General features: G+C 42.1%; 6 protein-coding genes across 20 annotated transcripts in view; 2 read left to right on the top strand and 4 right to left on the bottom strand.

Annotated features, from left to right (window-relative positions):
• KIF13A (kinesin family member 13A) overlaps positions 1-40,199 on the bottom strand; it is a 116,258-nt gene extending 76,059 nt beyond the window's left edge. For 4 of the 6 annotated variants that reach the window (XM_075052457.1, XM_075052459.1, XM_075052461.1 and 1 more), the window contains exons 1-2: positions 39,737-40,198; positions 39,334-39,424 (exon numbers count right to left, since the gene is read on the bottom strand). In XM_075052457.1, the coding sequence (XP_074908558.1) occupies positions 39,334-39,424; positions 39,737-39,791 (146 nt within the window). In that variant the 5' untranslated portion in view covers positions 39,792-40,198. Of the gene's footprint in view, positions 1-39,333; positions 39,425-39,736 lie in introns of all 6 variants that reach the window. The other 2 variants (XM_075052456.1, XM_075052460.1) reach the window with 1 other exon arrangement.
• A 16,437-nt stretch (positions 40,200-56,636) lies between these two features.
• On the bottom strand, positions 56,637-70,935 carry TPMT (thiopurine S-methyltransferase). 4 transcript variants are annotated; one of them, XR_012653788.1, is made up of 12 exons: positions 70,611-70,745; positions 70,027-70,182; positions 69,126-69,218; positions 68,004-68,136; positions 67,470-67,522; positions 62,651-62,725; positions 61,809-61,894; positions 60,739-60,783; positions 59,854-59,939; positions 59,493-59,565; positions 58,572-59,355; positions 56,637-56,752 (listed from the first exon to the last, which is right to left on the bottom strand). XR_012653788.1 is itself a non-coding variant. In XM_075052476.1 (10 exons), exons 2-10 carry the CDS (start codon positions 70,158-70,160, stop codon positions 59,518-59,520), a joined length of 753 nt encoding a protein of 250 aa, XP_074908577.1. In that variant the 5' UTR covers positions 70,161-70,182; positions 70,904-70,935. The 4 variants fall into 4 exon arrangements, 2 of the variants coding, with proteins under 2 accessions (XP_074908577.1, XP_074908578.1); XR_012653789.1 differs by lacking the exon at positions 59,493-59,565; XM_075052476.1 differs by lacking the exons at positions 56,637-56,752; positions 58,572-59,355; positions 70,611-70,745 and adding an exon at positions 70,904-70,935 and having other exon boundaries at positions 59,518-59,565.
• Positions 56,750-58,398, bottom strand: NHLRC1 (NHL repeat containing E3 ubiquitin protein ligase 1). The gene has a single exon (XM_075052470.1). The coding sequence runs from the start codon at positions 58,364-58,366 to the stop codon at positions 57,209-57,211; it is 1,158 nt and encodes a 385-aa protein (XP_074908571.1). The 5' UTR covers positions 58,367-58,398; the 3' UTR covers positions 56,750-57,208.
• KDM1B (lysine demethylase 1B) lies at positions 70,426-99,682 on the top strand. 4 transcript variants are annotated; one of them, XM_075052464.1, is made up of 22 exons: positions 70,426-70,462; positions 70,975-71,041; positions 73,635-73,737; positions 74,609-74,733; positions 76,579-76,668; positions 77,465-77,576; positions 78,310-78,426; positions 79,414-79,452; positions 80,565-80,769; positions 81,874-82,058; positions 82,930-83,106; positions 84,060-84,134; positions 85,481-85,618; positions 87,112-87,283; positions 88,363-88,490; positions 89,948-90,079; positions 90,473-90,547; positions 91,412-91,528; positions 92,383-92,508; positions 93,978-94,100; positions 96,081-96,233; positions 96,849-99,682. In XM_075052464.1, the coding sequence occupies exons 3-22, from the start codon at positions 73,648-73,650 to the stop codon at positions 96,930-96,932; spliced, it is 2,463 nt and encodes an 820-aa protein (XP_074908565.1). In that variant the 5' UTR covers positions 70,426-70,462; positions 70,975-71,041; positions 73,635-73,647; the 3' UTR covers positions 96,933-99,682. The 4 variants fall into 4 exon arrangements, with proteins under 4 accessions (XP_074908565.1, XP_074908567.1, XP_074908566.1 ...); XM_075052466.1 differs by lacking the exon at positions 70,426-70,462 and adding an exon at positions 70,697-70,779; XM_075052465.1 differs by lacking the exons at positions 70,426-70,462; positions 70,975-71,041 and adding an exon at positions 71,992-72,054 and having other exon boundaries at positions 85,481-85,610; positions 87,227-87,283.
• A 4,457-nt stretch (positions 99,683-104,139) lies between these two features.
• On the bottom strand, positions 104,140-125,354 carry DEK (DEK proto-oncogene). Its single transcript, XM_075052471.1, has 11 exons — positions 125,125-125,354; positions 123,096-123,242; positions 120,654-120,755; positions 120,048-120,157; positions 117,246-117,340; positions 114,373-114,493; positions 113,052-113,234; positions 109,863-109,995; positions 107,417-107,565; positions 106,036-106,104; positions 104,140-105,099 (listed from the first exon to the last, which is right to left on the bottom strand). Exons 2-11 carry the CDS (start codon positions 123,229-123,231, stop codon positions 105,088-105,090), a joined length of 1,110 nt encoding a protein of 369 aa, XP_074908572.1. The 5' UTR covers positions 123,232-123,242; positions 125,125-125,354; the 3' UTR covers positions 104,140-105,087.
• A 4,854-nt stretch (positions 125,355-130,208) lies between these two features.
• RNF144B (ring finger protein 144B) lies at positions 130,209-225,303 on the top strand. 4 transcript variants are annotated; one of them, XM_075052216.1, is made up of 9 exons: positions 169,874-170,094; positions 170,232-170,311; positions 187,140-187,328; positions 200,472-200,576; positions 208,892-208,952; positions 214,519-214,723; positions 215,886-216,030; positions 217,763-217,852; positions 218,049-225,303. In XM_075052216.1, the coding sequence occupies exons 3-9, from the start codon at positions 187,164-187,166 to the stop codon at positions 218,187-218,189; spliced, it is 912 nt and encodes a 303-aa protein (XP_074908317.1). In that variant the 5' UTR covers positions 169,874-170,094; positions 170,232-170,311; positions 187,140-187,163; the 3' UTR covers positions 218,190-225,303. The 4 variants fall into 4 exon arrangements, with proteins under 4 accessions (XP_074908318.1, XP_074908317.1, XP_074908315.1 ...); XM_075052217.1 differs by lacking the exons at positions 169,874-170,094; positions 170,232-170,311 and adding an exon at positions 130,209-130,364; XM_075052214.1 differs by lacking the exon at positions 170,232-170,311 and having other exon boundaries at positions 169,874-170,187.
• Positions 225,304-288,358: the final 63,055 nt, after the last annotated feature.

Here is a 288,358-nt window from a genome sequence, read left to right as displayed (position 1 = left end):
GGGGAAAAGTCCGGTGTCGGAACCCAAGATCTAGTAGCTTTTAAGACTAGCTTTGAATGATTCTTAGCCTGAATGCAATGAAACTGCTGCCAGGGCAAACATATTATAGTTCTGGAAAGCATATGGAAACACATTCTAGAAGCATTAATAAAATTACAGTGGCATTTATTAGGTACCCATTATTCTTATTCTGTTGCATTTATTACTAGCGCTCTTGAGGAGAAAAACACCCCAAGCATTAACTGGCATTTCAACTCTGTGCACAAAACTCTATTCAGGCTCACACCCAACCAACCAGTCACTTGGGTTAGCTACTCCCAGCTATTAACTACCTTGTAAGTCTCCAACGTCAATGGAAAATGCTCCCTTTCAATGCTACCACTCCTTAGAATTTCTTTCAGAAATGCTGCCTGTAAGAACCATCAAAACACTAAGCTGCAGTGGAGATACACCCCTTGTGGGGGTAGCACCCAAAGCTGTTTGAAAAATACACTGCTATTCTATCACTACATAGAGTATTCATTGCAAGACAGATCACCTTCAAAGGCATGTCAAGGAAATTTGATGAGCAACATAGCACTTCACAAATTGAATTCGACTTTGTTAGTTTGCCTGTTCAAAACTCAAGCATTACAATTTGCTACAAAGATATAAACAGCGATTAGCAGCTTCATTGATGGGGATCAAGACAGAAGATCTCTAGTCAGTGGAAAGACTATATACTGGAAACAACTACACCGTAGGTGTTAACCATATAACTGGGTCTGAACCTTGGTTGTAACACCTTACAGGGGGGAAAAGGGGAAAAGGGGAAAAGGGGAAAAGGGGAAAAGGGGAAAAGGGGAAAAGGGGAAAAGGGGAAAAGGGGAAAAGGGGAAAAGGGGAAAAGGGGAAAAGGGGAAAAGGGGAAAAGGGGAAAAGGGGAAAAGGGGAAAAGGGGAAAAGGGGAAAAGGGGAAAAGGGGAAAAGGGGAAAAGGGGAAAAGGGGAAAAGGGGAAAAGGGGAAAAGGGGAAAAGGGGAAAAGGGGAAAAGGGGAAAAGGGGAAAAGGGGAAAAGGGGAAAAGGGGAAAAGGGGAAAAGGGGAAAAGGGGAAAAGGGGAAAAGGGGAAAAGGGGAAAAGGGGAAAAGGGGAAAAGGGGAAAAGGGGAAAAGGGGAAAAGGGGAAAAGGGGAAAAGGGGAAAAGGGGAAAAGGGGAAAAGGGGAAAAGGGGAAAAGGGGAAAAGGGGAAAAGGGGAAAAGGGGAAAAGGGAAAAGGGGAAAAGGGGAAAAGGGGAAAAGGGGAAAAGGGGAAAAGGGGAAAAGGGGAAAAGGGGAAAAGGGGAAAAGGGGAAAAGGGGAAAAGGGGAAAAGGGGAAAAGGGGAAAAGGGGAAAAGGGGAAAAGGGGAAAAGGGGAAAAGGGGAAAAGGGGAAAAGGGGAAAAGGGGAAAAGGGGAAAAGGGGAAAAGGGGAAAAGGGGAAAAGGGGAAAAGGGGAAAAGGGGAAAAGGGGAAAAGGGGAAAAGGGGAAAAGGGGAAAAGGGGAAAAGGGGAAAAGGGGAAAAGGGGAAAAGGGGAAAAGGGGAAAAGGGGAAAAGGGGAAAAGGGGAAAAGGGGAAAAGGGGAAAAGGGGAAAAGGGGAAAAGGGGAAAAGGGGAAAAGGGGAAAAGGGGAAAAGGGGAAAAGGGGAAAAGGGGAAAAGGGGAAAAGGGGAAAAGGGGAAAAGGGGAAAAGGGGAAAAGGGGAAAAGGGGAAAAGGGGAAAAGGGGAAAAGGGGAAAAGGGGAAAAGGGGAAAAGGGGAAAAGGGGAAAAGGGGAAAAGGGGAAAAGGGGAAAAGGGGAAAAGGGGAAAAGGGGAAAAGGGGAAAAGGGGAAAAGGGGAAAAGGGGAAAAGGGGAAAAGGGGAAAAGAAAAAAGAAGTCACTCTCTTTGCTGGGAGGCAAGCATATTTTCTTATTCAGTCAAGACAAGGACATAGTTGAGAAGTTTCTGAAGATTCATGTGCAACAGTCCTGACCATGTGTTCAGGCTGGACAACAGACAAGAACCCCCAAGTCTCACTGCCACATTCCTTTACCACAACAGGGAAAATCATCATTCAAATTTCATCTACTTTATGTTACTAATGAGATTTCAAGAGAGATGTTAATTGGGCTTGACACTCCATCCTTTCGCGCAGCTCTGCAAATGTATGTTAGCATTCTTTAAATATAACTGTAGTATGAAAAAGTTGTCTGAGACTCAGCAAAATTCACAAATTACTGTTTTGTTTCATCCTAGAATGTGTTTTTAGGGACATGAATATCAAATTAACTTATCAGAAAGAAAATACTGTTCATTAATTTGTATTAAATATTAAAATTTTCCCCAGCTTTGATGACAATACACATTAGCATAGCAATTTCCATCACTTCACAAAAAAGATTTTGCAGAAGAAAGTCTATTTCAGCTGACTGCAACACCAGCTGTTTTGGTGACTTTGAGAGTACATTATTTACTTTAACAGACAGCATTAACAACTGCTACCATTTGTTAGAAAGTGGACACTATGCAGAGAAAGATGATGATGATTCATGGGATAAAAAAGGTTTATTGTGTCAAACAATATACCAAGAATGTAAACTCAAATCAACTCTACAGAAACAGACAAAGTGAGTAAGGTCTCCTGAGTTGTTGCAGGATCAACACCTAAAAGTACTGAGGAGACTTTATTCTTGTATAGCAGTCATACAAGTGAGATCTCTAGAGATCTCTTCACCGATCTCTACAAAGCTTAGGCAGTAATCTAGTTAGCTCTAGCAACCTAGCGTGCCATGAAATGAACCACAAAAGTTACCCAAAGGCTAGAAAAAATTCTTCATGGTGTGTGCTCCAAGTTTATCAGTTAACAAAACGAGAACAACTGCCAAAGCAGCTAACAATCTGCACAAAGAGAAGACATCAAGCACTAAGTTACTGAACCTAGCAGGGAAAAGCATAACCTGAACTCATTTCTAGGATCTCAGAATAGATAATTTCTAACAGAGAAGGGTGGCAACTGCAACGGCACTAACAGATTTTCCATCTGAGGGCTTCAGACAGAAGTTAGATGCCTTTCTGGTAGACACCAGAGAGGTAAACGGCTTACTGGGCTGAATACCTTGTCAGAGAACACATCCTATACCAGAGGGGAGGTGAGACCAACAAAATTTACCAGGCTGTCCCTTCCCCAGTGAGCCATGAATTTGTGACAATTTGTATAAATGTTACTTTACTTTGAGACACAAACATTTCCTTTTTTTACAACAAAGCATGCAGGCAAGACCCTGCTAGCAGGTGTTATGTTACATATGTAATACCATACACTTGGTAGTAACGACAACTACCTCCTCGCCACACGCCATACAGTAAGACATGCATGAGACGAGTGACAACACTCCAGAATTCTATGCAACCACTACAACTAGCACTGTTGAAAAATAAACAAGATCCCTAAATTTTCCTGGACCGAAAAATGAAGTACACGCCGTTATGTACAACAAAATAGGAAATATTTAGACCTGTAGCAACAATAAGAGTCTAACATCTCTGCAGGGCTGAAAAAAAAAAGTATCATCTTATGACTGGAATATATGACCTTAACACATCACAGATTAAAAGACTCAAATGATATTTGAATCCAGTATCAAGCAAATTCTTTTTCTAGATCTAATTGAATTGTAAATGGCTGAATTCATGTTCTTAAGGAAGCCTGGCTTTATATGCTGGAGAATAATACAATCAGGAAAAAAAAAATTAAAAAGTTAAAAAGTTAAAAATTAGGGACTGGAGCATTTTTCCTACCTACCAGAAGAGGTTGAGAGAGTGGGGGCTGTTCAGCCTGGAGAAGAGAAGGCTCAGGGGGGATCTCATCAATGTATATAAATACCTGAAGGCAGGGTGCAAAGAGGACGGAGCCAGGCTCTTTGCAGCGGTGCCCAGTGACAGGACCAGAGGCAACAAGCACACACTGTAACACAGGAGGTTCCCTCTGAACATCAGGAAACACTTTTTCACTGTGATACTGGCCCAGAGAGGTTGTGAAATCTCCCTCTTTAGAGATATTCAGAAACTATCCAGGCACAGTCCTGGCCAACTGGCTCTAGGGGGCCCTGCTTGAGCAGGGGGTTTGCACAAGACGACTTCCAGAGGTCCCTGCCAACCTCAACCCTTCTGTGAAAAATACTAAAATCAATTTTTCAAAGATATTGTGGTATAGACTAGTAGCATGAACATTAGTATAAGAGATGATCTGCAAAGTCTGTAAATTAGGAATTTGTAACCATTACTATCATCCCAGACTCGTGTCAATTAAAAAAGTCAATAAAAACCACCTCTAAAAATCCTTAGATGATGTGCTCCCCACACCAACCCACATGTATCAGTTTTACAGAAAGACATTTTCAACATAGAATATAAAATTTGTGGCAGCCCAGCAACCTTTAGTGGGGTTTCACACCTGGATTTTATGCCTGAAATTTCTTCACGTCTCCAAAAAGATACAGTCAGCCTGCTGACAATTATTCATTGTGCCCATCAAGTTACATTATCAGGCAAGGACTGGCATCCAGGTTTCACCTATTGATTTTCAGTGAACAAGCTTGGACAGTACTGCTTTAACATCACAGCAGCAATTTTCAGTTTGCTCTGGCAGATAAAGGGAGTTTAATGTAAATCTCTATTTTCTTTAGTTCTAAGCAGATGGTCACAGTCATTACTAAAAAAAGTAACGATTCTGTACAGCTCCAGTGCAAATGAAACGCTTAAAGACAAACCCTGAAAGAAAACTCAATAAGAGCCACAAGGGATAAGATACAAATTCGAGTAATTCTTCAAAAATAAAGTTTGCATGTGCAAGTCAGAAATATAAATGGTTAAAACAAACCTGATACACTGCTGACTTTACATACAGACTCTGTCTATAAAGTTACGGGAAGACAGATACAGCTTTGAAGTGCCTTGGTGGACAATGAGTCCACTGCTAAATGCAAGCAACTGTAGTGTACCATTCAAACTTAGAAGAGGGGCATAAAATTTATAATTATTTGTTTTTCTACAAAAGACTTCATTTTTACAGTACACAGAAAACAGTTGGCCTCTGACCCATAAAAATTGCCATTTGTTTGAAAACAAACAGCAATGCTACAGTGTAAGTCAAAAGTAAAATTCCAGATAAAGTATTACAAGCAGTTCTCAATGTAAGAAATGTTGATTTCAGAGTAAATGTGGATATATGAATCACAGGATCACAAGCACAACAAGAATGCAGTTTTAGTGAGCATTACAAGATAGCATAAGAGAAACCGAAGTCATCTCAGACTTCATAGACATTGATGGCTTTTAAGAAAGTCTAGAAAGAGGTCAAAATATTATGGTGCACAAGTCGTTAACGTGATCAAAGAATTACTTAAGAACTTAAACGGATTGTCAGTATTTCCTAAAAAGACAGATACAAAAAATTAGTTACATCTATTCTTAAAGCTAAAAAGTGAGATCACATCTGCCAATACACATTAACTGGCTGAATAAAGCAATACAACATAGAGCAAGGATCTCCAGGTTATATAGTCTACAACCGTCACAGGCAACAATGTCATAAAGTCTTTTGAGATGGAGTCTGAACAATTCGAAGTCAGTTATGCTGTTCTGCCTCATGGAAGGCTATTCACTTTCCTGCTGTCCAGAAAGCTTTCCCAATTTTTGATATTGAAGAAATTTCATCTCATTTATTTGTTCTTGTACCAGCACTGTCCCATAAATTTCAATCCAACTCAGCTTTCCACATATGCTCTCATGTGTTATGCTTTGCTCCTAGCTCTAAGTACACTTTTATGTAGGTTCTGTGGTCCTCTAGCCATCTTAACTTAAATCAGTTTGAATTCATATTTCTTAAAGATAGTGAATCTGAAACGTAGAGAATATTCCAAAAAAGGTTCTATCAAGTATCTTTTAGAATAGCACAGTTCCAACGTTGTATTTATACTGCATTGCTTATGAAGTAACATTAGCATTTAAACAGTTTGGAAAATATGTATAATTGTAGAAACAAAAATATTTTTACATTGAAAGCATAACTCTCTCTAGTCTTTGCTATATTCCTACAGTACTCTTGAAGAACCATTGCCTAGGTCTTCTGTGGATTGCAAAGGGATGAATTATGACAAATTTCAGTTTGCATTAGACATAAGAAAGAAGGAGGCAAGAACCACAGAAATAGCTTAATTTTTGAAAGCTGAAGAACTACTTTAGCTAGCAAATTGCTTCTGAGAATATCTCAGAGACAGTGAAAGGAAAACTTTGAAAGCAGAGATTGTATCTTTAATTAGGCTGCAGGTGAAATAGTTTTATCTCTGCAGGGGATGGGGGAGGAGGAAAAACAGGTAGGGTTTCAAGTGTGTACACTGTTTCAAATCTGAGGCAGAATGAGTAAACTTCAGACTTACAGACATTGGCAACAGTTGCTCTAAGAATATCTCACAGTAAGTGTTGAAGAGGCAAAGCCAGTTTAAGCTCCTTGTTCCCAGCTCAGTGCCACAGTCTTGTCACATTTGGCTGTGCCTCTGCCAGATAAATGTGGGGCAAAAGGGGTAGGAATGTCGGAGGGAGTGTCAGTTTGCCATTCTTTATTTAAAAAATTATCTGCACTGATTTAGTTTACAGAACCAGAAACCAGCTGTACCAATGCAAGCAACGTGCAACAGGGAACATGAACCAGGGGAGAGAGAGAAGTTGTACTGACTGCTAGGGCACTAGCACATCACAAAAGGGGCAGATCCTGCCTCTGACAGTCATCAGACCCTTTAATGAAGCCACCTGATCAACACAGCCGAAAACTCAGCAGTAGCCTAGTGCAGCTGCAGAACACAGGCACTCTCACCAGCCACAGGCAATGAGAAACTTCAGACAGAATTAACTGGTATGTTTGAGCTTAATGTCCTTCAATATTTTTCTTCCATATTAATTTACCTAACCATTTTTTAATCACATGGACTTTTGAAAGTGACACCATCCTGTGACAAAGTCTGCAGCTTAATTATGGGCATATCTTTATATTTGTTCTGAACCCACTTCCTGATAATTTAAGGTTCCTGTAAGATAACAGACAGTAAATCATTCCTCCTGCTGTTCGTGGTTGTACAGACCTCTAACCATACCCCTTCCCCTCCCCAGCTGTCATCTTCTAGCCCAAAGACTTCCCACTTTTTTATCGGTTCCTCATGTAAAAGTGGTCTATAAGTTCGCCACCCTTACTGCCATTCTCCACTTCTTCTAGCTCCAGCACACCTTTTTGAGACAGGAGGCCCAGAATAAAACACAGCAGTCAAGATCACTTTGCAGCTGCACAGTGACATGAAGCTTCTTCCCTCATCCCCTGCTTTTTCCCAACATGCTTCCCCAGCAGGTTGTTACAGTCCCTTGCCATTTTTCACCCATTTGCTAAGCACTAAGCTGATGTTTCCCTTGAACGAGCATAACTCCAAGATGATTCTCCTGAGAACAGGGAGTCCAGAAACCACAGCTGGGTATGTAAGGTCAAAAGAGCTCTGTGTTTCACAGTGAGTTTCATGTACCTTGTTATCAGCCAGCCACAACCCACCTGAAGGTCCTCCCACAACTTTCTGTAGCTGCCACGCTCTAACAGCAGCAGCATAGTGCTGCCAATATATTCTGTCATACCAGTATTCACCCCTTCTCCAGTTCATTTATAAAAGAAGAAATACCAGACCAAGCAGAGACCTCTTCAGGACTCCACATGAGATATGCAGGAGTGGGGGAGAAGATTTTAGTTGGACACATGGCTCATGCTTATTGAGTTTGTGATTTTTTATTAACCAAGAGAAATCAAAAGTCACGGTCCGTGGGTTGTGACTAGCCTCTCTTCCTCCAAAACACTTGAAGCAAAAATACAGTACCTTGTTAGCTTCAAGTAACTCATTGGAACCTGTAAAATTATTTTGAGTCTTGAATCTTCCTGAAGTCTTTGTACAAAGAGGCTAAGGAAACTTGCAGAAAGAACATGTCCCTCACAAAAGGAACAAAATGGTTTGCAAGGCCTTAGCTAAACTATCCACCCAATACCATTCACATAGGAATTGCTGAAAAGCATTGTAGAAAATAATTAAGTCTGACTCTTAAAAACGCTATCAATGCTTTTGCTACACACTGATTTTTTAAACTAAGTGTTGATAATTTAACTGCAGAACCCCTCAATCAGCTTTCTCCAAATATCTGAAATGATGATGCCATTACTAACACACCATTCACCATTGTGTCAGAAGAAAAAGTTGCAGATTAAAAAAATGCAGCAATTTGAAAAAAGACGATACAAAAATCCAAAACCAAAATTATAGTACCGAGTTGTGAAATGCAGCAAAAATACCCTTCTACCTTAGGACCTGTCTGCACAATCAAATCTAAAGCTTGGGATATGAAGCAATATTCAGTGCTTTTTTTTTTTTTTTAAATATGTTGCAAACATATTCATGGCACCATAAAACTCAAAAGCTGCATCCAAGAAATAATACTCCAGGAAAAAAGCAAGGCTAGAGACAGTATTTTTGCTACATAATCTGAAGGACTAAAAATACTTGCTTTTCACAGTTGTCTTCTCAACAGGTTGCAATGGAAATTTTTACAGGCATCTTAGATTTTCTATCCCTCCCTTTTTAAATACTGAGGATCAAAATAAATGTAACACACAAAAGCTTCCTTCAAATACAGACACAGCTTTCCATCCCCATTACTGTACTATAAACTGAGCGGCTACATTTTAGGATTGCAATTCTGTTCTACTTAATATACCTTGTGTTACCTCCCACAAAAATAGATGTTCTCCGCATGTCTTAATGAACACACCTGTACCGACTCCTCTGTGCAACACCTGTAGCTAACCAGTCAACAGAAAAGCAATTATTTCATATTTAATGTGTCTTTCCTAATCTAAACCCCCTCTTTTTAGGCAATAGAATCTGCCCACAGTTACAGCCAAAACTCAAAAGCTCAATATAACATTTCCTTTAGTTATACATCAGCTGTATAAAAAATTACTGTCAAGCTAAGCGAAAAATAAGTTCAGTGCACAAAACAAGGATACATAAAAATGGTAACCTTTTGCGCTGGTTTTGGCTGGGAAAGAGTTACTTTTCTTCATAGTAGCTGGTATGGGACTCTGTTTTGGATTTGTGCTGGAAAGAGTGTTGATAACGCTGAGATGTGTTAGCTACTGCTGAGCAGCGCTTACATAGCACCGAGGCCTTTTCTGCTCCTCACCCCACCAGTGAGGAGGCTGGGAGGGGGCACAAGGAGTTGGGAGGGGACACAGCTGGGACAGCTGATCCCAGCTGACCCAAGGGATATCCCAGACCATAGGACATCATGCTCAGCATATAAAGCTGGGGGAAGAAGAAAAAAGGGGGACATTCAGAGTCATGGTGTTTGTCATCCCAAGTCACCGTTACACCTGATGGAGCCGTGTTTTCCTGGAGATGGCCGAACACCTGCCTGCCAATAGGAAGTGGTGAAGGAATTCCTTGTTTTGCTTTGCCTATTAAACTGTCTTTATCTCAACCCTTGAGTTCTCTCACTTTTACCCTTCTGATTCTCTCCCCCATCCCACTGTGAGGGAGGCGAGTGAGCGGCTGAATGGGGCTTAGTTGCCGGCTGGGGTTAAACCATGACACCTTTTAATAGAAACCTAGCTTTTCCAAATGGCACTTTTTTAGACTAATCTGCATCAAGATTTTTAGGGTAAGTACATTAGTTACTATGAGAACAGTAACTCTTGACTCTTGGACAGTTACAAATAGAAGTAATTTTTGTAGAGCACTGCAGGAAGCACCAAGAATTTTCTAAATCCTCTCTCATTCTAAAAATTCTCTGTATGATAACACTGCATGTGTCAAATCAAATGCAACCCCAGCCTGTCAAACTGAAAAATCTTTAGTATCATTCTGCTCCCCTTAGAGGGAGGGAGGGAGGGAAAGCCTCCTTTGTACACTGAAAAGTCTCACCAAATCGTCTCCTGACTGTTTTGTTAGCGGGGATCCCACACTCAGATCCCCTTCTAAAATGAATTCATTCTTTATTTCAAGCATAATGAATAAATTCTTCAACCTTTTGGGCAGGGGAAGGGAAGAATAGGAGGGCAAGAGGAAGAGATTCTTTTTCCCTTACAGAAGGAAATGACAATCAGTGGTCATTCCTCCATGTATCATAGCGGTAGACAGCAGAAGCAGACAGTGTTCGTTATCTCCAACTTTTACCTCACAGCATCTAGTTGCAGCAGTGTGAGCACTAGCGAGCAAAGGTCCCTGCGTATGCACCTGAAGATATAAAGGGCCACAGATGCATCAACAGCCCCTCAACTGAAATATCAACACGAGACCCCCCCAGTGACAGCACTGTGGACTCGTGCTCAGCACAAGCACAGCTACCGCCTTTTCTGTCCCCCAGGTGTGCTACTTCAGAGGACCACCTTTTTCTTTGTTAACAGAAGAGACATGCACAGAGCAACCATAAAATAGTCTCTTCAAAACCAGCATTGACAAGCAACGCCGTCACAGCGGTGTGACACTGAGCAAACGGGATTGGAGCTCCAAGATGCTGCTCTGCGCATCTGTTGTCAGGAGAAATCTTCACAAAGGCAACTGTAAAAGCCTGGGCCTAATTATAAAAAAAAGACCTCTTTTCAAGTATCACATTTGCTGTTGTCCTAAGACAACTTTTTAATGTTGTAACAGTACACCAACCTGAGAATATCATGGGTAAGATTCTACTCATAACCAGGGGGAAAATAGATCTTTTGAGTAACTGAGAATTTAGAAAGAATATTATTAGTAAATGTACATTTTATTTTTTAATTCAAGTGAACTTTTGAAGGTGCTCTTGGAGCTTCATAAAAACAACTAGAAGAGACGATAGGAGATTCCACAAAAACGTTTAGCTCCTCCCTCCCATTGTTTGTTACTGAGATTAACTTGGCAATAAAGACAAATTCTTTAAAACAGAAAGTAAATGCTCAAGATCCAAAAGCTGACCAGTGAGATTTCTCAAAATTTAAATTAAACTTAAGAAGGACCAGGTTCATTTGCTTGTAAAGTCCAGGTTTAAATGCAGAAAAGTACCCTTTGCTGTACACAGCTGCTTCTTCACCTCTTTCTGGGTTGTAAATTAAACTGGTGAAATGGTATTAGAGAATAAAACTGAAGGTTAAGTAAATATAGAAGATACAAAATTCAGCCCTGAATTCTTTACAACACAAACACAGGGAAGCCTCATCTCACTTAACCAACTGAAGATCAATATCGTGAAGTAAAAAGTAAGCAATTCAAATGATTTTAGAAAGGAGGGCGAAAAAAAAATAACAGGATAGGTAGAAGAGAGACAGAAAAATTCCATTAAGCAGCTGACAAAAAAAAATTTGGTTTTCACCCTTTTGCCTTGACATATTTTATTACAACTACACATAAGTGGTACTCTTTTCCTGCCAGCTTGATTATTTTCTGCTCTTCCTTTTCCACTCTCCTCAAATGAAGTTTTTCTTTTTTTTTTTTTTTTTAATCACCGTGCTAAAGAACTGGAGTGAACCTAAGCTAATAAAACTAAAGAACACAGAACACTTTGAAACAAAATGCTGACACATTGCCAACATTCATTTTGGCCTGTATTTTCAACAGAGTCCCACTAACCCAGCTCAAAACCATTTGTGCCTTGGACATTTTGATTTGAATTCCACTGTACTGGAGTGATCTCACATACAAACTGCAACATTTAAGTTTCTGTCTATTCTTTGACCATTTTTCCATGGATACTTTTCAGAACCTGTTTTAACTTTCATGTGTTTCAGTATTTGTTGTAGCAACTTGATAATGAAATATACAAGTCATTACAACCACATAGCTCTTTCAAAAATATGAAGACAGCATTTATTCCACTTGCAGAGGAGGCACATCCTCAATCTCCAAGCCAAGCTTTATGTTAGGCACTAGGTATATGGCTTGGAAATAGAGTTGTATAATGGAAATACTGAGAAGCTCTTTGCCATAGCATTGCTGGCAATATAAATACCCAAGATTACAAACAATATCATCATGTGAGCATTCCAGGCCAGCCTATAAATAGCAATTCAGAAAAAGCTGGCCTCTCACAACTACAGTGCCTCAGTACAATGTGTATCTGCTAAAAGTATCAACTTCAGTGTGTTCAGTAACAGCATCCAATCAAAATATGTCTGTCTGAATTTTGTGAATTAAACAGCTATTTACACACCCTACCTCATTTATTAAACTGATAATTCACAGGGCAACTGTGATACACTTCTGATTGAACAAATGTACACTTTGCATGTGAGAGTTATCAGTACTTGATTTATGCAGGAATATCCATATTCACAAAACTTTCCTTGATAATGAAGTCCTACTTCAGAGCTTCTTCAGAAACAGCATGACTAAGTGGCTGTCTTCATATTGTGATCAGAATTTATGTTCAGAAACTAGCTTAGGATTCCAGCAACAAAAGCAAAAGAACACATGATATTATACAAAGATTCTTAGAGATAAGATGCTCATCTACCTACACAGACTATAAAAACATACATTCAGACAAAATGATTGCTTAGTACAAGAAAATATACTGTTTTGATATTGATAATTTTTTTTTTTCCCCAGAAAGAACCACAGAACAACAGATCCATATTAATGGTTACACCATGTATTCATACAATAGCGGGAGTGGACACATTCCTCAGGTAGCAGATCAGTAGCACACAAGGTTTCAGAAACAATCAGAACTTCCTGAGAGATAATGGAAAAGATAATTCATGTATTACTCAGGATGGGCTTACTCATTTTCCTTGCCAAAAAACCGAAGGCATTAGACACTGTTAGGGAAGAAAATTACAATTTACTTGAAAGTATTAATGACTTTGAAGTTTATCAATGGCTGCAAATGTCAATTTTGGCTGTATCCATGTGAACTACTAAAGAAAAAAATACTCTTGTGTCTCTGCAGCATGCCTCGCCCCACCTACTTTCTATACTTCAGCCACTTCCATTACACTCAGTCAACTACTTCATTCACTGTAACAAACCAGTCACAATAAAAAAAGCTGAATGAATGAAGAAAGAGGAAAAAAAAGATGGATTTAAATACATGTCCCAAACTCATTATCTTAATTTGTGGTGGCACCTATCAAGCTGCTCCTGGGAGCAACATGACTGAAATCGGTTCTCCTTGTATGCATGCCCCTCAGCTTTGTCATTATCTTTAAAATACTAATGGAAACGTGTACGCCAAGCCTTTTCAAACTTCTGCAGACCTGTTACCGATTTCACCTCGGCACAGAAGCGGGAGTAGCAAGGAGTGCTCTGAATGACGACGCAGACGAATGCACACCCGTCAGCGAGCAGCAGGCAGCCCCCTTTTATTGTAAAGCCCAGAACAAGGACAGGCTGCCACAGCTCAGAAACTAGATCTGGAGAGATTCCCAGCAAAGCACCAACACATGACCAGCAGCACACCGCACTGCTGTAGAAACCAGTGAGTAACCCAGACCCGTAGCTGAGGACCAGTGGGACGGTCAGGGTTAATTAGCCAGACATCCAACCAGCACCACACATGCACCATTGTGCCAGAGAGTGGTGGCACCCCTGCAGAGCTCCTGACCTCCTCCCGCTCACCTCCAAGCAAGAATCACTGATCTGACTCCCAGCCATTATACATTTTTGAATGCAAGCTGTATGGGTAAAAGAGTTTGCTGTTTAGAGAACTAGAGACTGCGTAGCCTTCAGCAAGCAGCTTCTAGAGAGTTAAGGGGGGAAAAAAAGACAGGGGACAGGTCTAGGAAACCATAACTCTGTATTTCACTTTTTTAGTCATTAATTAATAAGTTTTATTTATTTACCATACAGCATTAAAGATTTAAACTTATCAGACAAGCTATTAGGTGTGAAATGAGGAACAAAAAAAAAAATACAAGTAACCACGAAAGACATAGAAATCCCTGTACATCAGTAACAATGCTGACTGAGCCAGTGCCAAGTAATTTTGCAGCATCCTGGCATATTTTTATAATCTTCTGTTTAGTTTCTGAAGCAGGTCTGTAACTGCAACTCAGATATTATACAAAGTTAAGTCTCTGTGAGAGACAAAGATATAAGTGTAAATACTAATTGGCTCTTTTTTGACAGATCCATGCACAGCTTTTAACAGTCTAAACCAGCTGTCCTGGTAACTACATCAGTTGATTACAGATTCTATTTAAAGGAAATAAATAATAGCAATTACAAATTATAGATTTTATTCCTGACTAGCAGGACAGATCTGTGTCCTGTTACCAAAAAGTGCTCTGAAATCCAGAGAATACATGAGACAGTTTCAGTTTCCAAGTTGCACGTTGAAACAGGAATGTGCTCTTTTGTTCTATTTTTTTTCCCCTCATTTAATCATAATGAAGTCAGTTGTGACATTACAACGGTTTCCAGAGCAACAGTCCAGTCAGATACGATGAACAGAAGATAAGGGTGTGTGCAGGAGAGCTCTGTAACCCACCGGTGATCTTGATGGTAAATTCAGCATAAATCTGTTCAGGCCAAAGAAGCAACTGGATCTGTCCTCTTCTACATGCAAGGATAGAGAGTTTCATATAATGGCATCAGACTTTAGATCAACATTAAAGAAATACAAGGTGAGAAAGTGGTTTTTTCCCCAAATATCTGAAAAGGTTGTGTAAATCATCTGGTCTGTTCCACAGCGAAATACTGTATAAAAACAAAGAAGAAAAAGCTACTGTAATAACATGAATGATAACCCAATGGCTGGCTAGACTGATCATCCTTCAGTATTTGGCTACCAGATTTCCCAAGACCTTAAAGACATAATGCTTTATGAATCCAAAGCAGAAAGGGTAAGGTCTAACTAATAACCCTAGATCAAGTCAGGTGTATACACAAACCAGACACCGTCAGAAATACGAGAAACAGAGGATTGTGCCTTGAAAGGCAGGAATTTAAGCATGAGAAATGCAGCCTGAATTTATCCAGAGATATACTTAGTCCCATCATCTACAGACAAATCACCTTTAGGGGTTTCACGAGGTGTCTACAATCTTTCAAAACAGAGAGCTTGAAATGCCATGGGTTAACCAACTCATGTGTCTGTGTCCTGGGGCATGCTATACATATATACACTACATATTAATGATTAACCACAGCACAAACAACATAAAAAATGCACAGTCAGCATCATTTAAATATGTGAGGCGCAGTAGAGGAGCTTTTCGTTCTTATGCTGTAGTAATACCTCACAGATGATTAATATTTTTCCAAAAGACTTTCTCAGAAAAACAGTGATTGAAATATGCTGTAATAATCTCCAAAGCACACGCTCTCCTCCCAAAGGAACAGCCCCAAACAAGCACTTGAAGGAACCATTATCAGCAAAAGCAATTGTTTCCTTATTGGCATCATCTAACTATTGGCATGAAAGCTAACCAGGAATCCTGCTTCAAAAGCAAACCAGTCCTTGAACAATCCTGCAGATCTTTTGTTCCCATGAGAGCTTTATACTTCAGGTCAAACATAACACTGAATTATGGTAAAAGGGAAGCTCTGTCGAAATGGAGCAAAGCTGTGAAAAGAAGTCCTGATTAAGACTTGTATAAACAAGTGATGTAACTTAAGTTTATTTACTATGCTAGTCAAAAGCCAGAAAAAAAGAGATTGTTAATTTCTCTGTTTAAAAGGTAGAGAAACAAACAACAGAAAACTTCAGGAAAATATCTATGTCCTGAATAGTACAACAAGCATGGACACACAGCATTATTTCTGCTTCTGATGGTACTTCTACCCTATTGTGCAGTTTTCCAGTGTAGACAGACACCTATCTACAAAACCATAGGACTGCAAAAAGGGATGAAATTTCATGTGCCATATCAGGTCCCAAACCAGTATGATCTTTAAATTAAAGTCACATTTTATCAATTTCATGTTTTGGGATAAATAAGTACAATAGACAAATGACAGCAGTCTCGGTAAACTTGGTATCTTGGTCACTAATTTTCAAAAGAAGAAATAAAATCCATCCAATACTAGTCCTAGAGAGTAGTTTCGTATTTCTGAAGTAAACCTATCATTACTGCAATATGACTAGCTAGCTCCTAGTTAAGACTTCAGAGGGACATATAAGCAAACAACTGCAAGAGCGATTTTTAGAAACATGTTTTAATTTGGGGAGGCAGTAGCAGGGAAAAGAATACAGGAAGATATAGCTGAAGTAGTTTCTTCCCGCTAACTGAAGAGCTTAGAAGTAGACTTTTTACAAACCTAAAATCTCTCTAAGCTTGTTTTAAAAAAAAAAAATTAATTATATGGCCCATTTGAAGAGCTATCTCAAAACAGTTTTTCTTAGACATCTCCTCATCACCCAATAGCAACTCTCTTCCAGAAACACATCTCGCACATGAAGAAGGAGGGGGGGGAATTACAAAAGAAAATAAAGGTGTACTCTATACACTGACTATCGTTTAGCAATCTGTGAGTCCCCATTGTACTTTCATGGTCAGATCCGAGTTGTCCCCCAGGAAGCCACAGTGAAATATAGCCCAGACTTCCCTGAAAGAAAGATTACTGTTCTCACACACCTCACCTTGGTACCAAACCCTGGCACAGCCTGGAACATAAAACGAAAGTTAGAATTTAATCCCTTCACACTAACTCTCCTCCAGAAGGGAGGCACAACACAGCAACATTAGACAGAGCCTTGAGTGTCCCTATCACCCAACAGCAGCAGACACATCTGCACTCAGCCTACCTTCATTCTTCCTTCATTGCCAACAGCAACACTAGATTAACAGTGGGAGAATTGCTAAGAATTCTCAAACACCTCAACCTTAGAAATATTCTTCCAAGACATCATCCGAAACATTAACACCTGATGTGAACAACTCTAGTTCAAAGCTGTACCAAATATATATGCTCACTCCATTTTACCTGTAGGGTTGCATGAGGTGCTAGAGCTTCTGAATGCTGCTCTACAGCAAGGGAAGGCTCAGCGACTCTTTGGCAGGGAACAGTGAAAAAGCCCATCTGTGCTCTCCAAGCCTTGCTCAATTGCTTCCTTTACCCACATCCTGTAAAGAGCTTCACAGTCTAAGCAATTATTTACTGGTTTCTTTTCCTCCTCTATACTGTAACCAAAAAATAGTTAAGTCTGAAGGGGTTTTTTTAATGAGTTACTACTGCTACACTGCTAGCCGCTTTTGTGTACCTTTATCATTCACTTCATTACTCGCTTTTCAAAGATAACAGAAAAGGATCTTTTCTGCACAGCTGTCTCACCACCAAGCATGGAAAGTTATTTGAATCGATGGTATTATCTGCGGATCTAAAACAACGCTGAACAAAAATACTAAGGTGCTAAACAAGACAAGGATACAAAATATAGAATACAAAACCCCACAACTTAGTAAGTGCATAAAGCATGACTAAAAAGGCCTACTTTCTCATGTCTTGGGGGAAAAAAAGAAATGGGGTAAACTTCAAAAAAAACAACACACAGATGCATTTCTTCAGAGAACATCTCCTGGTTTTGGCTGAGATAGAGTTAATTTTCTTTCTAGTAGCTGGTATAGTGTTATATTTTGGGTTCAGTATGAGAAGAATGTTGATAACACACTGATGTTTTCAGTCGTTGCTGAGTAGTGTTTAGACTAAGGCAAGGATTTTTCAGCTTCTCATGCCCAGCCAGCAAGAAGGCTGGAGGGGCACAAGAAGTTGGGAGGGGACACAGCCAGGGCAGCTGACCCAAACTGGCCAAAGGGGCATTCCATACTATGTGACATCATGCCCAGTATATAAACTGGGGGGAGTGGGTCTGGGGGGGGATCACTGCCCAGGAACTAACTGGGCATCAGTCAGTGCATGGTGAGCAATTGCATTGTGCATCACTTGTTTTGTATATTCCAATCCTTTCATTGTCATTTTATTATTGTTATTACTATCATTATTAGTTTCTTCCTTTCTGTTCTATTAAACTGTTCTTATCTCAACCTACGAGTTTTACCTTTTTCCTTCCGATTCTCTCCCCCATCCCACTGGGTGGGGGGGAAGTGAGTGAGTGGCTGCATGGTGCTTAGTTACTGGCTAGGGTTAAACCACACAACACATTTCAAATTGTTTTTGCATTCAGCGAAAGCCAAAACAGACAAGCTACTTTCATGAATTTTCTTCCCCCCAAACCAATTCCTACAGAACTTTTAAAAGCTGTCTATTCTTCATTACTGCAAATTACTTCCCTAATCTCAGAAAATTGTGATAAGGGATTTACAGCAGTTTTCCCTTCCCAATAGAAACCAGCGCCTTCTGACCCAATTCCAACTAAATCACCTCATCTAAGCTTCAATTTGTATCAGAGGATTTTTTTCTTCCAATGCTAAACACTGAACATTCTATTTGCAACCTCCTGCAGTCCCTATGTGAGACACAGCCTCTATTCTCCACCTCTGTCACAAGCTGAGGAAAAAGAAAACCTTTCCCAACAATTCAGTCTCCATTTTTTCCTCCAAATCCAAGATACGGATAATTCTAATTTACTGTAACTGCACATACACACCATCGGATCCATTACACCTTGCCTTTTTATAAACACTTCACTTCTCTGTCTTCTTGAAGCAAGTTTATTATTTTTCTTAACATCAAGGTTGTCCATAATAATGAACTTCACAGAAATTTAACAGTTTGCTTCAGGTCTTGGTCTTAGAGATACTCAATGCATCTTAATAAATACTGGCAAATACATTACTTGAAATCTCTATTTAACACTCTACCATGTTTACAACAGAACAGACATTTATCTTTGCCCAGTGATGGAAACTATTACTGCCATCTGTGCTGACTCCAGCTGGTATAAGACTAATATAAAATTCCGTTAGCTGCTTTGAGCTGCTTATTCAGCTGACAATAATAAAAGTCAAGCTCATTAACAGCAGCCTTGCATGGCAAAGTTTCTGCTTATCTCAGAGTAGCGACTAAGCATCTCTATGAACCTTTTCACCATTAAAAAAAGACAACTCTATTTACTTGGCACCTGTTTTTAATAGCAATCTCAAAAAGCATTCCAATTACTTTTTTTTCAAACATGTCTATGAACTGGGCTAAAATTACTTTAAAAAATGAAAAGCTGCTGCATCAAGGCAGTATGCTGTTTCCTGCATACAAACTGAAATACATTTCTAAAATCAGAGACATCCCTAAGGCTTCAAGAGGCAGTTGGAGAACGAGTACCTCTAAAGCAAGTGTTCAGGAAACAATTTTTCTATCTCTCAAACAATACTTAATGGAATACTGAATAAGATTTTACATGTTGTTTTATATTTTAAACAGACGAGACAAACTACTGGAGAACACTCAAGCAATCCATCATCTTAAATACACACTGGGGAATTTTATGTTCCCCTGCTTGCAAATTGCAGATTTCTGGGTCTATGATCTGGGAGATATTAAACATGAAATTTAACCACAATTTTGGGGGCTTTCCATCCTCCCTTCTCCCTGAAGTCACAGCAATGTTACTGTAGGCATCAGTAAGCACCAAAAGCAAGGAAACACAACTTGAACAGTTTAATTGAGTATGTGCAACTTTTTGGTAATTTACCTTATTTATTAAATGTACATGTGCAGTAGAAATTCTCTTGTGAACTGTCACCAGCTCTTCACTCTATCATGCTCCCCCAAAACTAAACAACTCTTCTTCATCATCTACACATTCTGTAAGAAACCCTCTTGACACAGCTCATAATACATAATGCTCTTGTATCTTTTGTCCTTCTACAGCTTCTGTCCAAAGCAGTACTTGTCTCAGAGTGGTCAACCTTCTGCCTGCACGAGGCTTCAGTTTTCCATATTTCTAAGTCATTTCCAATTCTTACCTTTCAGTAAGCTGTTGAGCCCAAATACGCAGGGCAAATACCAAAGACAAAGCTATTGTTAAAAGAAGGTGGTCCCAGCTGATAGACAGGGACAACGAAAAAACGTTAATTAACCATCTTGTGTTTCATGGTTACCAAAATGTGTTATCACATACTTCCTCTCAAACCTATGAAATCCCATATCATCACTCAGATGAAACGGTTCCTTTTTTAATTTTCATACTATACTTCTCCTGATTTGCCAATATCCAGCCCACCAGCACCCTGAGACACAGCATTAAAGAAAGGTTAGAGATGTAATTCTTAGTGCATACTTTGAAGACAAAAGACATCATCTGTGACACCAGAAACCCAGAGGATGGCAACCACCATCCCAACTTTGTCCAAGGCAGCAGGAGGTCAAAGCCTTCTACATTTCAGAAAGGAGGCTGACTTGTCTCACTCACCATACAATCCAGAAAAAGGAGAAGCACAAGACAGTCAAAGGTAAAAGGAAAGACCTATCTCATTTCCTCAAGTTAGCAGCTACGTTCTTTCTTTCCTTTAGTAGTTTCTTCCAATAACTAAGCAACTGTGCACTTCTGGCCCCCCTTCACTAGACTTGAGCTTTTAGCTATTAGTCTGGTACATTAAGAAACCTTCTGTTCCTGGTATAATATAGCTGTGAAGTTATTCATTTACCATTAACAAAACTAAAATACCTATTTTTTAAATACTATTTAATTAAAACACTTTATAAGTATCACAGTTGAAAAAAAGATTAATTGAAATGCTACAAAGCACCTCTTCTTCAAAAGAACTACTTAACACTGTAATTAACTCTCAGGGCACAGTATTAAACAGCTGAAGGGCAGTAACTTCTGACATCACCTCAGCTGATGTGCAAAGCACCACCCGATCACACTCTTGAGTTCAAGGTCAGTTGTTCATCCGGTCCAAGTTAGTTGTCTAAGGTATTGCTCACTTTTCTGCAGAAAAAGCCTGAAACCTTCAGTCTTCATTAAGTTATGCACCATTTTATTTTAGCAAGCCAGACATAAGAAGGTGCATGGGAGAGATTTAGCTACTATGCCAAAGTAATCTGACCTCTCATCAATTCAGAGGAATTGACCAGCACTGCAGCTCACATGGACTGACTATATGGAAAAAGGTACAATTCAGAAGGAGTAGGTAAAGCTTTTGCTAATAAATTAATGTTGTCTTTTAATTTTCTTCATGTATTTCTATTCAGTAACCTGTATCTCATGCATCACAATAGGTTTGTCAGCATTTTGCTCCCCTCCATGACTGATTTGTAAAGTTAATACTGCACAGGAGAAACTGGAATATATATTAGAAAAGTGAAAACTTTCCTAAGAGTGGTAAAGACGCTAATCACGTGTTTGCCAGCAGTAAAGACCTTTCAGCCTTCGAAAATACGCCATGAACCGAAAACAAGGGTCAAATTGTGTGCTTTTTATTAAATGAAACTGATGTTGATCTTCTCTATTTTCATTTTTTAAAGGTTTTACTTTTTTTACTATGAAATCAGAATGGTTTTACTATTTATTAATACACTGACAATTATAAGACAGTACAGCTAAATACAGGGAATTTTTGTGGCTAGGTTTAAGAATCTACATTGATAAATATACTAAAGAGCCATCTCATCTTATTTTAGAACTTCCAATTACCTCAAACATTTACTTCTAAGCTACTATGTCAAAGCAGCTACTACTAACTGTCTGATAAATCTCCACTGAAATTAAGGACTGACCTCTCACATGGTGATCCCTCACAATGCCTCCTAAACATGCATTTTCCCCCGCAAAAAATATTGTGACTAACACCACAAACAAATGTCAGTTAAAACTTATGTGATTGATGGCTCTATCTACATGCCTTACCAACACAGGTGCACTGCAGTCTGAAAACCAGTAGTGTACCTTACTTCGTTGGTATGGAAACTGAAGGAAGGCAACACCACTCCCAGAGGACTAATCGAACTTGACAGCTTTTATTCACAGATTTCTCAATGCTCAATTTAAATGACCACAGTCCCCAAAAGTGATATACAATAACCTGAGCAACTCCAAGGAAGAGAAGCTTTGATCTAAAGTCACTAGGTCAGCTACAACAGATTTCTATAAAACATCAACACAAAATGTGATCAGTCAATAAAAGAGCAAAGCTAGGATTTTAACAATGGAGAACTCCAGTACAATAGAGACTAATATTAAATCACTGTATCACGATTAGGGGAGGTCTCATGATCATCTTATTAAAATAGGAAGCTGCATTAACTACAGACATCCAAAACCAGTCAACAGAAATGGGTGAGGAGGAAGACGGCTCCCTTTTAGACAAATTTAAAGATTTAACACTATGCAAACTTCATGCTCAGTGCATAAACTGCCTTCAAAGAATATTTCCTTCACAGATATTATCTCTGCATAATTTATTATATGTTGTATAGCAATGGTTGTAAACAGCCATTAATTCTCTCTCAATACTTTGAATAAGCTCAGACATAATGAATTTACCAAGAATCAGCTGAGCTACAGTAGCTGCAAACAGTAATTGCAAGGCAGCAAAGCTTGCCTGGCCCACAGACACTTAAGACAGCTCACATCACTTACATGAAATTGTTGCTTTTGATTGTTTTTCTTTTACTTTTTTGCTACTTGCTCCTTTTGGCAGCTTTCGATTTTAAGTCTAGCATTGATGCACAAAATAGCCTGGAAGCCCAGGCTTCCTTCTAGTCATGTGTAAATTAAAAAGCTACAGCCATATAATTAAAATTAGCTGTTATCTATTCCCTCAAAAAGGGGTTATTTTATACTCATTACTATTAACATGTTGCAGCAAGAGTGAGGATAAAAAAACCTTATTGGACAGCTGATGCATGCCTTATCAGACAAGTCTCCTGAAGCAATCTGCAAACTGAATTTATACTTGAGAGAATACAGTATTTTACCTTTTCACGTTCCTGGAAAAGAATTTAGTAGATGGGATATGTTCTCCCTCACGCTCTTGCAATGCATTCAGAGGAGCAGCATAACGAAAGGATCGTCATTTTGTTGTCACTTTGATAAATTATTTTAAGCCCTTCAAAAGGTCCTATTTCACATTTCAAGGTTATGTGAAAGATGTTCCAGTGTGTAAGGTATGAGTAGCACAATTTTGAACACATTTTTTGTTGAATTCCAGCACTCATTCATATCTTGATCTTCTGAACTCTAATGTTCAACATGAAAAAGCACCCACAATACGCTTTTCTTCCTCAGAAACAGAACTTCAGGGTCAGATCTGCCACATGCAGGATTATTAGACTACAATAGACATTTTAATAATCTTACTTCTCAAAAAGAAAACCCACAGATCATAATCCGATTTGCCCCATTAATTACTTGTAATTGATGGTATCTTTACAGGATAAAGACAGCTGGAACACTTTGTTCAACGAAACAGGGAACATGATGAAAAATATCCTTCTGACAGCAAGAACATGCTCAGAACTGATAATACTTCACCTGCCTTTGAGTTCACCAGAGAACTGAGTGCTCAGAAAAGGCAATTCTAGAAAAGGGATAGAAAATAGGAGCTATTTGATGTCTCCACTTTAAAAACATTACATCAAATATTAAAAAAAAAAGGAATGTCCTGGTTTTTTACAATCTTTTGAAATCAAAATTTGTATACAACCTAGAGAGATGTCTAACTTACTAAAACCTCTGGATTCTTCTTTTTGTTTTTTGACCTGTAAACTTAACAACTTTGAAAAGAAGTACTTAAGTTTTTGAAGGCTTTAATACCAAAAACCGTTTAAAATGTAACTTTAAAAGAAGCATTAAAAATCTATTTTAATTTTCAACTCAGGCCTGTCCCATTCCCCAAAAACCCAACATTACACACAAGCATGCCCAGCCAAACTACTTCTGTAACTCCTTTCACATGCTTCACCAAACCTCTGCTCATCAATTTATTTCATGTATTACTCTGCATAAAAGCACAGTAACATGCTTGAAATAGGCACCTAGCAGATTAGCTTAAAGAAAATTTTGCTGTGCAAACTGTGCAAGATCAACAACTTCTTTCTCCACAGAATTTGCCTAGTAAATTTGCAGCGACATGCTGACTTTGGTAGCAAAATTACTATTCTCGTACTCAAAGCCACTATGGGAAAGGTTGGCAGGTCTACTCCTTTCCAACACAACAACCGGTGTTAAGCTCCAAGAGACACGGTGACAGACAATACAGACAATTAACTGACAAAGGAAATAAGGAGATTAAGAACCTAGCCTCTAAAACTCCAGACAGCTATAATTATTTAAAAAACAAAAAAAAAATTGATTTTTGCATCTTTTCAGATCTTATCATAGTTTAAAGGCCATACTGACAAACTAAGCACCTTTGCTACCAAATTCTTGAGACAGTTTAGTCAAGTATTGCCAGTCATCATAATCACCTTCCCAAATTGACTTCCTACACTACATAACTCTTACATTTATTGATGGCAGACATCATCACACAGGAATCTTTACAAAATGCACAAGCAGAGACACTCCGAACTCTGGTATGCTGTGCAGGCTGCTAGTCACTGTCAGAAATAGTTGTTTGCTTAATAATTTGTTTCTCTCCAGATACACTTTTACATTTAAATCACAACATTTTCAAACAACATGTGGTATTGTCAATGGAATTTTACTCCAATAGCCTAAAGCCCATCTACAGCTCAAATATTTTAAAAGATATGATAATCCTTCTTTCTTGAAAAATTGTTCATTCTTTCCTCCCTGAATCTTTTTCCCCTCCTTGACTTTGCAGCCTGAGTCCAGCCAGGCTTTTATTAGCTCAGGCACAAAACAAAGCAAGAGTGGCAAAGAGACAAGCCAATGTCTAAAAATAGTGAAGGTGCACGGACGCTTTCATGTGGTGGAGAGCACCTGATTAGGTACCAAATGAGTGCACAGCCCCAGCCTGGATACAGTGAGCAAAGGAGCACTCCAAGTTAAGGGAGAGAGTTTTAGAACATGAGAGTCTGTATCACCGTGCAGAAATTCACTGGGGTCTAGCTGAGTGTTCTAGCTCACATTTGGCAGCAGCATGCTAAGCACACTTGCACTGTGAAAAAAAAATAAAATTATTCCCTTATAAGATTTGTCTTAATGCAGCACAAAACTCCCAACCAAACTCTAAACTAGAAAACACTGTCATCTTACAATGAAATCAAGCTGCCAGTCCTGGCACGTTTTAGAACAGGAGAGAGATATTTAGCAATTAGCACACCGAAACATAAGATACAAAGCTGTTGATAATAGGAGAAAAAAAATCAAGCACTGTCAGTGAGTACTACAAGGTAAGCTACTCAGAGAAGCAAGGCACAGAAAGCAAAGGAGCTGAGACACAAGCAACACACACATGCTATCATACCAACTGCAGATGATTAAATGTAATCAAAGCTTCCAATTTATAATAAGCAGCAGAGTGCTGCCAGGAGTTGCTAACTGCACTCAATCTCTTTATTCTGAAACACCATCATTTCTGGAGATAACACTTTAAATAGTATCTTTAAAGAGCATGAGAGAATGCAGGTAGAAAGTCAGGAGGATGAAAGGTAGAGGAAGAAGAAAAGTTAAATTGGAGAAGAACAGAGAAAGGCATAAACTTTTATCTATGGATATGCTTGCACAGAAACGATGAGGTTTAGTATAAAGATTAGCTGTGTATGTTTAAAGAGCCTGCATGCTGCTAAGTCAACCTTGGCTACGGGGCCCAGCCATCTGCATGCTAACCCAGACCCAGTCTGTGGCCTGTGCTGGCATCTATTCAGAGGCAGTTAAGAAAGGAGATCTAGGTTTCTGCACTGGGTTATTAAGTGTGCACAATTGATCCCTTACTGCAGTTACACAATGGAATGTCTCTTTCATAGAGAGAACAGTGAAAAAGGTATTCTTTCCTGATGAATGCTTTTCCTGGCACTGCAAATACCCATGCTTTAAACTTAACATTCAGCTCAATCAATAAGGTCAATAGGTGTATTTAAATCAAACAGGGAGTTTTACCCCACTTTTCAGCAAAGTATTTCAACTACTTTGTTTCTAGTATTTAAAGAAGTACTTCAAATTCTACTTAAAATGTTCATACACAGCTTTATAGTTCCATTTAGTATCACCTGTGTTGTGATCTGCAGTCAGCTCTACTACTCAGGATGAGCATAGGCTGAATCACTCTTGACAACAGAAAATCTCAGATAACAGAGTGTACATGCGGGAGCACGTTGTAGGCACTCCCAAACACAAAATCAACTAATTGACTCCGCAGTGTTACCTCTGTAAAGCCAGTCTCTGCACTCTTGAGTTTTAAGAGACCCCCATCAGCTTTGCCTCATTACCTGAGCACATGGTCATCCTGCACTGCATCTGAACTAGTAGAACAGTAGTAGAGGTCCACACCTACCTACTTTTTGCCCTTTCCTATCCCTGGCATTGCTCTTGACTCCATCACTGCCACCTCCTCCCATTTCCAAGTTCACAAGGACAGCCTCGAACACCAGGTACAGCACAGACAGCACAGGCTAACGAAGCCTTGCTAGACACCCAGTATTTGCACGGTGCAGCCAGGCTGTGGAAGTCCAGCATTGAGTCTTCTGATCTGACTCTGCACGGGAGGAGGTGAGGCCCCACAAAGCTTATCAGCTAAACTTGCACGACACCGAGCCGCAATTCTTCTGTTTCAGGAGCTGCAACTCAGCTAATTATCTCTGCCATAAATAACCCACAGCCTAAATGATCTACCTAGAGATCTGCCTGCATAGCGAATAGAGTGACACAAAACGAGATAGAAGAAATAAAGCAGAATTACGTGTGGTCTCTCAAAAAGTTGACAGAAATCCTTAGAAGAGAATGAGAAGTCATATATTAAGGACAAAAGACTCAGAACAAGTAGAGAAGTCTGAAACACCATGAAATTTCACATGGAAGGGTACGCAGGTTCTGAACTCTGATAAGCATTACACTAATTAGTGACCCAAGAAGGCAAACAATATTGAGGTCAGCAGTTTTTGGTTAGTAACATTAGGATAAGAGCATGAAGGAGCAAAGTAGGTGAGCAGCAACCCTGCAAACAAAATTCAGGTTTGACAAATACAGAATTAAGTTCAAAATTATTCAAAAAGTTTATCACATTAATTTTTCAGTGTAGCTTTCCCACTTTGACCATCATCACTAACATTTTAAAGAAAAGTCAGCAGCAGCACTCAATTCTCAACAATTTTCAATGTAATAAGGAGTCGACTGTTTCATTTTTGCTTAAATAGCCATTCTGCTCAAAAATGGCTAAAAGTCATGTTTGATTCGTAACTCCAGACCAGTTCAATATATTTCATCTACTACATCTGCAAACTGAGACACAAAAGTAAAAGCGCATGAGTAGAAAGATAGGCTACAAAAGAAGCTGCAGCTAAGGCAAGCATCCCATTTCACATACTCTTAGATTAATAGTACTGGGCCAAAGAAGTGACCTGCCTCATATGCAGAAACAGCTATAGGGAGAGAACAACAACAAAATGAGTAACACGGTTTTTAGAAGAATCATGAATTACCCAATCTAGATCTTTAAGAGAAAAACAACAAAACGCCCCCCCACATAGCACCCTTTGCTCCTTCCATTTAGAGGTAAAGTTCTGTAGGGAATCTATAACTTGCCTTCTATTTTGGATGCAAAGTAGAATGACAATTATAAAAGTATTTCAAGTACAAAGCTTTTCCACCATTATTTGGAAAAAAACATACAAGTTTCCTAGTCTAACCAAACACCCACCTTCAGCTCACTAAACTCCAACACCGCTCATTACAGCTACCAGTCAACACATTGTCAGACTTAAATCACTCCTAAATGTTTCCTGAAAATAAGAAAATGAGCTAATTTATTTTTATTTTCCTATATAACAACTGCATGTCATCATTAATGTTTCCACTTTCTTTCATTTATATACACTGCTGATGAGAAATTCCTTCCTCAAAATTCAGTTCTGCCATTCCATTTTATATTATCTCATTTCAAAATCCACAAAGACCTAGCATTTACTTTCCCTTTTTAATCACAGCAAAAGCAAGCAGGCAAGAGGTCATTTATGCAAGTGACTCATTTGCCTCTGTCTTTTCTGAACCATGATGAAGATGCAGATACCTTGAGAAAAACAAGCATTTAAACTGGGAGATCCTCCAGAAGTCATCCTACAACACCCTTCTTGACAAAAGATGACAGATTAAGATCAAGTTGGCTTGGAGAGATTGTTATAAAACTCATTTTACACCTTGGTCACGTGAGTGCAAGAGTATTTTCAAAGTCTCTTTGATCTCTCTTGCACACAAGCCATGAATTTCTTTCTCATTCAGGTAAGAAGTTCTCAAATAGCAACCAATAATATGGGTCAGACCACGTACCAGAAGAACCGTAACTCAGAAAACACATGAGCACTGCAAAACACTAAAGGCAATCAGCCCAACCAACACTGTGGATCTGCATTTCTGGGTTTAAACTAGCACAAAGTTGCAAGATACCATTCTGAAATTTCAAATAAAGGTGCACCACAATCCTTGAAGCATGTGCAAAGCTTTTGTCTGTAAGTGTAGTTGGCAGTAAGGATGTATTACACTAAGTGCACAAAGCTTGCACACTGTTAATATTTCTGAAAAAAAGTTTCCCATTGCCACATTCACATCTGCAAAACTGAAATTTCAAAAGCTACTTGAGAGGATGCGGCCTGCCCCAAAGAGTAATTAAACAAGAGAGGAGAGATTAGACTGATGTCTGTCTAGGTTCAGTACTCATCCAGTATGCCCTGCTGAGCACTTGAAAACAGAACTACCAAGAGCTAACTTCTAACTTTCACCATGGGGAAGTCAGACATCCCCCCCCTTCAGCACACAGCATTTCTGACAGGGGGAAGTAAGAGGGAATCCAGCCATGGAACTGGGATGCTGAGAGGGACAGAACATCTACTGAATTTATTAACACAATTCAAGATACTGTTCCATTGAAAGAGACCTTAAGAGAACACTTAAATGCTGCATCTTCAAACACACTTTCATCATCCTTTTGATGGACACACAAGTGTTTCCAATTAGATTATTTCACAGCCAATTTACACAGATTCTCAATCATTATGTTTGATGTAATAAACAGTAAAAATTCAGTGTTAAAATACAAGTTACAACTATGCAATGAAAATTAGGAACTTGACACGAACTTAGCTACAATGTTATAAACACCTCCAACAATAAACATACTATGGACTTGGAAGCTCTCGACAAAGAAACTACATGGCAAGCTGTCCAGTGTTCAATGGTCTGTTTACAAGAACTGCTTTTCCTTTTTGTTTTCAACTTGGACCTCAACCAGAACACACATGAAGACTGTAGTACCACCCCAGAGAATGCCAGTTTCTCATACACCTTTTCAGGAGGATGGAAAAAAGCTTGGTGGATACTGTTGAGTTTTGTCATTTGGTTGGTTGGTTTGTTTTCCTCCAACATGTACTTTGAGGAGTTTGATCATGTTGTTGGGCATCCGCTTCTGTACCTCTCTTTTGCCTTTCATTATCCTTCCAGTCCGGGTCCCCAAGTATCCTTTCTCTATATTCCACCATGTCAGCAGCAAATCCGTTAACTAGCCATCTTTTGCGTTTCCTTATGTGTCAGTTTGCAGACACTGAAGCAGCATTTCTCAAGGGCACTCCCATCAAGAACGCAGGTACAAGGATTAGATTTACAGCAGCAGAAGAATGAGAACTATTTAAAACTTTCTTCTTTTTAAAGGTAACGGGCACTATGGAAAATACCAGATTGTTTTCTAGACAGTTTGTTTCAGAATAGCATATCCACTGTGGTCACAGTAAGAAGCTCCAAAACAGCAAAACCTGAGTGGTGGGATGATGTTCCATCATACACTTCTAAAAAGACCTTCAGAACCATCTTTTTATCCCAATACAGTACAACAGCAAAGCACAGGAAGACTGCAACTGGTTTCTGCTCTTACTCCCTTATATAACTAGAAAGTTCTCTTTTAAAAAACATACCCAAACTCAACTACTACTTGCTGAGCATTCAGAGGATACCTAAGTAATGTATTAATGTCTTCAGCTGCATACAGTGAATATAGGAACATTTCTTTATTTTACCAAATGGTCAATTTCTATTTCAGCCTGATTTCATTAGATAAAATTCTCTGAAAAACACATTTGAAGTCTAAAGGAAATTTAGAAAAATCTCAAAATAGGGAATGACAACATGGTATGACAGGAAGGAAAAAATACCAAAAATCATCAAAATGCTTAGGATTTGCGTCATCCAGGGAGGTGGCACTACTGAGCCAAAACAAGTCTGGAGCACACCAGACTTAGATCACACTGCATACATAAAGAACTTACATTGACAGATGCTGACAAAGAAACTTTCCAAAGCAGACCAGGATGCTGCTCATTCGGGACCATAAAGCAGCTCTGCCAGTAGAAAACTTCCGCCAGCTCTGTGCCTCCACTGGAATGCTCTGTTGACTTATCTTTAGCAAAAGCTCATCTACTGTAAAACAAGCCTTGGCTTTTGAATCACAAAGTAAAACTGAAGTAAATATTCAACAGTAAGAACTCTTAAGTATTAAAAATTACATTGCAGCCAGTGCCAGTCACTGTACAAATTCATTCATTTTGCAGATAAACTTCCCCTTCCACCTCACCCAATACTTTTTCCTTCAACTCCGAAAGAATCAAATTTGTGAAAGGCCTTCTCAGCTACACTGCACATGATTTTAATCATGAAGTCAGACCAAAAGTGGAAAACACTTGGGAAGAAGTATCAAGTACTGCAGTTTCTTATCTAAGATCTGCTGTTCCTTGTCATCATGTAAAAAATATTAAGCAAAACAGACAGCTTCACACACTTGTATTTAATCCTAGAAAAATTATTCTAGTAGCTCAGGAGACAGATTCAGAATTTTGAAGCCTTATACTAGAAGAAAATGTAATCTTGCCTGGAGGCTTTTGTACACTACTTAGTTGGGATTGACTTTTATGTTTAAAAAGAGACTGTGGAATAAACAAAGAAAATGTAAACTCAATAAATAGGGTATCATGTACATTTTTTCAATTTATTTGCAAGTCTAAAATATTCTCCAATACAAAAAATTTTCAGAAAAAAAGATATTTAAGTGTTGACATTTTCAGCAATGTGTTTTGAAAACAAAGCATCAAATTACTTTATAGAAAGTTTACAGTTCACAATGCATCCTGGTAGTTTTTTAAATACATTGAACAGTATCTTTACAAACACAAGCAGAGATAAGCATGTCATTCTGGCCACAGCAGCTGCTTTGATTCATGTTTTTAAAATGCTTAAAATTCTTGGAATATATATACACTGCAAAAAGAAGATGCAGTGACGCCACGAGTCTCGCAGTAAGCCAGTACTAGCCTACTATCGAAGCTGTTACTAAACACGAAGAGGGAGCAGCACAGGCTTGGTGGGGGCTAGCATCTAGAAAACAGACCATAAGTACGTACCCTGTTGCTAATGCACAGTGAGCCTCTTTGCCCCTATCTTCAGCATCACCATTAACCATGCTAGTTACCATGCACTAACACAAGCACACAGCAATGTTTCAGACATACCTTTCTAGGGCTGTGCTGATTGTTTATTGATGGTACAGTACTTATTTTGAGGTATACAACAAAATATATTAATGGCTTAATCTGTCAAAAGAGTAATTGTGGTATAAATCTTTGTCCTGAGTTATAACACTTAAATAGCAAATAAGTTACTATAGGACAATAAATCATTACGGACTTCATTGCAGGCTGTTACCATATAGATTTCCCTATGGTGATCTATGTGAAATGAGACGGAACATTCAGATTACCTCCTAGTGAGAAAGTTACACGTTACAAGGCACTAACTTCACATTATCCGAGGAAGATGTAGGTGTATTTGGTAAGCATGTACATGCTTGAGGATGTCTCTGTTCAGGATGTAACAAAATGCCAAATAAAGGTTGCCGGTGATGACTAAGGAATGTATTTGTTCAGGATATGGTTATGAATTTCAGTAGGTGTTTTGATGACTGAGTTGGGTTTTTTAATTATTATTTTTAGATTAAAAGGCAACTATCAAAAATAAACGCCAGAACTGCAGAGGTTAATTAATAATAACCAAGCAGAACAGCATCAGAAAGCCATTGATTCCCTTTTCCCCCCAAAACAAGAAATGACATAAAGGGACACCCTCCCATGGCACTGAAAACAGCTGTGTAACCCCTACTCATCACCAACATGGATATCTTGAGCTCACGTCTTTGATTTTCAACTGCCATTTGCAATGCATTTTTCTGACAGACCTTCATACAGCAAATTTTCAATCTGCTTGTTGTTAACTTCCAGAGCTCCTCCCTCAGCCTCCAGCAAACATCCATCACATCCCACAGAAGGATCATAAAGACTCAAGATCAACTTAAGCTCCAGCAGACCTCAAACTCTGATGACCAATTTCATATCAACATACGAAGTCAGGTACTGACTGGACAAGCTTCTATCCCTTCTACTGTCTCTTGTAAAAAGACACACAACAACATTACTTCCAGGCAACAGCATGACTGTTTTAACTTGGTGCTTTGGGTCACAAGTTAAACTTGATAGTCGAGTCCTGTGGTGCAAATCATTGCACAGCAGGGGTCTTTTCTTTGTAGGCTGCACTTACTGAATCTCCAGCCAACACTTACACACTTCCTTAAAGAGCCTTCTCCACACTGCTGTCAGTAACAGACATCCTCACAAAACACAAGGAACCAAGCAATCGGAGAATTTATTCAGTTAAGCAACAGCATCTGCACAGTATTGCTGCAGCAGCTGGCATTTCGCTATAGTAGGCAGTAATTGTTTCCATTAATAGATTCAAACCATGCCCAGGGCCGACCAAATAAGCAAAGACATTGTACCACTTTCCCACCATTAAGGACAGTCTGCCCATGCCAGAGACACCACCAACACAGCCAGAGGCAGCTACCGCTACTGCGACTCAATCTGCACCCAACTGCAGAGGAATGAAGGAGTTCAAACCTGATAATGTCTCAAACACAACAGCAACAAGTACATTTGTCAATTTAAAGATTTAGCTCTAATCTTATTACTAGAAGTACCACCACATTGACTCCCTGAACAACAGATGCCTACCTGTGCATGCAGCACTGCAGGCCTGAGACCAAGAAGGGATTCATTCACTTTGTCCCCAAAACTTTGCACCAAGATTTGCACCCCAGCTCTGCGCGGTACACACACCTGCATGGAAGGGCAGCTGGTGTGCGCTGCTTCTCTCTGAGCTCAGGTTCTGCAGAACAGGGACTTCTTGGGCACCTCCTGAAGTATTTTCAATCTACCCCACACCTGGGTCACTACAATATGCTTAGAAGTATCATTTAACTTTAAATTCTTAAACTATTAAATTACAGTGAATCTAATTAGAAGTCTGAAATCTTATCATACGCACATTTAATAAACCTACTAGATGCACAACAGAGCAAAGATAATCTTGTTCTCAAAACAAGAAAGCTGTCTCTATTATTTATAGAAAGAGGGCAAAGGAGGTGAAAATAAAACTTTTCCTTTACTCCTCACATCCCCAAAGAAAAGGGCCAAAAAAAATCCATTTTAAGAGAGCTATACATTTTTTAAATTCGTAATTCATTTCAATAAACAACATATTCAAGGTGTATTGACTAGTAATCCAGATCTCAAAAACACCTCTGGCTGCAGTAATAAGCAATGCATGCGTACGTGCCCCTTCTAAACACAGAAGGTAAGCGTGTCTAAAGGCCTGCTAATCCTTTTAACAAATCTTTTCATGTTCCACAGTGTAGGTATTTCTAACATCATAAAACAGCAAAATTGGACAGGTTCAAATCTGAACCTTGTTTTACTGTGTTCTACTCAGAAATACTTGAACATAATACTCAGTAGTCCAAAAGCAGAGAATGGCTACAAAGCAATGATTGCCTAAACATGGGCATACCAAGCAGTTTTCCTTCTCTTCAAACACTTTATCTGTTTCTGTTCTGAAATACTGCCAGCTAAGTACTACTAGCTGCTTACCCACAATTCCAACAGCCTCCAACGGTAGTTTCCTCTATCAATGCCATTTAAAGACCAAAGCACAAGGTCCTAACAGCTGTCTGGATCTTATAAACATGGTAAAATAATGGATGTTGCATTTACTCACCATTCAAGCCACCTTAGGAAGAACCAAGACCCATGCCACACAGTATTTTGGATTACAAGTCTGTGCCTCATTTTGTTTCAAATTACATGGAATTTAAGAGCAGCAATTTCAAGGAACTGCATCTAGAGTCCCATCTGAGGCATCAATGAATTAAAGCAATGCAAAAATAGGTCCTGAAATGCCATTTTCCAACCCCACATTTCATAAGTCAAATGTACCTCTTCTGCAAACGTTCAAAGCTAACAGTTCACATCCTGAACATTGATGTCTAACAGGAAAGTTAACAGAAGAGGTCAAAGTCAGATTACTTTTACAATTTCCTGAAAAGATAAAAGTTGCTGCCTGCTATTATTTTATGATCTACCTCAGAGAGGTGATAATTTGAAGTATACACATCAAAGACATGATCTCATTGATCATTCCTTCAGATATGGAAATAATTAGCAGCTGTCCTATTTCAGCTTCCACAAGTTTCAGTTTGAAAAAGTGACCATTACCAGAAATGCAATCCTCTCCCTACAACAGTGCTCTTCTCTCATCTGATGCTTTTCAAAGCAACATATCAAAAAAGTTAAAGCGCCACAACCACTACACAAAGGTCTATGTACTAAAGACCATCCAAAATTGTGTTTTCTCCAAGGCACGGGGAGCAACAGCTGTTTTCTGAAAACAAGAGTTTTAGGACAAGCTGCCTAGGGATGAAATCTGTGCTTCAGATATTCATCTTTGAAAATATCATGACCTACAAAAACTAGATAGACACACACATCTGTTCCTAGCTATCTGTTTTATTAAAGAGCTTAAACCTACTCAAAAAAGCCCCCATATATTCTGGAATTTTTAGTAATTTAGAGCTATAAGAAGAGTTTTACCTAAGTAGAATTGGGCCTTGGTACTACTTACCCATTATCAAAATGAAGATGGAAGAAGACAGAGCAAGCAAGTTGTAAAATGTTGGTTTTTTGTTTGTTTGTTTTGTTTTTTTTAAAAAAAAAAAAAAAAAAAAGGAGTTAAGCCAGGCAAGGAAGATACTTTCAGAGAAAAGTGGTAATTTTAAGTTCAGCTCTACACTCAGATGACTTCTTTCTTATTTTCTGCCCTGTGATTTTAAATAAGGCAAAGTTTGCACACAGCTACTGTGCTCTAATGGAATAAATTGCCCAATAGATGAATTTTTGTTTCGGTCAAAACTACAGTTGAAATACTATGTCAGTTCTACTGTCTCCATAGTTCCTTGTTTATTTCTGTCAAGACAAATATTTTGCTTACTAAAGGAAAAATCATGTCATGAAGAACTGTTGTCAGGGAACTAAAATAAAACTTTTCTTTTCAGATCCTATGTGTTAAAAAAATGTAGCTGAAAGGAAAGGTTGGAGGAAAGCATATTTTAACAACCAAAAGCAGAGGAGGAACCCGACAAAACCTAATTTGTCCTACTAAAAAATAAAATCCCTAACCTAAAGTCAAATCTTTCATAGACAGAGGGATGTGCGAAGTTTCCATTGTAAAAAATTACTCAAAGATTTTGGAAGATTGTAACTCCATACTCTCATTGTTACATTTTAATACTGTACCTTATTGCCAACAACCAAATACAAACGTTTATAGCAAGACAGCAGGATGTATACAATTGGCTTTGAAACATAATACCCATTTCTAAAAGACTGTAAGTTAGAACAATTTTTTTCAGGAACAGTGTACTTTGAAAAAGAAAATTCAGATTCCCAGGTGAAGACAGAAAAAAAATCAGGGGGTTGTCAGAAAGACAAGATGTTCTTCTGGGGAAGAAAGGGAGATCTATATTGGTTTTGGGGAGGAAATGGATGAGACACAGGAGAAGTAACTAAAACAACACACAAGCATACTTAAGCAGATATAAAGGAAGCTACTGCTACTAATAATAGTAAAACAAGGGTTAAAAGTATGAAGTCCAACAACCAACTTACAAAAACTTTGCCAGCACTAGAGGTTATACCTGATATCAGCTAATGAAAACCGTTCCTTTCTGAACTCTGTCTCCTATTATTTCAGTCGATAAAGATTTTCCTGTGCCTTTCGGACTCAGATTGTTCAGTTTTACTATGTTCTGGTTTTCCTCCTGTCTTAGTTTAGAACGCTAGAAGTCGTGTGTCTGTGGAGAATGGCAGGCCTGCTGCTTATAAAAAGACAGAACACTTGTATTTAATAACAATTACTATTTTGTAGCTGTGTTTGTTAAGGTGTGCATGCTGTGTGGTCTAGCAGTTAGAACATGCAGTCAGAACCCTGTTCTAATTTATGGTTACAACCTACTGCTTACAACAACGAAAGTTGGACAAATGACAGCACTGTCTGGGATTTTAGCCTTTTTTCACCGCTTGTAAAACTAGCATTACTTGCCCATCTAAAATCCTTCAGAATTACCTTTAATAAAGCCTACAGATTGTTTAAACAGCATGCATCTGAACTTAGATTTAATTCCAGAACTCCTTACAGAATAGGCAAAGCTAGTAAAATCTGATTTTCCTAACCTTGGATATTCTTCCAAGAGCAAATTTTATAATGTTGTAATTATTAAAGGGCTACCCAATTTTACTTCAGAAAATTCTGTTGGTACCTCTAAAATTAGAACTGAGAGAACAAAGCAAATAAAGAGCATGGTCCTGAATTCTGCTCCCCACACCCTATAGTCTCTTGGCTTCAGCTGAATTAAGAAAAGCAGCCCTAGAAACCAAATTTGCTTTAGAAGGCTACTTATTCTCATTCCAAAGTGCAGTACAAACTTGTACTTCCATTCAGCTAGAGAAGGGAAATTTCCATATAAAAAGATAAAATGTAAAAAGGGAAAGGTAAGACTAAACAGAATATTAAAATAATGCATATAGTAGAGAAAGACAAATTAATCACCCTAACAAGTGAAATCATTTTTGCAATGACATGGTTGCTCTGAAAGAAAAATCCAGTTGAGCTATATAAAAACAAGCTACACAAAGAAAACCAAAAATCCATTTGACATCTCTAACCCTGCCAAGGCCTCAATCCAAGTACAAGCAGCAACTACTCAGCAATTCAGGGCCAGTTTATACAGACATTTTATGGTGGGTACACATAGAACAGATTTTTCATCAGAAGAAATTAAACTATCTTGAGTAAAAAATAGAGATCAACAGTTTAGCACCGAGGAAAATGTAAGGATCTTCACAAGGCACTAGAAAGTCCATTAGGCATCTCAACAGGTTACATACAACATTTGCCATTGAGAAGGTACCCAAACTATATATTTGCACTATTGTCAGTTACTTCGTATTTCTGACTGTTATTTCCAATAACACATCAGGCAGTTGTTTCAAACACACAAGTTACACATGTAGCAGCCAGCCAAATTCCAGCCTCACACTGGGCTGCAAGCAGGACAGCTATCACTTGCCAACACAGCTGTCAATGGTGAAGTCGCACACAAGCGTCACTGCTCACCCGTAAGGCTCTTGGCACAGAACCAGAAGCCAATTCCAACCAAGTTAAGGGAATTTATATATATTACAGGTATTACAGCCAGATAAACACAAGCCACACAAGCTCTCAGAAGACAGAGAGTCACTGCACAGTCTCACTGAATACCTGCAGGCCAACGTGCACAAGCAAAATTCACACATTACAGGCTCTTTATTAAATCACCTGACCCTTAGGCTCTTTAGTCTACTGAAATAATGATTTTTAAATCTTAATTCTGTTCTTGCTTTGTAAACTCTATTTGTATTTCATGTTTTATATCTGTCAAATTCACTCACTTTAAAGAGTTAATGTTATTGTAGCAGTGTTGTGATGGAGGCCATATATACGCTTCAAATAAACAGGAGGGAAAAAACCCCATACTTTCTAAAATAGAATAGTCTCAAGAAAAACAAGATTTCCATTTTACGGATGGGATACTAAGATCCACAGAGGCAATACGCCTTGTAGAAGATCACACAAAGATCTGTGAAAGGGGCCAGAAACAAGCACAGATCTTTCAAGACCGAGGCCAGCACATTAGCCATAACAATGGTTCTGAAGACAATGCAAGCTGGATTAAAGTTGAACTGGTGTGATTACAGCTATATTCCAGTATGTGGATTAACACGAGAAGCACCTTTGTATCGCAGACATGTAAAAATAGAAAAGGTCTCAACCTTTTCTGCTGGAAAACTATAAAAGTGTGACATACTATCTTTGAAAAAACCCCATATTCTCACACTACAGTTTCTTCATAACTCCTATGAACTCGATCAAAAATATTCTTAGTAAAACCTCAAGTAGTAGGAACGTGTTTAGATTAAAATCTCTATAACCATGCAAACGATTTCACACTTCTTGGCATTAAATACATTTAACAGATCAACTTAAGTTGAGCAGTCAACAGGTAACTGAACAGATAAGCATACAACGTAGCTATTCCCCTTGCACCTCCCTGTCTTTCCCCACACTCCCTCAAAGGGAAGAAATCTTTTCCTGTTCTGATCTATTTTTACAGTCTAGTGCATTGGTATTTTGGATTATTCCCAAGGGTATTCTTTACTGGGGCATCACAACTAAATGCCAGATTTCAAAATTATTTTAGCATATTCTCATAGGCTACTTCACAGAACAACACTGAATTAATAAAGGATCTAGCAATTACGGGCTTTTCAAATGCAAATACGTTAAAACCTAGTAAACAAACTTAAAAAAAAAAAATACCATCACTAGCATAAAATTCAGATCCTGCTTCTTGTTCCCCCACAGGTTCCATCAAGTTACTAGCAGCCTGCACCCAAGGGAAATCCCTGAAAACAGCACGCACGGTCAGTTTAACTCCTTACCTAATCAACAGCCTATTTTTTGAGCAGTTAATCAAGAAATCAGCTTTTAAACCTGGGAGGCCAGCAGGGATCTTCTGTCTCCACACCCCAGCGCGGGTACCCCCGGCTCCACTCTGGAGGCCAGGAGAGGAAGGTCCGCTCCTCACTTCCCAGGGACGCAAGCCCAACGCAGCAACCCCCCGGCTGGCGCTCGCCCTCGGCCGCTCCCCCCCCACCGCAGCCCCTGAAAGGCACCGAGCGAGAACTTCGGGACCCCGGCCGCCCCCCTAACAAAGGCAAGCGAAGCCTCTGCCAGGTTGAGGCAGAGCAACCGGGGCTGGGTTTTCCTTTGGGGCACGGCGACCCGCGTTTTTTACCTTTCTCCCTGCTTGCTGTTGGAAGGCGGCGGGTGAAGCACGGTCTGGTTCCCTTCCATCTCCACGATGCACTTGGTATTCAGGTCCAGCTCTGCAAGGCGACACGGCGGGGGGCTGTACCGGGGGACAGAGCACCCCCACACAGACCCCCCCTCCCGCCTTCTCCTCACAGCTCGCCCCCCGCCGGCTCCCCCTCAGCCGGGGCAGGCTGGCAGGCGTGCCTGTGAGAGGCAGCGAGGGGCAGGCGGCGGGGGGGTGTGTGGTGTGTGTGTGTGAGGGGGTTTATCCTCCCGCCACCCGGGGGAGAAGGGGGACGCCGCGCCCGCCTCAGGCGCGCCCCGGTGCCGCCCCCTCCCCACACCCCCGGACCCCGCCGCCCCCATTTCCCCAGAGCCGGTTTTACCTCTCCTGTTCATCGGCCGGACCCTGACGGCAACTTTCACCTTGGTGTCCGACATCTTTTTCCCCCTCCCCACCTCCCCTCTCCCGGGAGCGGCGGGCCGGCCCCGCTCAGCGGCAACGGCGGTTCGCGGCCTCGCAGCGCCGCGCACAGCGACACGGCGGAGAGCCAACGTCCATGCCGGGCCGGGGCGAGGGCGGGGGACCGGGGCAGGCGGGGAAGGCGAGAGAGGCGGCGAGGGAGGGAGGGAGGGAGAGGAGGAGGGTCCGGGCGCCGGGGAGGGCGGTGGCGGCGCAGCCCCAGCCGCCTCCCTGCTCAGCCGCGGTCCACACCGGCGCTGGCTGCTGACGGCTTCTTTTTCATAACCGCTGCTGCCGCCGCCGCCGCCTCCTCCCCGCCAATCCCAGCCGCCATCTTCCACCTCCTCCCGCCGCGCCGCCGGGATTGCGGCGCCCAGGCAAGAGGCGAGGGGGCGGGGAAAGGCGGCGGCGCCGGAGAGGAACGGAAACACCCGAGCGCCTTCGGTAGAGGGCGGGGGACGGGGACTCGTCTCCTCGGACGACCGCTTCCTCCGAGTGAGCATGCGCCACGGGCTGCTCCTTGCAGTGGCGAAAAGGGCGGGAAGGTGGCGCTGGCGCGTTCGTCTGCGCATGCGTAAAGGCGGGGGGGGGGTGTCCCTAGCTGTGGTGGCTGCTGAGGGGGCTGTTGCCTCAGGCTCTTCCTCAGAGCCACAGGCTTGTCCGGCTGGAGACCGGGTGTCCTTCTGGGAAGGAAAAGCCACAAAGATAAAGCCCACAAGCTGCCCCGAATGAAATGTCGTGGTGCTGGGGGGTTTTTTTTGGAAAAAAGACACGCAGTGCTCCATCAGAAAATAATGACCTTCCAGCACGGATGACCTGGGTGAAACATGCATGTTCTGCATCATGGAGGCCTGGGAGTGGTGCTGCGCCTTGAGGTGACGGAGTGAGGGGCCCCGTGCCCTGGCCCCAGCCTGCGCTTCGCTGCTTTTGACAAGCGCCTGCCCAAATGCCACAGGACAGGGTTGTGTCCATCTACTAAGGGCGAGTTCAGTGTCCGGGGGAAAGTGTTACAAACAGCAGCGCCTTACCCCAGCAACCACGAGCTCCAAGGGCGGCTGAGCTTCCAGTGGACAAGCCAAGAGAGATTTTTAGTTAAAACTGCAGTAGGCTTATGATCTCAGGATAGCCTTATTTTTGAAGCGTCCTGTTAAAAATTTATTTTCTCCCCAGAATTGTTTCCTTAGCTTCAGGAAAGTATCTTCCAAAGAATCAATCTTTATCATCAATGCAGCTAACTGGCAGGAATCCCAGGCGCAAAATAACACTGTCTGTAACATTTTCTTTACTGAAAAGACAGGCCCAAAACCAAATGGGATTATTCTGTTTACTCTGGGGCTAAACCACTGCAGGGAGAATGGGCTAAACAATAAATGATAAGTAGATAGCCGCACTGAGAAAGAGCAGACCTTTGAAACAGAGGTGAAAACAACGGATGGTGCTGGGAAGATCAAACCCCCTGGTTGCCGGCACACCAGCCAGAAGAGCCCTGCAAAGCGACTGAGAGGAACGTCTCTGGAGGAGGCCCAGCTGCCCCAAATGGCCACAGCTTGCGAGAATGCTGAGAGGAAATGAGAGACGCATTTAGTGCAGCAAAAGAGAAACGTTACCAAATAGAGCTGGGCATCTGGAGAACGTCAGCAGCAGAAGCTGGCGCACGTGGATTTCTTGCCTGTGGAAGTAGGCATAAGGAATGAAGTTCATTATGAAATGCATCGTAAGCATGTGGCTCAACGAGTAAAGAAAAGGAACAATGTTGAAATGAGACATCCTACTTATGGCTGTAGACTGTCAGAACCCAGATCAAAGTAAGCGCTGGCTCAAGATAAGGCGTGAAGCCTGAAATGGCTGTGCAGAAAGGGAGTTGTTCAGTGAAACTTGGACACTATTGGGAAAGAGAAGACAGCCAACAGATGGAAGGGAAAATATTCCCTTCCGTCTCGATTTTCCACCTCTCAGTGGAAAAACTACATCATTGCAAGATTAAATAAAAACAATGTTATATAGCTGAAGAGAAACTAAAGGGAGTTTTTATGAGATTGACTTTGATTTTGGCTGTGGGAAGAGTCTTGGGAAGAAGTTTTCACTAATGTCTGGAATAAGCTTGTGAATTATATTCCACCATTTGCAGGTACAGAAAGCCAGCCATGCAAAAGCATTTGAAAAGGGAGATGCGACCTAGTTTGTTCTAATACAGACTGTAGCTGTTCTTTTCTCATGAAATCCTGATTTTTTTTCTAGTTTTGGATAATTGGGAAAAGGATTTTTGCTCTTTCATTCACATCAGTGTGCCCTGAAAAAACAACTGCCAAGAATGAGATACTGGTTCCACCAAGTTTTTCTGTCCTCTTGAGGAAGGGCTTTTGGCAACATCTGTACCATGACCTGACACCATCTATTAGGCAGTATGCATGTAGCAGAATATATTGCTGGTCTCCACTAAACCTTTGGCATTACAGCAGAATACGAAGAGAGTTACGTTATAGTGGCCCCATGAGATCGTCAGGTAGCCCAAAGAGCAACGTGTGAAGGACTGGTGGGAAGTGAGTGCAATTCAGGCAGATTAGATGTTTCTCTTCTGGCATTGTATCTCCTCACTGAACACAGCTACCATATGGAACCCTTTACATCTTTGTCTTTGCTGCCGGTAGCAACTCTGGATGAGCATGTCTGCATTTGTTAGCTTGATCAGTTTACATGCCCCGTGGGAACTGGCGAGGGATACTGATGGGTCATTCACCCATCAGAATTAGCTGCCAGCTATCCCAGACATGCTGATGGATGGATGGGAGATACCAGATGAGAAATGACAGCTTACTGCTTCAGCAACGAGAAAAGATGAGAGCTGGAGAAAGTGGAGACTGATGGTGGGTGACGGGAACAAGGATGGGAACACGGGGATAAAATCATCTGAAGCCATCCTTCCCTGATTTCCTTTCCCTGTGCCTGCTTTCCTCCACCCCCTATTTTGTTCTGGTTCTGCAGCACTGCAGTCAACAGGAATTTTGCAGCTTTACTAGGGCCAGGATTGAATCTTTGTCTGTCTCTTGCTTTCCATCTGTTTCACTGTTTCATTTTTGTTTCTTCCCTTTCAGCATTTCCATACATTTGTCCACTGATCCACAGCTCAGTAAAGAGCGTAAAGAAAATATCGCTCTTTACTTCAGTCTGATGGGAAGTTCCCACTGCTCCTTGTCTTCCGAAGGCATAACACAAATAATGTGATTTGACATGAAGGCATGCCCATGTCTTCCCATATATTCTGAGCAGGAAGATCGATTGCTCTGCTTTATGACATGTAAACGGGGGAGCGATGCTGTGCACCCAGGGTTGATGCCTGAAGCCCCGCCAGTAGGGCAGAGTGTTCCACTGACCTCCTTTCTTGGGTGAAGGGCAGGGAGAAATGTCACGGTGTCTGCCAAGAATATCCATCTTGTCAGCAGCATCCCCAGCACATATCTTGCTGTGCCTGACTGGTGCACGCTGTCACTGGCACGTCTAACTTCATCTCGTGTCACAGGAGCTGGAGAAGAGGAGGAGCTGGCAGCAGTGAGAGCATAGGAAGCAAAGCAGTGTTTTTATTTTGGTGTTGAAAATGTCAAAAGATAGACAAAGTGTTTAATTTTATAGCACCTGAAGTCCAAAAGATGCTTACAATGAAGGTTTTTACAACTAAATGTAATCCAAGGCATGTATTTTATAAGATTGACCAAAATTAAAGTTTTCTTTGGGTTACCAAACTTTTAATGAGCATTCTTTTAAATGAGAATTAACAGAGAAAACAAAACTTTATTTTCAACCCAAACACATTACAGCATCATCCAGTCTGAGAGAAAGAGGTAAAAGGAACAAATACTGTATAATGAAACCAACAGATATTTTTAAGGCTAACAATCTAACATATTACACGTATGTTAGGAAAAATCATAGGAAGAAATCATAGCTCTAACAAAATTGATAAATTTTCCACTGATGTTGGTGAAAAAGAAGAGTGGATAATAATTCGTGGATTTTTTTAAATAGCATTTAGCATATAGGAAGGAGGCCTGGACATTCTAGAAGGGAAAAATATTTCATATTGGAGGGGTGGGATAAAATATGACTTTATATTTGTGAGAGGCCACAAATGAGTGTCCTGTTATGCACATAAACTTGTATTTTTGATTGAATAAAATGCATTTAGAGAGCACCTAGGGAAGCAAGTGCCTGCCCATAACTGTACATTGGGAACCAAATTTCTGTCTTACACACATCACTAGGCTTGGTGAGTAACCCCACCGGACAGGTACGTTGAGACAGACGTGTACAATGGAGTACATGAGAGCAGGATTTTACCCAGTGACCTAGCTGAGGGCAGTTTTCAGGCTGCTTTTCCATTTCCTTTTTGCTCCAAATTCAAGCTGGACGTTAGTCAGGCTGGATGTTTGCCACCTCTGTCTTATCAGAGATCTGTTTTGACTGTCCCTAAAGCTGTGCTGGAGGCATGAAAATCGTCCTCTATGTCCAGCGTATTTATGGCAACACTCTGGGCCCAGAAAGGGGCTGTGGTCACAAATGCTTTTCTGACACTCAGAAAGAAAAGAAGTAGTTTTAATTGCCAGTGTCAGGAATAAATGCAGAATATATGCACCTAAACATTATCCTGCCTGAGAGATGCTGCTCAAAGCTACATGAGGTGGCTGACAGCTCTGTATTTAGATTCCTGCATAGTACATTGCTTTTAACAGGCGCTGCAGTTTAAACCTACCTCAGCTCTGAACAGAGTTGGCTTACGGGCTCTTTCAGTGGTGAATAAACTAAATCTGCTCTTACAGGCTAATTGGCATATGTTTTGAATGACCTGTTTGGCTTTACCTGGATGGGGTCCTAACCTCTGCTAGGACCCTGCTTCTGCCTCCGCACCCACCCTGGGTGCCCGAGAGTAGATCGCACTCCGGGATCAGAGGTGAAGGATTACAGCCAATGTCCCCGAGGCAGGCGCAGCCACGTCTCCATCAAGGTGAAACGTTCCTTGGTGTGGGGGGGGGAAAAATCAAATGCAATTTCACTGATCAGATCCCACATTTTCTCCCTGCCTTGATCCCACATTTGCTCCCTGCCTCTGATACAATATTGCAATAATCTTTTAGAAACTTCAGCCCAATGTTCAGCACAGTGGATGAGACTAACCCGTCTGTCAGAGGAGCTGCTCAATTTTAGCTACGTTTAATTCCATGACCATTCTGCAGAGGATAATCCCTTTGCTCCGCTCACTGAAGAACAGGGGGCAGGGAGCTCTGTTCCCCATCTCCTCTCACTTCGCAGGAAGAAATAGTTTCAAGTTACCATGGGAACTTTAATGGTCATTGCTACCTACAGATGAAAAGTCATATTAATAGAAATAAATGAGCTTAGAAGCAGACTAACGCAGCTATAGCCAAGAAACTGATGGGAAGCAAAAAAAGGGGAAAAAAGTAGCAAGAATAATTCTTTATATTGCTCAGATACATTTCCCTACACTCTGGAAGTCTGACTGAAGTTTTTACTGAATCCAAAGTGAACCCTTCTGTTATCTCAGGAGGGATTTGGTTTCTGGCAGGCAATTTAACATCCCTGCAATCCTAACCTCAGATACAGGCAATAGTTCTGTCCTCCTCCGACAGCTAGTTGTAGGCTGTGTAGCTCACATTCCGTAACTGTCAGGGAAAGAAATGATACACTGATGGGTTTATTTACATTTTTGTTGCTATTGATGTTAATTACCTGTATGACATCCCTTTTTCACCTCAGGAAATAACTAGACCCCCAACTCAAATACCTTCTTCCTAAATTTGTTTATACTGGGGAGGGCAGGGCTGTGTGTATTCAGCCGGGATTTGCAACCAAGTGACACTGTAACAAAAACATGTAGTTGGGGCTGTTATCACTGCAGTTATTTCCTACAGTGAAATAGGAGGTAAAAAACATTGCTGAGACTCCACCTGAAAAACTCAGTACAGCATTTAGGGAAGAGGAGTTCAAACTGGAACAGACCCACAAAAGGGTTACTGGGAGGACTGGGGAGTGGTGAATATTATCAAACAAGAGCAGACTAGAAAAGTTTAGTTTGTTTAGTCTAGCAAAATGAAGACTGAGAGGGGATATGGCTGTTTATGCTTCCTCTTGGACAAATTAAAAGCATGGTGCTGCTCAAGTTCAAGGAAAACACTAGCACAAGAACAAATGGGTGTAAACTGTCTTTCAAGCAGCCCTTTTATTCTGGGCTGCGTAGGAGGAGAGCTGCCAGCGAGCCGAGGGACGTGGCCCTTCCCCTCTCCTCAGCACTGGTGAGGCCCCATGTCCAGTACTGTGTCCAGTTCTGGGCTCCCCAGTAGAAGAAAGACTTGGGCTTACTGGAGTGAGACCAGTGCAGTGCGACAAAGATGATTAAGGGACAGGGACATCTCTCCTATGAAGAAAGGCTGAGAGAGTGGGGGCTGTTCAGCCTGGAGAAGAGAAGGCTCAGGGGGGATCTCATCAATGTATATAAATACCTGAAGGGAGGATGCAAAGAGGACGGAGCCAGGCTCTTTGCAGTGGTGCCCAGTGACAGGACCAGAGGCAACAAGCACACACTGTAACACAGGAGGTTCCCTCTGAACATCAGGAAACACTTTTTCACTGTGAGGGTGACTGAGCACTGGCTTAGGTTGCCAGGGACGTTGTGGAGTCTCCCTCCCTGGAGACATTCAAAAGCCACATGGACATGGTCCTGGGCAACTGGCTCTAGGTGGCCCTGCTTGAGCAGGGGGTTTGGACCAGACGACCTCCAGAGGTCCCTGCCAACCTCAGCCCTTCTGTGACTCTGTCTTGGAACTCACTCAGGCTGGAAATGAGTTGACTTCTACCCCCAGAGGAATGAATGGCCTTTTACACAGAAGGCCAGAGGACTAAACCTAGCTAATTTTAAGAGTGAGCTTGATTGTATTAGATACCATGACAGCAGGGAACCTGTCCTGCCAACCCTACCAAACACATGCCACCGTACAGTCTTTAAACATCATGGGTGATGATAATAGTTTATGGTAGTGGAAAGCGAAGGAAAAGGAAACAAGTTTTGTACTGTTAAAAAAGTAAGATCACAGGGTCCCAAAGGAACTGACATCACCTACCTGTGGTTAATATAACTATTAAGTTATGAAAAGGGATTGATGTTAAATTGGTAGAGATTTATAATTTTTCTTTTTTTTTCCTTTTTCTACTATATATTAGTAGAAATCAGATGCTTCTCCTAAGAAACCACAAACTGCAGCAGCTGGTTTGTAACATTATTTACAATTTAAATCAGTAGGCAGGCCCCAGCAAACTGAAGGAAAGGACAACCCTCCCATTATTCCCCCCACCCGGAAAGCTCTCGCCCCTCTTCATCTTTATGATAAGGAATGTCTGGCATGCAAGCGTCACTCCAGCACACATCCCTGCAGTTCTCTTGTGACTATGAGTCCCAAATTGAGACTAAGGGCACTTGTGAGCAGGGAGCCAGTTCACAAACACTGTCCAGAGCATCACTAATCATTATGTATTTGCTAAGGGCAGGTGTGTGCCTTATCACAGGTAGAAAAAGTGAGTCTGTGGCCTCCAAGTCTCTTCGGTTAGCAATCAGATAGTACACGTAGTCTGTCTAACACAAAGCAATGCTCAGGCTCTGTTTTCAGAGGTGTGCTTTTTGCTCAGTAGGGATGAATGGGAAAGCTGTAAATATAAACAGCCTGATTAGAGGCAGCAGCCTCTTGGAACAAAAGTGCAGCATTCCTACTAACCCTTTTGCACGCAGTCACAGTCCCCTTGTTGGTTTACTTGCTGCTTTCAGAGAGAAGCTGAACTTTACTGGCTAGCTTGCGTGAGACTTGGAACTTGGGCTCTGCCCCTGGGAGGAGGAGGAGGGTGGGGAGGGAGGAGTGCATCCACCAAGCTTGCTTACTAAGTAAGCTGAGCTAGTAACCATGCTGGCCAAGCCAAAATTTCTCCTTACGCAATTATTTTTTAGTGATGCCTGCAAATACGTGCTCTAGCCAAACATGCATTATCTTTCTGAAGTGGGGAGAAGAAAAGAAGCTCTTGCTTGAAATAGGTCAGAAAAGAGAACAGTACACACCGGAAGGTCAGCATGTAACGAAGCTGAGTGAGACAAAGCCTTGAGAGAGGAGGTGGAATTGCGTTTGTTAAAACATATGGAAGTCAGCTCAGCACAGATCTTGGATCCGTCTGCTGCTTACTGAAGTCAACAGGAAGATTCGCATTAAGTTCAACAGGTTTCATCAGTTCCTGTATAAGGCAGAAACCTGAAGGTGCTAATTAAGGTGCATAACAAGACTCGTGATCTTTTATTTAGAAAACAAAACACCCAATAATTCCCCCTCCCAGTTCTTCCCAGCCTGAAGAAGACATACCAAATATAATCATGTCATAATCAACAACAAAATTATCAGCAACAGATCATACTCTCATTTTCAGATTGAAGACTGTAAAATAGTGCAACCACTGGGCATCCTTTGTTGTCATGTCACTTCAAGTTTCACCCTCTTTGATTCATGGCAAAAAGGCTTGCTCTTTACAAGTGAAAAAATTAGAGGAACAGATGACCGGTGCATGCTTCCAAGCTTCTTGTAGTTTGTCTATGCCAGCATTTGACAGGGAAACTCAGACCAGTTACAGGAGTCATCCACAAAATCCAATACAGGAGGACCTTTGGATCACTGGGACCAGTCTGCTGCTATTGCAGAGAACCACAAAAAAAGCCAGTGACTTGCAAGTTAGTGACTTCTGATTTAATTTTTTCCCACAGTCACTATTACAAACAGAGCTGCACAGGGGGAGCTGGAGTAGAAGGGTTCCTAGAACTGTTAGTCCACACACAGTTCAAATTGTACAGTCCTTCACCCTTTTCTCTCCTGTAATAAAGCTTGCACGCCTGTCTCCCAGCGCATTCCCTGCATGACTTAAGTCCTTTCCCACCATTCATATTATGATCTGAGGCTTCCTCCCTTTAATCTGACAGTAAAGATGAAAGGCTGCTTTAGAAAAGAAACACGGCAACACCAAAACATGGACAGAACCTCTGGGGGAATTAATCCTTCTTCTGAAACAAAAGTGGAGTGAACACACACACACACCACACAGTGTGACTAAACAATGGCTACTGAGAAATATAGCTCTGGAAGACACTTCAAGGGACTAACCCACCAACTGGGATGAATGGGTGAGGGCTGTGCAAAAGGCACAAATTGGAACAACATGGTTGAATCTCAGAAATCAAAAATGTAGGCTTATCGTCAAGAAAAAAGACTTGAGATTCAAGTTCAACACAAGTGAGAGCGTGAAAGTCCACTGCTCGATACAGATGTTTGAAAATAATTCAGTTGCATGGCTTTTATTTCTCCAGTGAAAGAGATACAAGAAAGAGAAGATTTCTTCTGCCTTCAAGGTGCACTTTTTCTAAGTGGGTAGTTTTGGGTTTTATCTCAGTAACACTGACACTGTGGAAATATGAGAATAATAATATCAGCTGCATTTTAATGATAACACCATCCGAATACTGAACAGCTTTATGAACATCACAAATTAAATGATAAACAGGCCCGCAGCTCTAATCCTGGGCCTGGGGCAACTTCAATTTCACTTTGCCATACTAGGGAAAAATCGATGCACTTTTCACCTGGTCTTTGAAAGCCAGCATTCCTCCATCTGAGATGAAACAAAAAGTGGCTAACTACCCTGCAAGCTTAGAAATCCTTTTGCGTAGTCTTCTTGGGACCTAGAACCTACAGTGAGTCTCTACCACAATGAAAACGTCATAACTTTCCTAAACTGCTGGCTAAGACCAATAACCTCCTCTTCAGGATGTGCAAGAGCTGTTCAGGTATAAGGTCTCCACTGATGCCAGTCCAGAGTGAGTCTTGCCCCAGATTGCTGCTTACTGAGCAACTGCACTTCCCAAAAGGGAGGTGTGGTACCGATCCACTTAGTCTGATGGACTGTTAGGAACCAGGCAAGCGTTCGGTATGTTATGAAGAAATAAATAAGAAAAGAAAATAATAAATGTTTTCCACAAAAGATTTCTGACATTGAAAGAAAGTCATAATTAGTTACAATATATTCTAAACATGGGTAGGGCTTTCAGCACATAAAAAAAACAAAGCAGCATTCCCAGAAACTGTCATAATAAAGTCTGCTGCAAAGACTTCTCCAGGGCAAACCTCTGCACTAGCCTGAACCTACCTGACTTCAAGCCCAGTCCTGCAGCATTTATTTATGTGGACAATTCCATTTGCAGTACTCATGACTGCACAGATAAACTATTTATGACAGAGCAAGCCTCAACTCAAACAAGTCACTTTAAGGAATAATAAGAATAGAAAAAGACTAATATACGTATTTGAAATACTTCTGGCTCCATAATGTCATGCTGTAAGTTGAGTGGAAGTTGGTGCAGAACTCACTGAAGAGCCCTATTTCCTACTTAATTGAGGACAATGACAAATAAGGGAGCCAGGGACATCCTTTTCATATGAAGATGATTATAAATTTTTAATACTTAATCTGTCTGACTCTTTTTGATAGATTTCTTACAAGGCATATCTTTAATGACATTATATTTCTTTTCATGTTAGCTCCTTAGTCTGTGATAGTAAAAGACACAATTGTTCTTTGTTTCTTATTTTCAGTACAGGTCAGTAGTTACCAAGTACTGGTTAATACTGGTTAAATTCCATATTCCATATTATTCAGGAAATCATGCTAGGTGAGCATTCATACTTTCATATGGGTTTTATCTTTTATCTATTTATATTTGGAAGAAAAACCAGTAAACAAGTTACTTCCTGTGATTATGTAAGTATGATGGTTCTTTCAAGATCATCTTCTTTGTATTAGAAGTTTTAAAAACAAGCTTTGGTAAAGGCCATCTTTTTTCTTTTCTTTTTTTTTTTTTTTTGCATCTTCACAGTTTTCTCCAAATAAATTATTTCATTTTCCCAGCTATAATTTTATCTCTCTAATCCTATATTCTGCTTAAAATTGCCTACCCTTTATTCATTACGAAGCATATAACTAGAGTATTTAAAATGGTTTACAGAATCTTCTGACTAGCAATATTTTCCTGATTTAAAAAACAATATATTCCATGAAAGCAGAATTTGTTCTCACCTCAACTCACTGCCCATATAGTGCTCACCGGTGAACAAAGAATAAAAATTGCCTACATTAAGAGGGATCTTTAGAAAAATGCTATATATGTATTTATTCAATTATAGGGAGCATGCTTTCCTAAAATGCTTAGTTTGCTCCAAATCTTCATTTCCCACTGATTTTTGCTACAAATACAGAGCCGAAAGTAAGAGATAGCTCTCCTAAGGATTACTGTCTGAAAAGTGCCTAATTGTGGCTGGGAAATCTGTTCAAATGTAGATTATTCCCCTGCCAGAGGTCAATACGAATCAAGAGGCAACAGCTCTTATCGTCTTGCCCATTTCCCAGGCTGAAATGCTTCACCTCTTAAGAATGCACTCCCTTTACTGCAACGATGGGTGTGCTCTGTGCTCTGCCTTGGTGGAGTTCGCCCTCTGCTTAAGCCACAGGCACCTTCCATTAATTTTTTCTACTTTTCAGAGTCAATCTCTTCTCCTCCTTTCTATCCTCAACATGAAATAACTTGATCACTGCAGTGGGGCTTTGCAGCAGTACACCTCCTTACAGAGCATTTCAAAACTCTTAAACCACACACCTTTGTGGAGCACGCTGGAAGCAATTATCTAGGAATACATTGTGGTTTAGAAAAGTATTAATTTCCATGATTTGTAGGAAACACCAAAGGAATTAGTAACAAGAAGATCATCAGTAAAATGTCAAAACTTCTTCCAAAATCAGGAAGGCAACTCCCAGACAAGAGGATAATTAAACACAGACTCTCCCTGCTTTATTAAGGAACCAACCTTGTAGCGGGAAGTCCGAGATCTACTCTCCAGTCTGCCAAAGGCTTCCCTTGATTCCCAGCTCTCCTGTCTGCAGCTGCAGGGCTGGGACATTTATATCGTGTTTGCCTCAAAGAGAGGTTGGAGCGCCAAGTTCAAAAATAGCTGTAAATCTTTTGGAAAGCAGTGGTGAGAAAAAGGCGTAAGTGCAATGTATTACCCACTCACTGAGATCCTCTCCAGTATTAGATAGCTTTGAAGCTGTCCAGGAGAATCAGACAGGTTATACTATGGAAGCACTCTAGAGAAAGCCTCTATGTTTATGTAACAGTATCAAATATAAACCTGTTATTATTAGCAGATTTAGTTGAGTTAATGAAGTTAAAAATGCAGTGTGGAATGGAGGCACGGTCAATGCCCACTTCAACAGAGAAACACAGAACTGCTTAAGTATTCCTTCCCCCTGGACTGATGTATGACCCGCAGTAGTATATAGCAAAGGGCAAAATGCTGAGTGGGTCTTTGGTTTAATGTATTTCAAGTTTAAAGATACAGGTTTTGTACATTTGGAATTTTTATATGCAAGTAATGATAATAATTCCCCATCGCATTCAGTAGCATAAAGGATTTGCTGAAGAGGACTCAAGCAGACAGTACATGCTCTCAGCTCATCTCCAGTGGGGCTGAGCCAACCTTTTTCCCGGCGATGGTTGGGCATTGCATGGAGAGGCGGACTGATACCTTATTTCAGGTCTGCCTGGCCTGTTCCTCTTTACAGTCAGTGACTGCCTATGTGACATGATGAACTTTGAATTCTTTCAGTGATTTCAAACTCTGTACATACCTATTTCAGATGGTAATCTCTGCTTTGTTTCCAGAGCCACGTTTGTGCTTTTGTGCTGGCTCTGCAGCCTTCACATGAAATTAAAACAAGTAGGCAAGGTCAGGAGAAAGCCCCCCTATTTCTGGGGGCTATACATTCCACCTGGAAGATCCTCCGTTCAGATGGAAGCACTTTTGGACAGAGGCAGCCAAACCAAGAGGGCCTGCTGCATCAGATGAGCTGGCAACTCAAACAGCAATTGTTGGGGCTGGGGCTGGACAGGGCTGATGAAGAAACTGCATGATAGACCTGACAAGAAGGTTACAAAAGGCAATGTCTTACGACCCATTTCCCACCAGACTTTTCTAGAGCAGGACAGTGGATTCTATATAGAGGCTTCTGGTGTACTCATAGGGGAACTGAAGGTAACAAGGGGACAAAATTCTATTATCAGTAAATTTAAACTGTCTACACAGGGGCTAGGCCTCAGGCACCTGCTGCTCTCTGAATGATCTGTCACTTCTCCTGAGATGTCTGAACAAAGTGTGAGGTTTAGAACTCATTTGCAAATTCTGTATATTTTTGCTTTCGTTATGTTATACTCCTATGGAGGCAAGTTGTGACTCACAGGTGACTTGTAAACTATAAGGATGGGCTTCTGAGAAGAGTCAGAAAAAAACCCCGAACGTTGAAGAGAAAGAAATGAAGGCAAATTTCTCTTGTGCAGGGTGCAACAGCACCATGGTCCCAGGGGAGAAAGCTGCTTTTTTACCTCTGTCAATCCTCCCAGAAAGGAAAGGTCTCCTATATTCAAGGCCATAATTTTGATGGACCCTGCTCTATAAAACGCTTAGTGGTTTGGGGGCTGGACACTACAGGAGGTCCCCTCTTCACCTGAAATCAGTCCATGTTAAAAAAATGCTATGGTGGTGGTACATCTACGCTTTGTGAAAATATAAACCTCAAACTGATGTGCACAGCAATGTGGCTGGAGGGAATGGACAGATGGTCAGACGGACAATGGCCAAAATGAAGTAAATTTTACCTTTCTTTTTTTCTGTATTTCTTCTTTTTATTCATCAATCTGGAAAATTGATTACATTCTTTATCTAAAATTATTTTGTTCACAGGCAAACCAAAAAGTATATATGTTACAGAACACAATTTCAATACACATTTCTGAAACTCCCCTGCCTCCTTTATTCCTAAACACTGTAAACATATCCTGGTATGTTTATACGCAACGACAGCAACCTGACATCAGTGCTTAAAAATAAACCAAATAGGAATGGCAGCGTATGTGTGTGCAACAGACATACCAATCTATAGTAGGGGCTGAAGAGATGATATTAGGGGACTGCTGTCCATTATATTTGTTTGGTTTTAACCCAAATTGTTAAAGCATGAGGTGCAGAGGGTTAGGCAAAGTTTAGTTGAGTTTTTTTTTTTTTTTAAATAAATGTAACGGTAATCATTGCTGAAGCAACTAGACACAGTCCCACGTCACTTTCTAGATGAAATGGCCACTGCTCTTTTCTAAAGGTAAGCACACCTCTAGCTATTGCCATTTTGAGCACATCCAGTCAGATCCCAAAAGCATCACCTACCTAATGATACCTGTTCAGGTATGGGCCCCTCGCCCTTTGCCATCCCTCTCTCAGAACGCAAGTTTCTGTTCTGTTGAGATCTGTGACTAAATTGTAACAGATTCGCAGATGGACAGGAGCAGTACGCGTCCCCTGGGCCTTTGAAAAGCAGGTGGCATAAAGGTATCATCCTGAAGGCAATGGATATCTACAGTAGCTATAGGGGAAGTGTGCATATATGCATAAAGGAAGAGGCAAGAGTAAGTAAAAATGTCAATGGCTTTTTAGTTTGTTGTCAGCATAGTGGTGGATCTCTGTCTCCTGTTCTCTCTTAAATTCTCTTGCGTGACAAAAGAAAGACGTCAGGTTTACTGCTCCATTTTCCCTTACATGATAAAGAACTCGGAATTTTTAACATGTGGTTTTATACAGTTCTTTATGGCTTCTCAATTTAGGCACCTGTATCAAATGAATTAAGACAGAATGTAATGGTTTCTTTGATGCAGTGTTGTACAACACTAAGCACCAAGCTTTATAGTAAAAGCAAAACAGATGCATTGTTCACAGAAAAAGGCTACATTTGCTTTCAGTAGGCAGGTAAAGCAGAGACTGCAGGCGATGGCATAGAGCAAACCAGGCAGAATAAAGGCACAAAGTTTATTTTGCTTACAAACCCGAACATCGGGTGATTTCTAGTCATATACCAAAGGAGATAGGAGCAGAGTGGGCAACAATGGGAGTTTTTGTAGATTTTAAAACAGGATGAGTCAAATACTTAAAAATCAGCATTTCAGCTGCTGGGAAGTTGCCTACATGGCAGTAGGCACTAGGAAATTTGCCCGAACATGAGTTCAGTAGCAAAACCAAGCTCCTGGTACACACGAAGGTTTGAGGAGATAAAAGCTTGCAGCCCACGGTTCAGAGGACGTGCTATTGCGATAAACTATTAATTATGTATGAATACAGCATTGATGATACTGCATGCATTTTGAAACATAGCAGCTCCCCAGAGAAGTGTCGTCTAATGGTTTTTATATCCCTCAAAGACAGACGTCTCCTTGGCACCCAGAAAGGAATATATAATCCAGGGGGCTGCTTCTTTGAGTAAATTCCCTTCCCGAGCCCTCAAGAGGGCCCCTGCTCAGGGCCATACACCTCCTACAGCAGAATAGCGAAGGAGTACTTCTGGTCCCACCAAAGGCACTTACTTTGTGGCCTGGCAGTAGAGAAGGCTGGAAAAGACCAAATGTGCAGGTCCACATATTTTTCAATAGCAACAAATGACCCTACAACAACTTTAGCAGGGTATCTCCAAATAAAACAAGAAACCATCTACAGGGCACCCGTGACAGACAAATTGGGACTGTAACAGAAAAACCCATGATGACAAGATAGAAGGAGTTTTCACTAAATTATTTCGTATAGGAGTAAGCAAATCACACTTTATTGGCAGGTCAGTGTTCAATTAACCTTTACAAATGGCTGCATTTAATAGATTCATTTTGTTTATATAAATGTTAACATAAGGCAGATTAATACATTGTCTGAATTAAGAGGGCTAAACTGCTCCAGCTTAAAGTAAGTATTTGGTAAATCACTGGTGCAGCAATACATGCAGTTATTAAATGCCTTAAAGTCAAACCAAAAGCCAGATTAAAAATTTACCAATAGAAAGATCGCCTGTGAATTTCAAATTACATTAGGTAATATTAATGATTTCAGTGACTAAATAAAAGAAATGACCCCAAAAGTTTTATGCTATTTTAACCTACTTGTCTCTAACTTTGATAGCATTTACTTTTATATCTAACTTCCTTTTAATGCTGAACTGCCTAAGTAATCATTTTAGCAGCAGGTAAATGTCTAAAAATGCAGCACTGACTTCTAGTGGGGGTGTTAAATCCTTCTCAAAGTAATTCAGATATAGCTTAATTTCCACTGTGCAATAAGGCAACAGAACTCATGTCCCCAGCAAAACTGCCTTCAAGAAAATATAAACTGATCTATACCTGCTGTGTATTCACAATCAACAAAACCCCATTTGGAAGCTAGGAAAAACAAATGAGGCTTACAGCCCCCTTTCTCTATTATTTCTTACCAACATTTTAATTTTCAGTTGAATCTTGGGAGTTTGGGGTGCAAAAGTACCGTATTAATGACAAGACAGAGGCAGGCAGTATTGGAAACCTCCCAGGCATAGCTGTGTTAGCAGCACAGCCAACTCAATTTTATATATGCAGAAGTATTTGTGGTCTGAACACAAATACTTCAAGGAACTTTTAGGGAAAGCTGCCCATGCTGGTAACCACACCCCAAATTATCTCTAGGTAAACACACAGACTCGTACGTTATACAGGAAGACCAGGTGCTCTAGTACAGCCCTAATAAAGGTGGGAATAAACTAGTACAGAGAAGAGTGTTCCCAGAAGTGCGTTTCCCCGGTATGGAAAGAATAGGCTTTGAGCATCAATTCACTTCACATAACTCACTCATCAGTGGCAGCTCCTCCATCGCAATGATCTTAGCTGGATTCAGGTGACCTTGAACTGAAGCTTCCATTTCTCCTATCATTTCATCAAGCCAGTCTCCCTTCTCATGCCGAAATCCTGGAAACAGAAACTCTGTCACTCTCATGAGTGAATCTGTGCTTAACAAAGAATAATGAAAACTACGCTCTGGGAAATGTAAACAAACGATGCATCACTTTCTCTCCCAGGTGCCAGTTTTTGATTACTCCGTTCCAAGTGTCCTTGTCATTACTTGTCAAAAAGCACCAAAAATGTTTGGCTGTCAAGGTACAGAACAGTTCTAAAATGCCAAATTATTTGTTTGGTTGATTCATTGTTGACTATGGCCTGCAATGGCCAGGTCTTCCCCTGTGGATAGGCAAAAAATTCGATGCAAGCTTTCCAGAAAGCACAGCGCATTGGTCAAAGAGGGCAACTTTGCTTAACGTATAGCCCAGACAATGCTTCCTCCCTACACGCCTACTAACAGCAGAACTTTGCGTGCTTTACGGCCAAAAGCAGCTTGAACCTACAGCAGTAAGCATCTAAACCCATTCAGGTGGAGCTATATATTTTTACTGAATGATCGCCGCTGTCTAAAACGACGAGGGAATCGTTTGCCGTGTAAGTCAGTCCTACAGGATAAGAAAGCCCGTGGCTAATTAGAGGGTTAAAGATGGGAAACTCCTTGGGATTCCCTAAGCATATCACGGCCTGGCTACAGACATCCGTTACTATAACGCGACCCTCTTTGTCAAAGGCCACAGCCGTAGCATATATTCTGGAGGGGAAAACGAGGTTCAGACCGAAGCTATCCACCTGGCCGACGAGATCCATCTCTGCACTGAATATCTTCACTCGGGTGCTGCCGCCGTTCGGTCCCTGAGCTTTCAGGTGCTCTATGACAGCGATAGCACCCGAGGTCTGGCAGACAGCAACCCCCCTTGGGCTGACGAGCTGAGACCGGATCATCCCACACTTCTTTAATCTCCCCGTCTTGAAGTCGGCCGTCAAGCGGTAGAGAGCACCCGCCTCCGAATCCGTCAGGATTACTTCGCCCTCGGGGGTGGCATCCAAGCCCCAGGGCAAACGGAAGCCTTCCCGGACAGCCAGGACCCCCCTTCCCTCAAAATCAAAGGCCTTCACGGAGCGGTCCCCGCCGTCGGTGACCACCACGTGCCCGTCCGACGCGACCGTCACGTCAAGCGGGTACTTGATGTCGTTGCCGGCGTCCCCCCGTTCCCCGAACCGCCACAGGCATCCCCCGCTCGGCCCGAAGACGTGGATCCTCTTCTTGCCGTCGTGTGCCACCGCCAGACGCCCCGACCTCCGGCAAGCCGCCACCCCGGTGGGGTTCACCAACGACCCCCAGCCCCCCAGGGCCAGCCGGAGCCCCAAGCCCGCGGGGAGCGGCCCTTCGGCCCCTCCGCTCCTCCCCAAGGCCGAGGGGACGCCGGCGCCGGCTGGGCCCAGCACCTCCAGCAGCTGCAGCAGCGGCAGGCAGTCGCTGGTCTCGGCGGCGCGGCAGGCCCGCCGGCAGAAAGGACACTCCAGCCCCCGGCTTCCCGACCCGCTGAGGGCCCCGACGCAAGCCTGGCAGAGGACGTGACCGCAGGGCAGGTTCCGAGGCCGCCGTCGCCCTCCGGGCCCGTACCGTTCGAAGCACACCCGGCACTCCAAAAGGCTCAGCTCCGCCTCGTTCTCCGCCGCCATTCCCCGTCGCGCTGAGGCGAACCGGGGGCGGAGCGGTGCTGCCGGGCGGGCGGGTGCTGGCGAACGCCAGCACCCGCCCGCCCGGCAGCACCGCTCCGCCCCCGGTTCGCCTTCCCCGTTAAAACACCCACCAGCCCCTTCTAAAACATCCCCCCCCCGAGCTACCGTCGCCCAGCCAGGGGCCCGTTCTGCCGGGCGTACTCACCGGGTCTTCTCGGAGACACCGCGCGGCCTAAAATGGCTCCTCCGGCATCGCCCTCGCCGGGTTGTCACTGAAAAAAAATTCCTGGACGGAGAGGAAGGAGGTGCTTTCGCCTGGTAGATGCAGTACCGGCCAGAAGTTAAAATATAGGAAAAGAGCTGCTCCCAGCTCGCTACAGCCTTTCTTCTGTCAACCCGCGCCGGTAGCTACAAGCAGTATCGGGAGTTGCGACGGGCTGTGGCTTGGTGGGCTAAAAATCACCAGACCCTCTTGCTGCTCTAGGATTGCAACAGTCTAAAAAGCCCCACGGCTTTTACTCGCCTTCAGGTCTCCGTGAATTGTAATACACTACATTGCGATTGTACCTTTCCAGCGTTTTTTTAAAATAAGCTGTCAGGGGGAGGAGGCCAGGGCAAGAAAGGGTTTTGAGAGCCCCAGATCTTGTAACTGTTAAAAAGTGCAGTAGTGTCCATAAGGGAATGGCAGAAGACCCGCAAAGGAAGGTTTGTGTTGGGATGAACGTGCAGCAGCTCCGCAGGCTTTCTTGGAACCCTCTCCCCCTGCAAGCCCTGCACCGGTTTGCCTCCTGGTAGCTGCGCTCTTGAGGGAGGGAGCAACACACTCACAAGCAACCGCAGGGACCTTTTCTCCCCATACTCTCTTCTTTATTGTCATCCGGTTCGCTTCCCTCTTCTCTTTCCTGCTCGACGGTAGTTCCCCCTTGGTGGCCGCTGCCAAGCGTTCTTGCCCGCTCACCTCCAGCTCGTCACTTGACTTGTAATCATGACTAAGGAGGACGGAGAGAAGCAGCTTGTGCCAGCTTCCCACCTCTCTCACCCAGCTGCCCGGTCTGGCGCAAGGCCAGCGTCGCAGGAAACAGAATTTGAACAGCAGCTGCCATTGCTGCCAGCCGACAAGGCTGACCTGCGCAGCACCAGGCAGACAGCATCTAATGGCAACGGCCAAAAAGAAACAGGAACGTTTCTTCTTCCCAGCTCTGATGATTTGAATTGATACGGAAGAAAAAGACACACTTTAAAAATGCTTGCTTGTGCGTGGAGTTTAAGAAAAGCTATGCACATCTGAAGATAGTGCAGGCAGTTATGAAGGAGAGCTGACTTGGTAAACAAAATGGACAAAAATGTTCCACAGGCATTTTTCTGTACGCTGAAGCTTGCTTTAAGAGTGTCCCATTTTAAAAGGTGAGATAAAAATAAAAGCAAGATGGGAGGTAAGTTATTTTAATTAATTCGAATCAAGCTACAAACTTTAGTATATACAGCACCTCCAGAAAATAATCTAGTCCCCATTGTCTGTGTCTGTCTGAGAAGTCATCAACTTTTTGAAGACACTTAATCTCACAGTGGTTGCCTGAAAAGGAAGAAAGAGTAACAAATTACTGAATGATCAGTCACTGAAAAATGCAAACTGTCAAGAAAGGAAAAAAAAAATAAAAAAAAAAATCTTACCCACAGGTTTCCTCACAGTCCCTAATGCAGTGACACAAATGCACTGGGGAAAACCTACCTGTCTCTTTTGCATTAGGATGCAACTGTCCATGCCAGTGACTCACTGCACACAGACATTGCAGGGATCTCAGAAAGTTGTAAATTTAAAAGAAGTGCAATGTCAAAGCATATTGGGAGGAACTTTTAAAATCAAGTTCCTGCCATAATTCCGAGTTTCATTATTTTGATGGATTTGAGTTGTACGTTTAGCATTTTCTTTGCGTGGCATGTTACTTTTCTTCTTTGGCTACAGAAGTACAGAAGAAACTGTAGAACTGGTATGCAAAGGCCTTGTATTAAAACCAGGGTAGCTGGTGACGAGGTCCAGAGACAGAATGGTCAAATTGGACTAAGACTGCAGCTACAAGATCACTGAGTGCAGTATGAATCCTGGGAGAATGAAAAGATGCCAAGGGGAGGAAAGAGACAGTATCTGTCTCTTGGGTTTTCTTCCTATCTTTTGAAGAGCTGAGAATTTTCCTTGACAGCAAAATCCCTCTGGCTAAATGGTATTTATTTTCCCTGTTACTTTTCCATGACTCCACCCCTTAGATAAGAAGCAAATGACTCTCTATCACTTGTCACAGGGCGAGGCAGAAGCACACAAACATGTTTATGTGTTTTGGAAAAAAATCCAAAGGGTTAGCTGAAATATTACTTACCAAACAAGCTTTTAATTTCAGATTCAGGAACATAAAACGGTGGGCCTGAAAGAAAATGGGTGAAGCTAATCAGAGAGAAGACACGGGAGGGAGACAAACATTTACACTGCAGCAGGAGAGCCAGCCCCATCACTCAGCACCAGGCTGGCAATCGGGCCTCAGTGTGTAGCACCATCTGCAGGAACCAGAAAACACCACGTCCAAGAACTGGTGGCACCTTGGTGGGCCACCAGACAGCTTCAGGTGTTGCTGCTGCATCATCTCCAGGCTGCAGCCAGGGTAGCCACGTTGTCAGAAGTCACAAACATGCCGTGGATGCAACCGCTCTCAGGGCGCTGTGTGAATCTGGCCTACAATCTCTTTATGCTACAATGGCAGAGTTAAAGCTAAAAGCCAAATAATGTGAGAGGGAGAACAAAGAATTAAACTATTGTTGCTTAGCGTAACAAGACCTATTTTTTCAAGGATAATTATGCTGAAGAGCCCAAAAGCAGCAAGAAATCTCCTTCTTTGGAGTGTTAATGATTAACAACAACAACAAAAATCTTTTAAAATACCTCAGACTTCGGTATGTCACAAAAGTCATAGAAGGAAAAAACACTTTATGATTTTACAGAATTTCACCTCTTCCAAGCATAGTCAGACCATGGTAGTGGCTGGGAGAGAGGCACAAGATGGGCAACACGTTGGGTTGCAAGTACTGGGTAAAGAAAGCGAAGCCAATGTTCTTGGGAGTGCTTCAAGCTCCCTAGGCCAGACAGGATGTTACTCTAAGCATTCGCTCTTCCAGCTTCATTGTCATAGCCACACTTCCAGTTTAATTTCATTGTTAATATACCATGTCTGTCCTCCACTTACCCTTAGCATGTCTGAATGCTAGAGAGAAAGCAAATTTAGTCTCAAGCTTGGTCAACATCTAAAATTTTTAACACACAGTTGTATTGGTGTGACCAGCTGACAAAGCTATGCTGATAAAAAACCTGGGGAAGATACTAATGTATCTACCACATCTATATACGATTTGTATTAAAGCGCACAAAATCAAAACATGAACAGTGCAAAGTTCTCACCTTTGTGTTTGTTTGGATCATATGAAACCGTAACGAGGAGATAAGAAGAATTTTTCTCCATTAGGGTGATCATCAAACTGACATAGCTAAAAGGAGAAAGTTATACTTTATTATTTTGGAACCGTACAACCATTTGAGCATAGCATTCAAAATACTCAACAAAAGTGGTAACGTATTTCTTGCAGAGACAACTTGAACTGAACTGCGCAGAAATTAAGCAAAGCTTAGGCTGAATTTCATGAGCATGAAATTCATGCTACACATGAAACACCTCAAAGGTTACTGTTTACTCCTCATAAACTAGCTTTTTTTTTTTTTTTTTTTTTTTGCATATTCATCTCAACACTAACAGACAAAACATAGTATTCATCTGCCACAGTCTAGAATACAGCACACAATACAGTACTGGTCTTTTAAAATTATTGTGAATTCAAGATTATGTATCTAATTAAAAAATCCTGGGGGTAGGGTCAAACTACATTTGGGTTAGCTATAGGCAAGAACGAAAAATTGGAGTAAAGGGAAGTGAGGGAAAAAAGAACAGAGAGGAGAAGCAGATGGGGTGAAAAGGGAATAATAAAATTCAGATGAGACTTGCAGCTCTGCTTCTGCTGGGTTGGAACAAACCACATATTTTCCCACCAAGAGGCAGGGCGGCTTCCTGAAGGAAGCTCACAAATGTAGAGTACAGCACTCTGCGACTGCAGCTGATGCTTGCGGTAGAGAAGAACTTGTGTAGGTTAGTCTTTTAAATGAAAGAGGACTCATCGACAAGTGGCAGGAGGAAAAACGTGTCACTGCATACATGAGAGAAAAGACAATAACAAAACAGATTTACTAACCGTTGTCTGTCGCATGGATTCACAGCTACTAGAGATCCTCTGTCCCAAACCCCATCAAACTTGCCAACTATTGAGCTAAAGGGAGATGAGCAAAAGGCTTAAAAATACTAAAAAGGCACCTTCATCTTTATTCAGATACTTCTGTGAAGTCACAAGGATTCTACAGCTAGCTCTGCAGATTCCCCACTACCTTTTTGTTACAGTCCAGCATTTTCATGATCCAAAACAATATCACCTGGAATCCAAGAAACCTCCCCGGTACATGGGTCCACTGTGATAGCAAAGTAGTGCTGGAACTGCTCAGCATTTCCCCATCATTAGGGGATGCTGAGACAAGGCGGGGAGGAAGGAAAGCAGCTTAAACACATTTGGGCTGCATTAAAACACAGGCTGCAAGTCTGGGTTTTCGGCAATCATACACGGCAGTGACCCTTGAGGCAGCACTAACATGCCCTCAGCACGTCAATAGTTCTTGGCCACCTTCTAAAACCCACACGTGATTTCAAATGCGGGTTAAGGAAAGTGCCTTGTTGCTTTACTATCATTGAACTCGGTACACCCGGTACACCTCAACTCCCAGCTACATGCCCAGGACAGTTAGCTTCAGCTTGCAATTTGTTCAATGTTAGAAAAGCTAAGTTACACTGCCGCTTGCCTCGGTGTAACACTGCCACAGACATGATTTTTGCTCCTGGATATGCTGGCAGATGGCTTCAGTGACATCCCAAAACCTGCAAATGGCCAAGACTATTGGGAAGTGCTTTTGTGGTAAGAGAAGTCAGGGGTGATACTAGAGATGAGGATATGTGAGGGGGAAGGAAGAGCCTTGGTTCTGGTAATTATTAAAACAGGAGTTTAGAGAATAAGGTAGTAGTAACATAAATTGCACAATTTTAAAGAAAGTCTGAAATAAGTTCACTTAGCAAGAAAAATATGGTATGGAATTGTGCAATACCTTTCTGCCTACTGGGAGGGTGTCAGAGTCCAATTGCATCATCTCTTTCTTCACTTCTGTACTGGTTTTGGCTGGGGTAGAGTTGTATTTCTTCACAGTAGCTAGTATGGGGCTATGTTTTGGATTTGTGCTGAAAATAGTGTTGATAACACACTGTTGTTTTCGTTACTGCTGAGCAGTGCTTACACGGTGTCAAGGCCTTTTCTGCTTCTCACACCCTGCAACCAGTGAGGAGGCTGGGGGTGCACAAGGAGTTGGGAGGGGACACAGCTGGCACAGCTGATCCCAGCTGACCAAAGGGATATTCCAAACCATATGACATCATGCTCAGCAATAAAATTGGGTTGGAGGTTGGGGGGGAGGTGGGGGTGGTTGCTGCCTGGGGACTTGCTGGGCATCAGTTGGCTGGTGGTGAGCAATTGTTTTCATTTTCATCACTTGTCTTTCTTGGGGTTTATTTTCCTCTCTCTTTGGTTGTTGTTTTATTTTTTCTTACTTTTTTTTTTAAATTTCTTTTTAATTATTAAGGTGTTTTTATCTCAACCCACAAGTTTCTTTCTCACTTTTACCCTTCTGATTGTTCCCACCATCCCATGGGGGAGGTGGGGGGTGGGGGTGGATGAGCAGCTGTGTGGTGCTTGGTTGCCAGCTGGGGTTAAACCACAATTTCTTCTGCCTGCTCACTGCTCATTTCATTGTAACAGCATGGCTAAGTCTCTGGCATTTAACCTAGAAACTCATCCTGTATTTCCCACTCTACTGTGATGAGACATGATAACACTTCTAAGTCCTGACTTCTTTTAAAGTTTGCCAAGACCAAGCACCTAATTTAAATAACAAGGCTCTTAAATGAAAGGAGATTTCTAAAGAGACAGTTAAATGTGCAATGGGCACAAGGGGGACAAAGCAAAGTCTAGCAGGGCAGGTGACAAACTTGGTCTTCTGAGGCTTGGAGGCTGTTCTCCTCTCTGCATAGCTGAGTCTGCTGCGTGACCTTAGGCAAGCCCCTCAAGTTTTCTGTGCTTGTTTTTTCCTCCCAATTTTAATCTGGTCTAACTGGAATGGTGGCGGTGGCTCCATACAGGCATTTCATGTATTTTACTGCCCACCAATTTCATCAGGGCCTACAGACATTGCAGGCTGCAGGCGGCCTCATGCTGTGGCCTTACCCCAGTCCTGGTCTCCTGGTTGCGCAGACCTCAGGACCTGCTGAGTGTCTGGGTGCTCCCTGCCCGTCTGCACATCCAATTTCCTTCTGAGGAGAACCAAGCCATGAGGAAAATGTCAAAAAAGGTACACAGCTGTCTTTCATCCTGATGTGGAGTCAGGATGAAGCTAAGGTGTTAGGAAGTGCTCCTGTTGGTGTACCTTTCACTGTACCACTACCCAATCTTTTAGCCCTACATTATCTCCTGCTATGTGTTTATATGGCATGTAGCATGAGAGATCACAATCTAAGTACTACTACAACTAATAAAAATTGACGTGTCAAGCAGAAATTCACATATCTGCAGAAATCCCACTGGATTTAAGCAGTAAAGTTTTGAATTTCTATCTCTGCACATGTTTAGTAGTTTCAGTTAATGCAACTGTATTTTTTTTTAAAAGTCTTACAGCCGTAACTGTATTAGGAGGTACAATGGTTGTATAATGTAACTGTTTTACATATGTCCCAGAGTTCCCACAAAGAGCAGTAATTCCTGTTACTCTTTAACTAGCAAGAGTCTTTGAAATATCTCATTCTGACAAAGGTCAGGAGTACATTTGAGTTCTCCTCTAATGACTGCTAGGCTAATGGAGATCAAAAGGATTTGTTAGCAGGCCAGCCTCAGCAAGAGAGAAATAAGTTTAATTTCCATAATTACTGGGTAATTAATCAAATTGTCTGTACATAGAAACTAGAAGAGTGTGTGCATTTTTCTAGTCACAGGTATCTGCTGACTGCTGTAGGCAATGCAGTTCACACTTTCACAATTACTGCACCAGTACAGAACCATGCATCCAGAACATGTATCTGCCAATTTATTTTGTGGATGACAAACTAGGTACTGGACCCAGTAATATGCACTGAAAATGTCATTATTTACCTATTTTGGGTTTATTTTATAGTATTATTCTACCATGTTATGACAGAAGTTACAGGTTTCACCATGCTACTTGCTACACAACTTAGAGCAGAATTTTTAAAAAATTGCTGACAAGAAGCTTAAGCAATCCCTGGGCAACTTGTCAACTCACAGCAAGAAGGATTTATAGGGATCTACACAGCAAGTAGCTACACTGCAGGGGCAAGGCGGGGAAGAAACCAGGCAGTATCTACAAAGTCACGTTCATATACAGCCCATCTGTTCCAAGGCACTCACGCTGCAGGACTAGTTATATATACACTATTCAAACTAACCAGAGTCAGCTGCACCAGCAGAAGTCTTCACAACGGTCTATTGTCTAAAAGACTTAGACTCTAGTAATGAATATTCTTTTTTTTCCAGTTTATGCAGATGAAAAAAAAAAAAAAGGATCATATAGTAAACACCTCATTCTGGTGTCCTTAGCTATTGCATCTGTATATGTAGTAGCTCTGAAAAGCCCATCCAAGTAAAGATTAAGACTTGCCCTCCTGCTTCTTACTGAACAGCCGTGGAACAAATTCTTGTTCCTGATAGTTGTTTCTAAGAAAAGCAAACACACACACAAAGCTTCACGAAAACCTTATGATCTAGGGAAAATCATGTCTGAGTAAGAACTGCAACAGGAGGGAACTACAGTGCAGGACTCTGGGCACCTTCAGCTTCCTACAAGACACAAAACCAGAAACACCACCACTTTCTTGCTCCAGCTACCTCGGCACCAGTGTAGGCATGAGGACATTTTAGGACAGATTTAAATATGCCTGTTGCCAACACCACTAGGAAAATTCTGAGGACAAATAAATATACCAGATGCATTACTGTCCAAGACAGAGTCTTCTATGCTAGAGGCTGGAGAGAGCGCTAAGTCTTCCTGTAGTCTCTGAACAACTTGGTAATTTTCAAAATTCCCCTACCAGCTGATACTGAGCAGAACGTCAGGTGCAAAGCCACCACAAAATATGAGAAGCAACGCTTGAGGCCACAGAGCACACTGGGTTGAAACATTTTTCAGGAGTCAATAGAGCAGACTGTATTGAAGTATTTTGCATTTTCTGTTGTGTCTTTTAACTAAGAAATAAGGACATTTTAGCACTAAAAATCCTTCAGAAGACATTAGTAAGTCAAGCCATGCTTGTCAAGACACTTGCAGAGTCAGTGTTTGACAACATATTATGTGGTCACATACACTGGAGTGATGTAATGTACTTTAAGTCCATCCAGAAAAGTATGTTATGTAAAGCATGGTACACATATAATCAATGGGTACAGCTTACCTATGCCTATGTTAATCGATAGTTTGGGGAAAAAAATATATTTAGTACTTAGTTAAATGAAAAGCTGACTAAGACAACACTTCTGGGTATATTCTCTTTACTTTTACTGAGCTACTCTGAGTAAGGGATTATGCTAGGGTTTGGCTTGGTAGAAGCCATCAATAATGTTACTTTGTTTTTACTGTAAAAGCAAACATGTTTTTCTATAACTTTCACAGGATGGCTTAGAACAAGAAGCTAATTTAAAGATACTTAGTTGGCATCTTTATCTAATGGTCAACAACACAGTTTTTGCTGGAGATTGGTTATTCACATTTCTCAGACAAGTTAATAAGAGTTTTCTTGGGAGGACCTGTTCCAAATCTTTATGGCTGATTCAAATAAAATAATATGACAGTATTATGACAGAATTAATACATGTTTGATTATAGAGAATTGTAAAACACACTGTGTATTCCTACCTGGACAAATCATAAATACTGCAGCAGTACAGAGAAATGTTCCCAGAGGCACTCTACAGTAAAAAGCAAAGGAAACAACATTCATCAGCAAACTATCTTTAAATATGCTCTTGTAAGTGTATATTTATACTTTATACCCTAAAATATAGACATATACTATTTTTAAATATACACTTAGGTATAACAGGGAAAAACTGTGAGAAACATTTTTAGTTTTAATTTACTGAGGTACCTCTCCTGATCCCCTCCAGAGAGGTTCTGATCTATCAAGGCATGCAACTGTCCATTTTTAAAATACATTGACTTTACATTCAGGTGCTTCAATATCATAAGAAAAGAAGGCCAAAGTAATAAGCTCAAAAGAAGAATTTCAGTCCAAAATTACAACTCAGAGCTTCCTTTCAGACCTCTTCAGGAGAGGTGAACCATTACCAGTAAGACAGAGGCATAAAAGCAGAATGACTCGTTTGCTCAGTTATTACCTGCATTGCATGATTAACCACACCAGAACATCTGACAACGCAGTAAACATACCCGCAACTTTTTTGCTCCTGAGATCTCCGGGACTGGCTCCTCGCAATAAGGCAGACTGTGTTCTGCAAAAAATTCCTTCAGCGCTTGCTCACTGACTTCCACACCAACCACGCTGTGTCCCATATCCGCCAGCCTGCACACAGCAGAGAGAGGTCCCAAGTTCACGCGAGGCTCACAGGTTGGGCCGTTACCGAATGTGTATCTCCCATGCAGCATTTATTCATTAGGGAAACCCTGGTTTTATGACGCACTGGTACATCTAATCCTGACTTTCTGGAGCATCCACATTTTATTGAACACCTCCCCTCCATGATCTGAGCTTAAATTAGCACCATTCAGCATACAGTTGACAAGGACTTACAGGCTTTATTTGGATTCAATGGATTATTCATTTATTTCTAGGAACTTGATGAAAACAAAGGTGATTACACTGAGTAACTGTCCATTTTGGTTTACAGAAGTATGAGGCACGCTGTCCACCCAGCTGCCCCTGCGGCTCGGCAGTTAGCAGGCAGCAGGGTGCAGTAACCTCTTCGCTGCTGCAGCTCAGCGCAGGAAGCAGTTACCATGATAAAACCTGGTAACTGGGACTAACTCGGTTCCTGGAGGATGCAGTTCAGTCAGGGTTTTTTGGGTGGTGTCCCCTGCCTCCAAGAAAAACCACTGGCTTGGACAGCCCCTAATTATAAATACAACCCACCCAAAAAAAGTAAAAGTAAAATAACAAATGTAAAAAAGAGGAAGTTGTGTTTAGCCCAAATCATTTAAGTTCCCAGTGTGACAGGCCACACGATCCCTTGAAAATGTGCTCTGGCGCAACCAACCTCATTGTGGGCACTTTAAGCTGGCATTGCCACCACAAATTCAGTATTCCCCAAGCTGAACTCGGGACAGTCAGGAGGACTTTCAGGTTCGTCCTTATCCATCCCATTTATGCTACTATACACAATGCCAGCAACCGACACCAAACTTCCTCCTCCCTTCAGCCTCCAGTGACGCTGCTTTCCTACCAGCGGAGATGCGGCATGTTTCCATTGGCCCGTGTAAGGTTGGGAATTCCCCCTCTCCCTCCCTCCCTCCCCACATCAAATAAGATTTTTGCTCTTATAATCTCTACTTTACCATTTCATCTCTACTGCTTTACCACAAAGTGGGAAAAATACCCTCAGTCCACTCCTGCCATTTAAAAGAACATCCAGATACTTCTGGAAGAGCCTGCAGATGAAGAACAGACATGTTTTACTTAACACTGCAAGTATTTGTGCCGGCACACTAAAAGCCACGTGCTACACACTATGCCAGGTAGCACACAAACTCCATGACGGAACATAGGTTCTTAGTTCAACCTGCTTCACAGCATTAGAACTAAAAACATAAAATAAAAACATTCACCTTCCATTTACTTAGCAAGAAAATAAATTTAATTTCTGTTAGAAACAAACACATTTCTGTTTGTTCTGTTTTCTCTTTGTCTTTTCAAGTAAACAAACCAACCAACCCACTTCTAAGAAGGCCACAGCAGACAGCTTAAACAGAACGATTATTAAACTTCTGTACCAATCAAATCACTTCTACTCATCTTAAATGTAAGTTTTCTTGGTTGAAAGACTTCATAATCAGGTTTGGTCTCTTAGGTCTCTGTTTTCCGGTGCACAATAATTGCTCCAATGCTGTCGGCATTATTTTTTCAGGCCTCAGTTTCATAACTTATGAGCAGCAAGGCAGAGCTTCTGTATCAGAAAATTTAAGATTTTTAGCCAAGCTATCCAGGCTTGACAGTTTAAAACCTGATTCAACAGTAAAAGTTCTAAGTTCACTTCAATGCTTTCTTTTCTCTGCCTTTCTTTGACAAATGTAGGTCACAAAAATACGTATATTTATTTTAGTTTCAAGCTGTGCCTGTGTAAAATAATTTTCCTTTTGTAAATGCTCCATTTTCTATCAAGAGTTTTTTGAATGAGTCAAGTCATTCATCTCACGGTGTTTCTTTAAGCAGCTAAGGCAGAAGAGTGAAGTCACGTACGGATGCCCTTGTTCCTTGTGAAACCCGATGTTACCCGTTTCCCATTTTTGCAGCCATTCCTCCTCGGTCACCACTCTGTCTTTCTGTGACCCAATATCAGAGCCTTCCAGCACCCCATCTGCCGAGCGCTCCATCGTCCCCACGGAATGCTAGGAGCTGTGGAAAAAAAAACAAAAGAGAGAAAAAATCCCCCCCCACCCGATGAGTAGTTTGGAACCGGCTCTTGCTTCCTAGAACGGCCTAAAAATTCAGCGCAGTTTAGGAGATTGTTAATTTGGCGGCTGCTGAAGGCGACCGAGCCTACTCTTTGCTGTCGGCTAGGCTTCTCCCCCCGGAGGGAAGCCGCCTCTAAACGCGCCCCGTTCCGCACCCAGCTGGAAGCCACCCCCGGGGGGGGGGGGGGGGAAACGGGAAACCGGGGCCGGGCACGGAGCAGGTAGATACCGACGCTTCTCTCTCTCCCCCACGCGAAACCCGTGGGCAAACCGGGGTGTGGGGGGCGAGAAGCGGCTGGTGGCGAAGGGGACCCGTAAGGAGCCGTCGGGTGCCCGGCACCTCTCTGCCGCCCCCCGCCCGGCGGGTACCTGCGCGGCGGCGGCGGGTCCGGCGGGGGCTGCGGGGCCGGGGCGGCTCCTCCCCGCCCTCCCCCTCGCTACGCACCGCGGAGAGCGGAAGCGGCGGCAGGAGGAGGCGGGCTGAGGGTGCACGGCACCGGGGAGGAGGAGGAGGAGGATGGCGGTGGGGATGGCGGCGGTGAGTGACCCCCTTCCCTCAGCTGCAGCGCCCACCGGGGGTGGTGGGGGTGGTGGTGGGGGGGGGCGTCTGCTCCCTCCTCCCCGGGCGGCGGGGCAGGTGCGAGCGCTGCCCCCGTCCTCACCTCCCCGCTTCTCCCTTCCTTCCCTCTCCCTTCTCCTCCCTTTTCTCTTCCCCCCCCCCCCCCCCCCGCAGCTCTAGCAGGAGGCGGCGCGGACACGCGTGAATGTGGTCTCCGGCCCCCGAGTGACCCGGCCCCGAGGTGAGTGCCAGGCGCCTCCGCCCCGGGGGAACCTCCCTCCGGTGACATCCCCTTCGGGGGGACACACACACACACACACACGACACAGTCTTCCCCCGGGGAACCCCCCCCCCAAAGCTCCGGGGACCCCACTGCCGGCCGCCAGCTGTCACGGCCGCGGCGCTGCCGAGCGCCGGCCCGGGGCCGGGGTGGGGGGGGGGGGCGGCTGTCAGCCTGGGCCGGCTGGGGGCGGGGGGGGGCGAGTTTTAAAGCTGGGAGCACTTCGTGGTCCCACCTCCCCTTGTTTGTCAGGCTGCGATCGTTTCCTTCTTTCTCTCTGTCGGTGTGTGCGTGTGGTTTCTTTCTTTTTTTTTTTTTATTTTTTATTCTCTCTCCCCCCCCGCCCAAGACAAACTTGCTGTCAACTGCACAGGTAAACCCCACAAAGCTTTCCCGTGTAGGCCACGCGTTACAGGCGGATGAAATGTTATAGAAGGTGACAGTGTGTTAGGCATCTCTCCCCCCTTTTAAAGGGCTTGTTTTCTCAGCCAGTAAGATAATGTTTATAGGATGCGGAGTCATATAAAGCTTAGTAAAGTAAGTGATGTTTGCTTGTTCTTTAAAAATTTGTGGGGTTTTGGGAGGGTGTTGCTTGTTTGGGGAGGGGAAGTGGGGACAAAGTGGCATACAACTGAAAGCAATGGCCTTGCTTACAGTTACATGCATAAGCCGATCTATTTTTCTTTCTCTTTCTCCCCTCCTCCCCCTCCCGTAGTGCTTACAGCAAAAATGTTTATGATTCTGTATGCCTGGCCTCTGCCTTTCAAAACAGGAGGCCTCTCTGAATCTTAAATATTTTCACCAACCTTCTCAGTGAATGATAACGGCCGCCTTTTATTTTCTAACCCCGTACACGCAATGGAACAGATGTGTGTCCTTTTACCTTCACGGATAAAGGGCCTTGCAGCAGCAGCAGACTGTGATCACCTGGTAGTCACCAAAATGAGTCGCCCGGTGCCTTGCTCACCACCAAGGTAGTTCGTAGCCTCCACTTGTAAGGGCAACGCTACAATGATTATCTGGCGTCAGAAGTTAAGGGGATAGAAAGAGATACTGTTGTGTCGCTGATCCAGAAGGAAAGCTCCTGGGGAAAAAAGCCCCCGTTTCCTGGGGGGTTACACAGTAGTTAGGGAAATGTCATGTAAACGAAACTGGTTGGTTTTCATTTCTCTACTCTGCAACCTTATCCACCCCCATGCAGTGGTAAGTTATGGTGGAGTCATGCTTTTGTTTTTTAGGTAATAAAGACTGACTTAATTATTTTTTTCCTCTCTCTAATTAGTTATAATTGGGGGGGGGTGCATACGAAAAAGAAAGTTATTTTTTGTATTGGGTTGTCTGAACTAGTTTTTCACTTACGTGGATATCATGTGACTTCCCTTCCCCTCCCAAATCAATTTCTTCTATCTTTAGAGGAGAATAAAGCACCAGTTTACTTGATTTGCATCAGCTTCATTTGAACTTTGTAAAAATGTCCATTCTCTCTTCCTATTACCTTTACTTTTAGCAGAATTCCTGAAAGAAGCTACTGCTACCATGTCCCACTGTCAGCTTGAACAAGGAAGATGCAGCTTGGAACAGAGATAATTGAGAAGTCTCAAATATTAAAAAAAAAAAAAATTACAAACTGATCCCTACTACAACAGGATAACATTCATGATGCAGTGCTGTTGTATAAGGGTTTTATTTCCACTTCCTTTCTGTGTGTGGTGGAACACGTTTAGATTTAATTCTTCCTCTAGGCTCTCTTTATTTGTGTTTTACTCCCTGTGAAAAGAATGCCTTTGATAATAACATTTTAAATATGCTTTCATATTTCTGTGGCATACTTTCTCACACTCCATGCTTTCCAGCTTACATGATAAACTGTGGTCTTTTCCATGTTCCCACCGATGTAGTCAAGGACAGCTATAGAGCTCTGTCATGGCATAAACCTTTTCTTCTCTCCTGTAGTACGCTTAACAACAAAGTCTGTAATATTCTGATCACCTATAATTGCAGTGCAGCTGCAGTTTAGACTTTAAATTCTGATGTACTTTCATAGGAGGTTGTGCAAGTCTTGGAACAGGTTGTTCACCTGGTATTAAACATCTCTTCAGTACGCTGCTTGGAAAGGTGCTTTATAGTGCAAATCTCTTGCTACCAATAAATCAGTAGTTAGCAGGACGAGCGTTACTCAGAGTGGTATTTCAATGGTTGCATTATGAGCTGATATCTGTTAACTTTGCCAAGCCAAATTCCAGTCCAGGTCTTCACGTAATGCAAATCAGATTATTGAAATCCAGGGTATGCTGATCTGGAACAGCCTGTCAAGATGTACTCAAGGATCTAATCTTAACTCCGAACTTAGTTTAAAATAGTAGTATTGTTCCTTTCCCGTAATGCCTCATTCTCTCATTTCCTCCTGAATTGATAGTCAAGCTAAACAGATTCTTACCTCGGTAACTGACAAAAGCAGTATTATGAGTGGCTGTACTGCCCAGGTGATTAGACAGCTCTACAAAGTCAAGCAATTTAATTTTTTTCCTTAACTACTGCCTACCTTTTTTTGCAGATCCAATAATACAATGTCAACTGGAAGGGTACGAACGAAAAAAAAGGCATGTTCTTCAGACCAGTCTCCAGACAACCTTCCTCTGAGGAGTTCTGGAAGACAGGTATTTATAATAATTTAAAAACACTGGGTTTGTACTCTGGTGTTTTTTATTTTCTGTTGACATTTATAAAGAAAGCGGGCTTCATTGTTGGTAAGTTAGGACTTAAGAGTATTTAGCCAGAGAGAGGGAGATTTAGTTAATTCCATGAATAAGTAGGCAAAGTGTCTCATTTGTGAACAATGTTCAGAAAAGATAAATGCTCAATATAACCTGTAAATACTTGATGTGTTAAAAATACAATCACAGATTTCTGTACAGCCAGACAAAGATGTCTGCCCATCCAGACAAAGCTGTCTGCCCATCCAGACAGAGGCCTAAACCAACATAATACACAGTACCTTTGAGGCTCAGAAGAGATATTTGGTATACAGCTTTGTATCTGGAGTCCAAAAAAAGCCCCAACCCTATCCTAATATTTTATTTGAGATGCAGATAAGGTTGCCACTAATTAGTATCAGTAAGTATGTGAAGAAGAGAATTTCTTTTTCTGAAGGAGAAATAGAATGAATGCATGAAGCTTGACTCATTAGCATGTGATGGAGCTTAAAATATGATTTAAACTGAAAGCTTTGCTTATAGTTTCTTCAATGGCATCAGTTAGACTAAGGCAAGACATTTTTAGCTTTAAATGATATTTCCAGCCTTACTGTTGGTTTTGGTTTTTTTTTTTTTTTTTTTTTTTTTTTTAGAAAAACTGACCTACTTTGACAGCTGTTTCATGCTGCAGCTATTTCACAATGGGTACAAAAATCTTCATTAGTACCATTTTAACCATCTGATGCTACCCACAAGCTGCAAAACTGTTTGAATGTCATTTTGTAGAAGATGCATTTGTGTCATTTCTGGTCAGATTTCAGCTATTCTTTATTAGGTGAAGAAGAAAGCAGCTGAAGCAGCAGATGATGATGATGAAGCATCAGAGAAGAAATATAGAAAATGTGAAAAAGCTGGATGCACTGCAACATGTCCGGTTTGCTTTGCCAGTGCAGCTGAAAGGTTTGTTTCTTTTTATTTGCATTTTCCATGGACTTCTCTAAACTTGCAGTTGAAGTTTAGGATCCTAACTATATTCTGCAAAATCCCTTCATTTCTAAATGTAGAGGGAGAATCAAAAGGTACTAATACGAGTCTTAAGATGCCAGGAAAGTGTCACAAGTTATTCCTGTTGTGAATAACTTTCTACTGTGCAAGTTGCTAATTCAGGTATAGAATATCTTTAGAATACGCTTATTTATGTTATTAATGGTGTCTTCTGGAACATGCCTTGCTTCTGTGAAACTGAGAGCATATTAGTGTAATACGAGGAAGCTAAACTTGCTTTCAAGATAGAAAATGAAACCGTCATTTACTGCAGAAAGTCTTCATCACTGTTTTGTTGGCACGCTTTGCAGTCCGAGGTGAGATTCTGACCTTGAAATTTTAGGTCTTGGGAGACAGTTGTACTTATTTGAACTCTTTGTTCTCAGCTTTCTGTGTACTGGCACAAGTCCTTTTGCATTCTGACCCTGGCAGTACCGAATGCATGATACTGGCCAGGTGTATCTATAATAAGCAACACATTAGACCTCATTATGCAGCAGGCAGACTGTAATTATATAGCATGCCTACCTCCCTGGTTAACTGAGACAAACTTCCCTTGTTTTATTTTTTTTTCCAATGATATAAAATAATTCAGTGCTTCATTTAGTTACCTGTGTGGATTGTTCTTTGGTGGCAGGAGGTCAATGTGTTCTGGAAGTTGCCATAGGAAAACCAGGTGTTTTGGCAGTTGCGTAAGAGACTTGTAGGGGAAATGAGCACCTGAGAGATCAGCATTGGTGATGCTATGTTTTTTATTTAGGAAACAATAGATACTGCTTAGTCATCTTTTCGAATTGTTATTTTAGTATTTTGATTTCCACCCCTCCCACCCCCCAAGTACATACTTTCAACATTATTTGTTTAGGATGAGATCATTTCATGGCTAGCTATTTCAGTTAGTAGCTTAGGTTACTGCTTTTCTCTCATGCTTTTTACCTCATGCATTTATCTTGAACCATTTCATTGAGTTTAATGAGAGATTTCTAAGTGAAGAGCAGTTGCTTTGATGAATATAATCTTTGCTAATGGATATTTCTTTCTGAGAGTAATAAAGAATAAATATCCAGAATGTGTAACTGCTTCCTCAAGGTTTTCTCTCGTTGGGTTAAAATCGCAGCCAACTCGGTCATGTGAAAAAAATAGGCAACATCTGTTTTGTGTTCAGATTTGCCTTTATAGTTTTGTCAGTTGTTCTGGGGACGAGATGTTGTAATGATTTATGAATCAACTGATCACACATACAAGAAAAATACTGATTTAAATGATCCCTCCCACCCTTGCACTAATATCAGAACAAAATGGAACAAAGTAAAAGGAACTGTAAGTTCCTATGGAGAGGGACTTTGCCTTCTTATACATTTGCAGAACGCTTAGTGGGTCACAGCACATATTGTAAGAGCAAATCTATTTCATGTTCAGGAAACGTCCGCTTAAAGGGTACTAAAGACAGGCTCAGTTGACCATTGTTAGTGGGAGGTTGCTGGAAGCCAGACCAACTATAAAACGGCACATTGTGTGCATTTTGCCTCCTTTGCATCTGGTGTTGCTTAGTTTGGAAACTGGAAATGTTTGAGACAATTGAAATGATCTTATTGTTATTTGTATGACTGTAATGCCTTGTGCAAGTCAGCCTTCGTGAATGTAACATAAAGCCCTGGCTTGTCCTGAATGTTTTGTTCATGTTCTAGAATGTGCTACTGTCAATAGAAAGATTTTTTCTAAATGTATCTTAAAACTATTTCCATGTCTCCTGCATTACAGATGTGCTAAAAATGGGTATACGTCTAGATGGTATCATCTTTCCTGTGGGGAACACTTCTGCAATGAATGTTTTGACCACTATTACCGAAGGTAGATTTGCCAGTCAAGGTTGTGCTTTTTCAGTGCTTATTAAAATTTGGCAGACGTTACAACTGTTGAAACATCATGCACATAAACATAACACAAAGACTTGTCCTCTGTGCTTGCTTTGTTCAAAGCGAGGCTTAGATATTGGTGCCAAAACTGCAGGTGTTGTATGGACTAATCATCAGCCTAAACACAGCAGTGTGAACAAAACTGGTTACTTCAGGCAGGCTGGTTTGTGTGTACAGTTATTCTGAAGCTTTTGTCTTTTTTAAAACAACAACAGAGAATTTTAAATGAGAACAGTTTTAAGTAAATCCATTTTCCTCTATAAAGCAAATTCACTTTACAATGTGAGTTCAGGAGACCTTGCCTCTCTGTAACATTGAATCAGTGAGCAGATTTAACTCTTGCGGTTTAGTGACTCTGAAGACTCTGGTCAGGCTCACAGAGTGCTTTCAGCTCCAAGCTCCTTCCCGTTTCAGTGAGAGCTGAATCCAGCCAGCTCTACTAAGACTTCTGGGTGCTTATGTGCTCAGCAATACCTGTGACTCAGTCCAGGCCTTAGCTACTGGGAAGTGTGCTCATGATCAAGAGGACATAGCAGTCAGGATGCAATTTATTGTTATCGTAATAACCATGACGTTCTCCTTTTTTAATAGGAAAAATACAGTACTCTCTACAGCCTTATTTCTCTGTCCTTGTATAAAATGTTTAATTTTAGAATAACTGCTGTTGCTTGAAATGAACTAGATATTCAATTTTCTGACTGCTTGCTGTTTTCTTTTCTCTCTCTTCTTAGCCATAAAGATGGTTATGAGAAATATACTGCCTGGAAAAGGATTTGGACAAGTAATGGTAAAAGTGAGCCCAGTCCAAAAGCCTTCATGGCTGATCAACAGCTTCCTTACTGGGTAAGATGGAGAGTGATTTATTTAATAGGGTATATTTCAATGTGATATTTTGATGTGAGTTTCTGGTATTATACGTTTAAGAAGCAGGTCAGCTAAGTTTTTTTTGGGGGGTTCTCGTATTAGAGGACTGTGGAAAATCTCAAGATAATAATTCTGATCAGCTTCTCCATTGTTGGAGACCTTCTCCACGCCCCACAAAGAACAACCTTCTGTTGCTTTTCAGTGAAGTAGCAGCTAAGATGTGTGATGTTCAGGTAGAACAAGACTTGGCAGGGAAAAGGCAGCATGCAAGGGAAAGGCAGGGAAAAGGCAAGAATGAGTGTGAAAGACTTCCAAAACAGATTTTGTATTTCCCTGGTAAAGAGAGCAAAAGAAGAGAGACTGGAATGGAAGGAAGTTTATTGTTAGTGGTGGTGGTTTTGTTTTGTTGTTCGTTTTGAAGTGGTGAACAATATGTTTTTGCAGTAATGCTTGCAAAACCCACTAAGACCATAGTAACGGGGTGTTGAATTGATTTTGAAGTTAGATTCTATGGACAAATTCAGTCTTAGAGGAGATGGGCACAGGGTTTCTGTATACCAAATGTCTGAGGATTACATGAGAATGAATTTAACTATTATATTTGACAAGTTCCGCACATCTCCCTGCTTTCTAATTGGTTAGTTATGCTTCATTAATCTTATCTGTAATCACACAGCAACAAGTAAAAACATGTTTGTTTTTTGACTTGTAGGTGCAGTGCACAAAGCCAGACTGTGGTAAGTGGCGTCAGCTGACAAAGGAAATCCAGCTGACACCACAAATAGCTAAAACTTACAGATGTGGTATGAAACTGAACAATTCCACCAAGGTAACACAGAAGAGTTTTGCTCATATTGAAACTAACAACAACTTGGTATTTCTTGTTTGCAGACATTAATTTCTTCTTGTTTGCTGCTTAATGTTTCTAATGTCAAAATGATTGTCTGATGGCCTGGAGAGCTGCACAGTGGCAGGCCTACATGCTGTTTGGACTTCTTGTTTCCTGACTGGAAACATCAATACAGAAGTATCTGGAACGTCTTTGCCCAGCCAATTGTGAAATCCTTCATTCTGAAGCTATGGAAAGGTTATCAGCATGTACAAAATAGACATACACCAAAATGTTTTTTGGTTTTGTTCGGCCATACTTCGTTATTGAGGAAAGCATCTGAAAAGCTCAGTGAGCTTTTATTAATTTCTAGCAAGTCTGTCATGGGGCTTTACAGCAAAACTTTCAGCTTTGGCATGAAGATAACTCCTGAAATTTGGAAGAGTCCTTATACTGCCATAGAATCTATATAGTTAAAAACATAACATGAAAATACTGACCATATGAAAATCAGAAGGGTCAGCATTTAATCTTGAAACTTTGTGATGAAGATACTCTTAAAATACACGAGAAACTTTCTTTTATAGTGGACTGGAAGAGTCTTTCTGGAAAATGTGGGATATTTCCAGAATTTTTCTGCAAAATTCCATTGTTTTTTTTCTTAATTTGTTTGTTTCAGTGTTCCACTCCACTTCTTGGAATAGAGTGTATATTTGAATATCTGATCAGCGGAAACTAACTTAACAAATGAGAAACATTTTCTGGGGTGTTTTTACTTTATGGTGTGTTGTGGTTTTTAACTATGCATTTCTCTGCTATTTATTTTTACTAACATAATTGTCTCTGCTACAGAAGGCTAACACTAACACATTTTTGGCTTGTTTTTTAAGTTTAAAGAGCTATGCCATAGACAAATTACTTTGTATTATATTCAATTTTTGTTGTACAGCTTAAGAATAGCTCTGATACCATTCACTTTTCTTTCAGACTGAGGGCTCAGACCAGTGTTCCATGCCTGAGGACTTGGTGAGTAGTGGCTGTTCCTCCTCATTTGTCCTAGAATATGAAAGCAGTCTTAAAGCACAGCATATTTATTTTCTTTTCTTGGTCCTTTGGCCAATTATGGCGGTATTTATGCGTTTTGCTCAGGAAACTCAGATGCTATTTGCAACAGAGCCTAAGGCCTTCTACTTTTTCATCTTTTTCCTCTTTTCCCTCTTTTGCCTTACCATACCAAGTAGCTTTCAGGTGGTTCATGGTGTCTTTGAGTTGTGGCCTGTGATTCAAGGTTTACTCCTAATTCTTATTTTTGATCAGGCAAAACAGCATTCAGTTGCCAGCTTTCAAATAGAATTCCCCATCCTAAAATTTCCCTGTCTTTCAGGTGGTTTCTATCTTTAGTCAAGCTAGTCTCCTCTTTCTGAAGACTGCAAGAGAACATCAAAACATGTTTTCTCTCTCCTCTCCCTTGTAATACAGAACTAGACTTGATGTATGTTGGTGTTTCAATGGGTTTATGATCGTGTAACCCTGCATTTCAGATTTAGTATGATCTGATGTTCAATAAGCCAATGTTGACAAGTGTACCTGAGGTACCTCTGTCCCAGGAAACATGTTCAAGCTTATTGTTGACTTTTGTAGAAGCTTTGTGGTTTTGTTTCCTTAATGCATGTTTGATTTGTAAAATAAGGCTGAATCACCAGTGTTTGAGGGTCTTAGAAGGTCTTTGATGGGGACAGCAGAATCTAAATTAAATCGATCAGTTAGTGTAGACTTTTCTAAGTTCAGATTTCTGGATGCATAAATGACTGTAAATGTTTTATAAAGGGCCTGATAAGGCATAGGTGTGTTGTCATGGCACGTTTCATCTGTTTGCTTTCCACATGGGTGTGGAGTTTGTGAAGTTTCAGCTCCATTTCTGAGGAAGAGATGAATGCTACAGGTTTTCTGTGTCAGGCTGAGGTAGGGGAAAGAGGGAGAGAAAATGTCTTTATGACTTGCAATTCTGAGATTGGTACTTCTAGTGCTTTTTGGTCTCAGTTTTGGAGGGAGGGGGGGAATTGGTTCATTTTCCAACGTTTTCAAAGTACTGACGTGTTCTCTTCTCCCCTCTTTCCTTCACTTCTCCGCTTGGCCAGAGAGTGGCTGAAGTTTCAGACCATTGGTGGTACTCCATGCTCATACTCCCTCCTTTGCTGAAAGACAGTGTGGCAGCTCCCTTTCTAGCTGCATATTATCCAGACTGCGTGGGCATGAGTCCATCCTGTACCAGCACTAATCGGTTACCTGGTGAATCCAACCTTGTGAAGTTAGAGCACTTAAAGAGCGTGCCTAATTTGACTGGTAAGGGCCATCTGCAGGGCTCTGTTGCTTAAATAGGTGTGATAAATTTTGTCTTACGAGTTTATAAGGCACATAATGCTCCTGATTCAGAAATACCGGTTCTGTTCTCAGCACTAATACACATTCTCTGTGTGACTGCCTCTGTACTTCTTTGATGCAATTTACTCATTTGTAAGATAAAGGTAATATGTTTTGTATGGCATTTTTTTAGGGAGTAAGCACAGACTGCATAGGCTTTTTGTTTACCACCTGTCATTTGTTTATAGAAATGGGAAATTAACATGCAGGTACTGAAAGATTGCGTTTTTGAGGAAATGAAGTTTCATCAGAACAAAACATGATTCTGCTAGTTTCAATACTGTGGATCTCTGGGGCTTTGGAGAAAAGGATTTGATTTCTTAAGGCACTCAGATTCTGTTTAGATTAATTTTTTTGCTAATGACAGCTCTGATGCTGACAGCCTGGGAGTGTGCATCTGCAGAATAGGTCAGGTATGGAGAAAGGTAATTCAGGATTCCCATACTCATCTCAGAGAGAACTCTTTGAGAAAAGTTCAGCTTCTGTGTTGTCTTAGCAGGCTTTGCTCTCCTTAGGTGCTGAAAATAAATCTGTTCATCTATTCAACAGATGTTTATCTGCTTAACAAATGGAAAACTTCATTACACAGAGCTACCAATACTGCACGTGGAAGATGATTACTTTTAGTTACTACCCACTCCGGGCAGTATTGGGAGTTGAAGATGAAAGGGGTTCAGAGTACTGCATGAGCCTGTACAGTGATGCTAGACCTTAGACTTGAGTTTAGATCCTGTTCCTTGTTGGACTCATTGTGGCATCTGAGGGCACATACTGTTTCTCTGACAAACTTAAGCTCTGATAGGTCCAAGATGTACCCGTCAGGTAGCAGGACAGTAATTAATATTGCACAGCCTAGAGAGTAGGAGAGGGGAGAGCAACAAAACTGAAATCATTCTGAAGGTGGCTAGAGGCTGGAAAGCTTCGTTACTTGTTTATCTGTGTGAGGTCAATGGATCGTCTTAGAGGGAAAAGGACGTGATGAAGATGTGATGGAATATGACTAGTTCTTGGTGTGTCTTTATTCAGTTGCAGGCATGAACAAGTATTTCCAGCCTTTTTACCAGCCCAATGAATGTGGGAAAGCACTTTGCGTGAGGCCAGATGTCATGGAACTGGATGAACTCTATGAGTTCCCAGAATATTCACGAGACCCTACCATGTACTTGGCTTTGAGAAACCTGATTTTGGCTCTGTGGTATACAAACTGCAAGGTAAGAGATGCTAATAGTTAATTTGTTTATTTACAAATAAGAGCTACTTTTTGGGGATGTGGATTCTCTTCTTAAGTATTGGACTCTTAGACATCTCCTTATGCACCAGGAAAATTGCTCCCAACCTTTTGAAAATCAATTCTAAGTTTGGCTGGTTTTTTTTGTTTTTTGTTGGGGGTGGGGGGGTCTTGAGTTTTAATGCCTAGGAGCTTCTTTCGCAGTAAAATACAAAAGTTTTAAAAGTATTAAAACTCTACTGAGTCTCCCCAGCTATTAACTTCTAAAGTGATGCTTGAACATTTCTAAACAGTGTTTGTGGGTGCTTTATGATATTTTTTTTTCATATGACTGTTGGACAGGGAAGTGATTTTCTTTTTACTTATGCTAACTCTATGGCACTGCCTTCAGTGGAATTGCTGGAATTTCACATACTGGAAGCTTTCAGATACTGATATCTGTATTTATGTGAAGGTTTTGGATATTAATCTATTTTTTATTTGGAATGCCATTTTGGAATGGATTTTACTGGAATGTCATTGTGAGCATTGCCACCAGGTAGATTCATTTTGCAATCAGGGATGCATTTCAATACCATTCCTGTACTAATGGAGCACACCATGGAGTTTGCAAGAGTATCTTGTAGACTTATTTGCTTTTATTCCATGTTAATCTACTTTATTAAATTGTTACCTTACTGTGTAAAGCTGGCTAGCAAGAAACTTCCCAGAAAACTTGCTTTTAAAATGCTCTCAGAAACCTGATTCATTATTAATTTTACCATCTAGTTTACAGTTTAAATATGATGTAAATGCATGAAAAAAATTGAATATTAGAAAATCAACACTTTCTATTCTTTGTTTTTCCTTTGCAGGAGGCTCTTACCCCTCAAAAATGTATCCATCACATCATTGTTCGGGGCCTTGTGCGTATTCGCTGTGTACAGGAAATGGAGAGGATACTTTATTTTATGACAAGGAAAGGGCTAATTAATACAGGGATTTTATCAGTTAGTCCTGACCAGTATCTTCTTCCTAAAGAATACCACAATGTAAGTTGCTGTAATAATCCCTATGTTATTAGTGCTATAAAACTACATGGCACATGTAATTTTTTTTTGGTTCTGGATTTTTTGCTCATTATCTATCATTCCAACCATTTATGTAAAAATTACATCTAAAAGCAAACACATTGCATGTTTTTCACATGGTTCTCATCTGCCTTCAATGGCTGTGGAAACTACAGACATGGGACTCTTCCCAGCAAGGTTTTTGTTCCCACTAAAATCTATGGAATTCAGTTCTATGGATTCATGCTTCTTATGAGCTTTTCAGATGGATGGGAACTGTGTGAAAAATACATAATACACTTAGGTTCTTCTCATGGCTTAACCTTGTAATACAACTCTGCTTTCATAGGTGAGGAAACTCGTATTCCATATTGGTTTGCCAGATTAAAGGGTACATATTTATGACTAGCAATCTGCTTGACTGCACACAGAAACTTATCAAATTAATGTATTCCGTAAGGGAATATCTCCTAGAAATTGTAAGTTGATTTATGTTTGGAAAGTGTATTTGTACATGTTTTTAATTATAAACTAGTTTTTACTGGTCAACCCAATCTGTGATTGAAATCATTACAAGGTAAGTGTGTTTCTTGTCTGATAACTTCTGTTAGATTTTATTACTTGACTGATAACTTCAGCTGGTTCCATTAAAATAAACTGAAACATTCAACCATCTGCTTTTAAAGTCCTTAAAAATCGTAACTATTTTAAAAGCTACAATTGATCTTTTCTTTATATTAAATGCACTATCATCTTTAAAAGTTATCACTGATTACTTTAGAGGACAAGAGAGCCTAGACTTCTGAAACCTACAGTTATTTTTAACTTTAGCAAGAAGAAAAATAAGTGTGCGATGATAATTTCTATTTTAGTGCAAACTATTTTTATTTATTTAAATATTTTATCTTTTTTTTTTTAATTTTTTTTTTTTTTAGAAATCTGTCATTATTGTTGGGGCTGGTGCAGCAGGATTAGCAGCAGCCCGACAACTGCACAACTTTGGAATTAAGGTAAGAAACTGTAGAGTACCTTACTTAAAAAATCAGACGCTCTCTGCTTTGTAAGTGTTCTTCATCAAAATGAAAAAAATTACATTCTTGTTACAAACTTTTATGTATAGGGCACCCTAATTCATTTGTAAAATCTGGGGTTTTACTGAGTGAATCTGCTGTTTAAAAACAGCACTTATTTGTATCTAAAATTCAGCAAAGGATGCAGTGTATATTTTACATAGACTTGGGTTGGGAGGATAGGGGAGACATGGATATTCATGTCCGAATAATGGGACTGTAGATGATGGCTGTTTAAATGAGGTGAAATTATCTTTTGTTTGTGCACTCTACTGTACTTACTTGTTGCTTATTAAAAACAAGCAAATCACATGTATTTCCCTTTTCCCTCATATTTATCATTGACAGTGTGATCTCACAATATTTACAAGTTGAAATAATTTTATACATCAGAATATTCTTACGAAAATCTATGGGACTCTACCCATGAAGTGTTGGCAGGGCTGACGTTTAAGGACATGAATAAGCATCTGACTTTCTGGATTTATATTTTCATATATGTGTATATTTATATGAAACCCTGAATGCTATATGCCCATTATCTCATTCTTTGGTGGCTAAATAGTATATTGCAGTGCAGCCTTTCTGTACATCAAATCCTGTGGAAAGCTATTCTGCAGTAAAATACCAATTGGCAGGACGTTTTTTTTTAATATATAAAATATACTATATATACTGTTGCTTTCTACTGTTCTGGAGAGATGGAGTTTCTCTAAAAAGACTTTCTCTAAAAATAAAAAGATAATGTAAGTAAGGGTAAACATATTCGGTCAGATATCTGTCTTGTCCTCCAGTATCCTGTGTCTGTCTGTGACAAGTAGTGGATGCTGAAGGAGGTATGTATGAATGGTGGAAATACATGAGAATGGAGTTTTCTTGGAACATCCCAGGAATAAATTTCTCCAAAAGGTGTATGGACTTTCTTAGATGGACACTGCACCCAGATCATTGTGTTTAATAGCCTGTAGCATGCCTTAAGCTCCAATTTTGAGATTTCCTGAATAGGTCTTCAGCTTTTTTAAAAAGAAGGCTTACTTTTGTTAGGGTTGTTTCTTAAAGCAGCATCTATTTTATATGTGTATACCCCAAAAGGTAACCTTTAAAAGACAATTTAAATGCATAAATGAACTATATCCACAAACAAAAATAAAGTGTTAAGATTGTTAGCATTGCTGGATTGTTTGGGGTTTTTTTTTTGTATTTTGTTTTCTCCTTTGCTCTGGAGTTGAACAGATATGTTTAATATAATCAAACCTTACAATTTACTAAGCTGCATTGTGTCACAGGTCATTGTCTTAGAAGCTAAAGACAGAATTGGTGGCCGAGTGTGGGACGATAAGACGTTCAAAGGAGTCACTGTTGGAAGAGGTGCACAAATCGTCAATGGATGTGTCAACAACCCAATGGCACTAATGTGTGAGCAAGTGGGTTCCCTGCAGTGGTCATGCATTATCACGACTGAAAAACTGTCATTAAAGCCAGGTTCAGGTGGCTGGGGAAGGGTGGGAGTCCTTTTTCATGACATGATTAAAACACCATTCTGTGTTGTAAGTAAACTCTGTGTTGCTATTCTATCTTTGGTAATGGCTGGGGACAGAGAAGGGCTGTAGAATCGTTTTGGACACATTATATAAAGAAAAACAAGACAGCTCCACCTTCAGAACCAGAAGAAACCCCCTTTTTCTGGAGATAGTAATGTAAAAGGTCCCCAGCAGACTTCCTTAGAGCTAAGAAAGGCTTTACTGTGGGAAGCTATTGCTATGTTTTCATAATACATATTCTGTGACTCACCTGGCTTTGCTCAGCCTCTCTATTTCTAGTTCAGTTTTGCACCAGTTACAACGAATGTGTCTAACAACTACTGATGCAAACACACTGCAGTTCAATTTTTTTTATTTTTTTATTTTTTTATTTTTTATTTATTTGTTGGGTTGGTTTGGGTTTTTTTGGGCGGGAAGCTGAATTTCTCTCAAGTGGAATCTGAGTATGGATTTGGTTCAGAGAGGCATGCAAATCCAGCCCATGCTATTTTAACTGTTTAGTGCTCTATAGTGTCATGAGGAAACTTTTTTTAAACCATGTTTTAGTTATGAGGTGAGGAGTAATGACTTCTTAATACACCCTGGGTGCCCATCCCTTTGTAGTCATTTGATGTCATCTTTCATTCAAAGTACAACTCTATCTTGAGAAAAGATCTGCAGTGCTGACCAGCAGCCTAGAGAGATGTGAGGATATGTGAAAAACACTGGAGCGCACCCTAAGTGACAAGGCCCTAGGAAGAAGTTAGCGCTGTATTTGTGCTACTTTCTCTACACTGACTGTAGAACATAGAAACATCTTTATTCTGATTTAGGTCTGTTGCGTGTTCGATACAAGATGGACAAGCAGAGGAACATACTAGGTTTAATTCCAAATAATTTCTTTGCTTGTTTCTTAATAAAATTGGTGGTAACTGGCAAGCAACATCCTGTCAATTCCTGAATGCAGAGAACCGTTTGGGCATCAGGCACCAGAAAGTTGTAGAAAAGAACTGATTTTAATGGCAATTCAGAGAATAAGGTGAGGTAGAAATGAAGAGGAGATTGGTTCATCATGTTTGATTACCAGACCCAACAACTCTGTACTAGGCCCTGGCCTCACAGGACAGTTGGAGATAAGGTTTCTGGGAATCCCCAATAAAGATGGAAGAGTGGGTTAAAACACTTTGTGGACAATTAACAGATAGAAGGATTGTTGGTATTCCAGTTTTAGGAGAACAAGAGTTTATCTGACTAATTATTTAAAGTCGTGGATGTTTTTTAAGTGGCATCACTTAAATCTGAGATTAAGGGATTCGCCTTACTTTAAATAACTTTGAGCAGGCTAGGCACTGTAGTTTTTCCATACTTAAAAAGCAATAAAATGTCTTTTTCTTAAGCTTGGCATTAAAATGCACAAACTAGGGGAGAAATGTGACTTGATCCAGGAAGGTGGAAGGATAACAGATCCCACTATTGATAAACGTATGGACTTTCATTTCAATGCCATCCTAGATGTCGTCTCTGAGTGGAGAAAAGATAAAACCCAACATCAAGATGTTCCTCTTGGTGGTAAGTGGGAGATGTATTGCAAAGCGAAGATGTTGGCTGTATTCACAGAGTTTTATATTAAATTGGCATCAGACATTTTTAGAAGTGTATGGCTGTACCTCTGACCTTAAATCCAACAGTGATAACCTGTCTCTAAGCAAGACAAAGGGAGATTGACTGTTGTATACACACAGACCAAAATGTCACTTGTAACTTTTAAGGAAGCCTAATTTGAAGGCTTTTGTAATACTCTACGACTCCTGATGTAGTATCTTGTTTTCATGAGGTAGCTTTTTCAGTATAACTAGTGGCACTAGCAGTTCAAAGGACTTGCTTCTTGCTGAAGCAGGCCATAGCTAGCCATAACTCTTAACACTTTTTGACTAATTGTCTAAAAAAGAGCCGATCAAAGCCTTCTGCTAGCAAGAATAGTCCCATCTCCATTGGTAATGCCTCCCACCACACTTACAGCATGCAAGCATATTCAACAACAAAAAATAAACTTGCTTAGAAATGTTTGCCTCCCAAATCTTTTCAGCATGGATTCTGTAAGGCAGAATTAGCAACTCCTATGTTCTTCAGTGAACTGTGGATCATATTTCTTAGCTCTTTTGGTTTTCTAAAAATTAAGCAGGGTTTATTTGCAAGGATTCTCCCATTATCTTAAAGTGTATTTATTTTCCTTGAAGTATCTTCAACTGTATATTGATGATAGCTAAACAATTAATTTCTCTTCTGTGTCAACTGGCTAGCCCAGCTGTGCTGTTGCACAGTGTGGTTTTGTTTTTTTTTTTAATTTGAAATCATTGTAACCTCTTTTTTTCCTGAAGCTATGTATGTTTCCTTTTTTGAAGAAGATTTTACTAGGGAAACCTATGATTAGGTTAAATACAATGGATAAATACAATTAGGATAAAATACAATGAAGTTGTATTTTATCACCTGAAAGATCTTGCGTTTTTTTCTATGAGAAGAAAAACATCGTAGTGCAAATAGCAATAAGCTTGAAAATCTTGTGATCCAGAGAACAGCATATCAAAATACAGTAAGACTTCTGACGAGTTGTGATATATTCTTATTTTAAACATGTTCTTTCACAGAAAAAATACAAGAGATCTATAAAGCCTTTATTCAGGAATCTGGTATCCAGTTCAGTGAGCTGGAAGAAAAAGTACTACAGTTCCATCTCAGTAATTTGGAGTATGCCTGTGGCAGCAATCTCTCTCAGGTGAGTTTTGACAGCTGTGTTCTGAAGTGGTTGAGCTTTGTAGAAAATAGGGTTGGAAGTAACATTGAAAAGTCATCTGATCCATCCCATGGCCCCAAAGGAAGAATCAGCTATCCCTAAACTGTTCCTACATCCCTAACCTGTTTTTTGAAAGCACTGAGACACAGACTCCAGCACTGCCTTAGGTAATCTGATGCAAGTTCATGATGTGCCTCCAGGAAGATCCTCTTTAATGTAGAAGTTGAGAGTAGATGGTGCAGCAGAGTAGGGCATTTTGCCGAGATGCTGGGTGGTAGGATTCACAGGAGAGTTACTTTTCCTCAGATGTTGTGTGTGACTTCTGCTTCTCAGTTCTGTGTTTTAAAACTGAGGTATTTCTCTACCTTACTAGGTATCTTGAGAATAAATGCATTTAACTTCTGAAGTGTTCCAACACCCTGATGGTGGGCCCCAGTTCACCACTCCTAGGTATTCTGTTGACTATGTGATGCTTGGTTTTCCTTGCAACTTCAGTTTTAACTAAGCAGGTTCAGGAAATATCAAAGTACGATGTTGTTTGCAGTGCATTATTTACTCAGTCCTGTTACTTGGGTTAAAGATGTTTAGGGTCAATTGTACTACAGTAGTGGGACAGCTGATTGATATGTGCAGATGCACAAATCTGATCTGAACTGAGAAGCACATAAGAACATAACAAAAATCTGCAAGACAATGCTATACCAGGGCAGTCAATGGAAAATATCTTGATATGTCAAGCTTTCACACTTCACGACCACCCAGGGGAAGTAAGAAAGATGTTAAAATCTATCTTGCCTTCTATTTAAAGATCAAAATATGAAGTAAATGCAACTGCAGTGATAGGAACTTGCATTTGAATAGCAGTTTGAGAAGTGCTTCAGATTTTTCACTGATAAGTGGTGATTGCTTAGTACAACTATCACTGTTGTACTAACTATGAGTTTGCAGGGGTGGGGGGAGAAGGTTAATGAAAGATATCATGAAAGAACCTCCAAAGTGACAGAAAAATTCCATTGAGATTTTTTTGTATCTTATCTTCCCCTTCATGTTGGGGAATAAAATATTTCCATTTTTATTTGAAGTCTTAAGGCTGTAAAATCTGATTTCTTTGCTACAGACAGGAAACTGAAATAAATACACTGCAATCCACCTGAATTTTTGTACTACTTTCCTTGTTTTCTTTACCAAGCAGAAGTATAAATTACCTGCTAGTGACGAACCCATACTACAACATTTCTTAATCTAGCAATTCATATGTTGTATGGTGGCCTTAGGTAAATAAGCTGTCTGCTTTTCTCAGCATTGCCATACATTCTGGTGATACACTTCTTTTCTCCAGTTGTGACGGGAATTAGCGTGGCTTCCTCTAAACTGTGGGACTTTTGCTAGTACCCATGTCACCTCACCAGTAGAGACAGCTAGTTATGTTCTGTCCACAGGTATCTGCACGCTCATGGGACCACAATGAATTTTTTGCCCAGTTTGCTGGAGATCACACTCTTCTAACTGTGGGATATTCTACTGTGATTGATAAATTGGCAGAAGGGCTGGACATCCGGCTGAATTTCCCAGTGAGTCTGGAAAATGTTGATGCAGTGCCTGTCTTGGATTGCTCTGAAGCTCCCAATCATCTTTTTGTATTCTTTTGGACCAGGCAAATCTGTGCCTGTGATTATATCGACTTGTCTTTAAGAAAAGAGAGGATGATTTCAGTATTTCTGGAAATCCTCTTTGAGGACTATCAGTACTTAAATATTATAATATGATGAGCTTATATGTTAGACTCATGATCTTTCTTTTTCAGCTTCCATGGAGGCTTTTTTTTATCTTTCACTATTTCTCTGGAAACTTGTGTTCTTCAATTTCTGGTTTGCAGACTGGTGCTATATTAGCTATTCTTGTCTGAACATGCATTGCATATGTAGATTTTGTAGTATAATATTCTTCAATTTGACTTTCAATAGGTACAGAGTATTGACTATTCTGGTGAAGAAGTACAGGTCACTACTGCAGATGGAGCAGTGTGGACAACACAAAAGGTACCTAATATGCTTCAAGATTAAGGATTTTAGGGTACACAAGAACAATACTGACCACAGTACATGTCCTTTTTGTCTCTCTCTTTCCCCCCCCCCCCCCCCAAAGATGAAAACTCATATATTCTAGTGACCTGTATTTGGATGTCCTAGAGCTATCTTGAGCATGCTTGAGTTTTGAGTACTAGTTGATTTGAAGAACTAAGCACTATAAAGGCAGTAATAAAAACATGAAGCAAATAGATTTTTATCTGGTCTTTGAAGTGACAGTTATGTTTCCTGGTTCCATTCCCTGCTCAGCTTTACCCCATTTAGCATGTGAATCTGCCCTGTTAAAATTTTTCCCTTTGGTATGCAGGACTTGACAACCCATATTTCTCAGTCTCTCTTAATCCCTGTATCACCACCTGCTTCATGCTGTGTAATTTAGCTTTTAGTAATTTTTAAAATGATACGTAAACTTGGTCAAGATTGGATTTTCAAAGAGAAGGGTTCTGTGAAGGAAATAAAAACAAACCAAAACAGCGACCATCTTCTCTCCTTTCAAAACGACAAGTTTTGTTAATCTGAGAGCCATTGACTATAATTTACAGGAGGTATTAAAATTAGTAGCATGGTTAGCCGCTCTGATACAAGCAATTCAACAGACTACAACTTAAAATCAGTGAACTGCAGGATCTGTTCTCACCTGAAAGTAAGGCATGTGTCTCCCATTAACAGGGATTAAAACCAGACACTAATCTAGAGATGTCTGGTGAGTATTATGCTGCATCCTACAAGAATAATCCAAGATAGTTAAGAGGATGCTGTGAGGCTTAAGTGCAGTATTCAGCTTTTTCTACTGTTGTGACTGTAATTATTTTTCAGGTATTAGTGACTGTACCACTGGCCCTTCTTCAGAAAAATGCCATTCAGTTTAATCCTCCACTGTCAGAAAAAAAAATTAAAGCCATTAATAGTTTGGGAGCAGGAGTCATCGAGAAGGTAAGTCATTTCAGATTTCATTTTCTTTTCATAGAAACATTGGCTGCTTTGTCCCTGTTGCTTTTGGTGTGTATTTCTCAGGATTTATTATGCATTTACTTTTACTTGTATACAGTAGCCCAGAAGAGCAAAATGCTATTGGGGATCACATGTATTTCTGTTTCTTAGATTTCCCAACTTAATGGTGTTTTTAAAGAAATTGTTTGCAGAATCACTTCACAGCTTATGTTTTGTGCCTAATTTTGAGCAAGCCTTCATGATGGTCTTAGATCTTCCAAAATTCTAATAATATTCTTATTCTAGGTCCTTTCAACCTAATAAATACATAAACTATTTCAGAATACTGAAAGTTGTGTATTTGACCAGTGTAAAATCTCCTACCCTTTCCCAGTGCAAAGACAGCCTCTCCTGAAAAAATCCCTAGTAAGATGTGTGCTTAGAACAAAACAGTAACAGAAGTAATGCCAGAAACAGGATTATAACAGTGTTGAAATTTAAAGGCAAGATTCAGACACCACCACCACCCCCCCCCCAACATGGAGATCACTAACTTCTATGTTAGGTTTGTAAAAATTCTGCTCAATTTCTTGAGTGTTTTCTATAGTGAATTCCATTGTGAATTTGATAATCTGTGCATTTGCAATTTTTGAGACTAGCATTTTTTTTCCTTTCCCTGTCCCCCTTGGGAGAACAGGCCCATATATTCTCTGTTGAGACCCTCTCATAGAACTGGGTGTCTCTAATTGAGTAGAAAAGGGAAAAAGGATTAGAAGAACAACATATACCATATCCAGTTATGAGTTTTGTGGTATGAAACGCTTTAATTCCATCTCTCTCTCTTGCTCTCTCTCCAGATTGCCTTGCAGTTTCCTTATAGATTTTGGGACAGTAAAATTCAAGGAGCTGATTTTTTTGGTCATGTTCCACCCAATTCCAGCCAACGTGGCCTCTTCAGTGTTTTCTATGACATGGATCCAGAGGTATCATATGCTAGCTGTATTTTCTGTTGGCCCTTCAGAAATTCAGTTTGGAATCTAGGTGCAATAATTACTGAACAATGAAAGTTTTCTTCTTCTCCCCACCCCCGCAACTGTTAAAAGAAGTGGAAGCAGTGTTATTTATCAAGAAAAAGCTGATTGATACTTCATTGTAATAAATGGGAATGTTTTCCTACACTTGTATACAAAATAATATACAAGGAAGTTAATGCTTTTATTCTCAAACTATCCTGAAAATGAGTCTGTAATACCTGACTATAGATATACTAATATGGGAAAAAGTCTACCAGTCACTTCCAGTTTAGGATTTCTTTTCCCTTATTTATATCAGCTAAAAATCCTGTTAAAAAGATCATGCTGGCTTATTAACACTTAATGGCTTGCACTAGCCTCAATAGCTACGTGGAATGGCAGAAGAAAAGAAAAACACTAGGTTTTCTATGAAACTGAGGTCTGTAGGGTCAGTCCCAAACTCATGAATTTCAAAAGAAATTCAAACCAGTGCATTGACATCATGTTTCTCTTCTCCACCAGTTCCAAGCACACACATTACACATTTATATCTTACCTTTTCATGCTTTTACAACAACTGCTGCTTATTACTTGGCAGCAATTAAAAGGCCGTTTTGTAACCTTATGGCTTACTCCAAAAGGAAACCATCCTGTGAAGATTGTGCTGTGTTACTACACTATCTGTACCTGTATATGACTTTCCTTAAACAAGGTTTCTCTTCAATACTTTTAAGCTCATTCTACATAAGGTTCAGTGTGCTCATGCTGTCCAGAGACACTAGATGTAATTCTTAATTTGCTTGATAGCTATTCTCTGCTAGCTATCAAGTTTCGTAAGAGAAGAATTGCCTTATCTAAACAAGAGAGGGAGAGTTCTTTAAAGGAGTTGAGAGCCCGTGTGCTGTTCTCTAGTTGATTTGTTGAAGTGGAAGGGAACATCAGCAGAACTGAGCTTTCATTTCTTGGGACAAAATCTGCTGGTAAGAACTTAGTATTGGCCTAATCCAAACCATAAGTATTTAAATAGATTCTCTTTGTTACCGCCTTTTGAAATTGGAGTACAGTTGAGGTGGAATTTTGGCACGGAACTAGAGCTTAAGATGTCTGTCACAAAGAATAACACTATAAACGTCAAATCTTTTGGTGTAGCCTTTAAATAGGTAGATAGAAAGTTTTCAGCTAATTCAGCAAGTTGTAGAAGGGGCTGACTGTAACACAGCTCTGTGAACAAGACATCAGGGCATGGTAGTAATTTGAGCATAAATAATGTAGAATGTGCATCCTTTATTCTAAGGAATCAAACCCACTTTTCTCTAGAACAAAAGTTGCTTTGCAGCTGAAAATCTCTTTGTCAATGCCAATTAAAAGGCACTCTTCAAGAAATACTTAATAACCTAATAATTTCTAAATGATCTCATATGTTAATGTCTTGTTTTTAGGGCAAACAAAGCATTTTAATGTCAGTGGTCACTGGAGATGCTGTGACAACCATTAAGAATTTAGATGATAAACAAGTACTGCAACAGTGTATGACTGTACTTCGAGAGCTATTTAAGGAGCAGGTAAGAGAAGCCGCTTCTACTAAAAGATGAATTAACCTGCCAACAAATGTAAAGCTTTTAATTGTATTATTTCATGATGTATAAGAAAACCTTTGACATATAAAACTTTTTCTTTTCTTGTCAGTTTGAGGGAATGTGCTTCCTTTGAGAGACACTAAAACCACGTTTGGTCTTGTGTGAAAAATGTGAATTATCTTAGATCTGTCTGAAGGAAAATGGTAATGAATTGAAAAACACAAATGAACGATCATCCTTTAAAGTGCTTTTAGAAAGGAAAATTAATTAAAAGCAGTACTTTAGGCAGGTAACACAAATACACTTCTTACTTAGCTGTCACTTTTTCCAAAGTATTTTTTTTTTGTCATCACTGCTTCCAATACACGATCAAAGCTTTAAGCTAGATGAATTTGATTATGATCATATCCTCCCCTCCCCTGTAAAAAGCAACTGAAATTACAACACTCCCAAACCAAACCAATCCCTTAACTCTTCTAATAAGAAACAACCCTTTCTGAGCTGTCTTGGGATAGAGGTACAGCCAAAATGATGTATCAAGGGCCCTATATCCTGACCGTAAAAAAAATTAGATAAAAATTTCTATCTTTTTCCTTCCCCCAGCTCATTGTTAGGATAAAAACTGATAGGAAAATCAGAGAAATCTGGGGCAAGCAGAAAACGATCACTTAGCAATGTTATTTGCATTCCACTCTATAGACAGTAATGCCTTAGTTAAAAATTCCTTAGAGCAGGTAGATCCCAAGGAATGCTTGCATTACTGTTCATGGGTGATCTCTCAAGTTTTAGTGATGGTTCAGATGTTAGGATTAATGATCTTGGAAAAACTTTGGCATCTGAAAGCTTGACTTTTCCTAGAAAACATACTTTTTTGGTAATGGCTTTATAGTTATCAGAATCATATGCAATATAAGTCCACATACCTGCTATTTTGATCTCATGAGAATGTGGAGGTAGCAAACAGGTCTTTGGTTTTGGTGCCACTCTAGTCTAGAAGAGTGATTTTCATGCCTGTCTCCATGGTTTATAGCAGTTGTGAATTTCAGTCATCTGTCCACAATGCAGCAGGAGTTTCAAAGACAAGATAACTTCCAGGGCTGTACCAGAACTTCTTCTGGGATGTCCATGAAACTTGCCATACTTCACTAGCCATTGTCTTGATTGCGTGAGCTTTAGTCTCTCACGTGCTACCTGAATGGAATAGTCTATTTGTGGATACCAGATGACGTGTAAGAGGCAACTAGGGGTGCTTCTGTTTACTTGTCGCAAGCTCCTCAAGAGTAAGACACAGCTGTAGTTGACTAAGCCTTCATACAATTGTTATCCAGACTCTTTTTGGTAGATTGTGTGGAATTTGCATGCTGCAGTGTGACAAAGAATACACAGTATTACTGTCATGGCTTAGCTACAGACACTCTGACTTCCTGGTTTTTGTTTTCTCCCTGAACCCGGTTTTCAAGCCAGCTCATTTTCTGATCTTAGACAAGTAATGTTATTTATCCATTGGAATAAAATTATCTCCAAAATGAAGATTACAGTTGAGATTTAACAAGCTAGAAGTAGCAAAGCATCATGCCTTACCACAATAAAAAGTGCTTACATTATACATACAAACATGTTGAATGATGTTGATATTGGTATTTTATCTGTTTGCAAGAGTATCTATGTATTTTGAAGGGATTTTTTTTTTTCTCATGTGTAGTTCTAGGTATATTACAATATCCAGATTTGTTGCATTCAAAACAGTGCAGGTGTGATATTTCAGGCATCAGGCAAGTCTAGCAAAATCATCATTGTGGTCAGTAGTATAATAAAGAAAATTGCAATTTAATTCTGGAATGTAATCAAATCTGTATTTTAATAATACTACATACTCTAAAGATTAGAAGAAACTGTTTTATGAGAAAAAGCTATGCAATTAGGAGCTTTTCTTCACAGTGCATAACTTTTATTTTGATTATACAGGAGGTTCCTGACCCAGTGAAGTTTTTCGTTACTCGATGGAGCAAAGACCCTTGGCTCCAGATGGCATATAGTTTTGTGAAAACAGGGGGCAGCGGTGAAGCTTATGACATTATAGCTGAAGACATACAAGGGAAAATTTTCTTTGCTGGTGAGGTAAGTATCTTTGTTACTGTTGATTGGGGAACTATTTCTTATGAAAGATCATCTTTTGCTAACCAACACCATTAATCTAGAGATAGCATATAAATATTCTGTTACACAAATATGCTAATGTTTCTTGATTTTTGACACAGAACCCTTTCTATTCATATTATTATTGGGCATGGAGAGTCTGCCAGATATTTCAGGTCAGGAGTGAACTGCATAACCAATAAGTGCAGAACATGACAAGACTATACAATCCACTTTTATTTTTAGCCAAATTGTCTGCCTGTTACTCCATTTGTGGGTAACATAACAAATGCCTGCTGCTGATGGTACAGGTGCATTCTATACTGGAACAGAACTTACCTGCCCCACTAAAGTGCAGATGGCAAAACAGACTACTAATTTTGCTAGTTGACTTGCTTACAAATTTTGAAGTTGCTAAAAATCTTAAGTATTTCCTCCTAAATTCTTTCTAAGTTTTCCATGGCTTTTAAAAATGTTGGTATATACTTAAGGAAAACAGAACGGATCTTACTGAAATTCTATCTGTTCTAATAGTTTTAGAAACAATTCACTTTTTTCTTTTTTTTCTCCTTTTTTTTTCTTTTTTTTTAAATACAGGCCACAAATAGGCACTTTCCTCAGACCGTTACAGGAGCTTACTTGAGTGGGGTTCGAGAAGCAAGCAAAATAGCAGCATTTTAAGTACTGAAAGTTTGTGTTTATAGATATATTTTTAATTGTTTTCTGTGGGTAAAACTATCTTCAAGTTTCCTATTGCTGCCTTTTTCTTAAGTGGTACTTAAATAGTATATGGTACCTGGAGATAAAATCTTCATCTTCTTTTTCCTCTTTCTCCCCTACCCTCCTTTTAAGCCCTGATGATACACATTGTTGGGGTTTTTATTCCAGCTAAGATATTACTAGCAAGAGTGACATTAGAGTCCCTGGCCACAGCTTAACTAATGGAACTTTTTTTGAGAGTCCTCTTCGGTATGGCTCAAGTCATGCTATTGTAAACCTTCATTTCAGAAGGTCAGATTAAAGCAAGACTAAGTTAACATACAGCATTAAAAATGCTGGCAGTTAGTAGTAACGATGGGAATTTTCCACTAACTGTGTTTCTCAGGTTGATTATGCTTATAGGAGTTCAAACTTGCTCCCAAAAGCCTGAATAGCCTAGACAAATTCTAGAATTATTGTAGGAAGGAACTCAACTATCATTCTTTCCACTTGCAATCAATAACCTTTTCTATAATATTTTTCATATTCTTAGCCTCCACTAAGTGGGCTTTGGAATATCAAGTTTGTTCCTTTAAATCAGATGGCTGGAACAGTTTACAGTGCAATCATAGAAAGGTTATTGTAGATAATAAAAACTTGAAAAAAATAACTTTTACATTACTTTAAAAAACTTTGGAATATTCTCTCTGCTACTTATTCAGAGAAATTCTTGTTACAATAATAGGCTAAGTTTAGATTTGCTTAGTGCTTCTGATCATGTAGAAACAGGACAGCTTAAAAATACTATATTTCTATGATTATTTTGAAAACAACTTCCAAATTCATTTGGGCTGAGTAGAGGCACTATCTACTGATGTGAGTATTCAGTGGGGGGTGAAGGACTGTAAGTTCCTAATGGCTCATTCAGCTTTTATATTTAAAAAATAAGTGAAGATGAATGAGGAAAAATATTAACACTTTTATGAAGGGCTGAAACAAGGTGGCTTGCACTTTGACTTGAAGTTTTTTATTTCTTTTACTATTAAAGTATTATTAAAAACAACTTGAGGGAGTAATTCAGTAAGGGCTAAGCATCTATCTAATAGCTTTTCTGTGGGACAGGGAAGAAAATGAAATACTTTTCAACACACAACAACCAGTGTATCTGTTGTAATACTGTTCCACTAAAATGGTATTAATGAAAAAAATTTAAAACCAACTCTTAGATCTCTTCCCCCACACCGTCCCTATAACTTTACTGCATAGACCTCACGATTTCTGGAAGGAAAGTAAGCACTTACTCTTTTACCCCCTGCATTCTCATGCATAGGCTTTTTTCTTTTTTTAATCTCTTCATTTTAAAAATGACACAGCAAACTTTTTTTGAGTTACAGTGCTTATTTCCATAAAGCTGTATCCTTGGAAAAAACAAACCCAACAAGCAACTTTAAGAAAAATCCTACTGAATAAATGCAATTCTTCTTTTAAATACCTAATATTTTGTTTTTAGAGTAGCTATGATATTGTTAAATACCTTTATTTAATCTCTAATTTACAAGGTGAAGATGTTTATATAACTAGATGTTTTTCAGATATATATTCTGTTCTGCTTCTTAAAGCTGAATTATATGGATTAACAGGAAAAGTGTAACTGTTCATAATTTTCCTCCACATAAATGCTATTATGTACAGTTTTAAAGTATTTCCAAGTATTAAATTGTAATTTAAAGGCTATAAGAAGCAAGACAAAATCCTCTGATGATAAAAGATAATCAGACATCAGATTTTGCTTTTGGTAATCATTTGCACTTTGTTAATTTCATGTATTAATTTCAGGCCAACTTAGAGCATAACTAGGAAAGATTAAGCAGTGCATACGTTTCAGTTCCAAGTTTCTTTCCCAGTTGATCATATATGACAAAATTATTAGGAGAGGAGCTTCTGAGGGTGGGAAAAAAGCTTATTACTACAAGCCCAAAACATTATATTCAATAGCTGCTTCAGCTGACCTTGGTCAAAACTTAAGTCAGCTTAATAACAACATATAAACACATTACAATTTAGGTAGGAACTGTCTGGGAAGTTGAGCTCAGCATCCATTTCTGCAGTCCAAAGTTTGTGTGAACAAGCTTGATTTTAAGCATATGCTTCCATGATGTTAATTTGTACTTGGGGTTTTAAATTTATCTACAACTTTGCAGATAGATAAATGCTGTATTCTAAAGAATAGAGATGGACATGAAAAAATACTGTCACGTTTGGCTTTAGCTGCTGCACACTTCTTATAGCATTAAAAAAAGTATAACAAATGATAAATTTACCAATGGTCTAGTCTATTAATTATTTGTATATTATTTTGGTGCCAAGGCACTTAAACTGTGTTGTGCTGCACTTAAGTTTGAGAAGTAAATAAAATAAGTATGTTCCATTTTAATTTACGTTCATTTGAAATGTATAAAAACATCAGGCTGGTTCTGAGACTTCATTCTTTAATTAATGTTCCCCCAAAATTTTTTTAATATCTATGTTAAAATTTATTCAAGCATGTATGTGTTATTTCTTTTGTGTTTAATTTATTCCCTGCAAATAAAGAACTGGGGAATGTTTTCTTTGAGTATATTTGTTTAAATGTTATAAAAAATATTTGAATGCAGAGCATGATCTGTTACACTTCAACTCTTCTGTGTGACTATGTTATGGCAGCAGAATAAAACTGGAAAGTATCCACAGGATGCTCATGTTTTGTTTTTGTTTTTTTCCCTTTAAGTTTAACTAGTAACTAAGCCTACTGTTTTGTTACATTTGATATTGATTTAAGATTTCATTTTAGTATATTCCTACAGCTAGACAATTCCTTAGAAGAGCTGCTCTACAGCCTTCTCTGTACTATAAGTACTAACTTTGCTGTTATTTGGACAATACCATACATAATAGCCAGTGTCTTTTGCCTCAAAGGTTTACAAAGCAATTCATAAACTTGTGTCAGATTATTTTCCTTAGCCAGAGGATATTTAAGCTAAAATTGTAATTGTTTAGAAGCACTGCCCATAATTTTAAAATAGCCAGAAAAATCACCAGAGAACCACTTAGTGCTTTTCACTGAATAACTGTAGTATGAATGCTTTGTAGGATCATGGTCCTGAAAGGTTCCTCCTAGCACAGATCATTATAAGGATGTGCAAGCCGGACTACATACCCAAAACATTTAAAATACAAACAGTGACAAATTCTGATAACACTTATCTACATTGTTCTTCTTGAATGGGACATTAGATGTTCATTTAGTGCAAGTCTGACTGCAGGCAACTTAAAAAAAATACTCCTAGTCCCTTTGAAAGTTTATTTAAACCAGTAACACATGTAGGTCTGAACCAGTGAAAGCATTACCATGTGGAAGATTCACTGCTTGCCCCTTCAAAGTTTGTATCCTGAGGACATGCTTTGTTCACCTAATGCTAACTCCCTGCAGGAAATTATTTTTGTTACATCTGACACTGGTCTTGAAAAACGTTAACTTCATTCTGAGAATAATGATCTTTAAAACGGAAACAAAATACTAATGCTGCTTTTAAAATAAAGTACAAATCAGTAGATTTCATCACACTCCCCCAAAGAATGACAGTCCTTCAGAAAATAGTTGGTGTGAGAGAATTTTTTAGCCCAGCTGTCTAAAACTTAGATCAGAAATAAAAGTGAAGTAGCAAGTCTGCAACTGAGTGCAGTCCAGTGAACGAGGTCAGGTGAAAAGGCAGGGAAAGCTACATAACATTGCCATCCCCTTATCCCCAGGACCTCTGGAGATCATCTGGTTTAAGCCGCTACACAGAACAGGGCCAACGTGGAGCTGGTCGCTCGGGGCCCTGCCAGGTTGAGTTCTGAACATCTCCAACAACAGGGATTCCACAACTCCTCCAGGCCCCGTTTCTGTGACGATCATCACAGTGAAGCTTTTCTTCCCCTAACACGTAATTGCAACTTCCCTGGCATCAACTTGTTCCTGTTGCCTCCCGTCCTCTCACTGTGCACCCCCAAGCAGAGCGTGGCCCTGCCTTCCCCATGTTCTCTCATTTGGCAGTTGCAGACTGCAGTATGACCCCCCTTTACCCATCTCTTCTTAAGGCTGAACAAGCCCAGCTCTCTCTGCCTCCCCTCCTACATCGCGTGCTCCAGCCCCCTGGCCACGTTGGTGGCCCTCCACTGCATTCGCTCCAGTATGTCCTCAGCTGTCTTGTACCAGGGAGCTAAGGCAGGACACAGCATTCCATTGTGAGCTCTTAAGTGCTGAATACGGAGGAATAATCACTTTCCTTAACCTGCTGGTTACACGCTTGCAGAAACAGCGCAGAGTGCCATCAGTGTTCCTTATCACAAGGGCACACTGATGAATTGGGTTCAACTCATTGTCTGCGAGAAACATCTGCTCCTGCTCAGGTCCTTCTCTGCAAAGCTGCTTAGAAAGAAACTACTGTCCCCACCGACACTGTTGTACGGGGTTATTCCATCCCAGAAGCAGGATGCTGCATTTGCTTTTGTTGACCTTTATGAGGTTCCCGTCAGCCCATTCCTCCTAAAAGTCAAGGTCCATCTGAATAAACCTTTAGACCTACAACTTCTAGCTACTTGCTTTAATAAATATTTCTGAATTCAAAGGCAGGAGAGACATTTTTTTCCAGAAGGAAAATAACACATTTTTCAGCATTCAAGATGTTTCCTAACTTTTTTCAGCAAGTGAAACACCGATTTTACTAAATTTCTTACTACAAGTTTTCAGACGGTATTCTGGTGCCTTACAGATTTTCCCACTGTTCTCCCTAAATAATGGGAACTAAAATAACAACCACCACCACCAGAAGTCATTTCAGGAATGCTTTCATCTAGCTCAGTCGAAGCTACTTGATTATAGTCAACTTTCTGATTTGGAAACAGGAATAATTAGATCTACCCAAGTGGTCACAAGCCACCCTCTCTCTGAAATAACAAGAGCTGATAAACCTTTTTGGGATCACCATGCTGACCACCAGGGGCATTATCTGGCCGGATGAAGCTCTGGCCTCCAAAAGGGTTATTTTTAAGTCCAGCTTAGTGGTGGCTAATCTAAACCCAGACATTCATAGATCTTACTTTGTCATGTGCCTTGTAACAGGATAATGCAGAAAGAATGCAGATGCTATAAGCAGCCTGCTCAGGTCCAAGAAGGGTATTAGAGCTTCTGGAAAAAAGTGGGATGGCACTTAAAAGTTGTGTCTTCCTAATTTCATCTTTGTTAGACATGCCTGAGCAGTATTCCGTGGGCTACCACATAAGTCCAACTCAGCTGTTTTCCTAAAGACATGTAACCTCTCTTCATTCAAAATTTCTACTCTTCCCTTTCCCCACCTAGCCCTCTCCACCTTCTTTCTCCTACAGGGCCCATACACTGTTACCTCAAGTGCCAAGCTCACTCATAACAACAGCTGTTTATATAAGCATGTCATTCCGGTTAATTTGGGTAGTTTTGCAGGTCCCTGACCAAAATACTGAATACCAAAGACTTAACAGAGGAACCAATACATTGGAATGTAGGAATTATGCTCCAAGCGGTCAAATCAAGATGTTAGGACTTTTTTTTCTAGAATACAATGGTCAGGACATAATCTTAAGTATCTGGAAGGTACATGCCTGAGCACTTTATTCAGTTACCTTTTATCCAGTTACCTTTTATCCAGTTAGCCAGTTTCTGGTTTTTATGAGCATCTCAATACAGGACTTAGAGCCCTGATCAGCTGTGGTTTTAATCCAATAGCATCAGGATAAGCAGGTCATTTTATTTACCTTTTAGTATTGTCTTGCAGCTTTTCCCCCAGTTGTAGAAAGAACTGGAATCTTTTATCAGCTGCAGCCAGACTGGTACGGATTAGCAGGGAAACAGCTCAGACATCTCTTCTCTGTTGAGGACTGCATTGAGTTGTAGTTAAGACATTTAAACAAAGTACTTGAAGGATGCTGAGTTCATTTCCATTCCATCTGTGCAATTCCAAAGTGGCAAGTAATAGATATATACAATAAATAGAAGTACACTATCCTTTTGTAAGTTTTCAATAGAATTTACACTATTAAAAATGTTTATACTTGGGAGTCACTCGTCTTTAAAAACACTTCTCGGCCCACATAATTAAAGCCAACGGGTATATTTACATAAAAATCACAAGGCAGTTCAAGTATTTGTAGAAAATCCATCCAAAACCCCAACAAAACTTGACACAAGTAACTTTCTGCTTTTAAGCAGGACTTGGAAACGTTCAATGTTTTTAATTGCAAATTAAAATTCTTTATGCTAATCTAGTTCAGAAGGAAAAAAAAACAAACCCAAAACCAAACCAACCTTACAGAAGACACATAATCTTATCGTGGTGCAAGGACATAAATTTTCAGCAACAGTATCTTTAAATTAGAGAAGCCTGCTGAATCAGGCTTGAATAGTTTCTACCAGATAAGATAAAGACAACAACCTTGTTTCTGTATAGATTTTTTTTTTACTATACATTTAAGCAAATGTTAGATCATCAAAACTGATTTACATTTTTGTGAAAGACATTTATTGAATACAAACCCCCCCCATTACATTCAGCCTTATTATAAATGATTACACGCAAAGAAATTCAAAGTGTGTGAAGATTAATAGTCTAACTGGCTGAACATTTTCAGAATTTAGATCATTTATGAACCCTTATTTCTCAACTGTACAATAATAAAATTCAAAAAAATATGCTTTGTCTTTCCAGCAATACTACAGTCAGAGGGATTCTGTGCTCATGGCGTTAATGGCAGCCCACACTTTGGCAACTATTAGTTTAATGATTTTAAGTGTAGGACTTCCCATATTAGCAACAATGTGTACCGAGAACAGGAACCTAAACAACAAAAATTTATGCAAAGAGTTCACTTTGATCCGAAAGCTGTGGGCCAAAGTTCAGGACTGCAGGCTTAAAAGTACCATTGTCCATGTTGAGGCACCAAGGCTCAGGTTCAGAAGAGCTTTCCCATACAGAAGACAGCTTAACCACTCACGTCAGTGCTGCCCGATTCAGAGGCCCCACTGTGGATTTCCAAAGCTATCGAGCCTCCCAGCTGTACATCTTGGCTACCCACTTCTGAGATGCTAGGCCATCAAGTCAAGACACTAAAGTAAAAGATTTTCTGCAAAGTGAACTTCAGAAATTTTCCTATAGCCTTTGGAGGGATTTTATTTACTGTCAAGCCATTGAAACAAATGTATCTGTAGTCTTTTGTACAAAGTTAAATGCTGAAAAGCTTAAGTATAAAACTACAGTTTAGTTTCTGTACAAGGTTAAGATGGGACAAACATTGTAAAACCTCAACTCATTTGTAGTTTCATGAAACTTCTGCATACCATCATCACAGCCTCACTGCTGAACACTGACATTTCATGTCCTAAATCCTAAGATAACAAGATTAAAAAACTGATTTGCACAAAAGAAATCTGAAATAACTTTATATACACAACAGAAAGCCTTTTAAAAGTACAAAAATAACATCTATATGCCAATTAGTTACCATGCTTTGACAGTTCTCTCAGTGCCTACACATGCAAGACAGTAATCTAGATTTAGAATAATTCTGCATCTGTAGAATGTATCAGAATATAAAAGACATTAACATATGACTAACTCTTTGTTATTTTCAGAATGGATATGTATTCAAAATATCTTTATAACCAATACTGCAATATTCCAGTCTCTGCATGTATATGTGCAGATAAGCAGCTTTCATCTTACTTGATTTTAAAACCTCCTGCAAGCTAGTAATCCACACTAAAAAGCTATGATGGTTCTAATGAATCTAGTTATACAAAGCAATTCAAAATGTACAAAAACTATAAAAAAGGGAACATTTATTGCCATGCACGAAACTTAAGTATGTTCAACTAAAACCTGCATCAAATGCAGTTTTGTTTTGTTTTTTTTAAAAAAAGATACACAAAGCAATTTACATCAACACTCTTAACATTAGATCAGCAGAATCAGCTCTGACTAAATACCACAAGGGTAAGACACATTCCTTTTGCTGGTGCCTATCAGATCTTCAAATCCATGGGAACATAAAACCAGGAATCTTCGTTTCCCACAGTCAAATCAGATCATGAAATCAACTGAAAAGAGAAGTGTATTAGTTTTCTCCTTTCTCTCAACCCAATTACATACAGCCTCTCCTCTTGCATCAGACTATCAAGAAAATACACCTACTTTTGCTATCACAAAAAACCAAGAACACCCCTACAGCAGACAAATTGCTCTCTTATGCCTTTGCTGATAGAGACACATGTATGCACAGAACAGACAACTATTTCTAGATAGCCATATATCAACATCTGCAAATGCAGCCACAAGAGAAAGAAAAGTTACTTTATTAACTCCACTAAGTGAACCTCACTTCTCTAGTTCCATTTTTAGTTTTGGGGCAAGCAAAAGTAATTGAACTTGAAATTTTTTTTACAAATTGCCAACCACAGACTGGACAATAAACCCTTTGTCATGAGTACATTAGATTAGGCCTAATCTTCAGTGCAGCAAACTCAAAGGCAACATTGTAACTGTGCTATCAGGAGCGCATACAGAGAAAAGCTATCCATCTCTATCCTCTTTGCCTTCTCTCGTTGCCAGAGCTTGCAGGTCTGCAAAGCTTATACAACCTCATGCATTGTTACCTATGAAAGTATGTGGTCAGTGCATCAATTATAGTGCACCTTGCAGCCAAGGCTGTAATTTAAAGCAAATGCATAGCTTTCAGAGACTAAAAGTCATCAAAAATGATGACAGCTTTAATTTTAGTTTTGCTTACCAAAGAAATTCATAAGAGTAGTACTGGCATGCTAAGAAAATGAGAGTCTGAAGCAGTTATTTTTGAAAGAGGGATACACAAAAGAAAAAAAAATTCAGAGCCAGAGTTTAGGTTTATCAGAACACTAAACTTCCAATATACAGGAGGCTATTAAAACTAGTGTAAGAGGATGCCATGCCACTTTCTAATAGGCTGCAGGAAAAAAAAAACCCAACCCAGAATGTTTTCTAAATGATAAAGTCTTTACCTCTTTGACTGTTTTTTTAATGAAGTCTTTCCTGTCAGATAAATCATAACTAGGATAGTTTTCATAGACCTAAAATAAAAAAGAAAAGAAAAAAAAGTAAAAAACCAAACCAAACCTCAAATTATTTTCATTCAATGTATTGTATGAATAGGAGGAGCTTAAATGAAATTAGGGCAAGAATTGGTGTGGTACTTCTAGTATTACAACTGCCAAAATGCCCTCTGTTAATTATGGAAAGTGACAATCTTATTTTCCTGTCCTTATTTTGACCACATAAATTTTTAAATACATGTACTTTTTAATGTTTGGTCACTGACTAAACTGGTACTATAATTTTTCACATCAACAAATTGGAATGGCTATCTTGGCATGTCCAGCAAATAAGAATTCTCCCATCTTTGTCTTATGTGCTCTCTAAGTAGTCAGATACCCCTGCATTAGTGGAGGAAACTAAACAAATATCAAATCCCAAGGCTTATTTATTTTTTGGTAATATGCAAAATTGTGATCCTTTCAAGTGACTAATAGGGGAGTCAACATATTTGAGTGCTATTCTACAACTGTTCTTTGGTTAACTAGGTGGGAGAAGACCAAACAAACAAAAAACAGATGCCAACACTGACAACCAATGCAGAGTATTTTATTTCAGTATACCAAATTTCAGACTTCTAGATGACTAAACACGTGACAAAAAGTTTGTACAGAATACAAACATGCAGTTTTCTCATAAGAATAACTTCTGGTTTAATTTTCTCAAGACAACTTCTTGGAAGTACCAGGAAAACAAACGTGAGTTAACTGACAGTAGAAAATACCAAGGTAACAGTATTGTCTGTGTTTTGGTCACTTTTCCCTTTTCCGGCCACGTAGTCCCTTCCTGGCACCTGTCCTGACAATTAATGGATTCCTTGCTGAACTGATTCAACTCACTAACTCAGCTGAGTCCTATTCATTTTTTGCTGATAGATTAGAGTTGAATGGACTCCTACAGAGAACATATGACGAATGAAAGCAAGGTGAGCAGGAAAATGTACAGAGACCAGGATACAGCCCTTTTGATAGCAGCAAGCTGCCGCACTGTCTCAACATCTCAAATATTTTCACTTCAAGACATGGCAGTTGTTTTGGAGGTAATACTGATACTTTCCATGTAGCTAATTTTTCTTTGGAGATTTCCCTTCTAATATTGGGTATCGTTGTTGCATATCTTAAGATTAAAGCTCTCCTTGTTACAGCTATTAGCAAGTAAATAAATCAATGCAAAACTACTTTGTTTCTGAACCACTGTGCAGAGTGCAAGCCTCCATTTCTGAAACGATGACAAAAGTCAGTTCACAGACAAACCACTGCCTAAAGAAATTGCAAAATCATATTTGCTTACCTCCTTGCAAATCTGTTTCATTGTGACTTCCTCCAAGTTTGCATTGGCCAACAAGTTCTTGACAGTTTCCTTAAGTTCTTCATCTGTGGGTGGTTTCTTCAGCTTTTTAATTAAAGGTTCATCATCCGAACTATCCTCAGACTCACTTTCTAAATATGAAGAATAATTTGAATTGTAATAAAAGATTTTCTATTTGTCTGCTTTCTTCCTCCAAAACAGAAGCCATCAGAACTTTCCCCAAACATCTGATACAGATATTCTCACTTAAAATAGACATCTTGCCAGACCTTCCATTTAAAAACAAAGCTAATGCTATCAGTACCACATTTATTTATGAATCCGCATCATTGTTGATGAACCATCAGTTTACAAATCAATATGTACCCTAGAAACTATGGGACAGATTAATCTAACAAACTAAAAAAAGGCTTATTACAACAATTCTAAATTGAGGTATTATGGCCCTAAAAAAAGTACTTATCTGCTTTTAAAAGGAGTTAAGACTTTTTCCCCCCCTAGCAGTGCTGTGCACTAGGATCTTGTAATTTTGCAGTGCTGTATTACTGAACATGCTATCAGAACACCATGACAGCAAGTAAGAGAATCATAAAGGAAGTTAAGTGAAGAGGCACAGGACACTCCTACAATCTTTTCCAGCAGCAAAAAAATTAGTCTGAACGACTCCAACATCCACTCAGTTCCTCTACTGCCAAGAAGACAAAATTCAGAGCAGATGCCAAACAATCTAGATAATGAACTTACAGAAAGACCTACTTAACATTTTGATTTGTGTACTACGAACATACTCTCAAAACAGAAACGCAGGAGGAGTAAATTATGAACATATTACATAACATATATGCAAAACACATATGTAATGGTTTTTTATATATATATATATATATATATATATATATATATGTTGATGACAAAATAAAGCATACACACACACAGTGTCAGCCACATTAGTACTGCCAGCAGCCAACCTGAAAATACACTGAGTTCAGCGCAGGTGAGTTTACTCTGCTGAGAAATAAGGATATGAAAGAAGTTTAGCATAATTCCATGCCTAAGAGTTTAACCACTCCTTTTCTTAATATGCTGACAAGCAGAGTAATTAATCTGAACTGATGTCTCTGCTATAGTATACATGTGCCAATGCTGGCATTAATTGAAGTATGTTTACAGTATAGATACATGCTGCATTAATAACTGATACTGCAATTTTAACAGAGACATGGCTGTTAGAGAGTGCCAGAGAATTTAAGGTGGGAAAGGACCTCTGGAGATCATCTGGTTTAAGCCGCTACACAGAACAGGGCCAACGTGGAGCTGGTCGCTCGGGGCCCTGCCAGGTTGAGTTCTGAACATCTCCAACAACAGGGATTCCACAACTCCTCCAGGCCCCGTTTCTGTGACGATCATCACAGTGAAGCTTTTCTTCCCCTAACACGTAATTGCAACTTCCCTGGCATCAACTTGTTCCTGTTGCCTCCCATCCTCTCACTGTGCACCCCCAAGCAGAGCGTGGCCCTGCCTTCCCCATTGCTTTCTCATTTGGCAGTTGCAGACTGCAGTATGATCCCCCTTTACCTGTCTCTTCTTAAGGCTGAACAAGCCCAGCTCTCTCTGCCTCCCCTCCTACATCGCGTGCTCCAGCCCCCTGGCCACGTTGGTGGCCCTCCACTGCATTCGCTCCAGTATGTCCTCAGCTGTCTTGTACCAGGGAGCCCAACGCTGGACACGGCACTCCCGAGGCAGGCTCACAAGTGCTGAATAGGGGGTCCTAATCACTTCCCTCAACCTGCTGGTTACACGCTTGCAGAAACAGCGCAGAGTGCCATCAGTGATCCTTATCACAAGGGCACACTGATGAATTGGGTTCAACTCATTGTCTGTGAGAGCCCCTACTTGGGTCCTTCTCTGCAAAGCTGCTTAGAAAGAAACTACTGTCCCCACCTGCACTGCTGCGATCTTTGCACAGGTATTAAGAAACTCAACGTATGTATACTTTTATGCCTATCGTCAGATATGAGAAAACCAATAGCAACAGGATGCATGTAGAACCCATATCTATGTTAACAAAAAACACATTAAGCTGCTGAACAAAGATACACAGTGTGAGATATACTACTGGATCAATTGTAAGATTCACATGAAGTCACTATAGAGGCACCAACAGAATTTTGCTAATGTTCTTCCAGCAGAATGAAGACCTAGGCTGATACTTTCAGTTTATATGCAAATATATGTAGACAATAGAAATTACATAAGCTATACCCAAACTAAGAATTTTTTTTTAATTATTGTTGCAAGGAAAGAAATAGTAAGCCAACAATTCACCAAATTCTATTTTCTTTCACAATTAGGTGCAAAAGCTTCCTTTCTAATAAGCATGCCAGTTAAGCTACAAGACAATGTATGATGAAAGATTTAAGGCATTTACCTTTTCTAGAACTGTTCTGATTTTTTTTAGTAGTGCTGCTATCTGCCTTCTTGACATTCGCACCCTTCACAGCTTTCTTGGTTTTGGAAGTCACCTTTTTAGATTTTTCTCTTTTAGATGCTTTTCTAGGGGGCTATAAAGAAGAAAAACAGAAGATTAAAATGATGATTTCTATCCTAACAGTCCATACCTCTTTTCCACAATGGAAATTATCCTTTCTGTCAGTACAAACTAAATCAGCAAATTTAATTACTATATCTTACTAGCAATTTCTACTCCTATACCATAGGGGAAATATGTCCACAAAGAGTATTCCTACATTCTTTTAAATTTCACATTGTCCTTCTACATGGACTCTGAAGCTCAAAGAGCTAGAACTTTTTGATTATACTAGTAGGTTGGTTGTGCTACAACTTTCCATTCATAATTACTTATAATTAGCTTATAAAGTCACTTTAAAGATGTTCCTTTAAACAAGGACATGGTATGTTGTATTCAATTACTTCTAGATGCTATAGCTCTCTAAGACTACACACGGCTAATTCTTTTTGCACTAGCTGAGGAGAACTACATTAGCTAATCCATAATTTGGCCAATTATTGTGACTAGTAAACCCCCCCAAATCATGGCATTAAGTTAACATCAACAGAAGAAATTGGGAACATAAATACATACAGTATACACGTATCAGTGCACTGCATTTTTGGCACAAATTAAATGTGTCCTTAACACACAGAATCTTTAGACAGTACTTCTGACAAGGCTGAAAACTTTCCTCACAGAAGCAAACATGGAACATTGACCAGGAATAAACCATACTTCAGAGAAAAACCATCATGAAACAAAACAAATTAATTAACAATAGTTACTAAATTCATAATTCTAATTTATATTTTAAATGGCAGTGTAGTCAACTGAGCAAACTATCAACATCTAAACACTTAAGATTAGCTCATATAACTTTTAACTGCTTCTGCCATTAGTACCTGGTGCAACTCATGAAACTAATATTTAATAAACCAGATTATATTTATTTATATTGGCTTGCTCAGTTACAGTTGCACTTGCTCTGCAGTGTTAAATGAAGGATTAAGACTTTCACTATTGAAATTCAGAAAATACACTCAAGATGGCTCCATTTCTCAATAAATGTTTGTAGCTTGTAACTTTTCAGCTTTCAATTTTCTGCTAAAGCTCCACCACCAGCTACAAAGTCAGAAATTAAACCTGGCACTCACGTTTCAGTTTTTTATAAAATTATGCTCCCCCAGCACACAAAAATATTTCAGGTATCTTTTGCTTCCAGGTAACTGTAAGATTTTGTTTGTTTGTTTGTATTGTTTAAAGAAAGAGTTGCAATCAAGAGAGACATGCAACTCTGAGGACAATCTACTCTCCATACCTAAGATTCCAACAGAGCTGGGGCAGCAAAGCAGATTTGCTGCCTACGTCCTTCCACCTGTAGTACGTTAAAGAGTGTCATAAACCTAACTTTTTTTAAAAATACTGCAATCTTAAAGCTGTGCAAATGCAGACATTTTCCATTTCACCATTTCCTAATATTCAAACTAATTTGACATACTAGTGTTTTTGTAATAATTAAGCTTTTACTCCATGCAAGTCAACTTCAGTTTCCAAAGACTGCAGACTACTCAGCTATTGCCTGGCAGACATATCTAACTCCTACCTTCTGAAAGAAGGCAAAGAAAACCCAGTTAGATCAATGGGGTTTACTGTGAGGTTTTTTTGTTTGTTGGATTTTTTTTGTTTCTTTGTGGGGGGGGTTAGGTTTTTTTTAAGATAACCGAGTTCTTGAAAAATTTTCTAAAAGACAACTCCTGCCTCTGAAAGTGACATTCCTCTCCTCACAGTAGGAAGACTGTTCTGCTGAAGAGATGAACAAATATAAAATTAACTTTTAGTATTTCAACCCTCTTTCAATTTGCCTTCTGTGGGGAAAGAAAAAGACAAACCAAGAATTAAGTTTGTTTCATGGAGGCATAGGGAATTTCCTTGAACCATCTTTTAAAATTAAAACCAACACCTATCAAAATGACAGTGACAAAACAAACTGTTAAAGTTACATAAATTGGCTTTTCAATAGAAGATTTTTGTTACTATTTTCTATAGTTCAGACTATTTACTTAACAGCCTGTCACACTTCCACTGCATACACAGAATTTAACCCAAGTAAATAATGGTCTTACATTACAGTCAAATGTTCCATAATTTATATAAAGAATTTCCATGGACACCATCAGTCAACTAATTGCTGTTTGTTGCAGTTGTCTGATTAAGGCGGCAGTACCATCTATATCAAAATATAGGATAAGATGGAGCCTGTAGCTCCTTTTAATTTCTTTTTTCCAGTCTTCAGGCATATGGACAAATCTGTATACGCTTTGTACACAAATCAGCTGTACACTTGTACTGGCCCTCCATGTTTTGTGTCTTTTCTGTAACAAAGTACAGGGCTAAAAGTGAATGCACAGGGAAAGGTATTTTGCATTTAAATATAAAGATCATCTAATTTCTCTCCTACTATGCAAGGCTAAAAGAAGCTTCAAAGAAAACAGAAGAACAGAAAACACAGCAAGATGAGAACACTTTGGAGATTGCAGAGATCTTTGTAAGGCTGCTTACTATGTTGCTCACTTTATCTTTGCGATCCAAGACACAGAACCCTAAAAGAGAGATTAGGACATAAAATCCAGGAGAAATATGGAACCAAGATCCAAACACAATGCAGCCAGGTAGGTCAGGGACCTCTACTGAATTCAACGTTAAGTCCTAGGCATCCAATCAAACCCTACACAGAAAAAAAATATATAGATATTGGGAGGTTTTATGAAATTACAATAAAGTCACCACAAGATGTTTGAAATCCTGGCTGCCCCAAAATGACATATAGCAAATGGTTTTATAAGGTGCATATATGCATCCAAGAATCAGAATCTTTGCCTTTTATCTTATTGATTCTCTAACTTTAATGCACTAAGAAATTATGAAAATCTCTTATAAATTGCAGAGGTGTTCCCTTTTCTTTCAAACCATTCATTCAGTTAAACATCACTTACCCCCCAACTCCGCGTGTTCCAAGAATTACCAATCAATAACAACCACATAATGACAAATTACAGACAAATGTTTTTAGCCCTATGTTGAAAAACAAACAAAATCCCTCATTACCTCATCTTCACTTTCTTTTTCTTCTGAAGAGTCATCTTTTTCCTTCTTCTCATCTTCTTCGCTACTGGATTCATCCGACAAGATCTCTGGGCACTTGGTGCGTTTTGCTTTTCTTGTTGTTCCAGTGCTACTGCGTTCCTTTTTGCCACCTTTGCTTGGTGTTTTTTTGGACTTTGGCAATGGCTGAGAGACAGGGATGCAAGTAGGAATACAAAAGTGAATTTAAAAAATATCCTTCAAATCACATGAAAGAACAGTAAACAAATATAGAGGTCTCTCAGTCTTGATAACAAAACCCAGGACTATTTTATGTACTACACTTAAGCCCTAACATTTTGCAGTAAGCAGAAATTCATTCCAGAGATGGAGCTGAGTAAAATGAAATTTCAGTCTAAGCCAAGCACCCCTTCCACTCCCCTAACCAAACAAACTTTCAAAGGTTGGGGGTTAGGGAAAGGAAGCAAGAAAGAACAATCTAGAAGGAACCTTTACCTACCTATGCCCTCCCAACTCATAAAAGCAAGCTTTTTCTTCTGATAACAAATTAGCTGACAACTCTTCAGAAGACTTAAAGGTAGGAATTCTGTCATGTCTTATGCAAAACTGCATTTTGTTGTCACTCAGTGCCGGTGTCCCTAAGATAACATGCAGACTCCTTGTTTACATCACCTACCAGTGTTTGCTGGGAATAAATTTAATTTCCTGAGCAACAGTCCAACTATTTAAGTATTGCTTTTAGATCAAAAATGGAAAGTCCAAGATTAGTAATAGAGTTTAGTAGTCTTGGCAGCTGAATCTAGCGTACTAGCATATACTAGTTAAAGCAAGTTTTCCTAGCCTTGCAACAAATTCCGTTTTGTGATGACCAAGTGTGATCACACTTGCCAACTTGTAGCATACCCACGTAACATCTGACAGCTTATTTTCCTGTTCTTTCATGTTTTATTTCCTTGCTCTGACACCTTTTTTTCTTCTTTTTCTTTCCTGCTCACATACTATGTCTCCTCCCCTCCATTCACCCACAAAGCAGAAGCTACTTAGGGTATCTGGGTATGGATATCTCTAATTGGCTTAATGTATTCACCCCACACACTTTTGTGCACTAACAGTGTGTAACAGGTGCACTTATGTGTAAGCATATAGTCTAAGTCCTCACTGCATTATGGATGTCTGCAGAAGAACTACTCCCTTTCAAGAAGCCATTGCTACTTCACTAAGTTAGAACAGTAACTCTATCACCACTGGTAACAAGCAAATAATAAGCAATACAGACAGCTGCATAACAGAGCTACAAAAGCAAGGATAACAACCTGCATCTCACCTTGCCTGAAGATTTTGGGTGCATTAAGAAGTTTAAGATTCTGGTTACCAGCTCACTATTAACTCCTGATCTTTCCAAGTCGAGAACTTCACAGATACTTTTCAACATTGCATTTCTAAATCTGGAGAGAAAAAAAAAGAAAAAAAGATTCAGTATCATATCCTAAACAATCAGTCAACATTTGACTGACAGAAGTTGCTATCTGGTTTACATTTGCAACCTGACAATAGGCATGAATATATACACTTAACTATGTTTCCAGTCTTATCCATAGTTAAGCAAAGAACCACCACCGTATTACATAAAGCAAAATAAAATAAAATTCCCAAATCCACATGTGTGTAAAGTAGGATATATAAAAAAAAGTTATAAAATCTTAATAAAAAAATCTTCCCCAGAATCTCTCCTAATTTACCACACTGGAAAGAATCAATCTTGGAAAATAAATCCAGTGGGTACAAGACTTGAACTCAAAGGGGGCAGGGGGCCTCCCTTTTTTTTCTCTGGTTCCTTACCCCTTTATGGAAGTACCTCTGATGAAGATAGAAGGTTAAGAGAAACTCTGACATCCACCCCCTTTACTCCAAAAGGATCTTGAACCAATTGTCCCCCTTTATCATTTGTCCCACCGGTATTGAAAAAAGTGGAAAGAAAGAGTCAAATCCTGTGAGGGTACGACATCAGAATGCAAGCTTCATGACAGTTTAAAAACAAAACAAAAAAACCCCTACTTATTCTACCTGTTACCTCCCTTTGCATGCTTATGCTTTCCTCTTCATTCATTTTGTACGATGCTGCCTGAAAAGTGGATTTCATTGTCTGACCACTTTTCACAAGTTTAATAGCTATTCCTGGTAATCAACGTCAAAGGAAACTTATTTTTCATTGTTCATTTAAAAGTCAGTGCAACTATTTCATGGTGGCCTACAACTTCTCTAAAGTAGCATTTAATTTCAGACTGTCCCTTTAGACTTACGGACTTTCAAAGGGGCAGAACAACTTTGTTCTCCCATGTTTTAGGGCATGGGAACAGAAAATCCTAACTGGTTTGGCGCATCTCCCTGCCTCAAAGTATAGTTCATCTACCATCCTTCCAACAATGAACTAAAATCTTTCAATCATTTTTCTAGACAAGGTTATAAAAAAATCTGTACAATCTTAACATGCAGAAGGCCTTCCTGTAGCTTTTGGGGATACACTGAACACTTGTAAGGTATTCCTGCAAAATCAAAAGTCAGTCTCTTGCATTTTAAAAGACAATAATACTATAGAGTTAAAACTCACCTAACTTGTTAATGGATTTAAAAACTACATAGCATCAAAGTTAGTTTCAGACTTTCAAGACCTTGTATACCTAATTAAGGATTTTATGGTTCTGTTGCTGCTTTAACTACAATTCCTTATGACTTATCTTACACATGGCATTTGTCCTTGTATTTTAACTTAAGTTAGAACTGGTATATATAAAGAATAAGTACCACTCCCCGAATCCTTTCATATTTTTAATGCTTTGAAGGTACATCTGCAGGTAACAGCAAACGTAATGTACCAAGTATTAAAACGCAGTTCAAGTGTGGAATAAACATGTGCACACAAGTTTTGAGTCAGTAACTTCCACAGCAAGTAGTTTCGACTTACAAAATCCATGAACTCTAATCCACACAGCAACCTCAAACCTCATTCTTTGTAGTTTATAACCTGAGCAGTAAGATTCTGCAAAATAAATTTTGTCCTTTGTTTATCTTGTTCAATGCTGTTAAAACATGATGGCATGCAAGAGTACAGTGTGGGCAGAAATCAACCACGCAGTCAGAGTAAATTAATAATCTAATCAGCAGTGGTTTGTACATAGCTATGAACAGCAGCAGAACTTGCCACAGTAACACAAGTACACAGCGCCTAGTACCTTGATATAAGAGTGACAATGCAACCAGTTTTCAGAATATTTGCTGAAGACTGAAGGGTAACAAAACTTAACCAGTAGTTCTTTCATATGGAAAATACAAAAAAAATGTGCAAAAATACTTTATTTTGTCACCTTTTGCAGATAAGGGGAAACATTATCCCATTAAATCAGTGGGAAGTGGTCAAAACTCCCATCCTGAGAGAGTTTGTCTTGTAGATTCATGTGTATTTGACAAAGCCTACTCCTAGAAAACTGCGTATCTGAGGAAGATTTGCAAATTCCAGATTCTGGAAGCCTTTCTACTATCAACAAACTGACACTAAAAAAAACAATTTAGAATCAATTGTGTAGAAGTTATTAGCTCTTTCATTTGTTACAACTGGCTGCATAAATATGCAAGGACGTTTTTAAACCCTTTCAGTCCAGTCAAAACCAAGCTGCAGCAGCTTCTCCTGCTAACAGAGAAGCAGCTTATGTGGGGAGACATTAAAAAAAAAATAAAAAAAAATTGTTAGACTAGTTGCTACAGCAATTTTAGGAATAAGACTGTATGTTTAACATACAGTAGGCAGAAGTGGCTTTGATTGTGAAGGAGGTTTTGAGGCATAGAAGGATGCAAGTTTGCACCATGAATAGAGCACGATATATTCACAACACTATGCTTGCCCTGGAGAAATAACATCTTCCTCTCACTTGGCAGAAGAATCTGATAGTTAGCATGCAACAGTTAAAGCCAGGACTGTTGGAATTGTGAATAAAGTATTCACAATTTAACTCTTTTTAACACATTTCAAGTTGTCTTAAGAGACCAATTTGTGTGATTAAAATGAGCTCAGAAACAGATCATAGAGCTCCACGAAACAGCCACTCAGCTTGAAGTTTAAATTTAATCTGAAGTAAAATTTTGAAAATAAAAGGAGTGTATAGCATGAGTCAAGCTATGTTAAGTAGCAATAAAGATCATTACTTTTTTAGCATTTCTTCCTTCTTTTTGTACTGGTCACTTCCTTTTTCAAACGGGAACCCGCTGAACTGACCCACATTCTTCTTTAGGGAAGCAACCTAGAACAGAACACACAGATTACTTTCCATTGCAATTAGTTTAAAAGATTTCATCCAATTACATTTGTTAACTTTTCATACAATAAAAATCTATTCTAGCATTTAGCTTTCTGTTGACAAAAAGTTATACCCTTTAAGTTATAACCTACATGGATTATACCTTCATTTATCTCATGACAGCATAACTACAACACCGAAGTTCTTGTCATCTTGATACTTTTAATTCCTTCTAATAACTTGCTAGGTAAAATCACCTGCCATTTCAAGCTTGTTTAGAATGTACTGCGTGATTATTTACAGGTTTACACAACTATGATCATATGAAGCCTGTTGCATGCTTTGTACCATGTGATTTGTTATAGAATAGTGAATTTTATTTTTACTATATAATCTGCTAAAGCACATTTGCTTTACTTGCTTTTCTAAAGTATTACACAGGATCATGACTGTACTTTTGAACCTTTTCTTTAGCATGACCGATTTTTGCATTTATATACCACCCAATTTACAACTTTTGCCATTATACCTGCAGTCTGAACAGGGTTGAACTTTCATTGCAACAGCCCTTATAATGGCAAAATTGCTCCCATCAAGATCCCAAATATATTCTTTGTTTTTGCTCCATCTCCTTTTACAAAAATAAAAGTTAAAAACCATCCCCAAATCTTTCGTTCTTCTGAAGTCTTTTTAACACTATCAAGAATAATTTGAACTCACTTTCTATAGTTCTACAAATTTTGTTCCTGGTCTTTCTCCATTAGTTTATAATTTTACCAAAGCTGAGCTCCTTTTCCAAAGAGAATTATCTTTGTCCAGCACCTAGAGAAAATTTGCAGATGGTATTGGCATGTTTTATTAAAAATGTTAACTACGATCCAAAGCACATACAGAATGTGCATACAAGACAACATCTGATCTTCACTATATTAAGCAGCATTCTGAGCTCCCTACAATTCTGATTAAGTATAGTTTTGGATGAAACCATATCAATATATATGTCCAAGCAAATAAACATATTGTCGTATCTTTGCACTCAAACCACTGGGACACTGCAGCAATCCAGCTGGACTTTCCAACAAGTCTATGTCCAAAAGACTAAATGTGGGAGGGCAGAGCAAAGTGGGGGTAGAATTGCAACCAAGTAAGTGGTGTAGGAGGGAAGGGCAAGAGCTTTATTTCAACAGCAGTTGTGTCTAGTTAGTATTATTTAGGAGCGTTAAGTATCAATTTACAATTACATCATTTGCACGTCATTATGAAACTGCGTATAGTTATGTGTCTGTTAGTTTATTATATTATTTATTATTGATCAATAAATCAATTATTAAAACCAGTATAATTGAGTTGTTAGTTTCTTAGTAGTGTCTTGCATAATCAATAAACAATACAGTCTCTTAATCAGTTATGTCTCAGATCTGCAATCTAAAGTGGGAAAGATGGATTCTGAGGTAATGATATCCCAGTACCTCCACCCAAATACAGCAGAAAAGTATTACTAGTTTCATGAAGGGTAAATGGATGCAGTTTGACAACTTTCACAGTAAAGCCAGTTAAATCAGAAAGTTACATGGTTCTGGTTTTGTACCTTTCCTATCCAACAATTAAATTCTACGTCAGGACAATCCAAAAGTTTGCAAAACTCTGTATGCACCGAGTCAGAAATTCTCTAGTCTGGTTTATTGCCATACTGAAAAAAATAGCATAATTCACAGAAGTAAGTTTTAATGAATATATACTGTTCTTTTTCTGAATGCTGCAGGCAACAGATCTTTCTTTGCCATTTAAACAACCATTGCATTTCCAGCAGTGGTCTGAGATGTTACAGCTAGCATGCATCTGCACTAGTACTATTCAGTTCCTGGTTTCTGTGCTAGTTGTTCAAGTTTCCAAATACACAAAGAGACTAAAACCAAATTCCTATAAATATGGTAAGTGTACTGAAATAGTAAAATTTAATATGCCTTATTTCCTCTACATCTGTTTTACCTCTATTAGCAAGGAAAATGGGTCATATTTACTCTGAAATCTAAGGCACAATCACTGATACATAAAGGGCTCCAAGAAAGACTTGCTATTATATTTTCTTTAAGTTTCATTCTTAAATACAAAAGTGAGCATACCAGTTTTTAACTAATATTTTAATTCTTAGATAAATGTGACAAAAATCACTATTAAGATTTTACATATAATGTAGTTTTACTTTCTACTGCTTTGTGCAAACTAAAGGAGAAAACAACTAGGTAAGTAGCAATGTATTAAAACCCAATATGTTTCAAACATAAAAGAAACGGAAGTACTAAGAAAAAGCTATGTTGAACAAAATAACTACATGGAGTATTTTGACTATAATCCGCATGTCAGCAGCTTTTAGCATCTCAACCATAAATTATTTCCAACTCATCCTCATAAGTTAAACAATCCCTCCCTCCCATTAAAAAAAAAAACCAAAAACAAACCAAAAAAATCTATATTCAAGCAGACTTACAATTCACCTTTCCATAGGATTTTTACAGGGAGAGTAGTTTACAGGAGTTAGAAAAATTATGGGCTTGCTTAACTGGTCCTGCAATATTCATTTTTTTAAAGTAGTTTGTAATAAATGACACTTGAAATAGATCCACATGTGCAAACGTAAAAAACTATACTACAAACATTTTCACTATGCATGAGAACTAGTAGATATACAAGATTGATTTTAAATTCTTACAGTGCCTGGCCTGTTGTAGAGGAGTTTGTGCAGGTTCCTAAGTTCATCTGTCTTCTTTTTACTCAGAAAGAATTGTATCCTTTCAATTTCACAGAGTTTTTGTCCTTTTCCTGAAACAGTTAAAATTAATTACGCTATTCATCACATCCATATTTACCTATGTTTGTAACTTCAAAACATCTAGTGGTTTTTAAAAAAGCAAAAAAGTCATTTCAGAATAGCATCAGACATTATAATAGGTCAAACATTAAGCAGGCCTTTTCCTATCAATTAGGCATCCTGACACGTCTCTGTATCTTCCTTACTTGATACTACCTAGACCAGGGTACATTTCTTTTTATTCTAGCTGCTTCTGCCTTTGTTAGTGGTGGCTAGGTACTGAAGATCCTATTCCAGGTAAGTTTAAACATTATAGAACTTTTATGATTTAAATTGATGCTACAGAATAAAAGAGGCTTTTCATATAATTAAATAGCCTTACTATTTAAAAATGGATCACAACTCTTAAGTTAGGTCTTATCTACAACAAATTAATAATTTGATCTTTTAAGAGGTTTCATTATCATTCCCGACAGTCAAAATTCTTACATGAGAGTACGAGCTTACCTGGTGTAATTGTAAAAGGTTCCTTTTGCAATGAGGACACCTGCATGGTCAGTCGGTCTACCTTCTTCTTCTCCCTTTTTCCTTCAACAATGAGACTCTTTTCTGCAAAAGACAGCTTCCTTAAAAACAGTATTTTTCATTATACAAGCAGATTCAACTGTAATGACATGCAATACAACACTGAATCTTTGAAATTGCAAACCAAAAATGGATAATGATATAACCAGGTACTATGACACTTTCAAACCTTTGGCTAATAGGTCAACGGGATTCTATGGAGCTGTATATATATAACTAGGAGTCTAGTTCTTAACCACAATCCTGTACCCAACTTAACCCTGAAGACAAGACTGGGCATTTCCTAAAGAGGACTTCACCCCACAATGGAGCACTATGCATTTTCAGAAACCCATCCTTCTCTCCCTTTCTGAGGTACAGAACTGACATTGTTTGTGTAGTCTCTTTCCGGGACGCTGCAGCCCCTACATGCACAGCTCCACTTGAGTTCTCTCAGGGAGAATACTACCCCCAGATGGGCAAAAGAAGAGTCCAGTATGCCTGCAGACGTTTTCTTTTCCCACTACTGGACTGGAGGACCCACACATATCAGCAGGAGAGGCAGAAGCACAAAGCACAGTGGGACTGTACTACACATCCCAAGGCTACGGAGTGTGGCACTCTGCAGGGCACAACATGAGTGTCACAAATACTACAATAGTATTCCCAGTAATTCTGGTACTGCTTAGTAATGAATACGTCTAGATTGTTTTATGTATACATTGCACATCACTACTTTAATGATACCACATCTCCTGGTTCTGGCTGGGATAGAGTTAATTTTCTTTCTAGTAGCTGGTATAGTGTTGTGTTTTGGGTTCAGTATGAGAAGAATGTTGATAACATACTGATGTTTTCAGTTGTGGCTGTGCAGTGCTTATACTAAGTCGAGGATTTTTCAGTTTCTCACGCCCAGCCAGCAAGAAGGCTGGAGGGGCTCAAGAGGTTGGAAGGGGACACAGCCAGGGCAGCTGACCCAAACTGGCCAAAGGGGTATTCCATACCATGTGACATCATGCCCAGTATATAAACTGGGGGGAGTTGGCCCAGGGGGTGGATTGCTGCTTGGGAACTAACTGGGCATCAGTCAGCAAGCGGTGAGCAATTGCATTGTGCATCACTTGTTTTGTATATTCCAATTCTATTATTATTATTGTCATTATTATCATTATTATTTTCTTCCTTTCTGTTCTCTTAAACTGTTCTTATCTCAACCTACAAGTTTCACTTTTTTTCCCCCTGATTCTCTCCCCCATCCCACTGGGTGGGGGGAAAGTGAGTGAGCAGCTGCGTGGTGCTTAATTGCTGGCTGGGGTTAAACATGACAGCATGTCAGAAGGAAAACCCAAAGCTTCACCTAAACACTTCATACTAAAATACTTGACCTCAAATCAAGCTATCCTTAGTGCTAAACAGATGGGGTATCCTGGCTTTAACATCTGAAAGTAGTTTCAAAATCTGTATGAACATAATCAAAACTGGACACGTATCTGCTGAAAACAGAGCAAACCATACTTGTGTGTGCTCAATAAAGTTATTTCTAAAAATCTAATTCTAATTACTCTATTGTTTCCCAAACAGCATAATCTCTTTTCTTTCTACTACCTTTTCTAAAGACAGACTTCAGCTCTTTTAAGAATCCAAGACCATCAGTGACTTGGTTTTCACTGTGCCATACTGCAGCTCTACTTCCATGGATGCTTTCATTTGCAAAACCAGTGCCTAGAGACTTCAGGATGGAAATTAACATTTTTGTATAGTAGTTCCTTCATCACACCTTGTATTCCTTGACTACCCTCTTCAATTACATGCCACAACATAAAACCTGCCTTGCTTGCTCATCCTATGATATCGCCATGATTTTTATTGACAAAATTAGTGAGACAGAATATCCCTCCTCTAATATAATTAAATTCTGGTACCCAGTAATTTAGTTCACAGTAGTTAAGCAAAGACATCTGTATTGTTTCCAAAGCTACAGCACAGATTTCTCAAGTATCCCTCTTTTGCAAACATGGATCACTTCAGAGTGTTACTGGCAAAAAAGGTTTCTCTTTTGGATATCCTTTTTTATACAAATAATTTGATAAAGGGTGCTACCTCTTATAATCATCTAGAAGTTTATACAACACCACCACCACCAACGCCCTAGCACAGGAATCCAGGATGCTGGCAATTCCTTCAATCTTTCCTGAGGAACACCATCATCGCTGTTTCTAGTGTTGTCTATTATAGTCTCCTGGGAAGCAAATTATGACCTATGAGATAGATGTACCATGGTATCTCCTAAACAATAATTGTACAATTAGCTGAGATCACAGGAGACTGCATTCAGTAAGCTTGGCATTTTTTAAAGGACAACTTATTCAGCAGAAAAACAAGTACCCTTTTCTTCCTCCTCCTCCTCCTCTTCTTCTTCATCTTCATCACTTTCCTCAGCTTTATTTTCAGTTTCAGGTTTTTTCTCATCTGCTTTTTCAGACGACATTGTATCTTCTTTTGATGAAACAACAGAAGACATGATGTATAGTTCTGTAAAAAGCAGTCAGGGAAACCATCATCAATATAGCATTATACATGAAAAACAGAGGATTCTTCCTTTTTAAAAAAATCTTCTTGTAGGGTAGAATTAATGTCACAGTGCTCGTATTGTGATTATTCACATTCTTTAAGACACTAATGTATTTTGCATACACACAATACATAATATTTTTCAGGAGGAGTTGCCATCCATTCTGCAACTAGCCTGGTTAAAAAGAGTTTAAAAGGTTATAAATTCTTTCCACACACAAGCCTTCAAGCTTGCTTTGTGAAGCATTTGGAAATACCTGCTCAAAGCAGTTGATGCTACTATCTATTAAGAACTGTAATGTTTTAAGATATCACAATTTTAGTGCACTGTATTATAAACTGAGTAGTTATTTCTGATCATGGTTAACCATGCATACAAGTTTCCTAGTAAGTTAAACAAGCTACATATTTAGATGGGAAATAGGAACAGAAAAATGAAAAATAAAAGTTATGAGCAATTCGGAAAAAATTAACACTGCTTCCAGAATTCAAATAGTTGTGACATCTTAGGGCTTGAAAATGCTTTTTGGTTTTAATGTGCAGATCTACAACAAAAAAAAAGAATAAATGGTTCATACTTAGCATATTTAAGAGGAGTCTTTTCTTAGCATTTGAAGCGGCTTAAACGTTAGCTTGAAAATATCTCACTTTGGCGAGTACCATTTCCCTACTGACAGAGAATGTCTATCTAACAAAGGAAGATAGCCATATCTGTTCATTTTAGAAAAATTCTAACTTTCAAAATCTTTCACTGTTTACAGATTGGGAACAAAATACAGCTGCAGTTGTATAAGCCCTTGTGGAAAAAAAAAAATCACATGATTAACCACTTTCTTTTTCTGATATTAAAGCCAACATTATCTGCAAGAGGTCAGACTCAATAAACAAAATGAAATCAACTGCTTATATGCAACATTAGCAGGTGCCAGAGAACAGCAGCACTCCAAATGACAGAAAACACAAGTTAGATTACCAAGAGTCAGGGAAAAAAGAAAGTTTACTCCTCTTTGCTAAATCACTGGGGGAAAAAAAATTTTGCTCTCAGGGTATTACTACCAGTATTTCACTTGACACGGAAAAGTAGTCCGGCTTTTTCACGATATTACTCTCTGAATTTTCCTTGTCTGCACAAGTGAAAAAGCAAGCAAAGTACTACAAGTTGTCTTTCCTTCCCCTTTCAGCGGAAGCAGAAGGGGAATAGGAAAGTAAGAGACTTTTTAGCTTTTCGACAACCAGGTCCGTGAGAATGACCTGCTTCGGGAAAAAGGGTACTGGGACCCACCTTTAGGAAGGCTGAAGCCGGGGGTATTTTGGGCCAGGAGAAATATCTCGCAAGCCGCCCCGAGGAGTGTATTGTGCACAACAGCACCTTCCACCCTCGCCCAGGACTTTTCCGACACGGACTCGCCACCTGTCCCCTTCCCAGCTTGCGAGCCGAAGGCCGGCGAAAGGGACGACGCCGGGTAGCGCCCGGAGGAGCCGGCGGCCAAGGAGAAGGGCGGCGGGGGCAGCGGCCAGCGGCCGTTCCCTTCCCCGAACTAACAGGCGGCCAGACCGTTCCGCCCGCCTCCCGCCGCAGGGCAGGACGGAGCGCCCAGGAAACACCTCAGGCGGAAAACGCAGCCCGCCGCCCGGCGGAGGCCTGAGAGGGAAGGAGGGAGGGAGGGAGGCGGCCCCCCGCGGCCGCCGGTGGGTCGGCCGGCGACAAGCGCTCCCGGCACACGGCGTCGTCCCCCCAGCGTCCCCCCTTCATCTCCCCTCGTCACCCGCCGGCCCGGCCCGGCGGCGGGGAGGCGGGAAGGCGCTCTCGGGCGCCGTTAACGGCCATGGCGGCAGGACCCACCTCAGCTCGAACCCCGGCTTCTGGCTCCTTCCTCGGGCGCGGCTGCGGCAGCAACGGCAGCCGGAGGCGACGGTTACCGGAGGAAGGAGGGGGCGGGGCCGGGCGCCCTGGCGCACAGCGACACGCGCGCGCTCCGCGTCCCGCCGTCCGTCGGTCGGTCGGTCGGTCGGTCGGTCACTCTCTCTCTCTCTCTCTCCCGGAATCAACAAGGTTTTCAAAATGGCGGGTTCTCGGACGGGGAGAAGGAAGCGGGAAGGCGGCGGCCAATCAGCGCCCGCAGCCCGGCCGGCGCGGGGAGGCGGCCGCCGGGGCGGGGCGGGTGCGCGCGCAGGGAGGGGTTGTTGTGGCGGGGTGTGTGGATGTGCGTGACGTGCGGCTCGGCCGGCCGGGGGCCGCCCCCGCCGGGTGACGTCAAGGGGCCGCGCGCGCGCGCCGCCGCGGGGGCCGGTGGCCTCCGCTGAGGAGGGGGAAAGGGAGGGGCGGGGCGCGAGGGGGCGTGTGAGGGGGCCGCCCCGCCCCGCCCCGCCCCGCCCCGCCTCGCGCCGTTCCCGCCCGTTGGTCGCGCCCCGCGGGTGCTGCCTCAAAGCGCCGTTTCCCGCCTGGCCCTGAGGGCCGCGTCTCCCTCCGGAGTAAGCGCAGGGTTGGCGGCGGCGCTGACAGGCTGAGGCCGACGGAGGAGACGCGGCCGTAGAAGTAGGAGCCGGGGCTGAAAGAGGGAGGTCTCCTCCTTAACTCCTGTGAAATGTGGGGGTCGCAGGCGGCCCCCGAAAGGGCAAAGGCCTGCTCTCCGTGCTGTGGCCTGCCAGAGTTGAAGACTTCTTCAAAGCAGAGAGGAGGCCTGGCTGGCCTTAATGTGCCTTCGGCAAATAGGTTGGAGAAGGAGGTACCCCGAAGTAAGCCAGTGCTGGCGGCTGCCTCGAATCCACATGGTACTGAGGGCAGCTTTTTGGCTAGTGTGAGTAGCTGTCGGTAGGTGGTTCTTACTTTGGGAAGGACCAGGTAAAGGGGTGAGAAGAGAGAGGGAATAAGAAGGACCTCACGCTGATGCGAATGGTTAATCTTAGGCAGGTGTGAAGCACAGTCGTGTAGAATTGGTAATGAAGCTAGAAAACACGTGTAGTATAAGTACTACAAAACAGTAGAATCTGGAGTAGCAAAATACTTAGGAAGTACTACAATTCGTATACTGTACAAAAGGAAAGTCTGAGGAGTGTATGTTAATCACTGCCCAATTTAGGCAACGGAGATGCAGATTCCCTTTTTTGAAGTTTTTAAGGCTGGTGCAGTCACAGATGGTGGTGGTCTTAAAAGGGAAAATGTAAATTATTTACCAACAATACATAATTAGACAAGCCTGAAGTTAACACACAATAAGGAGACAAAAATATCTCATCATAAAGCCATGGGCTACACAAATGGCACAAGACAGATGTTTGAAGACAACAGACTACTTCCTCTAAGATGAATAGGTTTGGATTTGTTCAGAATTGTGACAGAAGATGTCCAAAGGCTGTGCTTCAGGTCGTGATGATAAATTGGACTATCATTTTGTAAAAAGGGACGTGTTTACCCAATGGAGATGATTTACTTAATTAAACTACTGATGTTAATGTCCTACACATATCATGTTAGCACTGCATCTTGAGGAGAAATAGAAGATAACAGCTTCATTGATCCTTTAAGTGAAAGTGTATCACGTTAGTAGTAGGCAGACCCTTAAACGTAGGCTGAATCTGGTATTTTAGGAACTGATAGTGCAGGTAAATTGTGTTTTGTTACAGGTTTCTTCTGGCAGAACTTCAACAGCTATGATAACTAACTTTTCTTGATTCTATTTTTTGAAAGCTTCTCTGCCCTTCATAGTATTTTTTTGATTTATAAGTCTATGGAGCAGTTTCAGTGTGCTGTTAACAGTTTAATAATTGGTTGGTGCATCTCCCAGACAAGTTTGAGACAATATGGATTAAAAAGACTTAGAAAAAATCAGTGAAGCTAGGATTTGGGAGAAAAAGGGCAAATTTGAGAAAATTTTAGATACATGTTAAAGGGAAACTGTTAAACCAGTTTTGGTCTCTTTTCTTGAATTTATCTTCTCATTTTTAATATGAGTAAGAATGCTCATTCTCAATACAATGCTTCGGGATGCCTCACTGTATTGACACTTCTATATTGCTGCCTTTTCTCCACCCAACCTGATGAAGTTAGCTTGATACAGTTTCATCTGAGAGTTGAAAGACCTATGTGAGATGATTATATTGGTATAAAATGTTCGCATTATCATCTAAGGTGTTTACACAGTGTAGTGAAAGGTACTAAATGCAACTTAAAAGCCTTTGTTCTGGAAGAAGGCTACATTGGAAAGGGATAAGTGATTCTGAGAGGGTTTTCGAGATAATGCAAGAGCTGCTTACTACAGCCTGCTCTTATTCCATCACAGAGAGGCTGCTCTTCTACTGCCATAGTCCCAATGTTAAGGACACTCTCTTAGTTTTGAGGGCTAGCTCCACCTGCAAACACCTGTTCCATGCAACATAGTTATCCTGGAGGTACCTTGGGCTCACTTTTGGATATCAAAGGGTATGTTTCTTAGACATTGTAACTCAGTAGAATTAAATGGTGAAAAATGGTTTGAAGGTGCTTTAAAAAGCACCTTTCTTCTTTAAAAAGAAGAAGCTGGTGTGTCTGAAGATATACTACAAGCTTGTATTGTATGCTGGAGTGCACCAGGCAGTGCAATTTTAAACAAGGTTACCAGTCTCTGTTAATTAATATAAACAGCTCTTTTCAGTTAGTTCAGAGCAGTTTGTATAAGCAAGCAATGTTGATTGGCTTTCAGTATAGAGCATACGGCAGATTTTGAGAAGCTTTTGGGAATAGCAGTGTAAGCCTCACAGAGTATACAAAGTCCCCCAGGAGTGTGTTTATTTTGTTTCCAAAGTGACTGGTTACTGCGGTGTCCTGCCATCAACCCAGAAACTAGAAGATCTGCTGCGGGCGAAATTACAGAAAAGGTCATCTATAGATTGCAGAGAAAGTGCCCTGCATCAGAGTAAGTACTCAGGAACTCTCATTAGGAATTTTATCCATAGAGTAAAATACCACAGCAACAAATTATGGGATGCTGCTTTTTAATAATGTAGGTACTGTTGCTTTATATTCTTGTATGAGTCATACAAGTATATGTACACACTTCAGTTTCTCTGTAACAGTCATGTGGCTAAATGCTTCCTAGAAATGTCAAAGTGGCTTGTCTATGAAATGCTGAGAAAAGTCCTGTATAAATGCCAAGTACATCTTTATTAACGTTAGAGGCATGATATGGCTTTTGAATCTAAGGGTTATATGATTGCTACTGAAAGCAGGAATCTAAATGTGAACTGATCATTGAGCTAATTAACACAATTTACAAGACAAGAGAAACTTGAAAACTATTTGAGCGGTATGTAGTTAAGTTATGGTGTGATTAATAACATATGCATATGCTGAGTATCTCCAAGTGTTCACTGCATAATTGTGCAAGGTATTTCACATTTGCTGACTGATAAGAATACCCAATTTGCAAAGTTTTTCCTAAGGGAGTCCTGCTCACTTCTGACATCCTGCATTCCCCTTTTCATTCCCTGTCTTAAGTGTTTTCAGGATTAGCAGACTATTGCATCATCCACACTTGTCAGCTGTTTCTTACCCTTAAGAAGCTTAGAGTTGTCCTTGTAAATACTAATTTTTGCAAACATGAATGAGTAGTTGATATGAATCGATCTAAGCAGTTTCACTATATTTTAGAAATCTCTATATGGGTCACGTTCCAGGGTAAGTATATGCAAATATTCAACAGAATTGTAGTAATAAACATCAGAGAGACAGTGAATCAAAATAGTACATAGTGAGTGCCAACACTGTATGCTGTCAGATGGAGCTCTGTGTTGGGATTTCTGTTAACCGTCCAGTTACCGTGAAGTTAAATCTTACTCTGCTGGGTTTGAAAGTTACTGCTTTGTGTGTGTGTGTGTAGTAACACCTACAAGTATATGTTCAGTCAAAGCACGCACGGCTGTTACGTGTTCTATGAAGTATTTAGATCTAGTACTAGATCTAGTGTTTAGATCTACAGGTAGAGCCTGGGAGCTCTGAACAGATGACACATAGCTCTTGCAGGCGATAGCCCTGTAAGCTCTCCCATGTCAGTCTCCGAGGTCCCACACGCTGCTCACTGATCGAGAACTGTTAGCGGGACGGTTTCCCTAGAGAAGTACTGTGAGGACAGTATCTGACCTGTGGTGAATGCACTCCCTCAGTTACTGGCCTCCTGCTACTTTTGAGAGAGTTTTGCAATGAATAGTGTGTGTATGTGCCGGTTCACTATGTAAATGTTATGTAACTCACACTTCAGAAAAAGAAACACTGTCAATTCATTTAGGCTTTGAGTCTTTAAATTTCTACTGGGCAGGTCTATAGGTTTTGGTACAGTTGGTAATTTACAGTTACACGTTTTTAAACTCATTGTAAATGGAAAGCATTTCCAGGGGTATTACGGCTTTGCGCTGGGACAAGTTTGCACTTTGCTCATCGCCAAGTTGGGCTACAAAGCGAAACTGGTGGTTTTCCACGTGCATCGCGTGTAGTTGGTGGGAACCTGCGTTTAAAGAAAAGCCAACACTCAAACACCCAGAAACGAGAAAAAGGAAAACTTCATCGCTTTCTAATAATTTAAGGTGATCTTGGTAATTTGTCAACGTGACGTGATGTAATTTGACGTTTTCCAGAAGACGAGAAGCTTTCCTTTTCAGAGTGAGATTTCCGCCCCCCCCCCCCCAACCCGGCCCCGACCGCCCGGTAGCCGTGGGACTCCGCCGGCTCCCAGCCCTTCCACCGCTGCGCTGGGGAAATGTAACATGAATTTGCCCTTTGTAAGAGGCGGCGGCGGCGCCTGGAGTTACGCGCCCGGGCAGCGGGGACACCCCCCCCCCGGCTCGGCTCGGGGCCGCCGGTTCGCTCCGCTCTCCGCCCGCAGCGGCGGGTGGGGGGCACCGGTCCCCATCTGGCCGGCAGCCTCCTCGGCCAGGAGGCAGGTGCGTGAAGGACGGGGGGGGGAAGAAGAAGAACCCCGAGGGCAGGAGGACGCCGGCGCGGACCGGGGCTTCAGAGCGGCCGTGCCCCCCCCCCCGCTGCTGCGACGCGTCCAGGAGAAAACCGCCGCCAGGCTCAAGGCGTCGCGGCCCCGTGGGCGGCGAGGGGCAAAGGTAGGGAACGGCGGGGGCTGTGGAGGCTGCCCTGAGCCCCCCCTGCCCGGGTCGGCACCGACGGGCACCTGCGATAGCGAGGGCAGTGAGCGGACGCCCCTTCCCTCCTCGCTCGAAGCCGGGCAGGCGGGCCTCTCCACCCGCCCCCCCCTTTTCAGGTGAACAGGCGGTGATTGCTGGCTCGGGGCATGCGTGTTAATTGCGTTATCTTCTGCAAAAGAGGTGAACTTTTCTCGGCTTGGGGGACTTTCGTGCAATTCCTCTCGATTTTGGGAGCTTGCGAGGGGCAGGTGTGCTCGACGGTTCGCTCCAGGGCTCGCAGAGAGTGGTGGTGGTATTCAGAGGGGGCTTTCATTTTATGTACTTAGAAGTAATATTCTGAAGTTTAATTAAGGTTTTAATTTTTTTAGATAACCTTCATTTAAGCCTCTATTCCCTGTAACTTTAACAGGCTTTTAAAGGTATTTTCCACGTACCTGTTCTCTAGGTACACTTTGCCACACGTGAGGTGCAAGTGCAACCCTACAAAAGCTTTTAAGCCTTGAAGAGGCTGCTACTGTGACCAACCTTCTCACTTTCCAGATTTGAGCCCTTAGTATTTATTCTGAAATACATAAACTAGATAGAGAAACAAATATTAAAAGTCTCCAACTATTCACAGTCCATAGTTGAAATTATTATGTAGAAAAAGAAATCCCACCTAAAGTTGTTTACAGGTTTATACATCTGCCTGTTGTATTCAAGCTACTTTAAAAAGCCAGGGCATGCCATGTGAATTCTGTATGAATCACGTCTTATTTTAAATGAATGGAATTTCACACTGAAAATATTAATTGCATATTAAAGTAATATCCATGGCCTGGCTTAGACTAACAAAATCCAGAAAGTTCAGCATGGAAGCATAGCGTTTATCCTCATTTCACCTCTGTATCCTGGGTTTCTAGGCATTTCTTCTCACAAATTATGTAGTTATTCATTGTTTGAACCTTCCAGGGCTTTAGGTTTAGTGAAGTGAGTAAATGCCAGGTGGCCAAGTTCTGCTCCCGATTACTTCAGACTTTACACCATGGTAACTCTGTTTGTTTCAGAGCTGTTACTCTAGATTTACCTGACTGTAACCGGATACTGAATTTGTTCAATAGCTTCTGTCATGTTTTGTGACTTTAGTCAGCTCAAGCCTGGCTTTTAATACAGGATTTGTATGTAAATTGGATAATGCACAATTTAGCCGATTCTCCTCTTTAACAGGCAGGACTTGCAGAATTGGAAATACAGATGTAGCATGTGTTTTCAGGAGGGCAAGAAACCACAGTGCTGTTTTGTGTGCCTAAAAGCTGTAAGCGTTCAGTTCTGATGACCTTTTTAGTGGAAATTCTGGTATGACAGAAGTAAAAGCTTTAGGGAAACTATTTTATGTGTACACGCATAAATAGCCTTGCAAAGTCAAGATGAGAAGGACTTTTAAAGTTAAAAAAAGTCTGAAAGAATTCCAGTAATGACATTCTGAAATAGAGACAACTTAAATATAGGAAGCTCATATTTTCCTCTCTGGTGGCTAGACCTCAGAGGCTTCACAGATTTCTGCATCTAGCTTCCTCTTAGTGTGAGGTGGGCTCCACCACAGTCTAGGACCCCAAGGAAAGTTGCAGGAGGACTGTAGAGAGCTGCAGAGATTTAGCACGGGACAGAAGATTTACAGTTTTGTAAGTCAGGTTCTTGGTTTCATCCTGTTCTATGTTAATGCATCTTTAGGGGGCATTGAGGTAAAGTTTGTTTACAGTGTGAGAACCTAGAAAGACATATTTTAAATTATTAAATTCTATAAAGGGAAAATGCCCCATCTTTTTTTTTATACAGAAATTTGATGTCTATGAGTGAATAGGAACAGATTGGCAAAAACTTACTTAAATATTGTAACACTACTTTTAAGTGGGAACAAATTTGATAATGCTTATTTGAAGTATCACTTTTGATAGCAGTATCCCTGTTTTGGAGGAGACATATGGTTTAAGGCCTGATTTTAAATGCAAGACTCAAAGAACTGTTTGTCGTATGAAGGGGAAAGTTAAGGTAAATATTCTGAAGTCTCTGCTGAGCTGTAGCCTAACCTAAACATTATACAAACGTAAAAAGTCTGTAATTGTGAATTCTGTCACTATGTTTCATCACCATGTTGCTGCTTCATTTATCATTTTTCTAAGTAAATTTCAATTGATGCCTCTCATTTAAAGTTTGGAGCATGGTAGATTTGCACTGACGTGCATGCATTACATAATTCCAGGAAGTATCCATATGCAATAACGATTAAGAAAAAGCATAAAAGGGAGAGTTCATTTAGGCTGAGAGGACTGAATCACTCTCCACTCCTTCCAATGGATGTAGCTGGCTCAAGAAGCCCGTCATTTTGAAATGTGCCATTGTATGGTGCATTCAAATGACGTGGAAAGGTTTGAAAGCTGTGAAACTAATCATTCCTGACTAGCAGCTGTGGACATGGTGATAAAAATTCATTCCTTACAAGAGGTTAAAATAAAGATTGCACCTTGGTAATTACAAGATAAAGCAATCTGGCTTGCAGGCATTATAATAGGTGAGAGAAGAGTTCACCTGATGTTGTAACATGAGGAAGATTTTGCTCACAAGCAGGAGTGAAATTCAAGGGCATTCATTACTCTGATACAGTATAAAGGGATGAAGATGCTGGCATAGGAGTGATTAGAGATGCTGCCATGCAAAAGGGAAGGCTGAGTATTTACTGGGAAGGCTGCAGTCAGTTCTGCAGAATTTGAGTTCTCCCTAATTTTATTCCTAGGACTTCAGCCATTCTTTGTGGAGGAAGACACTGATTTAAACTCACTGATCTTGAACAGCTGCTCAACTTTTTTTAGTTTTCTGTACAGAAGAGAAGCTTGTAGTTCTAAGTTTTATTGCTCCTTTAAACAGAAAGACTTTTTCATATTTCAGTCTTTTTCTCATGACCATAACAGAAATAGATTCTGAAATCTTCCTAGTACAAAGTAGTGTATTTACATGTGTTGATGGATTTTAGAAAACATTTGCTCAAGAATTAAGTGTATTTTACCAAATATTGCTTGAATTTTCATGTTCGAAAAAGTGGAAAGACTTTTTGAGTATGGAACTAGAAGACACATTTCCAGTCCTGTGTGTATGAATCTAATAGTCACCTCCTGTGTCATCAAAGACAAATTAGTGAAGGTTTCTGTACCTGGATTTTGTAGGTACAATCTGCAGGAAATAATTACAGGGATATTCTGAAGCTTGCTCAAAGAAATGAAACACTGTGTGATGCCTAGTGAATGGAAGCTATATAAGTTCTCAAAATGTTTAGTGGAATTGTATATAGTTTTTTAAGTTAATTCCTATAAAGTTGGGTTAAGCCTTCCTGGTCAAAATACCCAAACATGAGAGTATCCACTTAAATGAAAATCAGTACTTTAGTTATCCTATTTATTTTGCAGACAGTATTAAGGCGCAATTTTACTTGATGTAATTCTAAAAATTAGATTGCTCTGTAAAATACTTTGGTTACAGCAATCCCAGTACAAGTCAAAATTATTGCAAGGATGTCACAGAAGGCAGAATTTGAGTACTCAGTTGCCTGAGGATAAGTGATACCACTTCTGAAATGTGGACATTACAAATAGACTTTCCAGGAATAACATCACATCACTACCCACATGCATCTGTGGGTAGTTGGTTGAGCTTTTTCAGAAAATTCACAGGCTAGCTAGTTAATATTCATCCCTCAATTACATATACAACAGTCTAAATGCTTGGTGACAGAAGAGCTCATAAACTAGTTGGAAATTTTTTTTCTTCTTTGTCTTACCTTTTCCTCTATCCCATCCTCTTCTGTCCCATATACATATGTTGTAAATAAATAAATTTCTATTAATGGAATACTGGGTTTACCAATTAGTCTCTCTAAATGAAATAACCTCTGAGATGCCAAATTTGGATTGGCTGCTCAGGTAAAGTCAGTTGTTGGGTATTTTTTGTTGTTGGTTTGATTTGGTTTGGGGTTGGGTTTTTTTTGTTTGGTTGTTTTTTTTCATTTTATGACTTGGTAAAATGAGAAATAACATAGTATGAATATCATTTAATAACAGAACTGGAAATAGGCTACAAATCTGCTGACTCCCATCCATACAGCATGGACAGTGGAAAAAAGTGGAAATTTACAACAGCTTTCCTAAAAGTCAGTAGAAGAGAGCAGAGTAAGCTGATTAAACTGTACAGTCCCACCAGAGCTTTAATCGCTAACAGTGATAGCTTATCTGGAAATGGTTATGATACCCATTCTGTCTTCTTCAGTGGTTTTGCCATCTATGGAGCAGCAGCCTCTCTGTGCTTTACAGCTTGATGTGTTAAGGTGAAACACCAGGTTGTGTCCTGTGGCAGACAGCTGTAGGGCAGAAAACCAAACGTATGTTGTACAAACATATATCCAGTATAAGCTATCTCACTGATTACTTTTCACTTCCAAATATTCTATGTTTGTGAACATATATGCGTTTTATTATGCATATTGTGCTGGCATGAAAAATGTGACAAAATTATTTGCTTCAATTTCTGAAGAATGACTTTAGAACTTGCACTGTTTGTGCTTTTCAGGATTTCAGAAAAAAACCAACCAAACAACTGTTACTGTAGATGTCCTATTGTCAGGGCAAAGAGGTGTTAGTGAGAGTGAAGTATCCACAGGTCTGACATGTCCTGTATCCTCACTCCACACTTTTAGGTACTTTGTAAGCAGATTTTAAGGCAGACCTTGAAAAGCAAAATTAACTTTAAAACTGGTATTTTTTTCAATGTGTTGGTTAAGATGATGCTTTTTGTTAGGCTTATGTTGAACAACTGTCTTACATCTTATTAATGATCCAGAATACACAGGGAGGTGTATTATTCCCAGAAATTTTAAAGGATTTAAGAATTGGTAAAATAGATCTTGGGCTTGTTCATATTCTACAAAAGTTTCTGGAGTGTTTCAGATATTACTCTTTCCAGCTTTTATAAAAATAATTTCACAAGATACTTCAAACTCTTTTTCTGGTTACAGAACCTTTGTTGTTGCAGGTATTTGTTGTACTTCTTCAGCTTACAAGAAGGTGGTAGAGCATATGAAATTTCAAAATAAATAACCTAGCTTCTCCAAGTAATTATTTTACAAATAAACTGAAACTCTTTAATTTTGGCAAAAATCTTAACTGTCAAACTTGGCAAAATCCTGTGATTCCATGAAGTTATCTACTGCTTTTTGGAACAAAACATGCATAGTTATGTGGACAAAAGTGTCTTTGTGGAACAGAACACATTCTCATGCTTTTTAAGCATTTGTTCTTGATACTGAACATTAATATATGAAAATCAGACAGAAGTAGAGAGCACACGATATAATGTCTGTGAATTCAGCTGAGGGTTTTTTTAAATAAGTTGTTATGTTATGTTCTTGTTACAATAGGTGGTAGTCTGCAGTAGCCTGCTAAATTGAAAGTTACATAAGAATTTTCACCGTAGTTTTGTGTCTGAATGTTGCCTTTGCATATTCATAACATAATGAAATGTTCTCCTTTCCTGCTGAAATTTTTATGTTGGGTTTTAGTCCAGAGGTTGACTTTCCTGGAAAGCTTATGGGAAAATCCTTTGCCTGGTTTTGGTTTAAAAAAAAAATTAAAAAAAAATTACATACTTTTTCCCATTTGGAATGTAGCTGGGGAAGGAGACTGCTGTTATATAAACACAACTATATAATTTGACAGTTTTAGTCTGGCCATTTCTCATTGAGTGTTTAATTACTTTGGAAATAAAAGATTGAACAAATATTTTAAAAATCTGGTGTCTGTTTCTAGTTTATTCTTAGTTGCTATATGCTATTTGTTTTTTGAGAGACTTGTACCCCGGTTGCTACCATGTGGTGAGGCTTGTACTGCTGTGCTTTTAAACTGCTGTGAATTAGCATGAATTAACACATACTACACTTGCTGCTACCTTTGGTGGAATTAGGCTTCCCTGGATGCTTAGTTAGGCCTTAAGGGAAATACTTACACCCACTATGTAAAGCAGCTTTTATTATTGATGAGAATTAGACTTTTTGGTGGTGGATTGCAGCATTGATTACAAGATCCTTGATCACACATGAGCTCTGTAACCTGAACATGCTGGTAAATTGGAAGAAGTAGTTGCCTCTCACCTCTCAGAAATAGGTCCTGTAATCCCAATGCTATAAATACCTATGAGAGTGGTTACCTGATTTGCCTACCCAAATAAAGATGGAATATTCACATACCTAAAGGTTGTGTGCAGGATTGTAGACTTTAATAATGTAACATAGCTGCTATCTCTGTTAAGAGATTTTAAAGCTTTATAGGAAATTCTAATACATAATATTATTAGATCTGCGTGTTCTAGAAAACTTCCTCGTTTGGTCTTGTCCTAAACATTAAAAATTTGCTTAATTTTTATTAAAGTTGGGTATAAGATCTGTCATGTCCTAAAGCCTGCTAAAGTCCTTCCACTGTTTTAAAGGAGTCCTGGATGAAGCTACTCTGAGAAAAGTCTTTTTGCCCACAGTAAATAGTGACCTGATGTATCCCACTATGGAAGCCAGCTGGGCGAGTATGCAGGTTGAGTGATTGAATTGCAGAGAGTTTCTGTGTGTCACTTCTGACATGTAAATGTCAGTTTAGTTTATAAGTTTAAGCCTCTGTCTAATCCGCTCTGGGCTTTGCTAGGAGGGAATACAGATACTGAAAAGTAAAGCAGGATCTAGCATTAACTATGGAAGTTAAGACTTACTAAAAACAAATGCCATGGCTCTCAGAGTAGGAATTCAGTTATGTCATGGCTATTTCTCCTTTAAAATGTGTAGGTATGTAATTTTCTTTTTTTCTGGTGTGCTTAAGAGGTGACTTACCAAGGAAGAATTTGGCCTGCAGTATGCATTAGAATGATCAGTAATACAGGGGAGGTATAATACATGTTTTTTCTCAGAAATCTGAGTGCTGTTAGATTACATCTGTTTTGTGTGTCTAATTGCCTATGCAGTTATCTTTTAGAAAATGCGTTCACCTTAAGTTTTCACCGAAAGTTTTGCTTGTCTTTTCAGAGTAGTTTCTACTTTTAAACTCTATTTAAAAAAAAAAAAAAAAAGATATGTGACCTTACTTGGCACAGAAAGTCACATATCTTGGCTTTCCATCTGGTTAAGTAATTCAGTTGAAAAATGAGCTAAGCAACAGAGCCATTTTTGTCATTTTTGTGAGGGCCTTACAAAAATACTTGCTTGAAATGCTTTCACTTAACACTTCTTCACGGCTACCTTCCTGCCCAGTGCTAAACACAGCCCTCTGTCTTCACTGCGTTTTGTGCCTCAGAAATAATGAATAGCAGTCTCTGGGCTTGCATACATAGAAACATTCAGAAAAAATATTCCAAATTAACCGCATGGACATCCTGGAATATGAATTTGAGCTAACTTCAAAAGTCTATTAATTAAATCACGTTCAAATCTGTTATGGATACTTTTATTTGGAAGTGACTTTTGTTGGTTTAGCTGACTTCTAAAGTATATTAAACAAAAGCATTTTTACAGCCACTTTTAGGCTCTATTTGTGGTTTAACTAATGCATTTTAAAAGCTTATTCAAATTAATCTTCCTGAAGGTTCTGGCTAATAAATGCTGGTAAGTTTTGGTAGGGTGAATGATAAGGTTATGTCTAGTTCTCTGTTCTGCTTCTCTCCTTAGGCTGCTGGACACAGTAGCAGAAAAACACATATGCTTGCTGTGCAGCCGGGGTAATTTGTGAATGGTACATAGTACAAATTTATGTTGAGAGAAAGCAAATAGAATGGACTGTGGACTGGGAGTCACGAGGCAAGGACACATTGCTTACTGTGCTGCAGCAATGGCCGTCTTTGGCAGAAGGTGAGACAGGCAGCGAAAAGGGGTAATGTCTTCAGTGTTCCTGAATATCTTCGCTTGCAGGATTTGGCAGGACTTGTGTCAGTAGCATGAGGGTCTCTGTGTAAACAAGCTTTTTGTCTACAAACTGTGAAGTGGGAGTGTGCGCTCTCCTGGCAATCTGCAAAAAGTGAAGGTGTTAAACTGTTTAGGTTTTGGTTTTTTTTTTAAAGTTTCTGTTTTACTGATACTGAAGGTTTGTCTTCCAAGAGAAGTTGCTGTGGAATAAGTCAGGATGTACACAACACCCGTTGCTCAACACTGGCGGCTGTTTTGGGTATTATTGAATATTCTTGTTGAATGTGAACTAGTTAATTATCCTGGAGCATTCAACTCATTGCACGTGGAAGGAGTTGTAGAGCATTTGAATTTGCACTGTAAATTCATACCCTCAATTAATACAGAGTAGCTTCTCTGTGTAGATAAGCTGTAAGAGTCCTTTTTCATTCATGCAAGGCCATGTATCCTGGAGTATCTTTCCACAGTCTCTCAGCAGTACAAAAGTCTGCTTCTCATGTTGTGGACATCCCTGATGCCAAAGATACTCATGCAGTGAGGCCATCCTGCAGAAACTGTGTGCAAGAGGAAATTTTGAATGCAGTTAGTGGTGGGAGAAGGCACTCTTCCTTCTCTGTAATTATGATTAAATTCTGTACAGATTGATTGGGATGAACATACGGAATCTTTTTCGTTTATGTGGTTCTAGCTAGGAACACTGACTACTTTTCAAACTTAGTGTGTAGTAATGCATATTAAACTCCTTTTTAGCCTTTAAGTAGTTACACATCACTTTCTTCTCCTGTAATTTAGCCCCAATAAGCTGGAATTTTCCTGGTAGTAACCTGCAAAAAACCCCAGAATATGCCCCCTTAAACATTCCTGATGCTTCCCAAACTAAATACTCCCTTTTGACTAATAAAACAGATCACATTCTTTGGCATAGGCTCTGCTCCTGACCTCAGAAAAACTGTCTTGAAAATGAATTCAAACAGTTCAGAGCAGCTGGAAGCAGCTTTTTTGTAAGTGCTACTAGGTGTTGGTTTCTACTTTCTTCTGAGGATACCTGGTTTTGTCCCTGGGGTTCTTCTGTCAAGGCTAGTGCAAGTATTGTGCAAGTATTGTTCATAGACTTGTAACCATTTATATTCTGTCTCTGCCTTTGCAGAGCTGAGAACTGGCCCATTTTGGGTTTCTGTGTTGCTTTTTATTCTGGCAAATACTGTGTAACATGTAAGCTTGTATATATTGTTTATGCCAATTGGCATTTTCACATACATTTGAAAAAGTCCAAGAAAACTCAAGTGTTTTGGGGTATTTTAAAATGCATGTGTTTATAGCTGATGAGGAGTGAAAGGACAAACGTTGCATGTACAGTTATTGTACATTCATATGGCATTAGATTTCCAGATGCTTCCAGTGTACAATAAGATGTTTGGTTTTATCTAGTAAACAGTAATGGACTAGGAAGAGACCTTATTTCTTTACTGCAAAAGTAGTGCTGCTTTAGTGGGACCACTCTGCTATATCATTCATTAAACTGTCAGAAGAAAAATAGTAATACCAGGGAGTGGAAGGATGTGGAAACCATAAACCCCACTACAACACAGGAAGTTTCACGTCTGCCTGGGTGTTCATCCATTGCGATGGGGACTGGTTAAGGTTTACAGAGAGTGAACGTGCCAGTCTGTGTTCTCCTCACGAGGTGGATGTCCCCTCCTTCCTTACTTCCACGTTGGGCCCTTGGAAGAATCGTGCTCGTCCTCGGTTTTGCATTGAAGTCTGTAAGTCTGTGCTTCTGCTGGAGGGGTTGTCCCTGTCCTCCCCCTGCCCACCCACCGCATGTTGCTGCCCTCTTTTATGCTAGCATTCATTAACAGCATGATTAACTGGATAATAGACATGGTCCGGTGGGAAAGGGATTGGTTTTTTTGCATTGTAGGATGAAGTATCTGATCAGCTCCCAGACCTTGCAGGTCATCTACCTACACCAGTGCTATTCTGGCACAAGTGAGAAGTGAGGACTATCTTTCGGGGGGGGGGGGGTCAACATAAAATTAGGTCAGTTTTAGCTTAGAATTACGCCCTGAGCATGTGGCTGGACGTGATGCTGTCTGGTAGAACTGCAGCTGCCACAGGAAGAAATGGATTGCTATTACATTTCTGTACTTACTCATACACTTCCCTGTTCCTGGGGCAGGAGAAGTCCACTGAACTGATGTAAAACTGTTCTTTCTTTTTTGGAGCCTGGCAGAAAACTAAGTTTTCTGTCAGATGAGCTTGCTGGACTGTCTTTCTGGCCACAGAGTTATTAGATCTGGTGGAGTGGAAGCTAAGGGAGGGAGGGGTGAGGGAAAGGAGGCAAACAGGAGCTCTTTTTTCAGGGGAAGCCTGCAGTTGCAGCAGATTGGAAGGCGCTGGAGACATTATATTACATCACATCTAAATATTTAAAGTAATAAATTACAGTATGGGTAAAGTTTCAGTTCAGGGGTGTTTTTCTTTCTTCCCTCACAGTTCTAATTACTTGCTTTTGAATCAACAAGTTTTCTTTTGACATGAAGGGAAAATGTAATAAGAATCAGAGATACTTTGTCATTAACAAAGCAAAACAAAATACTGTGTTTGAATCTTTTAATTCTTTTGAATACTTCTGGTTTTTTAGCTCTGTTATGAAATGTTTCTCTGTGTGTCTATAAAGTCAATCTTAATCATGGGATTTTGCAGTATCCACAGAGATTAGCTGACTTTGTGGGCTTAAAACCAAACGTAAAGTAGTATGAATAATAGTTCTACATTTTATTTATTGAATAAAATGTTAGATTTTGACATAGTAAAAGTGGACATATTAGAATTGCTCATAATTTTGCTATTAAAAATGTGTCCTAAAAATTGGAACTCATACTTAGTTGTTTTGACATTTGAATACATTTATTTTATGTCATAGATGACTCAGAATCCCACCAGCCTGCTGAGCGTGTTAATTTGCAAAAGCTGTAAAAGGCAGGCATTAAAAAAAGTAATAGACTGTGCAGTGTGCCCTTCAGCGCTGATTACATGCTCATTACCTCCTCGTCCCCTTGTTTGGTTTGTATCCTGGTTCCTTGTCCTCAGAAGACACATGCATGTGCTACTTTGTCCTGAGATGCTGCCTAGGAATTAAGGGAGCTCTGATGGTCCCCTTGTCTTCTTCCACAAACTCAGGAGATCCCATGAGTGTATGAGGGCGCACAGGAGTGAACTGAAGTGCAGGTTGCAGGGAGAAGCTGGGGTGGTACAATGTATAGAGTGACTGAGAGCATGCATGTGGCGATACCCTTGGGATGGCAGGAGGGAATTCATGGTCCCTGAGGGCCCCTGGCCCCATCCAGAATATTGGTGTCTGTGGGTTTACTGAGCTCCTGCCTGTCCATGTCAACCTCCTGGGTGAGTATCACTCAGCAGTGACTTACCGTTTGCCAATTCATTATCCATTCTTGGCCCTCTGACAGAAGACCTTAGGATATGAAGCTCTTCAAGCTCAGCTCAGACAACTGGATAACATCAACAAGTAGCAAAAGGGGAAAGTGTTCTGAGAAAACAGTGAAGTGTTCACTGATATTACTTTGGGGTTTGGACTACTATTTGTACTTGAGTGCACCCTCAGCAAGTTTGCGGATAGCACCAAGCTGAGTGGTGTGGTTGGTACCCTAGAGGGAAGGGATGCCATCGAGGGGGGAGACCTTGACAGGCTTGAGAGGTGGGCCCATGTGAACCTCATGAAGCTCAACAAGACCAAGTGTGAGGTCCTGCACATGGGTGGGGGCAATCCCAAACACGCATACAGGTTGGGCAATGAGTGGATTGAGAGCAGCCCTGAGGAGAAGGACTCGGGGGTGTTGGTAGATGAAAAACTGAGTATGACCCAGCAATGTGTGCTTACAGCCCAGAAAGCCAGTCGCATCCTGGGCTGCATCAAAAGAATTGTGGCCAGCAGGTTGAGGAAAGTGATTTTCCCCCTCTACTCTGCTCTCATGAGACCTCCGCCTGGAGTACTGTGTCCAGCACTGGGGCCCCCAACATCAGAAGGACATGGACCTGTTGGAGCGGGTCCAGAGGAGGGCCACAGAGATGATCGGGGGCTGGAACACCTCTCCTATGAGGAAAGGCTGAGAGAGTTGGGGTTGTTCAGCCTGGAGAAGAGAAGGCTCCAGGGAGACCTTATAGCAGCCTTCCAGTACCTAAAGGAGGCCTACAGGAAAGATGGGGAGGGACTCTTTCAGGGAGTGAGTGTTGTGATAGGAGGAGGGGTAATGGCTTTAAACTGGAAGAGGGTAGATTTAGGTTAGATGTAAGGAAGTTCTTTACTGTGAGGGTGGTGAGGCACTGGAAGAGGTTGCCCAGAGAGGTTGTGGATGCCTCATCCCTGGCAGTGTTCAAGGCCAGGTTGGACGGGGCTTGGAGCAACCTGGTCTAGTGGAAGGTGTCCCTGCCCATGGCGGTGGGGTTGGAACTAGATGATCTTTAATGTCCCTTCCAACCCAAACCATTCTATGATTCTACATACTAATCATACATACCCTTTCCTTTTGTACCTCTTTTTAGCATGGTATTTCTGTAGTACTGAAGGTGAAACAAGCACTAATTTTTCCCAGTGTATGGTTTCTATCAGAAGCTGAGGGGTCTCAGCCAGGGTACAGTGAAAAGGGAACTGCTAGAAGGAAAGAAAACTCTATCCCATGTTAGCCAGAGGTACTGAAGTACACTGTGAAGCACTGTGCAGCTGGACAACTTTCCAGAGCAGTTGCTTTTTCTCTCTACCTTTTAATTAAAAACTTTGAGCAAATAGTTAAATGTATATAATGAATGCTATAAAGAACACTTTTAAAAGCTCCCAAATCCTATTGCTCTTCCATTTATGTTTATTTTAAAAGAGAAAACTTGTTGGTTTTAATGTATGGAACTTTAAGTTCTAGCACATTTTTTTTTTTTCTTTTTTATTTTGTCACTGTTGGTAAATGTGTGTCTTGAAGGCATGAACATAAAGGTTCAAGTATATTTTTGTAAGAGGGACAAGTATAGGTACAAGACTGTGATTAATAACTGAATAAAACTGGGCTTCATAATGTTATTTAAAGATTAGAGATTTCTGTGCCAAATATTATTTATCATGTCATATATTGCCATGAGGGACAGCGCTCTAAATGCAAGGAATTAAAACTGCGCTTGTCTGAAGTCTGTGAAGAGCTGCAGGCAGCCCCTGGACGTGTGCTCGGAACAGCACTGCTGGACCAGGAGAGCAGCCACTGCTTAGAGGTGGGCACTCCATCTGTCTCTGGAGGTCCAAGATTTTTGCTGCCAGTTTTCTGATGTGTAACTATTTTTATTTGCTCTGAAGTGCTGAATTTTAATGTCACTTACACCACTCTAGTTCTGTATTGTCCCACCAGTTTGCTGTGTGAGGTCTGTGAAGGACTATTGACTGCTGTCTTTAAAGCCTCCTTACCTAGAAGTGAACAAGGCTTGTGTACCAAGGCTGCAAACTGGTTTTGCCAGGCAGGGTGATGGCAGTAGCATATACTGCCATTGTCCAGCAGCTCCCTGCTTTACTGTGGGTTACACAGAATTTGAAGTAGCTTTAATTTCAACTGGGAGTTCAGTTCATACCTGCTCTTATAAAAAGACTTGACTTTACATGAAAGGGTCGTAAAATTTTTAATGACTGACTTTTACTTCACCTGAAATGGGTTGAGAGAATCTTGGGCAAGTATTTAAATCTCCTCCTCTATTGGCATGTAAGGTTTAGGCACATTTGAAGAGATCGGTGTAAAATCTTATGAGATCCATAAACCTTTTTGATTGCAGAAGGAAAATGCATTGATTTCTGAAATATCTCTTGAGGAGTGGAAAAGAAAAATAGGTTATTAATCAAAGATTGGTATATGAAATAGAGAGTATGAAGTTACATCTTGCAAATGATTTCTGTTCAATGTACTTTTAAAAGATAAAGGGAGAAGCACTCATAGCCTTTGTAATGACAGAGTTACAGTTCTCTAAAGCATTTGCAGAAGATGCATATTCATATTACAGTTTTCAGATGAAGAAAATACACTTCCTTACTTGAGTTGCCCTCTGCAGAGTCACCTACCAAAGGGGTTCTGTAGTGCGTGTATTTTTCCTTACCTTGACCTTTTTTTAAGGAGGAGAGGAAAGAATATTGAATAAATTGGGATATAATATTGTGTCTTTCTCAGGGAATAGACTAGTTGATAGTTTCAGGTTATGTCAGGGTGAAAATGAAACCTTGGGTTTGTCACAATTGACTTGATAGTAGCTGTCAAACATGTTTGTGAGTCATAGGAAGTATTTGAAAATGTTCCTGTCAAATAATGGCATGCTCAGTTCATTCCTGACCTTGGAAATTATTGCTTAACAAAATATTCTTCTGGCATCTATAGTCTCTGTGAAGTAGGACCAGTAGGGTTCTTTAAAATTAATCTATATTATGGTTAATATAATAAAACAATCCAATCCCCTGTGTCAGAGCACCATAATTAATTTGTTCTAGTGTCAGTCTGCTTTCTTTCATGCTGCTTTTTCATTTTCTAATAGAGGTTACAGGAAGAGGGAAATCATAACAGGACACTGAGAATGTAGCTCTAATTTACATGGGAAAATATAATAATAGTAAAGTAGCAGTGAATTTCCTCTGGGAACACCAGGTTTTCTTCTTTGGTACTGTTGTTCTGCATAAAATCGTATGTGCTTTGACCTTGTGGTTAATGACCTCAATAGAGTAATTTCATAGACTTAAAATCACTACAGGAGTTTATGTATTTTCCTTTTGCTTATTATCCCATGATAATTTTATTGATACTGATGGAAAACATAAATTTCATTTACATTTAGATAACCAACTTGTGCTAATGCTAGGAAGTTATAAACAGTTCTAAAGCTTTTGTACAAACACTTTATAACTGAGGTCAGTGAATTGACATTTTCGTTCCATATTTAAAGTAATTCACACTTTTTGTCCTTACAGTAACTGGAACACAAAAATATCCTATCAAATCCCTGAAGTAAGAATCCTGTAAATAAACATGTGGGAGTTAAGTGTCACATGTTTTATATTCTTCCTAATGGAAGAGTGAGCAAGTAGTTACTGCTTAATAGAGCTCAGATAAAGGCTGATGTTATGCTTCCTAATCCCATTATTTTAGCAGTGTTTTTGATTGTATGTAATATATCGTTATACTACAGCAAATCTAAAGGGACTCTGGAATGACAGTCTTGCATATCTCGAGGACAAATATCAGTCTTGTCAGAGGGGATGTCTTTGCTATCAAACTTTATTCTCAAAACTTTTGCACAGGCTTTCTAAAAATCAAGAAGTTACAGAAATCTAATATTATTTATACAAGTATTTAGTATATTTGCTTTTATTTCACTGCAGGGTTACATTCTTGCTCTTTTTCAATTGCAACCATGCAGCGGATATAAAAAGCTACTATGGATTATGAAAGAAGCAGGAATAAAATGTCACAATACTTTGGTATTTATTGCATTATCTCCCTAAAGAAAAAGCTTTGGTGTAGATGAAGAATTGCCTCTCTTGCTGAGAGCAAGTATCTTACAGGAAAAAATCGTTGAGAATCTTGGTTAAATTCACCTTAAAGAGCTGTATCAAAGCTAATTAAACTGATGTGGAAGTACCAGTGTAACCACTTGGTCTATACAAGTTATGCTTTTATAGGTTAAAGAACATAGAAGTTTTGTCTTTGCTGTCACATTATCCTCTAGGCACATACATTCCATAATCCTGGCATAGGTGTTACAGGTGCCATGTCCTGGACAATTTTAAGTGCGTGGTGGTGCCTAGAATTATAAGAGCTGAAGAAAACTCATAAACTCCTGAGAAAGTTCCATGTCTCCAATAGTGGCAGTGTTATATCCAACACTTTGCCAAGGCCAAAGGCTCAGTCTGTGCTTCTGTAAACACAAGGTAGATAGATAGATCAGTCGATCGATCTATCTTCAGATAAACTATGTGTTTGGGGTTTTTTTGGGGGGTGTGTTGTTTTGGTTTGGTTTTTTTTTTTTTTTTTGAAAGGTGCCTAAAGAGGCTGGGTATGGAATTTCGGATGATACTGGTTGGACAGTGTGAAGAACAACTCTCTGGCATGTGTTTGTAAGTACACAAGTAGTTTCTTAAATGCTAATGCAGAGAATGTATTTTTCTTTCACGTCTGGATCATGACTACAGTCGATGAAGTAGAGTTTCTAAGGAGTAACCAACAGTAGCTTGCTGATGTTAGGATGAGAAAAGAAAGAAGTTAGTTACAATTTTGTACTATCTTCATTCTGATATTACAGCTGCTTGGATGAGAAACAGTTTCCCTTTGAAAAAGGGAATGGTAATCATTCTGTGATAGCTGGCAACCACCCTTCACTGGTAAGTCCATAGTGCTTGTTACTGGTGTGGGCTGGAAGATTCAATAACAAGTACTGTACTGATAAACATTTTTAGGAACATGTACTCAAGGTGTTGGAGATTAGAGTAGATCAAATCAAACTGCTTTATCTATGGAAAACTGTACTCACCCTGCATTGTCTGATTCTTGGGAGCGCATTGACAGGAAGGATTGTTAATCCATGCAAAGGCAACGAAGAGGCAGTTGTCTTACATTTTCATCATGGAGGTATGTCTCTGTAGGGTTGTGGACTGTTCCATGTTCTGGTAGGCACTGCACCTTTCTTTAGCTCAGACAAGGCCATTCCAGAGAGGAAAGTAAGCGTAGAGCTTGAGGGGCAGGACTTATTCATAAAGCTGAAAGCTTTAGGTCAAGATTTTCTGGTAACTCAGTTCGTTCTTAGGCGTCCATTTAAATAAGGTGTTTCCCTGGACCCATCAGTTCACTCAAAAAAACCTGTGAGGATTGAATGCTTCTGAAAAACTGGTTCACCTCCTCAACTTAGTGCCCTCAGGTGAAATGCTGCTGCTTCTGTGTGAATTTCACAAAAGAAGATATAGTACAAGCCTGCCTAGCTCCTACTGCTTGTATGGGGTACCAAGTACCCTGAAGGTCCACCTTCATAAACTCTTCCATACTTAGCACCTTGGGATGGGTGTTTCATGGCAGTGGGAGGAGAAAGTGCTAAAGAGACAGGAAAGAGGTATCTGTAACTGTTGGGTTTGCAAGCAGTTGGTCTGGTCCTATCCTTTCTTCCTTCATCCTCTGGCCCACCCTCCTTAAAGGGGCAATCAGGCCACATCTAAGAGAGTCACTATTAATCATCTGCACACTCCTATCTAAGCCAAATGCTATTTTGTGTCTTGAAATCATATAATCATAGAATAGTTTGGGTTGGAAAGGCCCTTTAAAGGCCATCTAGTCCACCCATCCCGCAGTGAGCAGGGGCATCTTCAACTTGATCAGGTTGCTCAGAGCCCCGTCCAGCCTGACCTCAAATGTTTCCAGGGATGGGGCAGGTAGATACCACTAGGGTGGAGACAGAGATGGAGCTTGGAGAGCTGTGCGTTGTATTTTAAGATGTTTCTAGCTGTCCAGAGAGAAATGATGACCTGGAAGTGTCATTTCATGAGAAACAGCAGCAGGGACTTCTGTATTACCTGTGAGGTGCAAGGTGAGGAGAGGAGCCTCGATCAGCTGTCAGGACACTGGTGGCGGAGCCTGTGGTGGGACAGCGTGCCATCAAATGAGATCATTAAGCCCTTTCTCCTTATCCATGAGTGTAGGGTTCGGCGTTCGGAAGATCTCGCGATGTCACGGAAAGTTAGAGGTTTAGTGGCAGCCTTGTGATGTACCTGTAATCCCGCCTCCCCTTGTTAGTATAAAAGCAATTAACTACGCAATAAAAGGCGGAAGTTGGCGCTCACACTGTGTGTGTTATCTGTCTCTTTCCCTGGTCCGGGCCGACCAGTGATCTAAGCGTGGCACCTTGATATGTAGTGAACGCTACACATGAGTTCTGGCTTCTGCTTTGTGCCAACACTGGCCCTCGTGTGGCCACATGATAGACTATGGGCCTGATCTGACAGGTAGTTAATTTTCAGCAGGAAAATTCCCTGATCTCATTGGCCCCATGGACAGTGTCTGTAGCAGCAGGCAAGAGCAGGAGGACCCAGATGTTCAGTAACTAAGACAGTATACCCACCAGAGAGAGACTTATAATGGGGAAAATAGCTCATGTGGGAGGTTTGATATGTTTTAGTGTCTCTGAATGACCAGTAACACCATACTTCAGGAAGTATGTCTTTGGCATGGAGATGCAATGAGGATAGATGATGCCGATTATTATTACCCAGCTTAAGGCACTGCTCTGATGAGGTGTATATCTGAGATTGTTCTTTCTTTGTGTCCAGAATATATGTCACCCTACAGGTACATGTGGTGTGTGTCTATCAGTAGACTTCCTCTGGACAAAATGTAAGAGTATTTTGTGCTATTTTATGGATTGCACACATCTCTATTTTACAGCATTTTTCAATGGAGGAATGGGTTAAAATCTTTTCTTGGATGGTGGATAGGGAACTCGAAGGCATAGTCTCTCTATATGTTGCTTCTACAGCCTGTGGTAGTGCTGGGCCATGTTGTGGTGTGGTTCATAGCTTATCTCCACAGGCAATTTTGTTGACCCAGATGAGGGAGTGGGGCATGTGAATGAGTAAGAAATCTTAAGTTAATGCTGCCTTTTTTCCACAACACGATCTGAAGGTTTTTGCAATTCATTGCTTAAACTGGAACGGGGTGGTCCTTTAAGAACTGAACTGAACAGAACCTCTATAGAAAAATACCTCTCTGGAGATGATTGCAGCATGACCCATTAGTCACTGACTTTCAGTAGTAGTGACTGAACAAGAGAGCTAGCTTGTTGTGAAGACTGAAGGCTCTTCTTCTATCTATAAATACGTGTATATCAATGAACAATATTAATGGTTGGCTGAAATGTTGTTTAAACCCATGAGTCCTTTACAATTATACAGAAAGTAATATAGAATTATTATCCTGACAAACAATTTTAACTATGGAATTTAAATTATTTTCTTCATGCAGATCTATCACTTAGTGCCTAAAATTTGGTTTCTGCTAGTTAGAGATGTTTGGTAGAGCTAATAGGTAGAGATTTGCAAGGAAGTTCCTTAGTCTTTTGAAATAATTTATTATGCCTGCGGTAGGTGAACACTAGAGGGCTCTTTAGACTAATGCAAAATAATACAAAGTCATGTTTATAATTGAGGACGAGTCTGAGGCATTTTGTTATCTTGAATTAAATAATCAAAACCACTGTTTTTGTTAGGCTAGTGTAAGGCTTTCCATTTCAAGAAGACATAAATCAGTGTCTTTGAAAGAAGAGAAGTATAGCCTGTTGTTAAGTGGCAAGTATTTGAGTTTTTGAGAAGTGGGGCCTTTATATGAAGTCATCTAAATGGTTTAAATTTTTACACATTTTTCTGATTAGCAGTCAAGATTTTTTTCATGTTCCTATTCCAAGTGGTTTATGTTAAGATAACTACATGGTTTATATTCTTTCTGCTTGTCTGTCCACCTTTAAATTTCTTTCCTTACATGGTAGTTAATTTATAGTAGCCCTTGTATTATGAAGCCCAAATCTGCATTGCATTGTACTATACATGATCACTGCATGCAGAGGTGAGTGTAAAATGTAGCTATGCTTGTTTGGAAGTGTTTTTCAATGGCTTTATAGTTGCTTTTCAAAAAAGGATCAAACATCATACATTTCATGGATGTCAGGAAGGACTCTTAGCTGATGTGAATTTTTAGTGCAGCCTGGAAAGGTTTTGTCATCTTACACTGACTGAAATTTGGACCCAGTGTGTTTATTCCAGTGTTAACTGATACCATTTGGGGGTGGGGGGGAAGCTGCAAAACCTGCTCTGTGTTGATGGGAAAAACCATAAAATAGGACCACTATAAGCTGTAGGGGAACAGTGATCTCATTGTCTCAGTTTTCACAGTCTTTGTAATCAGATACATTTTTTTTTCAGACATCCTCTTGATTTTTCCTTGTAAAGTGGTTCTTGTGCATGATTTGTTCTAGTGTTTTTTAATGACACTGTGGTGTTGTAGAAGATAATTGATATTAGAGAAAGGGAGAGACATTACAAATTGAATTAGTTATTATGGTACCCAATTTACATCACTCTAGGCAGCATAATTTTATATTATCAGAGGGAAGCCTGAAATTATGCACCAAAATTAATACAACTGTGCTTTGAAATTTAAAGCTTTTACATACACACAAATGTACACACTTGTTTTGAGAAGAGTTTGTGGAGAACAATGCATAGGTTGCCTGTTTAGAAAAATGAAGGGCATTTTTTTCCTTGTGGCAAGTCAATCATTGAAGAAGCAAATGAGACTTGAAGGTAGGTTGAAAGATAGTTGGTTCATGGGACCAATGTCCTAGAAACCAGTGGAGATTTTTCTGTGTTAAATAATATTGGCAGCAGCAGAGTAATTTTACTTCAGAGGCTTTCTTTGGCTGTCAAACACGCCCCATTTTCTTGGATTTTCCTGGCCCTGTTGTACTGTTTCCAGTCACAGGTATATGCAACTTATTTTTAGCCCTTGGTGTGCTTGTTCTGTACAAAACATTCAGCCTCCAAGTGGAATTTTTGGAAGTAAAGAAATGTAATGGTGTAGCGGGCACAAGAGTAGGAGATCTATTTGTACTGTTTCAAGATCGGAATGGGATATTTCCATTTGGTTTTTCTTTCAGATTCCTGAGAATTGGTGACTCAAAATATCCATTATCCAAAAGGAGGCTATGAGTTTACACGGAAGAATTAAACTGGCCAGGGAGGATTCTGGCTGATGGTGAGTGAAGTGTTAACTGACCAGAACAGCCTGCAAAGAGAGCAGGGAAGGAACATTGTTGGTCCATTTTGTAATTCTCTCTCCTCCAATTCCCATCAAGCTCACATTATTGTTCTCACATGCCAGAAGCTCCCGAGGGAAGTGGGAGAAAAGGAATGTGTGGAGAAGGGTATCTTAAGGGTAATAGGAGGGGAATTAGGGTGCTTTAACTGCCAGGGGGAGAGATGGGGAAGGAGGATGCAGTGTTGAAAAGCAACAGGCAGAGGGGTCCACTGTACCGAGGTCAGGGTGGGAGGATAGGAGGGAAGGAGGAGAAGAAAACCTGCTATGGGCTCAAATCGTCCCTGAGGGCTCCTAAACGTTATTGCCCGCTCAGAACCCTGTAACTCCTTGCGGGTACCCACTCGCTAGGGATATTCGGGAATCCCTCCAGACCTCTTTCAGGTCCTCACCCTTACTCACCTGCAGTCCAGTAACTTCACCACCCACCATAACCCCCCTCCTAGCACCTCACCCCACCTATACCCCTGCTCTGCTGCTGTTCCCAAATTGCATATTGCTGGCCCAAGGATGAGGACAAAATTACTTAATTTCTTCTGATCCTCAGGGTAGTAACATTTAGTTTTGCCTGTCTGGCTGGGAAGCCTTGAAGTGATTCCATGGAGGATAGCATGGCTTTCTTTCCCTAAACACTGCTGATGTTATACCTGACAATTAGGAGAATCAATGTAATTTCAGTTTTCTTTGAAAATGAATGCATGGTCTGTGTTGAGCATGTATGTGTAGTTGAGTTTGTGCTACACAAATTGAATTAGAGCTATGGACATTAGACTTCATTAAAATGTCTTCTGGACACTATATAGCTGAAGACATGTCCGGCTGCTATATTTCTACTTTTCATCACTGATGAAGCATGATGCATGTGGTGACTTAGATTAGAAAATGACAGGCTTGGATCTGTCTCAGCTGCTGCTTCTAGCTATCATAGAACCAAAATAGCATGGGCTGCAACACAGTTCGTAAAGCTTGCAAAACACACTCGGCTAGTGAAAATGCCAAACAGGTATCAGATACTTCGGCAAGGAGAAGGTTCCTTTGCTATAATCAGCAGTTTATCCCATGAATGCAGTCTAGGATTTAAGGAGAGCCTGTGTTGGCACTAAGATGAACAGACTGAATGCTCAGTGAAAAGAACATAATCTTTAAAAATTATTTCAGTCTTCTGTGTCATGGTTAGTTATATTTGACTAGGCTTTTTCTGAATACAAAATAGAATACAAAATACTGTGATTTTGGAAAGGTTGAGCTCATTTGTTAACTTGCTCAGTTCTTGCTAGTGTGAATTAATATATATACTTCCTACTTGAAAAAGCGTATTTTAATATTTTTAGCTTTTGCAATTCTAGATCTCAAGATCTAGAGTTTGATCTAGCAAGATTCAAATAACTGCTGAGAATTACAACATTTCAGGAGGAAGCTAAATTGTGCCAAATAGAGTCAGGAAAGATTAATGTATTTCACATTATTAGAAGATAAAGGCTTATGTTTAGAAGAGTCAAGTAATTCTAAAATGCTGACTTGTCTGAGGATAAATTATAAACTACTACCGTTAGTTATCATTAAGATTGATACAGGACTCTCTGAAGGAGAGTATTTTTGTTCTGCATTACATAATTTCTGAAACAAAAACTGCTTGTAGACAAGGAACATTCAACAACGTTTCTGTTAAAAACATTTTGAAAAAATAATTAAATGTATCAATTTGACATTTTGTAAATAATAAAAAAAATTATGCCACGCTTAATCATCAACAACAAGCCAAAAATTAAAAGCACATTCAGAGCTCTGTCTTTCTGATGAAAGTAATTCATTGGGGACCTTAACAAATGCGGGGAGTCCTCTTTCATGTATAGTATTATTTGCCTTAATGCCTCTTTTCATTTAGAACAAGTTATGTTAATGGTGTCCTCCAAAGGCATGGCTTTTTCTAGAGGAAAATGTAATGTGTTCCTGGGTTGTAGAGAGGGGATGAAAGAAAAGGAAGGGAAGAAAGCACTGTGCAGGCAGTGTGTTTGTGTTAGGCCCTGACTTCTGAGGCCAGAAGAAACTGGTGGTAACAGTCCAAACCCAATTCCGTAACTTTGTGTACCAATAGGGGTGGAAGTGCTGAAGGGGTCTGTTGTTCTGTGGTTTTGATTAAGTTTATGAAATCCACAGATATCTACTAAGCCATATAAACAACAGTAATTAGTGCTAATCCCTTTTCATAGAAATGAAGCTTGTTGATAATCTAAGAAAGTAGGTGTTGGCCACTATAATCACAACTAAACACTTTTTGATGACAGATGTATAGATATGTTTCTTTCTATCCATTATCTAAAGTTGATGGCTCCCAGTTTTCAGCTGAGTAGTTTAGCTGGAAGTGGGAAATTTTATGTGGGTGGTGGTAAACAGTAACCTTTAGTTCAATGCAAGACATACAGGCACACTCTCTAAACCCAGCATTTCCACGACTGTGTCCCCATTTTTCCCGCTCCTGCCTTTTATTTAATTTTCAATGGACAGCCTGTCCAAAGATTCCCAAAGACAGACTAGATCCTGTAGGCTTGCCCCCAACTATCCACGTTGGTTTTGCCGAGAGTCCATACTTTTTTGGATTGCCTGTTTCCTCCACAGAGCAAATTTTGCTTTAGGCTCCATGATGCAATTTGAAAACACAAATGCAAAAACTATTTGAGCGCTGTTGAGCACTCTGTCATAACACAGCAGCCAAAACCATGTTAAATCTCTTGCTGATATCACCGTGATCTCTCACAGCTAGAGGAAATCAGAAAACTTGCCACAAGCCCATCTTTTTTTGAGGAATCGCATAGTACATCCTGTTCTGTCATGCCGAGGCCTCTGTGTAGGCGGAAGATAGGGCTGAGGACATCAGTCTTAGGCAGCAACACTAATATTTTTAGATGGCTTCTTAAAGGCTTCGATAAAATGCATAAAACTCAGCAACACACTTACTGTCTATTTTCTTTCCTTTGAGTTAACTGTGTAAATAAGCTTCCAAAAGCAGAAGTTGTGCAATGAAAAATAATTATACCAGGACATTTTTGAAAGATGAATTTTCTGATAACTCTGTCATGCTGCTGTGTTTCCTGAAAAGGACCGCCAAGCAGCATCCCAATACCCCTTGGAGAAGACTAGATTTGTAGCTTCCAAAGAAAACAGTGTGTGTACAACCACCCTGTCTATTCCTTTGTCCATCCATCTTCCTTCTAATGATGTTGGGACTCACTGCCCAACTTATAGTGGTTTCTGCCAGACTGGAGGAGACAGAGCTCAGGTCTAATTCATTCTCTTCAACTGTCACTGGTCACCCATCAGTGCAGACGTAGCACTAGGCTGGCAGTGGCTGGGTGGAAGAGGGAGGATGAGGGTGGTGACGGTGTGAAGAGGAGGTTGTAGAAGAGTGATGTGGGAGGACACTTGGAAGGAGAGAGCTGCGTGTGTGATGGAGAAGTTCAGGTATTGTGTGAGCAACAACTGCGACTGCTGTGAGGGAGCTTAGGGCATATAGCTGTGTTTCACTAGAGGGCTCAGGGACCACGTTACACTGTGGGTGCTAAACGTGGGACATAATTCCATAGGAAACCAGGCTTCGTTAGTCCTGCTGCTCCCAGGGTGACTTACAGAATGGTAGGCATGTTTCAACATATGGTTGTATTCTTAAGATACTAACAAAACTTCCAATGAACGGCTTGATGACTGAGTGCTTTCTTTTGTTCCAAAGATACGTTTTCATTTCCACAGAAAATGGAATTATTCAGGGCCTGCTGTGTATAGAAAGCCTGTAATTTATTGGGGAGCTGCACTGGTAGGCATATCTAATCCATTGGCATTAGCATTGAATAGACAAAATGTTGAAAGCATACCTAAGCCCACTGGTGATATAAAAGCGCCTACAGCTATAGATTTTTTTTGTTTCTTGAGATTTATAGCTCACATATGTTTGCTATACAACAAACTAAATTCAACTGAATAATATCACTGTAACTTAGTTAAAGCTTTCTATTGACAGTATAAATCATGAGGCAAAGCTAGATTCCCTTTTATGTGCCTCTAGAATATTGATATAAAAATATAGCCTTCTGTGTTTATATTTCTTCACAATAGTTTAAAAGAAAGCACAGGCAGTAGTTTTACTGAAAGGGAGCTTTAAAATCAAGACTGGTAGGTAGTTGCATCAAAAGGGAATTTCAGAATCAAGCCTGATATGCACCTGTGAAGAGCCACAGTCTCAGAGGGGATGGAGAGAATCATCTTTGGTCCTTGTATGCAAGTCCTCTGCTGGTTTCTGCCAAATGAATTCAAAAGGATACTTTTCTCTAACATTCACAAATGTAGTTGTTTAACAACATTATACTGCACGTTGTAATATAGGGGAAAAGAGGAAGCTAAATAGAAGGAAGGCAAAAGGAGGGGTGAATGAGGCTTAGTGAGCAAGTTACAATCAGTCTGGCAAAAAAAGTTAAACTGGAGTTCGGTGCACTGTTTGGTGGTCTGGATCTCAAAGGCATTTATCCCGCAAGTGAGCAGTTGGGAATGCCAATAACTTCCTCCTCCAGCAGTGGCTATCTGATTCCAGTTAACAAAGATCCTCATGAACCTGTTTGGTGGAGTCTGAAGAGATAATGTGTTAAACCCTGTGATATCTGGTCCTAATTGCCCATCTTTTCAGACATTATACCCCTTTTACACAGCAGCAGTGTCCTGATGCCAGACACTATCTAGTTATCACAACAGCTCTTAATTTGCACTTTCTCTTTAATGTTTTCTGGTTCTTTACTGTGATAGCTTTGACTAGGTAGTCTCCTATTTTATTTACTATTCCCCTTTTAAATTAGGGTAAATATTAAATATGAACAGTGTTCTAAAGTATTCAGTATTTATTTTGTTCTTGAAGAGCCACTGAATAACTGGTCAAAGCTGCTTTTCAGGTGACATTAGCATGTTCATTTAGCACTTTGGTCAGCAGCTTTTTGAAGGAGATGGGGTGCAGGAGCAGAGGGCTCTTTATCCCTTTTTTCCCCCCTTGGAAAGCCTATTGAAAATTCCCACATACTGCTAGCGTGCATTAGCAATTTTGCCTTTACAGAAGTTGAAAAGCTCATTAGCGCCTGATAGTAAGACGAATAATGCAATTTTATAATCACAGTACGTAGCATATGTACTTGACTAAAGGTTGCCTAACAATCCAAATGTTGATAACATGCTGTGTGAGCCTTTTGACTTTCAGGCTAGACCCTGCAGTCAGCTGTTGCTAGTTTTACTGTAGTTTTATCCAACATGGGGCAATTTTCCTGAGAGGAAGTCTACAAATGTAGCACAGCCCAGAAAAGGCTGAAGAGCTGCAGGGAGCACAAGCGGACTGATCCAGTGTTCTTGTAGTGGGTGTCAGTATGGTGGGGAAAAAATAGAAAAAAGAAAAAAGAGGAGAGCTTGTTCAGTTGGGGCTGGCTGTGAAAAAGATAAATTGTTCTAACTTGGAAAGAGGAGGTGGAACTGGAGGGGGGCTCTGGAGCCTGTGACACTTCTCAAAGGCAAAAAGCTTTCCTGGGTTCTAAAAACATGGCAAGACAATGCTCAAGAGGAGATCTGAGCTTTGGAGGAGTGGAGCACCCTTCTGTACACCTTAGGTTTCAGTTGCTCTGCCAGGTAGTACTGAGAATCTGCCACTTGACTGAAGGCAGGCTTGATAAAGGCAGTGTTCATGATGCTTAAATGGCTCAAACGGACTTTGAAAAGGAGAAACGTATCTAGCCAAAGGCTGGAGTATTTGATCCCTTGCTGATTGAGTTAGCAGGGTTTGGGGCTTTGTATCTGTGGAAAGGTGAAGCTTTGTGTGACTCTGCAAGGGGGCTGAGTTAGGGGATCAGTAACCTGTCTGCCTGGCCACTGCCAACCCCAGCGACAGAGAGACAGGCAGACAGATGGAAGCTTTCTAGAGCCTGGTCTCTGCATCTTTCTATGTCTGTGTTTCAGGAAGCTGATCCACACAGAGCTGCTCTTCCAGAATGGTCTGTGGAGCGCTGCTTGATTTCATGGCATTTAAACACTCTGCTTTGTTTCTAGCTCCTAACCAAGAGCTAATCCCTCCTAGAATAGTTTCTTCATATCATTTTTCAGGACAATCAGTTACCAAAGCTCCAATTACAAATGCCAGGGAAAGTTCCTCTCAGTTGTGACTGTCAGCAAAATAGCTTCTTTTATTAAGGTGGCTCGCATTGTGGAGGAAGGCTAAACGGCAAAATACAAACCCTGCCAGAAACACCTCCGCAGTGAGGTGTTGGCAATACCTGTGTCATGATTAAGCAAGTGGAGCACCCTGCTGATTACTAAAACAGGTTCTTCACAGACCTGTCTGAAACAGCGAGGATTTTTGAGGGGGAGAGGGCAAGTGGGGAAGGGTTCAGTGGCTGAACAGATAAAAGGTGAAAAAGGGGAAAAAAATCTCCCAATAATTATGTTTTAGTTAATGCCATGCAGGAGCTGTCAGCTTTGTGGTAAAATAAGGTGACTGAAAAACGTTTGAGATCAACTGATGCTGAAGTGTTTCATGGGGCTCTTGGGTCCGGAAAAGCGTTCTGCCCAATTCATAAAATCTGCTTGAAAAAGCTTTTTTTTTTTTTTTTTTTTCCAAGTGACAAAATGAGCAATTCTGGAAACAGTGAAAGGAAATGTGTGGTTTTGGTTGTTAGTGTTTCTCGGGCATTAGGTGTTACCATCAACCACCCCGTGGCGGTGGCTGTGGCTGTTCAGCTGTGGCTGCCCAGTTCCTACGCTGGCCTGTAGCTGATGGCAAGTGCCCTCTCTCCCATAGCCCTCCAGCAGGGAGGGTTGCTGCTTCTCCTCTCTACCTTTCAGGTCCTCCACAACTCATTGCTGCTCCCTTGTCTTCTGCCAATGTCAGCCTTGCTCATGTTGCTACGATCTTTTATGTGGCCCCTTCTGTAAAAAAAAAAAAAAGCACCTTGGCTTATTATTCATAAGGGAAACATTTTCTCTTCCTTCATCTTCTTCACTTCCTCTATGACTTCTACCTGTGGCTAGCCAACAGCGATGACTAGTTAATATTGATCAAGAATTGCAGTTATTTATTTTCTTGATGAGTGGGAAAGGAGGCTGAAAAAGAAATGTGAAATGTTTTGAATCATTTCATCGTGTACAAAGGTAGCTTGTATCTTCTTCCAGTCACACCTTTCCTGCCTTACTTTTCTTGTTTCACAACTCTTCCTTGTTCTCTCTGATTGCAACTCAGGCTATGAGCTCTTTCTGACAGTGCAGCTTCCTGCGTGTTTGGGTGATGCCTTGCAGGGCGACCACGATTTGAAGTAGGGTACAGAAAATCCATGAGATAAAATGTAATGGTACTGGGCTGCTTACGTTAATTTAGCACATAGTCTCACAAAATACGGACTCTTACCATTACTTCCATTTTAATAGTAGAAATGTTAGCAGTTAGGAATTGTCAAATATGTGTTAGCTAAAGGAGTTACCTTCTGATAATCCTATGCACACATTAATGACAAGCATAAAAATATCATGATCGTGCATATTACATTTCCAGTAAAACAGGAACTCAGATGTGTATGCTAACAGAAAAACTGTTGGTTCAATGCATTTCACAAAGAAAGCCTTTAAGGCAAAAACAAAATCAAACACACTGGAGCGTGTTATATATTTCTACAGATACAAAAAATCATAAACTACTGCTATATTCACAGTGGGATATTTGGGATTTTGCTGACTGAATGCAATAACTATTCTGAAGAAAAGGTGAAAAGAGTTAGACTTTTAGGGTAGATTTAGCCAGGTTTCAGACAGGTAGCATAGGGATGACCAGTCAGGTTTTAGGAGCTGCCTGCCAAAGTCTTTGTGTGGCTGAGATAATAAGACATACATGGCATATGTTGAAGAGTCAAAGGGAAGATGGTGGGAAGTTGGAAGGAAGAATTCAGGGAGAGATTCAGAAATGAGAGGCAGCAGTGGCCCCTCGTGATCCCACGGCTCCTCCGCAGGCATTTAGTATTAATCCTGTATTAGTATCTGGTATTCAAGTGGTTAGAATGAGTGGGGCATTTACCTATTCTACCTTAGCTAAGACAAGATTGATTGAAATAAGCCACATGTAGACATTTTGTATTGTTTGAATGATCATTTATATTATCTTCCAAACAAATATAATCTAGTTCATCAGATCAGTGATGTTCACTAGAAAACTTTTTTTTGTAGTGACTTAACTTTTCATTATATTAATTGACTTCATGTTTCCCTGTTGAACTTTTATGTTTCTCTGCTTTGTGCTTGAATCCATCTAGCCTGGAAATGCAAGACACTTTACAGTCTGTAACAAAGTATACAAGACACCTGCAGCACAAGTCAGTAAGGGGGTTTTTGTGGTGTTACAGATGATAAAATTAGTTTACTTTTCCAAGGTCAGAGGATGTTTGTGGCAAAGCCTAGAAAAAAAATCTAAATCATGTATCTGTGCTGCAGGTATATTTTGTTAAGGAGGTGGAAAGCCTGTTGCAGAAGTCCTGAAGTTGGCTTTCCTTAGTCAAAACCAGAACATCAAATGAAATCTTTTCCTCTTTGCTTCTTATTGTGTATAATGAAACCGAAAGGTAACCACAAAACAGAAATGTTGTACTTAGTCACAAGTCTGAAGAGTACCCAGTAGAGTGCACTGATTTTTGCTACGATTTTGTGAAATGATCAGTCTAATCCTTAAAGGTTTTAGCTGAGTTAAGTCTTCTGCTTAACCAAATTTCTTAGGGAGATAGAGCTCATGTGGATTACACTATTTGTCTGCTGGTACACTTGACAACTTTTTGAACCATTGATGTAAAAAGGCAGGCAGCGCTCTACTGTTGTACATTTTCTGGTAGCATCCAGTCAGAAAACTAGCATCAAATATGAGGCTTACTAATCAGCACGCATGTGGGTCAATGCAAGACACAACTTGTGTTGCCCTTGATCCAGGGGCACATTGTATGCAATATCAGGGAGCTGGGGGTTATTGTTTTAGTAGCGTTAAGGCACACAAATCCTTAAAAACCAGGCTTCATTAGCTTTGCTGCTCCCTATTTCTTCACATACAAGTTTGGAGCATAAAATCTACCTAATTAATAAATCTTCATTCCTGAGGAAAACCATGGTTTACAGTACCTTCTGAATGAGGAAAGTAATTTTCTCATTGACTTTTTTCCAGCAACATGCCTGGAAACACTTGTACAACAATCAAACTCTTCATTATTTTAAATTCATCAGCATTTTGTAATCTTCCCATAGAATTTTCAATTGAAAAATAAAATTGTTTGGCAGTTGATGGTACAGAGACAGCAGAGACCTTCGTCATCAGTTTGGGGACACACTAGCATGAGGGTATCTTAAACCTTGGTACAATGCCAGTAACACACTTTGGGGGTCTGGACAGGGTGATGGATGGGCCTCTTGGCCCATAATAGTATCCAAACTCAAAACATCATGGTACGTGGAGTGTTGCACATTTGGGTTATTAAATGACAAAAGATTTATTGTGCACTTGTTGCCAGTTGAAGGAAGCTAAAGTAACTTCAGTGTTTCCTGGACAGACAATCAAAGAACTAAAGCTGATTCTCAGAATTTTTCCTTCACCATCACTATCCTCATTCATGCCATACTCTGCTGTGTTTAGTGGAAATTAACTGCAGCAGAACATCCATCTAATTTCCTATAAAACATTAATTTTATTTAGTCTTCCTACACGTTTTTCAGTTCCCTCCTCTCCCTCCTAATCCCATTGACAACAGAAGAAATGACACAAAAGATCAACTGTTGGCTTTATGTAAAATGTTGCATCAAAATAGTGAGTCACCAGAACAAGATTTCCCACAGTCAACACACACACAAATATCCACTCAGGTCACAGACAAAAATGTTATCAATAAGGACAAAGGAAGTTGTTATTTTAGTTTTTAAACAGTCTTGATTCATGCTTCCTGTCATTTTGCTTGGGGGGAGAGAAATGACTATTCCTAAAAAAAACAATTAAACAGAACTGCCAGAAACTCTTCAAATCCTTAAACCAATATGATCAGGAATAAAACCATAGTGGAAATAAGTTATCTTATCCTGTAATCCAAATTCTATTTCCATGGACAGAGTTTGGATGCTACATATCACATGATCTGATAATTTTTTTAATGCAAAGACAAGAAGCCATTATTGTAAACCCTGTTTCTGTGGCATATTCTGATGATCACCATATTTCAAAAGGGTCTTAGGTGGAACTCTTTGGTACTTACCAAGCTGTGCTGGATACTTTTTCTGAGGTTTGCTCACCAGGAAGCAGTGTATTTGTTTCAGTTTCGACAGCCCAGAGAGGTGCTTCCTTGTGAGACGTTTGTGATTACCAAGAGGGATGCTGGAGATGCTACATGTCGGGATTCCACCACTGAGTTTGCTCTCTGTGAGGCTACTGGGAAATGCTGTTTGTCACTTTTTGGTTATGTTGCTCAAAAAGCCATGAAGTTATACAAAGCTAAAAGCTTATTTTGAGAGCTGGTCTTAGAACTGAAAAAAATCAATTAGCAGAATTGAAATAGCTTTTCCTTTTTTTGTATGTTTTTCGTGCAATGTTAGAAATATTCTGTAAATGTGTTTGATTTTTCTTCCCTTTCACTTGCTGCTTTGTCAGTATAGCAAGTGTACTCTATGTATAAACCAAAAGCAGGGAGAGAGACAGGAGAGTGTTATGCTCAGTCTTTTCATGCTGTTAATTTCATATGCAAGAGAGTCAAACGGTTTCCCTGCCTTTGGCCCCTGTTCCTCCTTAAACTTCATGTTCTCTCATACCTCCTTGGCAGACTTCAAGATCCTGGAAGTTTCTTCCCATCTGCCTCCTGCAAGTGGGAGCTGACCTAACTTTGGTCATCTGGCAAGTGAGAGAGATGTCAGGACTTTTTCCATGCAAGTAGGCCAGTTGTTTCTACTCTTGTCTAAAGCTTCTTTTTCTTCTTCCACAATGCAGCATTTCCACTCCCTGTGACTTGGGAAATTGCCTTTTCCCCAGATTTGTAAATTGCAATCATGTAGACAGTTATCTGAAGGATAATGTAAGGAGCAATTCAGTTATTTACTCCTTGGCAGAGTTCACTGGGCACGTTTTCTTCACCTTGAATTCATATATGCTGGTCGCAGAAAGATAGAACTCATGGAATCTATACAGGTTCAGAATTCACACTTCAAAGTTTGTTTATATCATACAATGCAAAGTGATTCTCTGTAGGAACAAATTTATTGATAAATTTTGCCCCTGACTAGTTTGTTTTGTCATATCCCAGGAAATGCACATGTATGTATAAAATAAAAAGTTGGAGGTTATACATAAATCTGTTTAAATTTCTTCCTGGCAAGTATAGGGTAGTTAAGTGGAGCCAGTGGATTTTCACAGATGAAGTCAAGCTTAACAAAAAGATGAGTTCAGTTGTCATTTCTTCAATGACCGCAGATAGTAGTGAAGCAGAAAACACTATTTGCTTGGATTTTTAGCAGTGTTTGGGAAAGCAAAGGTTTTGGTATGCCTCTTGCTCTTCTGCCCCTGCTCAGTCTCATAAAACTCATGTTTCTTTTCCTAGAGATTGTCTCTGGCCAAATGGGTATACCTAGTTTTATAAGAGACTTTAAAAAAATTACTAGGTTAAAAGCATGTATTTTTAATAAACTTAACTGGCACTTGAATGTAACACACAAAAGTAAACAACATGAAGTTAAAAATCCCCAAATTATTTCAGTGCAACGAAATAAATCCTTACGTCACTTGCAGCAAGCAAGCAATCTGCTTGGTTTTGAGCTTCCACTATGCTAATTTTGGGATTGTTGAATTTAACAACCGCTTGCTAGGTGGTGTGTGTTAAATATGTCCTTTCAAGCAGATTATTGTAATTGCTGTCTTCTCTGCTCTGAGCAGAGGAGGGGAAAAAAGTTTTACTGCTACCCAAACAAGGGACCGAATGTGGAGCAATCCTGAATTTTGTTACTACAGCTGTGATACGATAAGATGACTGCCAGCGAACAGTTGCATGCATTTTAATATGTTGCTGCTTCTCATCTGGGAAGTGGTATTGTGTCCTTGTTGGATGGTGCCATTGCAAAGGTGGCCAGCCTAAAACACCAGGGAGAAGATAGGCTCGCTCAAACAGCCCTGCTGTGCCACGCCAAGAGGCTGACATCCTTAAAAACTCTATTAGTTGAGATTACCTAACCACATAATTAAATTCCATGGGGAGAAAAGTGAATCTGGACAAACCTTTTCACACCTAATCTCACCATAAATGGGTGAGATGTAAACTAGGATAGAGAAAGGAGAATATAAAGATGAGGGGAATGGCGTGAGGAACCCTCCCTGGAAGTCGAGTGAGGAGAGGGGTGCAGGGAGAGAGGGGCAAGTTCTTCGTTTTCCTATATGGGTGTGTTTCAATTCCAGCATTTCCCTGCATAACCAGTCCATTGGAGTAACCCATCTTGACTTGGAAACCATTTCTCATCCTAAATTAATCAAAGGGTAAGACTGTGTCATACCTAAATACTAAAGAAAAGGTATGAATCAAAGGTATGCTTTAGCTCCATACCTTGGTCCTGCCTGTCAGAGGTCTGTGGAATTCCTGTTGTTGGCTTTTATAGCCATAAAATTAGGTGCCTCAATTCCATCTCATCTCTGACCTGCCCATCCCCAACTCCAGAAGGAATAGTTAAAAGAATAAGGTCTGGGCTGAAATGTATTATAAATCTCCCCCCCATTCTACTGTCTTTTAAGCCTGTAGATGGAGCCTCACCAGGCTAAGGCAAAGCTATCACCTAGGAGACTGGCTTGGGTTGGAAGGAATAAAGCTGTCTCTTAATATTACCAAAAAAGGGCAGTTAAGAGCTTGAGGCAGGACAGAAAAAGCAGTAGAAATGGAGAAGTGAAAACAGCATGCACATTTTTTTCTCATGACAAGGACAGGTTGGTGACCTCCTCTGTTACAGAAGAAGCTTCCTGTGTTGGCTGCCAGGATGGTTTTGTCCTCTCAGTTTTTAAACTGATGGTGATTCCTATGTCTGGAATCACTGCAATTCTAGGTACATTACCAAAACACTTGGTTAAAAGTCAACAGATTGTGTCACTTTGGGCACACAGTCAAAAGGAAAAAAAATATCTGTGCATAATTGAAAGTGTGTGCCATGCTCTGAAGCTAGCTGTGAGCACAGTTAATAGAAAATAAATTCATTTAACCAGGCCTTAAGTTTTCCCCATGCAATCTTTCTATACGCTTGTTAAAAATGTGTGCTTCCTTTTGGAGAGAGCAGGAGAGGAGGACAACTTCAGTGTCTCCTCTTTCATGTGTATGTAATATGGTCCCCTCAACGCTACTTTGTAAATTACTCATTTCACAGCTAGAAATTCTCACCTGTTACCTGATCCTCAGAAGAACTGAGCAACTCCCCATCTGTATGTGTTACACATGAACATGAGAGCGAGGCAAGCTGTCTGGTTTTATTTTAATTTTTTTCCAGCAGTTCGTGAGGGGGTGCTGGTTTGGGGGAAGCTACGCGTGCTGCCCAGCCGGGGAACTGGACCTGCTTGCACAGGGTGGCCTCTGAGCCCAAGAGGTGCCCTGCATCCCCTGCTGCAGTGTCACTAGAAGCAGCGCCGGTGTCACGTCCTTGATGTTCCAGCCCTTCTTGCCATCCAGAGGGTTTGTGTCTGTGCTCGCTGTGTGCGCGGGGAGGGATGTGACTGCTTGGTGAACGGATGACCGACACATCTCATGTCACAGGAGAAGGTCAAGGGGAAGGGTGACAGTAACCTGGCTCTTCCCTGCTTCTGAGCGCAAAGGGGTGGCTGAGGATGGGTCCTAGGCTGAGGATGTGGCACTGGCTGCCCCTGGGCTGGGTGTTTGTCATTCAGTGGCAATTCATCAGTGTTTTACTTATGGCAGACTCATATAAACTCAGCTTGTTTTCTTTTTGCAGGCTGGTTCTTCACACGCTTGGTGAGCAGGCAGGAGTTAGCAGAAGCTAAAAACTGATGTAGAGCTGTTGCAGAGCTGTTCAGTTGCTGGTGGCAAAATGCCTGCTCCTGGCGGCATTACCAATAGAGAGCTCTGCCACCAGCAGGGTTTCCTATGGGGGCAAATAAACTTTCTCTTAATGCTTCTAGGTCCCAAGAAGACAAGTTGCACTGGAACTCCAGTAATGTGCTGTCAAAGCCATCATCCTTGATCTTTAAGCTGAGATTTCTAAGCACCCCAAACCCAGCTACCCCACTGGGCTAGCAGGCTGTCTTCTCACTGTTTTCTGGTGAGGCTGTATGTTTTTTTCCTCTACCAGTGTTCTGTATGGATGAAATACCAAAAGCTAGTTTCCAGTATGTCGGGAAGTACTTCAAAGTATAAACACAGGAAAAAATATCTATGGAGATGAAATACAGAGCTTTATGGAAGCCATATGATCCTGTTTTGTTTGGAGATGGTCTGCTGTGCCAACAAATTTTAATGAATATTGCATTTTGCCTTGTTCATAGAGCAGGATGAGTGTAAGTCACCTACCACTTTTCCTTGTGTCTGAGACAAATCTACGCACTTTGAGATCATAATGATTATAAATGTTCAGTAGACACTGTGCCACCCCACTCACTTTTTTCCTGTAAAATAAAAAGCTCTTTAGATTTGTACCTACTATTCTTTCAAAATAATTTAACTTGATTTATTTCACTCCAATGCAATACACCTTATAATAAAGTTTTACTATGTTTTAATTAAAGGGAATAATGAAGATTTCAAGCCTGATTTGTCAGCGAGTGACTTGCATACCAACTCAGAATTGTAGAACAATAGGGTTATTTAAACAGGAAAAGATGTGATCCTGATTTTCTTGTAGCTATTCTGAGTAAAGCTTGTCTGCATGCAAAATAGTACACAGCTCTATATTTTTTGCACTTACATCTGATTTCTAGTGTTGTGTGATTATATAAATCACACGTATATTGAACAGAGATTCCTTTTTTAAAATATTAGGTCTATGAAGGTACCACAAATGACTTTTGATGGTGTAGTCCCCCTTTAAAATAGTTCCCATTGAAGAAAACTATTCTTAGCCCATGACATCAGGGGCGTCATACTTGCCACTTCAGATAATATATGTATACTCACTGTACAAAAACCCTTCCTGTTTTGTTTTCAGCATTGGTTATGTTACACATACACATTAGTATCTATTTTTGTTGTGAAACTGTCTCTCTTGCATATACAAATACTTCTTTCTTTTTTTTTTTTTGCATAGGAAAAGGGATAATTTGCATGTACAGTAAGTAAAGGGGATAAAGACACATTTTTCTTACTTAGCTCTGGTTTTAGAAAGCCTGTTACAAAACCTGTTTTTATTTTGCAACTATGGATAGCAATTATTTTTCAGGATGTTTGTGTTTTATTAGTTGAAAGCTGTGAATCAGGGTAGTGAAAATTTCTTTCTTCACAAGCTAATCCTAGTTCTTTCTGTAGAATTATAATGAAACTGTTTGTTAGTTATACACTAACTCCATGTTTTCATTTGCTGTTAATGGTATTCTCTTTGTGGGATGTGAGAGATCTTTTCAGTGGTCATGCTGTTACCTTTATACCCACCTACGTCATAAATTAATTAGTAATTTTAGTTAATGCCAGAGTGGCTTAGTCACTTTGTATTTCAAGTAGCTGCAAGGATGACACAGCAATGTTAGTAATTAGCTATGCCAACCTTTATTCTTATTCTGGCTAGTAGCTCAACTAAAAATTCACAGTGGTGTTGCATTTTGGCATGTATCATCACAGAGGCTCAGCCATTCCCCCAGCCCTAGAGTTAGAAAAGTGTCCGTTAAGAGTGTCCAAAAAATTAATTGGACCCTCTCAGTTTCATGCTTTATATCACTGTTATCGAAGAAGAAAGCAAATGGGGAGGGCTTAGCTTGTGCCTTGAATGGTATTGCGTGACATTCTGAACTTGTATTTTTTATTTATTTGTTGGCTTAAAAAGGAAATCAATCAATCTGGGTTAAGAGATTCAGGGATTTGAGCTGGGTAGCAATTTTAGCATGACTCATAACACTTCACAGAATTAGCTTGCCAAGAAGGTGTGCTTCTGTGAAAGTATGAAATACCTGGGCTCAAGGTATAGCTGGAAGAGAAATCATTTTGACAGAAGAGCTTGTAACTGTCCAGCTCATGCCTTTTGGTGATGGCAATGGAAAGAATCATCAGTATTGATCATCTCAAGTCCTTATAGCCTGTGCTCTTGCACAGTGCCACGTCACCTTCAGCTCCTCTTTGCTGCGGAGATCCTGGATAAGCACAGAAGTAGGAGCAGATACAGAAGTGAAGACAGAAGTAGGGGAATAGCCAGCTGTCCATAGAGCATCATTAAGTGATTGTCCTGCATGTAAATCCAGGGACCACAGTTTGGGTTTTGATACTCTAGAAGTGGAGTGCTTGGAATGAGTACATCTTAACATTTTCCAGAAAATTAAGTGTCTTGAGAAACATTCATGATGTTTCTCAGCAATTTTGTGATGTTTAAGGGAAATTAATTTTGCTGTAAGCAGTTTTGCACATTTGTGCAGTCACATTATAACTTTCATGCATAGAGATACATAGTAGGAAACCAGATAAAAGCATCACGTGATGTTTGCAGCTGAAGTTTCCAGAATTTATCTGCATTTTAATGGCCTAATCTAGTTTTCTTAATTCAAAAGAACAGCCCCCCTAGATACAAGCTGGCCTCATCATTTATCTGAAGGAAAGATGATTAGCCTTTATTTGCAGTTTTTTCTCTTGACTGGTGGAGGCTACTGCAGTGAAGCTTGTTATTGTATTATTGTGCCAGCAAGGAGTAAGTACCAAACCAGATGCTACTTTTGCTGCTTTGCTGCTGGCAGCTACCCTGCTATACTTCTGGACCTATTGCCTTGCCATTTTCCCTACACCTGCACGAATGACTTGATTTCCTTCATCCTCCCTCTCTCGCCACTCTCCTCCTTGAGATCATTGTCCTTTTGCTGTTCAAGTGCTGTGGTGCTGATCACAGGAGCTGAGAGCAAGAAGATTTTTCTTGCTGCACTTCATCTGTGGCCTAACATGTACCTGGGTGATGGAGGCAGAGTAGCAAAGGTAGCAGCTGCAGGAAGAAAATATAGGAGCTGGAACAGAGGGAGGGAGAAGAGAGGGGACATAGTGGAAAGACAGTGATAGAGGCTTAAACTATTTCATACTAGAACAGAAGATGGAGGATAAAAATGTAACCACTGAAGCAGATTCCTTTTCTAATCATGAAGTTTGAAACAGAATTCCACATTTTCGCTACTGCTCTGCAGCCTCAAAAATAGCTCAGAGCCCCACGTGTTTCTTGAGTACTGTCTAGGATTGGTCACTGCTGAGGATAAAAGTCTGCTGCTGCTGGGAATTGCTCTACCAACTCAAGTGGCAATGTCTGTGACATGGCTCTAGGTTGCCTAATCTTATTGTAATCCTATTGAGGAGTACTGCAGGGATCAATGTGATTCCACGTGTTGGAACGCCTATATTTTTTCTGGTTATTTCCCTCCCTCCCCAGATAGAAAATTATATGTAACACCCAATGTCAAATAGATTGATAAAGTTTGTACTTATTCCAAGGGGAAAAGACTACGTGATGATAATTCAAGCAAAGCTGTAATGCATAGGTGCAAAGAGGCTGAATTAAGGTTGCACGAGCTCTCTGCCTTTTCCTCAAATTAAGCTGGTGCCATATAATTGTCTGAAAATAACTAAAAGCTCAGCTGTGGGCTTCTGTGCAGCCTGGAAGAAATGCCTATACATCCGTCTTCACAGAAAAGTACTGAAGGCAAAATGCCAGCAATAATTGCATGAAGTACAAAGTAAACTTATTTCATCATAAAGAGAAAATTATAGATCAGCATCTATACTTTTTCTCCCTCTGTTTTCCTGCACCCCCTGGACTGAGATACATCTGTACTTCTTATCTGTGGGTGTCGTACATTTCCTACAGCAGGAAAAGTTCTTGAGGGTTTGGTGTCTTGTGGCACAATAATACCTTCTCCTGCTTCTTGGCTGGTGTGAATCACACCCATAGGTTTGGAGTACACAACTGCAGAATTTCCAGCCCCTCTTGCACACAAGCCCAGCTTAAAGAGTCAAAATTCCGTATTAGCACCGTCGTCATTAAGCACTCGGATTTGAAATGACACTGATACTTTACTTGTGCATTTAGATTTTTTGCTCCCTTGCCCTCCAACGTGAAGAAATCACTTTGCTTTAAAATGCCATTTTTCACATGTGAAGATAAACAGAAGCCAGCAATGTTTCAGCCATCATCTGCCGGGAGGGCAGCTGCTACACAAACTGCTATCCCAAAACAGGTTAAATGGTAATTGGGAGGAGTGTCACATCTAATGCCTTGTCTCTTTCAGTTTTATCTTGCCGGGGCTCAGATGGGAGTTGTGATTAAAAGCGGCACAGATATCCAGATAAGAACGTAGGGTATGCGTTGGCTGGCAGCTGACAGGGTTTAAGTAATCACCTGCAGTTGAATTGAGACTCGGATGGGAAGTAGGAAGTGCTGTACTCAAGCTTCCTGTATAAGTAAATGCAGCTTTCCCACAGCTACTGCATACAAGCTGTGACGTGCTTTTAAGATATAATGGCAGCATGCTCTTAATAGCAGGGAGGGGATGATTTATCAGAGTGGCAAAGGGGCTGGGAGACAAGTCCTGCTGCAGTCCTAAAAAGTGTACAGCTGTCAGATACCCGGAGAGGAGGAAGGGCGTGCGAGAGCAATCTGCCTCCGCTGCTGGTTGCGAGCTTTAGAGGTTTGTGACATCGTGGTTCTTGGGAATGCTGGAGTCTGAGTGCAGCTACTGAAAAGTCACAGAGCTGGCAGTGAATGCTGCTTTCCTTTCAAGGTATGTTGGAATACAGCTTTCTGTCTGTTTTTTCCCCTTAAAAGCAAAGGATACCCTGAAAACAACAGAAAGCCAGCATTTGCTCCTGATGGAAGAAAGTAGAAAAGGCTTAGTTAAAAAAAAGGTAAGAACTAGAATGATTAAAGAGCTAAAATAAATGTTATTTGTGGTTTGGCTAAAATCAAACTGTGTGGTGCTTAGAGCCGAGGCAAACGGAAATCTTGGAGTCCCGACTGTTAAAGGCACAGAAAATTAATTAGACATCAAGTACTTCCCAAAAGGGTGAAATTACTCTTGTCAGTGTAACTTTTAAAGAAATATCTGTGTGAAGTGTTTGAAAATGCTGCAGTATTAGGACATATCTGTATGGAAAACAGTTGCTAAGATGGCATACTGTCAGTCAATGTATCTGTTTTAGTTTAAATACAAGAACTCTGTTCATACTGAAAACACATCTGATTAAGCTGGAGGGAGCCCGAGTTTAAAATGCAGAGATTTCCTCCTGGTTTAAAGGCATTTTTTCTGCCACAGTCTTGTACAGCTGGTATCAGGAAGGAAAAATATGCTGATCTGTATTATAAGTGTTAATGTACACTTCTAATCTGTTCAGGGTTTAGAGTTATGTGGTTTATGTAAGCACATACTAAATATACAGTACATTTGTTTTCTAGTTTGCATTTTTAAATTTTTTTACACTAAGAACAGAAAATTGCATTTACTGATACGTTTGCACTGCTTTCTCAGCATAAGGCTTTATCAGTACAAAGCTGCTTCAGTAATGAAGATGTTTCAGTCTGACTTACTATAACGCTCTGTATTTTCTGTAATACAAAGGCACACTGCTTCCTAAATGTATACAGCAATATCAAATGCCTTCCTTCAGAGAGCACTGTAAGTAGTAAAATATTTAGGATAACTATAGTTAAGGAAGCATTGCCGGGTGACTTCCCATACTCTTGGTAAATAGACACTGAATGCTTTTAAGAAGTAAATTTTAGCAGAGATACAGGCCATGACTGAAATGCCCCCATGCAGCTTTCCAACGAACTGTGAGCAGGCACAGCAACACGCTATGTTTGGCTACCCTCAGTCTGAAGGGCAAGTGGTCTCGGTTAAGGGCAAGCACTGGGCTTGGGATGCCAATATTTCTGGAAACAGAAGTTTCAAAATCCTGTCCTTAAATATTTTCCTAAACAAATACACTGACCTGATTCTTGTCCTGTTTAGGACTCGTCTGTGTCTGAATGTGAGTGAGTGTATGGGTTGTTGTCACAGCATGAAAGTGGCTGAAACCCTTCCCTCGGTGAACATCAGCTAAGTTGGAAAAAATACAGCACATTGATAAGGGGATGGCTGCTGTTATGCTCCTGAAAGTAATGCTTTAGATTATGGATTGAGAGGAGTGTGTTTGCAGAGCATCTAAAGCTGTGGTAAAGTGGGAGGCATTCCTTCAAAATAAACTGGAGCTATTCTGGAGCCAAGCCAGTATGATGAGAATCAGACTCCTTTTCTCCCATGCACCTTACTGTCCAGTGGGGTTATTTAACACGAAGTGCTGTCTGCTTATACAAGGACATAGAAACCTTCATACACTTCATATAGGAATAGCATTTGGCAACCTGGTATAGTTTCTGTTCCCCATGCTGAACTATAGCCTGCGTGCTCCTTGCTGATAGTCACAGTCTTCTTTCCCACAGATGGTGACATTTTGGTGATTTTGTTTGTGTGGTGGTATACTTTGGAGCAAAAGTTAGTAATATAAATAGCAAACAATATGGAGTTGTTTCTCTCTAGCTAGGTTCTTGGATTACACTATATTCTCTAAATGCTTCATAAGTTTTGTAGAAATAAATAAACAGTGTTCAAGTAGTTATCTGGCCTTTCCCTTCTGGTGGAGAAGGAAAGTATGTACTTGTCCTTATTATCATCCTAAGTTTAAAATGTGACTGTGAGAAGAAGCAGCAAGTCACTTTACAGGAAAATAAGCAGCCCTAATACTTAACCCCAGTTCATTAGTATGCCTCTGATAATATCTATGGTATGAGTCTGAGCCCTGTGCCTGCAATCCACCTTGTCCAGACCTTCCAGTGACTTTCAGTGGTGAGACCCAGTGGAGTGTATTGCTTTGATGTGTAGCTCAAAAAACTGCTATAGACTTGCTGTCCCTCTTCTTTGAGTGGGGAGTTTTCTTGAATGTGTCTGAAACTACACAGTGCCTATAGATTGTATGTATCAGATCCATAAATATCTCCTGGGCTAGTAGTACCATGACATCTGAGACCGTAATTATAGCGCTGGGCCCATGGATGTCACAAGCACATGTGAACAAAATACTGTGGCAGGCTGCTAGTGTCGCTGTGAACTGAGTCCATCGGACCTCCTTGTACATACCAAAGCAGACATTGCCTTCAGCTTCATGAGGCTGAAAATGGTTCTGGATCTGTCCTCTTCCCCTGTGTGCTCGCCAGGAGGTAGGTACAGTTCCCTCCCCTCCCTCTGGCTTCCCATGCCAAAGCCCAGCTCTGTCTAACGCACTTCACAAATTCTCTTCATTACCCAACAGCCAGGAATAACCTTACATTCATTCCATCTCAAAATTAATCTTCTTTTTGTTTGTGAAGGTGAATATTGAACAAAACAAAAAAGAACAGGTCCAGAGGGAAAGACAGCAATGATACTAAGCTCAGCCTCTAGCATTTTGTATTTCTGCTGAAGCACAGCTGAGCTCCAGTGCTAGACTATGAGCCTTCTCACTTGACAGAGAGAAGTACAGGTCTGAGGGCCATCGCACACTGCAAATTTACCCAGTCTTGGACAAATATTTACAGAGATGCTCGTGCCAAATAACTTTGTGCTGATCAGTAAGAAAATAGTGTTCGGTAATCTTTCTCTGTGTCTCTTGTAAATGGTTTTGACTCAGTGGGAACTGAGTGGGCATTACATTCATAAAGTAGATCATTGCTAGCAGATACTAAAACACTCATAAAAAAAAAGATAGCATCTCAAATTACAAAGGACCTCATCCTTCACTTCCTGCTGAAGTGGGACTTTTCCAACTCCTAGTCTTCCAGGGAGGAGCAGAGGTGCTGAGTGGAAATTTCTAGGCTTGAGAGCACAACTAGGTTAACGGCATTGCAAACACACTTTCAGACAAAAAATGTAGCTATGTAAGACACATTTTGTTGATGCAGTCTCCTGGATCTCTTTGTATGTGTTGATACTTGCACACAATGACATGTTCCCCATTTCTGGTTCCTCTTATTCTATTTTAATAAAGAAAAATTATTGTGGGTTGCCCAAGACCTGGGTGGTTTTTCACGGTATTTCCAGGGGAATCTGCTCAGCCTCCAAGGGAAAATCCATAATCCGTAATTAGAAATGCCATCAGCTTATTTGATTCTTTGAATGTCCTTGGTGCCTGCAAGTACAGTTTTGGCTTCAGTGGAGTTTGAGCTGCTCGACTACGGGATCTACAGGCATCCTTGTGGCTCGTGTTTCCAAGCAGGTCAGTATCTCTGGAGTCCCAAAGCCAGCCAGCACTGGCCACAGCGATTTGGGCCATGTGAATCTGGCTCCTGCTGGAGAACTGTTAACCTCTCTGAAGTAAGGCAGTCTCAGACATGCTGTAGTGAAGGGACTGTCTGTATAAATTATGTTTATATAAAACCTAATGAGAAATTCTGTACCTATCTGACAGACTTCAAAGACCGTAAATAAGGGCAATTGGGTGAGTCAGAGTGGGCTCCAGAATTGGGACTTGATAAGGTGTATTTTCTGGTGTTGGTCTGGAGCTGTTAGCAGTGAAGATGGTGAAGTCAAGACGTGCTGTTCATGAAAGCTATAGCCAGCATATTACTGTGGAAAAGTCCAGCTTGTGAATGTGAGTTTGTGCACACTAGAACACATCCCCTGCATGGGGTTTCTTTCTGTGCACTGGAGCTTGTTGTAGACACAACCATTTTACCTGCTTTTTGTCTGAAGGAGAGATGAGAGATGCTGATTAGGAGACAGAGTACAAAATTACTTTTTACTAGAAGAAAAAAACCACCATTTTACTGTCATGATCATGTTTCTCCCTTTTAATTGAGAATGTCAGTATTTGTGTCTGTTGCAAGCTTTTCTACCTTTCACTTTGCTGTAGTAACGAGGAGAGGAGGGAAAGTATATGACATGAGTCATTACTCAAAGAGTGGACGCTGTCTGAGTGTCTAACAGAAGCTTTGATATTCATGTTTGGTTATACAAACTATTGTATCTTCAGACTGCCAGGGAGTAAATGTGCAGAACTGAAAACTTTTATGTGCTTTATATGTTTGCAAAAAGGAAAACAAATTGCAACGGAAGAGCTGTATCTCTGTGTTCAGGGCATGAAATGGGTCATTCAAGGCTACGGCTACTTATGCTTTTATGTACTATATGCTGCTGTGGCTTAGGGGTCAGTTCCTTGCTCACGTATATATAGCTGCAAATCATACAAAATTGCGTGCTCTAAACCCTAAACCCTATGTACATATAAGGAAAAACACATTTCATGACAGCTAGTATGTAGGCGAATCATTTGCATGCAAAGAAAATTCCAGGTTTAAGTAGAAGCTGTGATGTCCAGGCTGACACTGGTTATGTCAGCAATAGATGGATAAGTTCATGTGTTCTCCCTGTGCTTAATTTTGGAAGCATTCTGATGGGTGGAGGTGGGGAGATGATGAAGGAAAACAAGCTGGTCTTACCCCCTTCAAAAAAAGAAGGTTACAAAAATGTAGTCAGTGGGGAAAACAAGCTGATCCTGTGTGCTATTTACCATTGCACTCACTTGAGCTTTTTCACAGCAGTGGACCCTCGGCTAACCCCTGGTCTTGGAACCCTTCCCAATGGGGTTTTCCCATTATAGGGCTAAGATAACATCCACAGAGCCAGCAATAACTTGCTTGCTGAAGTTTTGCACAATGGAGAGGATGCAATCTTGCACCCATCTGACCTCTTCACAGTTACACTGATGGGTTTGGTGGTGGGGAATCTCCATCACAGTCTCCAGGGAGGATTTGTGGGAAAGGCAATCATGGCCTTTGCCTGGAGTGGAGTAAAAGCCACATATATGTATATATAATTTATCCAATACTACTTTAAGGACATGTATTTTTTGGATTGGTCAATGTTTTTATTGCAAATACCCAAGCAGTGTACATGGCTTGACCGGTTTCAACCCCTTTGTTGACTTAGCTTCCCACATTTTGAGAGGATGGGCCAACAAATGAAGGAAACGTGTAGTTGTGGGGAAAAGAGTAGAGAAGGAGTCGAGAATTCTTGCCATAGCTCCTTTTCCTAATTCCTTAACAACGAGGGCAAAATGCCTATTTGAGGGGCATTAGTTGTCATGGTCATAATTAAAAGACCAGCTAGCAGAAAGATATCTTTAGAAAGGTTTCTGTAAGATTGTCACCCTATAGTATAGTTAGTCTATGAGTTCCTTCAGTGCTGTGTTCTAGATACTAATTTTTCTGAGTGTTTGGGAGGTGGGGCAGCTTCTTTCAACTGCTCCTAGTTGTTTATCTTTGCACACATAAGCAGGTCCATTGGAGCCATTGGAAACACTCCCATTGGCAGGGCTTCAACTTCATGGCTAAGATCATGTAGAGACCAGCCAGTTGTTAACAGATACTAAGGCACATGAGGCTGAAATCTTGTATGTTTACAGGTTGCTGTTCTCTGAAATTATTTCTGTAATGAAGGTTGAAATTTGGAACTGAAGGGAGGGGATGATGAATGCAAACGTCTAACTGCATTTGATGTACACTTCTGGTTTATTATATGTCTTGCAGTATCATCTGGATTTGTAAGTAGTTGCATCGAGCACCTGAGAAACTGTGTTCCCTGTGATTGACACTGTACAGGCAAAAATCTTCTGTCAGCGCTTAGAGCCTGAAACACAGAGACAGAAAGTGGATGCAGAAAGTCAGGTGGGAGAGGGCAGGGCAGCAGTGAGATGACAACATTGCGTTGTGTGACAGACAGTGTCATCAGCCGAGATGCTGCAAAGCTTTTTACTCAAGTTTAAGAAAATGTCATATTTGTCTTATATAGTTAGTAAGATGCAGAACAAAATAGATCATGCTCTGTTTATTTATAAAAGTAGGAATATATAGGTGATTTAAAAATATGTAGCTGTTAGTGAAGAGCATAAGACTAATTGTAGTTGAAGCTATTATTGTTATTCCAGCACAGTTTGCAGCTTTTGTTCAGTAGCATGTACGTGAAGCAAGTCAGAGGTTAGAGACGCCCCATAGTCACGTCCTGATTGATGGGGTGGGCACCGTGGGGCTCCTCCATGCTGGGGCAGGAGGCAATGTCGAAAGAATCGCCTGCAGCAGCCCCCCGCCCAGGAGCCGTCCCCCTCCCAGGAGCCGTCTCCCAGCATGCTGGGCTCATTGCACTTCCCGTGTGTGGGCTGGAAAAGAGGGAGAGCAAATGTGGATATTGAGAGGACAAGCAGAGGGAAGCTCAGTTAGGGGATTGTTACTGGAGTTTACTTCTCTTCTTTACCTCTGCAGATCTGGCCAGAGCTGGGACTCGTTCAGTGCTCTGTCCTTTCCTCATCTCCGATTGCCGCTGACTTTGGTAGGGCTTATTCAGGGACTGGCAGAGGAGTGGTTCAGGGATACACTCTGATTAGTTTAATAACCAGTTGTGAGAAGCAGTAGTAGTTATTTCAGTAAATGCATGTGTTCAGTTCCAAAACAACCTGCTCATGTCCGGATCCAAACCTCTGCTATTGCTTCTTAATGACTGTATTGTTTCTTGTCAAACTCCAACATAGTCATTAGCTATTCATGTTGTTTTCTTAATGGAAAACGCTTATATTGGTGGTAGTGACTTCCCCAAGGTCTAATCTTCAGAGTTGACTCCCAGTCTTTGATGTACTGAATGTCATTGTAGCTAAGACTTGAAAGTTACCACTGGGTAGTGTGTCCCCTCCCCTTGCTTTCTAAGTCATCAAGAGTTATTTGGATCAAGGGCAGTTTTCAATGTTTTACCTGTTTTATCTTGGTTACCTTGCACAGCGTGTTTCTTCTATAATAATGGGCAGCATATTCGACTGTGAGATTAGATAGGGGCAAATTAGAACATTATACTTATTAGTTTTATTCACTGAGCAATCAGACAAAAATTCTTATAAAAGGAAACTGAACTTACTCTTTGATTCCTGTTGATGTAAATCTAAACTTGTGTGAAAGTGCTTTTCAATGCTTGTAGTGAACAAAGACTGTAGGACCATAATCTTGCAGGTTTGCCATTTTCTTGGCCTGACGAAATGACAGGGATGTTAAAGGTGTCATCTTATTGCAAGCACTGAAAAAAACATTTCTCAGATCATCCCTTCTACAAATAAATACCTAAATATGTGTTAATTTTTTTCACTAGATGGTGTTCAGTAACTTTTTTTAGTATATGGTGTTTTTGCAGAATTCGGTGGAGGATCAATTTCATTGTTTCAGTCAGCTGAGTTCTTCTTTGGCTTCTGGCAAACTCTGCACTCTTCCCTTGGCCCTAAGAAGTTTCTTGCTGTCACTTTTGAGGCCTGGCTTTGTGTCACGTCTCCACTTGCCTTGACCTGCTTGCCTTGCAGTCAGGACACTGCTTGCTCCAAACACAGCACTGGCTGCTCTGAAAAAGGAGCCATGTCCAGCCCGAGGAGCCCAACAGCCCAGTTAGTTTCTTCTTAGAAGAAGAGTACATACTATGAACAAACAGATCAAGTTGGTCTCTCTGTCAAATAACATTCCATTGCTTTCACTTTAACAATGCATGCTTACAAATATCTTCTAAAAATCCTTGATGTTAGAACAGGCCAATGTCACAAATATCTTCTGAACATGCCCTATCTAAACTGTACACATTCCAGCTCAAGGAGTTAACATATCCCAAGGTTTCATTATCTGATTAACAAAAATAACCTTTTTTTTCTGTGTCAAAGGCGAATTATTACATCTGACTTCCTATTCCTGTTTCAACTGAGACAGCTAGCCAAGTTGTCAACCTGTTTGACCTCCCAAAAGCTCAATTCCTTTTTACTTAGTAAAGGCTACAGTTACCAAAAGGTTTCGTGTGGACAGAGAGGAAGACCGATCATTTGCTTTTGTCATTAATGTCATGAAGAGTGTGTTTTTATTTAATAGTAGTATATTACCTCTCGTCAACAGGAAGTTAAAAGTAAAGTGCACCAAACTAGTTTGGCTGGGAATTCCTTGTAGCTTAGCATTAACAGATGTTGTATAGTGTCATTAAGAATAGGGGATGTTATTTAGATAAGCTTTAGAGTCTAATCTTAGGTCTGGTAACCAATACTTGGAATTCCACTTGGTATAAATTTGTTGTTTTGATGTGTTTTGGAAATATTTGGAAATGTTTGATGCCAAAATACACAAGTTCTGTTGTCTGGCTGCACTTTGCCTGTTTCACTGCATTTTGTGCTGATGAACTTTCTTTAGCTCTGTGACTGCCAGGGTGAACATAAAACTTTAGGGGAATCCTGCTAGGGACCAGACATATCACCCTGGCCTGCTGCCTGTGGCTGACACCATTACGCTGCTCAGGCAGAGTAAGTTGGACACATTTGGGTCCTCCCGAACTTGATGCCCACAGGCCTGCCCAGGACTCACATCCACTTGGTCCTGGTGCCGGGAGCTATGGCTTTCCAGCCTGGTGGTGTTGGCAGAGCTGTGTCCTGAACTTTGGTATGTCCTAGTTCAAGAACAGTGCCATGAGAAGTGAGTGAAGGTGGTGGCTTCTGCGATACGACGGTCTGACCTCATTCCATGTAGAAGGGCTTACTCCCTTTCTCAAGGGTTCAGTTAATACTGCCATTTTGTGGCTTCTGTCAGTATTGAAAAGAAACGAAGACCATGTTTTGATTATGCATTTCAGCTTAGTAACAGGCTCCATTATTTCTTTTTCAGTCTTCATGTTTTTATCTTTAAGTGATCAGAAAGTGCTTTTCCTAGCTGCCTGTCAGCTGGGAGTAGCAGCATTTATTTCACCATTAGCTATTAGTTTCCCTTTTCTTCGACTCCCCAGCTTTTTAGCAATGGGAGGGGGAAAAGCCCACATTTTTCCCCTTGCTTATTCTAAAGCAGTATTGCAAGGAAACACATAAAGGATTCCCACAATTGCAGTCACATCTGTTTTGGAAAAAAAAAAGTGGTTTGTTATATTCAATTAATATCCATGGTCTTCTTGCAAAGAAACTCCCCAAAGACATATTGATGTAGGGTTGCTAGAAGTTACTGTAAAGAACTGGTGTTTTAAAATCTCAAAGTCATTCATACCTCACAGTATTACAGTACAGTAGGGCTATTACCTGACAAGTGTACTCTCAAAGACTTGGGGAGACTGATTTACATGTGCCCTAATGGTGTTTTGATTTATTAGAATGATTTGAAATTATTTGGTGCATGTGAGATTTGGGAAGCTGTTCAATGTGTGTTTTAGGCATCCTAAATTGCTGGTATAAAAATGCCTGGCAGGAAGCTGGATGATATTCTTAATTAGTGCAGTCTGTCCCTTACATTTTTTTTTTGCAAGAGGCTTCCCACTCACTACATTCCTTTCAAAGTATTTGATATATTTATTTTTTGGTTGCTAGCATGATATGAAAATACTCCATCCAGCCAGTGCTTCTTGAACAGCAGCTCAAGGGCTCTTTTTTTTTTTTTTTTTTTTTTGCCAGGCATTCCAATGAAAACAAGTGAGAGAAATTGCCTTCAGTGTGTTCTCATGTACCAGACAGCATGTTTACTTAGGCTGCTTGTTCTTTAAAGAAGTTTTCATAAAATAAAAATTTTACCATGCAGAAAGCTGTCATAAAATATTATACATCTGACTTTTCTTAAGCCCTGCTCAAAGAGAACACATATTGTAATACTTTTATTCTCTCTAATACTTCGTCTTGGTCGTATATTATGGTAATCCAGAAATGGGTTTTCCTTGTACATGCATGTAATCAAGCGCTTGCTGTATTAAGTCAGAGATGTAAAACAGTAATTCTGAATATATTAAAAATGTATTTAAAATTAGACCTTCTATTTGCAGATCTGGTTGCTTTTTTTTGACACCACAATTTCAGGAAATCTAAGTAGTTGTTTAACTTGTTAATAATCTCATTGCAATAAAGCAAGATATTCAGGCTTTGATACTCAGGAGCCCTTAAACATATGATTAAATGTCCTTCTTGAAGATGAAGGCTTTCCTGAATTGGAGTTTTAATCATACGTTTTACAGCCTTAGTGAATCACTGCTTGATAAGTAATGCTGTATGGACTAGATAGGTAGCTCTGTGTAGGCAGTGCATATCAAAAGGAGGAGAAATTAATGCATTGTGGTTTAGTGGTCAGTCTATTAGACCACAGAAGTACTGGTGCGCTTGATTCAGACTAATTCTCTGTGCAGGGCTGTTGAGGTTAAAAGAGCTGCCTCAGAAGTGAATTTTGAATAACATTGTCTTGAGAGAGTTGGGACAGCTAAGGACTTGTAACCAAAACTGATAATGATGGGGTTTTGCTGAAACTGATAGAAATGTGGGTTTCTGACAGCTGTCTTCACGTGTCCTAATTTCATAGTTCAATTTATATCTTCTATGATCTGACCCCCTTATCTTAATACCACTCTATTTTTTAAATCTTTCTATAATTATTCTTTTTTGCCAAGGGCCTGATTTTTAGCATTGGTTTTGAAGACTTGTATTTTTCAGGTAGTTTTCTTTTTCTAATTCATTTTGAAGGGGGGAACCTTAGTTACAGTAAACAACAGAATCCTGAGCTGAACGATGTCAAAACAGGTTTTTGTATGGCATTGAAGTAATTTCGTAATGGGTGGAGTACTTAAAAAATCTCTAGGGCATAAGAAACAATTACAGTGCTTGCAAATGTTTCTTCAAGGAAGTTCAGTGAGTACCTGGGACACTAAGTAGGAGCTTAGCACAGGTGCTGTGTGTTCGTTCTGACACTAAAATGTTTTTTGTAAACTGGGAAGTGCGATGTTATGTGTTAGACCCACACGTGACCTCTTTACGATGCCACCGTGCGTGTGCAAGTCCATGCCTGGGTGCTGGTTTATGGCAAGCCTGGGGGGTACTGGGGTCGAGGGGTCTGTCGGGGCTCAGCCTGCCCCACAGAACGGGCTCAGGCGCACGCCAGCCCGCGGGGAAAAACACATAAAGGACCCTTTTTATTCCGTGAATGTTTCCTGGAGCAACTTGTCTCATGTTTGTACATTTCTTGACTCCATTAAACTCCAAATTGAGCTAAAAGCGTACAGCTCTACTAGCTTCAGCAGAATTGTTTGTAAACACAAGGCTTGAAGTAGCTTCTCCAAGAACTCTGTTGTTGCTTTTGGATGCAGCATGTGAAAAATGAAAGGATGACTTACGGTGCTGAATATAATCCATTCATTCTCTTCCAGCTTCAGTGCAGAAGGCTTTCATGATTTTATGTGATGTTTCCAAGTGGTGAAAGTCACATTCAGATACGTTTTTTTCACTAAGTACAGTGACTTGATTGCAGGCAAACAGACAATGTCCTTCTGATGTTGTAGCTCAGACTGTCTGGCTTGTTTGCTCTATCACATACACAGAGTAACTTCTGTTCTTTGAGCCTGGTATTCTTGGTTTGAGGCAGCTGGGCAGACTCAAGTGAGCCTTTGTGTGATTGTAACAAGGATGTTACCTTACAATGCATGCTCACAGGGAAAGTTTCAGCTCTAGGTTGCATCAATTTTTAACACCTTTATGGAGCTGTGGTGGCTTGACCTTGGCTGGCTGCCAGACACCCACCCAGTTGCTCTCTCCCACTTCAGGGAGTTAATAGTTTCCACTTCAGGACACTAATACCAAGATTTGCAAGGGGTACCTGTCTTGAAGCCAGCACAGCAGATATTTGCTGTTAGGAAGTCATTTTCTAAGCCAGACACCAGACACTGTGGTGTCAGGAGGCCCTGAAGGCAGACAAGGTCTGTACTCCTTCCTCCAGTGCTTTTGTTGTGTTTTTCATATTTCGCTCAAAACCTCCACTGCTTTTGTGTTAGTGTTTCTGCTCATACTTATCCTTCCGACCCCCCAAGCCCTTCCCTTTCTGCTTTGAGCACACTCTAGTGTTTTCTTGCTTATGGATAGTGTTGAGACATTTCAGTGCTACGTGAAAGCACAAAGCTTTGTCGTCTCCCGGAGGAAAAGCAAAATTGTTTGCAGGCAGATGAACAAAATGGAAACGTTGACAGGTCTGAGCGCTCAGCAAACTCTGGTCCTGGTGACTGTGCAGTTTATGCCCTCCTAGGACTGACCCCATATAGCTCACTCACATTCATTCAGACTGTCTGGTCATGCCTTATCCTGTGGCATCAACACCATTAGTGTCAGAGCCAGGGAAGGATGAGTCTTCCCAACAGTCTTCTTCCTTATAAGATGGGCAGCATACCCCTTGAGGAAATACATCCCATTTCCTGGAAATTCTGTGCAATGTAAAAGGAGTATGATCTGTATTTGTGTGTGTGTGTGTGTGCGCGCGCATGTTCATGGCTGATAGAAGTATATAAAAACACTTGGATCTTTACAGTTCATGAGTGTTTATGCACGCTGAGGCCAGTTTGAGCCTTCCTCGTCACCCATTTGCGCTGGTGCAGAACTTAGTTTATTATGTTCCTCCAGGTTAGATGTCCCTGAGATATGTTTATCCTTATTCCACAACATCTCATGGAGCCTTTGTTGCTGTTCAGTGGAGGTTTTTGTGAAGAGTTATGTGCTGTATTCCAGTTTCAGGGATAGATTTCTTGCTTTATTTGGGATTCTATCCTAAATGAGTCATTTGGGTTTGTGAGCATGAAAGGGAAGATCTTAGTGCTTAGAAATGTATTTTTTATATATGAGGGTCTGTTTTTTTCAGGGACTTTCTATTTACTTTTATTTCAGGTGGCTTTTATTAATATAAGCAAATATGGAATGGTGTTTTCCTCTTTGTCCCCAACTCATTCTTCAGTGATTCCCTCTTCCCCTGCACAACACATATCTTAGGTGTTTTGTTTTCAACCTAAACTGTTGGCAACTCACTTGTAATTACAGAAGGAATTTTAAGCTGCTGTAAAGAGAGCTAATGGATGTATAATTAACTAATGACAGTCTGTGGGACTAAGCCTAGCAAAGTGAAAGCCATAAAAATTTGGAGCAACTGAGGTGGAACTTCACAGCTTCTCTGCGGTGTATGGAAAAGTCAGTTCTGCCAGGGTAGTAAAGGTGGGGAGATGGTTTGAGAGCTTGGGAGAGAACAATATATCTTGAAATGTGGGGAAAGAACAGGAGAAGGAGTAGAGGGTAAGAGCAGGAGGAAGACACGTGTCCTTCTCTCCCCATCATTTCCACCATCTGATCTGATCATGGGAATGAACTTCCTCCACAGGCCTGATTTCTCTTTGGAGCCCAGTTGCCACTGGATGGGGCTACCCTTTCCTGTAACCATTAACTCTTCCCCACTGCATGCTTCCCTTGGCAGCAGTAGAAGAAGTCACAATTCTGGCGAGCAGAAGCAGAGACCAGCTGGTTGGGTTGCTCTGGGAAAAGCAGCAGTCCGTGTAGGCCATGCATCCGCTCTCTTTGATGGACAGGTTTTCGGGTACTAACAGGATGGCTGTGCCTCTGCCAGCCTGACCTGGAGGGCCGCTTACGGACAAGCTGGACCCTTAGGGGGCACGGAGGGAGTGCTGCTGCTGGTAGCCGTGGTGCCTCCTCCAGGCAGCTGTCTCTGTTCAGGTTCCCATCCTTTTCGCTTCATTTGCTGAACCCCGCCAGGGTTAATGAGGCCGCGGTGAGATGAGCCAGCCTGGGCTGTGTGGGGGCTGGATCCTCTGGTCTGCCAGGTTTGCTTGGTGTTGTCTGCTGGAGATTTGCACAGGGTGCTCTGCTCGTTCTAGGTTTAGATGCCCCGCTCTGGCATCCTGGTGTGAGGGAAGGAAGAGTGCGGGGATGGGGGGGGACAGGGAGCAAAACTGAATTTAACCTACAAACAGTCTTCAGGGGCAAGGGTGCCTGCGATATCATAACAAGTCCCCACGGCCATCACACTGTGGCATCTGATCGCTAGTAGGGCAGAGCGGTGAATCAGGAGCCTACTCTTCACTGTGGCAGCCTCTCTTGCTATCACACTGAGAGCCAGATTTAGGCCATCTAAAATTAGCCCCTAGCCCTAAACCTCAGTCATACACCTGAGTCTTTCTACTACTGCCTTAATAAAAGCATGCAGTGCTATAACCCTTTTGGTTATAAAAAGATCACTGACTTTGGAAACAGCTGTATCCATTTTATATCCATTCCCACATCTTGAAATATTCCTTTGTACGTCTCTCCTCTTAACATTGCTACCTTTTACTGTGTAAATGAAGAAATGTCAGATCCATGCAGCGTGGGGGCGAGTAGCTTACCTGTACAGATGCAGCTGCTGTTGAAAAGCACACCTGAGTAAATGTGTTACAATTCCCCTAAATACTGAGATAACGTCTAGCGCGTTTTAAATAACAGGTAGTTCTTGATCTGTTGTAGCATTTCCAGTGACTCACTGTTCCCCCCTCCTCCGCCCTCCCCGTTGCAGTAATTACAGAAGAGTATTGCAGTTCCTGACTCAGAGGGAGGCTTCCTTCCAGGGCTTCCGCCCATGCTGGAGCTCCGGCTCTGCAGCCGTATGGAGCAAATTGTGGGGACCATCATGGTAGCAGGCGGGGACTGCGCCAAGAATAATGCAGGGAAGGCATATGTTTTGAACTAGCGATAGCAAGCCATTAAAGGGAGAGTTTGCTTTGGATTCGTGGCCGGGAATTTGGTTGCCAGAATCTTGGCTGTGTCTCTAAAACGGGATGCTTACAGGAAGGGCATCCCAAGGGACGCATCTGGTGGCTTCTCTGTCAGATAGGCTAGGAGACTGCAAAATGTAAAAATCAAAAGGGGTGAGTGTGCTCCCACCCAGATTTGTTGTGGTTCCATGGCTTTTGAAGAGGAAGTGTCTTCCTGTGGTCCCGTGGGAGCACAGAGCAGGAGGGTCACGGGGCAGGTCTGGGGATGGGGCTCGGCTGTGCGTCAGGTTGTGAGGTGGGAGCTGTGGGGTGAGGTTTCACGTGTGCCGACCCCTCACGCTCCACGGACACCATCATTTCTTCCTCTCGGGAGGAATTCAGCAGGTAGTGCAAGCTGGCACGTCGTGCACTCGCTGACTGGCTGCAGCTGGCCTGGCCGCTCCGGGAGCAGCAGAACGGCAGCAGTGATGCGCTGCCAAATCCGACCTGACAGCCCTGCCACGAGGACGCTCGGGACCGGGGGGGAGGCAAGCAGAGGTGGACCAAAGGGCTCGAGTCTCCCGTTTGCCTCGTGAGACGTTAGATCTGGCAGGCACACGGACAGGTCTTGATCCTCTGTTGTTTTCATGTTCGTGCAGCCTCCATTCGTGATGCAGCTTTCTAGATTTAGCAGAGCTGCACTCGTACTTGGCACTGGTGCAAGCAGCTGTGTGCAGCTGGCCACCAGGCCTCTGCTTCTAAGAAATGTGTCTGAAGGTCTTCTTGCCATCAGCTAAGTGTATTCATAAGCAGATCTGTGCAAGTTGAGCCAAGTTTCTTGGAGATGGGAATAGATTCTTCTATGCCTTAAATGCTGCACTGAACCCCGCTGTCTATTTTGAGGTGAATAAAATCTGCAAATTTGCTTTCCATTGTTTTAGCTTAAGCATGAGGAAATTCTCTCTAATTTCTCTTTCAGTGTTACTGTGTAAGAATGAGGGTCCTGAAATTTTTTATGGCTATGGTGCAGTGTTTTCAAATGCTTAGGTCAGAAAACATTACATGTGAGCACAGTATTTCCATCTGTTGCTTCTCAAAGGATAGAAATTTCATCCCCAAGTACTGCTGTGACATAATGCGTGGTGGAAGCATGGCTCTTCTGAGCATCTCCTTGTCAAAGTGCTAGTGCACTTAATTCATGGTTCACAAACCTCAGTGCCTAAGAGCCCTACGAAACAGAAGAGCTGGTTGCCAGTGAGTGGGATGGACAAAAGCTACAGACCTGAGCAGGCAGCTCTCTGGCATAGTCAAGGCAATGCAGAAAAGAGGACTGCACATGGAAATACTCTTACGAGCTTGGATTTAAGCTCCAGCCCCATATGAAGTAGGACATGCAATCTGAAACCCTTTCCTGGGTTTAGATGCCTTTGCCACCTCTCTTGCGATGGACTGCTATCTCAGTGACAACTCATGAAGAAGGTGGAGTTCATGGTATCCACCAATTATGCTACAGGCTAAACGTTTGAAGTGCTTGCCTAGGAAGTAGGAATCTGTGCTTGCTGTTGCACTGCCCAGGAAAGCTCCCGAGCCAGCAGCTGGAATGGAAAGTGGGAGAGGAGACACCCATTGAAACGGTGTGGGTGCAATGAAGACTGAGGGATTCATAGGGATGGGAGGGGAATGACTCTGCAACCCATTTGAGGGGGCACAGTGATACATATATATATGTACTTATGAACACAGTTTACTTTTTTAATTAAAAATTCATTGTCCCAAGTCAGATCTCTGCTCGTAGGACTTTGGTGAGGGCTCTGACCACTATACTGTTGCATATAACATAGGTAATATCTCATCTGTGTGAGTTTTAGTTTGTTTGTTTTTTAATATGATGATAAGTGGCCTGACAGGTGCTTTGTGCCAGCAAGGTGAATGTTCTCTGAGAACCCAACCCAGGTCAGGCCTTTCAGGGTGGTGGGATCTCAGGCACCTACTTTGTAAATTTTGAATGGCCTGAAGTGTGAGACTGGCATCAAGATGCTAAGGTAGTATATTTGGGTGTGCAGGTGCTTTTATGGATCTGAGCTGTAAATTCTCAGGTCAGTGAGAAGCTACATGGCTTGTGGGATGTTTCAGCTCTTGATTTCTCTTTTCAGGCTGAGCGGACGATTAATGATTGAATGGGCTCTGCTGGGAAGGCTTGTCCTCACACCATGACAGCTGATGAGTCAGAAGCTGGAGAGTTAGCTCTGGAGCCCCTGCTCACTTGCAAGCTATGTCTCTGTGAATATTCCCTGGATAAGATGACCACTCTTCAGGAATGCAGCTGCATCTTTTGTACATCGGTAAGGCCTAGCAGCGCCTTTACGTTACAGAGCAGGGTAATGGGAGATAGAACTGTGAGATGGCATTGCTTGTCCTGTACGAGAAGCATGTGTTATCCATGCTGATAGGAGATGCTTTCCTAAAGAGCATTTGGTGTTAGTGTGTCTTTATTTAAAAGAATGACTCTGTCATTCTGCTTTTGATAATTCATAACTCTAACAGTTAAATAATAATAAATCACAGTAGAAAATGGGAAAAAAGATGCTTTTTAAGAATGTCAGAGAACATACACAGTCTACATGCAATCTCAATATTTATTTTTCTGAAGCAAAATCTTGAAATGTCATAGGATAACTGTGAGATTTTGTTTCCCCTTTATAATTTTCTGAGTACTCAGAGACCTTTTAAGTCTTGTACGTAATTTTTAAGGGCAATCAGAAAACCTAAACAAGAATGAACCTTGGCCTATTGAACCTTTGCATCTGCAGTTTGTGCTGCAGAGATGTTGCCCAAGTCATGAATTGCCTATAGTTGTAAGTGAGGACTTTCTGTCCTGCAAATTCAGATCAAATAAAGCTGGTGGAAGTGATAAAGGTGGAGGTTGAGTGAGCTGCTAAAAGCCCTACAGATACTAGTATTCTTCTGGTCTCTTTGTCAGCATGGAAAAATGGACCCAGTTTCTCCGGCGATAGTGACTTTGGTGTACATGACTAATGGATTTTGGAAACAGGTCAGAAGCCACTGGAGGGATGTTGTGTTTTTTAAGTCCAGAATAAATGTGCTTGGTTTTATTTTTTAACAGTAAATTGTGGATAAGCATCAAGCAAGTACGTTTAAGTTTTGCCCTTTAATGTTTGAACTCATGGAAGAAATTTGATATTTGTGAAGTCAGCCTGAGTGAGAGTATCTCCATTTCCTCTGAATTCAGGGTAGTTTAAATAGGATAAGAATCTAGCTGTGTGTTTCAAGAAACTAGGATAAGGTTGATTAATATGCATTTTCAGCCTGAACTTCATGAAGTTTGTTTTCCATACTGACTTCCACAAAATATTTCCATATTTTAGTGTGTAACAAAAGTTTTAAGAGAACGTACCTAACAGGTAGGTATGAAGATATTACTTTAAATTAAAAAAATTCGGAGAAGTTGATACCTTTACAGTGGTCCCACTTTTCTCCAAGAATTCAGTGACTCTGATTTAGTATCATTAATAGCACATTAACCTCAGTGTTAGCTGGGCAGAGTAACCCTTTCACCCCTGGGGAAGGGAGGACTGCGGAGGACTGTGCCAGGCAGAGCTGGGCTATCCACTCTTCGGGGCACTGGCTAAAGGGAGAAGTTGGTGACTGACGGCTGGGGAAGTTGCTGTCCCCACTTGTCCCCTGTTGGTGCCGCAGCTGCCACCCCATACATACAGCCCTTACCTGGCCGGTAGTGGGAAGACCATCTGCTCTGAGCTTGGCTCTGCAGTGCCACGACAGCGAAGTGGAGAGTACAGTCACAGTTGTTTGGCATCTGTGCAAACTTTGCTGACTTTGTCTAAATCAAGAGCCAGCCATGAGTGAGTGCTGAGTGCAGCTGGGAGAAGCCTTTAGACATGCTCTATTTATTTCAGCGGGTGTAATATGTCTCGATTGTGCTTATGCTCCATGTCTACCCTTTGTCTGGCTGTTGTTGCCTGTGTCTGAACATCGTCCCGATGGATGTGTATGGGCTGTTGCAACAGAGACTTAGATCTTGCATCCTATAACAAAGGAGACTCTGGAAAGTTTTAACCTGCCTATATGGCTTTCTGTCTTGAATCCAGAGCAGTTTCTGGGAGACCATAATGAGTTGCACCTTTGGGCAGCCTCCAAAGAGCAGTGTCAGAAGCACCTTGCCACAGAGTGCCTCAGTGCCAGGGCTTGCATGGGGGATTGCTCGGGGCACAGCCTGCGGTAGCTGCACTGGTATGCAATGCCCTAAATTTCGTCCCAACCATGCCAGGGCTTCTACATTCACACTACCCTTAAGACAGATATTGGGGTAAGAATGTCAATGGTGAGCTATGGGATTCAGCCCATATCAGTTTTTCAGCTAGCAATGCTTTCAGCTTGTATAGCTTATTCTTATTTTCTGTCGCTAAGATTAATTATATAGATCCAAGAGTAGTATTAAATTTGAAATAGAAAAGGGCTTGACATGGGCATAATAGGTTCTGCTCTACTAAGGTGAAACTGTTAGTTTTGTTAGTTTTTTGTTCTATTACACATATTATATGTGTGAGGGGTTGGCTTTTTTGCAGACTGTAATGATGATTCTGCATCTATGATTGTTTTTCACTACAGCTTTTTTGGCTGTGGAAATAATTGGAAATTGTTACTATTTAGGCATCTGCAGGGGTGAGCTTATGTCTCCTTTTCAGTTGTAGCCTGTAAAACCAAGGAATTTAAATGAATTAGAATTGTGTGCAGCTATTTTTTCAGCTTAGAAACTCTTGTAATAAACATTATACCTCATAAAAGCTGTATTCTAGCCAAAGTAAGTAAACTGTGTTTAAGAAGGTGTATGTTTGCATTTTGGTGGAATGTTGCTAGTAAGACAGGAATTTTTCAAATAGCTGTAAAAATTTTTATTCTCTCTGTTCAGAGAAGAAAAAGCAGATGGCTTGCAGAACACGCTAGCCATCTTACTTGGTAGCCCAGTCAGGTCTGAAGAGGCATTAGCCTTGTATTTCTCAACATTTGTTGCACATAAGACTCCACTGAAATGTGAGATAAAGCATGCATTTACACATCCCAAGAATTTGGAAATTACTACAGTGTACCTGATGGCTTGGTTTTATTGTGTTGGACTATATTAGTTTCAAATGAAAGACTGATCTCTGAAGAGGGTTGGGCAGAGATGTGAGGTACATTTTATATGCAAAAGTTTTACAGGACTGCACTTTATATTATTCAGGTCATTTCCTATACCTATAAAACCTTTGCGAAGTGCCATGCTGTGGTGCACACTCTTACATATATATATATTCAGCAATATATGTATTGCTTAAGCTGCACGGTTTTATGCTACTTGCCCCACTCCCTAAAGGGGAGGGGATCTCCTCTGTTCCTGATACTACTTATCCTGGTTTTTGTCTTGCCAGTCATCCTTCTTGTATATTTGGTGGGATGTCCTTCCTATCTGCAGTCCCTTGTGCTTACCTTGTTGCCTTGCAACTTTTTCTTCCTTGGATGTGCCCATGTGCAACTACACAGGTTTTTGCCCCTGTGGTGGTCACATCGCTCACGTATGTGTGTAAAACACTTACACACTGTGTGTGGCTACACCATCACAGAGTTACAAAATACAGTATTTTAGTGGACTTATATCTGGGTCCAGAGAAACTAATATTAATTACATCCTGATAGATACAAAATTATATTTTGAATATTACGCTTATTTCTAGTCAATATTCTTACATGTTTGTGTCCTTTGCTCTTCTTCTTCCTCCTCCAGATAGCTCCCGTGGTGCCTCACTCAGGCAAGAGTCAGGAGTGCTCTGGCAGGGTAGTGCCAGAAATGGACGGGCTGACCTCCCTGCTTTGCCTTTGGAGGGGGCACTGGGTGTTGCCCACGCTTTGGTGCTCATTAGACTGGCTGGAAAGTATATGTCTTGGAGACTCCTGCCTTTTCAAAACCTGGCTGAAACTGGGAAAACAGCTGGGAGAGACGACGAGTGGTGTGATTGCATGTACCTCGCTTCCTCTTGCTAGAAATGCCCTGGTAGCTGGCACAGCATGAATTTCCCTTTGGAAGCAGTAGTGAGGAGTGCAGGAGTAGCAGTAATACTGGAAAAACTAAGGGCTCTAAGAAGACTCAGTGGGAGTCTGTAGCCTGTAAGCAGTCACGGAGGTGAGGTTTTACCAGGTGTGCTAAGATTGCCCTGGTGGCAGTGATGACGGAAGGGAACCAGTGGAGTGCTGTTACAGAAAATGTGGTTTTGGGGGTCAGTAAAAAAGCTGGTGTCAGCTTCTTCCCTGCACGCCACTTCTGTTTGTTTTTGTCTTTTCTCTTTTTCCCCCCTCCTCCTAAGCATTTCAGAGTCCTGATGAGAGCCAGGTGAGCAATAAATGGCATTGCTGCTATTTACGTCAAGCAGCAGCTTATATCTGTCTTGTGTGTTATTTACTGGAAGAGGGTTGGAGATGCCTAAGACAACATGTAACAAACTGAAAACAGAAGATACTTTCATATATTTGCTTCTTGTGTTGTCAGCACATGTTTATGCAGACCTAGCATGATTCACCCTTCTTTTTTTCCAAGCAAATTCTTTGTTGGTTCTTGTACTTCTGAGAAGCGTGTGAGGTAACTGAGTTACAAAACGCACAAAACAAATATCATGATGATCACCTGTTTGTTATTTTGGTGCGCACAATGCTGTCTAAATGAGATTAAACTTCATGCAACCTTGAAAGGAGAACTCAAGTGTGCAATGTTGAATAGAAGCATGGGTAGCTTCTGTGCTGTCTCGGCTATTTTACAGGTAGAAGGTGATCCAAAGGCATTTGGGAGACCAAGATTTTCCACTGTAGCTATGTGACAGCAAGGCCAGGGCTAGACATGGGCAAAAAAGGCCCTTTCGCTGCTGTTGACAGCCTGGTGCTCTGGGCAGCTGCCTGCCTGGCAAGTCAGGGCCTTGGGAGGCTGCAGCCTCCAAGAGAGGGGCTTGCATGCTGCTGCCAGCTACTTTTGCTAGAGGGGAAGACGAAACCCTTCCAGAAATAGGAGTTTGTCTGCTGCCCTTCACCAGCAGGACACACTAAGACTCCTCTGCTTTCCTTAATCTTTTTAAGAGCGGCTGTGCATTGCCCTGCCTCCTTTGGGTGGCTAAATATTGACGTTTTGTCCTTAGCGCTGTGAAGCCTCAGATTGCTTGTACATGGGAGCACTGGAGAACTGGAGACAAACTGACGTGAAGGATCAGCATCAACAGCAAAAAGCATGGGCAGAAGAGCCTGAAAGCAGAGGAGACCAAGTAGATCAAAGACAAGGAGGAGACAGATGACAAAGAGCGTGGGATGCCTGCTAAATGGAGCAAATATACATGAATACTCCAGTGAAAGACTACTTAGTAAAACATATAAGTAGGGGAAAATTTGGATTTGCCTTCATCTAGCGAACACTGGGGTTTGGTATCTCTTCTGTTTCTTGGTGCTAATTTTCAAGAAGGGATTTTGTCTCCTCTTCTTCCTCCTCTTTCCCCCATCCTAGGAGACACCTGCATGTGCTCACAGCTGCACCAGAACACTACCTTCTCCCCTTCCTAAATAGACCTTGTGCTTCAATGCCCCACTTACTTTATATAAAGCTCACCTTAGGTTGTTTTCTGCTTCCACCCACAGATAGCAAGCTGTCAAGTTTTGACATTTTGGATTCTTTTTTCCCAGCTCAACCTTTGGAATCTTTCAGAATAGCTTTGTTTTAAAGTTACAAAAAAGAAAATGCCCACACCTGCTAATATTGGCAGTGAACACATAGCACTTTTATAGTAATTTAGATGGTTTAAGAACTTCTTGGATTTATTTCTGTGCAGAGTCACACCAAAGGCAGAGTTAGTAGGGGTACTAAAAGAGCACAAAAATACCCATTGCCTTTTGATGGATGCTGCTATTCAGGAAGAGGGGCTACGTGTTTCTGAAGTCAGTAGAGTTGGCAGCATCTGGATGGTGGCCAAGGGAAGACAGGTGAGGAAGAGGGAACTAACATGTTTAATGACAGCACCGCATCAGTGAAGTTGGCGTTATCTTCATTTAACAAATGAAGAAACAGCTGTGAAGTAACTTGTCAATGCCTCAGAGTGCCACATTAACTGAGCCAGCCTGTGACATAAGCCTCATGGTCATGTCTGTTTTGTAGGTGTTGGTGAGGCCAGGTTTGGCCTGACACAGATTGTTTGCAAGAGAAATGGTAGTTGCAGCTGGTTCGGTTTTGGGAAGGGTGAGTTTCTCTGGTCTTGTTCTTTGGTCCTTTTCTGTTTGGTGGTACCACTTCATGGCAACGATTACCAGGAACCTATCCTGACTTTTATGAAAGGCTGTCAGGATGTAGCAGGCCATGTGTAAATTGGTTTTAGACTGTGTATCTGAGCAGAATCTAGCACCATTGGTGGTAGATCTTTTGAGACAAAGCTGATGACAATGTATTTCTCAGATATGCCTGAAAGATCCCCTAAAAAATAGGCTTGTGGAGCAGCGGTAGGCCATTATTTTCTGGTCCGTTGTCATGTTTACTTGATGTTTTCACTTGGTCATGACAAGATAAAATGTTTGTCAGTGATGTTATTCCTCCCCTTCTACTGAGCCACAAGATGACTGTATGTCATTTGAGGCTAAAGGGGCATTTTTTCACTTTCTTTCAAGCATCTTTCTCAGTAAGGCTCTTACATGGCCTGATCTTCTATCTGTTTGAAAGCAACTTCATTTATCACTGCATCTGGTCCTTAGCAGTTAAAATATAGATTGGGCAATACAAAGGCATGTTTCATTGGACTTTTGTTTTTCACTTTAAACCATGCCTATCATAAGTTTATGTCTAACAAATTAATAAATGGCTATTTCTGTGGTGTCCTTTTTAAAAACTCTCTTTAATTGGAAAAGCCTCACATTTTTTTCCAAGTGAAGTGCAGATGCCTCCAAGCTAATTGCCAATAGATTTGATTCATCTAGTTTTAAGACCTGTTGAGAAATACTGGAGCGATTCCAGGAGTTCAGTTACCACACATTGCAAGCAACTGGCCCCTTTTTAGAGATTGAACATGCATAAGTGCAGATGTCATGACAATGATGAACATATTGCTAAATGTTATGTAGATCTGTCATAAACACTGTGAGTACAGTTGGGGGGGGGGGTGTATATTTGAGTACACAATTGATTAAGTGCTGAGTGGATCAGGTGGTTAAATTTAGAGTTCCGACATGAACTGTCTTACTGAACTCAGTAATACTACATACTCCATTTAAAACTACATGACTACTATGTTGTCTTGTGTATGCACTGAAGAACAGGTAACATTTGTAAATGATAAGAAAGAAATGAAAGTTATGTCTTACTGAATCAAAAGTACATAAACACTGCCCAGAACTGAAATGAAAACTAAATGCCTATCTGTTGATTTGTTCTGAATCATAAGACACTCTGGAATGCAATCTGAAAAGTTGTTTTCTCTCCATATACAGTCTTTTTTTTCTTCACTCCTCCGAATTTTGAGTTTATAAAAAGGCTAAGGCTAAAAAAACCCCAAACCCAAGCCAATACAGTTTTGAGGACAAATCTGGTGGAGAGATTTAACATTTTAAATCAGTCTTGAGGATTTTAAGATGAAAACCTGAGGTTTTCTTAATTTTTCTGAAATTGAAATTGTCTTCAAGTTATATGTTAGTAGAAAAGACCTTCTTGTTTTGGCAAGATGCCTTCAATCATTTCTTGCCTTTTCATATTTAATATAGATGATGCCCTTGTACTGGTTAAGAAATACTCTAGATCCATTTTTTTCCCTTTCTGCAATTTAATTAAAGACAAATACCCTTACTTATCCTGTATCAACTGCTGCACAGTGGCTATCAGCAATATCTGTAGTATTTGACAGGAAAATAGGCCAGTGCTTTCCGTTCCTTTCTTCTTCCTAGCCATCCCTCCGCGTTTCTTAATAAAACTACCTGTTAGTTTTGTCAAATTACATATGTGGTTTCTTTTTATGCTTTTGCATCCAAACCAATGAGGCTGCATTTAGGGAGCTGAAGAGCTGCATGCAGATGGGAGATGAGCAAGGTAATGGAACATATCAAGGTACCTGAAAAAGCAGTATGTGGGAATGACTGAGGTCCATCTTTTGTCTCTGGTATGGAGATTATCTGAAAATGGCTTTGAACAGAAACATAAGATTTCACAGTGAGAGGGATATATAGTGCCTTTGTCACATCATTACCTAGCAACATAATACTGAAATTATACTTTGAACTCATTCTTATGTTAAAATGCAGAACTGTTATGGTCCCTTTGCAGATTAGATACATTGCCAAACAGTATTGGTCAGTACATTAAAAATCCCCTCTGTACAATGTACTTCGGGGGAAAAAAAGTTGAAGTTAGAGCAGCGTGTAGAAGTGTTGAAATGAAAAATCTATGAATAGCCTGAACAGAATTTTGTATTCCTGGGGCTCACAGCTGACTGTAGAAAACACTTCTGAAGATTAGAGGAAGTGTTTATTACTGAAGAAGGAATTTTTTATGTTATTAGTTTGTGCATTCCTGGATTGGGCTTTTCAGTGCTTTTTTAAAGATTCTTCCCTCATGTTACAACATACGCTTTCAACAAAGCCTTAGCTCCAGGAGGGGAGTGTGTACTTGGGACATATGTAAATATTTGGCTAAATCGTAATCTTTCTTATAAGTCCTGCAAGATAAAAAAGAAATGCATATATGTTGCATGATAATTTGATCCAGGTACTTTACGGGCCTTAACTTACTCGTGAGTAGCATTTTGTGAAGTAGGTAAATTGATACTGACCTTATTTTATTAAATAGAGGAAGGTGATGGCCTGAAAGACAAAAGGAGCATAAGAGGAAAAAAATTCTTGCCCCAAAATGCTTAGACAGCAAATTATTTGATAAAGGTGTCATTATACTTTATGAATCTCAGGCAGAGAAAAAATTACTTGTAGTACTCTTTCCACTGAAGTTGACAGTAGTCCAGCAGGAGCAAAACATGCTTGGCAAAGTTAGTTCAGCACCAAAGCCTTCTGTTAGGTGTACTGAGTTTTACTGGTGGAATTACATTATCACATTTGAATTGATCCCTCTTGCTTGATTGCATCAGGATTTTGTTGTGTATCCCAGAACTCAGATATGTACATGGTATAGTTGCTCAGTGGGGAAAATCTGAGTAAACTGAATGTAACTGATTAGGGTACACTTGCAGGTATGGAAGTTAAAATTCCTTGTGTTGGTGTGTACCATTTATTTGAGGGGTGAACGTAATGGAGCCAAACATCCAATTTCATCTGTAGTCGGTAGGATTCAAACCTGTTCAGCAAGACCTCAGCAGATTTTTAGTCTGTTGCCTCAACCGCTCTGCCTTGACTATGTGATGCATTCGTGGAAACCTCATTGTGCTGGTAGGAGGAGGGTCACTGCGGATGACTTGCTCTGGCCATGGAGGGTAGGACGATGGGGTGACTGTCACTGTAAGCCACAGGTCCTGTGGTGTGGCCTCTCCAGCCACTGACTGCTCTCACCGCACTGCAGGAAATTGGTGGGCGAGTGTAGCCCAAGGGTGTTGAGGCCTGGTGATTTCTTGGATGTCAAGATTAAGATCCTTTCAAGGAACTCTAATACCACAGAAGGCTGAGTATCTTGATCTTACCTTTGCTTTGTAGAGCAATTAAGTAGCATGTGTAGTTTGTGCAGTTTTCCTAACTGAGATACTGCTGATTTTTGTAGACAAAATGCACAAAGTCTTACCATTTTATGTCTGTATAATGTATTCTCCATAGTGTGGGAGGACATACTGCTGAGAAGGTCAGTCATGACTCATTATATAGACGTTGAATCCTCTTTTCATCACATTTGCAGCTTGTACATCTTTTCAGATACTTTTATTTGCCACTTTTCAAGTAAGTAGCTAAATTAGTAGCTGATCTGTAGTTGGTAGTAAAACCCCTCTAAAACCAGTCTTACTGTTAAAGTGAAGGCATATTTTAAAATTTTAGTGATTTTCCACTGTGTCTTCTTTGCTCGTAACTTGTGAAAGAGGGAGCAAGAAGTTCACCTCTTCATTCATGTACAGACTTGGGTAAAAAGCGTAATCCTTTGGTGGTACATATTAAATGCTTCCTTCGAGTTTCCCAGCACCTTTAAGTCCTTCCATCAGCTTCTTGATTTGCACCCACAGCAACTTCTCCAAATGCAGAAAATCAAGGCAAAAGATATAATACCTATAAAAACTATTTAACAGGGAGGTTTTCTCTGAAACATTTGAAGATCCATGGCACTGCACAGCCCTATTATAAAATCTCTCCAAGTCACCCTCTGAAAGCACAGCACCTCTAAAAATATTGCAAAAGGCTCCAGTTGCTCACCTATCTTCACCTACAACCAGGCAGTGAGCTAGAAGAGAAGGAGAGTCCAGATGCATTAGCAATCCTCAGAAACCTCTGCTCTCCTGGCTTGGTACCCCTATTGATTTAGATACTGCATATTGAAACTGATTGCAAAATCCATACTGTGGATCGAAGCGCCTTAAGAGCTTCGTGCCCATCCTTGCACGGAAGGGTAATTGTCAGTGCTCTGAGCTTCTGTCCTGGAAATCTAAATTAAGAACAAGCCTCTGGGCTGCTGCTAGGCCTGCAGTAACTTCTCAGGCTTTGTCCTCCCTCTGTAACCAGCTGACCTGAGCTGCCCCCAGAATACAAATCCACTGTACCATGCTGTCAAAACAAATTACTAACTATCAGGCAGCACCACAGAGGAGACAGAAGCCAGGATCTTAGCGAAAGTAAAAGGTTGCTCTCCCATGCTTGCTGAGGAATTAAGGCAAACTAAATGCTTTGGTGGGAGGGATGCATTCCCCCTTCCCCGAATGCTTCCGTGACAGTTGATCCAGAAAGTAATCAGGTCTCCCATGAGGAGAGGGAGTGAGATGTAAGGAGACTCTGCTGGAGCATCACCCAGGGATCAAAGAAGTGCACCCCACACACTGCAGCGCGTGCTGGCTTTGGGGAAGGGGCTCAGAGGGCAGAATTTTCTGTTTACATCGTTGCTGGTGGAGGCTGGGTACAGGCACAAACCAGGGAGGAAATTTGTGCAGGGAGTGAGCACTTGATAACCCCGTTTCTCTTGTGATACGGGCTGAAGCATGTGGGTAATGCCAGGTGCTTAATGAATGTGGGGCTGCAGGAACAGGTCACCCACAGTCTCCATCTGCATCAGTAATGGCACTGGGAGTCACCCTGGACTCTGGGGACACTTTTTTTGGCTTTCCCTGTGTCACTTGCTGCCACTGCCCAGACCGTGGTGGCAGCAGATGTGGGCAGGACCCCGGCAGCTCTGGTGTCTCTGGGGTACCGGCTCCCAGGCACCACCGTGGTTATGTACCTGCTTCTGCTCACTGCTCTGTGGAGGAGCTGCATGTGCTGGTGGGGTGATAGGATCTGGTGGTTAAACTGACTTTTTATAAGCACTGTGCCTAGATGCCTTTGGGAGAGGTGGGCGAGGAGATGGGACAAGGCACTGATACTGCTGTTTGACTAATAAAAGAATAGTTCCTGGTTAAGTCTGGCTGATATTCCCCAAGAAGCTAATATTGCCTTCAGTTACTGACATGATTTCTTCTTTGCTCTTCACCTGTGAGCATTTCCCTCACCTCCCACATACTGCTTGCACCATCAATTCCTTACAGGCTGCTCTACTGCTTTCCTATAGGGGTGTGTGCTGGATCTGAATCCATTAGTGCTTAATGAGCTAGATATTTAAAGCTGACCATTTAGGTTGTACCCCTACATTCTTCTAAATGAATACACTTCAAATATTTGCAAATCAAAAGTAAGCTCATTTAAAATGACACTAAGTTAAGCTGATTCTACTTGCTTGAACTAATATCTCTGTATAGTTCCTCAGAATTAACCAAAACATGTGGATGTGGACGTTTCAGTAGAGAGACAGACAGAATAATAAGGCAACCTCATTTCCATTTGTAAAAGTCCTAATTATCCTGACATTTCAGAGGGTACCAGTTTTCCAATAAAAATACAAATGAGGAAATTTCTTTTCAGAGCACAACATGCAAGGCCTTCTCAGAACAGTCCAAACTAACACAGACTTGAATGTTAAATGCCTGTAAATACTGGAAAAACAGTTTTTGAAGAGTCTTGGGGCTTTAATCCAAGGTGAAGCTCTGAAAGGCTGTGATTTCCCCATAACCCACCTAGTAGCTTTTGAACCCAGTGCTGTTCCAGAAGTTGGCAGAGACAGAGGTTTCAAAGACCTTATGCTTTGACAAGTTTCTTGAAAACTGATGGGGCAATAAGGGAAGAAGCCAGCGGTACTGAGGAGGAGAGGTTTATCATGTGGGCGTGAAATACAAATCTGGAGGGAACAAAGCTGCATTAGTCCTGCTGCTTGTAAAATATGTTGGTTTTAATTTACAATAAACTATGCAAGTTGATACCAAAATCTGCCAGAAAGCCATGTTTTGTTACTTTGTTAACAGTGATTTGCAATTTACTGTATTCTTTGTCATTATTTTGAGGAGACTTGGTTGTTTTGTTTGATTTAGAAGTGAGCTCACTGACTTACCTGTGCAGTTTGGAGATACAATTCAAGCACAATTCTTTGGGGCATTGCACCAGTTTTATGCCATGATTTTATTGAAGACTTTATAATACGTGTTAAAAAGACAAGCTGAATCTATTTGGAACTGGCATGCCAAATAAAATGTGGGGAGAACAGAGGGCTTTTTTTCCTTGGAGGAGGAAGGCCTGCCATTTTTGTGTAATGAACCAATTTGGAAGCATTCAGGAGGTGGCCATGCTGGAAATGGACTTTGAACTCCTGCTTAATAGACTAGAGGCTGATGATAAATCATGGTAAACCATGGAAATTGCCTGATCTGGGGAGGGGGAAGAACTGGTAGCTCTACATCTTCTAGGGCAGATTATAACCTCCTAACCAGGTTATAAACCCTCTTCCCCTTTTATGCAGCTGAGAACAGTAGTCTCTTTCTTGTAAATGAAGTCTCCTACAATGGAGACTGCTGGCTGAGAGTCTGAATTAAGAACACAGAAGGAAAGACAAAAGAGCGAAGCCTGTTTAATTAGGATGAAAGATACTCCCCCCTCCTAAATCTTCCAATCCCAGTTTAGCAGAGCGTAAGGGTTGTTAGTGCTGAAAGGTCTGACTTGCTGACTTGGGTAAACGCAATGCTTGGCAGATGAAGTCATGCTTAATTAATTGGTCTTTGTTGCATTCTTTCCAATGTAATGAGTTGTAGCATTCATGCTTGTAATAATTGATGTTTTCTGTGTGCTGGAGCTTCAGGACAGCCAATTAAGGCAGTGGAGGTGGTAGCTGTGCAGCATCTCTAGCATCTGTGTGTTACCAACATGTGGGCTATAACTTTTTTTTTCTTTTCTTTACTTGTTTCTAGTGCCTAAAACAGTACATGCAGCTGGCAATTCAAGAAGGCTGTGGTTCTCCTATCACATGTCCAGACATGGTATGCTTGAACCATGGGACCCTACAAGAAGCAGAGGTATCAACACTTTTTTCTTTCTCTTTTTTTTAACATACCCCCCCCCCCCTCAACTTCTTTATCTACATAATAAATATGATCATATACTTTTTCCTCCCTTTAATTACCTTTAATGAGCTTTTGGCAAGAAGCCTGACTGACAAGAGGAACTAGGAACAAACAGATGTTTTTCAAGGGTTTTGCTCATTTTTCCCTCCCTCTGTGCCTTCAGGAAAGGCTTACTTGGCATCCAGACAACCTCTGAATTTCCCATGCAGGTGACTTAACCAGAGTACCCTGTATCCCAGAATTGCTACGCCTCCATTAGCACTATCAGTTAAATCAGGTTTGATTTGACTGCAAACACTGAAATTCTTGTGCCTCTCTTAACTCAAGAACTCAAACTGGTGGTACACAAGGCCAGAATTTCTTCGTGTATGTTTATATTGGGCTGCAACAACCAATTTGCAGTCCAATATAAACACACAGGACTCTGTATAGTTATATGGAAAGAAAGGTATCTGCACAGCACTGGGTGGAAGTAGGTCTTAAGAGATGCAGAAAGTGTCTTCATTCCCAAGGCAGGTATGGGAGATATTGAGAGCTCAGAAGCTAAATGAGGTTTAGGCAGAGCTGTTTGCACATCTGGCACGTGCACAATCTCCCACAGTAACTGGAAGGTTCAGTTTGAAAGTTGGAGGAGGAGAAGCTGGAGGGAAGATGTGTGCCTCAGACTTTCTTGCACCCCTGGGGACAACAGGGTTCAAGGGGGCTGTAGATGGCCCCTACCACACTGCCTGGTGGCCTCCCAGCAATGCTCAAGCAGCCTCCTGCCTGACACAGAGCTGGGGTAGAGTTTCTGAATTGGGCTTAGCTCCAAACCCATGACACAGGGAAGAGCTGTTGGCAGTGTGGCTGGAACCCTCATATGTGCCAGCTGTTCTGTGCATCTAGAAGGCCATGGAAAAATGTGGGCAAATGTGATGTTGCCCTGCGGCTATTCTTGCTTGCTTGCTTTGTGAGCCAGGTAGGTCCCTGCTGGGCCTGAGAACACAAGCAGGAAAAAAAACAAACCAGGAAAAAAAAGGTGGCTAAGGGATTTTGTCTGGTTTTGTGCATTCCCTCTGCATTTGTTTGCAGGGATAAAATCAAGGAGAATCAGATCTCCATCCCTGAACTGAAGAAAAGCAGCTTATCTTCTGGTTTCCCTTGAGCCCTATGAATACAGATGACAACTGTGGTAGAAGTATATAATCCTATTCAAATGCAATCAGTGGCAGTGCAATTCTCAATACCACGAATGCCTTTTTCTCCAGAAAAAATCAGGATCTCCTCTCCAGTATACATTTGAAATGCCGTGCTTAGCTGAATCAGGGCCTGGGAGTTGCAGTTATGTTTGTTACAGCATGCAAGCATCTGGTGGAGCTTTTCTTTGGCTGAATCCAGCTACTGTGGAAAGTAGCCAGCTGTTTCCCTTCCTCCTTTCTTCTGCATAGATACAGAGAGGTTGAAGCAATGTCCCTCCTACTCATCGCACCAGATTGAAGGCAACTAGCCTTTATTGAAAATGAATTTTTTAAGGAAAACTAACAAATGGTAGGAAGAATTCTGCTCTGTTAAGCTAGGTTTATGATGCTATAGGAATTAGAGAGATGTATTTCCCCTTAGTAAAGCACGATGACACTCCAGGGCATGTATTAATGGACCATTAGCTTAATCCTTGGGTGTTTTTTGGGCTGAAGGCAGAATGACTAAACAGCCCAAATGTGCATTAGTGTCCCGTGGATGAATGAATGTTCTGATGCTCTGTTTTGGTGATGCACTTGAAACACCTTCCGCTTGAAAAGCAAACAGGCCCCCAACCTGGTTAAAATGAACTGCTCATGTATTTTACCAAATACCTATTTCTTTAAGGAAGACCGCCCCCCCCCACCCCCCCAAACTCCCAGGAACAATAATCTGTTAATAATCTGAAAGATTAGTATGTAAACTACAGAGTATGTATGAGCACTCTGTATTCTTTTTTCTGCACTATAAAGGCTGTTCCATGTGAAAATGTGACCTTTAAAAGCTATTATTTAGAAAACAGAACTTTATTCAGATGGTAGAGAATGTGCTTAAATATGGCTATTGTTTGGCCTAGAAGTACTATTTAGAATTACAGTTTATTCATTACACACTCTGAAACTCCTGGTGTAAAAGTATGAGCCTTCTCACCTCTGGAGGGCTGGATGTTTGGTATCTGGCAGGAAAAGGTTCCTCACCAGGACAGTGCCATGAGGAATGACGTGTTGCCTGTACTGGGGGGAAATTGGTCTTTTTGCACTCCCATGTTAGCATCAGGGTTTTGAAAAAGTGTATTTTTCATGTCATGTCCATTTCAGACTCTGCTGTGACTGACATTTACCAGGTACCATTACAGTTTGTAGAAAAAATAGGAGTTCAAACTGTCTTTGTGACGGACATGGTGTTAAATTGATTCCTATACTTTGGACTAAATTGTGTCTAATTATGTTAGCTACTGCGGTTGTTTTGTTTGCTTTTTAAATGCCTTTTGCCCTAGCCCGCTCAAAGAAGATAAGGTGAACTTAGGCTTAATTTGAAGTGAAGGAAAGCCTTTTCATTGACTTCAGTGCATTTTGGATTGAGCTCTCTTCAATAAGGAAACTGAACAATTAATAATAAAGCTTATAAGCAATTTATAACACATTATAGCTATGAAAGTTCCTCTACTTCCCTCTCTCAAGGTCCTTATTCAAGGTGTGTAATATTTCTTCAGTGCTTTCCGCTGACGTGTTTGTCTTTATTGTGAATTAAATCTGTTGTATCTTCTCGGTAAAATTCCTCAAAGTTTATCTAGTTTGGTACTAAATTATGAGAGCCTTTTCACAGCTCTTGCCTTGATTCTGAGACATGTGCTTCTTGTGTTGCTTTCGGGGGGTGGAGGGAGCGAAAAACTCTGGTTAACATTTTAAACAGGGAATAGAATTTCTTCTTGTATGGCTCATGAAGAAATGAGCAAGTGGGAATAGCAGGAATGTGTCTCACTAAAACAGTTGAATATTTCATTAGTGTTTGGGGAGTAAACTGCTTATTCATAGAGTATAGGAGATGTTGGTATTTAAGGCTTTACTTTTGGTCTTTGTGTCTCTCTGGACCTCAGAAGAAAATGTTCCAGGTTTTTGTTCTTAAAAAACTTAAAATGAAAACTCATTTGAACTAGAAAATTGTACTTTTCAGTACTTTGAAAATATGTTTTCAGAAACCCCTCTGTTTGGATTTGGTTTTTTGTTTTTTTTTTTTTACTTTAACAAAACCTAGTTGAAACTGGTACGTTCCCCCAGCATTTTTTTGTTGTTTTGACAAATAGTGCATTCAAACAGAAGGAATTGTTCCACTGGAGTGCTTGAAGTCAAGTGCAATCCTAGGTCCTATCTTGACCTGGTACATCAAGATAGCAGTTGCTTGTAGTATAGCTGGTTTTAAGTAGAAATAAATGGGTGTTAGTGGTGGGAAGGCAATGGTTTTAGCTACAGACTCTGTTTCAAATAGCTGGTTACACAAAAAAAGGAAAGTTTAAAAGCAATCTCATTAAACAAGATGTTTGTCTTTTCAAGCTCTAATAGTACAATAAACAAAGATGATTTGGATTCCTTCCTGGAAACAGAAGGTAGGAGGAACATCTTATGTTAATGCAGTTGTCTTCAACCATGCAGACTTCTTCTGTCTTGAATATTCCTGTCTCTCTTGGGAATTTGCTCCATTGATTTAATTGGATAAGTTAATATCCCTAATCTAAATAAGGGGTAATTTATTGTGGTTTGAAATGATTTTACTTGGTGCAAATCCAGCCACCAGCGTAAGCTATGAATCAGGGTAAGTCTCAACTGCATACAGGGATTTCTAATGCAATACACACTTGGATAATGTCTAGGGGATTGTGCTTTGCTATTTCTGATTCCTGTATTGTTTTGAAGCTTGTAACACTGATGCCAATGATCCATGTATACATAATCCGATTTGGATTAAAACCATGCAGCAAGCACTAAAGAAGATACTGATTTGGGCTCTCCTTTTGCCTCTTAAATTTGACAAGGAGAATTACCCCTTTGCATGCAGTGTAGATGGTGCTTATTGTCTCTCTGTCTGTGTAAATCCATGATCTACACTGATGCTAACTTGACAGAGGGTTGTCAGTGCTTCGTAAAGCGATGCTGAAATGGGACAGTGACCCAGATCTTAGAATTCTTAACGGTGTTATATTCCATACATAGCTGAACAAAAATACCATTGGGAGTCAGTTTAAAATACCAGTTTTATTTTTAATTTGAAAATTGGTTTACATTTTGCTAGGGGCAATTGAAATGGTAAAATGAGGAGGAAGGTGAGAAAATGTTGCAGGCCGACCTAGCTTTTTCAGGGTCAATATTAAAATTTTTGTAATTCTTATTTACTCATTTTTAATAAATCCAAGGGGAGCAAATGAGAGAGCCTTAATTTTGTTTTTATTTGTCACTAAATAAGAGAAGAGCTCCTTAATGGAGAAAATGAATAATTTAGTATTTCATGATGACTCTAGTGAGCATGGCAGCTGATGAAGAAAGGTGTGGGTGTAATTTCTAACAATAAAGAGATTGAACTCCCATATCCCTTTCAAAAGCAAGCCACAGCCCAAGTTAAAACTATTTTGCACTCCTTGCAAAACTAGACAGTGCCTCTGTGAGTGGGACTTTTGCAGAGGTGGGCAATGCAACCCTTTGCAAGCGGCCGTTGCTGCTGCCAGTACAGGATCTGCCCTTGCTGCGTATCTGCTAAAGTGAGAAAGGGAGAAGCACTTGTCCTGGTGAACTGCCCTCCCTCGGCATTATCGAGGTTTGATTCATACGGGTGTGAAAGGAAGTAAGATCTATTCAGTTTTCTTGATTGCCTCTTTGCATGTCCCTTGAAAGCCTGAGAATAGGTGGAGTAGTGATTTTCCCTTTCCACTGTGGTAGCCAGTGTTTAAAAACAGGGGAGTTGTTCTTCCTTGGCTCCTGGTTACTGCACTGCCCAGGTTACAAGGAACAGGCTGCCCCCGTGTAAACTCAACCCAATTACTTCAAGCCCTTTCATTTTTCTTCCTTTGCTCTTTTGTCTCACGTAGTAACAGCACCCCCAGTTATCGTATCACGTTGGGCGATCTTTTTGTACGCTTGGCAAGGGTCCAGCTGGAGCCTTTTGTGGTAGGGAACCTTCAAAATTTTGCTTTTTTCCATAGATGTTTTTACTTCAAGTGAAAGCTGCTGTTCTTAACGAGAGCTCTTATGTGTTCTTGTGCTCTATAACAAGATTAGTTTAGCTGCAGATGTTGCTTACAGGGTATAGAAAACCAGAAAACTTAGTTCGTCTCCCAGCAGCCTGATACATCAACAATAAATGTCTTTTCAGGAGAGGAGAGTCCTTGCCTCTCGTTTTCTTCGTAGGTTTTATTGTAAACTTAACTCAGTCTTAAAAAAAAAAAAAAAGACCCCAAAACTTGTCCTGTAGCATTTCTTGCTGCATTGAATAATTTCACAGCCTAGAATAAGAAAGGTCTGCTTTCCGACGTGCTCATGGTCTTTCTCTTTTGGCCCTTTGCCATCTGCCAGGTTGCCGGTTTGCTTCCTCCCTGGGTCTCCATCCTCTGTCCGGCCCGGGGGTGTGTGCGGGTGTGCAGCAGAGGAATGTTTGGGATGGACTCCTGGGTGGGGATGGAGAAGTTGTATGAAGATGAACATTTAGACTCTGATGCCAAGTAGGAGATAAACACCTAATCCCCTTGCCATGCTTACGGTTGTCCTTCTCGATTAAGCATACATGAGATTAAAAGTTCACTGAGGAAAGGATTTGCTGGGTTTTGGGGGGACCTGATACTCACGTTTCTTTTTTTTTTTTCAATTGAGTTTGCACGTACAGCTTTGACGTGGGGCACTGAATTCAGGCAGCAGCGGGTTGTGCGTTCCTTTCCTCATGCCTAAAGATACTACCTCCGTGAGAGGCTTCAGCTCAGCACCTCTCAGGTTGACCTCCGTGCGGGTGCCATCAGGAGCTGGTCTTTCAAAGCCTGGGGGAGTCAGTGGCAGAGGTGATGGGCTGCCTGTGTTCAACGCCCCGAGCTGCGTGCGGGGAGAGGGGAGCTGAGCGGTGAAGAGGGTACGTAGGAAGAAGAGTGGGGCTGGGTGAAACTGGTAGGGAAGGCTGGCATGGTAAGATCAGGTTTTCAATGGGAGAAAAGGAAGCTTTCAGCACTGACTATGCTTCCGATTGAAATCTGCAATAAAACTACTCTGCTCCCACTGTTATCAAAAAGGACAATTTTTAATACATGGGAAATTCTGGGCTCAATAGAACTGCTCTTGAAAAACTGTTTGTTAAAAGCAAAAGCAAGCACAGAAAGACCCCAGACAACTAAACAGTTCACTCAAGTGGCTCTTACAGCATTGAGACTCGCTATTTTAATTTATGTCATAATGAAGGAAAATTTAAAGTAGTTGCCAATGCTTACCCAGCTAGAGAAAAGCAGATGACTCTTTTTGTTTTCCAAACTCTATTTAGAATTGAAGCTGCCCTGGGAGGAGTGGGCAATACTGAAATGATGTGTCTTGTGGGTTTTATATAGCTGTGTTGGTTAGCTTCCTTCTTTGCTGAAGCTGCTGAACTTCACACTTTTTTCCCCATTTGATTAAGTTACCATTTGTTTTCCAAGAGTGTTTCAGCTGACTTCTGATCAATAGGTGAAGAGTTTCCCAGGAGGCTCTCTGTGTCTTACAGTCATATTAATGTAATATTGTTTAGCCATGCAAATACTTCCCTATTAAAAATAGTCTACACCCTGAATTCAGAAACTGAATGAGAGCAGTACTTTGACCCAGGGCTGACTTACTAGACTAAGAATATGCTTTGTAAAGATTTGTGGGTGTTTCCCATTTTGATATTAAATCCTTTGGTTTCTTCAATTCAAAGTCTTTTAAGCATCTTTGAACACTTAAATCTTGACATCAGTTGGATTATATTTTGTATGACATTGGTTTAGGTCAAATAAGTGATCCAAACATCCGATTCAAAATGCAATTTTAATTCCAATTGATTTGAGATCTCAATAAAGCAATTTCATATTTTATAATATACAAATGGATATATTTGTTTCTTTTTTTCCATCTACGAAAGCAAATGTATTCACAGCATGATATTGAATATATATTGAATTTTTTTGTCTTTGTATTTCTTCTCACAAGTGCCTTGTCACACAACCCAGGATAGCAAAGGCCAGTGTCTGCTTCACTGAGGGCAAAAATTTGCCTTTTACAGTAATCTGAAGGACTGTGGTGGGAAACTGGATGTGAGAGTTGAGAGCCCTTCACTTTGAAGCTGTCAGTTCTACCCTGTCTCACAGTACTTCAAATGATCAGGTCTTGTATCAATATTGGTCTAGGTTTATTTTCAGTAAAAGAGAAAGACATTTTCAGTGCTGGTACAGTATTACGAATGGATCAAATAAAGAGAACGATCTCAGATTCTGAGTCCAACAAACATGTGGCTCCTGAAGTGTCTGTGAAGTTTCTTTTGAACCCCTCCTTACCCTGTATGCAGGTTTGCTTATTATTTTTAAATAGGGTACTTGGTTTTCTTACGTAGACTGTTAATTGGAGATTAGAGCATTTAGCCTTTTAGGCTGCTGGTTTAATTATGGTAATGTGTAAAATATATCAGCAAAGCCTGTTTGTGTATGCCAACTACATTTGTTAACTTCAGTCCAGTTCCCAGTGGTCTGGTGCGTGTCTAAGGCAAATTCCAACAGCAATGGCATTAACTGTCTCAGCCCAAAACCCATGAAATGAATAAAAAATGGAAACCAGACTAGCTTTTAAGTTCCTTAGAGCTACGTGACCCCTGCCATTAAGACTAGGAGACATGAATGAGAAACCTTTCATTTGAGCTGTATTCTTGTGCATGAACAACATGCTGCAGTCTCCAAGGCTGGCAAGCTGTCACCCTTCATTACATTAAACCAACAAGAAATAAAACTGAGAAGCCTGAAGTAAATGCAGAATCCAGAGAGAAGGCTTTCCTATGCATGGTAAGAAAGGCGTGGGCTGAACTACTGGACTGTATAGCTGAAAAATGAGAGGTCAAGAACTACTTTACATTTTGGAGAAGGAAGTCAAGGTATGGAGGAACGTGGTGGTGAAAGTAACCAGGAAAAGAAGGTGGATTTGAAAGCCAGCTCAGGAGAGCAGGCATGTAGAACAGGGTGCTTATTAATTTTTTTCATGTCTGTGTTTCTAATGCTTTTTCTGTGTGTTTGTTTCTCATTTCAGATTGCATGTTTGGTGCCTGTTGACCAGTTTCAGTTATACAAGAGGCTGAAGTTTGAACGAGGTGCGAACCTTTTGGTTTCTATTACCTTCCTTTTTAAGTGTCAGTGGAGGCAGCAGTATTAGACACTGCAAAGACAAAGCCTGTTGGGTGAGTTCAGGAAGAGACAGAGAAGATGTCTTTGTTGTGAAATAGTTTAAGAGCAATCACTAGGTCTGACTGTGCTCCACAGACGAATTTGAAATTATTTCAGTGGAGCAGAATCAACAGAGTGGCATCTTACTGAAATACCACGCTTTTACTCAAGCTTATGGACAACACTCTCAGATTGCGTGCCTGAGGCTCCACCGTTCTTCCTGCAGCATGCTCATCTTGGGTCCTTGAGATGCTGGTTGTACTAGTAGAACTAGACAAGGAGCTAGAGGCTGGTGCAGGGTGCACATGGTCCTTTTGTACATCCACAGAGATCTTCAGAACTTCTGAGGGAGACAGACCCTTCAGTGTGATGGGGATTTTTGCAAACATCTCTGCAAGAGAGCTTTTCTTATGTAGAAGTCTCATGTGTGTTCATCTAGTATATTTTGGTTTTTCCTGAGGGATAATTGGACCCCTCATTACTGAGTAAGGCCTATTAGTAAAGAAGTTTGAAACTGAAGGTCTTACTGGGGCCAAGCTTTCCTATGCCAGAGGTCAGCCTTCTGCCTCAGGAGATGGTTCCTTGCCAAGGCTGAAGAAGAAACTTGCTAGTCAGAGAGATGAGGTCCCATGCTGGTTTTAGAGACTGACACCAACTTGAAAGTCTCAGCTGGAAGTTGTAGCGTTTTTCAAAGAACTCACTCTGTGGTAGCTTGCAGGGTAGTGTATCTGGGACTGACCTGTCCTGACTCTGCCTGTTTTCAAACTTCCCTTGAAAGACTGTATTTGTGTTCTTGCTTTGCATGCATGCTTAGATGCAGATGGATTGGGAATGTGTGTGAAAATGCAGAGGTTCATAAAAGTTAAGCACAGTAATGCACTTGATAAGATGGTCAGATTGAAGAATATGTGGGGTTTTACAGAATCTCATCTGGTATGAGTCACAGTGAATGACCATGAAGTATAAAAACTGCAAAATGAGTATACTCAAGTATGCCTCAGAGTTCATGGAGAGATGCAGATTGTAGCTATGATTTGCAGGCACTCAGGCCAAAAAAGAAAAAAAATCCCAAACCCTGGTTTCATTTTTTATTTCTCTCTCCTATTTTACCTTCTTGTCATTTATCCTTCATTCCTTAGGAAGTCCCTCCAGTTCATAAGCCAAGCAGTGGCTTGTCTACAACCCTAGACAGTGGAAATCAGAGCTTGTTAAATGACCATATTAAAGGGTTACAAAAGAGAGACATCTTGCAATACATTAATCTGTTCTGTGTAAAACCTTTTTTTTAACTCAAAACTGTGAAACTAATGATTTCCTGGTATCTCTTCCTCTCTAACCAGCCAGAGCTGAACTCATGATCTTTTGTCCAAATCCCTGTAACATCTCTTTTTTTTTTACACTGCCTCCCACGCTCAGAATCCTGAAACTTGTCTATATTTTAAATATTCCTTCCCTTTTCTTTCTTGCCTAAGTCTGACAAATCCTCATCCACCTCCACTACCTCTCTTCATTATGTTTCTAAGATCTGTCCTTTCTCCTTTATGATGAATAAAACTGGCATCCAAGCAGCAGGCTTAAATATAGCCTTTTTGCCTTGCCTGTTGGCCCCAGCAATAAATCCAGCTTACTGGTGCCTGGGGACAACGATTCCTGCTAACTAAAGCTCTGACCTGGACACCAGCACTAATCCCAACCCTGGCCAAGACCTTTTGCCTATCCTGGATTTAGCACTGCCCCCAAGGCTGGCCTTTTTGGACTCATCAGTTGGACTTGGCTTATTAGCTTCTGCTGGCCTGAAGCTCTATTCTCAGACCTGACCCTAACCTGGCAAAGCCTGCCTGCTCTGACCAATGCCAATGCTGGCCTGACAGTCTTTTTCTGAAACTAGCAATAAACCTTGCTGATGGCACCTGCTGGGGCCGAATTCTGACCCAGAATCTGCCTGGGGACTCCCAGCAGCTGAGATCCGTTGTGTGCCTTGTGCCTGTGTCAGCCTTAGTGCGACGTAGCCTTTTTCAAACCTAGCATTATGAAAAACCCAGGCTGCTACTGCCTAACTCTGCCCTCTCCTCCCTTAAAATAGGCAGGTACTAGGGTGTCCTTCATGACTTTTGCTCTGATCAACAATGCCCTTTTTTCAAACCCTTTGGCTTCCTATAGTTACGCACTTCTCTCAGCTTTATTCTGTTGAGATATGGGCTCTTTGCTTCAGCACCCCCTTTGCTTTGCTAGAAATGCTAGAAATAAAGAACCAGCTTCTTGGGTAAGTCGAAAGACTTTCTCTTGCTCTGTAGTCTTTGCTTACCAGTCTTCAAGTGATTGGTAAAGCAAATGCTCTCACTCTTCCAGACTTTTTCCATCATGAGATGAATTTTGAGGAAAATTTTGAAGACCTGAAGAAGGACTTACACATCCAAAAGCTATTTTCCCCATCCTCCATCTGTGTTAGCTATTTTATTAAAATAGATTTCCTCTCCATTTCCTTGTTTTTTTAAAAAATGGGCAAATAATATTGAGTGAAAAAGTAGTGAGAAGTAATTGGCATACAATTGTGTATCTATAGACACTTGCTTAGTTTAATAAGGAATGCAGTGAAAATATGCTATTCTCTTGTGGGTTTTGTGTTCATAGAATGCAAATGTTTTCAGGCTTAAAACCAAGCTTCCTTAACATATCTGTAACTTCTCTGCATCCAGTCAGGACCTAGCCACAGAGCTTCCGTGCAGCATATTTTAATAGAAGAAACAGGAATTGCTCTGTCTGTTTAGGATGGGGTTGATGTGGTTGTCAGAAGTAACGAAATAGAGGAATAGGATGTGGTTAGGACATATGCATTATATTTCTATTTCTGTGACAATTGCCCAAGAGGCTGAGTGGTAGATGATGAGAACCTCCACTTTATGCCGGACCAAAGAGTAATCCATTTTAAAAGGAGATGTTCCTAATATTCTGTGAAAGGCATAGGCTCATCCTTTCAGTGAGTACCTCTGGTGAGCCAGAAATTTTCCTTTCTTCAGGGTGCTGCATTTCCCCTATCTGTCTCCCACATCTCACCTGCTTGTTCACGTGTTTTGTGAAAACTGGCCAGATCCGTGCCCAGTACTGGCAATGTTCCGGAAGGCTTTCCTCCTGAGAGTGGAAGAAGTGCGGCTGAACTGGCTGTGGGGAAGCAGGGGGAAGGCTCGGGAGAGAAATGGCCCTAATCAAAAGATGGAGCAGCTTGTCAGAGCAATATGATAGCCTCTTTCCTTTTTTTGGCTGCTCCTTTTAATTTTTTTTCTGTTTTCACTTGTACTCCATGGTTAACCAAACAGTATGAGACAGCATGGATTGCAAAATGCCATCTGTAGGTTCTTTGTAAAATGGAGGAAGTGGGAGAGGAGGGAATTTCATCTCATGCATTACATCTTACTGCAACAAATTTGTAAAAATCAGTAAGATTTATAACCCAACTCCCCTTGTCCCAATGATGTCAAAACCAGACATTCTGTCTTTCATCCAAAAAAAGGGTAGGAGACTTTAGATATCCAAAGTTGAGTATGTTAAGCAGGTATCTGCAGGAACTGCACTTTATTTCGTTTTAAAGCTGTTTATCAACAGAAAGCATACACAACCTATTGTGTGAAGACTTAAATGCAATTGCCAGTATTAGGCCATGGTCTTATCTAGTTCAGTGTTTCTTTTAAGAGTCACCGAAGGAAGCTACAGAAATAATGATTTCTCAGTCAAGACACTACTTTTTAAAACTATATAAAAATGTAAAATGCCTTGTACTGCCCATCCATGTCTCCCTCTTCTCCCCACAAATGAAGCTGCAAACTATTTTGTTCTGGCTTTCATTGAGTAGAAAGCAAAATGATTGCTTGTTTTGGGGGGCAAAGGAAGCACGTGTAAGAGAATAAGAGGAAAGAATGTAACTAGATTCATGGAGTGGCTGGAGGTAGATGGTACAGGTGTTTTGCTGGCACTGCCTAAATTATAGATGACAGCCTTTGCCATGGATGTAAAAATTCTCCACGTCTTTCAGAGGACTCTGACACAGACTTAAAAATTACCTGAAGTCAGAGCATTGTGTACCTGTGTGTCTTGCACCCAGCAGAGAGGATCATCATCCTTACATGGTTCCTCACTGTAAGTGTCCTGGACAAATGGGAGGGAGGGCTGTCTTTAAACAAACTGGAAGTTTTCAAGGTGAACAGAGAGGTTTGGCATGCTGGAAGAGAGCTGAGTTTCTAGTGCACGTTAGGTTATGATGTTTCTGAGGTGTCCTTCTCCCCAGGTGTTCATGCATGTGTATCTAAATGCTTGAGAGCTTGAGGAAGAGTTTTACTTCTTTGAACACATTTCTAGTTGTACAGTTTCTGGTTTCTGGGTATCTGGACGCTGAACTGATAACGCTGCTTTTCATGTTGACTGGAGCATCTGCTAGATATCCAGCCACCAGCCCCCTTCACTGTGGGCTACCAGCAACCTCCTGCAGAGGAGCAGTGCAGGCAGGAGGGTGTGCACAGGAGGAAGTGCCTTCCACTATTTCAGCAAAATTCGTCAGAGAACATATGTGTGGGGCCCTTGTGCAGCCTTTTGTTTCAAGCGGGACAATATTTTATCTGCTGGAGGTACAGAAGAACATTGTAATGGCTTTTGACATCTCACTTTCAGGGATTTCTACCTGTTCCTGAGACATCCCCTCCAGCTATTTATTTTCAGTGGTGGTACCAGGGAGCTCCCAGGGAAGGAGGAGAGGCAGATAGCTCCTGCAGGCACAACAGCCCTTTTCTGAGGAGGCTCTGCAGGGTGGGAGTGTTTGGCTCTACCTCATGGACTTGAGTCAGTAGAAAGCGCACACAGAATGGGCACCCCTAACAGTGAATGTGTTTCAGCTGGGTTTCTGTTGCAACCCCAAATTCCTTGAATAACCATTGGGGAATGAGAGGAAGGATCAACATTTATCATTCTCTGCCATGTGGTGATGTCTGTAACTCAATGTCTCCACACCAAATCTTACCTTGACAATTGTTGTAATCTGATACCTGAGAAATAATGATCACATAATTAAGGGAATATTAATCAGAGTTTGTAGATACAGGGGAATAAATAAGGCATGGAAAGTGACTTGACGTTAATTTAATGATAGTCCTTCTGCTATTTACGTGAAATTTACTGCATGGCTTGCACACGTGAAAGACCTGGAATGGCCTAAGGTCACAAGACATGCGCTTCTCAGCAAGCAGCACTTAATGTTCGTCTTTTGTCCCTCCCTGTAAAGGCAAAGAATATGTCCCATGTTGTGTATTGGCATTCTCGCGATGCTTCCAGTGCAACTGCGGACCTGCCTAAAGAAGAGGGCTAGGCCTGAATGCCCATGGGCATGGGCACGGACGGCTTCAGCTTTCCCACCCACACACAGAATTGGGTCTTGTGTACCTAGACACGTGTCTCTGGAATGAGAAGGGGACTCTGTAAAGCTTTGTTTTTCTCTCTGTTACGTTTCAGAAGTCCACTTGGACCCCCAGAGAACATGGTGCCCTGCAGCTGACTGCCAAACGGTGTGCCATATTGCACCGAGCGGGTCAGGAGCGCCGGTGCCAGTGGAGTGCCCGGCTTGCCACCTGGCGTTCTGCTCCTCTTGCAAGGAGGCATGGCACCCGCAGCGCCTATGCCAGGAAAACCAAACTACTCCAGCACCAACTGAGCAGGGGTAAGAGGGGAACCCACGGAGGCAACATGGTCTTTCAGTTCCTTTTGGCACAGGGTGCTAGCTCTGTGCCTCTTATTAGTTTCATGGACTGGCTTCCTTCTAACATCTCCAGTGCATCTCTGAGACTTTCCATCTCTCCTGGTGTTTCCTGAACATAATTCCAGTCTAAATATTAGTTTAAATGATACCTTTTTTTAAAAATACTTATTATTAATATTGATTGGGTACTTACCAAACTTGTGATGCCACTGACAATTCTGACAGGTGAAGCCCTTCAGGGCTTTGAATCTTCCTAAAGGCTTTGTTTGCCTGCTAGAATTATAATTTGTGCCCATATAAAAAATCCAATACAGTAATACTCCGGGATCCAAACTTTGCTTATACTATGATTAAGAAATCACCCCTGCTTAATATTTATAGGATCTCTGCATAGCCAAATCTTAACTCTTACACGGAGTGGGTGTAAAAAGTCCTGTTTGGTGTGAGAAATCTGGTTTATGCTCATTTTGCATAGGTGTAAACAACCTACAGATAAGGTTACATAAAGCATTAATCTACAGAAAGAAAACACTTTTGTGTTTAAATTATATAATGTCCATCTTTGTTTTCAGAATCAGATTAAGTTCAGTCATGTGTGTTCAAAGTTTTCTATCATTTTTTGCAAGAAATGAAAGACTTACTTAAAATCTAAGCATTCTGCTTGCTAGAGACTTCGTCAAATAGGAGTTGCCAAAGAGCTCTCACCATAATTTTTCTTCTCCAGGTTTGATCTTTGGCTTTGGTGGAGTTTAAGGCTATGTTGCTCAGGCAGGGACAGTGCTGTAAATTGCATAATCCAGTCCTATTAAATGAATGGTGCAAGCTGTCTTACACAGTGGTAATTTTTAATGCTATAGGTGATACATTTGTGGGTACAGTGAGTGTTGGTTTTATACAGCATAGAAGACCAAGGGAATAGAGTTTCACTTTTACGTGATCTTACAGCTAGTAGTGGGTATACTCCAGTGTATTGTACTGGGTATAACAAGCTTCACACATTAAGTGCATTAAGACAACAACATTAGATGCTCTCTAAAATAAACACCTACACATTAGGCAGCGGAGCTGAATATCAACAGTAATTACGTTCACATTTCACATTAATATTTCCCTTTTCTTCTAGATCACTTATTGGAACGGGGACAGAGGCACCAATTAAGCAGTGCCCAGTCTGTCGGATCTATATTGAGCGAAACGAGGGCTGTGCTCAGATGATGTGCAAGAACTGCAAGCACACATTTTGCTGGTACTGTCTACAGAACTTGGATGTAAGTGCTGCAGAAAAAGACAGCTAGATAAGAGTAACGGGGTTGGGGTTAGTCTGAGGCCCTGTACAAGCTCTCCTCCAACTTGTTGATATCCTAGTGTACGTCTTGGCTCAATTCAGCTTCTAACTTCATTTCTTTCTTCTCATTCATCCAGTGCTTTTATTTGTATCAACATTCTTTTTCTATAAAGGGTTACAGCCATGTCTGTGGGTCCCATGCTAGTTTTTTGAGGGAAATGGGACAAACTGGTTGCTCTCTGGAGGTCCATTCCAGCACTACCTTTCTCTGATTCCCTCTTCCAGTGCAGTAAAAATAGTTTGGTTGAGAGCCAGGAAGTAAGTGTCTTCCACCTGCTCCAACTGCAAGGGTCACAGCCTGTCCAAAAAATGGTATGGTACTGGGTGAAGGGTGTTGTTTCATGGGCAGGTGTGTTAAGAGCTCATATGGACTAGGTCTCCTTTACTAGTCCATCTCTAGTGCCGTGTTTGCTCAAGAGAATGATTAGTTAGTAGGCTTGAGGATAAAAATGTTGGATTATGAACATGGAGTAGTGCAGGAAGTGCAGGTTGCTAGTTATTTCTCAAGTGATACCAACTAGTCTCAACTCATACCGACTTCAAGCTTCCTAGCAGGATTAAGAGCACAGGAAGTAATGTGCTTGTGTATATGACAGCTTCCCTTTTTGGCACAGTCATCAGTAACAACTGTGGGAGTATGAAAAGGACTTTACCAGCACTTGAAATAAAATGTTACATGCTACATGGCTTTTCTTTTCTTCTTTTTGGTATTCCGCAGCCAGCAAACAATGAGACTTCCTCATTCTTCATCCTTCCTTTTCTCAGCATGCTAAACAGGTTTCGCTTAGCGATACGTCCTGTTTCTGTGTGGGTGAGCCTGCTTTTTCAACATGAGTCTTGCCGCTTGCCTCAGAGTACATACAGTACACAGTGATTGCTTAACACCGTGCTGAGCTGGAAGACTGTCAGATTCTCACAGACTCTGCAGACATGCCCTTACCAAGTTTTTGTCAGTTCAAAGGAGGAAGAAAAAAAGAAACTGTAGCTGTGTGATTCAAATGTAGTTTTTCTAAATATGCAGGGTTACAGGAGCTCCAGGTGTAGATGAAGGTAATACCTGCAGAGCCAAAGAGTAGGGCTGAAAAATGAAGAGAGGAAGCAGCGTCATGTTACAGTGCAACTGGCTAAGGGAGGGTAATGCAGAGCTTTAGTCACCTTCTGAAGAAAAAATGGATAATTTAATAAGTATTACTGGGAAAAGAGAAAGGAAACAGGGATTTCCTACTTTTTAGATTTTCCTGTTAAGCCTAGGAAGAAAATTACTATAAAGTGTAGGTACAGCAGGAGAACAGACGGTAGAGGTACCTCAGGAAGATGATCGCTCAGATTGCTAGCTTTCAGAAATATCTGTTGTTTACAGACCCCTTTATCATCACCAAATTACAGACTAGGTACCTGTGCAATAGGTGCAACACTTATGCTTTTTAAAAGTGGTGGAGGAAAGACACTATACAACAGCTCAGGTCTGAAATACACCACACTTTTTGGAACTGCAAGAAGTTTCTCTAGATAATTATTTGGAAGACAGGTGAACTTGAGTGCTGGCAGCTGGTTATTTTAAAGCAGTGTCAGGAAAGTTGTTTTTCCAGTCTAGTCTTGAGCCTCTCCTCGCAGTACTGTAACCTGCTCTTACAGCTTCTCCTTTTGTTTTTCAGAATGATATCTTCTTAAGACATTACGACAGAGGCCCTTGCAGAAACAAGCTGGGCCACTCGCGGGCTTCGGTGATGTGGAACAGAACACAGGTGCGTTCCTAGTCGGCTGAGCAGAGCTTTCATGCATGCATGAAGCAAAGAGATTTTACCCTTCAGTGAAGGACCAAGCTGACTGTTTTCATGTTTTCATCTATTTTTTGTGACCTATGCTGTGCTTATGCATGCAGACATGTATTTTATGTTCCATATTAGCTAAATACATATTTTTCCCCACCATGTCTTTCAGGTTGTGGGGATCCTCGTTGGACTAGGTATCATAGCATTGGTGACCTCTCCCTTGCTGCTTGTGGCATCTCCATGCATTATCTGCTGCATTTGCAAATCTTGCCGAAGCAAAAAGAAAAAACACAGCCCACCAACAACCTAAAACTCTGTGTCTGTTTGAGCCTCCATCTGTACAGCATATGTATGTGAGAAAGCACAATGGTTGTATTTTGGTGCCATACCTACCAAATAATACTCCCTTTTTTGCCAATTCTTGGGATAAGTGCCTATTCTTTACAGGCTACTCTATCACTAACAAATCCCAGTGTGGGAAAAGTCTAGATAATTCTGCAGTACATATGGTATAAGGTTTTGTTTTATAAAAGGAAAATGGCACACTGTTCAGTAGTTCATACCCTTAAATATGAGCCACCTTTTGGGACTGCTAGAACTTTACCATCTTCGGTCAGCTGAACATGACTTGATCCTGCAGTACTACTCTGCAGACCCAGTCATTACTGTCATGCTTTCTGTCGGCTCTTGGTGACATTCAGATTTCTGAGAAAATTTGGGGTATTTTATAAAAGGGGGAGAGGGAAAAGCCTGATGAAGTTCTTCTGCCTGCTAGCTTGTGTCCTGTTAAAGCTAACAAACTGTTAAGAAAATATATTTGACAGTTTCCTGTCGACTGGCTGCCATGGCATTTCTTTCAGCATTGAAATCAATTTGATTTATACTATTGATATCAATTACAGAAGTAAAAACCAACAAATCTATTTAAAACTAAGATAGGGTTCTCTTTTGAGAGACTGGACTACCTTGAAAAAGCTGTTATTTTTTCAGATCAAACATGACATACCTACCTTGAAATATTAGGAGTATGCATATTTCCCTGCCTTTTGTCAGTAACATGGGTGTAGTAAACTCACCATGAAGCTAATATTTTAAGAAAGGCCATGCTACAGCTCCTATTTTGTGCACGGTATTGGCGTCTTGGTTGTGCATATATAGAATGGCCGCATGTGCGTGGATATACCGAGTACATAATGGACAGTTAATTTTCTACAGTATATTTTTTCAACAGTTTACATGGGGTGGCAGCAAGAACCCTGTCAAAAACTGACTCAAACCAGGCTAAGCCAAACCCTCCTTTAAACCTTATGGACCTGCTGAAGTGAATAGTTGAGAAATGCTGTGTAAACGTAAGCTCCATCCATTGGTGGGTATTTCTTCTGTCCCGCTCAAGGTTAACAAACTCTGTTACCGATAATTTTAAGTTACTCTGAATCTGAAAGTCTGTCATTTAATGAACCCTTCATTTTAATTTGGTGCCTCACCACCAAACTGATTCAGACCCTGGTATCAGTTACATCTGTGTAAGTTCACTGAAACCTCGCTGAAGAGCTGGAGTTACTCCAGGCTCTGCTCCCTGGAGTTTATTTCCTTAATGGCTGGTGCTCCTCACAACCCTGGCCGGTGGCGGCTTTTGTTCTGAACTCCCGTCTGTGCATTTTATATCTGTGGGAATTGATACGAGTTTGCACTATATAATCCGTTGTAATTCCAAACCCCTTTCGATAAGGGCTGCAAGGTTTAAATGAGATGCCCAGCCTGAGCGTCGTGTCGGGCTCGCGCTCTGCCGGTCTGCCCTTCTCCGTGCACACAGTGCGAGGCACCCGAAGAGTGCTGCGAAGAGCGTCTTTGCTATTGCGTTTGGCCGAGCCTCAGGAACTTTGCCTTCTTGGCAGCCATAAATGTGACCTTTTTTTTTGTTTAACTTCGCTCTCTGGTTACTGTAACAGAAGTGGTAGATGTTCTTATTTTAAGAAAGTGTAGTCTGTTGAGCAGACTAGCAGGGACAAAGGCCTTAAATGATATTATCTGTTTTACTTTTTAATTGATTTCTTTCATAAATACTGTCTGACTTTGCTACCAGTTATGACTGGAGGGCAGGCAGTGCTCACCAGTGTGAAAGGCTATATTTATTCTCCATCCACAGCTTCGAAGGGAAGCAGAAAGGTAGTCAGTACGTTCTAAATACAGAGTGCAATGCAGGCAACTGCCATTTATAATAAATAGAGAATGGTTTTTTGTATGTGTTTTCTTTAAAAGCGGTAATGGTAGTTAGTGCTTGGGGGTACTTGTGACAGATTAAAGTGTCCAGCCCTTGGCTTTGCACTATTTTTCTACCTATGTTTTTATGGCACTACTGTCATTTCCATTTTATTTATGAACTTGCAATTGAGAGTCTTACTTTAACGAAGCCTCAAGGACAAAGATATAGGAGCTGTACAGTCTCTTTAACCATAACCAGCATTGCAATGTACCAATATCCTTTGCATGTTAAAATTTGTGGGTTTTTCATGTTTTGTGGTCTTACCTACGTCCAATGCACCTTCTGCTAGCCTGGTTTATTTCCTTGTCCTCTTCCTCTTTCCCTTGTCCTGTTTTCGCTAAAATGCCTAATGGAGTGAAGGTGTCTCATGTTTTTTTCATTAATACTGCTGTGTTAATGAAACTGTCAAGTTCTTCCCTCTGTTAAAGAAATGCGACTGAAGGCAGTTGTCTTGCCCAGAAGACACTAATGGACACAAGGTCACCATTTGTATTGTAACACCAATTTGACCTTTTCCGGTTCCTTAAATGTTGTCTAAAGTTAATGCAGACCTCTCCATAGAGTGGGAATTTGTTTAAATGATTCAAAGGGTAGTATTTTATGAAAACTTTGCACATGTGCATACCTGTAAAGTCTGGGAAGACAACACTATTCAGTTTATTTTTAACTCCTCAGTTTGAGTGTAAGGTAGCTCCTTTCAGAGGCTAATTCCTACAAAGCAGAAGGAAGGTGTGCCTTTTCCATGTGCACATTTTATTCCTGGTGCCAGGTTAGGTGCCTGGTGGGGGCACCAAAAGTGGTAGAATTTCAGTATGCAGGTGTTAGCACAACCTGACAACCAGAATGCCAGTCCAGGCATCTAAGGAGCCTGCATGCAGATTGGTAGCAGCGGCCCAGGCTTTAGTTGGGGGTCTTTACCTAAAAGCTGGATAAGGAGAGCGTGAGCTCCAGGCACACCTTTGGCTGCGTAGATGGAACAAATTGACCAAGAAAGAAGCTCTAGAAATACTTTGGAGCTTAAAATAGAAGTCTTGTGAAGATTCTTTTCTTTAAAAGGCTATGACCAGTGTGCCATGTATCCTGGCTTTTCATCGCAGGGGGATACTTGAGCACGTGCATTAAGTAGTCCCTGACCTGGCCAGCTCATGCGGACACGCTGACTCTGCCGAGTGGAGCTGTACCTCTGCTGAAGTGCTGGGAGCAGCTGGGCCCTGTTGCCTTGTTTTCCAGAAGGCAGCTATTTTGCACCAACTGGTCATGCTCCCAGAGTTTCCAGAGAACCATTTTAGCGACAATCTTTTTACAGTGTTAGCTTTGGGGTTTGTTTTAGGTTTTTTTTTTAACTTTATAAGAAAAATCAAAGTCACTTTGTAAGAGACTGATTGCAAGCATGACAAATAATATTAACAGAAATTACCAGGAAAGAAAAACGGGACTCCCACTACTTGTGACTCTTCTAAATCAATGTAGCTGTAAATCCACCCTCTTGAACTCCACCTGTGTGATGTGGTGCATGTTCGTACCAGGCTTCACCCCTCTTACCATCTCTCTCTTCTTTCCCCTATGGCTGGTGTGTGGGTAGCACCCAGGGGAGAGCTCAGGGCTGTGGCAGGGCAGGGTACGGTGCTGGAGCTGGGGTCTACGGCACACCACCCACCCTGGCTCCATCACCCATTTGCCCTGGGGCCTTTAACCCCTGAGAGAGACCTTGGGGGTTTTAGGCTGCTTACGTTACATTGATAGTGTCCACAGACATCTGTCTCCCTTGGAAAACAAAAGTTGCAACTACAGTATTCGCTCTGATCCAGGGGCATTTAGCCCTTCTGAAAATTGGGCTCTAGATGGTTAAAGGTTAGATCCTGAAATTAAAGACCAGTACTGGAAATCTGGATTTTTACTGCAGTTGGCCACACATCTCCATGGCCACATATCTCATTGTAATTTCCCAGCAGTCACTGGAGCTGTGTCAAATACAGCTGAGGATCCAGCTCAGCATCTCATGTCCTTTTGTTAGAATGAGGATGGTAATACCTGCTTCCAAAACCACCTGTTAATTAAAATATTTGTCATGCTATAGCATAAGTACTTCCCTGCAGTATTTATTCTAGAACTATGGGAGATGGTCAATGCTACCATTCAGTAATTGATGATTTATTAATGGTGCGTGGGGTTACTTACCCCAAAGAAGGGCATGAGGGGTAACAGTAGTTAATGTTTCTACAGTGCTTTAATGATGCTAAATGCTACTTACTGTTGTCTGTCCAGTAACATAGCATAAAGTCCAAAGATAAGTTTAAAATGTACATAATTTTTACTTGAATGAACTAAGAGAAACTGGATATTACCTTCATATTTGCTAGAAGATATACAGTTGGACAGAAATCAACTGCATTTCCACAATGGGACGATGAAATCAACTTTTGGCTGCTCTGTTCTCTGGTACCACAGCAAGTGGTTGTGTTGTAGTGCCTGCCACTTTAAAAATTTGGTAGCGGTTTTGCACTGTAATCTCCTTCTCCCAGTCACTCTCATCTTTCTCAAACAAATTCCTTTTAAGATCATATTTTTCATCTTCTATCTCAGGCCAAAGATTCTTAGAGTGAAATTAGTAGATTTCTTTGTATGAGGATAAAAACCTTCCAACAGTTTTCTCACAGGTTTTAATAAGAAATTTGATGCTGAGATAAATGACCAAAGATAGAAATTCCAAACTTGGCTTGTTTAGAAAAACTCATTCAGACTGAAGAAGTTGTCCTGGAAGACCTAAATAAGGACTGCTTTGTTAGAGCTTAGGTAAAGGAGTCCTACAGCTTTTGAGCTTCACAGGAGAGATGCTTGTATTGTTGAGCAGACTTTTTTGGAAGTGTGCTGGGAAAAAAAATCTACATCCTATATACATATTTTTACTACATAAATCAAAAAAGCTTCTCTTGTATGTCTTCATATTTTAGGGGTACAAACCCACTGGAGGCTTTCTAAGGCATAGTTATACAGTAAGATAATTTTAAAAGTACAATAAAACAGTTGAACAGAGTGTGCCAGTTATAAAACAGTTGTAAGACATCTCTCACATGAGTGTGTAGGATCAGACCCTAATTTATGTGGCTGGCAATACAGATGTGAAAATTTACCTCTCTTGGAATAGTGAGAGTTGATTCTTCTGTGGTCTGCTGGAAGGTGAACTTACTCCTAAGATTCTGGGAAAGTTCAGTCTAATTTTAGTATGTCCTCTAGTTAGTAAAGTAATGAAGTGGGAGCTGAATGGTTTTGCTGAACAGGAAGCCCAAAGGTCTGGTTTGTGTCACTACACTCAAGTTACTGAGAACCAATGTGTTTTTATAATTTATAATTATAATTTATACAATTCATATGTAATTTATAATTAGTAATTATAAAATATTAATTTTGAAGTATCATTGCCTTTTATCATATGATAGATTTATTTTAGTTGCATTCATACTGGCAGCCTTTCCTCTTCTGTTTCCTGTGGAGAAGGTCATGGTGTTCCCGGCAAGGTAAATTCCTATGATTTGGTGCAGTCCACAGTAAATGTTTACTGCTGTTTTTTAGTTACATCAGAGGTTTTGTTATGGTCCTTCAGGCTAGTTCTTTGAATCAAGCAAATTTCTATTGTTAGGAAAGGTAGTTTCCTAGCAATGAATTTTATTGACGATCACACTTTGGGCTATACGAGATGATACCGGTTGACAGGGTCCACCAGCTTTTTAGAGGACACGACCTCATTCTTTCCCCTTCTGCCCAAGAGGCTTTCTCTTTTCTTGGCTGAAAATTAAGGACTTCTATCATTTGCTCGTGCCTTCTGGATGTCCAAACAGAAGCATCAGCTTCTGGTGGCCACGTGCCAGGAGATCCCAGACGGGTTGAATGTGCGATGCTGCAGCGCGTGTGCGGGGAGTTGCTTAAGTTTCGGGAAGGTTGCCTGAGCTTTATGGCTTGCCCGGGGCCCGTGCGGTGGATGTGGTGCACGAGGGACTCATCCAGGCGGTGCTGGGCCAGTGCTGCGCTGCAGCCCCGATGCCAGGCTGTCTGGGTGTGCGCGCCCGCATCCCGCGGTTTCGCCGAGGTCCCCGTCTCTAGCCGACCCTTTCCAAAACTACCCGCCCGTCCCCAAAGCTTCCCAAATTGCACAACAAATCTCTGTTCCTTTCGTTTTCCAGTCCCTGCTACTGGCCTGTTTCAAAGAAACGTCGGTTCAGATGAGTTATTTGGAGCTCGGCTGGCCTAAGCACTGGCTTTGCCTAACGAGCAAGTCTCGTGGACGAAGAAAAGCAGAACTATGTGCCACGCTGACATTAGCAGCACAGGTGCCAAGGGTCACCTTGTGACAACTCCTTAACTGCCCCAGCATTGCCTATTTCTGAAAAAAAGTGTGTATTTCAAACACGCGTGATTCATGACGCCCACCGAGGAGCGTTTCTGAGCCACGGGAGTGAAGCGGCCGCGGTTGCAGACCCCGTCCTGCCCCGTCCGAGGCGGGCGCTCGGCTCTGCGCGTTCAGGCGGAGGCGCTGGGTTCAGCCAGGCTGTTCGCAGCGCTCCCGCCTCTTCTCCTGGCTGGACCCGTGCTGCTTTCGGATGCGTTTGTTGGAAAGAAAACCTTGGCTTGAGAGGAGCGGGAGAGAGGGTTGTGCGGGGCGGGCGGCACGGCAAAGAGCAGCTTTGTCGTGGCGGGAGGAATCGCGCTCCCTTCCCCAGGGCCAGCCCTTCTTCTTCGGGGGGCTCGTCTCCTGCCCTGTGGTGCGCGGGTGAATTCCTCCTCAGCATCTAGATGTTGTTTCCCTGGTACCTGTTTAGGCTTACGTTTTGTTTATCTGGGTTTTTTTTTCTTTTCCTCCAGGTAATACACTTTCTTCACCACTTTTCTCCTGGTGAAGGGCAAAAGGGTTTGATCTTTGTAAGATTTGTTAAAATATTTTTGTGTTTATAAGAGGAAAGCTGACATGTATAAAGAAATAAGTGCTTTTGTAAATTTTTTGTTGTATGATTCAGCATTTAAACGTTTTACAGATGCAATTTTTTGCACTCTCGCTGCATATATTCGTAAAAAGCGTATTTATTTTCTGTCTTTAAGGTTTACTTTGTTTTTTTTTTTCCTCTAATGTTATAAAACGCAGTATGTGCAACATTAAAAAATTAGTGTAAAAACATTGTCTCATTTTGTTGTCATTCTTAACTGCCTTTAAAAAGATGAACATAGAAAATTTATGGGGAGAGTTCGAACACGTCTGGGGTGCTTAATGGGAATGTTGAGGATAAGAGAGGAGAGAAGAGGTGGGGTCAGAATCTTGACTCTTACTTACTTTCTCAAAAATAAATTACATTAAAATCCTTTTTATGAATCCTTTTTATGGAGCTACCCCGGGCTGTGTGGGTGGGGGACACGCAGGAGGCTGGACGAAGAAAAGTCTGCTGCTTCAGAACCCCCTTTCTCTTCCCTTCTCAACCCTGCCTGTCCTTGCAGCAGAATTAGGCCTCCAGCTCTGCGTTTCTAAAGGACGTGATGAAACACTGCACCTTGCCGTGTAATTTCAGATAGAGATGCTCCGTAGTTTTCTCACACACCTACGTCCTGCACTGCTTCCAAGAGACAATCACAGCTGTGGTTTTGAGCATCACATATTAAGATAATGTTTACTATTAAATGGTTCCAGCTTAGCTGCAATTACTCAGCATCCGAAGGTAGGATTTTCCACCTAGGTGACATCCTTGAAAACCCAGCGTGCCACCTGTGGGGCTTTTCACCTCATTAGATGATCTGAAAGGTCTTGAGAGTTTTGCCTCTGACAACGCGTTTTTGGGGTGAGGGTTGAGGAGAATGTCACCATTGTCACCTACAGCTCAAAATTTTGGTCACGCCTGCACATTTCACCCCCCTCACCGGTTTGTTCAGAGTAAATTCAGTGCTGATGTTATTCCACTTAAACACAGTAATTTTTTTTTATTTTTTTTTTTTTGTGGCAAAGGCTTTGGTCTTGTTCTGTGAATGTGCAACAAAGCAGTGGCAACGCATCAGTCCGCGCAGTAACACAGGTGACGTATTGCAGCAGACGGAAGCTTTCCAGCGTGGCACTTTTCCTTCAGAGGATCTTGCTGATTACCGAGGAACCGGCTTTGTGGTGGGAATGTGTCAATTCTGTCAAACTCGTGATGGACACCAGCTGCTGGCAGCCAACGTGCCTGGTGCCCTGCCAGCCCACCAGCTGCCGGTGGTGGGCAAACTGCCCGGCTCCCCACCCGGCAGATGAGTGGACTGCCAGCTCCTCACCTGGCAACTTTGAAGAAAAACTCCGCCCAAAATCTTTTCCAAGAAAAATTTGACATTTCTGAATTTCTCTCCAATTTTTAAAATTCCAGATCAGATGAGTCTGAGCAATTTTCCGCAGAGCGGAAAGTCCAGAGGCCCCGCGACTCCTGTATGGTCACATCTTCCACGCATGCTTGTTCTTCAGCAGAAATGGGAATTTATTACCACATTCTGTTCACTCCGTTAATGGCTGTGGAGAACTGGCACTTGCCACTACTCCTGCCAACCCAAACATCTTCTGACCAGTTTTGAAAAAAGAAGTAGATGGCTTCAAATTTGATTTGATCCCAGCTTCAACGTGCAATTTTCCCCCAGTACCTGTACTTGTCATGAAGACTGGTTTTCTTCGACAGCCTTTTATTTCGGGGTTATTTGTAACCAAATCCCTGGACTTTAACCTTCTCATGTTTTCTGAGATTACAAAAGATGTCGTTTACCTTCTCAACCTCTGTGTGTATAACAGCCATCTGCCCACCCCCTTCTGCAGGGGGCCGAGCGTTGCCTTAAACACGACCCTCAGCCTCATCTACCCTTCCAGTTTGACAAACACCACCCACCCACCGCCCTCGTAAAACACCTCCTCTGGTCTCCCAGCAAGTGGGTCGACATTTTTGCTCCGGGGTGACCCTGTGGGTGATGCTGCCCACCCTATCGTCATTCTGTCACACTTCTCCACAGGATCCGTGACTCCTGGGGATGTTTCCTCCTTGGTAGGCATCGTTGGCCTTTGAGAAGCATTGCCCTTGCAAGTACATTTTCCAACAGCCTTTGAGCCTGGTGCCTGCATGGCAGCTCCTTTCTCTTTCAAGCTGTACAACCCTTCCAATCTGAAAACTTTTTAGTTTTGGGAAACCAGAAATAGATTAAAATTATAACAAAAAGCTTTGTCTTTCTGCAGAGCTTTCCAGGGATATCGCAGAATTAAAAAAACAAACCAACCAACCAAACAAAAAACCAAACCCACCCACAAAATCATACTTTTCAGACCAAACACTTTCCATTTGGTACCATGGGTTACTTCTCCTATGGGACCTCTCAGGCTGAGCTTCTCAGCCCAGAGCCTGGCTTGTTAACACCCATGCGATGAGCGACCTCTCCAGCCACAGCCACAGGTGTCCGACAGGCAAACTCAAGGCTGCAAATCTGTACTGGGATATTCAATATAAAAAAGAAATAATTTCTTGTCATTCCTTTCCCTAACCTGAGCTTTAGCAGGGCTAGCAAGCAGTGCACCTAGCGATAGGGGCACTTTAAAATTCAGCGGGGATGCTGGAATAGCTGCTCGGTGGCAGAGCTTGTGAGCAACAGCCCAGTGTCTACACCTGCCTGAAGATATGCCCGTGTTTTATCCAAAAAGGGAAAATTGCAGGATCTCTGACTTCTCAGACTGAGGCTCAGAAAGTTTCCACAAAAGGGTTAGAGCGAAGCCTCTGAGCAAAAGGCCCCCTGGTCCTTTTTCCTTAGGAGTGCCGTGTAGCAAAGAAATGAAAAATCCTTCCTGACGCTGACCTCTTATTAGCATAATCCATTAGCAGGCACAGCTGGTAATTTCGCAGTCTTGCCTTCCTGAGATCCATACTAGTGTCAAAATGTCAGACTTTGAGAAAGCCTGGAGGACTGGCCAATTAGTGAGTAATTGAGTTTTCCTGGGTCTTGGCTAACGAACTGAATTGAAGCCCAGGTGAGTGCCTGTGGCAGTCCGCGTTGCTGCCTGGTGCGAGAGGCTCCTCCAGCAGCCGCTCCTCATCCCGGACACCGCAGCCGGTGGGGAAGCTGCCTTGGGAGCTGCTGGATTTCCCCGGGTGAGTGTGTCTGAGCATCCCGTTGCCGGTTTGGGTCCGAGAGGGGGGTCTGTGGGTCCGGCTGTAGGAAGAGGACTCCGGGGAGCGTCCTGTGAAGGTGCCCGGGAGCAGCACTCTAGCTACTAGAGGAGGTGGCTCAGAACCTTGAGGCTAGCTCAGCCGACTGTCTCTTGAGAAAGCTTTGAGTTTTTTAAACTGTATTTGTTCCCATTTGAAGGGGTTTTTCCCTTCTGGTCTCCCTGGGAGCTGCCGGCAGAGTGGACATGGAGATATGTAGTGGGAAAGCCCAAGGGAAGACTTGCATTGTTATCTGCTTCCTTAGGGGGCTGAGGCTTGGCTAAACTCTCGCACGCTGCTCTCAGCGCTGCCAGGAGAGGGGAATTCATCTGTTTTCTGCTATATTGCGTTCAGTTTTGCTGACCTAATGCTTTGCATGTTTAGCTGTTGCCTGGAAGGGACGTTGTTCCTGGTGGTCTTTCAGCCGGAGAAGCCTTGCAGTGTGTCAGCTACCGAAGTGAGCTGAAGCATGCGGTGTTACGGTGCCATTTTTAGAACATAATCGGCATGGAAAGGAAACTTCTAGCTTTGTTCAGGCTACGAATACAAACAACTAAAACGCGACAGGCCCTGGGGCCTCCAGCCCGTGTCACCCACAAGTGTTGGTACAACCAGGGAGGCAGCAGCCTGGCTCCTGGGGGCAGTGGTTTAAAAACGATAACAGGGATGCTTTGGGCTGCAGCCAGACCCCAGTCCCTCTCGGCTGGGTGAGGAAGTGGAGCAGGGGCTGATATAGCTGTGGGGGCTCAGAAACCAGCGGAGTGCTTCTGGTAGAGGTGGGGTGGCTGGGTTTTACACCGATCTCTCCTGCCTCTGGGCTGTGGTGTCTTCACACCACCCCGTGACCCCCCGGTGTGTGGTCCGGGGTGCTTGGCCGCAGGAGGATGCTGGTAGGCAGGGTGGAGGCTTGGGGTGGCTAGAGAAAAAATTTCTTCTTCTCTCTTCCAGCAACTGTGTAGTGTTTTCTATGGTAATATGTGTATTTTCTCTAACTTGAGGCTTCAGTCTGCATCACATGTAGCTTTTGGAGGAAAAGCAGCTCACTAGTTAGCTAAAGGTGTCCTGATTAAAGTGCACCTAGTAAATATGATCATCTTATTAATTCTGTTTATGAAGATGAGTGATATCCCATAAGCCCTTTTTTGGGGGGGGACTGAAGTGGGCCGGTAACTTCACTGATCCCAGGTCCCTCATACAGACTTTGATGCTTGTGGGTTTTCTTTCTGCCTGTTCTCTCCAGACAAGCGGCACAGCAGCTCACGCTCTCGTAGGCAGAAGTGCCTGTTGCACGGCTGGGCTGTTTGGGTGCGCAGCAGCAACGGTGCTGAGCTGGCCTGGTGGGACAGCCGAGGTGCTGGGGTCTCTGGTCCAAGATGCTTCAAAGTATGGGGTGTCTAACTGGCGTCCAAGCTCTAGTGACCTCAGGACTAACTCTTATCTAGGCTTTTCTCCTACTGTTTCACCTTGTCTGACTTTTTTTTTTTTTTTTTTTTTTTTTTTTAATCCCCCCCCTCCATGCTTCCCCATCAGCTTAAAACCTAATCTCTGCTTTGGGGAGCAGGGTTGCTGCTGTGCACCCTGGCACGAGTGGCTGAGATGCTCTTGTTTGTGCCTGCCAGGAGCAACCTGTTCGGTTTGCAGATGGGGAGCGGTTATGCCAGCCATGAAAATGAAGTTTGATGTTATGGTTCGGTGTGTTAATCCTGTGGCGATAAAGAGAAGCCAGCCCCTCTGCCTACCCCTAAGCGGTCCCTGAGCCGTGCCTGTGCGGCCGTGTCCTCCGCCACGGCGGGGAAACCGGTCAAGGGCAGGGGAGCGCTGAGCTCTGGCGTGATGGGGACTGGCGAAGCGCCAGCCGGGAGAAGAGATTCACGTTTGCAGTGCTTCAGGATTATTTGAATTTGGCACCCGGCCCAGCCGGTACAGCCTCTCCCGAGGACGGCTCTGCCCGAGCGCTGCGAGGGGTGGTCAGTGTGCCGCCTCCTCCTCCTCCGCGGGACCCGCTCATCGCTTGCGCGGAGCTCGGAGAGGGGCCTCCCGTGGTGGGACGAAGGGAGGGTTTTGTTAGGAATTTTCACCTTTCACTTCTCCCCCTCCGTGGAAGAGGCAACTTCTTTCAGCAAAGACCTAATCAGATCTAGGTCTGCTTAAAATGAGACCAGTGTAGAGAGAAACTGAGGACTGGCTTCCTACCCACTGGGGTGGAGGCTTAGCAGGTGACCCTGACACTCGTGTTGGATGCACATCCTGATGCTTTTGCAGGGCGCTGTGCCCACCCTCCAAGGTGCTGTGGCATCTGCCAGGAGCAATTTCTGGACAAGGAGCGATTACTCCTTGCTGCTGGCACCTGCCTGCCTTTGATGGCGCATTCTTGGTGCGTCCACCCTTCTCCTGGGCCACGCGTTGTTCTCCTGGGCATGTCGGGATCGGGGTGGCCGGGAGAGGTGACTCTGCTGAAGGCAGAGGGGAAGGGAAGGACCTGAGGCTGCGGAGGTGCGAGCTTGGGAAGATGCTTGAACACAAGGGGCGTGCGAATGATTGTGGGAGCTTTTCCCTATGTCCTGGGCTCCATCTGGGGACGTGAACGGGGCACGTGGAAGATATTTCACAAGGAGCGTGTCTATGTGGGGGCTGGAAGAGGAGGGAGGCCTGGCTGCTGCTGCCCTGGTGCGTCTCCTGCCTTCCAGGGCTCTGTTCAGAGCTGCCTCCCAGTGGGGCAAGGCCCTTTCTCCAATGCACTCCAAAGTCCCCTGGAAACCCTAGAGGGATGAATGCTACAGAAAAAAAAAAGACCTGACTGCAGATAGGGGAAGAAAAAAATGCATTCAAAGTAGGGAAAGACAAATGCATGTGTAGGGAAAAAAAAAATAAAAATCATGAGTAATGTGTAAGGCTACGTTATTTTTGTTAATTTGGTAAGATGACTCAGTTCAGCTGCCAGAGCTGAAGCATATGGGATCAATAAAAAGAATTCAAAGAAGAGAGCATGTATGTAACCAATAGGGGGTAACTCAGCAAGAATCGAGCATGTGTTTTAGTTAATTAAAAGCAAAATCCTAATTCTAAGCTTCTGGTGGCTCATAATCCCTCTGAGCATTTTGGTCACTCTTCCCAGCTGGGGCTTGGGTTTGGATGGCCTCAGGCCTGGGTCTGTGGTTGTGCTTAGCACTGTGTGTTTGTGTCCCACTGCAACCGGTCTGGTCTGTGCCAAGTTTGTGCCCGTGTGTAAGTTTTTGTGGGAGAGCAGCTCCGCAGGAGAAGAGCCCCGCGTGGCGGTGGGTGTGGAGACTGATAAGGTTGCATGCTGGCTCCCTCCAGCAGCTTCATCTAGTGCTGATGCCCTCCAAGGGGGTGGAGGGTGGTGCCCCCCTCCCTTCCCAAGCACCTCGTGTCTCCTTCTGGCCCCGTGCCCCTCTGTTTTGGGTGTTACTGATGCCGTGGTGCCCTGCAGGGAAGCGTGTGCCCCCCATCACACCCACCCTGGTCGGGAGGTATGGCCACAGCCCACCTCTTCTTGCCCCACCCTGACCAATTTGTACAGGAGCAGCAAAGTACTTTGTGATCCCCCTTCCAATCCTCTGGGAAGGCAAGTTCCTCTTGGACACGGGGTTTTGCGTCAATCTCTGTTACTGTCATTAAGCTGAGGGCACGTGGGAAGGATTAGCACCAGTGCTGACCAGGATTACTTATGGCCTCAGCAGTGGCGGTGTTATTATAAACCCCATTACTCACAAGTTGTAATTATACAATCATATAGAGTATCATTTTATATAATTGTCATTATCTAGCTATTTATTTATATGCACATGGTGATCTCGGAACACCTGAGGTGACCAGTTTCTTCCCAGAAATGATTATGCTTTGGTATATGTGAGACTAAAATATATGGCAGCCATCCAAGGCCTGGAGAAGCCCAGGGATGACGAGGTGCTGGGGCTGTGAAGGACATTGCTTTGCTGGGGGAAGATGAAGTTATTTTGCTCTTTGCAAATCATGTGGTCCCCCTTCCCCGCCCCGCCTCATTCTTTGAAATGACAGAATGGTTTTGGCTGAAGTTGTGCCTCTGCCTCTTGTTACTGGGTTTTGCACATCCAAAGGTTCCTGTAAAGCTGATGCTAACGTGGGGCTGCTGCTGGGCTGCGGCGCTCCCGTGGCCTGGCAGGACAGAAGGAGGAGAGGCTCCTTTATATCCTGTGGACTCCATCAAGCAGCAGATGTATTATAGCTTCCTCCCCAAGATTTGTTTTAAAAAATGGATGCTAATGTACTGAAAGAGAAGATACCATTTATTTTTAAACAGGGTTTAGCTAGAAACCACTTGTCCTGTTTCGTGCTGTATCCTTTGTGTTTCACTTACATCGTGTGCTTTGGGAAAGCAACAGGGGAAAGATGTACAAGTCCAAGTGGGAAAGAGAGGAAAAAGAAAACCCAAATACTGTGCTGGATGTAGGATTCTGCAGTTACTGTTGCAGTACCCATGGTAAATCCATGGGTGCCGTTTGATGCATCTCTGGTATTAGCTGGTAATACTGAAGGTCCGATGCAGATAGCCCTGAGGTGAAACACAACCCACCACCCTGCTTGCACCCCTGAGGAGCGTGGGGTGTATGATGTGTGAGAGGAGCAGCAGCAGCACAGGATCGGTGACAGCTCACCAGTGACTTTCTGCGGAGGAGAAAGTGAGTGGGAGAAGGGGAGCAAGAGGGAAACGGTGACGAGTGTCAAAGAGATTTGTCGTGTACTTCTAAAGCATCTCCTAGTCTGTCATGGCCACCGTCGCAGTGTTATTGCAGGTTGTGTTACATCACCTCCGTTCCCGGGAAGTGATGGAGCTGCCAGAAAAGCTGCGGAGTGAGAGGTATCGATTGCTGGCTGCGCTCCTCGCTCTGTAACTCCTGCCTACGTCATGGCACGGAAGCGACTTGTAAAGGAGGGATTACATGGCTGGACAGACAAAATAGGGGCCAGGAAATAAAAAGCAGGTTATAATAATTGTCTGACTCAAAGGCAAAAAACCAATGCGGGGCTGTGGCAAGCTGATTTCACAAAGTGATTTAGCTGTTTTTCCCTGAATGTTGCCCAGTCTCTGCTGGGAAATACTTGGTGTGGGCACACTGACAGATTTTTCTGCTCCTGGAGGAATCAGAGGTGATTCTGGAGTTTGGAGGTGGGTGTTGAGTGTCTGAGAGGTGGGTCTCGAAGTGGTAGCTCAGGGACTGGCAGATGTTGGACACCACAGCGTGTGTTACCTCATGGAGAACGGAACGTGTTGCTGAGCTGGGTGTTGGTGCAGGCTCCGCAGGGCACCAGATGGGTACAGCCACCCCCAGAGGGGTGGCATGTGGAGACCCTTCTGCCCCGCTGTCACGGGATGTCCCCAGAGGTCTTGCTGGGCCTTCCCCTGCTGCCTTGTGTGTCCAGCATAGGGGTGAGACAGAGCCCTGTGTTGACATCTTGGACATAGGTGTCTAATCTTTTTTTCCCTGCCTGGGAAATTCACTGGGGAATTTTTAGAGCCTGTATTGAGGCTTCGGGTGGGTGCAGCTTTCTTGAGCTGACCGTGCAGAGGGGGGTCCTGGTCACTGGACACCTTCTGCCACGTAAGACTTGTAGGCACCCGACTTGAGCATCCTTGTTGTGAATCCTTGGAGGATCATGGGAAGCTGTGTTAATGACCTTGTCCCTCCCTGTTCTCCTCCTCTGCTTCCCCAAAAACTCTCATGCATGGCCTCAAGGAAGGGTGAAGCTGAGACACTGGGCAGAGCCACATCCCTGCTCCAGAAAGCAGGACACCCTTTCTCAGAGGTGCAGTCCCACCATGGTCATGTACGTGGCCAGGTCTGGAGGCTGTCCACAGCGAGCACGAGGGTCTTGCATGGGTTGCAGAGGGATTTGAAGCATGCTTGTGCGTGGGCTTGCTGCCTGGCTAATAGGGTAACCCATGGCCTCTGGTTTACCAAGCGCCTGCTCCCCATGTCTGGGAAGAGATGGGCAGGAGGGGATGGGGCTGTGCGAGCTGTCGGATGGTGTCCAGCTCTCTGGTCTCTGACCTTTAGCAAGAGTGGGAATAGAAACAGGATAAACTGGTGAGGTTTGGCCCTACGTGGATTCAGTCACAGCAATTTCCCCTTTGCAGCAATGGGAAAGTTAAATGCTGATTTGCAGCACGGCTGAGTGCAGCCTCTGCTCCCCTTCCTGGCTGTGATGCAGTGGGCATATCTCTGGAGATAGCAGCAAATTCAGCCAGTGGAAGTAGGTTATGTTCTCCAAATGCCAAAACGTCTGACACGTCCAAACATGGTTTAAATTGCTGGGGTGATGCAATTTCCCATTAACTGAGATCACAAGGGTTTTAACATGGATTGCTGTGTGCTTCAGCTGTGACATGTGAGGCTCTGTGGGATCAAAGCGGAGTTCATTCCTTTTTGCTGAAGGTGAAAGATGTCTTTCAAATAGTTCATATGTTTCTCTGTATGGGAACTTTCACTATTACTTGCAGGAACAGAGCCTTTACAGGTTTGGAAATAACCTGCCTTTCCCTTGTGTACTTAGTGGCTCTCTGGGGACTTGTCTTTGCTGCTTTCCCCTCTCTGCAGGTATGATCCAAAGCAATGGCAAGGAGCAGGGTTAAGGGGTATTGCTGATAAATCTTGCCCCTCTGCCAGGCAGCTGCCTTCCTGGCAGAGCAGAGAACTAACCCAGAGGTTTTGGCCAAGCGCTGTTTTGGAGCTGAATCTGCATGTGTGCTCTGTAACGGGAGGAGCAGCCACCATGGTGAGGGCTGGAGACTGACCTTTCCAGCAGCTGCTAAATGGAGCAGAGGAAGGTAGCCAGTACTTTGCCTTTTAGAAAACCAATACCTATTTATCTCTGGGTGGGCACCAGAAAATGGAGTTACTCTCTTCCTGCTAAAAGCTTGATTTTTCCTCTTTGCGTGGGCTCTGAAGGGTTTGGAAATACCGGTGACTCCCTTGTGCAGTCTGTGAGACTCTCCGGGGCTGCTGTCGGGTCAGGCAGGAAAGCTTGGTGTGCCTGGAGGTTGGTTACTGCCAGCAAACATGGTGCAAATATCAGTGGGGCCGTGCTGCAGCAGGTTGGATTAAATGCTAGGAAGAGATCAGACAGGTGAAGTCACAGCCCCTGAGGGAAATGGGGTTCTCTGAACAGGAACAGGGTCGTCTGAAAACTCCAGAGGGAGAGGTACAGCAGCAGAGCAACTGGGGCTGGGTGAGCCATCAAAAGCCCTAGAGTGTGTTTTGAAGGAGCAGCTTTAACGGGGGGGGGAAGCAACTTTAACGAAGAGGGAGAATCACATGTAGACATCATGAAAGAACTCTCTATTGTCACTTTACTATATTTTGCCCTCCCACCTCCAGTCCTTAGAAACCCAGTGCAGTGAAGAAAGGGACCTGGGCAGTGTTAGCAGAGAAGGGAGAGGGGAGCCAGGTTAGCTGGCCAAGTCTGTGCACCTTTAAGGTACAAAGTACAGGTCTGGCAAAATGACCTCTGACTATTTCAGCCTGTTGGCAGCACTGGCAGCTCACTCGCCACCTGCCATGGGTTTGGGACTCTGCCTTGGAGATGCTGAAGCTCCCCACTAACACCCCAGCCCTGCCCAGGTGTGTCCTGGCTGCAGAAGGCTGCTGGTGGGGATGGTGGTTCCTGCACCAGAGCAGGCTGCAGAGGGGAGATGAGGTGCAGGGTTTCCTCAGATGTGGGCTGCTCTGGTGTAAGGGTCAGGAGTTGGGTGTTGGGGAGAGGAGAGGACAGAAAAGGGGCACAGGGTGTCCGTGATGCTAAATACATCTGATGTCAAAGATGAATTGTGACTTGAGCTTTGGCTGTCCGTCAGATCTCATCCCTCCTTTGGGAAGAGATGTTCATCATCTCTCCTACTGCTGGTAAGGGACTTGCAAGGTGGGTATTATGGATATGAGACTGGGGGGAATAACCGATTCCTGTGTTTCTGTGGCCAAGTGCAGGGGTGGGTGGGTGTCAAGGTTGGTGCTGGAAGGTTTGGGGCCCCTCAGGAGGAGGCAGGCAGCTTGCAGACGTGAATACAGGAGGTGCATGTTTTATATTGTATGGTGTGAATATAAGCACCATGCTGCTGTAGACCAAGGATTCACCTCCGTCTCAATCCTGTCTCATCTTTATGTAAAGGATGAGCTTAAAAATGGAGCATGACAGATGGTGCTGTACCCCAGTACAAGCTTCTTGGCTTCTCTTGGGCAGTGCTTGAAGCTGTTAAAATAATCTCTTAAGGAAGCCAGTGGTTGTCATTGCTCCGAGAGGCTTGTGGATGGTCCATAACCTGAGAAAGGCTGCACAGCTGGGTGCCTTTATGTGGGCAATAAAGCTGGGGAAAGCAAACCCGTGAGCAGCCTCATTGCTCCTAGTTCTTGTGCCACAGGAGAGTTTGAACCCATTGTCATAAATTTGAAACAACCTAATCCTTGTTGCTTATTTCCACTCCTGGATAGGAGGCACCGAGTGTGCCGGTGAAGGTGGGATGTACGGGAAGGCGTGCTGCGCTGCAGTGACCCTCCTGCCCTTTGAGGAGAGCTGTCAGGGGATATCATGTGGGGAAACGCTGCATAATGGATGGCTGGGCAGGTGACAAAAGGTGTCTGTGGCCCGTAAGTGAATACTGAAAACAGAGTGACATGAAACCAAGGGGTTATCCCAGTTACACTCTTTCCTCTGGCCTTCCACCCCATCAGGCAGGTGAGGAGGGCATCTCTGTAGGTATGTCAGGATGGAGGGCTGAGCTGGGGCAGCAGGAGGCAATTCTGTCGTGCAAATCAGTACAGGTGTATAAAGGGAAAGAAGTGGCTCTAGTAGAAAATAAAGTAAAAGAGAGGCTGGTGAAAGAAAGAGGGTTTGAGCTGAAGAAGTGTGTGGGGGAACACCCCCTGAAAGGCTGCCCAAAATTATCACTGGGAGAAAACAGCCTTGTTGGAGGGGAAGAGATGGAGAAAGTGGGTCATGGCTGGGGCTGAGGGGAGGCTGAAGGGCCTTGGAAAGGGGCTGGTTGGGGAGGCAACACCAGGGAGACACGGCAGGTACCTGAGGAAGGCTTGCAGAAAGCACAGCGCAGAGTACTCTAGTGTCTTGCACTGAGTGCGTATGACCCCTGCAGTTTCTACGTGAAGCTTGAGAAAGCCTCTACTAAAGAAACCAAGGGCTGGCAGTAGAAAGATGCTCTGAGGAGGTATTTTCTGCTGGAGGTCCTGGTTTGGGATGAGCTGGAGATGCAGGTGGCTGAAGGCTCTGCCAGCAGATCCTTCTCTGCCATCTGGATGTGCAATACTCGCTGTTGGGAAAGCAAGAAGTGATGGAGGGGGGATAAAAAGGGCAGAAAGAGTAATTTGGGAATGGAAACAGCTCTCCAACTAGCTGGAGAGGCAACACTTGCCCGCGTTGTGAAACTTGTGAGGTTTTGGGCTCAATCTATTTGATCTTGGCGTGCGTGAAGGATGCTATTGGGTTTGTAAGGCTGCTGGACTTGCAGGCAGCAAGCTGTACCCCAAGGGGAAGGTCTCCCAGGTCAGAGGGATTAATCCCCCCCCGGGCAAAATCAGGTCCCAGCCCCCGGGGGCTGCCCCTGCCCGCAGCCGGGGGAGGCTGGGGACCCCCGGGTGGGAGGTGGCCCATCGTGCTGCCAAGTGTAGTTTCTTGCTGCCATCTAGTGACTTCCAGGGGTAACTAAAAAATGTTAAAAAATGCCTGGTTGTGGTGTCGGGCTGCAAGCGGAGCCGCTAAACTTGCGAAGTTAAACAGCAGGGAAATAATCCTGAAATATCGTGGTCTTTCTGTTTTCTGTATCTCCTGCAAAACAACCGTGGGAAGCTCTGGCACTCTAAGGCAGATTTCGGTGGGTAATTAGTCATGAAGCATATTTGTCACCGAAGAAGTTTATTTCCCAAAGTAGAGAGAAAATTAGAGCTGCCGTTTTCCCTCTGTAGCATTGCTGCTCCAGGTTTGCTTCCCCTGTGTTTGCTGGTTTCTTCTTAACGGTGCCCTTATAATGTCCACACAGATGTGGTGAGAAACCCCCAATAAAAGCTTTGCTGAGGAAACTGGAGTGATCTCAATAAAAAAGGCAAAAGACCTTTATTTTCAAACTTTTAAGTGCTTCAGGCTCAACTAATAATGATGGACCATGACCCAAAAGTTTTTTTTTTTTTTTTTTTCCTATGAAGAGGTGTAGGGAAGACCTCACAAGGCAGACAAATAGGGCATGGATTGATTGTTTGAGATGGTTATTGGGATCAGATATTTCTTGGCCCTCCCAGCTCTAGGAAATTAACAGGACTGCAGTTCACCTTAACTTTTAAAACTGGACTCTTCTCAAGCTTCCAGGTGAAAACATGAGGATTTTCTACAGAAACCAAAGGGAGAAGCTCCTATGGATTTTGATTAGGCCAAGATTTCACCTGAAAACTTTGGAGTCCAGTTACTACTTCTGAAATAGTAACGTGATGAAGAGAATATTTTTTACCTTGCAAACATTTTTGGAAAGTTTACCGGAGCTTTTCTGTGTGTGCTGCTGTGGCCTGTTTATCCCAGTACAAATATGTTACGGGTATGTAAGCATTTCTCCTGTTCTCTAAATGCCCTCGGCAAGAACTAACACCTTTGCATGCTGTTATCACCCAGCAGGCTTCTCCCCTCCACCTCCAAACAGCGGCTTGCAAGAGCGGTGATGGAAAAGGAGTATCACAAAACCACTTTTCCTTATACCCTCTTTCTCTATGCCTTCCTCCTGGCCTGAATCTTTGCAGGGAGCCCACTATGAGGGCTTTAGCTGCTGGGAACAGGATGCCTAGAAATACTTCAGGTATCCCATTACCATTGCTTCAGTCATTTTTTTGTTCCCTGGCACCTCAGGGAGCCGTGGTGCCAACGGTGATAAATCATTTCTGCTGTTTGTGTCCTTGGGGGCAGCTGCAGTAATTACTTGGAGTGACCCTTGCTTTCAGCCATCATGAAAACCTTGCCATAATCCCAGAAGAGCTTAAATCCTTGATAGGATGTAAACTGCTGGCACCAAGGGCAGTGTGTGTAGCCAACCAGGAATATAATACGCAAACTACTGCCCTCCAACCTGTGTATTTTTAAAACAAGGTTAATGATCTCTTGTTAAAAAAAGAACAAATGTGCAATGGTCTTAAAAAGGTGGTGACTGTTTACCCAGCTATAACATTTTAAAGGCAGTTACCAGGGAATTGGAGATGATGGCCCCCTTCGCTGGAGCCTGGAGGTTTGTTTGGACACACGAAGGCGATGTGTGTGAGACCTAGGGGAGCTGACAGTGCACTCGGGTGGGAATGGGACCTGCGAGTTGGGGCTGCTCGTGGGTCAGACAGCCTCGTGAGGAGATGGTGGTGTAATACTTGCCCCCCACGAAGGTGAATCTGTCTTTGCCAGGATAGGTTTGCTACGCTATTAGAACACTGGGGAGGTACAAAATTGGACAGAGGCAAAGTCAAAAAGCTCCTGGAGGTGTGCGGGTGACTCTCAGATGGTGAAAGGCACACAAAAAGCAGAGCTCTCTCCGAAGAGCAGTGCATTTCCCCAAGGTGAGTGGCTTTCCCACCCCACTGCATGGTGAGACATGTGGCATTTCCACCCCTGCTACATGCATGCAGGCTGACTTTTTCCTTCCCTAGCACATACCGTGGCCCTACGTAACTGATAAAGCCCATCTGGGTTTGATGAACTCCTGTTTTGCTCTGATTTGTCCCCAGTTGGAAACATGAGAGATGTTCCTGCAAGCTTCTGGGCTTGTGGCTGTGAGGGTGCAGCATGGGGGAATCGGAGCTGCTGCTGATGGCCAGGGCATTGCAGCTTTGTGAAACATCTGAGCACACCACGTCTGGGCTTTAATTCTGGAGCAGTGTAACTTTGGGTGCTATAGGCTACATGAGTGTATCCTCTGCATGAGTAGAGCTGTCACTGGTCACAGGTGAAGACCAAGAGTCACTGTGCAGGAAGGATTTTACATTTTGACTTGTCCCTGTGGGATAGTCTAGAGAAATTTAGCCCACAGATACCAAACCCTGGACATGCACCACCCAACAGGTTTAATAACGGCAGGTTATGAGTGGAAAAGACTATTTCTCATGGAGCATTGTCCAAAAACTACACTGTTGCATACCCATGCTGCAGGTCCAGACTAGAAACCAGACACAATCTGTAACAAGGAATGTATTTTAACTCTTGAAACAGCTTGCCTGGGCAACAAAGTGAATTCTCCAACATCCGGAGTTGCCAAATCAAGATGCAAGGTCTTTCCCCAAAATCGTGGTGTAACAAAGCCATAAGTAATTGGGCGCAGGGCATAGCAAGACCAGTAGCACAGACCTCAAACTTATTAGACAATGGTTCACAAGTCTCAGGTGTTGGTGATATCAAACCCCGATGTTTGCAATATCTTTCTTGCAACTAGCAAAGGATTCAGGTGCTTATGTTTCCAGAGCTGTTCTGTGTGTTTGTTTTCTTTTTACCTTAGAATGTTGGCTGGGGAGCAGACCCTAGCAGAGGTCACATCCAAGTTCTTGCCCTCTATCCCCCTTTCCCCCTGATATGTCTGAGGATATTAAAATGACCAACTGGCTTCAATGATCCCAAAAAACAAATCAGAAGCTGACTGACTCCAGGGAAGTCACATTTGAGGCATAGGGAAAAAGAATGAATATTTTATGTACAAACTCCCATTCACAGCCTTTCCTCATGCTAGGAACCATGTGCATGGCAAACATTCAGATGAATTTCACAGCCAGGTGCATCAGGGCCAAAATCAGGACTTAAATTTCATGTAAAACTGTCTAAAAACATCTGAGAAAATGCTTTGCTTTATTTGCGTGGCAGGCAGAAAACTGTGTGCGTCCTTTGGAGTTTGGGTGTATATGTGTAAGCACACAGGTAAAGTATAATCCTCTGACATTGCTTGAATTAAATGGATGGATTAAAAAAAAAATAAATAGCCTGGCTTTGTCTTGAAAGGATGCCAGAAGATATAAGTTGGACAAGAAACCCGAGTGAGATTGCTGAAGTTTGCGTATCAAACCTAAAGCCCCCAGGCTGAGTGTTGGATGCTAAGAAAGGAAAAATCGCAGGCTTAAAGTTTCTGCAGTCGTCTCTTATCAGTCATTCGGGCTGGAACTCCTCAAGCAGAGAGTTTGATTTAAAAGTATGTAATTTTTTTGTCGTGTTCAGGCACTGGGGTTTAACTGAGGGCAACCTTCTCCAGAGGAGGAGATAGGCGATGACCTCTAGTGGTGGATACACGCAGAAAGAAAACAGATGTGATCGTGTTGGTTTTTAACATCGCGATCAATTTATTCCCAGCTGCAGTGTTCCCGGGGTGAGAAGAGCAGCCGGAGGCATCGGCAGCCATGTCCATGCAGATTTGCTTTTCTGTTCGGCTTGGTGGCAAGGGACTGGCTTTCCTCTCTTCACTGGATCGTGATGCCTTGCAGGTATTTAAAAAAATAATAATAAAAAAATCAGCGCTTCTACCTGGACAATAATAATTTGTCACTCTTCCCTCAGGCTTTATGGGTTGGAAGGCGTGCTCACTTTCATACAAATGAGAATTATTTTGCCCTTTAAATCCCCCTTTTCCTCCAGTGCCCTTGAGGTGGAAAGCAATGGTGGTTTGCCATCAGGTTTGTCCAGTACTTCTTGTGGCAGGTAAAGAGGGATAAATTCCTGACGTGGTAATCCTAACCAGTCCTAACCATCTCAGTGGCGTTAGCTGTCGGTCAACTGCTGAGCTGGCTAGTTGAGAAAGGAGCTGCCCATGCCCAAGGGAATTGTTTGACAAGCCTGGATTTTAACCATGGGTGGATTAAAATGTTTCTGAATTTAACATTTGTTTAGATAATCCATAAAATCAGATATCAGATGTTTCTTGAACCTCCCCAAACTGTGGATCCTTGCAGAAGTGGCCAGGGCCCTGGTGTCAGTGGCCGGTGTGCTGATGGACACGATCGTGGCTCCTCTACATCTGTGGTGGCAGAGGGACTCCACGGTGGTGGCTTGGCATCGCACAGCACCTGGGTGCGTGGCTGTGCCGGGTCTGGGTCTAGGGCAGCAATTCTTCTTCTGGCCTTAATGCCATTCATCTGTGCGTTGTGGGACCGAGCACGGAAAAGGCAGAGCTAACCCAAAGTGTTGTGGCTTTGATCTGCAACAGGGGTTTGGCTCAAATTCACCAGAGACTTGGAGTATCGGTTTACTTAGGGTTGTCTGTGTCCTATTCGGAATGGCTTTCTTAAAGTTTGATTTGATGTCTGTGGGATCTACCTGAGTAGGCAGCTCAGGGTTGGTTGATGAAATGTCTGTATTCCAAGGCTCCCCATTTTGCAGAGTTAATGACAGCCCTTTAAATCACATTCTTATCAAAGTCTTGTTTTACTTATTTATATTATAGCTAAATATTGTATGTATGATTATTAAACATATAAATATTTGTGGTGAATTAAGTTTTAGCAGTAAATTAATATAAGATGCTTCATAAATGCTGCCTTTGCACTTGACACACATGGGAATTTTTTTGGTGTGACAGTATTTTGAGTCCAGTTATACTTTTGCCTGATGCACAGTAGAATGAGAGTCCCAAGAAGTCCCAGCCACTCTGTGCCTGTTGCATTGGACATTGTCACGATGCTGGTCTCTGGCTGGAATGAAACCTCCTCTGTGAAACCAGACTTTCCTTGTTCTCTCTTTCGGGCACCCCTCCTGCTGTTTTCTCGCCAGCACTTTTTGGTGTGTGCTAGGGCTGACATGAGCGAATGTCATGACTTGTGCACAGCTGCCTGCAGCAGCAGTTGGTGGAGGTGCAGAGCTGTAGCTGTGGCTTTACCTTCCCATACATTTTGCTTTCTCAGGAGACCAACAAGAAAGACTTTTTTTTTTTTTTTTCTCCATCAATGTTTCTCTGCACACACCAGATGAGGCACAGCCCATCTTGGAGCACTGCTAACTGAGGCTGTATTCAAAAAATACTGTTCAAAAGGGACTGTAAGTTAGCACAGGCATCCCCTATCTCGCTTTGGCTGTGCCGCCATGTGCTCTGACAGCAGTGGCAGGAAACTTGCTCTGGTTCTCCAACTGCAACTCGGGCTCGTCACAAACTCCACTTCACCTTGATTCTGGTACTGCTGCAGGGATTGTGAGCTGCTGCTTGCTTGCAGCAGTGTTAAGGGATGCTTGGTGTGCTGAAGGTGACAAATATAGGCTACTATATCCTTGGCAAACCCACCCATAGTTTGCACAGGTCTGTGAGTCTGTGGAACAGCAATTCTGCTGCAGCAATCACTGATGAACAAGCACTAGCCACTTTTCAAAGAAGCGACGTAGCTGTGTCATACTGGGGAGAGAATATAGATCTTCCACTTTATCTGACCACCCCTGTATGTTGGTTGCAAGATGGGAGGTCTGGGAAGGACCTCACTGGGTCACCTGCTCCACTCCGCTTCCCCAAAGAAGGGTCTGGCTTCTCTGAAACTTTTGCTGCCCCAGGCTTGTCCTGGTGCCCTTAGAAGCGGTGAAGCGCTGTGGTGGGTTGACCCTGGCTAGGTGCCAGGTGCCCACCAAAGCCATTCTATCAGCTGGACAGGGGAGAGAAAATATAACAAAGGGCTCCTAGGTTGAGATAAGGACAGGAGAGATCACTCACCAATTACTGTCATGGGCAAACCAGACTCAACTTGGGGAAAATTAACTCAATTTATTACCAATAAACCAGAGTAGGGTAATGAGAAATAAAAACAAATCTCAGAACACCTTCCCTCCAACCCTCCCTTCTTCCTGGGCACAACTTCACTCCCGGATTCTCTACCTACCCCTTCCAGCAGTGCAGGGGGACGGGGAATGGGGTTTACAGTCAGTTCATCACATGTTATTTCTGCCACTTCTTCCCCTTCAGGGGCTGGATGCATCACACTCTTCCCCTGCTCCAGCGTGGGGTCCTTCCCACGGGAGACAGTCCTCCATGAACTGCTCCAGCGCGGGTCCCCCACAGGGTCACAAGTCCTACCAGGAAACCTGCTCTAGCGTGGGCTCCTCTCTCCACGGGCTGCAGGTGGAGATCTGCTGAACTGGGGACCTCCCTGGGCTGCAGGGGGACAGCCTGCCTCACCAGGGTCTTCATCACCACGGTCCGCAGGGGAATCTCTGCTCCGGCGCCTGGAGCATCTCCTCCCTTCCTTCTTCACTGACCTGGGGGTCTGCAGGGCTGTTCCTCTTGCACGTTCCCACTCCTCTCTCCGGCTGCCATTTTTGCCTGTCCTGCAAATTTTTTCCTTCTTAAATATGTTCTCCCAGAGGTGCTACCACTATGGCTGATGGGCTCGGCCTTGGTTGGCAGCAGGTCCGTCTCAGAGCCGGCTGGTATTGGCTCTGTCAGACATAGGGGAAGCTTCCAGCAGCTTCTCACAGAAGCCACCCCTCTAACCCCCCCTGCTACCAAAACCTGGCCAGAGAAACCCAATACAAGCTCCCACCGCTTTGCCTTGGCTGTCTGCTCCTGGGCTAGCTGCCCTCACTAGAAAGTCGGGAGTCATCTCTGCCAACTTCTCACTTGCTCTTCTGACCTAGCAGTCTTCCCTGCCGTGATGTTCAATGGACATCTAGTCTCTGTGCTCAGTGGAGCTGAATTTGTCCATAGTCATCTACTGAGGACAAAAGGAGTCTCACCCTAACCTTTGCTGATGTTGTCGTCTTCAGCTGAAGATGCCTATGGTGTAGACACCTGTGTTTAATCAGACTAATCCCATTCCTGTTGTTTAACCTGATTTTTTTTCCTCACTAACATGGTGCTGCAGGACATCTGTTTCTTGTCTTCAGTATGAAAACCAGATTTTCTTGGATAAAAATCTTTTAATTCTTAAACTCTTTCCATTGCTTCTCTCAGTTCTCTCTCCTCTGAATAAATTGACATTGTTTAAGCTGATTTTTCTCATAAGCAATCCCTTCAAGACCTCTGTTCCTGTGGCTCTCCACTAAATGCTTTCCTATTAGTCCTTTTAGTCCTTATTTTCCTCGAAGTGTGATGCCCAAAACTGGACACAGTACTCCAGCTGAGGCCTTGCTCATGCTAAGTAGAAGGAACAGATCGCTATGTACAGAAGCAACAAATTTTCTTTCCATTTCCTCTGCTGCTTTCTAAAATTGGTCTTTTCATTATTTCCAGAAAATGATCAGTGCTCCGTCATACATTCCTTCCTCAAAAACCACCCTGAAGCTTCAGTATAAATGGGTTTTGTGTGTGTTAAATCATTGTCCATCCCTCCGTTCTGCCTGTTCCTGGGTGTGCAGAGTTACACATGCTTCAGGAACAATATTGATGTGTATAATGACTGTATATGCTGGAGGAATGGGATGGGGTAGCCTGGCCCTGCCACTGCTGCTCCCTTCCCAGCCAGATCATGCCTTGGCTTTCTGGTACCTCATCCCACAAAATCTGCTCGGTGTAAAGCCTGAAGCAGCCTGGGTCCAGGTCCCTCTTAGAAAGTATTTGTCCATCTGTACTGTTGTGATCATTTGTGGAGATTCCTGAACTAACAGGAGAGGGCAGCTACTAACAGGGCGTTTTCTGGGGTTTTGAGTTCTTCTGAGCTGGTTTTTTTTCTTTTTTCTTTTTCTGCCATTGTTGTTGCATTTTGCTTCTATGTAACCTCAGCCAATGATTTCCTCAGGAATAATTTAGTATCCTAACTTTTCAAAGTCTTCATAGTTAGACTTGTTTGTGGGCTAGAACAAATTTCATAGGATTTTTGATTGACTGATATAACTTATTGATCTGCAGAATATGTATTTCTTGATATTTTAACTAAATACTGATAGAAGAATTTTTAAGGGAATCTGGGGTTTGGTTTTACTATAACCTGATGTGTTTCTTCTATTGGATGGAGGGTAAGAGAGACATCTTGGCAAGACACCTTGGTGCCTAAACACCAGGGCGTCACTTCCATGCATGTCTATTCATTGTCTCTGTTAATCCAGACTCAGGGTTTACAGTATTGAAAATCTCAGAGCAGTGTCTGTTTTAAGATTTGACTCTGTAAGGGAGTAATGGATGGAGATAAACCAGAGGTAGAAGGCAATTTGAGTGAAAGCAACCATGAAACAGCAGAATTGCTGTTCTGAGGAAAGAAAGGAGTGAAAGGAGCAGAAAAGAGTAATGAACTTCAAAAAGCAGACATCAACGAGCCTGGGAAACAGGTAAATGTGTGTCTTCTGGGAAGATAATCCTGAGGATAAATGAACCATCAGTTACTGAAACTGCTGCTAACAAAAGCAGGATGGTAAACTATCCTGATGTGAAAGAAAGAGGAAACCAAGCAGGAGACCAGCGTCCAACCGCACCAGGAGCCAAGACCTAGAAATCAAAAGGAATTACGTGATAGGTAGAAACAGGGACTCATAAGTGACAGTGACTGCAACAAAGCAGCATAAACATGCTGAGGTGCAATCAGAAAAAAAAAAAAATCACCGAATCTTTAATTTAAAGAAGTACAAATAGCAGATGAGGCATAAGGGCTAGAAAGTTCAAGATTTTCTTTGCTTCAGTTGTGTGAAGAAAGTATCTGGTCAAAATCAATTAAAACTTACAGAAGCTGAGTGTATTCAGATCAGCAGAATAAGGTGAAGAAGAAATTAACTTCAGAGATCTCGGAGGTCTGAAGATAAACTAGAATGATTCCTATCTCTAAAAAGGTGGGGAGAGGAGAGCCTGGAAATGTTTAACCAGGTTGGCTAATGCTGAGGCCTGGCAAGATAGCTGAACAAATTATTTAACACTCCTTCTTGTAAGTACCAAGAGCATTTAAAATGTTAATAAAAACCCAACCAACATGCGTTTGTCCTGAGCAAATCATGTTGAACCAGTCCAATTCCCTTCTCTGATGGGATAGTCATCCAGACAGGTAAGGGGAAAGCAGTGAAAGTGGCATATCTTGGTTCGAATAAGAATGTGGACTGTCTTATAAGCAGGTAGCAAAGCATGGTACAGGAGAAATGACCAGTTGTCAGGTCTGTAAGTATCTCTATTCAGAGAGGAGTGACCTCTGCAACACTGCTGAGTCTTAGTGTACTCCTTCAGATGTTTCTTCTCAATTCATATATCCAGTTATGCCACTAATTCACTGGTGTATGAAGAAACCGTATGCTTAAAAATAACGATATGACTTCAGGTAGTATGGGGCTTGCTCTGCTCTGTCCTCAGGCTGTTAGTAACATGGTTACTGTCATTAAAAAAGGGCACTAATCACTCTGGTAGGATGTGGGAGAGAAGTATTTCTTTTGGCTCTGCAGTGCTAAGTCGTTGGTGGAGGAGAGTGCAATTCTGGAAATCACATTTTAAGAAAGACAGAGGCAATATACGGTAATAAAACGGGGCTCAGAAGGTGAGGTAAGGCTCAGAAAACACTGTCCAAGAGGTGAAAGTTGTTTCAGCCCAGAGAAGCAGAGAGGAGGAAACACAGCACTGGGGGGTTGTGTGCGCGTTAAACATTTCACGAATGCAGCGGAGGTCAGTTGGTGTCTGTGTGCCCTGAGACAGACCAAGAAACAACCCGCTCTGCTAGTGGCAGAGAAGACCCAGAAGAGAGAGTCTGCGGCCCCTGAGTTTCCCCTGTCCCCTCTCACCATAAATCATTCCCACCCCCTCTCCTGGGGGGGCTTTGCAGCCCTGGATGTATTTGCCAGGCAGGCACAACCACATCGGCTGCATGCAGAGTGATGTGGCATTGCTGCACAGCAATGTCAGGAAAGCACACGCTGCACATAGGATGTAAAAATTAGCGAAATCTTATGCACGAAATGACTCCTGCCGCATCTGTGGTCAGGTTTGCGGTTCTTATCACTGGGCTTTTTCAAGGCGTGAGAGCACGTTTCCTCCATCTTGTGCAGGAAGGAGCTTGTTATTTCTTATTAATTAGGTCGTCAGTCACTAATCTGTTATGTACCTTTCTAGCAACTGTTTACAGATAAGTGTTGTAGGATCTAATTGATGGAGGATAATTAGCTCCTCCCTAATTAGAGTGAAGTGTGCTTCTTTTCACTCTGTGGATGATCGCTTATGAATGAAAGGCCACAAATGGAAAGCTCAAGATGTGCAGTGTGTCAGGAACTAATTTGCTTAAACTATTTTTGAAAGCTTATTCAATTAATACACAAATCGTAGGCTTATGTATGAGTGTGTGCAACCAACTTCAGTTATAGGCAGGCATGTGGTTGCTACAGACTCGAGAGTTAATGTCGTGCTCTGTTACTGTAGGCTGAGCAGGTGCCATGAGCAGCCCATCCACAAGTATCAGCCAAGATGACAGAGCATTTGGAAATAAAACCTTCTGGAAGCTTTGTCTGTAGCTTCAGCGTCTTACACAATTGTCTCAAGACTGAAAAAGAAAGAGTTTATGGCAGCCTGCAGCCAAGTGGTTGGTAAGCTTTGGGGTGCCTTTTTGTTTGTTGGTGGTTTTTTTTGTTTGTTTGTTTGTTTTTTTTCTTTAATGCCTAGCCTCTGAAACTTGCAGAGGTATCTTATTGCCAGAGAAGAGATATTCAGCATCCTTTGGAAACCAGATGCTTATATCCAATTGGGCACCAAAATTACTAGCTATTTTCCAAAAAGCTTCTCTACAAAGACTCTAGTTTATTCTTTCTGTAACACAGCTATGGGTTACTGTCATAACTGGTCTCAGGTACAACACTTTTACTTCTTTTCAAAACGTGACTACTTTTGCCTGTGCCTGCCTATGGTCCCCTGGCTGCAAAAAGAAAAGTAGAGATGAGCTGAGCCACTTTCTGCAGGTGGTTATTCACTGTGAAACACAAGTGTTGAGGCTTGGAGTATGTGCTGATGTATCTGAAAACTTGTAAGAGAAGATGTGGAGTTTATGTAATTAAAAATGATGTGGATTCATAACACAGCCTGAAAGCAGCTATAGCCTTGCAGACAGATATGGTTTTGTATGGATGAAACCAATGTTAGGCATTTGACCAAAAGCCTACTGTTCAAGAGCCCATTGAAGTTAATAGGAAGCCTCTCGTTGACTTTCCATGTACTTTGGATGAGATGACACAGCTAGAAATACCAAGGGAGAGTAAGTAGGCCTCCTCGCCTGGTTGTGAAGAAAATCTTGAAAATATGTCCCTTAAGGATTTGAAACCCAGAAAATAAGAACACAAATCCCATAAACTTCCCCCACCCCCCACCCCAAGAGGTTTAAATCAATTTAATGACTTGGGAAGTTATGTTCTGCTGCAGTGCTGCCAACCTAACACATTGAGTGAGACAGAAGCTGGGAAGGCAGAGGGGACACGGATGAGGTCAGGATTACCTGCAAATTTCTAATGTTCCCTGAGACTGGAGAATTGCTTCGGTTCCCTAGAAGCCAAATACTGTTAATCAGCAAAGAAAGATTTCACTGTTTCATTACTTGCTGCAGCTGAAACTCAAGGAAATTACTTGGGTCTCATTATCAGATAAAGTTAAGATGCCAGTATGAAAGAAAACTCTTTTTCACACTCAGGTCGAGAGTAATTTATTTTTCCTAGCTTAGATTTTAAAAATAGAGAGCCAGCACAGGAGAATACAATAGAACCGCACAAAATCTGGATACCACAGATCTGCTTTGATACAATAACAGTTTCCAGCCTCTCTTTTATCTTTATAACCGTTCCTAGGTATGGTGGGAAGAGATTAGAGTGGCAAGCCGAGCAGTGCATCTGTCCACTGTTAGGCACTTGCCCTACTCCATTATTTTGTGGAGCCCACAGTTGTAAAAGGGGCTTTTACCGTCACCTAACGCTGCCCAATGTGCCTGGGGGATGAAGCAATGCTTGGGGGACAGAGTGTAACCGTGCAAATCCATTTAGGAAAGCAGGGCCAGGCTCTGCGTCTTGGTCTGGTCCCCACTTTTCCCTTGTGGGCACTGACCCCACGTGCCTTCCCCGGTGCAGGTACCTCTCCTTGGCATCGGTCCCGCGCTTGGGGCTGGAGCCTGGGCTCTGTCCGTCCTCTGCGCTCCCTGCTGCTACATGGAAAGGGATGCCTGGGAGAGCCCGCTTTTGCCTCTGGGATCCAACCGGTCCTCGGGCACCCTCCAACCCCGCTGCTTTTGGGAAGGCTGGGAAGGGAAGTGTGCTCCCAGCAAAGGAGGTGTCAGGCTGTGAATAGATTTTGAGCGGGACGGGTGTGGGGGTGTGTGTTTTAGTGCTGCAGAAACCAGGTCTCTGAGACTGTAAATCCTAAGAAAACTTCTTGCTGTCAGTCCTTTGGGCATTTGCTCCTGGGAAATCTTGCTGTAATGAAAGCCGAGCTGCAGGGCTTGGTTACGTTCTAGGCAACAGCCGGTTTCCAGTGGGGTTTTGATGCCAAAGTTCAGATGTTTTTCTTTCCCTTGAAAAACACAGTGCTGACTAGCTTAGGCTAGTTACAAGATGCAAGCTTACAGAAACAGGATATGCCAGCTGGGACGACAGCGTGAATGTCCCTTCTCCCTCATGCCATTAGAGAGAGATGCAGCTGCCAGCTCAGGTGCCTGAGCCCAGAGCAGGACCAAAACAAAGGAGAAGCCCAGCCGGGTTCTTGTTTTCCTTCTAAATAACTTAGTAAGTACTTGGCAAAACCTCTGGGACTCTCAGTGGTGAAATGTAAACCCTTCCTGCCCCCTTGAGTCCCCAGCCACATCTGAGCAAGGATATGTGACTTTCTGAAGTGAGCTAAAACATGCTAATTGGGAAGTGCCACAAACTGCGCTGTGCCGCTCTTTGCTAAAGTCCATCTTTTCTTCCCCGAACCGGGAGCATGGAGGGACTTACTTTACGGCCCGGAGGAAGGCTGGGGTGTCAGTGTTGATTAAAAGGGGAGGAACACGAGGTCTTCCTTGGCTGAAGCCTTGAGGGTCGGTGTTGCCCCAACCACAAAGTCACCCGGTCTTTAAGCTAAAGAAAACTCTTTGGATATATGTCGTAGTCATTACAGGACTTTTTGCTTTCTCTTGTTCAGTGACAAATACCGAAATCAGTCTGCTTTTTCTACATCAGCGAAATATGACACAATGACCAAAGCCAAAAGTTGAGGTCTTTAAGGTTATTCCACTTAGGAGAAAAGGCTGATAGAGAACTCTGTTGTCTCTGAAGTCAGATTGTACCTCCCACGTACAAGGTTATGTTATTCTGAACTTGGTAGCAATCAAACAACTAGGACGCTATATCTTTATTCAAAATCCTCATCTCCTGTAGCTTGACCCCTGGCTCAAAACCCTGTTTTCCACCAGTCCCATGGGCTGTGTACCACAGCACACTTACGAATGGCCTTTCTCCTTCTGCACCTGGATAAGCTTGTCTCCAACTCCCTCTGTCATCCCGGCTCTTTGAAACAGCTCAGCCCTATCCCTTTTAACTGAGAGCCCTTTGATTTCAAAGGCACCTTTTTTGTCTTGTTTTTGGAGGATGGGTATGCTCAGCTTTCCTCTTCCAATGATCTATAAGGAGCTAGATCTAGAACATTTCACAAAACTTAAATGATAATATCAGATGACTTAATTTTTTTTGTAGCTAGGGTGAACTGCTCTAGCTATAGAAATTGTATATGCATATTTGGATACATGACTTAAATTTTCAGCTGCCTTTTCCTAGTAGGAAGGAGGTCTGAAATGTCAGCATACAGCTATGACTGCTCCAAAGAATGTAACTCTTGCAGTCGTGTACCCTCTGGCTTTTCAGGTGCAACATCACTGGCCTCTCCTAAGCTGAGCACTCCCTTCTTTCTAATAGGGAGTAGAACAAGCCTAAACCCAAACACTTTACTTGCAGCAAATTTGGATATCTGGGACTCTCCTCCAGCGCTGTTGCAAGGAAGGGGCTTGCATCCTTGCTGTGCTCCATGGGTTCCCCACTCTCCTGAACCCAGGGCAGCTCACAGCATGCAGGGAGGCAAGCTGAGCAGACAGAGAAACAAAAATGAGCCAGTGCTGTGGACGCCTATGCATGCTCCAGAAGGCCTGTGCCTTCAACTTATTGCTGTCCCTTAAGTGTAACCTGGTATATAAGTGAATAGTGAACCCCCACACCAAGGAAACAAGCCACAAAAGCAGCTCTTGAGAAGGCAGGTTGCTCCTTTCTCTAGCGCTGGCACATAACTGGTGCCTCTCTGAGGCTTTCCTTTATTTATTTATTTTCCTGCACTTGAGGTGCAAATGAAAGGCAAACAATATGGGTCAGGTGTGATGGTCTTGGATAATTAACAGCTGGAAATAATTACCTGCTACCAGGAAGAAGGATGATGGATGGAAGCGAAGAGCAGCTGTGTGGTATCTTCAGCTGGCTGCTGTGACAGGGAAGGAATGAGAAACGCCCAGAGAAATTGCTTGGAGGGGCACTGGGGCTGAGGCAAAACGCGAGCGCTCGTAACTGGTCACGCTACAGCAGCCTGCTGGGGAAACTCTTCCAGGGATGTTTCTTATTGTGAGACCCTCACGCTTCCTTCTGGAAAATCTAATATTAGCCTTGGCTGCCAGCAAGACAGATATTTTCCTAATGGGCTGTGGGAAGCTGCCGCTCCACGCTTTTTACACTGAGATTGCGAGCAGAGGTGCCTTTCAGCGTGCTACGGAGCAGGAGCAGAGCGTGGCGAGGAGAAAGGGGCAGCGGGCTGCGGCCAGCCCCAGTCCCCGCGTGGGACCAGACGTCCCGCGGCTCTGGGATGCTGCGCCCGGGGGGAGATGAGATGAGCCGAGCCGGAGAGCCTTCATCCTCCGGGATAGCGGAGCCAAACTCGCGTGTCGTGGGCTGTTATATGGCTGGGATGGTTCCCGTAGCCGCCAACATCTCCCCGTGGCTATTTCCTACAGCTGGGGCTGGGAGAGGAGGCTGGGGATTGCCATCACCGAAACGCACGAGAATCTCCTCCATAGCCAGGAGGCCAGCAAAGAGCCCAGGAAACTGCTCCCCTTAAATAGTTAAACGGCTGCCTCTCGACAAGCACAATGTCACATTGAATTTGAAACAGGGAACTTTTTATATTTTCCCCCTGATTGTGCTGGCACCTGGCAGATGCCTATTTACCACAGGCATCAATACACATAGTAATCAAAGGAAATCAGAGGCACAGATTAGCAACAGCTGCAAGTCATTAGTGGCAGCCATGGGAAAGCACAGCTCTGCACCCAACTTCGAAATAACCAATATGAGTATTTCAGAGCACGAGGGTTACCGCAGGGCACTCTGCGAACACCAGAGAAAGCAAACAATTGCCTCGCTTGTCTCTCGAGATGGCTTCTTCCCTCTCCCAAAGGCAGCGCCGCGTTATCGATGAATCAATCACGCTTTATTGGCCCATTGAACGTTAACTCTTTGCGAGGCTGAATTTTGCCAACTGGGAGTTGCCAGAGCTGGAGAACAGGGTCTCTACCTGTACAAATTTTCTGGTGATTATTTCCTCTGGGCTGTTTGATACCCTGATTGCTGGTATCTTCGGCAGTGTCTCGACACGAGCCAGAGCTTGGGATCTCTGAGAGTTAATGCTCATTTTACAGGAAGTTTTGCTGGAGCTAATGTAGAGCAAAAGCTGACCAAAAGACTTATTTGTGTATCTGATTTCTTTAATCAATTCATTTTGAACCAGAATAGAGTCCAAATTTTATTTAAAAACTTGGTGTTGATTGAAATTTCCATTGCAGATTTAGGCAGCTTGGATTTCTATTTTGATCAGTCTCCGGAAAAGCCGATTTTACTTCAAAGCATCTCTCTGACTCTTGCAGGAGCAGGAAGCTGCTGCCCTATTAATAGAGAGCAGAATCCAGCATCGCCGAGGCGCGGCGGCTCCCCGGCGGTCCTTCTGTGCCCGGCTGTACCTGCCCTCCTCCCTCCCGGCCTCAGCAGGGCTTTCTCCATCGCAGGTGCAGCCCCCGGGCTGCGTGCGTGGTCTTCGTGGTCCACAAGAAGGGCTTTCCAGCGCTGCCTTGCCCCTGCCAGGTGGGAAGCCCATCCCTGCCTTGTGCTTGCCCAGCTCTTGGCCACCGCCAAGGTGGGAGCATGCAAGGGGGTCGACAGCAAGGAGATGTATAAATACTGATCTCCAGTACCCCTTGAGCTTCTCCTGCCTTTTCTTAAGGAGGGGAATAGGAGGAAAAGGGGTGGGAGCGAGGACAGTAGTCGCAGAGGCTGGAGAAATGGTCAGCTGGGGGGGAGAGAAGAAGACCTTTCTAGACAGGCTGTCTCCTATGGTCAGCCTGACCCTTGTAGCCCCTGGATCTCTTTCCAGCCCCAAACCCTTGAGTTACTCTCAGGTCCCCACCTCCGTCTCCCACCACAGACCTTATTTCTTATCTGCACTCCCAAACCTCACTAATGAGTTCCTACCTTCCTCCCACCTTCTCTCTGCTGTTATTGAAAAAGTTGAATTTGATTTCCCCAGGGATGATAGATGAGATTTATGTGGAGGCAAATGTGGAATTTAGCTTTCTCTCCCAAGGCCTCTTAAGCTGGCTCTGTAAACAACATGGAATATGCAAACAGAGCATTAAAGGTAACAAAGGAAAGTATGATTTTAAAGTAAAAGAAAAGTGAATAGTCTCAAAAGATATAGCACGTTGCAAGTGCTTACATCTCCTAGTGCTAAGATGAAAGCAAGGAGAAAAGAGGGTGGAGGAATGTTAGTTCTGCCACTCCCTCAGTCCTGCAGCTGTTTCCATTTGTAAACCAATGATTTTAGGATCACAAAAGTCTGTAGTGAGCAAGACAGGTATTTGTGAGGGGAGCTTCATTGCTGTTAGCTGTATGAAGTAGGGTGGCTTTCTGCATGTAAACTAGGGGAAGCAGAATAGTTTGGGGAAAAGTCCTAGGTAAGTGCTTGTTTTTTAAAAGAGTTTTTTATTTGCTCTTAGGTTTGTGAAATGGAGCAGTAGAGTACCTTCTTCATGAGCGAAGGTAGCTGCAATTTTCTGAAGAACTTTTTTTTTTTTTTTTCTTTTCAGTGGGAGGCTTTGTTTTCTGTGTGTCTTTCTATCTTCAGCTTGGGTGTTTTAAGTGCTTTACTCGCTGAGGTACAAGTCACGCTGCTTTTCGTTTCAGTATTTTCAAGCAAGCCTTTCCTCCTGTGGTTCAACTCAATGTACTCTCACTGGTTGGCATTCAAAATATGCTGTTCTGTGCTCACTTGTGCAGGTGATCTAGGCTCTTCTCTATCTTTGCAATTCCTTCTGCATCCTGTTCCAGCTAAATGTGCTAATCCAGGCACATGCTGGCTAATAATCTGAGAACAGTAGATGACAACTTATATCTACACTGAGAGGGACTTTGTCAAAACTGGCAAATAGTCATATAATATTATGCCTTCAAGGAAATTAGCTTCCTATCTTCTTGATATTCTTTTTTTTCTTTTTCCTTTTTTTCTTCTACTTATAGCTGTTGAACTCATGTTGAAAGGACCACAGTTCTGAACTATTAGTAGCATCAGTTCTGATGTGTAAAGAAAGTCCAAGGGAAGGCCAGCAAAATGGTGAGGCTGCTAGAAAATCTGTTTATGAGGTGAGATCTAAAGAGGTTAGTGCATTCAGTGTATCAGAAACAGACTGAGGAATAACTTGATCACTGTATATAACTACCTACATCTGGAAGAGGTAGATACCTTTTCCAGAACAATGTTTCTGTAGAAGAACTGATGGCAGGTCTCTGCCAGTTACGTGAGTTTAGTCTTGATAAGAGAGACAGTGTTCCAGGTATTTGAATAGTGCAAACAGAGGAGCAGCTCAGCAGAGGAGAGCTTTACTTGTAGCCTCAAAAAGAAAAAAAACCCAACCAACCAAACCCAAACCAGCGTGTGGCTTTTTTTTAATGATAAGGTTGTGTGTGGACACAGCGACTGCTTCTTGGTACAAGGATCCCTTCATTCATCAGCATCTTTGTGGATCTTCAGGAAAGAAGGGTTTCTTTTGACAGGGCAGCAGTGCTGTGATTGCTGTTGGGACACAGGATGCAGAACAAATCTCAAGCTTGCCAGGAAGGGTTTTTCCCTGTTTGGGGAGCTGGTAGGACTTGTTCTTCTGTTTGTTTAGCTCTTTTTTTTGATTTTTCTATGAAATGTCCTGGTCTGCAGAGCCATCCTTAGGGACAGAGCTCTGGATGGGGGATCTGTACCCTGTAGATGGGGCTGATTACATACTGCCCAGAGTCAAAATGATGTGTGGGGTCAAGTGTTGGAGACCTTAAGGCTTTGTTTGCCTTCATTTGCAGTATTGCCTTTTCTAGTCATCCAAATGTTGAATTGCTTTTTGCAGTTGTGTCTCAGCTATTGAATTTCCAGCCATCACAGGGCTGTGGGGTTTGGTAATGCCACCAGCCCTTCCAGCTCTTTGGGATGTGTCAGCAGTGGTGTAGGCTCTTGGATCAACCTTTCAAAAGTTCAAACCCAGCACTTTGTGGGCGATGTGCACCACCCTGGTGTAGGTAGGATAAAGTGGTGTATCAGACCACTATTCCTATCGGCATTTCAGCCAGTGTCATGTATGAAATATGAATCCTATGTTAAAGCCCTTAATTTCCATATATCAGATTCTGTGTAAAATGTAGAGTTGGGCACTAACTTTCATAACAAGGTGCTACAAGTACCACTGGTGGTTTGCCTGTAGTTGGAAAAACAGGCAGCTCCTGTAGGTTATGTACGTACCACACATGCAGAGCCCGCAGAGAGATGGGGCTGTGAAAATGGAAAGATGATGCTTAGTATGTGTTCTGTAATTAATGATTTTTATGCTAGAACAAAGTTACTCAACATTTTCAGCTTTAAAATTTTGAGTCTGCACGAATGAGTAGGTGAAAAGAGTAGTGTGTCCAGGTTTGGTAAGCCTTAGAAGGAAACTGGGACCTGAGCGATTTTGGTCAGTTCTTCCTTAAAAATTAAAAGCTAAAGTTTATCACTGCAATTCTGATTCTTTCTTCACCTCACGATGTGGTACATGACGTTTTGGTCATTTTATTCTCCGTTGTGCTTTCAAAGCTACCTAAAGCACCTGGCCATAGCCCTGTTACCTGGGAAATGAAACCCGTCATAAAGCATTTACCTCGTTGTAGGAGGTCAGTCACACACAGGTCGCTAACTTGTGTCTCAAAAAGTGCTTGACGGGGAGCAGTGGTCCTCACCCAGCCCATCCTAACCTCGCGTAGGTCATCAGAGCTGCACTTGGTCGGTCTCCTCGCTCCAGGGACCGCGGAGGAAACTTGGGTTTCTGAGTTTAGCTGCTGTGAATAATGTCCAAGTTGGATGGCTGAAATTGCTGTAAGAGGATGCTATGAATACGCGCCTTTATGTAGCACTGGCATCTCCATTCAGGAGGGCCTTGAATGGAGCATCTATACTGACTTAACTGCTTTTCACATCTGTTGGAGGCTGTATGTGTGTACCCTTTCAGGTCAAGAAAAATGATTTTGTAGAAACCTCGCCGTTAAAATGACTAGCTGCTCAGGATTAAAAACGAGAACGATTCCGTTTTCCACTCCTGACAAGGATCTCTAAGTCTCCGCAAGCGCAAATACTCAGGAAAGACTATCTTGTTCCTTCCAGGGAGCTGTAGTGTCTTTGACAAATCACAGGGGTTTTTTTCCCTTTAAATAAAGCCCTGGGGTGCTTTGCAAGATGCTCTTGGTTCTGATTCACCGTGTGAGTGTGTTTGTGCGTGCAGGGGGACTGAGGCTGCGTTGCACGTAGCCCTAGAGGCCTCATTAAATTGTGATGTGCGGTGTCACATTTCAAACCCGCAGTTCTTGCTGTCCCTAGTTTAAAACTTGATGCAAATGATGAGTAACGATGGTCCAGAAGCTGTCTTGACAAAAAACATGTGCAAAACAATGGCTGAAATGATCTGAAACACCCACTCGTTTTATGTCCTTGGGTTTTTCGGTTGCTCAACTTCAAGACCGTTGTACTTGAATTGTCAGAGGTGTGACGTGCCCTTTACCCCCCTCCAAAATACAGAGCATCAGAACCTAGTAAGCACTTTGGAAAATGCTCTTGATGACTAATGTGTGACTGGCTGGGATGTGTTTGGTCATGTCTTTACACCCTCATTTGTGTTTCCTCAGGAAATATATCAGCTCTGTTCTGATGAAGGTCAGCATCTGTTTGTACTCATTTAACTAAAAGAAAAGTATTGAGAAGGTCAGCAGCTCTCTTAGACCTGAGAGAATAATTAGCAATGAATTATTCTACTACGCAATTGTATTTTTTCCCTATTTGTTAATTATCTGCAGCCAACTTATAAAATGTGTCAGCACTAAAAGAATTATTCACAAATAACTACTCGACAAATAGTTTGAAAGGGTGCTGGCAGGTGGTATGGAGGTGGCATGTTCCCTGCCTGGAGGAAGGCCAGCAGGGTCACACCGTGGTAGAGGATGGGCAGGACGCGTGGTATTGGGCTAACCTTGGTGCAGAGCAGGGGCTCCTCTCGGCCACGCACCGTTACTGTTCCTTTCAGCTTCGAGGTGTGCTCTTGGTACCGCCAAAAATCCCCAGGCTGGCAGCAGCAGACTAGTCCTGAGGTTTTAGAGAATGCGAGTTGCTGTCTGCTTGTTCGTAAGAAATAATTTTAAGGGAGGTGTGTTAATATCAAGCTATCAGGACAAAATGACCAGCAAACCAAACCAAACCCTCCCTGTGGCAGGAAGAAGTAGTCCTTATTTCACATGGTGCTATGAAATGGTTTCAAATGGTGACTCAATACAGTTGTGATTTTATTTATTTATTATTTTTGTCAGATGTGTTCTGTATGTACTTCTGCTTCTGCCCCTTTGGTGCTGAGCCAAAGAATATGCATGAAGATGATGGAAGAACAACGTGCTGGTGGCGTTTTAGTGAATGGCTGGCTTGTGGAAGGCTGAGTCGAGATGTAGGATTTGCACCACAAAGTGTTAAATTATCTCCTTCACTTTAAGCATGTCGGCAATTCTTCCTGCGAAAGAAAACTATCAGAAGGATCTGTCTACATCAAGTCCAGGTCCAACTCTGTCCTCATATGAAACACTAATATAAAACAGGAATGTCAATATTTGCTGATTTGTGCACTCAGTATACTACTCGTAAATAATGACAAGCAAGCTGTTTTTACAGTGACTTAATAGATTTAACTGATGCAATTTCTGACTTGGCAATATCTCAGAGAAGAAAATAAGTCTATATCAAAACCAAAAGTGTGGGTTTTGTGTGTGTTGGTTTTTTTTTTTTTTTTTTTAAGGAATAAACTGCTCATTTATGTCAGAATTATGATTGTTATTGTGCAATAGTACGTTTTCTCCTTAATGGGACTTACAGGCAATGTCTTTGTGCAGTCTACCTCATTGTTTTTAAGCTCCTGATTTTGTGTGTGACTGGATACAGTAACATGTTAACTTTTGTTAACACACTTGTGTGTGTCCTTTTTCTAGGAGTATCTAAAAATGTTGACACGAAGGGTACTTTCTGTAGAGGTAAAAGATAAGCCTGTCCCTATCTAGATTAGACTTTAAACTTCAGGGGCATAACTCAAGGAGGACAAGGATGTAACGTTAATGAAATGAGCTCAAGTACTGGCAATCAAGTTAATTCCTCAGGATATGTTTGATCAAGTATTACACTGGCTAGTAAATAACCCTCCACCTGGGCTGATTTCTTTTGAATTTTGTTTGCATAGTTTGTGCTTAAGTGGATTTAAGATATCTTCAGAATAATCTTGATGTGAAGAGGCTGCCAGAGGACAAGAACAGTCTTTCCTCATTGGTTTACTCTTTCCACAGCTCAGAGAATCACAGCTAATTGATACTGTTTCCATTTTAATTACACATAATTTTTCTGTTTTGCTACCCAGGGAGCCAGGAGAAGAAAACAATACTCTGTCTACATGCAAATCTTCTAATCAACAATTTGAAACCTTTATGTTCCCAAATTTGTTCTTTTTATTTCAAAATGAAAATGTACGTGCTTGGGCAGGTCGTTACAAGTTTTCATTGAGTGGGGATACTGTCACTGAAGTGTAATTTAGTGCAAGAAGCTTCTCCCTCCCTGTCCCTGTACACTGGGGCTCAGGGTTGGCATTCAGGGCTGATGTCAGTCTTCCCAGCTCCCACGGTTTTGGGAAGAGGCATCTCACAAACAGTAGATGTTGTGGTCCACGTGCCTCTTGTGCTTTAACGGAGTCCTCTTCCGTGCTGTCATGCCCTGCCTTCAACGCTGTGCAGGAGCAGTTGTATCTATACTTGGTAAATGCTGTGGTGCAGGTACGTGGGGCGTTGCATTGCTTGCCCTGGTTGCATGAAGGATGCTGAGGGAAAGAGTGAATATGGACATAGGACAAGGTGGGGAAAGTTACTGCCTTCAGAGGAGGAATGTGAGACTTGATACTCCAAGGTGGAAGCCAGTGGGAGTTTTCCAGTGGACTTGGATGAAGCTTGTGGGTGGAGAAGACCTTTTTTTTGGGGGGGGGGTTGTTGCTGAAGCCAGGCATGTGCAAGATGTTCTCCCGCCTCCGCCATCGGCAGTAGAGTCAGCAGAGACCTATGCAAAAAGGCAGATTTTGGAGGGGAAGTGGGACGTGTTGTAGGGAGGAGGAAAGGGGGAAGGCTAAGAAGTATTTTTAGTAGAGAACTGCCCATATTTCCATGCATGATGGCAAAGCCTGCTCCAGTTTGGAAAAGTAAATATTGGCTGTGGGAACAACGCTCCTGATGCACTGAATCTCCTTTCCTCATGTTGGTGGGCTCAACCCTGTGAACCTGAGGTTCATGTTTAGTTGATCTAGAGTCTTCAGAGGGTAGGAAAGCAATGCTGCTTTGATGCCTTGCCATGTCTTTTTCTGATCAGTCAGGCACCAGGTATAGTCCCTGACCAAAGCAGGCAGTCTGTGCCCCGAGCAAGCCTTCCTGACTTGTACTGCAGCTTTATGATGAAGAGCTGAAAGCTGTGATCCTATAATGAGACAGAAATACTGAGTTTTTTAAAGAAACCATTATACAACATCAGCTGTGCTTTTTTTCTTTTGCATGAGAAACTTTTTCAGCACAAGTGGTGTGGTCGAGTCCGGTCAGTCGGAGGAAGGACGGGGTCTCCTGGCTCCTTAGTGCACAAAGGTGGAAAGCCACCGCTCGGAGTGAGCCCAGGGTGCCGTGGGTCTGCTGCTCACGGCGGGGCCATGCTATGTGGGACCTCCCCCCCTCCCATGTTCGGGCTGTCCTTTTGCCCTGGGGTCTGTGGCATCTCTCTTCTTTCCTTCCCCTTCTGTTTTAAATTCTTGCAAATCCATCTGTTTCTACCAAGGCTGGTGACTAATGCAGTAACTCTTATTAGGTCAAAATAGCTGAAATAATACGGCAATTACACATGCACGCAGAAGGGTTGTTTTCCCCCCCGCGCCCCCCTTTTCCCCCTCTCTGGAACAAAACATTCCCTCACTGCTCGGAGGGTCGGAGCAGCTGCCCAGCTGGCAGGAGCAGAGATGTTAATGCTGTCAGTGAAAGGATGAGTCACTTTGCAAAAGTTATTTAGGAGGGTCACCCTTCGCATCCCCTTTCCCCTCCAGCCATCGATCCTTTTGAGTCCATTAGATGCTGGAGGTCTGCAGTGGCTGCTGCCCGCAGAGAGCACAATGAAGGCTTTTCAGGGCAAGAAGGCTCCTGATGGGAGTCACAAAAACGACTCGTCCTGTGTTTGAGTGATCTGTTGGTTTCCTGAAAAAAGCTTCTGCCTGTCTTGGAAGCATGTGATACTAGCTCCAAGGCTGCTTTTTTCTTCTTTCTTTCTGTGATTTTTTTAAAAATATTTTTTTTTTAAGTTAATTAGATGGGAGTTATCAGTGTGTGAGGGGAAATGGGAAGTAAAAGGCATAAGGATAACAGAAAATGATGACACAACTTACTTTTAGTTCTTATTTTTTTGGAAATAGGTCACCAAAAAGCTGCCATCTTCCTAGGAAAATCATGTTCCTCCAAGGCCTCTGGAAGATACAGAGTGCTTCTAAGATCCCTCTCTAGCTGAGACCCCTTCCATGCCCTGAACCTTCTCCTCAGCCCATCAGATTGTGACTGATGTTTGTTGCCTCTCCAGAGTCCTGTGGGACCAGAGTGCCCCAGGAGCCAAATCTGGCACGAGTACCACTTGCCCCCTCAGTGAGAGCTTGGCAATGAGCTCGCAAGTCAGCACCAGGTTTGCCACAGGGCAAACTTGGCTTGTTCATGCTCTCAACTGGGAAAAGCTCTGACTTTTGGGAAGGTAGCGTTTGAGAGAAAGCTGGAGGTCAACTGCTGTGAAGGCTGGTATTGGTGCAGGTGTGATAGTTTTGATTATTAAGTATCTTCCGATAAAGATAGAATAAAGGTCTATCTATGCTGACCATTCGTTATGCTTTTAAATTATCTCTGTTAACCTAGAATTGCTGAATGGTTGGCATGTCTGTGCCAGCGAATGCTGTGACAGAGACCGAGCTCTACAGTTCCCCATCCACAGAGCATGGGCCATCAGGCTCAGAGCCGCGCTGAGCCGGCGTGGTCTTCCCTGTATGCCCTGAACCACCTTAGGTAAGGATGTCCTCTCCAGAGTTCAGGTTATTAACACTAAAACTAAGCTATGGCTAGGGTCACACTGATGAGGTGGGACTGGAGGTTGTTCTAGTCTCTTCTGTGATTTGCAGTGTGTAAAGCGGGCACGTGCATGACATGCATGGATCACCTTGTGCATCCTTCTTCTCCTCAAGTCTACAAAACCTATGAGAGGCTGCTGAAAACTTTCCATCACTTCTTAAGGTCCATAGTGTCTGCATCTCCTAATGTGTGTCAGCAAGTCTGCTAGAAGTTGCTTTGGCTGCTAGGAGGGCTCAGTTTCCTTGATTAAACATGTCATAGGTCTAGAGTTTATAAGATTATTTTTAAAACTTATAGGATCACTTTTAATTTTAATAGAGGGGGAAAAAAAAGACCAAAAAAAACTTCTTATGAGAAGATTCAGGCATCCTTGATGACAATAGTGCTGGCTGGGCAGAGGAGGAAACTCGGAATCAAATCTTTTGTTGCTTTTAACGCTTAAAATGTTTTGACACTTTTCATCATTCCTTTAGAAATGTTTCTTACCACTTTTTAAGTGATCTGCTCATGACAGACAGAAAAGCGGTCCCTTCCAGACTGTGCAACAAGCGGAGAAGAGTTGGCTCACAGTACTGCTGTGGCAGAGACTTCCACTGATACCCAGTTGCATGTTCCTTTCTAAGCACCCTATGCCCTTGCTGAACAGCTAAATATAGCTGGTTAATCCCACAATTAGCTTGTTAATTTTTTCTTTTTTTTTTTTCCCCCTAGATGATCTGATGTTGATATAACAAAAAAAATTTTCCCTATTTCTAAGAGTCAGGAAAGTGTGTATGTGTTTTCCTCCTTTTCCTCCATCCCCCCCGCCATTTCTTTAGGGCACAAATGTAACTGTGTAATTTTGGTAGATAACTTGAAATTCTGGTGTTTGAAAATGGCAAGTAACCTAGTTAAGCAAATTTGGCTATGTCAGTGGGGAAGGATGGTCTCTTGATGGCTTTTTAATTAATATCTCTTTAAGATAATATGTTGCCTTCCTTGCTGCCCCCCTGGAAAGATACCTGTAAGTTGGCCATGAAATAGCAAGTGACTAAGTGTATTGACAGAACAATTACAAACACAGAACGCTCATCAGTGGCAAACCAGCCTTGTGTCATTTTGTGGGTGTCTAATTGGCCGCTGTAAAATACCAAATTAAGCCTGAATATTCAGATTAGAAGACTAAAATAGCCTCTCCCAGAAGTTTATTCTGTTCTCTGATATTTTTGTCCTATTTTCAACCTTTATAGAGGTGACACATCGTCGCTTAGCGTTACTGGCTGCGTATTGTCAGTCTGGAGTACTGGCGCTCCATCTGTGAGCTCCAGCTAGCAGCAGGTACTGTAAATCATAGAGATTCATGACAAGGCTGTGAAGTTTTCTGAAGGACAAATCGGAGTATCTGTGTAGAAAATTACTGTATGGTCTAACCAGGAGCGGCTCTTGGTTTGTCAAACGCTGCTGTGGTAATGTTGTTGGGTGATGCTTTAACCATTATGAATCAAATATCCAGAAACTACATGTGCATTTGTGTATGTTTTGCAGCTCCTATCTTCCTCGTGCATTCACTTTCACACTCATGCATATGCTTGTTGCCTCCAGAAGAGCTGAGCTGAAATGGAGCATGAGGCTGTTCCTGCACTTTTCTAAGGTTTTCTTTTAGATTTGGGAGAAGGTTGAGTCACCCAAAAGCACATGGCCCCACGCTGCTACAGGCTGTCAATGGCTCAGATGAGAGAGACCAAAGCGTAGTAGGTCCAGCACTGAAGAAGCCGTGATCTGGAGGGCTTCCAGCCTGCAATACCCCAGGCAGGTTCGCTTGGTGGTGATGTCCTTGGAGACTCAGTTTGGCTAGTTTAGAGGTGGATGCAATTCAGATTCAGACATGCACCCTTTGCACAGGTTTTTGGGTTTGTTCCTGCTAATATTGTAGGTCTTGGGGGGTCCTATGGGATGCCAGTGGATGAGTGGTCCCAGCCAGTGGAGGCTGCCAGCAGAAGCTTTTGGGAGTCCAAGATCTAGGATGAGGCTAAGGGTGACCAACTGGATGAAAAAGGTTGAGCAAAGGGACCTGCCCATCAGGATGAGCCACCAACAGCCCAAAGTTAGTAGTAGTCGCTGTAGGATGTGGTGGAACAGGGCTTACGGCAGATCGCTGCTTGTCAATCAAATCCAGCAAAGTCCAGCTCAGTCAACATGAGTGCTACAGTGCACCGATGTGGTCAGAGCTGACCCTACGTATCGGATGTGGGGCTGCCAGTGCTGGTCTAGGTGGGAAGAATGGGGGTGGCTGGGGATGGGGTGAGCCTTGGGGCCTCCCTGTCCAGCCTCAGCTCGTGCAACCCTGCTCCATCCCCTTGAATTCAGACAGTGTGCAGAGACATCCTTGGACTAATGTGGATGTACTCAACACCCATCTGCAGCGAACTGTGCCTGGAGAAACTGCCCTGCCATGTCCCTCAGTGCATCCTTGGGACATCTGTATGTGTCTAGCTTCATCCTCCGTGTTTCCAGCTCCTCATATAAATTCTTGAGGGAGATGAGAAATGAAGCTATTCCTAGAAATCCCACTGCAGTTACATTTCTCTTCCCTTAACTGGCAGACTCATCCTTGCTTCTTTTTGGTGACAATGTTAAGATGTCCTTTGACTGTTAAGGGGAATTTTCAGACTTGTTTAGGAGAATCTCCTCCCTCTTCCCTGTGTGCCACTTGCTGTGCACTGGGGAAGGGTGCAAATCCGTGGCTATCGAGTATTTCACTTCAGAGGCTTTTCAGTTGACATGTTTCTGTCCCACCAAGAACCTGGGCTCAGCCCAGGGCAGCACTGCAGTGCAGGGGACAACAAACGCGTTGCAAAGGGTTTCTGTGCAGTTCCTGAAGCCTGTGCTATGTGGGGCACTCTTAGTAATGAAGCAACATTTTGGTTTTGGGATACCAGTTTACAGCCTGGTGTGAAGACTGCGTTAAGCCATGAGAAAAGAGCACGTATGTGTGTCCGCATGCATCAAATCTCCTTGCTTGGGCTGCATTGTCATCCTATGCAAGGCTTTCATGCAAAATATGTTTGTGTCCTTGGTGTGCCTGCTGTGGTGCTCTTGAAAACAGGAGAAAGACGTGACTCCTTTAGGGCTGGCCCCACTCCAGTTTTCCTGGAGCCCCAGATGTGCCCCACAGAGCACCCTCACCACCACTGAGCCCTGCTGTTAATGCTTCTGGCACCAAAATACAGCTGGTGACTCCTGCTTCTTCCTCCCCCCTCCCCCATGAAGGGGGAGAGAAGGGGGGGGGGGATAAAAAAAAAAAAAAAAAAGGGCAAAAAAGTACCTGTATTGAAGGAGAAACTTCCTCCTACCAGCTGGATCTGGGGCCAACCTGCTCGCCACCCTGCTGCCCCAGACGGGTTCTTCTTGGTGGCGGTGCCTTTGGCCCCGTGCCTGACAGCAGCCATTCTCTTCAGTTTGCTGCTCCTAAAACGTACTTTGGGAAAACTGCGTTTCCGAGCCCAGTTCACAGGAGTGTTTCCACTTAGGACAGCATTTAATTGCATGTTGGAGTCAAACTGAGATTGAGTGGGACTTGAGTGATGCTTAAAGAGAGGGAATACAGAGACGAGACCTGGATCTCATTTGCAGGCTGTAACCGCTCTGCTGCACCAAGCACGACCCGCAGCTGAGACAGGCCTGATCCCTCTCTAAGAATAGCTGATGGATACAAAGAGTGCAAATGGGGCTGACCACCCCTGTCGGGGCAGGAGTTTGGATTTTGCTGCTCCTGTGTGTCCTGCACCCCAAGGGCATCAGTGTGGTGCAGGCAGGAGTGACCGTCCCCATCCAACTGCACAGGGCTGTCCCTGGACCTCATCTTAGCTGAGGTCCTGGCTCTGGACCCCCAGATGTGATGCTGGGTGGTCCCTGGAGAGGGGCCAGAGCTGTGGCTTTTGGGGGGAGAGGATGTAGAATGGGATGGGAGCCCCGCACAGGGACTGCGTTTGGGCTGTTGCAGGAATGGGCAATACAAAGCACCCCATCTTCCTTGTCCCTGTTACCACAGAGATTTGGTAGAGGGTTTGTGCCGTTGGCTTCCTTTTCCTAGTACAGCAGCAACTTCAGGCCTCTGGGGACCACGTCTGTGTGACAGAGACCAAAGGAAGGGTGTGGGAAACGTGGTTTCTCCTATATGTCCCTATATGTTAGGAAGCCCTCCCAGCAAGGCCTGTTTGGCTCTCTTGTCAGCCACAGCAAACGTGGCTTTGCTTTCCTCCAGTTTGAGTAGCTCCAGGTGGTTTAGGATTGACCCTGTGGCAAAGGGCGAGCCTCTGGCTTTGCCCATTTTATACGTAGGCTTTAGTCTTATCGCTCATTGCCAAGGACAGGGAGTTTTGAAATTGTGTTTTGGTTTTGGCATCCGGTATCAGAAATGTAGTGTGGTCGAAACCAGTAGTTTTCTCTACAGAGGGGCAAGCCCAAGAAAGGTTTCCAGCAAGCTTGTTTGCTTCTACGGGTTTTTATTCTCAGTTTCAACAAGTTGAACAAAAGTAAGTAAGGACCAGAGACCTCACACAACTGTGGTTGGAGAAAGCGTGCAATTCCACCGATGAAGCAGTGTTTCCTAAAATAACAGCCTCGGGAACCTCTGCAATCTGTTTCCCTGTCTCTTACCCTTTTACAAGAACTGAGAAGTCTTTCAGCATTGTGAAGCAAGGCTGCGAAATAGCAACCAGAACAAGAGTGCCTCAGTCTCTCGCACTCTATCTGGGGACCTATTGGGCTATTATTAGCAGGGGATACCAAATACATTTTGTAAATATTTGAAAAGTCTTGCCAAGCGGTGTTGCGAAGACACATGCTCTTTTATGAGCCCTGCAATTGTTAAACCCAGGGAAAACGCAACGAAAGACCCAGAGCAGTTCACTCTTATCATCCCGTTTTGTTCTTGTCTGTGTAAGGAAACGTGCTCGGACGCCTCTGGGGTCAAAGCTGAGAATCCTGCCCCTAGTTCTTGGCAGAGAGGGTTTCTTTGCAAGTTGGGATGGGACGACCGGGCTCCCGAGCCCCCGGCCCTGGGACGCGGGGGTCTCCTGGCACACATCTCCTGCGCTGGGCTCCGGGAGGTGGTCTGAGGAGTCAGCCTGTTCCTCCAGTGTAATGCGAGGTGCCTAACTTTTGGGGATTTCCTTACAGCCTGCTCTTGTCCTCTTTCAGCACAGGACTGACCCGCAATCTCGGTTTCTATCGCTAGAGGGAGGGAAACTACACGGAATTATCCCCCCCCCCGCGCTCCTCTCCGGGCTCCCCCTCTGCCTCTCTGCTCCAGGAGGGGCAGCAAATGCTCTTCTAGCATGGTTTTATTTTTATGAGGAATAGGTAAAACTATGGTAAGCGGGCTGTTTTCCTTCGACGGTACCAACCCAGGGTTTGTGCGTATCCCTGTAGGTTGCAGGGTTGGTCTGCGAGCGGGGTGTGGGAGCCGTGCGCTGGGAACCTCTGCGTTCCCCAAGGTACCTGCCCAAAGAGGGGGACGGCAAGAACGAGGCAGGCTGCAGGCATCTTAAGAGGTCTTTTCCAAACTTAATGACTCTATTCTATTCTATATCCCTGCTCATTGCAGGTGGGTCGGACGAGATGATCTTTGGAGGTCCCTTCCAACCCAGACTAGTCTAGGATTCTATAATCTCCAGGGCTGCCTGCAAGCTCTGGCCATGCTGCCTGGAGTCGTTTTGGTGGGAAGGGAAATTGCAGTGCGGTGGCAAAGAAGTCATGTCTCACCCCTGTGGTAACTAAATTGGTGGGCGGAGGGCTGAAAGGACTTAACACCCGCCGTGGGGTGAAGGCATGTGCTGAACACTGCACAGGGGGGGGCTAGCACCCTTCTGGACTGAGGGGGAATATGTGCATTATCTCCCCAAATATACTCTCCTTCAAAATACCTATCAGCTCTTGCATAGCTTTTATCTTCATAATCTGTGATGTGGCCGGTTTAGTGTGGCTAAACGAATTGAACCATTCAAAAAAAAAAAAGCCACTTAAGGAACGACTGTTGTCACTCTTTAAATATATGTTTAAAAAGCTAATTTAACAACAACAACAAACCCCTCCAACAAAAGCAAATTGTGATAGAAACTTATGGATATTCTTGAAGTTGTGCACCATAGACACTTTTTTTCCTGTTTGAAAGCATAGTAATTTTGAAATTCATTTAAGAGTAAACTGATGACAATTTCAACCTAGGAATAGGAACACAATTGTAAAGTCAACCTGCTCCCATGGGAAGTACTAGTGAACAATTTTCCTGCTTTGAGAACCTATTTCATGAAACCTGGTAGCTCTTTACCAATCCCCCCCTAGACTCAGGATTATGAAAAAGTCAGCTTTTCTCACCAGAATGGCACTGACTAGCTACGGTGTTTTTAGCCTCATCTGCTGAGGGGACCATCCGTCTGCGCTACAAGATGCAGAAGGGTGAAAGCAGGCACGTCAGAATGAGCTACTGGCTCTGTATGAAAATGAAGGGCACATCTCTGATCTAGATTTTCTTATGATGGCCACGGCCATAGCACTGTGCTGTATAGCACTGCAAGCAGGGGTGTTGTCTCTTGGGAGACTGTTGCTCCTTGGGGGATGCTCTTGAGGCATGACTGTAGACTGAGTTTTTTTTTTTCTTAGTAATGTTTAAAATGAAAGAAAAAAGGTAAGATAAATAATTCATTGCAGCATGGAAATAATTCATAATAATAGAAAAAGGAAGTAAAACTGACCAAGAATGAAACGTGACCATGGCTTGTCTGTTGCTCAAGCCTGAACAGAGGGAAAACAGAGACAGCAACAAATCAAAAGTGAAAAGGCACATGTGTGGGTTTGTGTTTGGTCTTTTTATTTATTTAAGTAGGGGCTATTATATATTGTTGGTAGCAGTAGGAAACAAACAAACAAAAGTCCACTTCTTTTTTTTCTTAATGAAAGGAAGCATGAATGGTGCAGGACTCTAACTCTGGAAAAAATTGAAAGATGAAACCATAATGAGAGCTTCTTAATGTGTGAATTGGCGGTGGTCTGGGTCATTCTCAGGAAGGGAAAAGGGCAGGGTAGAGCAATATTGAACATACTGCCCCCTTTACGTTTTGATACTAAAAGAAATGTGCACGTCCACTATGTGCAAAACGTGGCTTCTGGCAGTGAACACAACATGGAAGGGCAGAAGCAGCAGCAGGTCCCCGTGGGATGGGACATGGGGGCGTTGGGTTGTGCTTCGGGCTCAGCCTTCCTCAGGGAAAGCCTCGGCTGGCTGCAGCCTTGGACGGGGCCAGCAGCAGTGGAAAAGAGGCAATTTTCTTCGTCAAAAGCCAGCCCGAGCGTTGCCGGCGGTCAGGAAGAGAGGACGGGTTCCAGGAGGGGACGAGTGCCCGAGAGGAGGGTGTGCCAAAAAGATCTGGCTGGCAGCGGAGCAGCTGGCCTCCGCTGCTAATTCAGATTGGCTGGCCCAGGAGGATCCTAATTACAGCACAACTGCTGTCTCCATAATCGCTGCGGCAGGAGCGGCGCGGGCCATAAGGCACTGAAAGGGACCTGGATGCGGCAGCGGAAGATTATTAGAGTTACTGCGCTCTGTCCTGGCCACTGAGTCGCACAAAATCTACCAGATGTCAGGGAGGAAGAAATGGGTCATCCTCGGCGTAGGCTTGTGCAAATAATGTCATTGACTGCTTATGCGAACAACGTGATTGCATAGCGAGGCTGGGCTATACCCTACTGAGGGTGTTCATGGGGAAAGCGTTGGAAACGTGGCGAGTCTGCTCCGGTATTGGGGTCTGATGCGCAAAGCAGCAGCTACTTGTGTGGCTGATGTCTGATGTGAATAACAAAAGCTGTTCAGACAACTCCCGGTGAAGGACTGTAGCTGTGTCGGATGTTCCCTGTGTACCGGTAACGGCCACTCGCTCACCCGCACCAGCTGCTGACAGATGAAATCATCCTCAACAAAACTTGGGCCCAGCAATTATCAAGAGAAGTTGTGATGAGCGATAAGAAAACTATGTTTTAGGATGTGAATGTTACTGTTTGGGGTCCCTGGTATGTTCCCGAGGTCAGCTTCTTGAGATGTATTTTGAAATCAGAACAGTAAGCTCAGGCAACAGAGGGGATGCATTGAAACAAATATCATCTTTGTAGTATGGGCAGTTTGTTGGCAATCTGAAGTTACTGCTGATGCCCATTGCATTTAGGATCTAGGGCGGGAGGTGCTCTCGCCGTTTCATTTGCGAGACAGAAGCATCAAAGATTTTACAATGCTCTTTTTGGAAGCGCTCCCTCAGAAAAGGACTGTGAAACATTAAACCGCATCTTTGACTTGCAGCCCAAGCATTTCCTGAGTGGAAAGTCCGGTGCTTAGTCCCGAGATGTGAAGAAGGGAAGCAGGGTGCAGGTAAACTCTTATTCCCTGCATCCTTCCACCTGCTTCCCAGCAGGGCAGAGCCCCCGGTCGCTTCCCTGCAGGCTGCGCCTGAAGCACCCGTTTCTTTCATGCACCAGACTTAAATCACATTGCAATTGCCTTATGGATAGCCAGGGCAATAACGGTGATCTTAAACATTGCTGGATGACTCACATTCACTTTATCTAATTCTGTTCACACTGTTGCAGCTTTCTTGCTGGTGACGATGTGGCGGAGAAGGACGGAGTGAGAGAGTGAGATAGCGTGGAAGTGGGAGGCCGTGCCAAGGTGACAAGCTATTTTGCATTGGCATCTGATGGTGCTAATCAGTAACGATGTACTTTAGAAGGTGTCTTTGATAACGCGCTTTAATAATTTAACCCTCCTCATATTTTAGGATATATAATTTGCGTAGGGATTACAACCTGAATCTGCTTAGGTGCCTCTGGTTTCTGACACAGCAGCAGCCTTTGAATCAGCGAGCGTCTGCTCTTGCTGCTTAATCTCTGAGGCAGCCAATTTGGGGACAGAAGGAGTTTTTACTTTATCTGCTCCAAACACACTTGTACTTTATTCCTTTGTATTGGTAAAACAGGGGAGGGGAAAAAAAAAAGCAAAAAAAAAGCTGTGTGTGTGAGCACGTGTGCATGTGTGTGTTTATATAGTATGGGAGACGGAGACAAAACTGAACAAGTGTGGGAGGGTGAGAACCTTTATTGTGCAACAAACTGATGGCACCAAATATGCTGCATTTGTTGTGAGTTAAAAGGTTTATACAAAGATTTTCTTAGTAATGTCTAAGATCTTAATAGGGTAATTAATCTTTCTAAGTGTTAGTGCCAGATTATGGGATCAGCTATTACCCCTGGCTACAGAGTACTCCTTTGTGTGTTGCTATGAACAGGACTAAGTGATGAGACTACTCCATTTGCCAAACAAAGATATGGTTGCTGCTAGCTTGTTTATGTTTGAAATGCGTTTTCTGGTGCAGTAAGAGAAGAAGGCGGCACCATTTCCTTGGGAATATTGCTGCCCTTTAAAATGAGTCTTATTAAGAGAAGAAGGGGATGAAGCTCTGTAGAATTTGCAGAGCTTTATAGAAAAGTACATATATACTTTAAGAGACATAATGGTGAGTTGCTTGGTTTGACTATTTTTTTCCAAGCAGGAAAATAAATAGATAGCTAATGTAATTGTAAGAGAGCAGCTGTAGGAATAGATAAAAAGAGGTCTCTACTTAAAAACTTCTGTATGGAATGCAGAAGCCAAACGCTTTAGTTGAGGAATTAAAATCCAAGTTGTACTGCAGCAGGATAGGGTAGGACATAGAGGATGTAGGATAATTTTCCTAAGAAACAGGCTTTGCTCAAGCCTGTTTATTCCAAAGGGTGAGTCAAATCTATCGGTTGTTTTATTTAATAGATAAAGGAATTTTTTTTCCAGTGGCACTGGAGGGGCAGGGGAGGGAGGGGAAGAAAGAGAGAGGAACAAGTAGTATATTACCCAATGGTTATCACTGTTGAAACAACTGGGTCATCCTGGAGAAATGACTGCTTGGCTGAATTTTGACATCTCCCATACTGCTGAATGAGCAACCTCTGATCAAGGTCAGTATAAACTACTCTGTCCACATCATTTAGTCTGGTCTGGTGAAGGCTGTCATGTGCTTAAGTGATGATAAAGGAAAACTCCAACTCCAAGCTTTAACATATACTACGGCTGGCTTGAACCTAGGATTGCTTTTAAGTCATCCCAGCAGCAGTCACCTGCGAGTGACTGTTCATGTGTGGGTGAGCGTGCTTCATCTATAATAGCACTGGTGAGGCTGTCATGTGTTGAGATGAAATGCTCTGGGCTGGTTCGCGTTGCTGCCCCGTCAGGTTAGACTTTCTTTGAAGCATTGGGTGGGAGGACGCTCCCACAGGGTGCGTGGGAGGAAACCTTTGCTATGCGGCTGGAGGGTTGGTCAATTTGCAGAAAAGTGAGGAAAAGAGCAGACACGGAGGCTGGAGGTACCTCTTGCCTTGCTGGTACCTGCTGATGCTGATGGCACGCTGCAAGGCCTCTGGCAGGGTCGTTCCCTTTACGAGGGCAGGTACCTGTTACAGGGTCAGCGGGGGGATCTGGCACTGCACGACCATCTCTCTGGAAACCATGGGGCTGTATGCTTTCTTGCCTTGCCTGCTGTATAATGCTTTACAGCTGAGCAACGACGCAAAGGAAAACCTGCAGAACCTGGTTCACCCTCTTTTCAGTCTCAGCGGGTAGTTTACATTTATAGAAGGCTTGGGGGATCAAGGGAGAATCCTGAAATTGTGCCAAACCACCCGAATAAAGTCGTAATGCTCTGGTTTGGCGTAAGGTCGAAGAAGCCTCCCTGTAGGTGCGCTGGCTGGATGTAGGATTGAAGGGAGTGGTCAACCAAGCCTTGTAGATGTTTATTCTAGACGGCGATACGTGCTTGCCTGGCTTGTCCCTAGGCTGAGAGGGTGAAGTGCCAGCACTGCTGGTCTGGTAGGGCTCGTACAACACTGACCAGCTCCTCGCGGGCTCTGCTTGCCTTCTGTCGTGGCAGCTCCTGCCAGCTGGCCGTGTGTTGGGGCTCAAGGAGGCGCGCAGCACTGGGGACGCCCGCCCTACCCAGCTGCTCTGGGGGAAGGTGCCGCTTAGCCGATGGCGGGGAGGTCTCCGATTCCTCCCGCTGGGCTGCGTCAGTGGGGCTGCCTGCCAGGGAAGAAAATGAGGGCGATGCTCATCCCACATGCCTAGGGGTGGTGGTGGTTGAAAGACCACCAGGGCTTTCAAACCTGCTGCGCTGTCATCACCCTTCTTTAAGCGGCTGGAGGATGCCTCCTAGAAATTGAACATCTGCCCAAAAACAACAGTGAGCTCCTGGCTCTGTCCTGTTGTCCCAGCATCTGCAGAGCCTCTTCTCCCACACCTAGTACAGAGATTTCTCACTCTGTGATGCTGCAGAGATGTGATCTTTTGTAAGTAGATGTCTTCATGGGTCAAATCGCATTTATAGCTTTCTGCATTCAGTATTTGGGATTTGTAATTTGCTTCACAAATCTCAGTTTGGTTCTAGAGATGATATGCAACACGAGGTGCTAAAAACTCTGAAAGAAAGTCTTTGAAGATAATTACAGCTACCTCACCACAAAGAAGCTCTGAGGGTTACGAGGAAAAAAATAATATTCCTTATTAATGCAGAGTTAAGATGACCCAGTAGTAGCAGAGACCTTTCCAAGTGGAAAATTCAAATCCAGGGAATACAGAATCAAGGTATATGCCAATAAAACATTAACTCTGCCCCTCTGGATCTGGTAGTGCTCACTGGGAATTATCTGCAACCACTCCAGCTGCAGTCACTCTATTAGCTGGAGCAGTATTGAACAGTGGGAGGATTAGCTGGAGTTTGGTAGAGCTTGGAGGATAATAGGGAAAAAATTTCAGGGTGGGTGAGATAAGAAGCTGAATGCACGTACCTGTGTGTGTATATGCATGTAAAAAGGAAAATGGCACCTGTGTGCCAGGGGCCAACTGGGAATTTCACTTCAGCACTGAGATGCAGCAAGGAGACAAATATCTAGAAAAGGTGATTTAATGGCAGCAAGGCATAAGATAATATTGCCTTTCAGGTTTAGTGCTGGTTTGAGGTGCTGCTGTAGGCTGTGTAGCTGGGTGTGGGGTAAGTGTGCACAGCTTCCATTTGGTACAGCACACGTACGGTGCAGTTAACGTTAGCAAAAGGAAGGTGTCGGATGTTGTCCCACGATGGTCATCAGTGGTCACCTCCCTTTCCTTGCATCTACAAAGTGTGTTATAGGGCACTGTTGTACAGCTGAATTTTCTTATTTCCAAAGGATTGCTTATCCAGAGCAGTAAGTATTACTGGGCGGCCCAGACTTTCTGATAACAAAGATATTTGTCAGTGGATTTCCTAGGTTTATTCAATAGTAATAAAAAGGGGATTTTTTTTGTTGTTGAAAATAGCGGTGACTTAAGCAATTGAAGTTAAGGTATAGGTTTTTACTTGATACACATATATATATCAGTAAAGAGGAAATAGGGTGTCTTATGATTAAGTGGTTGTGTTCCTTTTTGTGTAACAAAATCAATTTTGTTACCATGGAATGGAAGTTACAGTCATGTTTTGAAATATCTGTGGGCTAGCAGAAGAGGAAGGGAATTCAAACCTGTGGTCTATCTCCCCAAGTCTTCATTCAGTATTTTCTCCTGTGGCGGCTGTAACATCTTGATGCTTGTGACAGCAGGCTGATGCATCTCCATTTCCCCCCCCTGCCCTGCATTTCAGGCAAGATGTAAAACTTGCCTGTATCTTTGGCCCGGTCCCTTCCTCATTAATACCTCAGAAGCTGTATAATAAGCTCCACTGTGACTGTCTCCCCTAAGCTGGGTTTCTGGAGCTGAGCTGGGGCTGAGTCCTGACCCTTGTGTTGCTCCAGCACATGTTGAAGAGCTGGGGCTCCAGCTCCGAGCGCGTACCCCCTGTACCGCTGGAGATCAAGCCTGGAGTGAGCTAGAGGTGCTCGCAGATGGGTGCAAGATGTGTTAAGCGCCTTTCTGGCAGGCAAGAAGGGTCTGGACTGTCCTGAGTGCCCTAGAGCCCACGATGCCCTTGCTTGGAGGCTGTCCCGGGCAGCCTTTAGGCAGGCGAGGGTTGCAGTGAGCTCCTGATAACAAAGTTTAATCCCCAGGCTGCGCGTCTTGCCGAGGTGACGTGAGTCACCTTTTCTCAAAAGCCCCTGACTTTGGATGACAAACAGACCCTTTTGAGGCACAGCAAATTTGCAGGTAGTCTGAGTCGGGAGAGAATTCGGGCCTCTTTGAAGACTCAATCTTTTAACGGGAAAGGCTTCTCAGCCTGTTCAAGAGCTAAGCTGGCCTTCCCCTATGACAGATACACCCAAACATCTCCTCTTATCCTTGGTTTTCGGCATACCCACAATATTAGGAAAATGTCGCAATGAAGTGCTAACGTTATTTCAAGAAGTAGCTAAAAAAAGCCCCTGGGAGAGAAGTGACTTATTAACAAGTCATGGGACTTTGGTATGCCTCAGGCAACATTTTCAAACTATTGCTCTCCAAATCAGTCGCTATAATTATAGCACTTCCCAAACAGAAAAGAACAACGTGGGAAATTCATCTAATGTAATATCATAGGTCTGAGCCTTGGAGCAGAACAAAATAGGTTATTGAAACATGATAGTAAAATAGGTGTGACTGCAGAATAGCAGGTCAAAGCAAACCCTCAGATGAGTAATTAATTCTTCCTATCCTACTTGTTCTATTTCATCTTTAGGTATTTAATTACACAGTTTTCCTTTCCTCCTGTCCTAACATGCACCACAAGGCATTTTTTTTTTTTTCTTTCAGCCTTGGAAACAGTAAAACTTGAATGCTTTATTGGAGCTACTCTCCTAAAAATAAAACTTTGAAAGGTCTGAGCAGTGGTAGGACCAGACTTTGTAATTATGGCTCTGCCTGGAGGGTATAAGATGGATGAGGATGTCCTTGTGCTGGGTGCTGTACCCTATGTGTTACGGCAAGAACTTAAGAGCAGCAGAGCACTGAAGAAAGCCACTATCTTCTGTGCAACTTGCAGCCCTTGTTCAAAGTGAATCCCGTCCTTTGAAATGGACCGGGTGCAAGTTGCAACAGGGTGTTGCCTCGACATGGTCCCTATCTAGGGATGAAAGACTAGCTTTTTTGCAAGGATGTATGCTGTCTCAATGTAATAAATGCTGCCCCTGTGTTACTAACCTGGAAAAATAAGACCTAAGTGTTTTCTTTGGGGGGGGGACGGGGACCAAACATTCCCTGCCTGTTTAGGTGCTTACAATGTTCCTGTCATTTTAGTCTTCAAACGCCTACTATTCTAGCAACTCAGCTGATAGCACTGTGAAAAGTAAATCTCTCTCAAGCATTTTCTTCCCTCTGGCTAATAGCTAATCTAATAATAGTTTGACTCCTACCACCACAATAGCTCTCTTTATAAGATGTATAGTGGGTGGAGGCTAAAGATTTCATCTCCTCTGTGGTGATCCAAAACTCCTTGAAAGTAGTGTAACGGTACTGAATCAGGGCCCTGCGCTGCTTATTTATCACCCTACAGACCTTTACAGGCTTAAAAGTTCCTTAGATTTGACTTTAAAAAAAAAAATCCAGTAAAACTAAGCAACCACCCCTCCCTGACAATGCACACCCCCCTCACTTTTCATTATTTTTTTCCCTTTTGCATTAATATTTTCCTTCTTAGTGTTTTTGCATGAGATCTCTTTATTTATTTATTTTGTGCTTTTAAATCAGCCCTAAATGATTTTCCTATTAGTACAGGGAGCTGGCAGCAGCCATTCTGCAGCCTTTGGATAGCCAACTAATTAAGGGAAAAGCAGGTGTGGATGGATCTATTGAGTCTATAAATAAGTGCCAAAAATTTAAGTTATTGGTCTGTAAGTGTTAGCAGGTGGAGCACTGTTTTTATACCTTTAATGGAGAGAAAAAGAAGCGTTAGAGGAAATGTTGGGGTTTTTTTTCATGGTTTAAAAGCTCTTCAGAAATACAGTATGTCTGTTTCCCCCCTTCCCCCTTGCTGCCGCCCCCTCCCCCCCCAAAAAAACCAACCAAAAAAGTCATTGTCTTGTATGATGTTAGTCTTCAAGACAAATAAAGGTAGTGCAAGGGCTCTTACTTTCATTGACCTGGGCTGGGTGATGAACTGGATGGTCTGCAAAGAAATAATTCACATTCTCAGGCTGACACTCAGAAATATAACTCACAAGTGACTACAGATGTTGATGCCTATTGTTCCTTTGCAGTTCTGTTTATTTATAAACTTGCCCTGCCTTCCATCAAATGCTCAAAATGTTCTAATCTGCAAAAAGCCTCTTCCCTCAGTGCTAAAGAAAAATATGATCTATTGAACGAAGTATTATGCAAGGGAGTTTGTGTCTAAGAATATATTCTCTCCTCGCACTGATTTCTCCTCCTCCCCAATTTCTGTACTGGCTTTCTTCCTTTGTGCTGGATTTAGTAATTTATTCAAACACTTCTAACCAGGGGGCGTTTTTCACCAGGGTGCAGTGGCAAGAGACCACAAAAGCATTTCACAACACATACAAAATACATTAAAACACTTTCAGGGTGGTATAATGTGTGATAGGATAATGTTAGAATAAAAACATGTAGAACAGCCACCTACTTACTTGACTGGTTTCATTAATTTTGATTTGACTGATATAGAAGTATTCTTCATGGATATGTATTAATCTTTTATGGGCTGTGTATAAATTTAAATGCAGGCAATAAATGAATGCTTATACTAAAGCTTGTATGTGTCAATCTGGGAAAGGCATGGTGAGAGGAAAAATCCAGCATTCAAAACATACATCTTGTTTATGTTTTAAAACTCTGGGTGCATCTGACCAAGCTAACAGGTGTTGATCTGGAGTAGTAAGGAAGGGGACTTGTGGTCTGAGGCTTTTGGGAGGCACTGCTGGTTTTAGGGACTTTAATTTCTGAATGTGTGTCTCAAAATCAGAATGAGTCTTTTCTGCCTTTCCCCTTCTTTTCTCCCCCTTGAATACTTAAAGATGGGGCAGGGAAGGGTTTTCCAGGTCAGATTGGTCATTATGGATTGCCTTTTAGTGCCAAGTCTGATTCTCGGGGCACTCGGCCATGGTGCACCCGTGCACGAGACCTCTTCTCTGCCTGCCGAGCTATAGGATGCCCTGGCTTGGAAAGGGGAATGTTTATAACTTGTCTTTTGCCCCTGGTTCCTCTTTGTACAGATAATGAGATATTCACTAGAGCAAGGACTGGGACTGGGTAACCAGCCTTCCCAGCTAAGTGTACTAATTAGTCTCTCTTTCACTGTCTCTTAATGAATCTATACATATTCATTGAGAAGTAGAACAGCTCCAATAGGAGAGACTCAAGGAAAAACTTTTTTTCAGAGTACCCTGCAGCCTACCTGATGGTTATAACTTTCTCCTGATGGTTAGAGACCATGGCTTAATTTCTTTGAACCAGGTGGAGGGAAGAAAAAAGCTTTTTATGGCTCTAGGATGAATAGTCTGGCCACTAGACAGTTGCAGGCAAGGAGAATGGTCTCCTTTTGCAGACTGTGTGTGCTGATGCTTACTTCTTATGTTCTTTCATTACAAGTGCCTTAAATACAATTTTTTTTTTTTTTTCAAATTGGAGCTGAAGAAAAAGATTGGCTTGTATTTGTTTTCTAGGCAAAGTAAATCTAAATTTTAAAAGCTGGTTTAGATCAAGTTAAATATTTCCCTTCCTTGTACCATCCTAGCAATATTTCTTTGGTTTGATAGAGGAACAAGGAATCAATTACTGATGTCATTTTATTGAGGTGCTTTTTAAAGCACTCAGACGCTACATGCCCTCCTATTTAATCCTCAGGAACACTTACGGTTTGCCATATAAAAAAAATTGTCACTAGAATAAAAAATAATAATACTAGTAATAACAAAAACGACTTGAAGATAGGTGGGTAAGCATTGGCTGAGAATACTGACAGAATCCATCCTGCTGATGGAAGCTGGCTGTGAAATGGATGCTAAAAATAAACCTCAACTCTAAAAGTCAGTTCTGACAGACCTGGGTCCTGCTTCTCTGTGTAACATAATTTGCCACAATCTGTGGGCTGATGTTGCAGTAAATTAGGTTCCTGATACTTACTGTTAATGAGTCACTGAATAAATACATCTGTATAAATTAGCCGACAATTTGCCTGTTGCAAAAATAAACAGTTTTGATTTCCTGTGTGAACAGCATGGCAAGCATCGTACATGTGTTTTGCTAAATACTGAAGATGTTAACCTGCGGGAGGAGAAAGCGGTTGTGAACGGGCGAGTGGTGCGTGGTGGGGTGGAGAGGTTCAGCCCTTGTGCCGCATCCTGCTAAGTGGGAACGGGGTCCTGCAAGGCAGTGCAAGGGGGTCAGTCTATGGACCTGGAGAACCAAGAGCTCCAAGTCCTTTAGAGCTGTCATCTTGTGTCATACTGGGTGTCCTCTGTGTCAGCCTGAACGAGAGCAACAGCAATAAATCACGTACCCAACAGCAGCATTCAGGACGTTGTTTGTGTTTTGGTAGCACGGGAGCTCGGGCCTCGTGGCTCTAGATGCTGTGTAAGACCAAAGTAGGAAATGTTCCACTCTCAGAGTATTTTACAGTTCAAATCTGAGATGTAATAACACTTGGAAGGAAGACAATGAGACCAGCAATGAGGACGTGGGTTTATATAGGCCAAATATTTGCACGGTTGCAGTAGATGACCCCTACGCTTCTCTTGTGTATTTTTCATCTCCAAGTATGGTAGTCCAAGTGCTTTACAAGTTACTGAGTCTGAAAAAGACTCGGCTACCTGTTTTTTCAGTGAAAACACCTCCGCTCCTATGCAATGACTTCAGCTGAAGATATGTGGAAACAGAAATGAGTTCAGTTCTCAGTCCTCGTGAGTTGGGTAGTGCATTTAGATGTGGAGTTGTGCTTCAATACAGGGCATAATCGTATCATGTCAGTCTCCCTGAAATGGCTGTCTGTATTAGGCACTGGGTCGTTTCCAAGGGTTGCAAGGAGCTGTCTGTCTGCTGGCACTAGACGTGTGACCTTATTGAAATGTCTCCTTCAGTATCTAGAGGCTGCGATGTGTCATACTGATACACGTTTTTACCTTAACACTCACTCAACAGCAGCTCTCTGATGTGACAGTGCTTTTCTAATGCATAGACATCCAAGGAGGTGGATGCCTGTGTAATGTTACTTCTGTTTGCCTAGCTGGTCTGGTAAAATGAATATCCTTGCACAAAGTCATTACGTGAGTGGCTTACGATGGCATGCAGTGCTTATTGCACCCAAGGTACGTGTATCCCATGGATGTCCTGTTGCAGGCGTTTGTTCTAGAGATGACTGACCGTACGTAGCATGCATAAAAGGATGAGTCGCTTGTTGTGTTTGGTCACGAGCAACGGAGTCTTCAGAGGGCTAGCACAAACGTGGGGGAAGAGGTACACAGGGTCTGACTGAGGTTGGAGCATGAGCGGGTGAAATTGTCGGTGCAATAAACCTAAAGAATATTTAGCAATTTGTAGAGTCATTTTGGTGGCTTTGGGTTGGAGATGCCTTCAAAAGCACCTGGCAAATCTTTCTGTCTAGTCAATACTATTCCATATGGGTGGCATTTGCTAGGCAAACAGATGTGAGATTTTTATGCAGCCAACTTCTGTCTCTCCTGCCATCAGGCATGGTCCTTGCTTGTTGGCACACAGCGCCGTGGTTCTTCATCCACTTTGTGTCTCAGTACGCTACATGCAGCTGGTCAACCTGATTTGGAATTTACTGGCTGGCTGCCAGCCCAGGGAGCACATGAGCCCTGCTAGAGGATGAGCTTGTCAGGATCCATCAATGACAGAGGACCAGCTATACATGCAAATCTCACTTCTGGTGTGTGTGTGGGGGGAGGATCTTGCATGCTGTGGGAGGAGAAAGCCAAAAGATGTACGGAAAGCACAGAATGAATTAATCAGCCAACTATGCAGCGGCAAACCGTAATCTGACCAGGAGAAAACAGGGAGAGGAGGGCTATTTAAGCTTGAGTTTTTAAAAAAAAGATGCGCTTCTCTGAAAGGCTATTTTACAATGAAATAATAATTGCAAAGTTTTTTATTGTGCACATGTGGGCGCATGTATTTACATACGTTCATGCATATATACGTGCACATGGTGTATACATACCTGACCCAAGTCAATTTGATTCTGCAGTGGTGTGCAAACTTGTACTGGCTGGGGGATTTGTAAACTCTTTCACATTGTACAAGAAGTATTTGTAGAGGTTATCTTTTGCCCAGCAAGGTTAATGACTCCAGGCTTCTGCCCTGGTCAAGGGGAAGAGAGGAGCACCTCCCAGGTGCAATCTAGAGCAGCAGAGGTAGACCTTTTCTTCTAGTAATTTCTCTGTGGGAGAGCTTTTCTCTCGACAGCGAGGGCTAAGGCTGCTGTGAGCCTGAGTGAATGCCCTTTATAGGGAGATGTGAACTAGGAGAGGCCAAAGTTGTTTGGTTTTGGTTTTGTGGTTTTGTTTTGTTTTGTTTTTCTTTTTTTTTTTTTTTTTTTAAAGAGAAGTGTCTTTAAAGTTAAGCTTCTGAACTCCTACTTTGGCATTGAAAACAGACGCCTGGCTTTTAGCAAGAGTGGAGGGCTCCCATCTATCCCCCCAGCTACCAGAAGCAGGACCTGGAGGGGCTGCCCCGCTTGCTGCAGGGTGAGCTGGGGACTGGGGCTGCACCATGCTTGCTTCCCCCTCGATCCGCCCTAAGCTTTGGCTCTGTTTCACAGCTCTTCATGGAAATGACTCCTTGTTCTGGGAGGGGCTTGGTCTCTTTCTCAAATGATAATGCAATCCAGACATGAATTGGCAGAAATGTCATGAGACTTCTTATTCTTGTGTATTTCCAGTGCGAATGCACTCAAAATACCCTGAGAAAGGCAGCCTTGGCATTTTTTCTGGTGAACTGACGCTGACCTGATAGTTTATTGTGGTTTCTTCCCCCAAAAGACGGTTATATAGAAAAGAAACTGAAGGATCCCTTGCCCATCCCTAGCTTGTTTTCCGGTTGTACTAATATTAAAAACTATTATTTTTCCAGACTGCATTTTAATAATTGCTGGTCCATCAAAATACTTACAGCTGAACACCACCTTCAAGTACATGCTAATGTTGACTTAAAACCTGTCTACCTCTGAACCATGTGAAACATACATTTCAGGAGGCTTAGTGTATCGGGTAGGAGAGGACAAACAAGTTTACCATAGTCCTCTGAGCACAAATTTAGAGGGGTACCTTCCTCTCTCTGTATACGGGCAGCTTAGGATAACTTATCTCCTTCAGTGTCGGCACCTAAATTTACTGCGTAGAGTTGGGCAGAGTGATTAGCCACTGTTATTACATTTGTGCCTTGAGATGACAGGATCCCTCTTTCTCTGCCTCCCTGTTTCCTCGAGCTGCAGATAGGGATTCCTGGTATATCCTGAATGATGGAGGGAGAGAAGGTGTTTCATGGACTTTTTCCAATTTTGTTTTCCCTATGCAAAGGGGACTACTGATGTGGCACAAGAAGAGCCACTGGGAAAAAAACTCTGAGGATAGGCTGGGATCAAGAAATGTGTTTTCTGAATCCTCCAACAGCTGGGCATCATGAGTGCCTGACTTAGGGAGCACTGTTGTTGTGGCTGTACGGTGATAGAGAGGGACCTTAACACAGATCCTGCCCCCCACCATGTGTCGTCTGCCCATTTTGGGGGTAGGGAAAGGCTAATCTTGACTTCTCTGCCTAATCTAGACAAACTTCCCTAAGAAAGAGATCCCCTCTTGTGAAAACCAATGAGGAGATTCAAGAAAGAGGATGACATTATTTCTTCATGTGTCTTTCCAACATAGCGATGAATGGGTACAACAAGGTAGGTGTAAGCGGTTTGGTTGAAGTCTCACAGGAGACCTGTAGTGGAGCTAAGAACAAACCCTGCTCTTCAGCTGCACAGCGCTGACCTCCCTGTGGGCTTCTTGTTTTCGATCCCTGAACCAGAATGGCAGCATTTCACACCACATATATGCATAGAATTTTTTTGGAAGATGCAAGGTATGAAGCACTGGAAGGCTGGATCCGCTGCTTTTTTCCAGCTGGTTGTTTTTGGGCAGCCGCATTTTCTGGCTATCTGCTCTACTCTTGGCTTGGCTCCTCTCCACCAGGGCCAGGGACATCTGTGGTTCCTGGACACTGGTCCTCAGCACCCAACCGCTGAGACACCAGGGCAGATGGGATCATAGGTGCTGCTCAGAGAGGTGCTTGGGAAGAAGGTTTCTTCCAGTTTCTACCTCTCCCAAGCACTTCTCAATGCCAGTGTCCACCTATGGAGGCACTTCTCAATGCCCACCTGTGGAGGGCTGAGCTGCTTCTTCCACAGAGGAAAGTATGGGAGAGAAGCAGGTGAGCCTCCTCATACTGGTTTTGGTCCAGTACCTGGGTTGAGCTAATAGTTCATATATGTCTGATACAAAGTCAAATGTGTCGCTCAGTGGAGCACGTCACTATTTTTTTAAATAAGCTCAGCTTAGATATGTTGGTAATATCTGGCAATGGCTCTTCACAGAGAGTTGACCTGCTGCATGCTTGTTAGAAAGGCAGAAAACACAGTCAGTACCAAAGCTGGAAAAGCACTGTAGTGGTAAAATATCATAGCATGACAGGTGCATCGCAAATCAATACTACAGAAGAGTTTGAAATATAGTGTGTAGAAATATTTACAGACCATGGAGATTCAGAAATATTGCTGGCATGGCTGGGGGAATCAATACATGAGGGTAATTGCAAAATGCTGCCGCCTTCTGAGGCAAAAAATTATAGGTCCCCATCCTACTTTAATAGCAGTTAACGTGGACTTTTATAAAGTTTCACTGGAACCAATGGAAGGTTCAGGGGGTTTCTGTTCCTTGACTGAATTATTTAACTGGGGCCAGTAAGGTTATAGAAATGGGTCCCTTTCTTCTAGCTCTTTTAAGGAAAAAAAAAATAAATCCTGGAATGCTGGAAAACTCTGAGATGATAAATGATTGGGGAAACAAGTGTTTAAAATGCAGAATATTTAAGATAAAAATTCTAAAAACAGTTCCCCAAGTTTTCATCTAGTTCCAGGTTTGATTCTGGAAACATAGGGATCAAGTATGTAATTTAGAATTTCTTTTTTCTTTGGATTTCTGTAGGTGTGATTTAGTTTTCCTTGTGCTAAAGCAGACATAGGGAAGATAATGCTTCTGGCGGTGTTTCATATAGCCTCTGCTCATAGTTGCCGAGTGGATTTTCCCCCCCCCCCCCGTCTTATTACTGAGGTGTGAGTTAATATGTGGCCTGACAAATATGTTGGAAAGACCCTATTTAACTCTTGGGAAGGAGAAGGCACCTCATCCCTGCAGTAAACTTATGAGCAGAGTGGAGCTGGAGGCAGACTGGCCTCGGCTGCTTTAATTGCTAAAACTCTTCCAAACTGTGCAGTAACGAGGTCTGCGGTTGCTGCCTGGTTAGGTGCAGCCTGCAGAGGTCAGGATCCATGGAGGCATCTCTGGTCCCACAGACACACGAGAACGTAACGAAGAGCAGATTTTTGCCTTTTCCTTTGGTCTGAATTTTCTGGAGCGGGGAGGAGATGGCCTTGATATCTCCGCTGAGATAAGCAGAGGCAGGTCTTAGCCAGGATACATCAGTAAGTAACGTTTATTGAGAAGATTAACCTGAGTTTAATGAAGGCTTCCTGGCATCTCCAGCCTCGATGGCAGAGTGCTCTCGTGATGAAGCCGTGCCATTAAGCCAAGCGGGAAATCAGGGATCCATTTCTGCACGTGCTGCTGACCCCACAGAGGTGCTGGGGGGAGCGCAGCGCTGCCACGTGTGCTGTGGGCCCATGCTATGAGACGTGAGCAGAGGTCTCTGGGCGCTTCCAGGAGAGGCGGTGGCAGGATGCTCGGAGAACCTTCTCCCAGCAGAGCTGTCGCTCTGGCACTTGATCCGTCCGACAGCCCAGCAGAAGCTGCGGTGAGGTCACCGACCAGCTAGTGCTCTGACGCTGCCCAGTCACGGTGGCACGGCTAGCTTGATCCAGATGTCCTCGCAGCGGAGCGTTTTGAAGGGAAACCATCTCCAGAGGGTGGAAAAGCCACAGCTTGTAAGGTGGACAGCCTTAGCAAAGAGCGGGTGAGCTGTGGGCATGTGTTGCACCAGGTCTCTTTAGATGCTAGTTGAACAAAGAGAAGTTACAGCAGAACCTGTGGGTTTGGAAGCAGCCAAGGAGGAAGAGCCAAAAAATCTGGAGGCAGCAGAAGCTGAGCTTCTGCTAGCACCAGAGACCAGTCGACCCAGCCCAAGCATATTGTTACTGTTTTATTAAAAGGGTTGATTTGGAGAATGTTGTGTTTGCAATTCCGCATCATGCCTCGGAGCCTTGATTTCAAGCCTTTATTTATATGCTTAATTGTTGCTATGGAAATTCAATATTTAAAGAGGTAATTATTGCTGATCTTGTTGCATGTGTCCATTTCTGATGTCCAGCTGTTAGCTCTTTAGCTCCAGTCTAGCAGATTAATTACTACTATTGATTACTTTGAGCTTCTCTCTTCACACCTGCAGTCTGTGTAATTAGCCGGTGGCCTCCTCTGAAAATTAGGAGCAGTTTCATTTTGGCACCTTGCCATTTCTCAGCCATGTGCATTACATTGATGAACAAAAGCAAATCTATTTTAAATAGAGATATCTGGGCAATGAACTCTCTGTATTTTTGAACTATCTGTGGATAACTCAAATTACTCTATGTTAGCAAATATTGCACCCCATTGGAAGACCACCGATGGAAAAAACCAACCAAACAAACAAAACAACCAAAACCAAAACCCAAAAAACTCAACAAATTCCAAAACACCGGTATTTATTCTGACTGCCCACCAGTCAGTAAATGCTGTCCTGGCTTTTTGAAGTTCATTGTTCATAGTGATTTTTGCACTAAATGGGACCCAACCATCTGAGTGCAATCACTTCTCCTCTCAACCTGCTTTCCTGAGGTGGAGTTGTCCTTTCCCTGTTGCATGCATGAGAGATTTCCTGCTGTTCTTACTGGATGGTAACAAGGAACATCAGAAGAATGTTAAGTAAATACTTAAGTATGAAGTACACCTTAAGTTAAGTACACCTGTACCCAGGAGACCCTCATCCATCCCCTCCCTTTCCAAGCACTGTGCTTGTCTCTGGCCATTCACTGGTTTCCAGTGGCCACTCAAGGACCGTGACCCTTGGAAAGACAAGTCTGCGCTGAATTTCCCTCCCTTTGCACATCACAGAAGCAAGACTGAGGGTTTGAAGGCTTTGTTTTAAGAAGTAAAATATACTTCTTTTGCCACTGGGGTTATGGCTTCCTTCTCTCAGAAAAGAAACCTTTTCTTTATGTAAGCTGGGTTGTTAAGCATAGGTCATGCTAACGTTGTGTGATTTCAACATAAGCAGTGTGCCGGGACGAGGAGAGAGTGAGGAGCGATCTCTATCTTTGTTTTCTCTGGGTGACCATCCAGTCTAGATTTATAGCAGACCAAGGACAGTCCGAAAGCACAGTACGGGTGGCCTGTGAACCGAAGTGTGCTGAAATTCAGTGTTCAGGAACTAACTTTCGTATTAATGCGGCATGACTGGATGCTCTCCGCTTATCAGCAGTTTAACGTGCCGTGGTTCAGGGTGGTGAGTCTCCAGAGTCAAGGTGGCAATGAAGGCGCTCTCTGCTTCACGGGTCAAACGCCACGCCAAAAGTTGTTGTGAAGTTCGGGGGAAGAGAAAGGGATTCATCTCCTTTCTGGTCGGGTAAAGTAGTTGCTTTCGACTATTTGGTACAGCACCGGCCTCCAGACCAGAAGGTCCCCAGCTGGAATCTCATCACTGCCACTGTTTCTAGATTAAATTCTAAATTGTGTACTGTCATTTGGAGGCCTTCTGTGCAGGGTCTCACTGAGTCACCAGTTATTAGGAATGCCTCCTATTATCGCAGCCCTAAAAGCTATTTGAACAGAAGCCTAATGTGACTGTGATTTCCAAGGACCATTTGCTGTTATTGCAGCTCTGCTTTGCTGTGAGTGAGAGAAACAAACCAAAGTTGCTTTCAGATCACATGAAAGGGAGGGACAGGGAAGCAGTGGAGCTGGAGTGACATTCAAGCTGCCAACAAATGTAAATTCACCAAAAATAAACAATCTTTTTATTAACTAGAGCGGGGTAATTTCTACTGCAAGAAAACAAACAGGTTAATTTTCTTCAGGCAGATACATTTCCAGAATTTTGTAATTCTTCTTGTTTTTTGAAGTAGCTGCAAAAAGTAGCTGCTGAAGAAGTATGCAGAGCCGACGCACTGCCCTGCCCCATGGGCCAGAGGGACC

This window comes from Buteo buteo, chromosome 20, assembly GCF_964188355.1.
Source record: "Buteo buteo chromosome 20, bButBut1.hap1.1, whole genome shotgun sequence".
Classification (NCBI taxonomy): Eukaryota; Metazoa; Chordata; class Aves; order Accipitriformes; family Accipitridae; genus Buteo; species Buteo buteo.
The sequence above is the reverse complement of the archived record's forward strand: the minus strand, read 5'-3'. Positions and strand labels throughout refer to the sequence as shown.

Bases quoted from the DNA above. Each gene is read 5' to 3' on its own strand.
- KDM1B (XM_075052463.1), top strand. From the start codon at position 72,023: ATGAGTCGCCCGGTGCCTTGCTCACCACCAAG. The intron at 78,427-79,413 runs GTAACACAGAAG...CTTTTCTTTCAG, and splicing joins AACTGAACAATTCCACCAAG to ACTGAGGGCTCAGACCAGTG. The intron at 90,548-91,411 runs GTACCTAATATG...ATTATTTTTCAG, and splicing joins CAGTGTGGACAACACAAAAG to GTATTAGTGACTGTACCACT.
- TPMT (XM_075052476.1), bottom strand. From the start codon at position 70,160: ATGGAGCGCTCGGCAGATGGGGTGCTGGAAGGCTCTGATATTGGGTCA. The intron at 62,726-67,469 runs GTAGGAATACAC...ATCTCCCTTTAG, and splicing joins AGTATTTATGATTTGTCCAG to CTCAATAGTTGGCAAGTTTG. The intron at 59,566-59,853 runs GTGCTGTATATA...TCAAATCATCAG, and splicing joins GACTAGATTATTTTCTGGAG to AGCTGGGAAGAAGAAACGTT.
- RNF144B (XM_075052217.1), top strand. From the start codon at position 187,164: ATGGGCTCTGCTGGGAAGGCTTGTCCTCACACCATGACAGCTGATGAG. The intron at 200,577-208,891 runs GTATCAACACTT...TTCTCATTTCAG, and splicing joins GGACCCTACAAGAAGCAGAG to ATTGCATGTTTGGTGCCTGT. The intron at 216,031-217,762 runs GTAAGTGCTGCA...TTTGTTTTTCAG, and splicing joins ACTGTCTACAGAACTTGGAT to AATGATATCTTCTTAAGACA.
- DEK (XM_075052471.1), bottom strand. From the start codon at position 123,231: ATGTCTTCTGTTGTTTCATCAAAAGAAGATACAATGTCGTCTGAAAAA. The intron at 107,566-109,862 runs GTAAATGCCTTA...CTTCATATTTAG, and splicing joins TCAGAACAGTTCTAGAAAAG to AAAGTGAGTCTGAGGATAGT. The intron at 106,105-107,416 runs GTAAGCAAATAT...TTTTTATTTTAG, and splicing joins TGAAACAGATTTGCAAGGAG to GTCTATGAAAACTATCCTAG.
- NHLRC1 (XM_075052470.1), bottom strand. From the start codon at position 58,366: ATGGCGGCGGAGAACGAGGCGGAGCTGAGCCTTTTGGAGTGCCGGGTG.